Source organism: Ovis canadensis, chromosome 21 (assembly GCF_042477335.2).
Source record: "Ovis canadensis isolate MfBH-ARS-UI-01 breed Bighorn chromosome 21, ARS-UI_OviCan_v2, whole genome shotgun sequence".
Taxonomy (NCBI): Eukaryota; Metazoa; Chordata; class Mammalia; order Artiodactyla; family Bovidae; genus Ovis; species Ovis canadensis.
Genome location: NC_091265.1, coordinates 61,009,030 through 61,292,604, shown reverse-complemented (window position 1 = coordinate 61,292,604; position 283,575 = coordinate 61,009,030). Strand labels below are relative to the sequence as shown.

General features: G+C 49.1%; 7 protein-coding genes across 20 annotated transcripts; 1 reads left to right on the top strand and 6 right to left on the bottom strand.

Annotated features, from left to right (window-relative positions):
* Nucleotides 1-13,250: 13,250 nt before the first annotated feature.
* On the bottom strand, nt 13,251-22,979 carry RHOD (ras homolog family member D). The gene is made up of 5 exons (XM_069566661.1): nt 22,547-22,979; nt 17,870-17,957; nt 16,906-17,015; nt 14,336-14,470; nt 13,251-13,831 (listed from the first exon to the last, which is right to left on the bottom strand). The coding sequence occupies exons 1-5, from the start codon at nt 22,676-22,678 to the stop codon at nt 13,664-13,666; spliced, it is 633 nt and encodes a 210-aa protein (XP_069422762.1). The 5' UTR covers nt 22,679-22,979; the 3' UTR covers nt 13,251-13,663.
* Nucleotides 22,980-29,105: 6,126 nt separating this feature from the next.
* Nucleotides 29,106-52,050, bottom strand: SYT12 (synaptotagmin 12). The gene is made up of 8 exons (XM_069566660.1): nt 51,777-52,050; nt 45,499-45,555; nt 40,684-40,877; nt 38,605-38,997; nt 35,257-35,472; nt 33,984-34,104; nt 32,754-32,887; nt 29,106-31,440 (listed from the first exon to the last, which is right to left on the bottom strand). Exons 2-8 carry the CDS (start codon nt 45,530-45,532, stop codon nt 31,267-31,269), a joined length of 1,266 nt encoding a protein of 421 aa, XP_069422761.1. The 5' UTR covers nt 45,533-45,555; nt 51,777-52,050; the 3' UTR covers nt 29,106-31,266.
* Nucleotides 52,051-79,764: 27,714 nt separating this feature from the next.
* C21H11orf86 (chromosome 21 C11orf86 homolog) lies at nt 79,765-82,211 on the bottom strand. Of its 2 annotated transcripts, none has more exons than XM_069566606.1 (2): nt 81,643-82,211; nt 79,765-81,085 (listed from the first exon to the last, which is right to left on the bottom strand). In XM_069566606.1, the coding sequence occupies exons 1-2, from the start codon at nt 81,910-81,912 to the stop codon at nt 80,987-80,989; spliced, it is 369 nt and encodes a 122-aa protein (XP_069422707.1). In that variant the 5' UTR covers nt 81,913-82,211; the 3' UTR covers nt 79,765-80,986. The 2 variants fall into 2 exon arrangements, with proteins under 2 accessions (XP_069422707.1, XP_069422708.1); XM_069566607.1 differs by having other exon boundaries at nt 79,765-81,082; nt 81,643-82,198.
* A 14,357-nt stretch (nt 82,212-96,568) lies between these two features.
* On the top strand, nt 96,569-197,911 carry PC (pyruvate carboxylase). 12 transcript variants are annotated; one of them, XM_069566373.1, is made up of 24 exons: nt 96,718-96,772; nt 97,164-97,303; nt 101,380-101,417; nt 165,506-165,690; nt 176,680-176,815; nt 176,920-177,104; nt 177,493-177,658; nt 177,745-177,890; nt 178,004-178,121; nt 178,397-178,548; nt 179,932-180,050; nt 182,137-182,299; nt 184,267-184,449; nt 193,126-193,270; nt 193,598-193,687; nt 193,775-193,996; nt 194,502-194,658; nt 195,168-195,408; nt 195,533-195,782; nt 195,949-196,193; nt 196,275-196,454; nt 196,541-196,789; nt 197,060-197,200; nt 197,278-197,911. In XM_069566373.1, the coding sequence occupies exons 5-24, from the start codon at nt 176,680-176,682 to the stop codon at nt 197,524-197,526; spliced, it is 3,537 nt and encodes a 1,178-aa protein (XP_069422474.1). In that variant the 5' UTR covers nt 96,718-96,772; nt 97,164-97,303; nt 101,380-101,417; nt 165,506-165,690; the 3' UTR covers nt 197,527-197,911. The 12 variants fall into 12 exon arrangements, with proteins under 12 accessions (XP_069422472.1, XP_069422467.1, XP_069422463.1 ...); XM_069566366.1 differs by lacking the exons at nt 97,164-97,303; nt 165,506-165,690 and adding an exon at nt 171,228-171,379 and having other exon boundaries at nt 96,672-96,772; XM_069566365.1 differs by lacking the exons at nt 97,164-97,303; nt 165,506-165,690 and adding an exon at nt 171,266-171,379 and having other exon boundaries at nt 96,697-96,772.
* Nucleotides 186,309-190,411, bottom strand: LRFN4 (leucine rich repeat and fibronectin type III domain containing 4). Its single transcript, XM_069566374.1, has 3 exons — nt 189,498-190,411; nt 187,707-189,065; nt 186,309-187,131 (listed from the first exon to the last, which is right to left on the bottom strand). The coding sequence occupies exons 2-3, from the start codon at nt 189,053-189,055 to the stop codon at nt 186,570-186,572; spliced, it is 1,911 nt and encodes a 636-aa protein (XP_069422475.1). The 5' UTR covers nt 189,056-189,065; nt 189,498-190,411; the 3' UTR covers nt 186,309-186,569.
* Nucleotides 197,912-199,791: 1,880 nt separating the features above from the next.
* Nucleotides 199,792-203,077, bottom strand: RCE1 (Ras converting CAAX endopeptidase 1). Of its 2 annotated transcripts, none has more exons than XM_069566376.1 (8): nt 202,668-203,077; nt 202,430-202,532; nt 202,254-202,333; nt 201,919-201,997; nt 201,263-201,430; nt 201,063-201,134; nt 200,742-200,804; nt 199,792-200,444 (listed from the first exon to the last, which is right to left on the bottom strand). In XM_069566376.1, the coding sequence occupies exons 3-8, from the start codon at nt 202,311-202,313 to the stop codon at nt 200,209-200,211; spliced, it is 678 nt and encodes a 225-aa protein (XP_069422477.1). In that variant the 5' UTR covers nt 202,314-202,333; nt 202,430-202,532; nt 202,668-203,077; the 3' UTR covers nt 199,792-200,208. The 2 variants fall into 2 exon arrangements, with proteins under 2 accessions (XP_069422477.1, XP_069422478.1); XM_069566377.1 differs by having other exon boundaries at nt 202,254-202,337; nt 202,668-202,921.
* On the bottom strand, nt 199,792-282,265 carry TOP6BL (TOP6B like initiator of meiotic double strand breaks). The gene is made up of 23 exons (XM_069566375.1): nt 282,118-282,265; nt 279,485-279,626; nt 271,039-271,092; nt 250,798-250,907; nt 238,497-238,580; nt 234,124-234,179; nt 233,173-233,244; nt 231,468-231,663; nt 228,588-228,738; nt 223,862-224,008; nt 218,990-219,111; nt 217,539-217,649; nt 215,647-215,745; nt 206,950-207,028; nt 203,233-203,414; nt 202,668-203,147; nt 202,430-202,532; nt 202,254-202,337; nt 201,919-201,997; nt 201,263-201,430; nt 201,063-201,134; nt 200,742-200,804; nt 199,792-200,444 (listed from the first exon to the last, which is right to left on the bottom strand). Exons 1-16 carry the CDS (start codon nt 282,145-282,147, stop codon nt 203,082-203,084), a joined length of 1,701 nt encoding a protein of 566 aa, XP_069422476.1. The 5' UTR covers nt 282,148-282,265; the 3' UTR covers nt 199,792-200,444; nt 200,742-200,804; nt 201,063-201,134; nt 201,263-201,430; nt 201,919-201,997; nt 202,254-202,337; nt 202,430-202,532; nt 202,668-203,081.
* Between the last annotated feature and the right edge of the window lie 1,310 nt (nt 282,266-283,575).

Sequence of the window (283,575 nt, the reverse complement as noted above, 5' to 3'; positions counted from 1 at the left end):
ATTTTAGAAACTGTATGTTAACAAAGAATAAGATCATACAGAGAATTTCATTTATGCTTGCATCCTGTTTTCCCCCGTTAGCACCTTATATTTTTCTGTACATATGAGGTGCATTTGTTACATTTGTTCATCAGTAATGAACCAACACTGATACATTAGCAGATTTCCTTAGTTTTACCTAATATCTAATACCTAATATAGGAGAAGGCAATGGCACCCAACTCCAGTACTCTTGCCTGGAAAATCCCATGATCGGAGGAGCCTGGTGGGCTGCAGTCCATGGGGTCACTAAGAGTCTGACACGACTGAGCGACTTCACTTTCACTTTTCACTTTCCTGCACTGGAGAAGGAAATGGCAACCCACTCCAGTGTTCTTGCCTGGAGAATCCCAGGGACGGGGGAGCCTGGTGGGCTGCTGTCTATGGGGTCGCACAGAGTTGGACACGACTGAAGCAATTTAGCAGCAGCAGCAGCAATACCTAATATATCAGTTTTTATCTTTTCTTTTTATCTTTTCTATCCCAGGGTCTCATCCAGGACACCACACGTTTGGCTTGTTTTTTTTTTTTTTGGCCACGCTGTGCACTTTGCAATTTATGGGACCTTAGTTCCCCGACCAGGGACCGAACCTGGGTCCTTGGCAGTAAAAGTGCGGAGACCTAACCACTGGACTGCCGGGGAATTCTTGGTTTTCCTATCTCCTTGGGCTCCTCTGTGCTGCAGTTTCTCAGAGTTTCCTCATTTTTGATGACCTTGGCAGTTTTGAGGACGACCTCTCAGCTTCTGAAATATCTGTCCACTGGGGTTTTTTCTCATGATTAGGTTAGGGAAGGAAGATCATGGAGGCAAAGTGCTTTCATTAATTTTTGTTATAAAAATAAAATTATTTCCCAAATTGTTCGTTCTCTCTCCCCTCCCTCCCTTCCTTCCCTCCTTCCTTCCTTTCCTTTTTTTCCGTGGTGCATCTGCTTTGCGGCCCCCGTCCCCCTCCCTGCCCCACCCCTGAGTGCTTCCTCTGTTGGGCAGTGAGCCCTGAACTTGGCAGCAGAGCTCAGATGTTACGAGGCGGGGCCTCAGTGGGACCGGAGAGCCCCAGGAAGGCTGCTGGGGGCAGAAAGGGGGTTGGTGTGTTGCAGCGGTTGAGATCATGGAATTCCTGGAGATCTGAATCTCAAGGAGCTTTGCATTTCTCACTTCTCTGTTAAGAGTACCCTTGAAAAGTGAAAGTGAAGTTTGCTCAGTCCTGTCTGACTCTGCAACCTCTGTCCATGGAATTCTCCAGGCTGGAATACTGCAGTGGGTAGCCATTCCCTTCTCCAGGGATCTTCCAAACCCAGGGATCGAACACAGAGCTACTGCATTGCAGGCAAATTATCATTTGAGCCACCAGGAAGCCCAAATACAGAATTCTTTAGGCAAGAATACTGGAGCGGGTTGTCATTCCCTTCTCCAGGGGATCTTCCCAACCCAGGGATCGAACCCAGGGCTCCCACATTGCAGACAAATTCTTTACTCTCTGAGCCATTAGGGTTGTTGGGAGCACTGGGAGCTGGTAGAGAGTGTTCCCCCCAAAGGGGGTGCTCAAGGTGAGCCCTAAACAGTCCTGGGTGACTGGAGTGGTGGGAGACATGGAGCGGAACTCCCACTCCCAAAGACCCCGCAGTAGCTGGTGTTAAGTGATGCTGCAAGCTCAGCTTCTCTGTGCACCCGTGCTGAATCAAATCTCAGGGACAGGGTTTTGGGTGAAGTAGAAAAGGATAACTTTATTGCATTGCCAGGCAAAGGGGGACATGGTGGGCTCATGCCCTTTAAACTAAATGTCCCCACTTGGGGAAGATAGTGACAAGTTTTATAGAAATTGTTCTAAGAGGGTGTGATCAGCTACACTCTTCTGATGGGTTGGTGGTGAGGTCAGCAGGAGTCTGCATTATCAATCTTCAGATCCAATTGGTCGAGGGTCTACATCCTTGTGGGCAGTTAGTTCAGTTGCTCAGTCATGTCCGACTCTTTGGAATCCCATGGACAGCAGCACGCCAGGCTTCCCTGTCATTTACCGACTCCCGGAGCTTGCTCAAACTCATGTCCATTGAATCAGTGATGCCATCCAACCATCTCATCCTCTGTCATCCCCTTCTCCTCCTGCCTTCAATCCTTCCCAGCATCAGGGTCTTTTCCAATGAGTCAGTTCTTCACATCAGGTGGCCAAAGTATTGGAGCTTTAGTTTGAGCATCAGTCCTTCCAATGAATATTCAGGACTGATTTTCTTTAGGATTGACAGGTTGTACTTCCCTGCAGTCCAAGGGACTCTCAAGGGTCTTCTCTAACACCACAGTTCAAAAGCATCAGTTCTTTGGCACTCAGCTTTCTTTATGGTCCAACTCTCAAATCCATACATGATTACTGAGAAAAACATAGCTTTGACTAGATGGACTTTGTCAGCAAAGTAATGTCTCTGCTTTTTAATATGCTGTCTAGGTTGATTATAGCTTTTCTTCCAAGGAACAAGCGTCTTTTAATTTCATGGCTGCAGTCACCATCTGCAGTGATTTTGGAGCCCAAGAAAATGAAGTCTTTCACTATTTCCATTGTTTCCCCATCTATTTGCCATGAAGTGATGGGACCGGATGCCGTGATCTTCATTTTTCAAATGTTGAGTTTTAAGCCAGCTTTTTCGCTTTCCTCTTTCACTTTCATCAAGAGGCTTTTTAGTTCCTCTTCCCTTCCTGCCTTAAGGGTGGAGTCATCTACCTACGTACTTGTGGGCAGTATACCATCATTAATCGTTAACTTCTCCCATCCCTTCTTGACCTTTTGGCTAAGATCAAGTGTAGTATGAGGGCTTCCCAGGTGGCACAGTGGTGAAGAATCCGCCTGCCAATGCAGGAGATATAAGAAATGCAGGTTTGATCCCTGGGTTGGGATGATTCCCCTGGAGTGGGGAATGGGAACCTACTTCATTATTCTTGCCTGAAAAATTTCAAGGACAGAAGAGCCTTGTGGGCTACAGTCCTTGAGGTTGATAAGACTTGAATTTGACTGAGCACACACATACCTGGAGGGGGTTTCAGTATCTGCAAAACAGCTCAAAGACATTGTTGTGTGTATCCTTTGATGGGGAAACAAGATCTTACCCCAAGGCTGCTCTTGACTGTTTCTCCCCGCCCCCGCCCCCCCTCCCCCCGCCCCCCCTCCCCCCGCCCCCCTCCCCCCCGCCCCCCCTCCCCCCGCCCCCCCTCCCCCCCGCCCCCCCTCCCCCCTCCCCCCCCTCCCCCCGCTCCCATTCCCTCCCTTCCCTGATTAACAACTGCTTGAATCTGCCCATCAGAACTCAGGGAAGGTCATGGAGGCTGAATGAAGGCTGTTCCCTATAATCAAAGACATGGGGGACACCGGAAGGTCCTGTGCCCAGGAGCCCCAGAGGGCCCTCCACAGTATCATAACCTCTGCAGCAGAGCTGTCCTCTGGGCTGGCTCTGGCCTGCAAGATGCCAATAATGACGTCACTAATCACACCCACTGGGCTCTCATCTGCTGGACACTCACTAGGTTGGGAGTTATGACCTCTTCCAACCTGTGAGCCAGCAATGGCATTACCTTTGCCCCTTCACAGAAGAGGAAGCCCAGGCACCACCTATTCAGTTAGTCATTGCTTGCTTATCTTGATCTGACAATGAATTAATGTATCTGAAACCAAGAGTGTCATGGAAGAATCCAGAAAGAGTTCGTTTACTGATTCCTGGATCCCCTTTAATTCTGAATAAAAACCTCGCTAGCACTTTGATGGAACGGAGCTTCAGTTTGAGGAGTCACCCCAGTCCTTCAGGAAGACCTGTGTCCTGTTGGCACTGTGTGACCTTGGGCAGGTGTCCTAGCTTCTCTTCCTTATTAGCACACTGGGGTGTGTGCATGGGTGTGTGGGGAGTGGTTCAGAGCCCTTGATTGATTAACTGTTGTTCAGTCGATCAGTCATGTCCAACTCTTTGCGACCCCATGGACTGCAGCACGCCAGGCTTCCCTGTCCTTCACCATCTCTTTGAGCTTGCTCAAACTCATGTCCATTGAGCCAGTGATGCCATCCAACCATCTCATCCTCTGTCTTCCCCTTCTCCTCCTGCCTTCAATCTTTCCTAGCATCAGGGTATTTTCTAATGAGTTGGCTCTTGGCCACATCAGGTGGCCAAAGTATTGGAGCTTCAGTTTCAGTATCAGTCCTTCCAATGAATATTCAGGGTTGATTTCCTTTAGGATGGACTGGTTTGATCTCTTTGCTGTCCAAGGGACTCTCAAGAGTCTTCTCCAACACCACAGTTCAAAAGCATCAATTTTTCAGCCCTCAGCCTTTTTTACGGTCCAACTCTCACATCCATACATGCCTACTGGAAAAGCTATGGTTTTGACTATACAGACTTTGATTGGCAAAATGATGTCTCTGTTTTTTAATATGCTGTCTAGGTTTGCCATAGCTTTTCTTTCAAGGAGCAAATGTTTAATTATGTGGCTGCAGTCACTGTTCGCAGTGATTTTGGAGCCCAGGAAAATTAAATCTGTCACTGCTTCCATTTCTTCCCCTTCTATTTGCTGTGAAGTGATGGAACTGGATGCCATGATCTTAGTTTTCTGATTTTTGAGTTTTAAGCCAGCTTGTTCACACTCCTCTTTCACTTTCATCAAGAGGCTCTTTGGTTCCTCTTCACTTTCTGCCTTTACAGCGGTAGCATCTGCTTATCTGAGGTTGTTGATATTTTTCCCCGAAATCTTGATTCCAGCTTGTGATTCATCCAGTTTGGCATTTTGCATGGTGTACCCTGCATATAAGTTAAATAAGCAGGGTGACAATATACAGCCTTGATGTACTCATTTCCCAGTTTTGAACCAGTCCTTCACATGACTTAGCACCTTCAGCTAGGAGGAGGTCAGGAAGAAGACAGTCAGCAACTGCACTGTCTTTCCTCAGCACTGTCCTACCCCCCCTCACAGGGTCTGGGTCTCCTTTGGGGCTGGTTCTCCAGCAGGAAGGACCTCAGGGTCCTCTGGATCCTCCCCTTCCCTCCTCCTCGGGCCAGCCCCCCAGCCTGGTTCTGACTGCAGCGGTGGGGAGGGTGCACCTCCACCTACTGACTCACAGCACCTTACTTTCTGGCAGCACTCCCTTGTGATACCTTGACATTCTTAAGGATTTTAAAAATATATTTATTGATTGATTTGGTTGCTCTGGATCTTGGTTGCAGAATGCCAGATCTTCCATCTTCATTTCAGCATGAGGGATCTACTTCTCTGACCAGAGGATCAAACCTGGTCTCCCTGCTTTGGGAGTGTGGAGTCTTAGTCACTGTACCAACAGGGAAGTCCTAACATTCTTAGTATTTTAATCATCTCTGAACTATAAATTCTGGGTTGGGATCAGGGGTGAGGAGGGCAGAGAGGAGACCCCTCAGTTCCAAGCCACCTCCCCAGGGCTATCACAGAAGAGATTAAATGAGGCTGGGTTACGTGTCCCCATGTTGCTTTGATCTCACTCCAGCCCACGCACTCAACTATAATCTTGTGAGTAGGATCGGGATTTGAATCTTAGGTTCTGACCCTAGAACCATGAGACTCAGATAGCATCACTTTAATTCTAATTCTGCTCAGACTGGCCAAGTGCTCAAGTCACATGGCCTGTCTGAGCTTATCTTTTCTTCACTGAAATGTTAGGATCTGCCCTGCTTGGTGGGCGGCGGCTGGAGGGAGCGGTATGTCCTGAGGCAGGAGCAGATGAAAAGGTAGCTCTTCGCACCTTGCCTGCCCTGCAGACCAGCCTCCTGGAGCTGGGGACGTCCCCTCTCCTTGAGCCCTGCTGCCCTCTGCTGGTCGAGGTCCAGCTGCCTGGCCGGTGCCCAAGGGGTGGTCAGGAGCCAGGGCTGGGAGTTCCCGTTCTATCCTGCCCCGTGTCCAAGTCCCCAGCTCTGCCACTCACTGCTGTGGGTCCCTCTCTCCAACTTCCTGAAACTGTTTCCTCAGCTGCAAAGCGTGGGCTTGGAAGTGCTGACCGGGGGAGGACGTGCGGTATGTCACGTACAGTGCCTGGCCAGACAGGACTCTGTGATGCTGATCTGGTGGGCAGACAGGAGCAGGAGTTCCAGAACAACGGTGCGGCAGAGGCGTGGGTGCAAGAGGTGAGCTCTAGTGTCTTTCGCTCGTTAATGCCCCACCCCCACCCTGGAATCCCCAGCTCCCTTCCTGTTTATCTGAATGGCAGGAGCAGGCTGCTTGGCGAACTTGAGACCCTCCCCTCCCCTGCTGCTTTTGTCCACACTAGAGCTCCTGTATCCCTCTCACTCCCCCACCCTCCTCTTGGTGTGCAATGGCTGAAACAGGGCTGCACGTGTTAGACAACCAATACTTCCTAATACAGAAAAGCTATGACAAACCTAGACAGCGTATTCAAAAGCAGAGACATCCGTTTGCTGACAAAGGTCCATAGAGTCAAAACTATGGTTTTTCCAGTAACGTATGGATGTGAGAGTTGGACCATATGGAAGGCTGAGCGCCAAAGAATTGATGCTTTAGTATTGCGGTGCTAGAGAAGACTCTTGAGAGTCCCTTGGACAACAAGGAGATCAAACCAGTCAATCCTAAAGGAAATCAGCCCTGAATATTCATTGGAAGGACTGAAGCTCCAGTACTTTGGGCACCTGATGTGAAGAGCTGACTCACTGGAGAAGACCGTGATGCTGGGAAAGATTGAGGGCAGGAGAAAGGGGTGGCAGAGGATGAGATGGTTGGATGGATGGCATCACAGACTACTCAATAGACATATAAGTTCGAGCCAATTCTGTGAGATAGTGAAGGACAGGGAAGCCTGGTGTGCCACAGGTCGCAAAGAGTGGGGCATGTCTTGCAACTGAACAACGACAATCCAACACATGGACTGTGTGCCCTGCCCTCAGTCCTGGACCAGGCTCAGTGTCCCCTCAGCAAACGTGAGCCGAGGAGAAAATTCTAACCCACCTTCGTGGCTCCCCTCCGAGTGTCCAGCCTGCGCTGCCGAGAGCCATCTGCCGCGCACACCACGTCCACTCCCCTCTGAGGCTGCCCGTCCTTGGCATCGGGATCCCTCTCAGGCCTGGGGTCACATTGAGAAGAGGGGACAGACACCCATCTAACACTTCCATGCTTGCTCCTGCTTTACAGCCTCTGCAACAGTGTTGTATAGCAAATGACCCCCATGCGTGCGTGCTAAGTCGCTTCAGTTGTGTCCGACTCTTCACTACATCATGGATGGTAGCCCACCAGGCTCCTCTGTCCATGGGGGTGGAGTGCGGTTTCCTTTCTTTCTCCAGGGGATCTTCCCAACCCAGGGGCTGAACCCATGTCTGTCGTGTCTCCTGCACTGGCAGGCAGATTCTTTACCATGAGTGCCACCAAGCCCTCTAGTTAGCAGTTAACACTGACCACTGAGTGGGTAGGCAACAGCTGCATTAACTCGTATGATCTACCTCCCGGAGGGAGGTCCTCCTCCTCTGCCCTCCTCTGTTGTTCAATTGTCCAGTCGTGTCTGACTCTTTGTGACCCCATGGACTGCAGATGCCCGGTGTCCCTGTCCTTCACTATCTCCCGGAGTTTGCATAAACTCCTTTTACAGATAAGGAAGCTGACACAGAGAGAGCCCTGGTGACTTCTCCAAGGTCACAGAACTGGTAAACAGCAGAATCAGAATTGGAAACCAGGGAAATCCCTGGCTTTCCACAATCTGACTTATCTGATTTATCAGAAGCATGGAGCTTGGAGATCAAGCCCAGGAATGTAGGGTGGGTGATCAGTTCTTCCACTCTGCTTTGGACCTCTCTGCCCTTCTGTCTGGTCTCAGGCTCTTTTGGAGCCCTAGCTAGTGGCTTCGGGGTGACTCCCAGGGAACTGTGAGTTTTTGATCCTCCAAAGGAGGGGCCCCCAAGAGCAGGAAGCAGGAGAGAGCAAAGAGGGTGGCCTGAAGTGGCTGATCTGCCAGCCACCAACCCCCTCCCACGCCCAGATGTGGGGCCCCGGGGGTGTCTTGTGGGGGAGCGGAGAGTAAAGCTACATGACTCAGAGACAGTGTGCCCCACCCTCGCTGCCCGAGGATGCCAGGGAGTGGCCCCTCCTGGGGAATATGACTTGGGGTCCCCACCCCTTCCCCTCACCTTCCTGGCAGACACCCCCAAGGCTGGGTGGAGGCGGGGTAGAAAAATGAAGACACTTGCTTGTCTGTGGCTCCTGGCCCCAGCTGGCCTCCGGGCTGCGCCTTCCCCAGGCTCCCACTCGTCTGGCCGCGCCCACCCTGCCAGGCACGTTGGGAGGAATTGAAAGCCCGGCTTGATGGGTGAGGGGGAGAAAGAGGCAGACAACCCACAACAACAACCCCGGCTCCAGGGATGCCCCGCACCCTGCCCCACCCCGGGACCCCTGGGATGGCTGGCAGGCTGAAGCTAGAAACCTGCCGCCCAGTGGTTCCCACCTCTGGCAGCCACGCAGGTGTCTCGGGCCGAGGGTGAGGCCTGCATTCTTCCCTTGCTCTCAGCATCCCCACCCTCCCCGTGGTCCACCTTCCCAGCAGCCACAGCTTCCCAGCCCAGAAGTCCCCTGGCCTTGACTTGTGGTGGCTTGTTCCTCGTGTCTGGGTGTCTGCAGCTGCCCAACTGGGTCCTGCTCCCGCCTCCACCCTCCCGGGCACCCTGCCTGGTCCCGCCACCAACTGTGGGATCCTAAGGCATCCAATCCGGCCTCTCCCACTGCACGGGGAACGAAGACCCAGTTCCTTCACCCAGGGGCTCACACACAGACAACACATGCTCTGGTGTGCAGGCGGGTTTGCTTGAGTGCGGTCAAGCGGGAGCCAGGAAGCCAGCAGGTCCACCAGTGCTGCAGAAGGTGGCCTCTGAGCTGGACTCTGAAGGATCTGGGGGTAGAGTGGGGCTTGGAACAAGCAGTGACCGGGAAGGAGGGTGGGCCAAGGTGAGGAGAGCGCTCCAGCAGGAGACTTTGAGCCTGGGCCAGCTATCAGCTATCGGGGTGCGGCTGGAGCGTCAGGTGTGCTAGGCGTAAGGTGGGGAGGGTCGGCTTCAGTCGGGTGCAAGAGACCTCCCACGTCCCCACCTGGGAAGTTAGACCTCCTCTGGGCAGGGGGCTGCAGAAGGCTCAAGTGACTAGATCCATGTTTTGGAAGGTGTCTGGTGGTGAGGAGGATGAAGGAGGCTGAGAGCCTGGAGGCTGGGAGACGGGAGAGGTCCAGGCAGGAGCAGCTGAGGTCCCAAAGTGGGGCATTGCTTCGCGGCATCGGTCCATTCACTCATCATAAATTTCTTCAGTGCTTCCTCTATGTGAGGTGCTGGTGTTTGTTTTTAATTTTTTTGAAGTTTCTTGGCTGTCACTGGGTCTTTGTTGCCGCGGGAGGGCTTCTTGGGGCTTTCTCAGCAGGGTGCAGGCTTAGTTGCAGGCTTAGGATCTTGAGGGCTTCCCAGGTGGTGCTAGTGGTAAAGAACCTGCCTGCCAAGGAAGGAGACAAGAGACGCGGGTGGGGAAGATCCTTGGGTGGGGAAGATCCCCTGGAGGAGGGCATGGCAACCCACTCCAGTATTTGCGCCTGGAGAATCCCCATGGGCAGAGGAGCCTGGTGGGCTTACGGTCCATGGGGTTGAAGAGATTTGGACATGACTGAAGCGACTGAGCAACTGAACTGAACTGAAGTGACTTAGTTCAGTTCAGTTCAGTTTAGTTCAGTCCCTCAGTCGTGTCCAACTCTTTGCGACCCCATGAACCACAGCACGCCAGGCCTCCCTGTCCATCACCAACTCCCGGAGTTCACTCAGACTCACGGCCATTGAGTCAGTGATGCCATCCAGCCATCTCATTCTCTGTCGTCCCCTTCTCCTCCTGCCCCTAATCCCTCCCAGCATCAGAGTCTTTTCCAATGAGTCAACTCTTCACATGAGGTGGCCAAAGTACTGGAGTTTCAGCTTTAGCATCATTCCTTCCAAAGAAATCCCAGGGCTGATCTCCTTCAGAATGGACTGGGTGGATCTCCTTGCAGTCCAAGGGACTCTCAAGAGTCTTCTCCAACACCACAGTTCAAAAGCATCAATTCTTCAGCATTCAGCCTTCTTCACAGTCCAACTCTCACATCCATACATGACTACTGGAAAAACCATAGACATGACTAGACGGACCTTAGTCGGCAAAGTAATGTCTCTGTTTTTCAATATGCTATCTAGGTTGGTCATAACTTTTCTTCCAAGGAGTAAGCATCTTTTAATTTCATGGCTGCAGTCACCATCTGCAGTGATTTTGGAGCCCCCCAAAATAAAGCCTGACACTGTTTCCACTGTTTCCCCATCTATTTGCCATGAAGTGATGGGACCAGATGCCATGATCTTCATATTCTGAATGTTGAGCTTTAAGCCAACTTTTTCACTCTCCACTTTCACTTTCATCAGGAGGCTTTTTAGTTCCTCTTCACTTTCTGCGATAAGGGTGGTGTCATCTGCATATCTGAGGTTATTGATATTTCTCCCATGAATCAAGGCAAATTGGAAGTGGTCAAACAAGAGATGGCAAGAATGAACGTTGACATTCTAGGAATCAGTGAATTAAAATGGACTGGAGTGGGTGAATTTAACTCAGATGACCATTATATCTACTACTGTGGGCAGGAATCCCTTAGAAGAAATGGAGTAGCCATCATGGTCAACAAAAGAGTCCAAAATGCAGTACTTGGATGCAATCTCAAAAACGACAGAATGATCTCTGTTCGTCTCCAAGGCAAACCACTCAATATCACAGTAATCCAAGTCTATGCCCCGACCAGTAACACTGAAGAAGCTGAAGTTGAACGGTTCTATGAAGACCTACAAGACCTTTTAGAACTAACACCAAAAAAAGATGTCCTTTTCATTATAGGGGACTGGAATGCAAAAGTAGGAAGTCAAGAAAGACCTGGAGTAACAGGCAAATTTGGCCTTGGAATGCGGAATGAAGCAGGGTAAAGGCTAATAGAGTTTTGACAAGAAAATGCACTGGTCATAGTAAACACCCTCTTCCAACAACACAAGAGAAGACTCTACACATGGACATCAAAAACATTAACCCCAAAACGGAGCCTTGTTAACCTCATCAAGTGGACATTAAAAATTTTTTTTCTGGGTGCACTGAGCAACATGCGAGATCTTCATCCTCTGACAAGGGGTCACAGCCGGGACCACAGCAGTGAAAGTGCCGAGTCCTAACCACTGGACTGCCAGGGAAGTCCCAACATTGATTATTTAAAACATTTAAAAAAATTTATTAGGTTTTGACTGTGCTGGGTGTTCGTTGTTGCTCAGAGTGAATCTCTACACTAGTTGTGGCATGAGGGGTCTATTCTCCTGACCAGAGATTGAACCCAGGCCCCTGCATTGTGAGCTCTGAGTCTTATCCACTGGGCCACCAAGGACGTCCCAACAAGGCAGAATCTATTCTTCTTATTTATCAGGTGAGAAGGTTGACTCTCCAGGACCAAGCCCATCAGTCCATCACCTTCGTGTTAATACTCTCAGCCTCTTTGTCCTGAGTCTCTTGTCTGCCTTGTAAAACTCCACACAGCATCTGATGGACTCTCGAGGGACCACGAGGCACTCACTGCCCTCATGCTCCCTGGGCAGTCTCTCTTTCCAGGGAAGTGCCTTCTCTCTCGGTAGCTTCCCAACCACCCCTGCATGCTGGTGTTAAGATCCCATCCTCTGTGGCATTACACACAGACTTGGCTTTAAGGGCACAAACTGTGGGTTCCCTGTTACACCCGTAGTTCTTGTCATGGTGTTGGGTACCTCATAGAGCTCCCTGGACACCAGGCTGTTGAAGGCATAGATGATGGAGCCTCTGGTTATCCCAGGGAGGGAGCTTGATTCAGATGTCTTGTTCCGTGTCTTGCCCTCCCGTAAAGAATATATTGGACAGCCCCGCTCTACTCCATGCAATCCAGTCCATGGCTCCCGTGCTCCTCCTTTATTTCCTGGCATGTGCTAGGCACCTGACAAGCATTTTGCCACTTCACCTTCACAGCAACCCTCTAGGGTGGGCAGGATGATCTCTGGTTGCCAGATGGAATTGTTAAGGCTGGAGAAGTGTCACGCTCATGAAGTCACCTGGCTCTGGAAAACGATGGGACTAGGATTCGAACCCAGATCTGCGACTGACTCCAGAGATAGAGCACTCTGCCTGTCCACAATGCCAAGGGGCCAAGCCACATCCCCAGCAAAGGGACAAGGGAGACAGCCAGCCTTCTTCAGGGATGCCCAGGTCTGGTGCAAGAACTCAGTGTGGCAAGCTTCTTTGCAAAATAACTATCAAGGGTTCTAGGGGCTCACATTTCGGCAAATTAGAAATGTGTGAGCTGAGCTTGGCTCACTGGGTTGGGGAAGGCAGGAAAGGGAGAAGAGAAAGAACATTCTGGGCATGGGGTGGGCTTGGGGGAGGAGCAACCAGGCTAGAAATCTAGTCCAGGAACAGTTGTTTCCCACCCCTGAGCAGCTTATATTAAGACCCTGGAGTGGAGCCTGTAATCCAGGTGGGGTTTTTGGAGCAGATCCCTCTGTAACCTGAGCCAGGAGCCCTCACCTGGAGGAAGCAGTCCCACCTCTGGAGCTGTTTCTAATGAAACCGAGCTGGTGGGTGTTAGTGGCTGGTTCTGTGTGGGTGGACCGCACACAATCAGTCGAAGGTCTTAGAAGGTCTTAAGAGAAGAGACTGAGGTTTCCCAAGGAAGAAGGAATTCTGCCTCAGGTCAGCAACACAGAAACCCTGCCTGAAATTTCCAGCCTGCTGCCCTTCAGAACTCAGACTCAGGACAGCAACATCGACCTCCAACCTGTTCTAAAGGTTTCGGACTTGTCAATCCTCAAAATTGTGTTTTTAAGCCGATTCCTTAAAATCACCCTCTGAATATATATCCTATCGGTTGTTTCTCTGGAGAACTCTGTACAATATTATAGACTGTACTACACCCATGGAATATTATCTACTGTATTTATCATAAATAAAAGCGATACTTGTGAGCCTTGTGTGACCACCCTCTGTGTGCCAGGTACCCGCCTCTTTCACAGGCAAGAGGCCCAGGTACCTTGCCCAAGGGTCCGAAAGTGACAGCCTGGTTTGGATCCAGGTGGTTATACTGGACCCAGTGCCCACACAGGGTGTGCTTTTATCCCCCACATGCAACAGTGTGTAAAGGCATTTCAAAGCAAGAGGCCACAGACAAGTGTTATCATCTTAAACCGTTTACCACTGGGACGGGCAGGGTGAAGGAGTGGGTGAGTGGGGTGGGTACAGCCCTAAGAAGAGCCACAAGGTGGCGCCAGGGCATACAGGCCACTCCAGGGTGTGTGGTCCAGGGCTGGGAGATGGGAGCGAGTCAGAGGTCTCCAGGACCAGCCCTCCATAGGACTGGTGAGCCTGGGACCCCCCTTCCTCAGGCCTCAGAGGGGTTTCGCTGCAATTCCAGGATCCAAGCCCCAGGGTTGGGGGGGGCTGGCCTCAGGGGTGCCCATCTGTTTGAGGTACAGTTCGGTGGTCACAGCCTGGGGACTGGGTCCAGCCCAGCCAGCTAGGCAGAAGGTCAGCAACCAGCTCCTTCCTGTGCTGCGAGGGCAGTCGGGCGGGGAGGGCCCCAGGCCCTCAGGTCACCACACAAAAGCTCCGGGTGATCCGCCTCCAGAAGTTGCGACCGCGGCTGCTGAGGGCCACCTCGGCTGCCTCCTGGAAGACGGCATGGACGTTCTCCTGGAGCAGAGCCGAGCATTCGAGGTAGGCCACGGCGCCCACGGCCCGCGCCATCTCCTGGCCCTAGTAGAGAGCACAACAGGGCTGCCGTCAGCTGGCCGCTGCTGGGGGCCTCCCGTCCAGCCGCCCCCTCCCCGACCAGGCATGTCGTAGGTGTGCTCTCCTAGGGCGCCCACAGCTCCTGCCCCCTGGCCTGACCAATCACCCTGATGGGTTCATCCAGTTTCCCATCTCAGTTCTCGGCTGGGACTCTGCCTCTCCAGGTACCAACTAATTGCCTTCCCAGCCTGACCCAGGCGTGCCACAGAGAGGGGCCTGCAGACTAAAGAGCTGGGGGGGTCCCCCCGGCTGCGAAGTTGGGGGGCAGGACCTGATGTGCACTCCACTCGCTCTCCATCCTCACTGGAAACTTCCAAGCCTGGCAGCTCTTGACCACGGCTGCTTCCAAAACACCCCCAACCCTGCTCCACATCCTGTGTGTGCTGAGAGGCTGGGCTGGAGTGGCATCATCCCAGGGGTGCCCTCTCCTGCCCCCTACCCTACCCTACCCTAGGCTGCGTCTCCTACCCTGTGGTAGGTCACAGGTTCCAACCCGTTTTTCCGCAGCTTCTTCACCAGCGACTTGTCCTTGCGCAGGTCGGTCTTGCAGCCCACGACGACGATGGGCACCTCCTTGCAGAAGTGATTCACCTCTGGGTACCACTGCGGGGAGAGGGGTGGTGAGGGCACGTGTGGGAGCCATCAGGGGAGTGGGCCGCTGTCCTGAACTCCAGGTAGACTTTGACAGTGATACTTAGCACAGCCAGCTTAGGGAGCATTCTTGGCGGATACTTAGCACAGCCAGTTTAGGGAGTATTCTTGGCGGATACTTAGCACAGCCAGCTTAGGGAGTACTCTTGGCGCTAGTGGTCATGCAGTGCCGATGCAGGAGACACGGGTTCAATCCCTAGGTCGGGGAAGATCCCCTGAAGAAGGAACCCACTCCAGTATTCTTGCCTGGAGAATCCCATGGACAGAGGACACCGGCAGGCTACAGTCCATGGGGCTACAAAGAGTCAGACACAACTGAGCGACCGAGCAAGGGAACAACTCACTGGCACTAAGAAGACAAGGTACTCCAGGCCAGGCTAAGACTTTACACACAATGAGCACATGAACCCCCCATCTCTGAGGCAGTTCCATCATCAGTCCCACTGCACAGATGCACTCACTGAGGTGCAGAGAGGCTCTGTAACTTGGCCTTGGTCACAAGACCGGAAGTGTTAGAATTTGAACCCAGAGGTTAGCGCCCAGAGCCCTGTCCCCATCTGCTCTAGAATCCTACCTCTGCAAGGTAAGGGGTCCCAGGACCATCTCCCCACTGGGGCAAAATTTATAAAGAAATAGCGAGGCTCTAAAACTAAAGCAGCTCACGAAATGCTTGCAGCAGCTGTTGACCTGTCGGAGGGGGCACTCCTGTCCTGCCAGCTGCTCTCTGGAATGCGAGGCCTCACGGCTGGGTTATTTCAGTCTGGACTATAACCCGGGAGCCTGGAACCAGCAGCGCACGCCGGCTCAGTTTCAGGGAAAACCGGCATCAAACTGTCTGGCTTCTGGAGGCATATGGGGCCTATGTGGGGTCCCAGCAACCCTCTCATCCACAAAACTGCCCTTGACAAGGGTCTTCTCTCTGACTCTGCTTTGTAAGTCCAACAGGGCATCTCATCAGACCTTGTCCTAGCTAAGCCCTGGCATCAGCGATCATTCCATCCTCTGAAAGCTGGTCGGCACGGTGCCCCAGGGCCCCACACTCCTGGTTGTCCTCAGATCTCCAGGTGACAGCTCCCCGGTGCCCCCCGCCCCCAATCCACAGCTCTTCCCCACCAGCAGCTCCTAAATGGATCTGCCCAGCCCTGTCTCCTCCCAGGAACCACAGACTCAGACTTCCGCCTGCTCCTCCACCGGGAAGTCCAAGGGGCCTCCACTGCCCACCTCCCTGCCCTCAGCCTGCTCCTCCTTGTTTTGGGAAATGGCAAGTCTACCTTCCAGGTGCTCTGAGCAAATGTCTCTCTCCCACCCACATCTAATCTGTCTGCAAACCCCAGTGGTTCGGTTCTACCTTCCAGATTCGGTACCCACTCACCTCTCACCATCCCCTCTGCCAGTACCCTGGTCCCAGCCTTGGTGCCTAGAACAGTCCTGGCACATAGAGGTACCTTCCAAATGCATACCAGTCTGCATGGAGAAGGCTGGCTCAAGTCTCAGGGTTACCACTTTAATAGAAGTGTATCTTGGAGCAAGGGCCCCAGTCTGGCAATGATAGTATCTGCTCCATAATTGTTTGTTTTTGTTTTTTTCCACTTTTTGGTTATACTGTGGGCCATGCAGGATCTAAGTTCCCCGACCAGGGATTGAACCTGCGCCCTCTGCAGAAGTGCAGAGTGTTCATCACTAGATCGCCAGGGAAGTTCTTCCATAACATTTCTAGGCTAGCTGAGTAAATGCGTCGGTGCCCAGCACTGTACCTGGCCGGCATTAAGTCCTCAGTAAGCACTGCCATCATCGTTGCGGTTATTGTTACTACCACTGTCACTGGCTGTGCTCTGGCGGACCCTGGAGCATGCCCTTCACACACGCCTGGAGGTCCTGGCAGCGGGACCTGCTGGCTGGAACAGAGGACTCCAGGGCCCACGTCCCCAACACCTGTGAGAAGCCCTGGGGACCTCTACTGTGATCAGCGGATGTCCTGGGCAGCCACTGGGAGCCAGTGGTCACGTTGCGGGAGGCTGACAGTCCCTGTGACCTCAGACAGGCCCGGGCTGGGGAGAAGCAGGGGTCTCTGGGCCGCCCTGCATCCTTAGGCAGGGTCATGGTGGAAAGGCCTCAGCTTTCTGAGCTTGGTATGGGCAGGCAGGAAGTACTGGACTGGGAGTCAGAGACCTCGTCCAGACCCGGCCACCAGATCCCTGTGGGACCTTACGTAAGCCGCTCTGGATCTCCGTTCCCCACAGTTATGCCAAACACATTAGACCACACATCATCCAGGGCCTGCCAGGTTCTGATAGTCAGCTGGGTCCAGGGCAGGGGTGGAGCGGAGTGGCCTGGCTATGTGGCCATGCCTCCCTGTCCATCCCCACCTCCACCCCCCTGCCACCTACCCGGTTAGAGATGTTGTCGAAGCTGTGTGGACTGGTGACGTCAAAGCAGAGGAGCAGGACGCTGGCATCAGGGTAGAACAGGGGCCGCAGGCGGTCATAGTCCACTTGCCCTGGTAGGGTGGGAGGCGGTCACTCCCTCTAGATCTCCTGCCCACTGTCAGCACGTCCCCAACATCAGAGAAGTCACCCCAACCAAGACCAGGGGAGGGTGTGAGCTGAGCGGGTGAACTAGACCAGGGCCTAGTTCTGTGCTTCGGAGGCCAGCCCATGAATGATCCCCTTGGGGCCGTGTCCTGCTGGCCGGCCTGTGGGATGTGCCAGCCCCAGCCTGGGTGAGACCACTTGCTGAGAGAGCCCTACTCTGGCAGGAGTAGGGGGTTTCTGAGGCCCCCACTCAGAAACCTGCTTTGCCCTGGGCTTGGGGGAGCTGGGGGATGAGAAGAAAGAGGCAGGTGGGACCTGGGCCAAGATGTCACAGCCCAACAAGGTAAGGGGGCTGTGGGATTCCCTGAGTTTAACTTTGAATTCTTTTTTTTTTTTTTTTTGACCTGTGGGATCTTAGTTCCCTGACCAGGGATCGAACCCAGGCCTCCTGCAGTAGAAGGCAGAGTCGTAACTGCTTGCCTGCCAGGGAAGTCTCCTAGCTTTGAATTCTGATGCAGTTGACTCTGAACCTTCTTATGGGCAAGGTCAGGAGGCTGGAGGTCAGAAGTTAAGGTCAAACAATCTTATAGGAGCTAAAGCCAGGGTGGAATGCTCAGGAGGCCAGAAACAGTCCGCCTCTTGAGAGCCAAGAGTTCTGCCTCATCTCCAAGACCCTGTTGGCTGGCCTGGGTCAGGGGGCTACAGTGAGGAGGGTTCAGGCTGACACCCATTCCCTGGAGACTGCTCGACCTCCCTGGTTCAGAAGAAAGGGGGCGGGGCCCCTCCTCCCACCCTGCCCCTCCCCCAGCCCTGTGCCCACCTGCCGTGTCCCAGATTTGGAGCTGGACGGGTTTGCCTTTCACCTGCAGATTCACAGCAAGCCGCTCAAATACCGTGGGGGTGTAGCTCTGAGGAAGAAGGGGTTGGGGGTGGTTAAGCAGGCACTCCTGAAGGGCGGTGGTCCTGGCAACCAGGTCAGAGCCCATGAATGCCCACGGCACAGCCCCTTTGGCAGTCAGCAGAGCGGATGGTTTCTGGGAGGGAGCTGGCTGGTGGCGTTGCGGCCACTTTGCAGTTGTGTGCCGCCCCGCCCCGAAGCACTGAACCTCCCTGGGTCCCTCCGAGACTGTAGAGTGGGCCCCTAGAGCACCCACCGCAGCGTGCTGCTGTAAGGATTCAATGCGGAGCTTCACACGGAGCCCCGAACCCAGGGCCTGGTACAGACTAACATTCTACAGGTGCCAGGATTGCTATTTTTATCTTTGTCCTTGTCCAGACTGTCCCATTTCCGAGCCTTCCTTCCTGCTGTCCCTGCCTCCTAGGTTGACGTTAACCTACGTTTGTTCATTCACTTATCCCTTCATTCATTCATTCACGACCACCTTCTCTGGGTCTGATTCTGGACATTCAGGAACAAGTAATAAGCACTCACTGCCTACTCTGGGCAACTCCTAGTTTTCGGGCGGGGGTCCCCTCTTTCGCCTCTCAACCTCTCATAATCCAACCAGGATGCTCCTGTTTCTGTCTCTCTTACCTGCCCAGCCCCAGCTGGAGGTCACCTGGCCAGGGGCCCCTCTACCCCAGGCCCACTAAGCCTGAGCTCGCCCCCTCTCCACAAAGGCCGGATGAGTGGGAGCAGGAGGGGCTTTTACACAAGCGCAGGAACGAAGAGGGGAGCTTGTGCAGAGGGGGGCCAAGCAACAGGGGGGGAGGTTTTCATACCACAAGCCCTTTGCACCAAGCGGTACCCTGGGCCCCCTGCCTTTTGGGTAACCAAGTCTTACCCCCTTGCTCAGGGCTGGGCAATGGGGCCATAGCCCGGGGGACCCTGTTTTTCCCTCTTCCCATGCCAGGTGGGGCCTCCACCTGCCCGTGACTCAGGAGGACTTCAAGGCTGCCTGCGTGCTGGTCCTGAGTCAGGGCCTGGCCACTGGGAGGGGTAGTCCCTTAGCAGAGGGTCAGCGACGTCCTTCAAGGGCACTCAGGAAGCGGCAGTGGGGAGGGTGGGGAGAAAGGTGGGTCACAGAGCAGGCAACCAGGCAGGATGAAATCAAGGATGGCCCTGGGGTCAGCCACCCTGGACTCCAGTCACTGGCACTTCCTCTACTCAGACTAGGGCTGCCCCCTCCTTGCCCCTCCTCTCAGGCCTGGTAGGGAACAGTGTGACTTGGTGCCATGGTGGCTATGAGCGCTGGCTTTCGTTTTTTTTTTGGCTGTGCCACACAGCATGTAGGATCTTAGTTCCCCAACAAAGGATCGAACCCGCGGCTCCTGCGATGGAAGAGCAGAGTCTTAACCACTGGACCACCAGGGAAGTCCAAGGAGCACGGGCTTTGGAATGAGATGCACCTGGATTAGGATGGGCTCTGGCACTCACTGTGTGACCTTGGGCCAGCGCCCTCACTGCTTAAAGGAGGTGAGTATCTGTGTGTGATAGTGAAGGCCGGCCGGCAGGCGAGGTCAACACGCACTGCTTAGGAAGCTAGGTGCCAGGCGCAGCAGCCACGCCTCCAGGAGGTGCCCCTTCCCCAGCCTCTGCCTAGCCTGTTGCCATGGAGGTGCTGACATCTGTTGAGCTCCCAGCCGGGCTGCCCACTGCAGCAGGACCCCTCCTGATCTGAGGCGCAGGGCGACCTGCTGTGAAGTTCTCGGGAGACGCACTTCAGGACTCTGCAAGTGTCCGTGGAGATAACACCGTTGCCCACATTCTCGAGGGATCTGCTCTGCGAGGCTCTTTACCTGCACCATCTCTGATCCTGGTAACCTTAGAAAGTCGGTACTATCCCCATTTTCTCTTTTTTGGCCTCACTCAGCATGTGGGATCTTAGTTCCTTGACCAGGAATTGAACCTGCATCTCCCACAGTGACAGCGTGGCGTTCTAACCACTGGACCACCAGGGAAGTTCCCCTCACTGCATTTTCCTGTTGAAGACACTGAGGCCCAGAGAGGGGAAGCGACTGGCCCATGGCAACGTACTAGACAGATGGCTGAGGATGGGGCCAGGTCTCAGGCTCCACGGGCCAGGCTGTGACCCTCTTCACCTGTCTCTGCTGAGGTCACCCACTCTAGCCCCTGGCACCAGAGCTGAGCAGGAAAGCCCCATTCACAGAGTGGGACTGGGTTCTCCCCTCTGGAATGTCATCCCGAAGACTCCATGACACCTTTTGTCTTGTTCTTTGAACCCCCCAGGCAGGGTCACTCTTTGCCTGCAGGACCAATAAGCACCTAATCTTATCTGCGCTGTCCTCCTGCAGAAAGACGGGGCTGGGCCCAGCTAGACCAGGGCAGATGACTCATGCTTGGGTCTGACCTCACAGCGCTCACAGACAGACAGATGGACCATTATAGTCTGGGAGACACAGCTCCAGAGAGGAGACCCAGGAGTTTCCTGGGGGAAGCATACCCACGAAAGTCCCTGCAGGGGGGCCAGAAAATCTCAGCTGGCCCTGGAAGGTCAGCTGGTGTGCCCTGCCCTGCTCCACCCTGACCCTGCTGTGGGGGCCCTAGGCTTCTGGCCCTGTGGTTGTGGTTGTTGCCCCAAGTGTCAGGGGCCGGTGCCCAGCTAGGAGTCCCCCTGCCTCGGGAGCTTTCTCTCTGCTCTCCAGCCCTGAACCCAAGGTTGGGCCACAGCCAGACAAGGCTCACTGAAGCCCTCCAGACCCCTGAGGCCCTCCAGATCTCAGCCTACTCTTCGCTGCAGGCAGGAGGCCTGGCATATGGGACCCCAATTCTCCTAGCTGTTGGCTCCCTGGGCTTGGAGGGCTGTCAGGAGGAGGCATCCAAGGCCAGGATAGGAGGAGGCTGCTCTCGCTCGCAAAGCTCTGGGGGGCTGCAGAGGATGTCCTGGTCACGGCCAGGAAGACCTGGGTTCTAGGCCAGGGCTCTCATGGGCGGGCCCTGTGCCCCGAGGCCAGACTCTTCTCTCTGGCCGCTGTCTTTCCAGCTATAAACTGAAGGGCTTTTCCACTCTCAGACCTTGTGCTTCCTTAAATGAAGCGTCTCTCTTGTGCCTGGAGGCAGACGGGTTCCCAGGAATGAGGGTCCCCAAATGGGAGGACCGGTGGCAGGCTGGCCCTGGTGACAGGCATGTGCTCCCTTTCCCTGACCACCCAGAGTGTCCTGCACCCTTCAACACACACTTCGTTCCCATCAGCTGGGAACGCCTATTTCCACAATGCAGCCTCTGCAGTCGGGATGGGTCTCACCCTTGAGGATGTCTCAGAGCCCAGGACAGTGGCCATGAGGTACCCCCACCCCCTCACCCCTATCCAGGCCCCTCTCTCAGGCCTCAGGTCACCCAGCTTCTCTGTGGAGCTCCCTGCAACTCTGCCATAATTGTTGGGTTTGGGTTCTCACAGGCAGCATCTGGGGGCCCGGAAACACATCCCTCCCCCCAACTTAAAAAAAAAAAAGTGACTGGCCAAAGGACATGACGTCAGCTCCCAAAACCACAAAGCAAGAGTTGGCTTGATGCTGCCACAGTGGAAAGAAAGGCTGACTCCGTTAGCAGGCCCAGCCTCCCCAGCCTCCCCCATCCAACTCCCACCAACCCCGTGGGTTGGAGGGTGCAGGGATCCACCGGAGGGGGCAGTGGTGCTGCAAGGGGACCCATGGGCTCCAGAGGAACTGGGCTGAGGGGGCGCACAGTGGGTGGGTCTCACCCTGCCCTGGGGCCGACAAATCCGCCTGGACAGGTGGTGGGCATGCTGGTGGGGGAAAGACAGTCCACGTGCCCAGGCATCAACGACATGCCAGGTACCACCTGGGGCCGTGTCTTAGCCTTGCGTTAATGCTACCTCACCACCACCCTTGGGTCTCTCCACCCAGGGAGGTCACGTGAGGGATCGGAGGCTCACAGAGGCTGAGCAAGGCATGGTGGGCCCCAGCTGGGGGAGACTGAGGTGCCAACCCAGCTGTCTGATGAGGTTGCTGTGTTCTGACCCTCGAAGGCTGAGCCTACGGGACAGCCATCGTAGGGGCAAGAGCTGGGTGAAGGTGCGATGTCTTCCAAGAAGAACGTTTGCCACTTTTCAATGGGTCCTTCCTGCTGCAGCTCAGCCCCTGACCTGTGTGGACTCACTCATTGCTGCGACCCTGAGAGCTGGGCACCACCACTATTCCTATCATGCAGTTGAGCAAACAGGCACAGAGAGGGTAAGGGGTCTGCTCCAGGGCACACAGCTGTGAGTCCCGAAGCCAGGATTTGAAACCAGGAGATCTAGCTCCCCCCAGAGTGCTCAGTCCCTCTTAGCCAAGGGGTGCCACCGAGGGTTCTCTTAGGACCCACAACGACCCCAGGCTGCCCAAGTCAGTGCCCCGGGACACCTCCTCGGGGTAGGTGCCGTTCTTGGCACTTTACAGACGATGCCACTGAGCCCTTCACTCCTGGGGGCACGGTGAGAGCTGCCTTGGACTCCAAGCTCTGCGGGGAGGCAGGACGGGCGCCCATCCCTCCCTCCTCGGGGGCGCAGGAGGCGCCGGGGAGGCCTCACTCACCTCGGGGAAGGCCCCCTCCGCGAAGACCATCAGCAGCGACGTCTTCCCGCAGCCGCCGTCGCCCACGAGGACCACCTTGACGGACCGCGCGCCGCCCGGCGCCTCCTCGCCCGAGGCCTGGGCCGCCTTCATCGCGGGGCGCGGAGGGACGGAGGGAGGGAGGCAGGGCCGGGGCGAGCGGAGCGGCGGCCGCGGGGCCGGCGGGGCAGGAATGTGGAAGGGGCGGGGCGGCGGGAGGAAGTGCGGGCGGCGGGCGGCCCAGGTGAGGGGCCGGCCGGGCGCATTCCGCGGCCCTGCCCCTCCCGTCCCACCGCCCAGGACCCAGGCGGGCCGAGACACACTCTTCTTGAATCCCTGCTCTGTGGGGCCCTCAGGCTGCAGGAAGTGGAGGACTCAGATCTGGCCTAGGTCCCTCAGAAGCGCACCCCGGTCTGATGCGAAGACTTGTAGTTGGGCAGTGACCCGGTGGACGGGGACAGACGAGGCTCCTGGCCCACTTCTCGCCGAGCAGGGAGGTGGGGGTCAGCTCTGTTGGCCCACCAGCTTGGTGGGGGCAGGGACGGGGTCCCTAGTGCCTAGTCTCTGCGGGCCTGGAGCAGGAACTGGTGCCTTTTGGTGGATGAATGAATGAGTGAATGAATGGATATGCATCTCCTCGCCCCCCCCCCCCCCCCACCTCTCTGGAGACAGAACACCCCACAGCCCTCCTGCAGGTGTTCCGGGGCAGGTGGGAAGGGGGTGACCCGGGCAGGCCCTTATGGGCGAGTCAGGGGCACTGCCAGCTGGACCTCCCCTCCCCCAGCCAGTACCAGGAACTCTCACTAGCAGTGGGTCTCCCCTCTGCCTGGGGCATGGCCTGGGGAAAGCGATGGAACCTTCCTTCTGTAAAGTGCCTAGAGCAGGGTCCGGAACATGGTCAGTGATGCCAAGTGTAATTCTTGCTATTTAACCAACACTGATGACTGCCTGTGCTCAAGGGCTAGGGGACTCTGAACTGCAGAAGTTCCAGCTTCTCCCAGGGACTTCCCTGGTGGTTCAGTGATTGAGAATCTGCCTTCCAGTGCTGGGGATATGAGTTCAATCCCTGGGTGGGGAACTTAAGATCCCACATGTGGGGCAACTAAGCCCCTCGCACCACAACGAAAGACCCTGCATGCTGCAACTAAGGCCTGATGCAGACAAGACAAAACAAAACAAAAGTCTCTCACAGCCTAGAATGGAAGACAAGTGGGACATATCAGTGTGATGAGAGCTCCAGCGATAGCAGGGACAGGCAGTGGATGGGAGTCAGGAAGAGGGGCCCCGCACTCAGGCTGGGGGTGGTTAGAGAGAGCGGCCAGAGTCTTGAGGAAAAAGTGAAACACAGTTAGATGGGGGAAGAGAAGAGGGTTCCAAACTGAGGGGACAGCATGTGTAAGGTATAGAGGTGTGTGTGGGGGGGTTGTTTGCAGTGTGGGGGGAGGGGTGCTGCAGTTCTTCCCTCTGATGATGGGTGAGGTTGGATTAGGGAGCTGGTCCTGGGGGTGAATTTGAGGATTAACTGGGGCCTGGATAGTGGAGCACTTTGGGTGCCAGGAATTAATGCAGAATTGAACTGGAAACTCACTGTCCCCTGACCTCCTACTCCAGTTATGTGTGCTCACTCACTCAATCGTGTCCAGCTCTTTGTGAACTCATGGACTGTGGCCCGCCAGGCTCCTCTGTCTATGGAAATTTTCAGGCAAGAATACTGGCGTGGGTTGCCATTTTCCTCCTCCGGGGGAACTTTCTGACCCAGGAATCCAACCTGCGTCGTCTCCTGGATTGGCAGGTAGATTCTTTACCTCTAGTGACATCTGGGAAGGCCTGCTACTCCTATTAGCAGCCAGAATTGAAATGTGTGTTTATAAGATGGGCACAAAGGCTGCCCCCAGATCATGGACTGTTTTCACTGAAGCTCAGAGAAACAGAGGGTGGGAGTCTTGGGGTTTTTCACCTTCCCCCACACAGGTCATGACATCATTCCTCACGCAGTTCAAAGCCAAGAGGTGAAAAACCACTCTCAGCCCCCTTAAATCTCACTGTGGCCCAAAGAGGCAGCTAGGACAAGAGTCTCCGCCCCTCTGCTGAGCGGCAGAGTCCAGGCCGCTGACTCCTGTTCCAGGCTCAGCCAGGGCCATGGTCAGCAGGCCGAATGAAGCCTCACCTGGATGGAGGGAGCACCCCAGGACATCCTCTCCCACCCGTCAGCTGCCCTTTCCTCCTCGAAACTGCCAAAGGGCTGGGCAGTGACTTGGCACCGGACTGGGTGTGTAGCCACTGATCAGGGCTCCCCGCCCCAAGGAGTGGTGGGGAGGAACCCCACCCCCAACAATCAGCTGTTGGCCTCGTCATCCCCTAGGCTTCCGATGACTGCTGTCATCAGGCGTTGGGTGGCAAGGCTGGGAGGCAGGTGGGGCCAGACTAGGGGTGGAGGGAGCTAAGAGTCAGGCAGAGGTGTTTGGCCCTGGTTGCTACAGGGATAATCACTCTAATGACACTCTTGATGTGTGTGTGTCATGCTTTAGAGTTTCACTGAACGTTTCCTAATAGTAACAGCGCCCATCAATGGACTGCCAACCGTGTGGAGGCCCTTCTGTCCCCTAGCAGGTTGGGAGTGTTAGCCCCATTGTACAGATGGGGCACTTGAGGCCCAAAGAGGTTTAAGTTCTTGTCTAAGATCCACAGCCAGCACGAGGCAGGGCTGTAAGTGGAACCCGGTTCTGACTGCAGAGCCAGGCTTTCTTTCTCCCAGCATCATACCTCGTATGCATTATTTCCTCTAGTGCTCAGACTGTGAGCTGGGCAGAGTGAGGGATCGGATTCCCCCATCCTGCAGATCTGGGAACTGAAACTCAGAGAGAGGCAATGGCTTGTGTCAGGCTAGCACACTCCTGAGCCGAGATTTCAACCCACGTCCCCTGACGTTAAACCCAGCCTCACTCTCACTCTGTGCTGCTTCTGCCAGAGGGAGATTTAGTCACTGGCCAGAGTCTGCCCTGCTGCCAGGGAATTTCCCCAAATCTCAGACATTGCCGGGCCCAGGATGGTGCTGTTTTCTCGGGGGTTGTTTTGGATGAAGAGGTGGCCTGGGGTCACAGTCGGCCTGACCAGCATACTATTGGCTGTTTTACAGTTTTCTGTGGCTGCTGTTCACCACCAGCTTGTGGGTGACGCAGCCGTTTGAGGCCCCAGCCGTCCCAGGCCCAGAGTCCTCCAGCACCCTGCTCAGCGGGTCACTGCCCTGCAGACCCCAGGTCCTCGGCCTGAGGCGGAAGTCCTTCCTTCAAATGTAATTGCCAGGCAGGCTCTCCCGCCCCCGGCCGAGCCCTGAGCCCCTCAGTGGCAGTGACGGAGGCCCACCCACCTCTGTCCTCTAGATGGGAGTCCTGCCCCAGGCTGGAACCTAGCTGTGGCTCAGGATGTTATGTCCAGTTGACTGGCTGGACAAACAGGGAAAAGGAAGGCAGGTGAAGGAGCGAGGGAGAGACAAAGAAAGGAAGGTGGGCCGACTCAAAAGAGTAAACCGAAGACATAGATGAAGGAACAACAGTTGCTTAGCTGAATGAATTCAGAACATGACCTGCGCGCGAGGTCAGCAGACAGGTGACTACCCTCGGGCCCCCATCTGCTCCAAGGACTCCCCATGGCCCTGGCCCATCTGCCCCGTTTTCTGACGGTCCACCCCCATCCTCAGTGAGGCCGGAAACTCCCTGCTGTCGGGGCCGAGTCTCTGCTGCCCTCGTGTGGCCACTTTGCTCCCTGCACCGTCAATACGCAGGGCTACGGGCTCTACTTGGTGTTCCTGGCTTGCGGTGTGGGGCGTTCATGGTGCGGGGGGAGGTACCTGGAGTGGGTGCCAGAGGAGGTGGAATTTCAGAAGCCTGGTCCTGCGTCCTGCCCTTTGGGATGTCTTGGCAGGGGACACAGACGCTTTGCTCTTCAAACCTCCCAATGTACCCCCCCCCCACTCCTTTTCATCCCAAATACCAGATCTCAGAGCTCCAGAACCCCTCTACCCAAAGCCTTGGCCTCACGTTTGCTGAGCACCCACTGTGTGCCAGACACTTGACATGTGGCATTTCATGAGCTTCCTATGTGGCTCAGCTGGTAAAGAATCCTCCTGCAGTGCAGGAGACCGGGATTTGATCCCTGGGTTGGGAAGATCCTCTGGAGAAGGGAAAGGCTACCCACTCCAGTATTCTGGCCTGGAGAATTCCTATGAAGTGTGTTTAATTCCTAGCCTTCTTTCATGAATGAGGAAACTGAGGTCCAAAGGGGACAGATAATTTGACCAAGATCCCACAACTGGTATGTAGGGGTACGGGTGCCTTCAGAGACCTTCTTGACCAATATGCCCATTCTTCAGATGGGGAAATTGAGGCTCTTGAGGGGAAGGAATTTGTCTCACAACAAGTAAGCCGCAGACTCAGTCTGTGGCATGTGGAACCCAGAAGGGCTTCTTGTCCCAAGTTTCCTTCTGTCTGGCCTCCCCAGACCCACGCAATTCTGGTCGCCATTTAACTGGAGCTCAGGGCTGGAGGCACAGGCCTCTCATCCCTGCTTCGCTATTACTGATTCCTCTGGCTGGGACGGGAAGGTTGATAGTGCGGTGGGAGGGGGTGGAGAGTGAGGCAGCCCTGTGGCCCAGCCCGAGTGTCCATTTGGTTTTTTGGTCTGTCCCTTCAGGTGTCTGCAGGCGTAGGCGACAAGGCGGAGAGAGGAAGGGAGGGTCTGAGCCGCTGTCACCCGTGGCTGCTGCCGTGGCTCCTCCCGCCCCTCCCACATGCAGGCCTGGCCCCCCACTGCCGCCGTCAGGACAGTGACCTCCACACCTGGCCTCTTGGGTGGGGCTCGCCCTATTCCTGAGGGCTCCGACAGAGGGGGCTTGGCACCCTTGAGGCCTGGGGCTGGAGGAGCAGGGAAAGGTCGGGTAGAGGGGAGGAAGGGGCGGGAAGAGATGGGAGGATCGTGGTTTGGGCCCTGCTGAATGACCCTAAAACCTAGAAGCGGCGGGGCTGCTCCTCACTGACCGAGAGTGGGGCTCACTGACGTTCCTCGTCATGACTCCCAAAGCTGCTTAGGGTGCCATCTGCCCCAGGTCTCCCTCCCTCTGCCCCGCTCCAGCCCAGGACCTCACTGCCAGCCGGTCAAGGACGTTCAGACTCACCCTAGACATGAAGCCTCCCCAGCTCAGCCCCACCTGGCCTTTCCAGCCCCAGCTAGCCGTCTGGCTCCCCAGACGCCTGCGCAGGTGGTTTCCCTGCCATGAGGCTCTCTCCCTCCTCCACGTACTCAGTCCTTCCCACTCTGCTGTCTCCTCCAGGAAGTCTTCCCTGATTTCACTCTTTCTGGGCTCCTGCAGGGCCTCTTTCACTGGTTACCACTGTCTACTGGGCATGGGGGGACAGGGGGGGTGCGCAGGAATTCTACAGAAGCTCTTCACTTAGGCCCTGAGGTGGGCAGGCCTCCTGGGAACCCTCCCCCCATGCCCCCCTTCTGCTCCCTGGCCCAGATTCTCCTTCTCCCATGTTTGCTGTGATCTTCCAGGACAGGAGAGGGGAAAACCAGAGCAGCCTGGGATCCGGAGGGGCATCTCTGCTGTCCCTCAACCCCGCCCTCGAGAAGCTGGGGAAGGAGGCAGTGTAGTTTAGTAGTTGAGTCCTAAGCTCAAGAGCCAGAAAGCTTGAGCTCGAACCCCAGCTCTGAGATGCTCTGGCTGTGTGACCTTGGGCTAGTTACCTAACCTCTCTGAGTTTCAGTTTCCACATCTGCCAAAAAAAAAAAAAAAAGCAGCAGACTGGAACAGTACCTGCCTCTTAAGTCTGCAGGGTTGCAAGCCAGGCACCAGCGCTCATGAACGCACCCGGCTCATCTCCCCTCCAAGCCCTTCCTCTGGTTCCCTTCTCCCCATTCTCCCTGAGTTGGCTCTTAGCAAGGCTGATAAGTTGACCAAGGTTTTTCCACTCCTGCCCTTTTCCACATGTTGTTTCTACTACCAGGAAGGCTCTTTAGGTCTTATCCACCTTTGTTTGGCCTTATCTCTCTTGCCAGGTGGTGCTGGTGGTAAAGAAGAACTCACCGCCCAGTGCAGGAGACATAAGAGATGCAGGTTCGATCCCTGGGTCGGGAAGATCCTCTGGAGAAGAAAATGGCAACCCACTCCAGTATCCTTGTCTGGAGAATCCCATGGACAGAGGAGCCTGGCAGGCTACAGTCCATGGGGTCTCAAAGAGTCAGACACGACTGAGTGACTTGTCCCTCTTACCCTGAGGGACTTGTGCTTTCTGGCTTGATCTTGCTGAGACAGCTTAGCGACACTCCTCAGCGGCCTTCCTTGAGACTCCTAACAGTCATTCTCCCAGCCAGGTGGCCAGGCGGGGCCCCTTCTCAGAGCCTCCCTGCCAGTCTGAGGGCATTGGTCCTGGGGATGGTCTCCCCATGGGGGCGCCTCCTGCCCCTCTGGTGTCCAAGCAGCAGGGGAAGGCGTGCTCACAGCAACCCTCACGGAGGCCCGAGTGCCGGATTTCCGGAGACAAAGGTGATTTGGGGCGAGCGGGGCTCCCTGGCAGCCCCCTCCTTCCTGCCCCAGCTTTATTTTGGTTCTAGAATCGTTCCAGTCAACATACTTGGTCCCCACCATGCCCATCCAGGTGCAGAGTCAGCATTTCATGCAGTTAGGGGGAGGGGCGGAGGGAGTCCAGAAGGGGGGATACACAACACCGCCTGCAAGGCAGAGCCACTGGGCTGAAAAGAGTGGAAGGTCTCCCAGGCTGCAGGGGCTGGCCAGCTGCATGTCCCCCGACCCTGGGCTGGCCTGGGGCGCGTAGACCTCCACCCAGTGGACAGCCTGGCCTCAGGGCTGGGCCACAGCCGCGTCAGGTGGGGAGAGCCGCCATCTGGCCTCCAGTCCCATGACCATCCCGGGACCCCCCGACCTCACTGGGGGCCCCCCGACCTCACTGGGGGCCCCCCGACCTACCTGGGTGAGCCTGGGTCTCCAGAGGCAACCAGCCGGAGAACCCACCTCTCACCCGAGGGTGGACCTGCAGGGCATGTTGCCGTGTCTCCTCCCCACCCCCATCCTATCCCCCTCAGGGCGAGAGGCGCACCCCCGCCTACTTCTCTGGGGCTGCCTCTGCATGGAGCAGCCTTGGTAACACCTGGAAGGTCAGGCACGCCTCCCCTCGAGGTAGGGTGGGGTAGGAGCCAGACTCCTGTGGGCCTGTAACAGCCCTGCCCTGGCTCCCCAGGCTGGAGCCCCCTGGGGTGCCATCCACACGGCAGGGCACCCCCTCCCCAGGGGGCCAAAGCTGGGCTCCCCTGAAGCCACAACCTGCCGGCCTCTTCTCTTGCCCCAGAGCTCTGTCCTGGCCGTAAATGTTTCTCCTGATGGCTCTCCCCCAGTCAACCTCTCGCCTGAGAATCTCAGGGTCTGCTTCTGGAGCTCAGCCTCAGGCATCTGGTGTTCTGATGGTTTGAACTGGGCTCCAGAGCCACCTCCTTCCTTCCCTGGGCTTCAAACCTGTCCCCTCACTCCATCCTGACCCCCCTCAACGTCCCCCCCCGACCACCGCTCCGGCCACTCCTTCTCCAAGGTCCCACTCCGGGGACTCCACCTCATCCTCCCAGGAGCCTGTGCCCACAGAGGCCTCGCCCATGCCCCTGGCAGCCTGTATTCTGTCCACCCCTTTGCCCCCAGCCTCCCTCAGCTGAGGCGTCTCTCTTCCCCATAGGGCCTGGCCTGGAGGGACGCCAACCAACAAGGTGGAGCCAGTGCCTGATTTGTGTGGGGTAAACACAGATCTGGGTTGAAAAGAGTGGAGGTCTCCCAGGCTGCAGGGGCTGGCCAGCTGCATATCCCTGGCCCTGGGCTGGCCTGGGCTGGGGTTGGGCCTCTTTGGACCCCTGGGCCTTATGAGGGTTATGGTTCTAGGGATCAGATTTCACAGAAGATGAGGCTGGAGGCGCTGTCCCAGGTGGCCTGCGGGCTACCGCTTGGCCTGGTCCCTTGATCCCTCCTCCTGCCCAGAGAGAGGCCCTCGTGTCCATGGCAGCAGGTGAGGACTGCGTTTTTGGCATCCTGCCCAGCTAGGCCAAGGCTGGGCTGTGGTCTGGGGCTCAGCTCTCTCCCTGCCCCTCACAGCGGAGCTCCATGTTGCCCCCCATCCCCCCATGTCCCCCTAAGCCCTCCACAGGTCCTGGTGGCAGGGCTGCCATCTGCACCGAGCAGATCACCAGGGCAGGGGGATCTCGTCTCCCCGACCTCCTAGGGGCTGGCCTTGTTCACGTCACCCCAGCCTGTGCCTCGCACAGCACCTGGCCCCTGAGACTCACAGGGTCCCTGTGCACGGCTTCCCAGCAGGGGTGGGGTGTGGGGAGCTCTGAGAGGCCAAGGCTCCCCCAGGCTGAGGGACAGATCTGCTGGGGATCTGAAAATGGGGGCACAGGGGGCCGATGCCTGGCTGCCCTCCTCGGGTCCCAGCGCAGACACAGCTGGTCCTCAGTGGGAGACAGCCCTGGGTCCCCTGACATCCAGCCAGGCCTGTTCCTCCACCACAGCCTGCACAGAGGGATCATGATGGCTCACAGGGACTCCACCGGGGACCCCGGCGTTCACGGTTCCGGCCAGATGACAGAGAAGGGTGTCAGAGCTCGGCTTGTGCCAGGCTCCGGTGCCCGCCCTGGCCCTGCCCTGGCTGTTAGTTTCGCCGGACGGGGTGCCACATGGACACGGGCCTGCGCAGCGTGGCCAGCATCTGGTTCCAGTGGGTGGTGCCCATGCCACTGGCCGACGGCCCGATGATGACGTGGCCCACGTTGTCCCCACGGCCGTCACTGCTGCTCTCAGCCACCGTCACACGGAGAGACAGGTCCTGGGGAGGAAGTGACATGGGTGCTGGGGACCAGGGGCGATGCCAGAGGTCCCCCATGGCCCCCAGACCGCAGCCGGGTGCCAGGCATGGCCCCCTGAGTCTTCATCTCTGACCTGTCCGACCCCACAGCCCTGCCTCAATGCTTCCTTGCTGGGTGACCTTGGACAATGACTTGGGCTCTTTCTATCTCAGTTTCCCCATCTCTAAAACGGTGGTAATCATAGCTCCTATCTGTTCCAGGAACAAAATGAGGTAAAAAGCGCAGAGTCAGAGCATTATGGATGTCTGATGTTGTGCCTGAGATAATATGTTGGACTCGTAATTTAGGAAGGGAGGAAAGAAGTTGCTTGAGATCAAAGTAGTGAAGCTGAGACTGGAGCCCAGCCTGACTTCTCTCCTTCCTCTCCCCCACCCCTCAGCACCCCCTCACCCCGCTTCGCCCCAAGAGTCAGCCCGCCCTAAGAGGCGGTGAAGCAGGAGAAGTGCCAGGCTGACCACCTAGGGGAAGCGAGGGGCAGAGGGGTGGCCTGCCCCGTGAGAGTGGCAGGGGAGCTGCCGGGGACGCTGAGATGTCTGCCTGGATTCGAAACACCCAGAGTGAGGCAGAGTTCTGGGTTTTCAAATTCAGACAGGGTGTCCCAGGAGGGGAGACCAAGGGATCTCTGTACAGCCCCAGGGCCAAGGGGCAGGTTTGGGCTTAAGACACAAAAAGGACGGATGGAAGGAAAGAGTAAGGGAAGGTGATGAGCTCCCCATCCTCTGAGGCAGGCAAGCCAGCTTACCAGCATGGCCCAGGCCACATCCTCTGCAGTCCTCCCACCCTTGGTCTGTGATATCTGTGCTGGGAAGGGGGTCTCCCTGGAGCACATTGCCTTCTGAAGGCCAAGGGCCTCTGGGGAGGTCAGCCAGGCCTCTGTAGGCAGAACTTCAGGAGAATGGGGGCCTGACCTCCGGGACTTGGCCCAGCCCCGGCTCATCCTTAGGGCTGTGCAGTTCCCTCCCCTGGGAACCGTCTTCCCCCAGATCTCAGCTTAGCTATCCCCACCTGCCCGGCAGAGCCTGACTGCCAAGGTCTGGGTGTTCCTCGTGGGCTGGCACTGTCTGGGGACTTCCCTGCTTGTCTGCTGTGAGCTTCCAGGAAGCAGTGCCTATATCCCTAGCACCCACCAGAGGGCAGGTACCTAGCGGGTGCTCAGTACGTGCTGCTCGACTAGAAAGGGGATGGCTTAGGGCCAACCATCACCACCTGAGGGAGCCCCGAGGATCAGGCTGGAGGGAGTGGAGGGCCCCTCCCCTGCGCTATCCCCCCTCACCTGGAGCACAATGGCCGGCACAGAGAAGATCATGGCTTCATTGAACACTGGGTTAGGGTCGTCCCTCTTCACAGCTGTCTTCTTTTTACTCATCTTCCTCCCATCCTGCAGCAGGTACACCTTGACAAAGGGATCTGTGGGTGGGGAGGAGGGTGGGGTGAGGACCAGTGCCACGCTCACTTGGCACAGACCTGCCCGGTCACAGCAGCGCACTGGTTCCAAACTCCCCAAACATTCACCGTTTTTTTTTTAACATAGCTCTTTGGCTGTGCCAGATCTTAGTTGCAGCAGGCACGATCTTCAATTTTCTTTGTGGCCTGTGAACTCTTAGCTGCGACATGTAGGATCTAGTTCCCTGACTGGGGATCGAACCTAGACCGCCTGGATTGGGAATGCAGAATGGTAGCTGCTGGACCACCAGGGAAGTCCCCCCAAGCCTTCACTATCACCATTCCCTCCTGAAGTTCTGCCATGAGTCCTTTCTTTCGTTCCTATTTTACAGATGAGAAAACTGAGGCTCACGCGCATGTCAAGAGAAGAGCTGGGCTTTGGACTCTGGCAGCCTGCCTCCCAGCCCATGTGCATGTTCCCCTCGCATGATGCTGGGGGAGTTCCGCAGAGCCATCATTTTTCACTCTATAAATGGCCCAAGCGCAAACGTCAGCTCTGACTCACCCGGCGCCCGTTCAGTGGAGCTTGACTCAAGGACGTGCGGCTCTGGAATAAGGAGTCGCTGTCTGCTCGCCACTTACCACCCACTGGGTATCCTTGCTACACCTGCCGGGACCCAGGCCCCCAGGCTCCCAGTCAGGCTCCTGCAGCCCCCAGTCTTCAGCTGCCCGGGGCTGAGGCTCATGCAGACCTTAGATATCAGGCCCCGCCTGATACCCACACCGACTCGGTGGCCCTGGTCTCTGTTTGGGATCTGGGATGCAGTCCAGCCTCTGGGATTGCCCACTGTGGTTTCACAACCAGTGCCCCAGCCTCCTGCTCTCAGAGTCGCATCCCTCCCCCAGGGGCTCCCTGTCCCCCTCCACGGGTCCCATGTTTCCCCAGCTAGATTAATCTTCCCACCATGCAGAGCTCCTGAGCCCAGCCTAGGCCGGGGGTGGCGAGCCTGGCGCTGGGCCCTACACCTGCTGATGCCTCCAGGTGCCCAGGGCTTAGCAGCTAGGGCGCAGCTCCCACCTGCCACACAGAGGAGAAGCCAGGCAGCCAGCGGGGCCTTACCCGCTGTGGTCTTGTCGTTGGTCCAGATGAGATTCTTGGCTTTCACCACGACCACGGTCAGGCGCTCGGCTGTCGGGAGGTAGCTGAGGGACAGTAGGATCTCGCCCACGGCGTCGGCAGCCTGGAGGACGCGTGCGTGGCTCAGAGGGCTTCCGCCCTTCCTTCTCCATTGAGAAGGTGCTGCTCTTGGGACTCCTTACCCCAGGGCACCAAGCTGGTGGGATTGAGAGAGGGACCCCTCCCCTACTCCATGGCACCCTCCCCACTTCCCACGGGGTGTGGTCCTGCCTTGGAAGGAGGACCAGAGGTTGCCTGTCAAATGTAGCAACAAGTGCATTCCCTCATTCCAGACCGAAGAAAACATTCTGTGGTAGTAGCGCTTAGAGGGCCTCAGTGGACTGAAATGAGCAGATCCTTCACTTCATATCAGCTCAGATGGTAAAGAATCTGCCTGCAATGCAGGAGGCCTGGGTTCGATCCGCGGGTCAGGAAGACCCCCCTGGAGAAGGGAGTTGCAACCCACACCAGTATTCTTGTCTGGACAGAGGAGCCTGGCGGGCTACAGTTGATAGGGTCGCAAAGACTGAGCGATGAACACTATCACGTTCGCTTGCTTGAATAACAGTGATGCTCCCCAAGCACTGCTACACTTAGGAGGTTGAACTTCAGCTTGGCCTCCGTCTGAAATAACTCACTCGAGGGCCAGAGAGGTACTTCCCTAACAGAACCTCTACAGGAGTAGAGCTTCTTAAGGTTTCCTGGTAGGAGCAGCAGAAGAGCTGTAAGCAGCGGTCAGGGAGCCATTCATTTGCACACAGTAACCTGAGTCTCTTTGAACGTGGCTCTCTTTCTCTAATCTCCTAAAAGTGAAAGAGAAAGTCTCTCAGTCGTGTCCGACTCTTTCTGACCCCATGGACTACATAGTCCATGGAATTCTCTCGGCCAGAATACTGGAGTGGGTAGCCTTTCCCTTCTCCAGGGGATCTTCCCAACCCAGGGATCGAATCCAGGTCCCCTGCATTGCAGGAGGATTCTTTACCAGCTGAGCCACAAGGGAAACCCAAGAATACTGGAGGGGGTAACCTATCCCTTCTCCAGCGGATCTTCCTGACCCAGGTATTGAACTGGGGTCTCCTGCATTGCAGGTGGATTCTTTACCAACTGACCTAATCTAAAGATGTTGGCACTAAGGCTGTTTTGAGGACAGTGTATTCCCTCATCTAAAGTATACACCAGTGATGCCATCCTGGCACGTGCAGATGGGCAGACTGACCTTGTTCTGGTCCTGCAGGTAGAGCCAGCCGCTGAAGGGCTGTAGCGGGAGGTCAAGGACAGAGAGCTTCAGCTCCACCACCCCCGTGCTCACATTCCGCTCATCTTCATCGATGCCAAACACTGAAAACCGCAGGCTCTTCTCCTCCAGGGCTGCGGGGTCCAGTGGGATGGAGAATTTCTCATCGAAGAAGATGGAGTAGGCATTCCTCTGGATCTGCAGAGAGGAAGGGCAGTGGAAGGAGGTCTGACGCTGGGGAGGAGGCGGCAGAAGATGCCGGCGAGGCCATGGTAGGGAGAGAGCACTGGACGGGGGAGTCTGGAGACCTGGGCTACCATCAGGCTCTGTTGACCCCACACCTCAATGTCTATCCTTTCTTTGGTGGCTCAGCCCTGATGATATAAAAGCCCCCTGTCCTCTTCTCAGAGGTGGGCATCTAGTGGGCTGGCATTCAAAGCTTGACAAGCTGACCTCAACTAATTCCCATCTTCAGTGTCCATGGCTCCACAGAACCCTTGCCATATGCCAGCTGAGATGGCCATCTTTTTGGCACATGTTCAAGTCCAGCCCTGGGGCCAGGCATACAGTAAGGAGGGATAACTGCCTGTGAAGCTGAGAGCCTTAGATGTCCAGCCCCCGTGGGGTCTGGCCCAGGACGGTCTGAATGTCATGGGGCAGATGGATGGATGGAATGATGAGGCCAGGCTGGGAAGACTCTGTTTCTAAGCCTAGTCCTGCCTGGTGGGCGCCACTGGCCTCCTCCCAGGAAGCCGTGGGCAGTCACCCAGGCAGGTGCATGCGCAGGCCCTGCTCCCCACTCCGTGGGGGGCTGCCTTAGTCACTGCCTGGCGATATTTTAAGAGAGGAGCTGTCATCCCTGGTACCTCGCCTGAAGCCGGGGAACTGCCCCCCTACTCACTGGGATTGGCTGGGCTGGGGTGCTAAGGCGCCTGCATTTCTGGGAATAAACCTGTCGGCACCTCCAAGTGTCATGAGCCACATGCTCCGGTCACGCTCTGGGCTGAGGATCGGCTCTTACACCGCCCTGGAGGCTACATCCCCGACCCGGTCACCCGCTCAAGTGTCAAGGGCTCCTCCCCCATCAGACAAAGCCCACCTCCTGATCCTGACCCTGGCGTTCAGGCTCTCCGTGACCTTCAGCCCTAAATTCCTTCCTCTGGCCAAACCAGCCTCTTGATTGTCCCCTGCCCATAAGAGTGCAGGCTCCCTGATAATCCATGTACTCTATGAGCATGTAGATGGAGAACTCTGGGGTTGAGTTCTGGATCTCTGGCTCACTTGCTGGGGTTCTGGTGGGCAAAGGACTTCTAGAGCCTCAGTTTCCTCATCTGTAAGATGCCCTCAGTCCACCCCCATCCTTGGGGCTAATGAGAGGGATGCAGATGGGCCGGGCGCTGTGAACCAGGTTCTCAGCACACATCAGGCTGTGGCGGCAGCTGTCAACCTGTCCCCTCAAGGGATGGACCCAGAACCACCCAGGGTCCTCCAAGCAGCTGAGGCCGCAGGCAGCATAGCTCTGGGCTCGAGAGAAATGCTTCACGGTCTTGACAGACAATCCGTGGAGAGCTGACCAAGGACTAGGCTAAGGACTTTATATATATATATATACACATATATATATATACATACACATACATACATACATATATGAGAAGGAAATGGCAACCCACTCCAGTATTCTTGCTTGGAAAATCCCATGGACAGAGGAGCCTGGCAGGCTACCATCCATAGGGTCGCAAAGAGTCGGACATGATTGAAGCAACTTAGCATGCAGCATATATATATATTATATATATACTTATAAATATATATATATGTACATAGGATTTCTCTGGTAGCTCAGCTGACAAAGAATCCACCTGCAATGCAGGAGACCTGTTCTTGATCCCTGGGTTGGGAAGGTCCCCTGGAGGAGGGCATGGCAACCCACTCCAGTATTCTTGCCTGGAGAATCCCCTGGAGCCTGGCAGGCTATAGTCCATGGGGTTGCAAAGAGTCGGACATGACTAAGCACCGAATATATTTGGCTGTGCTAGGTCTTAGTTGCAGCGTGTGGGATCTAGTTCCCTGCTGTCAAACCCAGGCCCCCTGCTTTGGGAGCACAATCTTAGCTGCTGGACCACCAGGGAAGCCCCAGGACTTTGTAGATATTAATGCATTCCTTCCTCAAACATGATGATGCCCATCTGGCAGATGGGGAAACTGAGTCACAGAGTGTTGCAGTGACTCACTCCAGGTAACACTTCAAGGAAGCAGAGAGGCAGGATTTGAACCCAGGCAGTCAGGCTCCAGGGTGCTGCTCCTAATCATCCCCTGGACTGCCTCTTTGAAGCTGGCCTCCCCACCTCAGCGCTACGTTGGTTCTAGACCCTCCTGGAGTGAGGGGGCAGGGTGGGACAGGAGGGGAACGACAGTCTTCACTGCTGAGGAGCAGCCTGTTTTCAGCACGGGAAGCAGGACTGGCCGCTGGGCCCTGGACCTCAGACTCCTCCTGCTGCGGTCAGAGGCCATGCTGGGCTGACCTTGTCTGCTGGTGCCTGGCAGTATGGCATCTCGTGTAGATCTGGCTCTCTCTTGGCAAGGCAGGGGCGCCATCTGGAGTGGAAGCCTGGAGCAGGCTGCTGGGTCCCTCTTCGTGCCCTTTCCAGCTTATTCTGCACCTTCCCTCCTTTCAGCCCCAGGAGCTGACCTCCAAGGGCTACATCAACAGGCTCCCTTGGGGTTGGCCGGGAGGGGTCACTGGAGGGAAAACAGAAGCTGGAGGGAGGTCAGGGTGCTTATTCCCCAAGTCCTTCTCAGCAGGATGGCTATGAGTTGACCATGCCCCTTAACCAAAGGACATAGTCCTTATCCAGATGGCCCTCGGCACACAGTGGTCTCTGGGTAACTTCTCCTGCCCCCATCCCCTTGGACCAGGGTACCACACCATCCCTGAGGTGGCCCTACATACCACCACAGCTTTATAACAGTCCTGTTAACAAACTCTCCCCAAACGAGCCAACATGAACCTGCCATCCCTTCCCTGCCAGGACCTGAAGTTGACACAATTGACAAATGGACAATTACACTGGATTCGTGTGGTAGGTTTGCTGGAGGCCCCAGACTCTCCGGTCTGTCCTCCCTATAGCCAGCACCTTCCACCCTCGGATCAGCATCCAAACTCTCTAGCGCCCTGCTCAGATCCTGCCTGGCCCAGCAGCCCTGCCTGCCTCCTGCGAGTCCCGGGCGCACCCCGCCCCGCCCCTTTGCCCCGCCCATTGCCCGCCCCTTTGCCAAGCCCCCATTTTCCCCGCCCACATTTTCCCCGCCCCCCAAGCCTCCACTCACCCTGGAAATGCCCACAATCTGTTCGTCTGGCAGCAGGCTGACACGCATGAAACAAGACTCGAAGCTGGCTTCCTCCCGCTCCAGGAGGTCCTTGCCCTGCAGCACAGCCACGTGGAGGGTGTGGGAGGCGGCGTCGTAGTCCATGCTCACCTCCACCTGGCCCAGCGTGAAGTCCTGCCCGAAGTTGTTGCTCACAGAGGAGACGGAGTTCAGGGAGTCGGCCGACTGGGATTTCCGGAGGGTGCCGTAGGGGGCCAGGTCCAGCTCCCGGCCCATCAGCTCCAGGGGCCCCAGCTCGCTGATGCTTTCAAAGGTGTCCTCGATGCTGAGGCTGCCTTTGCGACTGGGGGGCCCCCTAGTGCTGGCGCGCTGCGCATTCCAGGCCGGCACTCTCTAGGGCGAGAAGGGGCATGGGAGCATCGGAGGGCAATAGGCTTGGTCTTGAAGACATGCGGTTAGTCTCGTTCACGCAAGACACCTCCTAGCTCCCCTTTTGCAAAAACGGGGCATGCCTTAGAAACATCCTTCTTTAATATTATTTCATGTTACTTAGTTTTCTCTCTCTATCCAAGATACAAGAGAGCCTTTCCTCAAAATGTTTGTTTATATGAACTGAATTTGATTAATAAAGATGTTCACTGAGATAACGTGTATGAAAAGGAAAAATAATTAGCAATCTAAGTGTCCAGCAGAAGGGGAACGGGTAAGAAAACCAGGCTACAGATACTCAACAGACAATGGAGCAGCCTCAAAGGAAGCTTACAAAAAGTCTACCACACGAGAAAGCTTTCATGTTGGATAACACTCACTCTAATAGGCAAATTTTTCTTTTCTCTAAATTGATCTTGGGATTTGAGAAAGCAAAAGCTTGTACAGTAAGCATCTCCCTTGTTGGTAGTCTTCGTTACCATATTTTTTAATGGCTCCATTAATTTGCTGTTAAGTGGATAGCCATAGTTTATGTTACTATTCCCCTACTGTTGGTCATTTATCTTGTGTTTCACGGACAGAAACCATGAAGCACTGAATAGCTTTCTTAAAATCTCGACTTAAAGGACACAGTCCTTTTGACAGCTTTTGACACATGGTTCCAAAACGCTCTTTGAAAAAGTTGTGCCAATTTACAGTCCTCCCAACAGAGTAAAAGAACATTCCTTCCAAAACCTCAAATGAGTGAAGCATGAGGGGCTCTTGTCTGGTAACAGGTTCTGGCTGTGCTTTCTGGAACTCTCCATGATGTTAGCAAAATCCTCTGCCAAGTGTCAAGTGATGAAATGTTTAGCAATATATAGAGAGCCCTAAAAATGTTTACACTCCCTGATACAGTAATTTCACATCTGGGCATCCTTTCAAAGTACGTAATCCCACACGAAGACAAAGTTTTACATATAAACCACTTACTGTATTCTTTACGGTGGCATTTAGTAAATCATGGCACATACATAAAAAAGGATCTTATGCAGTCATTAAAATGATGTTTATGATCAACAATATGAGAAAGTGCTTCAACTTTAAGTGAGATGAAAAGAGTAGGGTGTTAAATTCTATGGAGAAATGACATCCATTGTATAAAAACTGCATGGGAAAAAGATTGGGGCGGGATCTGGATTTAAAATATTGGAAAATAATTCACAGTAGCTTGCCTCTGGCTTGTGGCTTTTGGGGAGGTTTTTCTTGCTTTTATTTTCCTGTATGTTTCACAGGATGGTGGGGAGGGTTGGTTTGTTTGGGGTTTTTTTGCTTTGCTTTTAAAATTTGGCCATACTGCATCACTTGCGGGATCCCAGATTACCCAGTTTACGAAGGCCCTGGGAGTGAAAGCGCAAACTTCTAACCTCTGGCCCCCAACACCTCCTAACACCCCAGGGGTGTTTTAAATGGAAAGCATTCATTCATTCACCAAGTATTCATTGGTTACCTAGCTGGGCTCTGTTGGAGATGTGGAGGAGGACAAAGGACCCTGTTCACAGGAGGAAATTAACCGGGAGAGTGTTGGGGAGCGCGTGAGGTCAGTCCTGAGAGTGGATGGTGGAGGCGGGGGCGGGGGGGGGGGTGCACCCACGAGCACAGAAGCCTCACCTTCTGCCTGGCCTCCGCGTAGGTCTCGCCGTACTTCTGCTGAAGGTATCTGTAGTCATAGTTTGGAAACGGGGAGGGGCTGGGGAAGCTCCCCGACGTCCAGAGCTTCCACAGGCTCACGGCTGCAATTCCCAGCAAAGCCAGTGCCCCAGCGGCGTAGACACCCACCTCCCAGTCAGGGGGGCTCTTGATGACTGAAGGCAAGGGCAGAGTAGTCTCATTAATGGGCCTTGGGGCCTCTCAATCATTACACATCCCCACCCAGGGAGTCTCCAGTTCAGCACTGACTTGCTTATTCATTGAATAAGTATATATATGTATATATTTTAGTCTTTATTGAATTTGTTATGATGTTACTTCTGGTTTATGGTTTGGTTTTTTGGCTTTGAGGCATGTGGGATCTTCGCTCCCCAGCCAGGGATTGAACCTGAACCCCTGCAGGTGAAGTCTTAACCACCAGGGAAGTCCCTGGATAAATATTTATTGAGTGTCTGTCATGTCAGGTTTCGTGCTGGGGGTCCAGTGTTGAACAAGATATACACTCTCTAATTTCTGCTTTTCGCTGCTTTCCACAAAAACACATTTCTAGCAGGAGTGACACTTGGTTAGAGCAGGTGAAGAGCTGCGAATAATAGTTAAATATTCCTTAGGCTTTACACGGTTAGGGTTGTTCTTGCCTCTCTGAGTTCTCTAAGCCTTCAGAGGACTGCTCCTTCTGGATAATCAAAGCAGACTTTTGGGATCTGGTGGGAAGTGGAAGGGGGCTTGGGGGAGAAAAAGAAATGATCCCCCTTTATGCCTCAACCTTCATCAAGAAGAACCCAATGTCCATCAGTCGATGAATGGAAAAATAAAATGTAGTACCTTCTTACAGTGGAATATTATTCATCGATAAAAAGGAATGAAGTACTGATACATGCTACAACATGGATAAACCTTGAAAACATGCTGAGTGAAGGGAGCTAGTCCCGAAATCATGTTGTATGATTTTGCTTCTATGAAATGTCCACAATAGGGAAATCTCTACAGACAGAAAGTAAATTAGTGTCAGGGGCTGGTGGGGGGAGCGGTGGGGGGTGTGGAGTATGGAGATTCTTTTCGGGGTGATGAATATATTCTAGAAATTGATTGTGCTCATGCTTGTGCAATAGACTAACTACAGCCCACTGAACGGTACCTTTTAGGTGAGTGAATGTATGGCATGTGAGTTTTAGCGCCATAAAACTATTACTGGAAAACAAACAACATACAAATAAAAACACTCCAGCCAGAAGTGAGAGGTGGCTGTAGGCTGTGCAGGGCTTGGGGACAAATCTAGGTGCTCAGATGCTTTTTGGCACTGGTGAGTCAATAATTTTCCTTATCTGAGCCTCACTGTGCCCAAATGGTAACTAACCACCCCCTCAGCTGTGCTGGGTAGGTCCTCAGGTAGCACAGTGCTTGGCCCATGGCAGAACCATGAATGTTGTTACATCACTCTACTGGGAAACCTGGTTCTTCAATCCCCCAGAGAAGTCAACAAGATAGTAAGGTTCATTTTGCAAAAGATTGAACTGTTGGCAAATACAATCCTCTAAAGCATTCTCAGTGTTGCCTCTACATTGGATTCAACTGGGGACACCCAGGCACACAAGAACTTGCCCAAGGTCACAGAACCAGGAAGGGGTGATACTGGTACTCCAATTCTGGCAGCCAGACTCCACAGCAAGCAGGGGTAACCATTGCCCCACCCGCCTCTGCCCGCACAGGTCCCCAGCAGCAGGGTGGAGAGATGTAAGGAGGGTGTTTCAGGAGTGGAGGTTTCTCATCACACAGCCACTGAGCACCTACTATGTGCGAGCACCCCCCTGGAGCCCCAGTATCAGTCCCTTAAGTGGGTCACAGTCCCCAGGGGTGGGCAAATCAATACAGGACAGTGATGGGTGCCATGATGAGAACAGCCCGGGGGGTTTCGCAAAGAGGGACGCCCAAGCTGGGACACGCAAGGGCAGCAAGGAGCGTGCGGCCAAGGGACTTCCCCGGTGCTCCAGTGGCTAAGCCTCTCCGCTCTCAATGCAGGGCGTTGGGGTTCGATTCCTGGTTGGGGAGGAGGCCCGTGTGCAAAGCTCAGAGAGTTCAGAGCACCCGGGTTAACAGTGCGGGAAGGGGGCGTTTGGGGCGGAGTCAGGCAGCTCTGGGAGGCCCCAGCCCACCCCCGCTGTGCTGAGCCCAGCCAGCTCCACCAGAATATACAACACTAGCTCCAGAGAAGGGCAGGGCCCAGCCTTCAGCCCTGGCATTTACCCAGCTCTCAGCACCCTACAAGGTCCCTTCCTCCACTTTGGGGATCTTCCCAACCCAGGGACTGAACTCAGATCTCCTGCACTGTGGGCCGAATCTTTACCATCTGAGCCACCTGGGAAGTCTCTAGAGGGGAACTGAGGCTAACAGAAGCTAAAGAACACATCTGTTAATATTTCTGGGCTCAAGGCCACCAGGGTAAGAAATGGAGAGTCTGGTGTAGGTGCCTTGGCACCCGGAGGCCACCTCGCCTCCCTGGCTCTTGACTCCTCATCCAGAAAGAGGGCATGACACCAACATCACTCACCATCCAGTGCACCCAGTGGTCCCACCCCGGGGGCGGGGGCATGGTTTTTCTAAGGGAGAAATCTCAACAAGTTTCCTGTCTGCAGTGAGTCAGCGAGTCTGTATTTATAACAGCAGAAATCTGAAAACAGCCCCAAGGCCTGACCGAGGGAGCCAGTGGGGGCCGGGGGCGCTGTCTCAGGAGAGACCGTTACTGGGCTTTGAGAATGACAATTGCGGTCATCGGGACATCGTCCCTCGGGACATCGCCGTGGCAATGCAGAGAACTGTCTCAGGTATTGTTAAGAGAAGGAAAAAAAAAATCAATCCCCAACACGGTATAACCACATGATTTTGATGCAAAAATCACACAGCGTGTAGGCAAGGGCTGGGAGGACCAGAGAGAGGAGAGACGAGGCAGAAGAAACACGGATGGAGAGACAGCGAGCAAGCCTGTGTGCTCCTGACTTCTGCTGCGAGAGTGCAATTTGTGGGATAAATAAAACCACAACAAGGAGCTACAGAGGGCCCAGAGCGGGCCAGGCTCTCAGGAAGTCCACTGAATGGGTAATGGGAAGGGGCCGGACCTGGTTACTGGAGAGTGAAGTGTGTGTGTGTTGGGGGGGGGGGGGGAAGGGGGGAAGGGGGGCGGGGGGGCGGGTCTCCCACCCAGACGCACAGGCAGCCCAGGAGGCTCACTGGGGCCTGGGTGCTGGCAGGGGGCCGACACAGTCCACGCAGGCAGTGGACTCGGCAAGGGGGCTAAGCATCACCAGGCCCCCCTGAGAGTGAGGATCCCAGGGGCTGAGGGCCTGAAGCCAGCACCCTGGTTGGCACAAAAGGGGGGCAGGACAGACAAATCCCTAGGAAGCTGACGTGAAACGATGACAGTTAATGCTCATTTATTTACTCATTTTATCGCATACCAGCCTCAGGACCGTATGGGAAGAATTCCCCTGGGGAAGTGAGGTCTGAGCTGAGACCAGGATTGACGAGAAGCAGCCTTAGGAATAATTGTTCCCTCACTTTGCCAGGCTCCGCTCCAAACATTTCCTGTATATTAACCCACTGAGTCCAACCTTGCGAGGATGGTTCTATTATTATCCCTATTTTACAGACGGGGAAGCTGAGAGATAGATAACCTGACTTCAGCTCTGTGCTCGTAATCTCACACGGGTCTCGAGGACTTAGCCAGGCAGAGGCAGCGAGCACTCCAGGTGAAGGGCACAGCATGTGCAAAGGCCTGGAGGTGGGGCGAGAGCCGTGTTTGCACAGTTGCACACTTCACACATGTCAGCTCACAGAGGCTGGCAGCATCACCCCCAGTTTACAGATGAGTAAGTAGAGGCTCAGAGAGGTTTCATCACTCACCAAAGGCCACGCCAAGGCCTATGAGCCTGCAGGTGGAAAGTGAAAATTCCTGGCTGGGAGTTGGGAGAGGTGGTCTGTCCTTCAGCTCTGCCCTGGGCTGGCTGGGGGCTGAGCTAGAGGAGGAGGTGGAGGGATGGGGAGCCATGGCCTGGGAGACCTGGGTCCATGTCCTGGGTCTGTTACTCAGTCACTGTCCCTTTCCTGAGCCTCCCTTCTCCCATCTGTAAATGGGCAGGGAAACGGAAGGAGAAAATATGGCGAGTGCATTTCGGCTGTGACACCATCCGCCATCAGCCTGAGTGCGTCTGGTGTCCTGAGGCTGGTCCCAAGGGAGCTGCCTTTGCTAGACTGGACGACCACTGAGTTCAGTATCCTGGGCATCTGATATCAACCTTCCTGGTTTTCCTTGCATGTGGCTCCAGGAATGGCCCTAGGGCAGTGGATTCCACACAACAGGTTCAACCTTAGGGAGCAGCAGGACCGGGGCCTCCTGGGGGATCCCCTCAAGTCCTTCCACAGGAAGGCAAGCAACTGGAACAGACAGAAGAGACTCAGACTGGTCCCAATCCAGTGTGAAAGCGATAGTGTCAGCTGCTCTGTCGTGTCCGACTCTTTGCAACCCCATCGACTGTAGCCTGTTAGGAGTGGGTGGCCCTTTCCCTTCTCCAGGGCATCTTCCGGACTCAGGGATCGAACCCAAGTATCCCACATGGTAGGCAGATTCTTTACCATCTAAGCCACCAGGGCTGTGTGACCTTGTACAACTCTCTGACTATCTTTATCAGTAGAACGGGGCTGTTACTCGGGTCCCACTGACACCGCTACCCCGGGCCTGGCGGGAGGGTCCTGTGAGATGGCTCACTGGCCTCGGGGACTCACCGCTCAAGTGATATTCTGCCACGTCCACGGCCATGCCGCCTGCCGCCAGGGGTGAGACTGGAAGGGAGAAGAGAGTCAGTGGAGGGGGCTTCAGAGGGTCACCACCCCCCGCCATGCCGCACATGTCCAGCATCCAGTGCTCACACTCAGATGGAGGGGCCCTGGGCAAATGTAGTGGATTTTTATTTATTTTAAACTTTTTATTTTGTACTGGGGTATAGCTGATGAGCAAGCAATGTTGTGATAGGTTCAGGTGAACAATGAGGGGACTCAGCCATTCATATACATGGATCCATTCTCCCCCAAACCTCTGTCCTATCCAGGCTGCCACATCACACTGAGCAGAGTTCCATGTGCTATACAGTAAGACCTTGTTTGTTATCCATTCAAAATACAGCAGTGAGTACATGCCCATCCCAAACTCCCTAACTATCCCTTCCCCCATCCTCCCACACCCTGGCAACAATAAGCTCCTTTTCAAAGTCTGTGAGTCTATTTCTCTTTTGTAAGTAAGTTCATTTGTATCATTTAAAAGTAGCAGCTTTTAAAAATAGCATTTTATTTATTTTTGGCCAGTCCCTGTGGCTTTTCAGATCTTAGTTTCCAGACCAGGGATGGAACCTGGGCCCTCCTCAGTGAAAATGTGGAGTCCTAACCGCTGGACTGCCAAGGATGTCTCTAAAAAATAACATAGAAAATGTCCCTTAAAAAAAAAAAAAGTAGTGTTTAAAGCACTTTTCAAGCACTCTGAAACCTCATTTCAGAGTTCTTATTGTTCAGTCGCTAAGTTGTGTCCGACTCTGCGATCCCACGGACTGCAGCACGCCAGGCTTCCCTGTCCCTCACTATCTCCTGGAGTTTGCCCAAGTTCATGTCCATTGCATTGGTGATGCTCTCCAACCATCTCATCTTCTACCACCCTCTTCTCCATTTCAGGGCTGCCAGACGCAAAAATGCAAGATGCCCAGGGACATGTGAATTTCTGATTCATTGTTGGTAAAAGTATGTCTAAATATTGCATGGGACATGTTTATACTAAAAAAAATATTCACTGTTTATCTGAAACTCAAAAGTCACCAGCATCCCATATTTGTATTTGCTAAATCTGGCAACCCTATTTCATTTCCATCCTACCAACAACAGGCTGACCATCAGCGACTTGGTTACTCATTAGCGGCTCCCTCAGGTGTTCCCCAGGACTGAGTTCAAATGCTTTTGTTTAAATTGAACCGGAAATGCTACATTTCTGCAATATTCTGTTATCAGTCCTTTCTATGCTTGGGACAGTTTCCTCCTCATCCTCCACTCCCAAGTTTTATGAACCACTGAAGGTTTGACTAAGTTGTTCTAGAAAGGTCTAGAAGCTTATACAACCCATTACCTGAAGCCAGGCGACTGCTCGTGATTTTATTACTGTGTTTACTAATAAGTAAGCTGGCTCGCAGGCAGGTTCTAAATGGGGTGGGGGTTTGGTAGAGGAAGGCTGGGGTGAGCTGTCAGGATCTCAACTCAAGGGACCCCGAGGACAGGATAGTTTCCACCCTCTGTGTTCCTTTGGGGTTCCAAGAGGTGGTTACAAACAGGTGAGCTGGGGTGCCCACAGGTCGGGGGGTGCGGATGAGGTGGGTGGTCAGACCCTCAGAGTGTCTGTCTACCCAAGGGCAGCTGCTTTTCTGTTCCTGCAGGAATGCCAATCTAGCCTGCTGGTATTTGTTTAACGTGCGGTTTCTTGATTTTTAAATGTTGCAAACAATTCCCCAAAAATCTAAACACCATTCTGTAGAAAGTAAAAGCCCCTGGGTGGTAACCCGTTTACAACTTCTCAAAGGATGCTGTGGGCTCCCTAATTTAGGACTGGGGTCCAATCAGGGAGTAAGCATTTTCTAGAATCCTAAGATTCTCCCCAATTTGTAGCTTTGAAGTCAAGAAGCGGCGTGCCTTGATCCAGACAGGGTATTCCAGCACATGTGGAAGGGCCATGGGTCCCAGGGCAGGAGGCCTCGAGAAGTCGGGGAGGATAGGGCCCTAGGGTGAAGCCTGCCCAGGTCCACAGATAGCTCCTTGCTCCCTCCCAGGTCCCTGACGATGCCCCTACTCCCACGGTGAGATGCGAGTTGTCATGGTGATGGGAGGGCCAAACTAACCAGGAAGGGCTTCACCCATGCCAGTTCAAGTAGAAGCTCATTTCTGGAACCTGGGCTGGAGATGGTGATAAGGACCTTGCCAAGTACTTCTTACACTCAAGCTGTAAGCACTTTGCATATACATTACCTCATTTAATCCTCTAACAACCCTTGAGGTAAGTACTATTATTATCTCTGGTTTGCAGAAGAGAGCCCTGAGGCAGGGCAGTGACGTCATTTGCCTAGGCAACACAGCTAGGAAACTGTTTAGTGCAGGCCATTCTGTTCCACACTTGCTCCCTAACCCCTTACTGCAGGAGGGCATATGGTTTCAAAAGCTGTCTGAGAACCTGCCGGCCAAAGCAGGCACTGTGTACATGCCCAGGGTGGCCCTAATTCCTGGCAGAAAGGGTTCTAGATATGTTGAAACGCACATGTTAATATGAACACTCATGTCCCAGCCTGCCTCTGACTTGCTGGGAATCTGATCATACTATCAGCTTTATTTCCTGCTTACCTGGCCCAAGCTGACTTCCTGCACTGGGGCAGCCCATGCCAGCAGCATATTAGAGTGGGCTGAGGACATCCTAGTGGCAAGTTCCTATAGTTGGGGACAGAACCCTGTTTCTGCCATATTGGGCGTCTGGCTGTCAAGAAGCCCCCGTCTTTCCAAGGCTCCCACATGGCCCACCCTTCCCCCTCCCCTCATCACAACACCCCGGGAGCTGTGCGTTCACTGAAGGCACCAATGACTCTAGGCTCAGCCAGGCCAGAAGGTCCCACAGAGAACCCCTGTGAAGGGGGCAGAGGCCAAAGCACCTCTGCCTGAGAGGAGGGAGGAGAGGAAACAGAGAGGCGAGGTTCTTGGGAGGAGGGCAGCCTGAGCAAGCTTTGAACCCCAGATTTTCCCCCTCACTAGCTCTGAGCCTCAGTTGCCCCATCTGTAAAATGGGGTTTATGACTGCCTTATCAGGGTGTCAAGAGGGAGGAAGGAGAAGGGAGTGAGGTGGGGTTTGGCAAATCTTAGCTGCTGTATTTATTTGCCTGTAAATGGTCCAGTGAAAGTGAAAGTGTTAGTTGCTCAGTTGCGTCCGACTCTTTGAGACCCCATGGACTGTAGCCCACCAGGCTCCTCTGTCCATGGCATTCTCCAGGTAAGAATGCTAGACTGGGTAGCCTTTCCCTTCTCCAGGGGATCTTCCCAACCAGGGATCGAACCCGTGTCTCCTGCACTGCAGATTCTTTACCGTCTGAGCCACCAGGGTCCAAAAGGTCCCCAGGCCCCCTACTTTGAGCAGCGGAATTGTGTGGGCAGCACTGCCAGCCTGCAGATGGGGTATGTTTGTCCCAAAGTGAGTTGCCAGCATTCAAAAACTGGAGAGATTTCCTATTGAAAAATGGGTTTGTTTACAAGAAAATAGATTTTCAGCTTCCCTTTAAGTTAGATTTAGGAATAATGGGTCTCAGCCTCCCCCACCCCAGAGCCAGAGACGGAGCTGAGTAGGCTGCACCCTTCAGATGGGGCATCTGCCCTTTGGACCTGGCATCTTCTACCCTCGCATTCACTTTCAGAACCTGCTGGCCCCTGGAAGCACCTCGGTTCATGAGCGTGGTAAGCAGGCTTTTGGATGAGTTAGGGAAGGTTCAGAAAGGTTAAGTGACTTGCCCAAAGCTGCACAGCCAGCAGGGGTGGAGCTGTGCCTGCCATGCCATCCCCACCTTGTCTATTAGTAGCCACAGCCCCATGTGGACTTCAAAGACGCCCTCCCCATTGCCTTGCTCAAGACCCCTAGGGAGAAGAGCCTGTCCTCATTCCCGCTCCACAGAGGATGAAAGTGAGGCTCAGAGAAGGTCAGTGACTGTCCAAGGTCACCGGCCAGTAAGCAGAGAGCTGAGACTGAGCCAAAGCTCGCTCTGCAGCCAGCGCCCTCCTTAATGGCTTTACTTACCACTCCCAAGACCCCTGACCCCATCCCACCCACTACGACAGCCTCCACAGACTCCTGCTGGCAGCCTGGAGGTTTGCTGGGCAGAGGGGCTGCGGCTCCAGCTTGGAACAAGATGCTGACACGGCACACCCAAGGCCAGGGCAGCCCGTGGCCAGAGTTGCCCTGAGTTCTGACACGCAGGAAATGGGGCGCAGCGGGGGTGGGCCAGAGCCGTCCCAAATCCTCATCTGAACCTTGTCCTGACACCCTTCCTCACTCCATCCATTCATTCTGGCCCCAACCCTCCAAAACCTAAACTGCAGGGAGCTTGTTCATTGAAAACCCCTCTAGGTTCAAATGCAGTCTTTGTCATACCTACCCAGCAACACCTACCTTTTGCTGTAAGAATCAGACATAGTCCACGCTAACTGCCTCCCGTGGTGCCTGGCTCATCGTACGCATGTGATATAAACCTGACCACTGAATGGGTAAACGGATCTCCCTTTGACAGATGAGGAAGCCAGGGCTGGAGTCACTCAGCCTATGAGTAGCAACACTGGGACTGACTCCAAGGTGCGATGGATCTGGGCCTGGGCTCCTGGCCACCATGCCACCTCCTGAGCAGGCCTTTCGGGGGTGGAGATGGGTGGGAAGACCTACCACGAGACTAACCGGAATCTGATCACAGGTCGAGGACCCCTCCTGGGCTTATCAAGACGTGGCTTTCCAGGAATTTGGTGACTCTGGCAGGGCAGGGGCTCCCCCTCACCCCATGTCCTAGCTCAGTGCCCCTAGCTAGCAAACTTTTGGCTCCCTTCACCCAGAAGCCAGCAGGCAATGGGAAGGATCAGGGGCTGGGGACCGGGGAGCCCTCAATCTCGAAGACTGGGAGCCTCTCTAGGAGTTTCAGGTTTGAGATTCTTTTCAAGGGCTCCCTCCCACTTTCTGGAATAACCATATCCTGCCACCGTCCCCTCCCTAAAGCCCACAAAACCACAGTACAAACCAGAGAGGGTGGTGGGAGCTGGCATTTCCTGGGCACGTATTGTGTGCTGAGCTCTGTACCAAGGGCTCACCAGGCGTTATTTCAGCACACCCTCCCTGCTGCCCTCTGAGAGGGCTGCTCTCTGCCCACGGCACTGGTAAAGGCACTACTTGCCCGTAGTCACCAGCACTGACGAGAAGCAGGGTCCAAGCTGGAACCCCGGGCTGGGAGACCTCACTCTCCCAAGTTGCTTGGGGAAAGCTTCAGATTTCAGGATGAGGAGGCCGGGGGCTTGGGTCTTGACCCTTCTCCAGACTGGCTGTGTCCCTTGTGGTGAGTCTCATGCCCTCTCCGAGCCTCAGTTTCCCTATTTCTTAGTAGGAGGCATAGCTGCTGCTACAGCTGTCCAACCTGTCACCCACTCCCTAGCTTTGGGAAGAGGTGGACATTCCAGGGTGCAGACTTGCCAGGTGCTTTGTGGGGAGGGTGGCCTCATTGGCTGGTGGGGGGGGGCATTGAGTCTGTCTGCAGCCCATGTAAGAGGGGTCACTAGGATCGCTGGCTCAGGGATCCTCCACCCACAGGCCTGGCTCCAGGTCCCCCTGTTTGGCCCCAGCTCCCCCCAACTTCAGCCCAAATCTACAGCCCCAGGACCTCGAGACTGGCAGGCTTCCTCTCCCAAAATGCAATGGCATCAAAGGTTGGCAGAGAGACCTTGGACAGCTCCCCACCCAGGCTGGTGGTAGCAGAGGCCGATGATCCTCTTGGTTCCCCGGGGGCCCCCTGGCAATGGGGTGCGACATGGGGCATTTCCTGAAAACCCAGCACCTATGCTGCGGGGACCCCCAGGATATTTGGGGACCGAAGTGTTGGGGGTAGGCTGACCCTGGAGCTGGGAAGGAGGTGCGAGGCGGGGCCGGGGTAGCGGGGACAGGCAGGGCGCTTTGAGCGTGATAGGTGTGCGTGCAGCGCGGGCGCCGGGGAGGCGTGTAAATGGCCGAGAGAGCCGCGTGTGTGCACACGCGGGGCGGGCGTGCGGGGCGCGAGGCGATGCGCAGTGCGCGGAGTGGCCGGGCCGGGGAAGGGCGCCCGGCGTGCACTGTGCCGGCCGTTTGTGTGTGCAAGCGCGGCGCGGGTGTGTGATCCGCGCGAGTGTGCAGATGAGCGGGGCGCGCGGAGCCTGGGGGTCCCCGGCGCTGCGAGGGGGCACTGCGTTCATCCGCGCTCGGGGCGCGTACTCACCCGGGCTCCACGGAGGGGCCGCCGCTCCGGTTCGGGTTCAGGCTCGGGCTCCGGGCTCTCGGCTCCCGGCTCCCGGCTCCCGCCGGCCTCCCGCAGCGCGCACGCACAGGCGCCAAGCCCGGCAGGCGCCGGAGGAGCCACCCCTGCAGTGTCGCCCCGCGCCCGCCTGGGAGGAGCGCGGCGCGGGCCGGGGGCTCGGCCGGGCCGGGGCGGCAGTCGGGAGCTGCGCCGCAGTCCGGGCACGCTCCCAGGAGCCCGTCGCGCGCTCCCTGGCGCTCGCCCGCCCGCTCTCTCTTTAATTTAAAGTGACAACCCCAAGCGCTCTCTCCGCTCCGGGAGCTGCGCGGCGCTTCCGGGGTCTGAGCCGAAGATCCCCAAGCGCGCCCCGGATCCCAGGGGTCGTCCGAGGCCGAGACCAGCCCTTCGCTCCCAGGCCCAGGATGAGTCGGAGTGGGGGCTGGGGATGTGCTGACCGTGAGCTCCGGGAGCACTGGGCTCCGAGTCCGCAGGCCCCGGTTCTAGCCCGAGCGGCCGCACCCCCAGTTATCCTGTTCCTTTCTAGGGCCTCAGTTTCTTTTTCTGTAAATCAGACTTGATTCTGTGCACCTCCAAAGTACCGGTCAGAATACAGGAAGCGGCAGGCGGCCCCTTCTCTGAATGGTGAAACGTCATCTCACTCCTCACAATGACCTAATGGGGTCGTGGTCATTCCTCTCTCTCTCTCTCTCTTTCTCCGCGCTTTTTTAGCAGAAAGAAACAGCGTCAGAGAGGTGAGATGACCTTCCCAAGGTCACAGAGCCAAGTGTCAGCTAAGACTTGAACCTAGGTGGATGTGACTTCAAAGTCCATACTCTTAACCACTTAGGGGCCTGTGCTTTCTTTCCAAAGGAATGAATGAATCATTCAGGAGATATTTAGGACGCCCCCGCTGGATGCTAGGCACAGTGCCAGGTGTGGGCGGTCTTGCATCTTCTGGGAACAGGGGGACAGGTCCCTCCCTGGCGGCGCAGTCTGGCAGGGGGGCGCACATGTATTAGGAAGGGCTGGAATGTGCGCTGGAAGGTGCCACATGCTGTGGGCTCAGTAACCCTGAGAGCAGGCTGGGTGAGTCCCTGGTGGGGTGTCTCAGGGGATCTGCAGGAACTGGGGTGGGATGGGGTGGGGAGGGGCAAGGTTCTCAGGTGGCGAGCCAGAATGCTAAGGCAGGAGTGGTTTCTGGATCATCTACCCTCTGGGACTTAGAGACTGAGAGCAACCTGTGGGGTCCAGGAGCTGGGTCTGTGCTGGTCTTGGGGCAGGGAGGGGGCACCCTTGATCTAGAAGGCAGGAGGACCCCGGGAAGCCAGGGAGGCAGTTTCACTCTCACTCACAGGGGCACCCCTTTTTCAGTTCATTTTATGGATTCTGAAGAAAAAGGAGACAAAGGGCATTAATTATGCTCCTTGGAAGGAGGAAGGGCCATGGGCTCTCACTGACATTTCTCATTTAACTTAATCTTCATAGCCAGCCACCTGCAGTTCTGGATGACTGACCCATTTTCCACATGAAGACACTGAGCCACTAAAGGGTTCCCGGTTAGGAGGGAGCATTGAATTAAACACACCATCAGCACATGAAATGGTATACTCTGATACTGGCTTCTGTTGGAGCAGCAAAAAGGTGAGGTTGGTCAACAACAAAAAAATCCAAATAACCCAAATGAAAAATGGGCAGAAGACATTATTAGACTTTTCTCCAAAGAAAACACACGGATGGCCAGTAGACACATGAAAAGATGCTCAGCATCACTAATTATTAGAGAAATGCAAGTCAAAACTACAGTGAGGTACTACCAATATCTCACACCAGTCAGAATGGCCATCATTAAAAAAGTCTACAAGTAACAGATGCTGGAGAAGGGGCAGAGAAAAGGGGACCCTCCTACACTGTTGGTAGGAGGATGTTGGTAGGGAATGCAAGTTGGTACAGCCACTGTGAAAAGCAGTATGGAGGTTCCTCAGAAAACCAAAACTAGGACTACCATATGAGCCTGCAGTCTCACTCCTGAGCATATACCTGAACAAAACTATAACTCAAAAAAATGCAGGCACCCCTGTGTTCATAGCAACATTATTGACAATAGCCAAGACAGGGAAACTCCTGAAAGTCCATTGACGGACAAATGGATAAAAAAGCTATGGTTCAGTTCAGTTCAGTTCAGTTCAGTCCCTCGGTTGTGTCCGACTCTTTGCGACCCCATGAACTGCAGCACGCCAGGCCTCCTTGTCCATCACCAACTCCCAGAGACATGGTACATATATACAATGGAATACTATTCAGCCTTAAAAAAAGACTGAAATAATGGTATTTGCAGCAGTACGGATGCAACTAGAGATTATCATACTGAATGAAGTCAGTCAGAAAGAGAAAGACAAATAGCCTATGATACGACTTATCTGTGGAATCTGAAATATGGCACAAATGAACGTATCTAAGAAACAGGAACAGACTCACAGACATACAGAACAGACTTGTGGGCTGCAAAGAGAGAGTGGGGAGGGAGAAGGATGGACTGAGAGTTTGGGCTTAGGAGATGAAAATGATTACATTTAGAATGGATAAACAACAAAATCCTACTGTATAGCACAGGGAAATATATCTAATCTCCTGGGATAAACCATAGCAGCAAAGAATGTTAAAAAAGAATATATTCATGTGTATATCTGAGTCACTTTGCTGTATAGCAGAAATTAGCACAACATTGTAAATCAACTATACTTCAATAAAAATAAATTTTTTAAAAAAGATGAAGGGGCTTCCCTGGTGGTTAAGTGGTTAAGAATTCACCTTGCAATGCCTGGGACACCAGCTCAATCCCTGGTGCAGGAAGATCCCACATGCTTCCAGGCAACTGAACCCACGCATCACAACTACTGAAGTCCGAGTGCCCAAGAGCCCGTGCTCCAAAACAAGGGAAGCCACCGCAATGAGAAGCCCACACACCACACCTAGAGAGTAGCCTCCACTCACCAAAAGTATGCACGCAGCAGTGAAGACCCAGCACAGCCAAAGATTTAAAAAATAACAAAAGGTGAGGTTGAAGCTGGTCTGCTTCTGGAGTCAGTGTGGCGGGCTGATGTGGGAACTGGAGTCTGGAGTGAAGTTGAAAGGAGATCTTGTCAATTTCATGTTAAAAAACCCTTCAGTGACCAGAAAAAAACAGAAGTACAGACACCAAAGTCAGGGGTAACAGGTGCCTGCCCACAGGCGAGCATCTAAGTGTGCGGTGGGACAGCCACGGTGATGCACTGCCCAGCAAAGAGAGCTACCACCATTTGCAATGGGTGGGTGAATGTTACTTGCAATGTTGAGCGAAAGAAACCAGTCACAGATCACATGGTGTATGGTTCCACTCACAGAGAGCTCAAAAAGCGGGGAGAACTACCCTCTGCTGTTGAAAGTCAGCGTGGAGGTTACCCCGGGGGTGGTGGTGCCTGGAAGGGGGATTCCAGGGTGCTGCTTGTATTCTGCTTTTGATCTCAGATCTGGTTCCACACCCCCATCCTCCACTTCTGCTCAGTCGTGTGTGTGTGTGAAAATTTGTGGCACTGCATACTTCTGATTAGTATGCATTTCTTTCTTTTTAAAAATATTTATCTGGCTTTGCCAGGTCTTAGTTGTGGCCTGCAGGATCTTCTCTGGGGCATGAGGTGTCTTTAGTTGCAGCATGTGGGACCTAGTTCCCTGACTAGGGATCGAACCCAAATCCCCTGAATTGGGAGCCTGGAGTCTTTGACACTGGACCACCAGGGAAGGCCCTGATCCATGTACTTTTCTGCACGTGTGATACACTCCAGTACGACTTACAGAAACACCTGAAAACCTGGTGTGGCTGCCGACTGCACTGGGATAAAAGCCAAACTCCTTTCTGTGGTTTACAAGGACCTGCCGCGCTCTCCTCACTCCCCGATCACCTGCCTCTCCACCTTCTGCTGCTCCCAACACCTGCCAAACTGTTGCCACCTCAGGGATTCTCACTTGCTGGTCTCTCTGCCTGGAAAGCACTTGCCTTGCTTTTGCCAAGACTGTTTCCTCCTCCGTTGGCACCCCAAAGAAATCACCTCTTCAGAGAGACCCTCTTGACCACCCCACCTACCCCTCCACCCACAGCACACTGTTTATTCCCTGCAGAATACCAGCCATAATTGGCAATTATTTTCTTTGTTTACAGTTCACTTTATGCATCTACCATGAGACTAATAACCACAAACACTCGGCACACTTACCATGAGCCAAGTGCTCTTCGAACGTTGTATTAAGGCATCAAATCTTCACCCCAACTCCATGGGGAGATACTATTCTTAGCACTATTTTACAGTTGAGGCAATTGGAGTTTGTAATACTTGTTCATGGTCACACAGCTGGAAAGTAGCAGAGCCAGGGCTTGAACCCCCTGGCTCCAGAGTCCTTTCTTTTAACTTTACACTTTGACAGATCTGTTTTTTACCCTTGTAATATATCTGATACAGTACATGGCACACAGTAGGTACTTAATAAATGTGTGGAGTGGTCCAGTGGTTAATGATCCACCTTCCAATGCAGGGGACATGGGTTCGATCCCTGGCCGGGGAAGATTCCACATGCCTTGGAGCAACAAGCCTGTGCTTGTTGGAGCGCACATATGCTGAAACAGGAGAAGCCTGCGTGCCACAACGAACACCCGGTGCAGCCAAAAAAAGATGTTCTGTGAGTGACTGAGTGAATGGAGTGCTAGGGAGAGGCGGTGGCGGAGGGACGGGTGGATCCCAGCGTGGGTGTTGAGGGGAGGGGTCGTGTCACAGAATCGGGAGTCCCAGTATCAAGATAACTGGGGAACTGACAGCAGGTGGAGGTTCCCAGACAGCTGGAATTAACTGCAAGCTGCAGTCAGGGCCCACGTCTTACCTGGGTCTGGACACATATCCTGCTCAAGGGCAGCCCACCTTCAGCGCCCCCTATAAACCCTATGAGGGGTCTGCCTTGAGGGCATACACCCTACCTGGGGCCCCTTGCAAGATGTAAGCCCCACAGTGGGTGATGACCCACCAGGTGCCCGGGCTGGGGTGGCCCTGGGGAGAGGGACATGGCTCACATAAATCACCTGCCTCTGGCCGGAAACTCTCTGGACCTTAGAACCTCCCCAGGAACGAGAAGGTCCTGTGTGACTCGGAGTCTAAGGTATGGCTACGGGGCCAGTTGGTGAAGGCCACATCCTGCTTTATCCTCCCTTTGCACATCTCCCTAAAGAGGTCACTTCCCTTGAGCCTGTCATGAAGTCCCTGCACCCTAGTAACTGGAGCCAGCTGCATCACTGTTCCCCACCACCTTCTCCACCACCCGGTCCTGAAGGAACTGTCATGGCTGCGGGCTTGCTCACCCTGTCTCCCAGCAGGGACCCTCCACATTCTTCATCAGCCCCTGGGACAACTGTAACCAGTTCCAGAAGATCCAAGGGCGCCTTAGTTGAGGAATCACCCTGAGGTCTGTCTGGCCCAAAGGATGCTCCACCTCTGGGATGTTGTGTGTGGAGTCAGCCCATCTACAGATCAAAGAGCTAAGACCCAGAGAAAGGGAGGACTGGCCCAGGCTGCTCAGTGGGGGAGCTTCAGAGACAAGTTGGAAACCTGGGCCCCGAGGCCAGTGCTCCAGCGGCAACTCTACATTCTCCAGGCCCTGGCCAGGAGCTTGTCTGCTCTGCGTCTTGAGGCTTGTTCCACCTGCAGGCCCAACTCTTCTGTGTTTGGAGAGGCTCAGCCTAAGTCTCGTAGGCATGAGCTCTGAGGTCAGGCAGAATTGAACCTGAATTTCCATCCCTGACAAGTGGTTTCACATCTCTGAGCAAAATGTCCTGGTCAGTAAAATGGGGATGAAGCTGCTCTCAGCTCACAAGCTTTGTTGTTGTTCAGTTGTTCAGTCATATCTGACACTTTGTGACCCCATGGACTGCAGCATACCAGGCTTCCCTGTCCTTCACCATCTCCTGGAGCTTACTCAAACTCATGTCCATTTAGTCAATGATACCATCCAACCATCTCATCCTCTGTTGCCCCCTTCTCTTCCTGTCTTCAATCTTTCCCAGCATCAGGGAAAGATTTTTTTTTTTCAGTGAGTCAGCTCTTTGCATCAGGTGGCCAAAGTACTGGAGCTCCAGCTTCAGCACCAGCCCTTCCAGTGAATATTCAGGGTGGACTTCCTTTAGGATGGACTGGTTTGTTCTCCTTGCTCTCCAAGGGACTCTCAAGAGTCTTCTCCAACACCACTATTTGAAAGCATCAATTCTTCAGCGCTCAGCTTTCTTTATGGTCCAACTATCACATCCATATATGACAACTCACAAGCTTGGAGGAGTATTAAAGGAGCTGGTGGCTGGTGCACAGCAAGTCAGCAAAAGGGAGCTGCCGCTACTACCCGCTCTTTCTCGAGCTCTCTGTTCGGGCTTCCCCTCTTCTGCCTTCACACTTGTTCTCCAGCCATGAGCTCTCTGGCCTCCCTCTGGTCTCTCCCCACTCAGCTCCCTTCTCCTCCCACCCTCTAGAGGTCCAGAGCCCTTCTTGCCAGCAGAGGAGGCCGGGACCACTGGACACTACTGTGTTCACAGTTTGTTTTTTTTTTTTTCCCTGGTGACGTACAGGAAGGGACTTTTTAAAGATCAGAACATTAGACACAAAGGGATTCTAGCAGCAAAGCCGCACAGCTGAGATCTGTCAGGCGTGTTCCAAAACCTCTTTATATTCATTATCCCCTTTGATCCTGCCAGGCTGCTGCTGCCGCCATTCTTTTGCTGGTGAGGAATTCAAGTCCAGGAGAGCTGAAATCATGGGCCATGTCAAGCCCACGAGTCCTGGCCCCAAATCCCAAGCTCTTTCTCTCTCTCCAAGGAGCCCTTTAACTTCTCTTCGCTCCCAGTTGGGACTCCCATCATCCCATCACCTGAGGGCACCCACCTTGCCTGATCCTACCTGCCTCCCTGATCTATGACAGCTAAGGAAGTGGCCCCTTGATCAATTGCTACCAACACAGTTCCTTGGAGAGTTGCCAACTGAGATGCGGAGAGCAAGAGGCAAGAGGCTGGGACTCAGGCAAGAGGCTGGGCAAGTGTTGATGAGGGCAGTCTTGTGGGGTGCCTCGTTGTTGTTCAGCCACTAAGTCATGTTCAAGTCTTTGTGATCCCATGGACTGTAGCACGTCAGGCTCTCCTGTTCTTCACCATCTCCCAGAGTTGCTCAGATTCATGTCCATTGATCAGTGATGCTATCTAACCATCTCATCCTCTGTCGTCCCCTTCTCCTCCTCCTTCAATCTTTCCCCGCATCAGGGTCTTTTCCAATGAGTTAGTTCTTCGAATCCAATGGCAGAAGTATTGGAGCTTCAGCTTCAGCATCAGTCCTTCCAGTGAATATTCAAGGTTGATTCCCTTTAGGATTAACTGGTTTGATCTCCTTGCTGTCCAAGGGACTCGTAAGAGTTTTCTCTAGCACCACAATTTGAAAGCATCAATTCTTTGGGGCTCAACCTCCTCTATGGTCCAGTTGGGCTGCCTCCTTCACCTGCAACTAAGAGCTCCTTGCTTGGGGAGAAAGCTGCCACTGGCATTAGGGCAGAGGAAACCTCAGAAGGAGCTGCAGCTCTGGATGGAGGGGCCCCCACCCAGCAGGTGCTCAGGGCGACCTGTCTGCCAGCCCCTTCTCTGCTTCTGGGTCTCAACCTGTCCACCTGCCCCTGAGGCTCAGAGGTCCAGGGGTGCTGGGACTGTCCCCACCTCACTCCCAGGCCCATCAGCTCTCTGGGTCCACATTCAAGGGCTGAGACGGTCCCTCCATTGCTCCCATCACTGCTTTTGGCAGTCCCAGCCTCCAGGGAATGCCGGGAGGCCACGAGGGTCCCAGCTGCCCGTGGGGGCCGGGAGAGGACACTACGCCCATGCGTGTTCTTAGAATCACAGGTCAAAAGCCTTGTTGCTGCCGCCCCCCCCCCCATACTCTCTCCTCCCCCACCCCTTGCTGTACTCGCTCAGCCCTTTATTCTCCAGCCTGGGTGTTGCCCACAAGGCCCCTCATTCTTACCAGGTCCCAGTTGCTGGGGACCAGGCTATGCTCACAGCCCAGCCTCAGTGCCTAGACAGAGGGCAGCCAGGCCTTTCCTCAGTCTTCTACAGAGAAGCTGGTGCTGCGGGAGGCAGGGATGCTGGCCTGCAGTATCTCTGGTCCCCCTTTTCATCCACTCCATCCGCCGAGCCCCTCAGGCTTCTGTTCTGGGCACGTTGTTTGGATCCCCAGTCACTGAGTCCTGTAACCAACACCTTTTCTGTTCCAATGAGTATCTTCTCTGGAGATGTGTAGGTGAGCTTGACACCGTCGCTGACCCTTGATGGGATGATGTGATGGGATGAATTGTGCCCCCTCCAAAGAATACCCGAAATATATCCAAGTCCTTATCCTGGTACCTGTGATGGCAACCTTATTTGGAAAAATAAGGAAATATATTTTCTGAGGTAATTAAGGGCCTCAAGATGAGACCACATTGGATATAGTTGCTGTTGTTCGGTGGCTCAGTCCTGTCCGGCTCTTTGCGACCCCATGGACTGCAGCACACCAGGCTTCCCTGTCCTTCACCGTCTCCCGGAGTTTGCTCAAACTCATATTCACTGAGTCAGTGATGCCATCCAACTCTCTCATCCTCTACCACCCCCTTCTCCTCCTGCCCTCAATCTTTCCCAGCATCAGGGTCTTTTCCAATGAGTCGGCTCTTCGCATCAGGTGGCCAAAATATTGGAGCTTCAGCGTCAGTCCTTCCAATGACTATTCAGGGTTGATTTCCTCGAGGAGATCACAGTCTGGTAGAGGAGGCCAACTTAAGACCAACCTATAAGATGATGTGGTGAAGGGAGTAGAGAGCACTGTAGGGGCTGAAAAGAAGAGTGGCTCATCCAGTCTGAGTGGGGAGGGCTTCCTGGAGGAGGTGACCTTTTAAGCCAAAACCTGAAAGATGATCAGGTAGAGGCTAGGCAAAGGGGGCTAGAGAAGGCATCCCAAGCGGGAGAAGCCGAAGATACCAAGGAACTGCAGCTTGGTAGGCGGTAAACTCTGGAAGAGCAGGGAGGGCGTCTGACCTGACCAACCTTGCATGTCCAGCACCTGGGAGGTGCCCATAAATGCTTGTTGAAGGAATGAAATTCACTTGGGGAGGGAAAGGAGCCAGATGGGTTTGCGGAGGAGGGGAAGGGCCAAGCAGGATCTTGTGGGTCCCAGAGTTCGGACTTTATCCTGAGGGCTTAAATGCAAGTCAGAAGTGTCCCTTCGGCGGGGTGAGACAGTGGAAGCAGAGGGGTGTGGGAAGGAGATCTAGGGACTTTGCCACCCGCATGGGTCCCTGGGCCCCAGGTCCAAGTCCCTAGCCTGCTGACCTGTCCAGCCCGAGGTCCTCCTTCCCAGGGCCCAGGCTTCCCCTCAGCCCGTCCTGTCCCTGAAACTCTGCGCCCTTCCAGGTGCTGCGCCCATCTCTCAGCAAGACCCCAGACCCTGAGCCTTTGGCCCTACTGTCAGTCTTGCTGCTGAGGCAGCGCGGGCTCCCTCTGTCTTTTGCAATAGATTTCTTTCTTCTTATTATTCTTAATATTTTTTGTTTGTTTGTTTTTGCTGTTGTCACCCTCTGAAAATCCATGAAAGTGTTTATAAACAATTAGTTATTTATGTATCTTTGTGCTGGGTCTTCGTTGTTTCACACGGGCTTTCGCTAGTTGTGACGAGTGGGGGCTACTCCACTGCGGTGCAGCAGCTTTTCATTGTGGTGGCCTCTCTTGTAGTGAAACACAGGCTCCAGGTGTATGGACTCTGGTGGTTGTAACTCTCGGGTTCTAGAACTCCAGCAGTGGTTGCAGCCCATGGGCTTTAGTTACTCAGAGGCATGTGGGATCTTCCCGGACCAAGGATTGAACCCGTGTCCTCTGCATTGGCAGGCAGAGTCTTATCCACTGTACCACCAGGGAAGTCCTGTAATAAATTTCTTGTCACTAGGGATCTGACCTAAGAACCTCGGTGCTCCCATCTGTACAATGGGTGTTCCTCGTCCTGTCTCTCATAGGCTCGCCACGAGGAGCAGTGAGATGGCGCATCTGAAATGGAACGAAAGCACACCAATTATACACGGTTTTCATTTTTCCCCCCTCTCACCATTAGAGCAGTCAGACATGTTCATGAGAGAAAAACTGTAAAACGCTAGTAAACATGAAAAGAAAACCAAACACGATTCCCTGAAGTCCTGTTACCCAAGGGGAACATCTTGGTTTCTGCCTCGAGTGTGTGTTGTGACCATTCTGAAGGAGGACCCAGCCCCGGGGAAGCATGGGGCAGGTCAGGCCAGCCCTCCCAGCTCAGGGTCAGGTATTCCCCATCTCTAGACCTTCTTCCAGGAGGAAAGGGTACAGGGAAGCCAGGCAAAGTACATTTATTAAGCACCCACTGTGTGCTGGGTTAGACTGGGAGACAAGTCCCTCATTTTTAGTGAGAATGTTGATTTCCCAAGTTGGTCACTAAGGGTGGGATTGTGCCAGGGGACACTGGGAAGCTCAGAGCGGGAGGCTCCAGAAGGCTGAGGGGTTGGGAGCTTCTTTGAGAGGCTCTTCAAAAACAGCCTGGGTTGGTACTTCCCTGGAGGTGCAGTGGTTGAGACTCTGTGTTTCCACTGCAGGAGGCACAAGTTCAGTCCCTGGGCAGGGGACTAAGATCTGGCATGCTGCAAGCGGAGAAACCAAACAGATAGGGAAAAAAACCTATTGCCTCCAACCTAGTTTGGCAAGGGCCTTACAACATCTGACACCTGGGAAAATTACTCCCTTCAAAATAAGGAAAGAAAATCGAAGCTAATATTTGATCTCACAGAAATATTTTGTCAACTAGTAAACTGCAGGTCAATATAACAGGATAAAGAATTCTGTTTACTGTCAAGAGTGGACCCATTTTGTATGATGTGTTGGTATGTGGCTTTCAGGAGAACCAGGTCCTGGGTCCTAGGAGAGTCTTAAATGGGCCTGGTCCTCAAACTCCTTCCCACTTCCCCAGGCCTGGAATTGTCTTGGCTCAGCCTCTTCTGAGGCTTCCCTCACAGCTTCCCTCATAGCTCAGTTGGTAAAGAATCTGCCTGCAATGCAGGAGACCTGGGTTCAATCCCTGGGTTAGGAAGATCCCCTGGAGAAGGGAAAGGCTACCCACTCTAGCATTCTGGCCTGGAGAATTCCATACAGTCCATGGGGTTGCAAAGAGTCAGACACGACTGAGCAACTTTCACTTTTGCTTTTACAGCCTCTTTTGGGGATTGAGACCAGAAAAGTATGGGCCCATTGCCAAGAGGCCCCTGCTAATGCAGGGCAAAAGAGGGAATTCTCTGGCGGTCCACTGGTTAGGGCTCTGCACTTTCAGTGCAGCGGGCATGGGTTTGATCCCAAGTCCCGGAACGCAGATCCCACAAGCATAGCCAAAAAAGAAAAGAAAAGAAAAAATAGGGCAGAAGAACCACAGGAATGCATCTCTTGATCACTGCTCCTCCCCACCCCTAGGACCCTGAGATGCGGCCAAGGCTGCCTTCCCCGAGGAACACCCAGCGAGGGGCATCAGGGCCTTATGAGAGTGAGCAGGGTGTGAGGCAGCTGCGGAAAGCCTTTGGAGGTGGTGGCAAGTGTCACCAGGGGGATACTGGGCAGAAGCTAACAGAGAACTGGAACCGCCCTGGTGAGACGAAAGGGGATGAGCTCAGGGTTGGGCACAGAGCCCAGGAAGGCGTCAGGTGGGGCTGGACACTCACTGTCTACCTCCAGCTCCATCACGAAACCTCCTGTCTGGACACTGGCTCCCACTCCCCACCTTGCTATAACCTGTCCTGCCCACCCCCCAGAGACCAGCACATCAGAGCTCCAAAACTATGCCATGCCCTCCCCCTCAAGGCAGCCTGGGAGAGAGCTGGCATGGATGCTTCCATGGGGGAGGAATGAATGACTGAAGATTCTTCTTCAGGGTAATTCTTAAGATTTTTCTTTTTTTTTAGCCTGGGAGGTGGCAGAGTATTTTCTCTAAGTGTCTCAGTAAGGCAGAAATCAGGTCAGATATTTTCATTGTATTTTCTCACCCATCTCTTCAGCCTCTTGTCTAGTCCTCATTGTCCCCTCAGGCCACACACTTTAAGCTTCATCCATGATGTCCTACTATTTCCCAAACACACCAAGCCCTTTCTTGATTCCAAGCTTTTGCTCAATCCAATTCCTTTTCCCTGAAATGCCCTCTATTTGCTTTGCTCCATGTGAACTCCTCTTCATCCTTCAAAACCCTGTCCTGTGAAGCCTTCTATGATTGTGCCAGCAGGTCAGTCAGTCTCCTTGCCCACAGTGCCTGGACCCTCCCTCTAGCACATCACATAGACTGTCTTTCCTGGAAGTATTTCTTTCCATGCCTGTCCCTACTGGATGAAGGCCACTATAAGAGTAGAAGCCATTTCTTAGTAATTTCTCAATCCTTCAGGCCCAGCCTATAACCCTAACCCTAAATCTTGCCAATATTTAAAAATCAAGAACTCATATATTTTCTAAAACATGTCTTGATGTGGACCATTTTAAAAGTCTTTATTGATTTTGTTACAATATTGCTTTTTATTTATTTATTATTATTATTATTATTATTATTTTTTGCTGCAAGGCATGTGGAATCTTAGCTTCCCCAACAGGGATCTAACTCACACTCCTTGCATTAGAAGGTGAAGCCTTATGACCCAGCAATCCCACTGCTGGGCATACACACCGAGGTAACCAGAATTGAAAGAGACACATGTACCCCAATGTTCATCACAGCACTGTTTATAATAGCCAGGACATGGAAACAACCTAGATGTCCATCAGCAGATGAATGGATAAGAAAGCTGTGGTACATATACACAATGGAGTATTACTCAGCCGTTAAAAAGAATACATTTGAATCAGTTCTGATGAGATGGATGAAACTGGAGCCAATTATACAGAGTGAAGTAAGCCAGAAAGAAAAACACCAATACAGTATACTAACACCCATATATGGAATTTAGAAAGATGGCAATGACGACCCTGTATGCAAGACAGCAAAAAAGACACAGATGTGTATAACGGACTTTTGGACTCAGAGGGAGAGGGAGAGGGTGGGATGATTTGGGAGAATGGCATTGTAACATGTATACTATCATGTAAGAATCGAATTGCCAGTCTACGTCTGACTCAGGATACAGCATGCTTGGGGCTGGTGCACGGTGATGACCCAGAGAGATGTTATGGGGAGGGAGGCGGGAGGGGGTTCATGTTTGGGAACGCATGTACACCCGTGGTGGATTCATGTCAATGTATGGCAAAACCAATACAGTATTGTAAAGTAAAATAAAGTAAAAATAAAAATTAAAAAAAAAAAAAAAAAGAAGGTGAAGCCTTAACCAATGGGCTACCAGGAAGTCCCAAGAACCCACATTAAAGAAGGTCTTCAGCACCAGGCACCAGGCACAGATTTTGGAGCATTACACGTGTCTACTCATTTAAGCTTCCAGCACCTCTACAGGGAGCTTCCCGTGTGGTTTTAGTGGTAAAGAATCCACGTGCCAATACAGGAGGTGCAAGAGACATGGGTTCTATCCTTGGGCCTAGAAGATCCCTTGGGAGTAGGCATGAAGGAGTGGGAGCAACCATTCTAGTATTTCTGCCTGGAAAATTCCATGGACAGAACATCCTGGTGGGCTACAGTCCATGGGGTCACAAAGAGTTGGACACAACTGAGTGACTGAGCACAGAACTCCCCTACAGTGAGGACTACTTTAGCAGTCCCAACTCAGTGTATTCAGAAACATAGGCATAGAGAGGTTAAGAAATGTGGCCAGCAAGATACGGAAATAAGCTAAGTGTTTGCCAAGGAATAAATGAATAGAAATGTGATACCTATACACAATGGAATGTTATTCAACCATGAAAAGGAAGGAAATCCTGTCATTTGTGACAACACGTATGAAACCCAAGGGCATTATGCTAAGTGAAATGAGTCAGACAGAGAAAGACAACTACTTTATGGTATCACCATGTGTGGAATTAAAATAGTCAAACTCATAGAAACAGAGCATACAGTGCTGATTACCAGGGCCTGGGGGAAGGTGGGGATGAGCAGATGTTGGTCAAAGGGTACACACTTTTGGTTACAGATGAGTAAGTTCTGGGGAGTCTAACGCACAACATGGTGATGATAGGTAATACTACTGTATTCTATACTTGAAAGCTGCTATGAGAATAAATCTTCGGCATTCTAACCACAAAAAAGAAATGGCAATTACCTGATGTGATGGAGTTGTCAGATAACTTTGTGGATCACTGGCAATACATGAGTGTATTAAATCAACACCTTAAATTTACACAATGTTATATGTCAATTATACTTCAGTAAAGCTGGGGAAAAGCTATTTTTAAAGAAACAGAATGGTTTCTGACAAATATAAATGAGACCTGATGAAAGCATTCATGTATCTGATGCTCCTATAATTAGATTCTACTTTTATCTGGGGGGGGGCTAACACAATAATTTTTCTACCAAAAGAAAGAAAGGAAGGAAGAAAGAAAGAAAGAAGAAATGTGACCAAGAACAAACACTAGCAAGAGGCAGAGGTGGGATTCCAAAGAGTAACAAGTTGCAATAATATTACAATAAGTCAAGAGTTGATGAATGAACACACCGAGTAAAAGGATGGAAAGGAGGAGAAAATCAAATAAGAGGATGTCCTCAGGATCCGGGCGAAGTAGTCCCCTTCAGACATGCAGAGAAACCTTTTGATCCAAATCTTTTAATAAAGAAATATATTCTTCCTTCTCTGACTCCCTCCTATTATTGCCTCCCACTCCGGAACTGAGAACTCTCATGTAAAAATAGCAAACCTGAAGGAGTGTGAAGGAACTGCTCAGCAGAACACCCCACCAGGAACTCCACTCTCCTATCATGTCATCCACTCCCTACTTCTTGCTCAACCTTCAGGGCTGAGCTGAATACTTCCCCCTCCTCTGTGAAGCCTTTCCCAGCAAGCAACAGAAACTCAAGAAAATTACTGGAAGCAAGAAAGGTGAATTTAAGAAAAAGATCCAGTGTTTCAAGGCATCTCAGGGCATCAATGGTGCCAGAAGTCCATAAAGAACAAGAATCAGAGACTGAAACACTTCTCACGAGTCCTAATAGCTCCCCTCTGTGGCTCAGCATCTGTCTTCCTCTTCTTCCTTTTCTCAGCCCATTTATGGGGGAGAAGACCCACCCACACCTACCCGGTTAACTGAATCTTTAGAATTTCTATCTGGGCCACAGTCTCAGGGAAGAGCTCTGATTGGCTGCTGTGGATCAGGTGATCAGCCCTACTCCAATCCCTTTGGCCAGGAGTGCCGACACATGGTACAAATATGGTGGCTGGAGGCCTGCCCTCAGAGAATGAGGGGAGGAGCCAAGGGTGTTGGGCAAGCAGCAGAGGTGTCTCTGCTGCAAGCTCACTCATCACTCTCACTCTTCCTGAGGAATTAATCTCTCTCTGGCTGTGCTTCCTGCACTTCTCTGTAATTCCATTTAAGCTCCGATCACGTTTTTCTGCTTGCTGAGTTGGTACGTGTGTAGCTGTCTCTGTGTAAAAACCCACAGGAAGGCGCCAGCATGCAGTGTAGGCTGACCCTCCACCCCTGTGTTACTTTAAGGCCTCCATGCTGGTCCTCTCTTCAGGCCCAACTTCATGGGTGTATAACTTGTGCCTGGTATAATGCCCAGCTTTTGCCCTCTTGAAATGCTCAATAACTTTTTTTTTTTTTTCATGATAGTTTTTGAATTGAGTCCAGGGTTTTCGTGTTGCATAAGGCCTTGCAAATTAAGTTGCTGGGACTGTGTCTCTCCTTGCCCCACCTTGAGCTCTTCCTCCCAATCCATCTACGTCTTCTTGGGCTGCAATAATAAAATGCAACAGACTGCGTGACTTAAACAACAGAAATTGACTTTGTCATATGTCTGGAGATGTTAAGTTCAAACCGAAGAGTTGGCAGGGTTGGTTTCTGGTGAAACTCCTCTTTCTGGCATGGTTAGAGCTGCCTTCTAGCTATGTCGTTAGTGGCCTTGTGCCTATGGAGAGACCGTATGTGCTAGTGTCTTGTAAAGTTGCCAGAGACTTTCCTGGCAGTTAAGTGGCTAAGGCTCCACACTCCCAATTCAAGGGTCCACGGTTGACCCCACATCAGGGAACTAGATTCCACATGCTACAAGTAAAGATCCTGTATGCTGCCAATAAGACCTAGCACAGCCAAGTAAATAAATAGATGTTAAATATTAGCTACTATAGTGTAGGTTTCCAGCCTCTTGGATGAGGGTCCACCCTAGCGACCTCATTTAACCTTAGTTACCTCCGAATACAGTCACACTGGGGGGTTAGAGCTTCCACATATGACTTGTTGGGAGACTCAGTTTTCTAACACAGCCTTCTGACATGTCTAACACTGAGCTTCTTGCGTCCTGGCCCCTTCGCCTGAGCACAGCCTCATGCCTGTTCCTTGGACCTGCTTGGTGACACTGTCCCTTGGAGTTGGCTCTGGCTTTCCTCCTTAGTGATGGGCCACCTTCTCTTGGATTCCTCACCCTGGGACAGCACTGGGCCCTACCCAGTCTACTCCTTTTTTGGCCCTACCAAGTAGGCTCTTAGTTCTCCAACCAGGGATGGCACCCATGCCCCCTGCATTAGAAGTGTGGAGTCTTGCTCACTGGATCTCCAGGAAAGTCCCTTTATTTTCAGCCTACTCCTGATCTTGTATGTTACCACCCTTTACCAGGCCTGGAGGAAGGTGGAGTCAGTCTCCTCCACCAGGTGGGGGGCACACACACGCTTCAAGGACTTAGTCAACTGCCTGGACAGTGCTCTCCTACTTGCCTAACTCATGCTCAACCTTCAGAATGTGCCGAGAGCCCTCCTCTCCTTGCATGCTATTTCTGTCCACCTCTCTCGGTCCCCATGGCTGGCATCTGATTGGAGTTCAGACCCCATTGTAGTTCCTACCATCTCGCGTCACAGTGGTCAAAACTTTCAGTCCCTATCAGGTACCTATCAGTCCCTATCAGGTGTCTTTGCAATGACAGGGACTCTTGTCATCATCTTCACCCTGGTGCCTTGCACAGGTTGTCACAGAGCAGGTACAATAAATGATAAGCTCCATTGAATGAAAGGCTTAAGCCTGTCACCTTGGATGGTTTTCCCCCAGATCCTTTCTGACTGTACCCAGGAGGTATGTAAGAAGGATCATGTGCTGGAACGGAGAGGGAGTTGGCCACTTCTAGGTCAGATGAGAGACTGACCTTTTGGCTTCTCAATCATGTGTCTTTTAAAAAACTCAATCAGTCAAAACCCCAGATAATCTACAGACTTTGGTCCTTTTTTCTTTTTATTTCCAGTCATGATAGCCTTTAAGAAATAGATGCATTAATTTTTTTTTAATTAAGGAAGACATAAAATCAAATCCTCCCTGTACAAAAATCAAACAAATGGCTGTAGTTTAAGATTTGAAGGGACTTCAGTGGCTAGGACTTCACAATGCAGATCCCAATGCAGGGGCCCCAGGTTTGATCCCTCGTCAGGGAACTAGATCCTGCGTGCTGCAACTAAGAGTTTGCCAGCTGCAACTGAAGATCCTACATGCTGCAATGAAGCTTGAAGATCCCGCCTGCCTCAACTAAGACCCCTGGTAGGGTTAAATAAATAAATATATATTTTTAAAAAGATTTGAAAATTGGAATTTGGAAAATTCGTACCAGTTGAAAATTGGTACAAAAAAACCCTGCAATAACTGAACTCAGTTCCCTAGCTCACAATTCTGATCAATAGCAGCAAAGTCCCCAATAGTGTCAAGTTTACCACTGGGCACTTTCCATGTATACTTAGATTTTGTCATCTTTGAGAAAGTTTCTCTACTATCTTTGACCTTGGTCAACAGTAGGAAACTCATTGCACTTTGGAACCCAGTGCAACGCTGGATCAATAATCAAGAGCAAAAGTTTCATAAGATAAAACCTGATTTGATACTCTCTGATATTTTCTATCCTGTTTCTATTTTCTATTCTATTCTGTGTTGTTTTATTTGTTTCTAGTCTTGTGTGACTCACTGAATTTTAAGAACCACTGACGGGTAATAAGCCAGTTTCTCCCCCTGCCTTTTCCCTCTTCTTCTAATGTTTCCTGAAAACCAAGTTTGCCTCTTGGCGGGGATTGAGTCAAAAGACACAGCCAAGCCAAAGATCAGGAGAAGGAAGGATTTATCACTTGCACCAAATGAGGAGAACGCGAGAAATCTTTTCCAAAGCAGTATCTCCCTGAACAGCAAAATTAGGGAAGTTGTAAGCTAAGCATATATGCATATTCATGAAGAGGGCTTGAAAGGCATATGCATATTCATGAATGCATTTGAATAGAGGAGAATTCAATACAGAATTAAGGCAAAGGTTGACAGAGTCCAAGCCTTAGTTGACTGCTGGAAGGTCAATGTCATCATTCTTTAGGTTCCCACCAGTCTGGTGTCTGGGGTATTAGCGTGTAGTTCACAACTCGAAGATGTGTATCAGAGAGTTGCTTTTCTTTCTTTTTTGTTTTGATTAAAGTATGATTGATCTACAATATTGTGTTAATTTCTGCTGTACAGCAAAGTGATTCAGTTTTACAAAATAAACATATAGTCTTTTATATATTCCTTTCCAGTGCGGTTTATCACAGGATATTGTATATAGTTCCCTGTGCCATACAGTAGTATATATTGAGGAAGGAGACAGATGCCCCCCCATCCCCCATGTAAAGGGATTGGAGGTTCATTCCCTGTGGATTGAAACTCCAAGATGAGAATAGCAGAATTAAGACAGGAGGCTATCCCCTGCCCAGACCACATATTTTTCATTCCTGAAGTCAGGACAACTCCCCGACCACACATGCCTGGAAAGGCTCCTTGGGGGTCAAAGGGCAGTGATGTTAACTAATGCCAGGCTACCCACAGGCCTCTTCGGTAGAATCCATCTTGGCTAAGAGATGCCTGTGCACCGTGGGAGGATCCTGAGTTATACCAAGTATGGACTGTGAACCAGGCAAATCAAAATTATTGGCCAAAGGAAACCGGGAAGAAATAGCGCATAAAGTTCAAACTGCCATGAAGGCGTGACTCAGCAACTCTCTCTCCCTGAGTCTGCGTGTGTCTATACACACGTACTGTACTTTTTTCCTTATAACAAATACTTCACTTGTTTCACTACTTTCCATCTTTGCGGGGATTCTTTTCTGCAAAGCTGCAGAGCCAGGATCTTTGTCACTGACCACTGGCCTAGAGGCTAGGATCTGGCGTTCACACCGCCACCACCTGGCCCCAGTCTCTGGCTGGAAACCCAAGTCCCTCTCCAAGCCGCTGCAGGCCCAGGGCGCCTGAGGTCAGCGTCAGATTGTTCTGTGTAGCCCTTAGGAAGGAACTGGGACCCTTTTATTGCTGAGCTGTTGTTTCTTGACTGCTTTGACTGCTTTTCCTCCGTTTCTGCATTCCTTGGTTCCCGCAAGAGCAGTAATTACCGAGAGCCCGAGAGCTGCTCAAGGGCAAGCACTGTGGCCAGGTTTACATTGCAAAATGGCTTAGGCCAAAATTGGCTTCTCTTATGTCAAGAAAGCCATGACTGGTTCTCTTTCCCTGGGGACCCTTTACCCTATCTGCTTACGCCAGGGCAGAGCGAAGCTCTGGGTTTGGGTACGGCTCCAGAGCCAGGAAAAGTAGGCCAGGTCCCCTCTTGCACTCTTCTCTCTCCACTTGAGGGAGGCTTGCCCCTCAGCTCCTGGACCTCGGCCTCTGTCTCGACCTGCCTCTGACCAGGGCCTGACCAGGCCCCTGTCAAGGGGTCCAGGGGCTCAGGCCAACCTCCTTGCTGGTCTTATGCCTGTGTGCATGCTAAATGGCTTCAGTCATGTTTGATTCTTTGAGACCCTATGGACCACAGCCCGCCAGACTCCTCTGTCCATGGAATTCTCCAGGCAAGAATACTAGAGTGGGTTGCCAGGCCCTCCCTCAGGGGATCTTCCTGACCCAAGGGTCCAACCTGAGTTTCTTACGTCTTCTGCATTGGCAGGTGGGTTCTTTACCACTTGCACCACCTGGGAAGCCCCCTGGTTTCACCTGAGGCCTCACATCTCTCCTGGGGGGTGGGGATGGGGGGCAGGTGCTGGGGAGGTGGGCAGCGATGGAGGTGTGTGTGGGGTTGGGGCCTGTCTCAGGCCCCTAGGTCTGCTCTTTCTACCTGCTGGGCACGTGGAACACCCCCCATGCCCCTCTTTCCCACTGCAGAAAACTTTACTGTGAGTCCTCCAAGGCCTGAAGCCCTTCTTTTCTCAACAAACCTCTTCTCCCACAGAAAGCTCCACAATAGAAAGCCCCTTTGGGGAGATGCTTGTATTATTTCTGTTGTGAGTTTTGAAAAGTCTAATTTGAAACCCAAAGCTGATCAAGGATTTCTTTGTTCCTCTGCACCCGCCTCCCTCTCCCAACCCCCCCCCCCCCACCCCGGAATTGGTGCCAAGGAGCCAATTCCAGAGGTCAGTGCGGAGGTGGTGGAGGAGGGGGGAGGGAAGAGCTTTATGAAAAGGGAAACAAAAACAACAGCAGGATCAAAATACACTCTACTACGCAGATGGAGTGGATCCCTCCCTCGCCCCATCCCCTGTGCTGCTGTCTGAAGGTAAGTCTCTCCATCACGTGTTTGTTTATGCGTTTGCATATACATATATGCATAGGATTCCCACGTGGCTCTAGCGCCTGCCAGTGCAGAAGGCGTAAGAGGCGCAGCTTCCATCCCTGGAGGAGGGTGTGGCAGCCCACTCCAGGATTCTTGCCTGAAGAATCCCGCAGACAGAGAAGCCTGGCAGGCTACAGACATTTAAGAGAGTCAAATATGCAATGAACTATACAGTGTTGGCACAGTGACTGTTTACACTCAATGTGCAATTGGTCTACTTCATGCTTTTTCTTAAAACAAACAAACAAACATTTATTTATTTGTCTGGCTGTGCTGGGTTCTTAGTTGCGGCATGTGGGATCTTAGTTCTCTGACCAGGGATCCAACCCAAGCCCCCTGCACTAGAAGTGAAGAGTCTTAACCATTGGACCACCAGGGAAATTCCCACACTTTTTCTTTATTGCAGAATATTCCATTGTATGGGTGCACCATAGCCTCCTATTGAAGGGTCAAATTTATTCTTAAGTTTCGTTATTACAAATAATGTTACAGTGAACCCACTGGACACCGGCATTTTTATTTTAAAAGTTACAGCCCGAGGGACTTCCCTGGTGGTCCAGCGGTTGAGACTGTGCTTCCAGTGAAGGGGGCCCAGGTTCAATCCCTGGTCAGAAAACGAAGATCCCACATGTCTCAAGTAAATGTGTGTGCTGCAAGTAGAGAGCATGTGTACTGCAGAGAAGAGTCCTCACTCTGCAGTGAAGACCCAGTGCAGCCAAATAAATAAATGAAAAGTTACAGCCCAGTTGCCTGCTCCAAAGCTTGTACCAATTTATACTCCTGCCAGCACCACGTGTACCCCTACACTCTCATCAACACTGGGCACCATCTGTGCGACAGGTGACAGGGTGACGAGGCACTGGGCAGGCTTCTCCACTGTCGAGTTGCTTTTTATTTCCACATCTCCTGTGGCATCTCTTGTAGCCCTCGAGGTAAAGGACCCACCTGCCAATGCAGGAGATGTAAGATCCCTGGGCTGGGAGGATCCCCTGGAGTAGAAAATGGCAACCCACTCCAGTATCCTCACCTGGAGAATCCCATGGACAGAGGACCCTAGTGGGAGTCACAAACAGCCAGACACGACGAGAGACTGAACACACTTTTGTTTGTGAACCGTGTTTATGGTGCCTATAGTTATGTAGCAAGCATTCCTGGAGCACTCAGCCCATCCCAAGAGCTTCTGCAGGTCACCTCCCCAATTTCTGAGGACAAACTGTCGTGCTGGCCCCCTTATTGTCTCCATTTCATGGATGAGAAAGCAGAATCATCCCTGCAATGAGCCCCACTGGATTGCCATGCCCTCCTCCAAGGGATCTTCCCAACCCAGGGATCGAACCCTTGTCTCAGGCGTCTCCTGCCTTGGTGAGTGGGTTCTTTGCCACTAGTGCCACCTAGGAAGACCACACCAGAGCGAGCAAGTAGCAAAACCAGGATTCCTACCTGGTCTGTCTGACCCTGCACAGAACTGCTTAGATGTAGAAGCTGAGGTCCCGAGGGGGGACGTTTATCTGAGTCCACACAGCAAGCCGGTGGCGCTGCCCAGGCCCTCCCACACTGCCTGGGCCATTTCCGACCCCACTGAGTCTACGACTGTTTCTCACCCACCACGACCTGCCCTGGTCTCAGTCCCCCCCACGCTGCCAACTCTAGACCCACCTCCAGTTTGTATTCTTTGGCTCCTGTGGCTTCTAGCACCCCCAGCGGAAGGGACCCAGACTTCCCAGCAAATAAACACCTCCCACAGATTTCCAAAAATACAGAGATAAGTGGTCCCTCCTGCCTTGGCCAGGACAGTCTCGAGCTCCACACATCCAGCCCTTCTCTACTGCTCCTCCTGGTGTCAGGTTCAGGGTCTCAGTCCTAGTGGAAAGTAGCATGTGTCTTCCACCATGTGGGGGAGGGGAAGCCTGTACCCGGCCTGTGCCGTGGGTATCACCATCATCATCAACAATAGCAGAGTAGCTAACAGTCACATCCTGCTTTGGATACCTTTTTTAACGTTTGCATTTGATGAAACACTTGGGAACAGTCTCCCCAAACATCTTGGACAACAGAGTCTTTGTCACCAGCATAGCCCTTTCGAGAGTCATCTACCAGGCTGCCACTAGCGCCCCCAGCCTCACATCCAGGTGGGTGAATTGGGGTCCAGAGCTGTTCAGGTACGTTAACCATCTCCATGTGGTCACCACTTACACAGAGGACTGCTTTTCAAAAACTTGACTATGAAGACTCTTGAAATATACAGAATTAAGCAGAACGCCCACCCTCACCCAGTCCCTATCACCCCGATTCACAATTAGCAGCTGAGGGCTGATCTTGCTTCATCTTCATCTTCTTCATTCCTGTCCACTTCCCTCACCTTTAAAGTAAGTAATGTATCATTTTATCCACAAAAGGTAAGAGTAATCTTAAAGATGGAAAGTCTTTTATCAGTATAACTATAGTATCATTTTCACTGCCAAAAAAGGAATTGTTCTCTAATATCATTAAACATTTGGTCAATATTCAAAGTTCCAGATGCTTCATAAATCTTTTCTTTCTGTATAGTTTGAATTAGTATCCAAATAAAGTGAATATGGGACTTCCCACCCGGCTCAGTGGTAAAGAATCTGGTTGAAAAGGGCTTATGAAAAATAACAAAGATGCTCCTAACACCTCTATCACTCAGGAAATTCCTAGGGTTTTAGGAGCTCTGTGCCAGGAAATAGGGACAGAGACCAAATATATATTTCTAATGCCACACCATTAAATTCAGGGAGTGTTACAAAGATGGCATTCTATTATCTAGTATCTTGACCATACTCCAAATTTACCAATTGTCCTGTGTTACTTTTTAAAGTGATTTTAGGGAATTCCCTGGCAGTCCAGTAGTTAGGACTCTGAGCTTTCACTGCTGAGGGCTCAAGTTCAATCTGTGGTCAAAAGAGAAATCTACATTAAATGTATTTTTTCATTTATTTCATTTTTTTATTATTGAAGCAATAAATGTACTTAGTTCAAAAAATAGAAGTCTATATTTATGAAGAGAGTTGGACCATAAAGAAGGCTGATCGCTGAAGAATTGATGCTTTTGAACTGTGGTGCTGGAGAAGACTCTTGAGAGTCCCTTGGAGAGCAAGGAGTTCAAACCACTTAATCCTAAAGGAAATCAACCCTGAATATTCATTGGAAGGACTGATGCTGAAGTTGAAGCTCCAATCGTTTGGTCATCTGATGCAGAGTCAACTCATTGGAAAAGACCCTGATGCTGGGAAAGATTGAGGAGAAGAGTGCAGCAGAGGATGAGATGGTTGGATAGCATCACTGGCTCAATGGACATGAGTTTGAGCAAACTCTGGGAGATGGTGAAGCACAGGGAAGCCTGACATGCCTCAGTCCTTGGGGTCACAAAGAGTTGGACACGACTGAGTGACCGAACAACACGCCTATGAGGACACGAGCATTCCTTTGCTTTCTCCCACTCCACCCTCCACCCCTCCACATACACACACACACAGCTTCAGCTCGAGTAGGTGTTTCGTCTGGGATTGCTTTCCTGGCAGTTTCTTGGTTTTTCAAGTGTAGACATCATCCATGGGCTTTCTACAGTGGAGGAGGAGCCCTTCTTGATCCCTCCTCAAACACCCTCCCAATAGAGTTAGAGCGCGAACTGTGGTTAGATATGCGTTGATTGCACTGTTTTTATTTTGTAACATTTCTTTCTTTATTTGGCTGTGCTGCGGGGTCTTTGGTTGCAGCACGTGGAAACTTGATCTTCGTTGCAGCCTGAAGAATCTTTAGTTTCGGCAGGCGAACTCTTAGTTATGGCTTGTAGGATCTAATTCCCTAAAACCCAGGCCCCCTGCGTTGGGAGCGCAGAGCCGTTGCCACTGGACTCCCGGGTAAGTCCTGGTTACATTGTGTTGACTATGTCAATAGTGTCCACATCTGGGCCACCTCCCTCCCTCCTACACCCCTGAGATTCTAAGCTGTAATGTGGGAATATTTGGTCTGCTCCCTTCCCCATCCTCCCAGGGCTGCAGGGGAATGTCTCTATAGTATCTCCTCTCCTCTCCTGAGAAGCCTGTCATGGCTCCCTGGGGCTCCTCAGGGGAAGCGCTGTCCCAGATCCTTTGAGCCCTCCCCCTTGTCTGTCTCTTCTCACCTCCCCGACTCCCCTTTTTCTCCCCAGCAAAACTGAGTCATGCCTTGATCTCCAAAGGCTCCATCTGGCCTAGGTCTTCATGCCTCACACGCGCTGTTCCCTCTTCCTGACACGCCCTGTCCAACCCTCCACGGGGGTGAACCACACTCAGCTCTTCTGTCCCCTACTCAGGAAGCCGACTGTGATGCCCACTTTCCAACAGCTAACCTCGCCCTTCTCTGGGCACTTCTGCTCCCTAGCTGGTTCTGGAGTGCTGGATCACTGCTGGACTGTAACCCCAGGGGGCGTGGAGGGCGATGCATGTCATCCTCTCTGAAGTCCTCGTGGGAGCAGGGCTCCGAGTAAGCCTTGCTGAGTGTTGGTTGAATGGATCGCTTATCCCTGGTGCTCAGAGCTGGAAGCCACAGCCTGGTGGTGGGTGGGGGCAGGAAGGGTTCAGCAACAGCCACAGTAGCGGATGGGGTGCTGTGTGTAAGGAGACAGGGCCTCCTCCCACGCCCATCTCAGCCCTGGCGCTAAAGGAGAGCCCACCTCCTGGGAGGCCCCAGGGCAGCCGTCTGGTCTGCGGTCGAGCCCACGTTCCTGGATCCTGACGCCGGCAGGCCTGCCAAGGTCCATCTCAGCCAAGGTGAGCTGAGGACACGCCAGGCTCCGTGGACTCTCCTGGAGAGGATGCTTCCATGCCTGTCCCTGGGCTCAGGGTGTGTGTGCTCTGACCCATCTCATCCCCAAGACACCTTGAGCCAGGTGCTATTATTAGCATCCTCATTTCCCAGAGGAGACTGCTGAGGCTCAGAAAAGGGACCTGCCAAGGGTCACACTGGAAGAATGTCCTGGAATTTGCTACTAAGAACCGAGGGCTACCTGCCCCAAGCGCTTTACATGCAGTAACTTGGGTGAGGCGGGACCATTATTATTTCTGTGGAACAGATGAAGAAACCAAAGCACAGAGAGGTTAAGCCACTTGCCCAAGGTCACACTGCTAGCAAGTGGCAGAACTCGGGCATTTAGCCACAGAGCGTTTACACGCTTTGCTCTCAGCCTGACGATGAGGGTGCTGAGGAGGAGGGTGATGCTGGCATTTCCTCTCAGGAACTACACACTCCAGTTTGCAAAGATTTTGCACACTTGCCACCTCACCTGCCATTCAGCCCAAGGAAATGCACAGAGATCATCATCCCCATTTTGCAGAGGAGAAAATCAAGGCCAGAGGAGGACTGGAGTAAGGTCACAGAGGAAGTTAGTTGCTGGATAGGGGCTTGGGTCCCAGGTTTGACACCAAGGCCTGGGCCTTCCCTGGCCCCTTGACTGGCTGGACACACTGAGTTTGGAGACCCTGATGAAGGGGGTTTGGAGCACAAAGGGCAGGTGGGTGCAGAATTCCTGCCTGGGAGTTCTAGAGGGGAACCTAAGTCTGGCCTCCAGCTTGCTGTGGGGGGCCCTCGGTTTCCTCATCTGTAAAGTAAACAGCCTGGATGTCTGTGCACCCGAGGGCCTTTCCAGCCTGAATTCGCTGCCCTTGCTCTGAGAAGTGCCTGGGGATACAGTGTCCCCTGCTTTCCCCGTTAGTGCAGCGGCCGCCCCATTTTCACTGAAAGGTAATTTTTCCCGTCTGCTTGCAGCCTCCTCCCATCTGGTGTGGCTGCAGGCCTCAGGAAGCTGAGGGAGAGACGTCCGGCCAAGCCCAGAGTGCTTCACACTGGTTCAGGAATCAGGGCCTCCTGCTCAATCTGCCTCACCACCCAGCCCAGGGAGCGCTTACTCAGCCGGTCGTCTGTCTGTTTCCCTCTGCCGCAGGACTGTGAGCCCCTTGAGGGCAGAAGTCACGTGGAGAGAGCAGAGCTTGACAAGCAGTGAGACTTCCAGTTCTGGGAGCAGGCACAGAGAGGCTGCGTGTGGCAGGGATGTCGAACAGGAAAGGGAATGGGGCTGGGCATAGAGGTGAAGGAAATCAGACCCCTCCCGTTCCAGGTTCAGGCTCTGAGACCTTGTGAGCACGGGAGAGGCCTGGAGGCTCTGCCCTCTGGGGGCAGTGGGAACAGAACAAAGAAGCATGAAATTGACTCAACAAGGATGTCTTTTTTTTTTTCCCATGTAAAATTTCCATATTGTATATTTTTTAAAATTTTTATTAAAAAAAATTATTTGACTGCCTCCAGTCTTTGTTGCAATGTGCAAGATCTTTTGTTAGGGCGGGTGGGCTTAGCTGCTCCAAGGCTTGTGGGATCTTAGTTCCCAGACAAGGGACTGGACCCACATCAGCTTGCAATGCACTGGGCCACCAGGAAAGTCCCTCGGTGAGGACGACTTTCTGTGATCTTTGGGCAGATGCTGGCCTGAGGGTGGATAGACTCGGAGCCCCTGGGGCTTCTGCCCTTCTGGAGTCCCCTCTCTGCTTGGGCCACATTGACTACCCATGTCAGAAGGGCTCCATGAGGAGCCACATCACGCCACGAATAACCATGATGTGGGCAACGTCCTCTGGAGTCTGCTTGCCAATGGCCTGCCCAGCCCATGATAGTGAAGCCTTCTGTGCTGATGAAACCAGGATGGGCAAGGCCTGGTACATCAGGGGAAGCAGGGAGATGGGGAGATGGGAGTGGGTGGCTCAATCGTGCCTGACCCCATGGACCACAGCCTGCCAGGCTCTTCTGTCTGGGGAATTTTCCTGGCAAGAATACTGGAATGGGTTGCCATGGAGGGGGACCACTTGCTGTAAACACGTGTAGAGCCGAAGCCAGGGGCATCTGCTGTGCCCTGGCCCGTTCACATGGTCGGCACCCCCAGATGCCCTGCATTCCCGCTGACCGTGAGGCCTTCGCCCAGCCCCCTTCCTCCGTGGAAACACTCATGCCCTCTCTTGGCTGGGGTAACTCCTACCCATCCTCCAGGTCTCTGTTTCATAATCCGACAACTGCTTCATGAGACCTACAATAAGGTGTAGCTGTCGGCGGTGAGTGAATAGTCCTGCCTTCTCTGAGTTTCCAGGGGATGCTAATAGGCATGACTGTAACAAGTGGCCAAATCAGTGGCTTAACCCAATGAAGGTTTATTTTGCTTTCATAACACGGTCCAAATGAGTGGTAAGGGGGCTCTACTTCAGTGCCACCTGCCACCCTGAGCCTTGGCTGGGGTCCCATTGGATGCTCTGCATCAGGCCGGCTGATGAGGAAGGACGGAGAGCTTGGAGGCTTGGTCTGGAAGGGTGGGACTTTCTGGGACAAAATTTTGCCAGGAGCGGTCTTGTTCCTGAATGGCCCTGCAGGGTTCCAGGCTCTGGGGAACAGCGAAGCCTCCCCTCTGTCTCTTGGACCCTCAGGTTCCCCCTCCACCCCAGAACACACCCAGGCTGCTTACAGCTGCTCCCTCGCCTTGGATCTGCTTGACGTGGGAGAGCCCCAGGGACCCCACAGGAAGTACCAGTGTCTCTCAAGGAGCTCAGGCTCTTTGGGGTCAGACCCTCCCCTCGGTGCGGCCCTGAGTGGGCCCCTTGCCCTCTCTGATCCTCAAGGTGAGCCCTGCCTCGGGGGTGAGCAGGAAGACAGGGAGCTGGCGAGATCTAGGCCCTCTGAAGCTGGCCTGAGGTCAGCACAGGGGGAATCAGGTTAAGACAAGTGGCAGGTAAAGCCCAGCCTCCTGGAGACCCACCCCTCCCCCACCCCCCCCACCCCCCAGGGCTTCTGCTCCATTATCTGGGAAGCTCTGGACACCACCTGGCCCCAGGGGGTTGGGAGAGCACTGGGGGCCAGTTCCTCAGCAGGAAAATCATTTACTTCAGCTCGGCAACCTTTATTCCTGTGTTCAACGCAGTGTTGGGCATTGGGTGTGGGTGCGGCCCGAGATGCCAACGGCAGCAATCCCTTCCCCCTCTGGGCCTTAGTTCTCCCCTCTGTCGAGCAGGGAGGGACTTCCTTCATTGGGAGACTGTGAGGAGAGCGACAACACGCGACAAGACACAGGCCAGACGTGGTCCTTGCCCTGGGGATGGGCTCACCGTCCGCTGGCAGCCGCTGAGAAGGGCGGGTTGGGCGTGGCCCAGTGATAAGGCTATGTGCCAGAGCCGCTCAGCCGTGGGTCTGGCTTCACCCAGCTCTGTCCTGGTGGCGGAGACCTGGGCGCGCCACTAGGGAAGGCGGGAACAGTCCACAGAGAGGCGGTCACCCCATTCACAGTCCAGAGGGCCACGGAGAGGCGCAGCAGGTGTGCCGTCTCATCCGGGTGCAGCGAGGTCCCCACCGCTCATGGCCTCCTTAGCTGGTGGTGCCCAGCGGGGGCTGTGGGGAGGCTGACCGGCTCAGGGTCACGTTGGGGAAGCTGGTGACAAAGCTCTCCCACCTTCTCCTGATCTTCTGGAAGAAAGAGGAGGGGTTGCGATCAGAGCCCAGGTCCCTCCGCTGAGGGGGTGGGCTTCAGGTGCTGTTCCACCTACAGCCAGGAGGGGGTGGTAGACCCCAGAGACAGAAGCCCCTTCGCTAGGCACCCTTTCTCCCGGAAGGCAGGAGCCCAGCGGGCAGCACCCACCCAGGGGGTCCTGATCCTCCCTTTTCTTGGGGGAGAAGGGACCATGAGATGTAACTCTGGGGAAGCTGTACTGACTTATCTCTTGCCTCCAGCAAAATCCACCGTCCAACACACTGACAGACTGGTCATCTCAGAACAGCTTTGTCTATATCACCCATCAGCTCCAAAACCTTCCCTGACTCCCCAGTGCCGCAGGATAAATCCCAAATACCTTCAGGCCCCTCTGGAATACCTCTCTCTGCAGCCCCTGCCCCAACAGCTCTCTGTCTTCTTGGTCTATAGCCCCATCCATTTCTGCGTCTGAGCCTTTGCTCCCCTGGGTCCCTCTGCTTGGGATCTTGACCCTCCCTGTAGCACCCCTCCACCCACCAGCTCTCAGCCAAACCTGCTGATACTGCCGCAGCCACCTCTGGCTGCCTTCTTGCTCCGCTTGGATCAGCTGCTCCGTGTCCCCCAGGCTCCCGGGCAGCCGCTCCTGACCGGGGGTATCCAGCCGTTCTGGGCCTCCATCTGAGGACCGGGACCTCTTACGGCCCTGCCTGAGGCTCAGCGCCCGGCGCAGTCGGCCTTCCGTGGGCCTCCCCCAGGACTCCTGGAGCTTGCCATAAGAGGGCCGTGGTCCTCGCAAGGACTGACTGCGTAGCCCTGTCCCCATGGTTCTGGAGGCTGCAGGAGCGGGACTGCTTCACCCTTCAGCGAGCCACTGGCCTTCTGAGATGGCCTGGTGCCCCCACCCACCTGACAGGAGCTCCCTTGGGGACAAAGGTTGGTGCTGCTGACGTGGCTGTCGTAAACCAAAGGGCAGGCCACCAGGATCAAGCATCCCTGAGTCACCCATGCAGCACACCACTGCCTCTCCACCGCCCAGGGAAGTGGGTACAGGCTTCCTCTCCTCCTCCCCTCTTCCTCCTCCAGGCAGCCTTCCCTGACTAACCCATCCCAAAGATCTTATCCTCCCCTGAACTCTTGTAGCTCTGGCTGTCCAAACATTTTGTTGACAGTGAGAACGGGTGGCCCAACAGCAAAACAGAGACAGGCTTTTAAGAAACAGGACAGCTCAAACCTAGAATGGTCAAATTCACAGGGACAGAAAGTAGCATGGTGGTTGCCAGGGCCTGGTGGGGTGGGGAGGTGGGAGGATTGAGGGGATAGAGGGCGGTGGTAAGTTGTTTAATGGCTACAAGGCTTCAGTTTTGCAAGGTGAGAAACTTCTGGAGTTTGGTTGTACAACAATGTGAATGTATATAACACTCCCGAATTGTACATGTAAAAATCACCAAGATGGTACATTTTTTGTTTCTGTATATTTTTACTACAATCAGAAATTTTAAAAAAGAAAGAAAGAAAAAAAAGAAGCTAGTTCTGGGGCTGAAAGTTCGGAGTGTGAGGTGTTTTGCAGGTCTAACTCTGCCCATAATTGTCTACGATCGGATAGGGTTACGAGCTCAGGCTCTGAGGACCAGCTGCTCCTAGGTAAACTGTGGTTCCATCACCCACAGCTGTGCAATGCCGGGTGCCTTCTCCCCTGGTTTCTAGTCTGTAACAGTGATGGATAACTCATGTGTTGTCAGGAGGACTAAATGCGATGACGCTGTGCCAAGCCCAGGGCACAATAAAAGTGAGCCAGTGTTAATCAGTACTTGAGGCAAATCCTTTCCCCCCTTTGTCAGTCTTCTCATCTGTAAAGTGGGTTGTTGTGAACAGTAAATGAAATCATGAATGCAGGTCCCTCCAAGGGCAAGACTACCAGGAGCAGCTCTTTCTCCTAAGATTGCAAGGAGGAGAAAGGGACTTGGGCTGGGCCAGCCAATCCTTCGAATCCTAGAATTTCAAGATTATAAGGGACCTCACACATCTGGTCCGTGCTCCTTTTTGCTTTTACCACTATTTTTTGAGTATTTTTTACTGGTTCTGGAGCTAATTCCTCCCTATATTTCCTTTTAACCTTATGATAGTCCTACAAAGTGGGAATTATTATCTTCATTTGATAGCTCCCCATTTTGTAGATTGGCAAACTGAGGCTCAGATTAAGCACACCCTGTACTCAGCAGAGCTGGGACTCCTGCTCTGGCCAGCCTGGCTTTAGAGCCTGTGCTCCAACCACTCTGCCCTCCTGTCCTGGTGTTGGTAGCAGAGGCAGAAGTCCTGCGTCCTCTGTGTCTGGGGTGATGCACAGGGTGCCCTGTCTGGGGTAAGGGAAGTGCTAGCTGCAAGACCTCTTGTTGGCTCATCCCATACCCCTGATATTGCTCCTTCTTTCTCCTTTCTCAGAATTTCTAGGCCTTCCTTGCATTCAGGATCTCTTGCTATCTGCCAGGTTCACTCCCCCTTTCACCCCCACTGCCCGCCAGAGGAGCCAAGGGAGGGCCAATGTGAAGAAGGGAATTCATAAAACGGACCCTGACCCTCTGCCCCAGCCTGTCTTAGAGGTGGACTGTGACCATCCCTCCAACTCTAACCACACCTCTAGCACCTGAGCCACAGACCAACCCTGACCCTGGTTAAAAAGCAACAGAACCATTACACAATCATCAACGCCTTCCCTGCAGTGCAGTTAGGTCAGATCCTCCCGCTCATCCCAGTCAGGGCTGGGAAGAGCTTGCTGATGACTCACAGGCTTCTGAGACGTGTCAGGGTGAATCACTTGCTCTTGCGTCACGCCTCTAGCTGCCAAATACCTTCTTGCCAAGTGTGTAATCTTACAACAATTTCCCAAATCCACAAATCCGTGGAGGACCAGGAGAAAATATGTTCTTTTCCTTCCCTCCCCACTGCCTCCGTGCCTTTGTCACCGGGTGGGTAAGCTCTCACCTTTCCAGAACCTGCTGGGCTGTAGCTCCCTGGAAGTGGGCCTGACCCTTCAGCTGGGTTAGGGAGGCAGCCCCCTTTCTGGCCCTCCCAATACACATGGTAGCAGCAATCACACCAGAATATTATACCCTGGTACACTTGATATCCTTTGACAGCTAGAACAACATCTCTTTTACCTCTGTCCCCAAGACATGATAGAGTCAATGCTTGGCCTTCAGTATTGGACATTATTATGCGTCTATTGCTCTGTAACTATTTACCCCCAAAATTGGTGGCTTAAAGCAGCACTCAGGTATGACCTCAATTCCTATAGGTCTGGGATCCAGGCATGGCTTAGCAGGGGCCTCTGACCCAGGGTCCTTCACAGGCTTCAGTCAGGAGGCTACAGTCACGTCCAGGTTTGACTGAGGATGGATCTACTTCTTTGTGAGTTGTTGTACTGAGGGTCTTAGTTTCTTGCTGATTGTTTTCAGTTACCGAGGACAACTCATATCATGGCAGCTGGCTTCAGTGGGAGCCAGCAAGTGAGAGGGCTAGAGATGGCAGATGGGCAGAGGTCAGATTCTTTGCAGAAATTAAATCTTGGAAATAACCTCCCATCACTTTTGCCGTATTCTGCTCCTCCAAGGCGAGTCACCAAGTCCAGTCGGTACCCCAGGGAGGGGACCCACAAGGGCATGAACACAAGGAGGCTGGGTCATTGGGGGTCATCACAGTGGCTGTGACAGCTATGTGCTTTTTTAAAAAACCGTGTATTTATTTGGCTGCGTTGGGTCTTAGTTGCGATACATGGACTCTTCCTTGAGGCACAGGGGTTTCGTCGCCCTTGGCATGTTGGATCTTACTTCCCCGACTAGGGGTCAAACTCATGTCCCTTGCATTGGAAGGCAGATTCTCAACCACCAGGAAAGTCCTGCTAGGTGCTTGGAGTGAGCAGCTTAACCTCATGCGCCTAGACTTCAGCTATTAAAAGGGATGCTATTTTATCTCATCAAATCTAAGAAGGTGTTGATGGAAAGGTAGCATTATCTTATACATCAGTAAGAAAGGATATCTACTGCCCATTCATTGAAGATATAGCCCCGTTTCCGAGGTTGAAGTGCGTGTGTACTGGGGTGGTGGTGCAGAATGTATGCCTTAACATGAATGAAACACAGTCTTCCCTAAGGTGGTCTGAGACTTCAATGTCTGGTGTCATTTAAGGCTGCTTACACGGAAGGCTGTAAACTGGGGCAGGCTGCCCAGTTCTTTCTTACTCCTGATCCAATGAAATTGCTCCAAACCCACACACTGTGAGCAAGATCTTGTTTTGATGATATCTAGGCCAAGGGAGCAGGGTAGAACCTCCATCCCCAGAAAAGGAGGAATTCTTCTGTACATCAAAGAAGGTACCTTAAAACAGACACCCAGTGCTGAGGGAGCACAGAAGAGAATGGGAGACCCTATCTGGTTTGGGAGAATCCCGGCAGGCTCCCTGGAGGAGGTGGCATTGGAGCCCAGCCTCAAGGGCGTGGAGGACTGTTGCAGTAGATATGGGGGCAGGCTCCTGTGGGTGACCAAAGCCTGGGAACAGAAGAAAGAGTTACACTTTGAGTGGGAAAAGACTGGAAAGGCAGACTGGCTGTCGCTCTTCCTTCCAGGGCCAGGAAGAAGAATCTGACTGATCCTGAAGACAACGGGGATGGAGTGGGCCCTCCTCTGGGAGCCTTACCTCTGTGATGATGTTTTCAGATGAAATAACAAGGCTCGGAGAGGTGAAGAAACTTACCCAGTGAGACACAGTCAGTAGTGGGCCTTGAGTGCAGTCCCGCAGAGTCAGGTCAGCAAACAGAGTCCTCAGCAAATGTGTGTTCCACCCCCATCCGCCCCCACTTTTCACCCCAGTCTTCAGGCACCCTTCAGGGTGATCAGACAGAACCGTGAGCCTAGTGGTTAGTGCCACCAGAATTTTCCTTGAAAAGATGATGCCCACAAGAAACAGGGTAGGGGCTGTGGAGATATACACTTGTTGTTTGCTTGTTGTTTTAGTCGCTAAGCCATGTCTGACTCTTTTGCGACCCCATGGATTACAGCCTGCCAGGCTCCTCTGTCCATGGGATTTCCCAGACAAGAAGAATTAGAAGGAATACATTTCCTTCTCCAAGGGCATCTTCTTGACCCAGGGACCGAACTGTGACGCCTGCACTGGTAGGCAAATTCTTTACCACTGAGCCATCTGGGAAGCCCACAGATATACATATTTAATTTTAAGTGTTTGTACGTATTTCAACTGATAATATAAATTATTTCTTTGCCCAAGCAGGTCTTGTAATACAGTACATTTGAGGGGGAACTAGTTCTTTTACTTCAGAACAATGGTCTATTGTTTTGGTCTTTATTTCTCCAGAGGAAGCTGAAATGCCAGGGTGTCAGGTTCAACAAGAGATTCTGGTCAACTTAGCACTTGGAGAAATCAGAGAAAGGGAAGGATAAATGTTAGGTTGGCCAAAAAGTTCATTTGGGATTCTCCGTACCATCTTACCTAACAGTAAAAACGCTTACAAAAGCTCCCACGCTCTGGGCCAGGCATCGCCCTTAGGGCTTCGTGTATGTGGTCCTGGCAGCACTCTGAGGAATCAGGGGAGGATTAATCTCAGTTTACAGTTTTATTTATTTATTTTGTCTGTGCTGGGTCTTCATTGCTGGGTAAGCTTTTCCCTAGTTGCGGCGAGCAGGGGCTACTCTCTAGCTGCAGGGCATTTGCTCACTGCGGTGGCTTCTCTTGGTGCAGGCTCTGGAACACGTGGGCTCAGTAGCTGTGGATCCCGGGCGCTGAGCGAAGGCTGAGTGGTGGCGCACAGCCTTAGTTGCTCTGCAGTGGGGGGTCTTCCCAGATCAGGGATGGTACCTGTGTCTCCTGAATTGCCAGGTGGATTCTTTACCACTGAGCCACCAGGGAGGCTCAGTTTAGACAAAGCATGTATCAATAATTTTGCAGGGTCCCAGCGCTGGTCACACGGGTGCTCTTGCACTTTTTTTCTCCAAATATGTAGGACATGATGACTATCAGTGGTGGATCTGCCCCTTTTCCTGTCTGAGCCTGTCTCCTGGTCTGTAAAATGGAGCTGGGCGGGTCTAGCTAGGGTACCCCAAACTTTCTTTGTTAAAAAAACACCACTTGCTGAGCCCCATCACAAGCCCCTGGCATAGACAGGTCTGGGCAGTGGCCTGAAAAGCTGTCTGTACAATCAGGTTCCAGGAGATCTGTTTCTCCTGGGAAGTCTTGGAAACATTATTGCTCAAGGCCCTCCCACCTCTGAGGACTGTGATCTTAGGAGTCAAATTTCAAACCAAAGTTCTTCCTCTGAAATCTGAAGTCTAAACATTCCTGTCTTCTGTTTTATACCGAGGTAGCCAGTGGAGCAGAAAGAGCACAATCTTGGGGTCAGTGAACTGGAGGTTCAGTCCCAGCTCTGCCCCTGAATAACTCTGTGATCCAGAGAGGCATCAGTTTGTTTCTCTGAGCCTCAGTATCCACACCTGAAAAATGGGTACAGTGTACCTATTCAGGGATGGTGGGAGGTCCAGGGGAGCTATGGCTCAGAGCTAGGAGGAGGACCTTACCCTTCTCTGTCTCAACCTATGGGCAGAGCCCTTGATATGGACCTGGAGAGTTGCTAGACCTGGATCTACCTTGGCAGGTGGAAGGTCTGCCCGACTTGTAGAGACCCTATGATGGGATGGACTTGTGTCTGGGGGATTCATCACAAAAGCCTGGGTGGAGTGGCCTGGACCCCTCGAGGATGTGGGGGTGGGGAGGGGAGGGAAACTTACAAAGAAGAACAGAAGAGCTACTCCTGAACCGTCCCCAGCCCATTGAGGGTTCCCTGCTGCTTAGAAAGAAGACACGATCCAGCCTGCAGAGAAGGGTGTTCTTCAGGCAGTGAGGGGGCATGTTCACCACAGCCTAGCGCCCTACCCTGTCTTTCCATCAGTAAGAGTTTATCCTGAGATCTCACCAGCTGTGAGGCTGGGTTTCAGCTCGAACTGCTAGAATTTTATTAATAAAAAAAAAAAAAGTGATTTTCTTGTGTCATCTCAGGACAGGAGATCTGGGACATCTAGGTTGTCCTTGTGAGCTCTCAGGGCAACTCTGGCTTTCTGAATAGACAACACAGAGGGGTGGGCTGTCTCTGGGTTTACAGTGACTGCTACAAGGGTTCATGGCTTAATCTGGGAGCCCCCACTGACCTGGATGCTTCTGCTTACCCAAGCCTTCTCAGTCCTTCTCTTGGCCTTCCCCAACAGCCCCTCTCAGGTTGCATTTGCTGGCGAGCTGTCCTCGCTGACCCTCTCCATGCCTTGACCCCAACATACTGTCCCTCACCTTTGCTTGGGCCATGTGTGGAGTCCTTTTTATCAATATCTTCACCTGATAAATGCTTGGTTTATGTGTGTATGTATCTGTCTAGCTATCAACTTTGCCTCCCCCAGGAAGTCCTCCAAGCCCCCTCTCATGGAGTAAGGAGTTCTTTGGACGGGCACTCTGACCATTATCTCTAGCATAGCACCACTCTGTTCTGAAATGGAGTGCTTTGAGTTTTGTGTACCTTCACTGGTCTGGGAGCAGCCAGGGAACGGGAAAATACCTTGTTCTCACTGTATGTCTCTTGGTGCAGCTAAAATGACTGTGGAGTGAAGGAATCGCGCTGTCCCCATCACCTCATTTTCCTTCCTGGCCCTGTTGACACCTCCGTCCTCCCTGTCAGCCCGTGCCTCCCTCTCTTTAACCTTCCCCTTCCCCTTAAAGTGTGGTGCTATCTGGACTCCCCTCTCTACCTGACCCTACTCAGCCTCTGGAGATGGTCCCACTCACTCTGTAGTTTCAAACACTACAGAGCTGGGCTGATGATTTCCATTCCTTCATTTGCAAGCTATATATTAAGCATCTACAGTGTGCCAAACTCATCTTTTGTAGAAGTGATGTTCAAGTGTGAGGAGGGGATGGGAGTACCGAAGATAAAAACCAAGAACTTTCCCCAAAGTAACAGTTACTTAGGAACACTAAAGCAAGCAATTTCCTGGTGGTTCGCTGGTTAAGAATCTGCCTGCCAATGCCAGGGACATGGGTTCGATCCTTGATCCAGGAAGATCCCACATGAAGGGAGCAACTAAGCCTGTGCCCTTAGAGTCCATGCAACAAGAGAAAGCACTGCAATGAGAAACCCACGCACTGCAACTAGAGAAAGCCCCTGCGGCAATGAAGACCCAGCGCAGCCATAAATTAATAAAAAAATAAATTTTAAATTAAAAACAAACAAACACCGAAGCAGACATACTCCCAGACTAATAGAAGCCTTGAGCTGCTCTGCAGTTGCCCCGGGACCACTCCCTCCAGAGGCCTGTGCACCTCCTGGCCAGCACTCCACAGGCTGGTCTCAGCCTGTCTCTCCCACATCATCTTTCCCTGCATCTCCCAGGAACTCAGCCAAGTTCCCCAAGCTTCCTGGGCCTCAAGAATCAATTTCACAGGTTGAGGTTTGTTTAAAAAAATAAACTAAATAGATTCTTGGGTCCCACCCTGTGACTCAGAATCCAGAGAGGCCTGGGGTCCAGGAATCCCTTTTATTTTTAAAGAGCCCCAGGGGATTCTTTTTTTTTTTTTTTTAATTTTTTTTTTTTACCACCGGTCCTGTTGGCAAAAAATCCCAGGGGATTCTTATCACCAGGGAAGTCTGGGTAATAACTTCTCTAGGTCTCTCTGCGAGTCTCAACACTGACCCACATTAGAGCCATTTGCAGAGCTTCTAATACTAGCAATGCAAAATAGAGGATTCCATTCCCTAGAGAGGGACTTAAGTGGTGTCAACTACAGATTGGTGCTTGCCAAGGGCATTTGCCATCTGCCTCGGAGGAGACGGAATCCCATGTGGCTGCAGCTGTTGACCATCGACATGCCCTGAAAGGAGTTCAGTGTGGAGAATAAGGCACTTTGTGCTCCAGGGAAACTGGTGTAACAGGTCTTTCAGTTCAGTTCAGTTCAGTTCAGTCGCTCAGTCGTGTCTGACAATTTGTGACCCTATGGACTGCAGCATGCCAGGCTTCCCAGTCCATCACCAATTCCCTGAGCTTACTCAAACTCATGTCCATTGAGTCGGTGATGCCATCCAGCCATCTCATCCTCTGTCGTCCCCCTCTCCTCCTGCCTTCAATCTTTCCCAGCATCGGTTCAGTTCAGTTCAGTTCAGTCGCTCAGTCATGTCCGACTCATTGCAACCCCATGAATTGCAGCACGCCAGGCCTCCCTGTCTATCACCAACTCCTGGAGTTCACTCAGAGTCACATCCATCGAGTCCATGATGCCATCTAGCCATCTCATCTTCTGTCGTCCCCTTCTCCTACTGCCCCCAATCCCTTCCAGCATCAGAATCTTTTCCAATGAGTCAATTCTTCACATGAGGTGGCCAAAGTACTGGAGTTTCAGCTTTAGCATCATTCCTTCCAAAGAAATCCCAGGGCTGATCTCCTTCAGAATGGACTGGTTGGATCTCCTTGCAGTCCAAGGGACTCTCAAGAGTCTTCTCCAACACCACGGTTCAAAAGCATCAATTCTTCGGCGCTCAGCTTTCTTCACAGTCCAACTCTCACATCCATACATGACCACAGGAAAAACCATAGCCTTGGCTAGATGGACCTTAGTCGGCAAAGTAATGTCTCTGCTTTTGAATATGCTATCTAGGTTGGTCATAACTTTTCTTCCAAGGAGTAAGCGTCTTTTAATTTCATGGCTGCAGTCACCATCTGCAGTGATTTTGGAGCCCCCAAAAATAAAGCCTGACACTGTTTCCACTGTTTCCCCATCTATTTGCCATGAAGTGATGGGACCGGATGCCATGATCTTCGTTTCTGAATGTTGAGCTTTAAGCCAACTTTTTTACTCTCCTCTTTCACTTTCATCAAGAGGCTTTTTAGTTCCTCTTCACTTTCTGCCATAAGGGTGGTGTCATCTGCATATCTAAGGTTATTGATATTTCTCCTGGAAATCTTGATTCCAGCTTGTGTTTCTTCCAGTCCAGCGTTTCTCATGATGTACTTTGCATATAAGTTAAATAAGCAGGGTGACAATATACAGCCTTGATGCACTCCTTTTCCTATTTGGAACCAGTCTGCTGTTCCATGTCCAGTTCTAACTGTTGCTTCTTGACCTGCATACAGATTTCTCAAGAGGCAAGTCAGGTGGTCTGGTATTCCCATCTCTCTCAGAATTTTCCACAGTTTATTGTGATCCACACAGTCAAAGGCTTTGGCATAGTCAATAAAGCAGAAATAGATGTTTTTCTGGAACGCTCTTGCTTTTTCCATGATCCAGCGGATGCTGGCAATTTGATCTCTGGTTCCTTTGCCTTTTCTAAAACCAGCTTGAACATCAGGAAGTTCACGGTCCACGTATTGCTGAAGCCTGGCTTGGAGAATTTTCAGCATTACTTTACTAGCATGTGAGATGAGTGCGATTGTGAGGTAGTTTGAGCATTCTTTGGCATTCAGAGTTTTTTCAAATGAGTCAGTTCTTCGAATCAGGTGGCCAAAGTACTGGAGTTTCAGCTTCAGCATCAGTACTTCCAATGAATATTCAGGATTGAGTTCCTTTATGATGGACTGGTTTGATCTTCTTGCTGTCCAAGGGACTCTCAAGAGTTTTCTCCAACACCGCACTTCAAAAGCATCAATTCTTCGGCACTCAACTTTCTTTATAGTCCAACTCTCACATCCATACATGACTACTGGCAAAATCATAGCTTTGACTAGATGGACCTTTGTTGGCAAAGTAATGTCTCTGCTTTTTAATATGCTGTCTAGGTTGGTCATAACTTTTCTTCCAAGGAGCAAGCGTCTTAATTTCATGGCTGCAGTCACCATCTGCAGTGATTTTGGAGCCCCCCAAAATAAAGTCTGTCACTGTTTCCATTGTTTCCCCATCTATTTGCCATGAAGTGATGGAACCAGATGTCATGATCTTAGTTTTCTGAATGTTAAGTTTAATGCCAACTTTTTCACTTTCCTCTTTCACTTTCATCAAGATAGTCTTTAATTCTTCTTCGGTTTCTGCCATAAGAGTGGTGTCATCTGCATATCTGAGGTTATTGATTTCTCCCGGCAGTCTTGATTCCAGCTTGTGTTTCTTCCAGTCCAGCATTTCTTATGATGTACTCTGCATATAAGTTAAATAAGCAGTAAAGTAAAGTCGCTCAGTCGTGTCCGACTCTTTGTGACCCCATGGACTGTAGCCTATCAGGCTCCTCCATCCATGGGATTTTCCAGGCAAGAGTGCTGGAGTGGATTGCCATTTCCTTCTCCAGGATCTTCCTGACCCAGGAATTGAACCCGGGCCTCCTGCATTGCGGGCAGACGCTTTACCATCTGAGCCACCAGGGAAGCCCAAATAAGCAGGGTGACAATATACAGCCTTGACGTATTCCTCTCTGATTTGGAATCAGTCTGTTGTTCCATGTCAAGTTGTCTAACTGTTGCTTCTTGACCTCCATACAGATGTCTCAGGAGGCATGTCAGGTGGTCTGGTATTCCCATCTCTTGAAGAATTTTCCACAGTTTGTTGTGATCCACACAGTTAAAGGCTTTGGCATAGACAATAAAGCAGAAGTAGATGTTTTTCTGGTATTCTCTTGCTTTTTCGATGGTCAAGTGGACGTTGGCAATTTGATCTCTGGTTCCTCTGCCTTTTCTAAATCTAGCATGAACATCTTGAAGTTCACGGTTCATGTACTGTTGCAGCCTGGCTTGGAGAATTTTGAGCATTACTTCACTAGCATGTGAGATGAGTGCAATTGTGTGGTAGTTTGAGCATTCTTTGGCATTGCCTTTCTTAGCGATTGGAATGAAAACTGACCTTTTCCAGTCCTTTAGCCACTGCTGAGTTTTTCAAATTTGCTGGCATATTGAGTGCAGCACCTTCACAGCATCATCTTTTAAGATTTGAAATAGCTCAACTGGAATTCCAGCACCTCCAACTAGTTTTTTTTTTGTAGTGATGCTTCCTAAGGCCCACTTGACTTCACATTCCAGGATGTCTGGCTCTAGGTGACTGATCACACCATCGTGATTATCTGGGTCGTGAAGATCTTTTTTTGTATAGTTCTTCTGCGTATTCTTGCCACCTCTTCTTAGTATCTTCTTTCTGTTAGGTCCATGCCATTTCTGTCCTTTATTGAGCCCATCTTTGCATGAAATGTTCCCTTGGTATCTCTGATTTTCTTGAAGAGATCTCTAGTCTTTCCCATTCTATTATTTTCCTCTATTACTTTGCATTGATCATTGAGGAAGGCTTTCTTATCTCTCCTTGCTATTCTTTGGAACTCTGCATTCAAATGGGTATATCTTTCCTTTTCTTCTTTGCCTTTTGCTTCTCTTCTTTTCACAGTTATTTGTAAGGCCTCCTCAGACAACCATTTTGCTTTTTTGCATTTCTTTTTCTTGGGGATAGTCTTGATCCCTGCCTCCTTGTACAATGTCACAAACCTCTGTCCATAGTTCTTCAGGCACTCTATCAGATCTAATAAACAGGTCTTTAGATAGATACTTTCAGGAAGTGATTTCATGATCCCAATCCTTGCATCTCCTCATATCTGTGTGTGTTGGTCACTCAGCTGTGTCTGACTTTTTGCAACCCCATGGACTATCGCCCACCAGAATCTTCTGTCCATGGAATTCTCCAGGCAAGAATCTGGATGGGTAGTCATTCCCCCCTCCAGGGCATCTTGCCAACCCAGGGATCAAACCAAGGTCTCCTGCATTGCAGGCAGATTCTTTACTGTCTGAGCCTGCAGGGGAGCTTACCATATCTAGAAAAGCACTAAATCCCTTCATGAAGACATCAGCTCTTCATGACAAGCAGAAAACTTTTTGTAAGATAAGTGCTTGATTGCATTGAACTCCCCATTCACCAAAATCTTAAGTTGACTAAAAAAAAAGATGTATAACTTGAGAGTTGTGAGTTAAGTTTTATTTGGGGCAAAATGAGGACTGGAGCCCAGGAGGCAGTGTCTCAGATAGCTCTGAGAGACTGCTCCAAAGCGGCAGTGGGGGAAAGTCAACGTATAAGGTTTTGGTGAAGACACCATGAAGCACTCAATTTACAAAAGGTTTTTTGTTAGTCCTGAGGATCTGATGTCCTCATGAAGGGATTTAGTGCTTCTCTAGATATGAAGAGATGCAAGGATTGAGGTCATAAAATCTGTTTCTAAAAACATCCAACTATCTAAAGACCTGTCCACCAGATTCCCTGGAGCACAGAGTGCCTCACTCCACTCTGAACTCCCTCAGGGGTTATTGAAGGTCAACAGCTAGAGCAGAGTGGGGTTCAATCTCCGTAGAGGCAGATGGCAAAGGCCTTTGTTGTTCAGTTCTTGGCAGTGCTCTTGGTAAGTGCCAGTTTGTAGTTGATACTTATATATTGACCTTCCCCTACTAATTCTTTGGAGCAGTTTCTCAGAGCTGTGTGGGGTGCTGTCTTCTGGGCTGCAGTCCTCATTTTGCTCCAAATAAAACTTCACACGCAACTCTCAGTCTGTGCATCTTTTTTCCGTTGACAGTAATATCGTGCTGGTGGTTCTAAGACCTCTGAGTTGGTGGTTAATACACATAAGAACAGTCTGGGGTGGGAGGGGAGGTGGGGGTTCAGCAATCTGTGTTCCCACCAGAGCCTTGTCCCAGTTAGACTCTGTCTCTAGTATTACAGACGCCTGCACAGAGGAATGCATTTTCTAGCCACTTTGGACTTCCCACCCAGGCTTTTGGCTGGGCAGTATTCTCTATGTAGGGTAGAATACCCCTTCGGCCTCCAGGGGAACTCAGCCTGGAGGTAGGAGAGAGCCTGGATGGAGGAATGTCTTGCTTCCTAATCAGACTTCAACTAATTTATATGTCTGAGCTAACTGTCCAAAATCCATACTACCTTTGTTCACAGCAGTCCATTTTCTGAAAATAGTGCTTTCCTGGGGGCTCAGATGGTAAAGAATCTAGCCTACAAGGCAGGAAACTGGGTTCAATCCCTGGGTCGGGAAGATACCCCTGGAGAAGGGAATGGCAACCCACTCCAGTATTCTTGCTTGGAGAATTCCAGAGGAGCCTGGCAGTTCCATGGGGTTGCAACGAGTCAGACACGACTGAGTAATTAACACTTTCACTTTGTTCACAGCGGTCCATATCTAGTTCTCAATTAGTTTCTTTGTTCAGACCTCCACCTGGTGGTATTGACATGAGATTCACCTGAACCTGAGTGAAGCCACCAGACTCAATTTCACAGGGACTAGCCAGCACTGAGCCCATGTTCCTGAAAACGGGGTCCATCTCTTGGTTCAGCCAAAAAATCAGAAGGAAGAATTTATTCCTTGCAGCAAGTAACGAGAACACTGGGGATTTTTCTCAGAGTGGTGTATCCCCGAACAGCAAAATTGGGGAAGTTTTAAGCTAAGGGTACATACATATTCATGAACTGGCCTGGGTCGTATATGCATGTTCATGAAGGGGCTTGAATGGAGGGGAATTCAGCATAGAATTGGGGCAAAGGTTGACAGCTTTCAGTTGATCTATTAGTTGAGCACCTGGGGTGGGGTGGGGGGAGGCGGTGAGGTGTTAAATCCTGCAAAATAGCTCAGGAAAGTGCTTTATGCTAATCTTTATCACTGAAACAAAAGTGGAAGTTTACAACTGATTTATTATCTTTGCTGTTTTTAATTCTTTTACCTGATAACAGTGTTTGCACCCTTAAGAGCATCATTGCTGAGACCTGTTCAGGGCCGCATTGTTTTTTTTTTTGTTTTAATCATCTATCTTCTTTCACTGGGAGGCAGTAATTTTGGTTTGTTTTGGTCACTTCTGCATCCTCTGGTTGGCACAGAGCCCCATTTTGGAAACGTTCCGTTCAACCAAGCCTTCTAAACTCTCTAGGTCCTGAGTGGCCTCGATTTGCAGACTAGGAAACTGAGGCTCAGAGAAGGGAAGTCTCTTGTCCAAGGTCACACCAAGATTCCTCCCCATCACCTTCACTCCCCACCCCGCCCACCTCAGCTGCTAAAAGACACAATCACATCAAGTCGTGTGGCACAAACGCCATTTCCTTCCTCCTGCCCTTCGCAAACCCTTTTTGTCCGACTTCTCCTCCACCCACTAGCGCATATCTGAGTGTACCCGAACCCCGAGCCAGGTTGCTATCTGTTATGCTTGCGGCTTTGGGAGACACGTGCTACTCGAGTGAATGAATCGCATGGCCCCACCCCCGCCGACAGCCAATCACAGCCAGTCAAAGCACGGCCACTTCCGCCTATTGCGGGACAAGGCGGGGGCCTTGCGGCCCACGTGGGGCTCTGGAGACAAGGGAGTAGGCGGTGGTGTACCAGGGGCAGACTTCCCCAGCCTTGTCACCAATCAAGTGGCCCGCCGGGGACGAGGGGGGCGGGGCTAACGTGGGGCGCCAAGGCTTAAACGTGACGGGCGGGCGGGCGTAGGGAGGAGTCCTGGGCAGGGAGCGGTGAGTGACGGAGGGAGCTGTCCAATAACAGGAGGGGTTGGGCTGCCTGAGCCAATAGGAAGTCCGTAAGGCGGGACTGGGACTGCAGCAAGTTCGGTTGCGCGGAGACCGCAGCTGTTCCCTGTCAGTGGAGACAGCGGCCGTAGAGGCGGTGGCGACGACTTGCGGCGGCAGCGAGGAGGTGAGTGCCGCCGGCGCTGTGCATCTCCCGCTTCTCGCAGCGGGTCGGAGCGGGTGGGCGTGCGCCGGCGCTGCCGCGGGGGACGCTTATGTAAGGGTCGCGCGCGCCAAGGCGGCGCGGGCTCCGCGAGTGACGGCTGTTGGAGACGGCGGCGGGCGGCGCGCGACGCGGCGCGACGTGCGCCGCCCCTCCCCTCCCCCTCTGGCGGGGGACTGCCTGCGCGAGCCCTCCGCCCCGCCCTGGGACCCTTCCTCGCGGATCCCTCGGCCCACTCCTCCCGGCCCGCCAGCCGGCGAGCATCCTCCCCGCGCGGCCACCGCCCGGCCTCATCCGCCCCGCGCCCAGGGGGGCTGCTGGCGGCCTTATTCCTGCTCTCGGGCCCATTTTGCAGATGGAGAAGCTGAGGGCACGGAGCCCTCAGATGCCTCGCGCGAGGTCCCTGAGGGTTCGAACCCAGGTCTGTCAGAGTCCGGAGCCCAAGTGTCCCCCATCATACTGGAAGTTGCTCAGCTCCGAAGAAAGCCGCGGCGTGTAAGGAGAGGGTTTTCCGTGTTCCGAGTGCCTGCACTCTGCTTCCCGTAGGATCCTGCTAGTAACCCCTGGGGGACATTCTTATAATTCCACTTAGTTGCAGAGGTGAAAGCCTGGGGCGCCCAAGAGCAGTGATTAGGAGGAGGTGGGTCTGGGCTCAGTCCGTTATTTCTACAGCTTTTAGCAGTTTACGAAGTGCAGTGAGTAGCAGCTGGGCCTGGGGAAATGTCCTCCTGGGCATGCAGGCTGAAGCCCAGTCGGGGAGGACCTGCCATACAGGTTTCTCCCAGCTTGTCTTGAATTGTGTACTCTGAGTGAGTTCTTTTCACTTCTGGGGATTCCTTTCCTCATTTCACAAGTGCTGGGGCCAGGTCAGGTCCCTCGGCCCCTGGCACCTTTGAAATTCTTAAAAATCTGATTTTTAAGAGAGAAAGAGTAGGCCAGGGATCCCCATTCTTTAGCTGAGAAAACGGAGGCTCACAGAGGTGCCAATATTTGCCAGATCATAACCAGAGCCTCCCCAGTCTTTACCAAGAGGTCAGCCTTCCCCTTGCTCCCTTACCCCCTGCACCTGCAGCCTTGGCTTCCCCTCACTCTTCCCCTGCCTGTGTTGCAAACACTTGCGCTGGGATGGATGTGCTCAGCATTTCTATCTGCTCGCAGCTACGGCTTTTCTGCTTGCCCGCTCTTCATCTAAACTCGTGAACCCTTGCTCACATTCTCTGAACACTTGTCATGTTCAGAGCCCTAGACTGGGTGCTGCATGAACCAAGACCTGGGAGATGAGGTGCCCCAGACTGCCAACAAACTGGTTGGGGGAGAGGAAAAGAAACAGAACGTAAGCAGCCAGTCAGCATGCCGTAGATGTTTGTGTAGAGCGGGTGTGGGTGAGGTATGGCCCAAGGAGGACATGGAGGAGGAAGTTTTGTAGAGGCTGGCACATCAGGGTGAGAGACAGCAAGGCCAGGGAGAGGAGAACTGGACTGGCTGGGGGCTGGATGGGCATAGATTGGGGAAAGCTCCATGGAAGAGATGAATTGCAAGCCTTTTGATTTCGCTGGGGCCAGCAGTGAAGAAGCAGTGATGGATTCGAATGGCCAGGGTTTTACGATGAAGTAGAGGTGAGTTTTAAGTAACTAGAGCCTACCGGAGAAAGGCTGAGGAAGGTGGAAGGAGAATGTAGAGGAAACAGGTAGGGGTTCCAAGTAGAGTGAGATGTTCGGTTGGTCCCCAAACAGAGACCTCTGCAGGAGACGGAACAAGGCGAGGGCGCTCGCTAAATCAGAAGTGAGGTTGGGTCCAGAGGCCCCAGGGGGCTTGGCTGGGCTCTGAGGGCCCAGAAGCAGCGGGCCTGAGCTACAGTTGGCTGTGTTTGTATCCTAATAAGAAACCTGTGAGCAGGTGTCCTTGTGAGAAGTTTCTTAGTGGCTGCTCTGCCTGTCCTGAAGGAAAGGGCTTTGTTTACTGTAGTTGCTCAATATCTGTTGTTTAAATTAGGCGGCCATTCATACTTCCCCAGTTTACCCCAAGTCCCCTCTGTGCCTTATCTCTCTCTCTCTCTACTGAAGCCTGCTCCACCACCGGCATCGCCCCTCAGAGGGGTCTGCCATGGGGCTGTGAGCCCGATGGCTCTCTCCTGCCTTTGATGCGCCTGTACAGGCGGCTTGCCTTTTCCTTTCTTTGTGGTCCGCTGCCTTGTTTTCTTCTGTCTCACTTCCAGAGCCCTGGGTGCTGTGCTAGGTGTCTGTCCTGACACTGCTCCCCGGGGCGTGGGGACTAGGGCTCTGCGGGACTGCAGACCGAGGTCTCGTTCCAAGTTGCAGCCCGATCCGGTGCTGCAAGGATGATTGTCACAAATCAGAGGATCTGGGCGGAGGGCCCGGGCAGCCCCGGGCCATCCACATCCCTTTCCAGCACCCTTCTGTGTGAGCGGGACACCTCATGCACTTCGGTGTTGCCCTTGAGGACTAGTATGGGCCGTCTCTCTGGCTGCCTCTCAGGAGCATCTTACTCTTCTGAGCGAGGCCTCTTCCCCCCGTCTGGAAAGTGTGCCTGTTCGAGGGCTAGTTTCTCTTCCGGAGACGTCCTTCACGGAAGTGGGGCGTTTTGCCTGCTCTCTTTGAAGCTTCACCTGGGCCCGCTTGACCCTGTCTTCCCTTCTGTCCTAACTGCCTCTAGTCTCAGCTCTGGAAACTTTGCCAAACTGTCAAAGGAGTGGGGCCTGATAGTGATGGATGGGAAGATGACGAAAAGAGAAAACCATGTCCTCTTACTGAAGGGAAAGGTGGGACCCCAACTCCTGGGCTTTTTCTTCCACTTGGCCTCGCAGTACCCTCTTCTGCCTCAGCTTCATCTGAGACGACTCGCTGTTGCCCCCTCCTTTGCTCTTATTCCTCGTGACCTTGTTCTCTGCAGGCCTTTTCCTCTTATCTTGTCCTGGCGAAATTACTCTTCAGACTTTTCTGCATTAAGCCTTGCTGAATCTATTGAGTTGGACCTGGGTTCTCTCTTTTAATCATAGTGATTGTAAATAGTGATTTCTTGTTATAATAAAAGCCAGCCTTTGTTGAGCTCTTACTGTGAGGCTGGGAGAGATTGGGGGCAGGAGGAGAAGGGGACAACCCAGGATGAGATGGCTGGATGGCATCACGGACTCGATGAATGTGAGTCTGAGTGAACTCCGAGAGATGGTGATGGACAGGGAGGCCTGGCGTGCTGCGATTCGTGGGGTTCCAAAGAGTCGGACACAACTGAGCAACTGAACTGAACTGAACTACTATGAGGTGACAGGGACCTTGCTAAGCCCCTTTTATGTATTATTTATCACAACAACCCTACAACAAAAGTACTGTTAGCTCCTTGTTTACAGATGAGGAACTGTGGGTGCATAACTCCCCCAGAGTCACACAGCTGGCAGAGGGCGCAGCTGGGGTCTGCCGCATACTGTCAGGCTCAGGGTACCTGCTTGGGTCCCTCTTGTGTATTATCCTGTTGTTAACCTCTCTTAGCTCGCCCCCAACAACCTGCTTTTTGGCACTTGGGGAGCAGAGCCTGTGCCTTCTGGCATGGTGCCTATGCAGGGTATGTGCTCAAGAAGTATTTTAATGAATTGAATGCCCCGAACATTCATTTTCAGTCTTGACCTAATCTACCAAGGCAATTGCTTTTCTCAGAATACGGACTTAATTCATCTGATGGTGTTGGCCTGTGTCTGCATATTGCTCTTTCCTGACCAGTGGTTAAAGCTGACAGGCAGGTGTGGTCATTCAAAATCAAGTGGTCAGTCTGTAAACTCCAGAAAGTGGTCAGGAGCCACTGTCTGGGCTCCCATGGGCCCAAACACAGGGTATGCTCTTCGTGTGTGGAGTGGGCGGGGGAGGGGTGCTGCTGTCTGCAGGAAAGGATCTGAGGACGTAGTCAGTGAAATAGGAGACGGGATAGCTTCTTCGTTTGTGGGTCAGGTTGCAGAGAGAGACAGGAACCAGGCTCAGAGAACCGGACAGGAGGCAGCACCTAAGGATTAGAGAAGGCTCTGCAGAGAAGATAGGCCTGGGGCTAGATGGAGTGGGCAGGAGGACCAGGCACTTCAGATCAAAGAAGAGAAGTTTCTAGAACTTCTTGTTCTTGTGTAGGGGGTGCCAGAAAAGAGCTTTACTTAAATGCTTCTTACTGGGCCCATTGGCTAAGGTCTGAGCATGTCCTCTGTACCAGGCGGGGTGCCAGCTCTTGGAGCATGTATGGCCTCCTCAGCAACCCTCCGACCTGGTGGAGGTGTCACTTCCATTTCACGGAGGAGGAGACAAGCCTTGAGTGGTCCTGGGAGTGGGTGGCCAAGCAGTGGAGCCCAGGCAGTTGGACGGCAGAGTGCGGGTGCTCTCAGCCCTGTGTGGCCTGGTGTTCCCCCCAACCCCGCCCGCCCCCAGGTACCCCTCCCTGAGATCAGGGGGCGGGCCTGGGGAGGTGCGGAGCCACAGCAGGTCTGCTCTGGGTTCTAAGTGTGTGCTCCTGTCTCTCCTGGGTTCTCTGGGGAGCACTTGGAGAGAAATGGGGTAACACTGTCTTCTTCTTTTATTTAGATAGTGCCTACCTCCCGAGAGCCGACAAAACACTGAGGGTAAGTCCTGTGCCTGGATCCAGGTCAGTGGGATATGCGTGGGTCGTCTCCAGGAGCAGCCGCTGTAGATTTTAGCAGCCCTGGTGTGTCAGTGATCAAGCTCAATCAATAAAAAAGGCCAAGCAGTCCGATTTTTGGAAACTACAAGCAGTCTTTTTCTGTTCCCAGCGCTCTTGGTTTTCACAAGACCGTGGTGTCGCTCCCTGCTGGCCCCAGTTGGCAGCTAGCCCGCCTCAGCAGGAGGCCCAACTTTGGAAGGGTGTGGCTTGGGAGGCCTGTCAGGGGGAAAGGGGTGTGGCTCCTCAGGACCTCAGGAAGGCCCCCTGTAGGGCCAGGCAGCCTCTGAGGAGACCCCTTCGAGTCCGTGTGGAGGGCAGGCAGCTGAGCGGAGGGACCTGGGGAGGCTGCAACCTAGCACAGGGGGTGGCTCTGTCTGTTGGCTGAAACAGCACCGGATGCGTGTCCCCAAAATGATGCAGGCAGGGGCAGTAGACTTGCCCCTCTTCCCCCGGTGGCCCTCCATGTGGCAGCATGGCCCTGGACAGCCTCCTGCTCTTGAGGTTGCCCCTCCCGCAGGAAACGCCACTGATTGCACCGACCCTGGCTCCTCTCCTCAGCCTGAATTCCGCGGGGGCGCCCCTGATGGTCTGAGAGGGCGCCCTGGCCGGGCATGGTCCTGGCTCCGTGCAGCCGCCTGCCTGCATTCAGACGCTGATATGCCTCCCCGCTCCACCCAGAGCCCGGCCAGCCGCTGCCCCTGTTTCACAGCCAGGTTCCTGGCTCAGGGACCGCATTGCCCAGAGCTCAGGCCAGCGCTCAGCGCGGGGATTCCTTAGCCCGGGGATTTTTCTCAGATGACCCTTCAAGACCCATGAGCTGTTCTCCGTCCTGAGATTTTCCCATGTCCTCACATGTCCTAGGTCGTGGGCCAGCACAGTGGCCATTTTTCACCCTGAGATGGCAGTTGCTCGGGAAAGCTGGCCGAGCGCGCAGGCAGACGGTGTGAGTGGAAATGCCCCTGGGCCTTTGACAGACTCCACCCTCCACAAACTTCCACTGGCCTATCCTCTCTGCTCTCAGCCTCCCGTCTTGGCTGACAGAGTTGAATGTTGCCACTCTTACTGGCATCCCTGTGAGGAGAAGAGGGGCAGTTGGGTGACGGTCCCAAACCACCTCCCTTCTGAAACTGAGAAACTGGGGCCCCGAGGAAGCTAATGAGCAAAATCCAAGATTCTGACCCCTTTCCTCCCCTTCCCAACCCCTACCAGAGTGTCATGTTTTATCATGTGTCTTCCCCAAATCCATCCGTTGGAGAGGAAAGTTAGTCGCCAGGAAGGGCCTTCTTCTCCCTGATCATCTGATTTGTTCAAGCTTGCTTGGCTTCTCAGTTCCCGCATCCTTCCTGAGTCCCCAGAGCTTTGCTTAGTTACCGTAACTAAGACTCTGCCACTGAAGCTTCCTGCCCTCCCCTGTCCTCTCCATCTCCTTGGTGATCCTGGAGGAAGGTGGATGTAGCTTTTTTTTTTTTTTTTAATGCCAGAAGGCATAATTCCTGGTCATCTCAACTTGCCACATTGCTGCCATTCCTCACCCACTCATCCTGATTTGCCGGCAGGCCAGGGGGAGGGTGGGGCTGCTTCAAGTACATTTCCACCAGCTGTGTGTTGCAGTGGGGCCAGATGCCACATGCCGCAGCTCCTCTCCTTATTGACATCCTGGCTGAAAATTCCTGACAGCCTGGGGAAAATTCCACGGTCTGGCTGTGCTGAGTCATGGTTTGTCTCAGAGGATGTGTACGTCACCTTTGCAACGCCTGTCACTGGTCAGCCCAGGGTCTGGCTGCAGTTACTACAGACTGCGATCTGTGTTGCTAATCTTTTCGATTTGCCCATCACTGTATGCTTCTCTGAGTGCTTTTTCTAACGTGCTGTTTTACCAATGCAAAATTTATTAATCTCAAATCATTCATAACAAGTAGATTCTCTATCCTGGAAAACATTCCTCTCATGAATGAGGAAACTGAGGTTTGGAGAGACTAAGTGACTTGTTGAGTTTTGGGGTGAGATTTTTTTATCCCCTTACCCTGGATTTCTGTGTAATGCAAAGATTTTTCAGAAGTAACTTTGGTTGAAAAATTGAGTTTCAGTTTGTTTAAGTCACAGACTCAAAAATCTCATTCTTCCTTTAAGGGCCAGTCTTTTACATCTAACTTTTAAGTGTAGCCTACAAATCTTTCTGTTCTATTTGTGATTCTAGGAAATGTTCACAATCATTTTAATGATTAACACTTTAACATTTTAATGATTAATCATTTGGATTAACACTTGATCCATTTGCAATCTTAACTCATATGAAGATTTTAAATTGAGTTTATGAATTATATTCAGCTTCCTTCAGTTACTGCAGTTTTCTGATTAACAAAATCTTCCATAGTCCTGTAAATCTAATAAACTGACTCTTAAATTTTCTTATACATTCCTATACTGTTTTATCTTCTCTTTTTTACACAGCTTGATTGAGATATTTTTAACATAAAAATTGCACGTATTTGAAGTGTACGATTTATATTTTGACATATGCATACTCTTGTGAAATCATGAGCACAGTTAAGATAGTGATTGTCCAAAAGTGTCCCTTGGTTATCCCTCCCACTCACTCTTCTCTGCTTCCCCCATCTCCAAGTAATCACTAACTGCTTTCTGTTATTATAAGTTAGTTGGCACTTTCTGGAATATTATGTAAGTGAACTCGTATCGTATATATTCCTTTTTTGTCTGGCTTCATTCACTCAGCAGAATTATTTTGAGGTTTGCCCGTGTTGCATGTATCAACAGTTCTTTCAATGGCTGAGTAATATCCCGTTAGTGGATAGCCCACGATTTGTCTGTTCACCTGTTGTTGGTCATTTAAGTTGTTTCCAGTTTTTGGCAATTTTAAATAAAGCTGCTCTGACCCGCTGTGTACAAGTCTTTGTATGGTCATATACTTCCTTTCTCTTGGGCACAGGCATAGGAGTGAAGTGGCTGTATGGTAAGTGTGTGTTTAACTTAAACTGCTGAGCCATTTTCCAAAGTGCTTGTGTCATTTTACATTCCTACCTGCAGCGAGTGAGCTGGTCCCTCCATCCTCACCAACTCTGGAGATGGTCAGTGTTTTTCATTTTAGCCATTTTAAAAGGTATGTAGTAGTATCTCATGGTGGTTTCAATTTGAATTTCTCTGGTGACTAATGATGTTGAGCATCTTTTCATATGCTTACTTGTCATCTGTTAATACTGATTTTAAACAGTAAAATTCCAACTTAAGAGAGGAAAATGTGCTACGCTACAGGGCAGGGCATTAAGTGGCAGAGGATAGTTGAAACCTAAGCCTTAAAAACAGACATTTGACATGGCAATTTCAGCTCTAAAAATGTCAGCTAAGGTATAATGGGACACGTACACAAACATACTTGGCTGTTCGGACCAGCATTTTTATGGCAAAAAGAAATGTGAAACCGGTACTTCCCTGGTGGTCCAGTGGTTAAGATACTACACTTCCAATGCAGGGGTTGCAGGTTCAAACCCTGGTTGGGGAATGAAGATCCAACCTGCCATGCAGCCAAAAAAAAAAAAAAAAAATTCTTTAAGGGCTTCCCTGGTGGCTCAGAGATCAAGCATCTGCCTGCAGGTGACAAGGGACACCAGTTCAATCCCTGGTCTGGGAAGACTCCACATGCTATGGAGCAGTTAAGCCTGTGTGCCACAGCCATGGAGCCTGCCCCAGTGAGAAGCCCACCCACTGCTCCCACTAGGGAGCAGCCCTTGCCCTGCACAACTAGAGAAAGCCCGGGTGCAGCAATGGAGACCCAGCGCAGCCCATGGATGAAGGAAATAAGTAACTCTTTTAAAAAAAGTGAAGCCACTAAAATGTACATGAGAAAAGGATTGCAACATATGTAATCTTTTATTGCCTCATACAGTGCAGCTTTAAAAATAGCCCACATACCTTATCAAACTGTGGCTCTGATCTGTTCCCACAGAACGAGAGCCATGACGCTTTTACTCGAGAAAGGTAAAACAAGGTGTAAAGCACCTTAATTTTGGTTATCTGGGAATGCTAACACCTCATTTGTTCTTTGGAAATGTTATTCCAGTTTTTTTTTTCTGGATGCTGGGATTATAAAATTGTGTGTTTAAAAAAATTTGCTGTGTCTTTTAAATCAGTTTTGAAAAATTTAGAGCAGTGTGGCATTTATAACACTATTTGGAGGTTAAGGTCAAGTACAGAGTATTTAAGTATCAGCATTCTTTTACCCCATATATATTTCACAAAATTGTTTAGGGGGATGAAAACCTCTTTTTAAATGCCATGTGAGATTTAGATTCCTGCAGAATGGTGTAATAAGGACTTCTGAAGGATACTCCTCTGTATAAGAAAAGAAAACTGGCAAAAACAACTTGTTCAGAAGTCTGTAAATTAACCAAAGGCTTGCAGCAACCCTAGGTGCATTTATTCAAGAAAAATGGCTGAATCTTGTTTTCAACAAAAAATTATGAGGCATGTAAAAACAAGAAAGAATGGCATGTACAACAGGAAAACATGCAATCGGTAGAAACCATCGCCTGAGGAAACTCAGATGTTGGACTTTAAGCAGAAGATTTTAAATCATCTGCTAAAAAATATGTTTAAAGAACGAAAAAAAGTATGAGAACAGTGCCTCACCAAACATGATCAGTAAGTGATAGAAATTATAAAAAAAATTCTGAAGTTGAAAATTATGATAACTAATGTGAAAAAAATCACTAGAGAAGCTCAACAGCAGAGTTGGGCAAGTAGAAGAAATGGCAAACTTTGTTTTGCCCCGCCCCTCCCCCCAACTTTTTTTTTCTTTTTTAAAGGCCTTGCCATGAGGCTTGTGGGACCTTGGTTCCCTGACCAGGGACTGAACCCACACCCTTAGCAGTGAAATTTTCAGCGTGGAGTCCTAACCACTGGACCACCAGGGAACTCTTAGGATCAGCAAACTTGAGGATAGGCGTATTGAGATTAAACACTGGGGAACAAAAGGAAAAGAGTGAAGGGAAACAGAGCCTCGGACATCTACAACATACACGTGATGGGAGTCCTAGAAAGAGGGTAGAGAAAAAGGAGCAGAACGAAGTTTGAAGAAATAACAGCCCAAACTTCTCAAATTTGATGAAAAATAATAATTTAGATACCCAAGAAGTTCAGTGAACTCCAAGTAGGATAAAATTAAAGAGATTCACACATAGACATGCCATGATCAAAGAATCTTGAAAGCAGAAAGAGATAAGCAGTTCATCAGAAGGGCTTTTTTTTTTTAATGATACAACCACTTTAATTAAAAACCATTTTGTCGTCATTCCACAGCATGTGGGACCTTAGTTTCCTGACCATGGGGCATGTCTGTATAGTCCCTGGTGTGAAGGTGTGAAGTCGCTCTGTCGTGTCCGACTCTTTGCGACCCCATGGACTGTAGCCTACCAGGCTCCTCCATCCATGGGATTCTCCATGGACTGTAGCCTACCAGCCTCCTCCCTCCATGGGATTCTCCAGGCAAGAGTACTGGAGTGGGTTGCCATTTCCTTCTCCAGGGGATCTTCCCGACCCAGGGATCGAACCTGGGTCTCCCGCATTCCAGGCAGTTGCTTTAACCTCTGAGCCACTAAATGACAATTATTCAAGCTACTTTCATACTTAACCTGTAGGAATTCTTTTACCAAGATCCCTCTGCAAGTACTTTTAGAAATACCTAAGGAGTGCTTGTTGTGTATTCCACCAAACCTGGGACATAGTTGGGGCTCAAAAAATATTTGTTGAATGAAATCTACCTGGATTACTTATTTTCGTGGCCAGCTGTCTATTTACTCTTCATGTAACCTAGTTTACTTCCTGTAACCGAGTTCTACGTGTCTCAGAGCTGTGGCCTCTTTCCTCATACTGTTGATATTTTGCCTTCAGGTCTACGCAAACAGATCTATCGCATAACTTCTCAAAGTACATCTTTTGAAAATACTATCAGATATTTCACAAAATTTTACTGAATGCTTGGGAATAGCAGAATAGAATTACAACACAGGAAAGAAAACGAAAGTTGTTTTTTTTTTTTTCCCCATAAAGGTGAATTCAACCTTTACCTCTAGAAAAATGGAACAGCTACTATCATCTGCTAATAACAGCCTCACTCCTACCTGCTGGCCATCAGGTTTCAACAAATACTGGGGTCTGATCCCAACTAGCATACCCCAGGATGTTATGGAACCAACTACTGATGTTCTGTTGCTTTTGTTAATAATATTCCTTATAGTTTTATTCTTTATTGGACATTTCTCCCCAGGACGGGTTAAGGTCATGATTTTGTTGTCAGGGATGATGGATCAGAGGTTTGGGGGGCTGGGGGGGTCCAGAGACTTCTGTAAGAGGCAGAGCTATGTTTGGGAAGCAGCAATTCTGATTCCTGGCCTTGAGTTCTTCCTGCTGTCCCAACAGAATATCAGAGCGTGATGTCTCAGTGTCCCTGTGCACAGGTCTGAAAAGACCAACCTGAAACCCTCTGACTTCCTATTTGATCTCCTGATCGCTGTTGGCTGCTTTGGCCCCAACGCCGTTTGTTGTCACTTGGGCTTGTGGGAGTCTTCACTCAGGGCAGGGCTCTCCCCGCTGCCATGTTGCCTAAGACTTTAGGCTTTCCTCAGCCCTTCTGGATTTTGACTATTTTATTCTAGTCGGTTGCTAAACAGCTGTTTTTGTTTTTGCTGATCCGAACCATTTTTCCATCCCTTTTTACTTCCGGTATTCTTAAATGGCAATTTCAGTATTTGGCAGAATAAATCTCCCGTGATCTAATCCTGACTTTTTCCAACTGACTGAATGGTTTAAGAAAGGCGAAAGTTGCTACTGTGCATTCTTCCGAGGAGCCGTTTGTTCCCTCCTCAAGCCTTTGCTGAGCATCTGTGGCAGGCACAGCTGCTGGATGCTGTAAGGCCACAGAGCATCTGGTGATGTGGCCCCGGCCGAGGTGGCTTGTCCCGTGGTTGAGGAAACAAGGATGTGTGTGCTGGAACAGAACTCACGCTCACTCTCGTGGTGACTGGTTGAGGAGAACAGTCACAGTTGCTGTTTACTGAGCACGGTTTCTGTGGCCAGTGAGATGCTAAGTGCAAAAATGAGTGTAGAAAATTACCAGGGAAGTGGTATAGCCGTGGCTGAGTCAGGGAGCTCGGGCTTAGCCTCTTACCACTTAGCCTGTCACTCCTGGTGAGTTCCTTAGGCTCTGTGAGCCTTGGTTTTCTCATCTAGAAAATAGGGGCAGTAAGACCTTCCTTATGGGCTGTTGGTGGGAATGTGAATTGGTACAACCACTATGGAAAACAGTATGGAGATTCCTTAGAAAACTAAAAATAGAGCTACGATATGACCCTGCAGTCCCACTCCTGGGCATATATATCTGGAGAAAATCATGATCCAAAAGGATACATGCACCCCACTGTTCACTGCAGCACTGTTTACAATAGCCAAGAAATGGAAGCAACCTAAAATGTCACTGACAGAGGAATGGATAAAGAGGATGTGACGCATAAATATACAATAGAACATTAGCCCTTAAAAAGGATGAAATAATGCCATTTGCAGCAACTTGGATGGACCTAGAGAGTGTCATGCTGAGTCCAGTAAGTGAGAAAGAGAAGGAGAAATATATGACATCCCTTATATGTGGAATCTAAAAAAAAAATGATGCAAATAAACTTACAAAACAGAAAGAAACTCATAGACTTAGAAAACGAACTTATGGTTGCCAAGAGAAGGGATAGTTAGGAGGTTTGGGAAGGTCATATACACACTGCTGTATTCAAAATGGATAACCAACAAGGACCTAGCGTATAGCACAGAGAACTCTGCTCAATGTTATGTACCAGCCTGGATGGGAGGGGGATTTCGGGGAGAATGGGTACGTGTGTACGTATGGATGAGTCCCTTCGTCGTTCACCTGAAAGTACCACAGCATTGTTAATCAGCTATTTCCCAAAACAAAATGAAAAGTTTAAAACTTGAGAAAAAAAAAAAAGACCTTCCTCAGGGGGCTTAATGGAGGGATATAGTGAAATAATGTGAACTGGCACTTAGTGGACACGTCCTAGTAGTGACTGTGGATGGGGCCCGTGGAGGACAGTTCCAGGAGGATTCACCGTGGAGAGCAGAACAGGTGAGGCCAGGGGCCTGGAGGTTGGGGGGACTGGGTGGGAGGAGGACTGGTCAGGAAGGATGTCTTGGGAGAACTGGTGCAGAGTCACATCTGGGTTGGTAGAGAGGAGGACACGGCACTCAGGCAGTGGCACATGGAGCAAAGTCATGTGCTGAGAAAAGCCAGGCTTTGAAGGGATGATGCCCCCAGCCTCACTGGCAGGAGGCGGGTGATGGACGATCTGTGAGGATGGAGATTTGTGTCTGCTTTGTTTTCCGCTCAACCCGCAGGACCCTGGCACTTAGTTGACAGAACGGATGCTGTTGGGGAGTAGTGAGCATCAGGGCTGGGGGGTTCTGTGTGTGTCTAGCTGCCTGTTGGCATTTTAGGTGAGAAGCCTTGGAGATGCTGAGCTGGCGACCCCTGCCCGCCTCCACTCCACCCCCACCCCCCGCCAAAGGTGAATGGGGTTTTGAGAAAACTCTGGCGGCAGTGGGCTGGTTGACTTGGCATGGGAGAGGCAAGAGGTCGGGGGGAACCAGCTCTGAGAGGCCATTGCTGCAATTCAGACCTGCTGTTGCTACGTGCGTGGACCAGGGAAGGGGTGGCGATGGGAAGGAGGCAGCGAACACAAAAGAATGGTTGTCGTGGGGCTGAGTGGAGAGAGGACTCTAATTTGCAACTCTGCCTCCATCCTGAAATGCTCAGCAGGAAAAGCAACCCATTCATACAGTCAAAGGACTGACGTCAGGGGAAGTGGTTGGTTCAGTCACTCAGTCATGTTCAATTCTTTGCAACCCTGTGGATTGCAGCACACCAGGCTTCCCTCTCCTTTACTGTCTCCCAGAGTTTGCTCAAACTCATGTCCACGGAGTCGGTGATGCCCTCCAACATCTCATCCTCTGCAGGGGAAGTGGAAAGGTGTAGAAATAGGGAGGTGGAATGGGGTGCCATCTTTGGAGATGGGCTGTTAAGCCCAACTCAGAATTCCCTGAGCAGACTGAGTTTTCTTGAGACCAGAGTGGTTAATCTTGAGAAAACTTACCTGGAGAAAACATTAGAATAGACCAGGTGGGGCGTGCCTGCTGATGAGAGGGAAGTATGTGGAGCCTGAAGTCACAAGTTAGGGGATGGTCTGCTCTACCCTCTAGAAAAGGCCTGGGTCTAGTCCTGTGGTTGGCCTGTCTCTGAAGTTTTTACAACCCCAGTCAGTTTTCTTTCCCTTCATGGCTCGCTTCTCCAGCTGGAGAGCGCACACAGCTTAAAGAGGCTTTCTCTCCGGTGGGTGGATGAAGGACGTTTCTGGGGCAGAGGGTTTTGGATTTGGAATGTAGCTGTTCCTAGCAGCCCCATGGCCCCAGAGGGACGATTCAGTCACTCCTTTTTGAGATTTTTGTCCCAGATCAGCCAGCCCCACAGAGTAAACCCAAGTGGCTGATGGGATCGCAGTCAGAGGTCTTTGATGGTGTTTTTAACCTACATTTCAGACACCAAATGTGTGCTGTTTTTTCCAATGCCAACAAACTCTCTGACCTCGACTGGGTGATCTATACTTGAGTTTGGTTCTGATACTAACCACCTGGAGTTAGTGCAGGTACCAGAGGTTAAGGGTTCAGTCCCGCAAGGCTGTCCCTACTTCAGCCGCCTGTATAGTTGCTACTACTTGTACTTCTGACCAACCGGTTATAAATAGGGGATTCCCACCTAGGTTTGATAATTTGCTATAATGGCTCATCAGTTCAGTTCAGTCACTCAGTCGTGTCCGACTCTTTGCAACTGCATGGACTGCAGCATGCCAGGCTTCCTGCCCATCACCAACTCCCCGAGCTTGCTCGGAGTTCCGGGGAACAAACTTGCTCAGAAGGACAATGCAGACAGTGGAGTGCAGTTTATTACACTGGTGGGCGCAAGACAGAGTCTCCTCTTAGCCAAGGATCCCGACCAGTTTTTGTGAAAACTTTATATACCCTAAGTGTACTTGCTCAAACCTACCTCCCCAAATTCCTTGAAACTAGTCTGGACAAGGTAAAAGAGAGATACGATCAAAGTTAACCCATGATTCATGTGTCACAAGACTAGATAAACAGTGGATATTTATCAATAGGCCTGTGTTCATATCCTGATAAACATAATGGAATTTATGACTTTGTTCTGTTACAGAGATAATTAGCGTATCCTTTTAGGCAACGGAGAGTTCAAGTACAAGTCCTGAAGGATCTTTTATCTAGGGTTCTGGTTTTCCATTGGTATGCCATTTCTATAGACACCGGGCACAAAGTTCAGAGTCCGCTGGGAGGGTGTCCATGCGTGTAGCCTGATGTTCGCAGCCTGGCCTACAATGGGCTCCAGCTCTGCCTGTTTCCTCCTTCAGTGCCATTCAACCATCTCATCCTCTGTCGTCCCCCTCTCCTCTGTAATGGCTCATAGAACTCAGAAAAGCACCTTACTTATATTGACTGATTTAATTTAAAGGTTACAAATAAACTGCCAGATAAAGGGGTACTTTAGGTGAGGTCTGGAAGGATCCAGGCATAGGGTTTTCTGTCCCCACGGAGCTGGGGTGCCTCACCCTTCTGGCAGTCACCAACCAGGAAGTTGCCAGAACCCTGTTGTTTAGGGTATTTATGGAGATTCCATTGTGTGGGCATCATCAGCTGTTGGTGCTTAACTCAATCTCCAGTTCCTCTCCCTTTCGTAGAAGTCTGGAGGTAGGGCGGAAAATTCCAATCCTCTAATCACATGGTTGCTTCCTCTGGCAACCTGCCTCCATCCTGAAGCTGTATCTAGGGGCTCACCTAGAGTCAGTGTGTTAGCATAAATGCAGGTGGTTGGAAAGAAGTTTTGCGAATAACAAAAGATGCTCCTCTCACCTCATCATGCAGGAAATTCCAAGGATTTTAGAAACTCTTGCGCCAGGAACCTAGGCCAAAGACCAAATATGTATTTCTTATTATATCACAACATCACAGGGTCTTTGTAGGATTCTGGGCTTTGATGGGCTGGAGTTGTACCCTTGCTGTGAAATCTTGTGAGATGACAGAGGACCTTCCACTCTGAAACCTGAGATTTGGTGAAACAGTTACTGATGAGGCGAAGGAAGCCGAGGTATGAGCCAGGTACCAGCCTTAGAGGCACCACACTCGAACCTGGTGGAGTTTTTAACAGGTCACCAAGCAGCAACCCAAAGGATTAGGACTTGACTTTAAAGAGTTATATATTTTAGCTCAGTACTACTTACGCCTGGTACAAATGTCTAAATGTACAAAAAATCTCCTTTTGCTTTCTCTTCCTTATAACCTGGTTCAGCTCCTTAGAGCTGGGTGAAGTGTCTTATCCTTTTAGAGATGATGTGGCCATTTAAAATAGAGTATATTTCTGTTCTTTTTTCCTCCTATGTCCTCTGTTTGCCTGTGTGCTTTTCATTAATCAGTGTATCTTGGAGATCTTCCCATATCAGATCAGATGTCTGCCTCATTCTTTAACAGCTGTGTAGCATTCCATAGTTGGTTTTTTTTTTTCTTTTTGCCATATGTTTATTGCAAAATATATCACACAGAAGACTTTTTTTTTGTTTTTTTGGCTGCACCACTGGGCATGTGGGATCTTGGTTCCCCAAATAGGGATGGAACCCACATCCCCTGCATTGGAAATACAGCCTTAAGCACCAGACCACTAGGGAAGTCCCCAGAAGACATATGTTAAATAAGTCACACACACACACAACAAAATAATAAAATGAACATATATGTTCCCTTCCTCCAAGTTAAGGAATAAAAGGTTATGACCATAGACGTCCCCTAAGTACCCTTACGCCCACAACTGTTCTGCTTTTGTACTAATCGTTCTTTTGATCTCGCTAGTTCTGCCACTCACGAACAATTTCTAGATAATGTATTATTTAGCTGTGCCTGGCTTGGAACATCATAGACCTGGAGTTGTACTCTGGTTTTCTGTGGCTCGCTTCGCGTTTCATTTGGATCCACGTCCAGGAGCACGTGTGTGACTCCTTCAGTTTTCACTGCCATGCAGCTTTCCTGAATGAATGCGCTACAGTGTACTTACCCTTTCTGCTGCCGGGAAGCCTGTCGACTGCTCCCGTGTGTTTGCTCTCAGGAATAACCCTGATGTGCACATTTTTATGCGTTTCTCCAAGTTGTAAACTAGAAGTGGAATTTCTGCCGTGTCTAAGTCTTCCTGGTTATGCAAAACTCTATTTGAATGTGGTTGTACTAATTTATCCTTCTTCCCACCAACAGTATAGAGCATTGTTTTCTGACCACCCGTGTGATGGGAATTTGAACCACAAATCTGTGATGGTTGCCTTGTGATTGCAACTTCTTAGGGTGAGCTTTTTGTTTCTCCAACTGCTCAGTGCCCAAGAGAGAGACACTTGATTTTTCGTGCAGGTAGCTTTTGGGGGTGAGGAGAAGTGGATCAGATTTATTTCTGCTTGACTCATTTTCTGAGGCAGCATCCTTGGAAGTCCCAACTTCACTGGAGGTAAAGTCTTCTTTGACCTTCCACCTTGGGTGGGCTCTGGGCTCTGCCCATGTGCCCTTTGAAGCTTTGAAAGCTGAGTCACAGGTTTGCCTTGATTCTGCCAGTGCCCTCAGGGCAAAATATCAGTGTTTACTTGCCTGTCTGGGTTTCTGTCTCTGTTCAGATTTTGGTCCAAGTGGTGTTCCTTAGGTTCTTGCTAACTTGTCTATGCTTTTAAGAAATAAAAATTAAATTTATATACAGAAAGGTATTTTAGATACCTTTAGATAAAAGGTATTTTATTTAGCATTTTTAGTTGTTTTTAGCAGGAGAGATGAATGGTTATCTAGCCCATGTAGAAAATCTCTTGTTTAAAGTAGTGGTTCTGAGATGGAGTTCCTAGGGATATGGCTTCCATTCTTGTGGGTCTTCGGGTTTCACATTTGAGAATAAGACCACCAGCATCACAGTGATATTTTGGAGGTGGTTTGGGCTGTTTCATCAGAATTGCAGTACATTGATGCTGGGGTCCGGCCAGGTAATCTGACTCACTCATTTCAAACTCACATGACACTGATTTGTCCAAGAGGCCACTTTGTGAGTTTATAATGGACGATGGAATCCCTGGGGTCTGCCCCTCCTGCTTTTGTAGACATTTGAACCAGAGATCAAATTGTCAACATCTGTTGGATCATAGAAAAAGCAAGAGGATTCCAGAAAAAACATCTACTTCTGCTTCATTGACTACACTAAAGCCTTTGACTGTGGATCACAACAATCTGTGGAAAATTCTTAAAGAGATGGGAATACCAGACCACCTTACCTGCCTGCTGAGAAACCTGGATGCAGGTCAAGAAGCAAAAGTTAGAACCGGACATGGAACAACAGACTGGTTCAAAATTGGGAAGGAGTACATTAAGGCTGTATATTGTTACCCTGCTTATTTAACTTATATGCACAGTACATCATGAGAAACACTGGGCTGGATAGAGCTTAAGTCAGAATCAACATTGCTGGGAGAAATATCAATAACCTTAGATATACAGATAACACCACCCTTATGGCAGAAAGTGAAGAGGAAGTAAAGAGCCTTGAGGAAGGTGGTAAAGAGGAGTGAAAAAGTTGGCTTAAAACTCAACATTCAAAAAACAAAGATCATGGCATCTGGTCCCATCACTTCATGGCAAATAGATGGGGAAACATTGGAAACAGTGACAGACTTTATTTTCTTGGGCTGTAAAATCACTGCAGAAGGTGACTGCAGCTATGAAATTAAAAGACGCTTACTCCTTGGAAGAAAAGCTATGACCAACCTAGACAGCATATTAAAAAAGCAGAGATATTACTTTGCCAACAAATGTCTGTCTAGTCAAAGCTTTGGTTTTTCCCAGTAGTCATGTATAGATGTGAGAGTTGGACCATAAAGAAGGCTGAGCGCTGAAGAATTGATGCTTTTGAACTGTGGTGTTGAAGACTCTTGAGAATCCCTTGGACTGCAAGGAGATCAAAACAGTCAATCTGAAAAGGAAATCAACCCTGAATATTCATGGGAAGGACTGATGCTGAAGCTCCAATACTTTGGCCACCTGATGCCAGGAGTCGACTCACTGGAAAAGACCCTGATGCTGGGAAAGATTGAAAGCAGGAGGAGAAGGGGACGACAGAGGATGAGATGGTTGGATGGCATCACCAATTCCATGGGTATGAGTTTGAGTAAGCTCTGGGAGTTGGTGATGGACAGGGAACCCTGGCGTGCTGCAGTCCATGGTGTTGCAGAGAGTCGGATATGACTGAGCAACTGGACAGCAACGTCTGTACCAGGTGGGTCTTGCAGGGGCTAGGTCCACTGTAGCATTCACTATGTAGATAGAGCTGCTTTTGAGAGCAGAATAGCACAGTTATTAATAGCGCAATGTGTTCAGTGATTTTCAAAATGAAATTATCCTATTTCAGTCCTTGGTCCCCTTTGACTCTGGCTGCAGATTCCTACTTTCACATAGATCTTTTTCTAAATATTTTGGCCTTTCGATTTCTGAAATTGCCCATAGTTCACACATTTTTTGCATTCCTGGGGAGACTGAATATCCTGCTGTCATTCTGCAACTGCCAAACTGATCTTCCGGGCTGACCTGATTCTTGTTTGTTTTTGTATTTCTTAAGAACCTTTTAATATTGTCCTTTTGTTGCCTGGGGTTTCCCTGATGGCTCAGATGGCAAAGAATTTGCTTGCAGTGCGGGATACCTGGATTTTATCTCTGGGTCAGGAAGATCCCATGGAGAAGGAAATGGCAACCCACTCTAGTATTCTTACCTGGAGAATTCCATGGACAGCCAGGCTGCAGTCCATGGGGTCACAAAGTCAGACGCGACTGAGGGACTAACACACACTATGTTGTCTGAATAAGGCTACTTATTTATTTTTCCTTTTTTTTTTATTGTGGTAAAATACACACAAACTTTACCCTCCCACCCATTTTTAAGTATAAAGTTCAGTGGTATTAAGTTCATTTCACATTGTTGTGCAACTGACCTCACAATCTCTCCCCATTAACTCTTTTCATCTTGTAAAACAGAAACTCTCTCCATTAAACAATAACTTTCATTTTCCCCTCCCTGCCAGGCCCTGACAACTATCATTATACTTTCTGTCTTTTCATGTGCTCATTGGCCATTTATTCATCTACTTTGAATAGATGTCTGTCCAAGTCCTTTACCCATTTTTGAATCGACTTGTTTGTTTTTTGTCGTTGAGTTTTAGGAGTTTCTCTCTGTATTCTGGTTGCATGCGTGCCCAGTCGTGTCTCTTTGAGACCCCGTGGATTGCAGCTTGCAGGCTCCTCGGTCCAGTTTTCCTGGCAAGAATACTGGAGTGAGTTGCCTACTCCCGGGGATCTTCCTGACCCAGGGATCTAACCCACGTCTTCTGTGTCTCCTGCATTGGCAGGTGGATTCTTTACCACCGAACCACCTGGTTATTAACCCTTTATCAGATATATGATTTGCAAATATTGTCTACCTTTCTGTGGGTTGCCTCTTTATTCTGTGAATAATGTCTCCTGATACACAAAATTTTAAAATTTTCATGAAGTTGAATTTGTTTTTTCTTTTGTTATTTGTGAGTTTGATGTCATATCAGAGAACCCAATGTCCAAAGTTATGAAGCTTTTGTCCTGTTTTCTTCTAAGAGTTGTGTTGTTTTGGGTTTTACATTTAGGTCCTTGATCCATATATGGTATGGGTAAGGGTCTAACTTCATCCTTTGGGATGTGGATATCCAGTTTTCCTCACACTATTAGTTGAAAAGACTGTCCTTTCCCTGATTAACTCTCTTGAGACAGCCTTGTCAAAAATCATTTGACCATACATGTGAGAATTTATTTCTGAGCTCTCTATTCCCTTCCATTGGTCTATATGTCTATCTTTATGCCAGTACCACACTGTAATTGGTTACTATAGCTTTTGTGATAGGCCAGTTTTATTCTTGTTTTTCAAGATTGTGTTGGCTATTTGTGGTCACTTGAGATACCATTAGGATGGGTTTTTCTGTTTTTACCAAAAAATATGCCATTAGGACTTTGGTAGGGATTGCTTTGAATATGTAGATTGCTTTGGGTAGTATTGACATTTTAACAATATTAAGTCTTGAGAATGAGATGGTTGGATGGCATCACTGACTCAGTGGACATAAGTCTCTTTACCAGGAGATGGTGAAGGACAGGGAAGCCTGGTGTGTTGCTGTCCTTGGAGTCACAGAGTCGGACACAACTGAGCAACTGAACAACAACAACAAAAGTGTTTCAACGCATGAACATGGGATGAGTTTCCATTGATTTCTGTCTTCTTTAATTTCTTTCAGCAATGTTTTATAGTTTCCATTGTACCAGTCTTTCACCTCCTTGGTTAATTCCTAAGTGTTTAATTCTTCTGGATGCTATTGTAAATGGAATTGGTTTTGTAATTTTCTTTTTAGATTATTAATTGTTCATGTATGCAAATACAACTGTCTTTTGTGTGCTGACTTTGTAACCTGATACTTTGCAGAATTCGTTTATTAGCTCTAACAGTTTTTTGGTAGAATTCTTTGAATTTTTGTATGTAAGATCATATCTGCAAACAGATCTTCTTCCTTTCCAATTTGGAGGCCTTTAATTTTTCTTTCTTTCCTAAACGCTGTGGCTAGAACTCCTAGAAACTATGTTGAATAGGATGGAGAAAGTGGCATCCTTCTTGATTTTAGGAAAAGCTTTAAGTCTTTCACCATTATGTATTGTATTGCTGTGGTTTTGACATGAATAGATTTTATTATGTGGTGGTATTTTACTTCTATTACTATTTTGTTGAGTGTTTTTTACTCTGAAAGGGTATTGAATTTTAGTAAATGCTTTTTTGCATCAACTGAGATGATTATGTGGCTTTTCTTCCTTTTGTTAATGTGGCATATTACATTGATATATCTTTATATATGCTGAACCATCCTTACATTCCAGGAGTAAATCCTACTGTGTTCTGGTGTATAATCCTTTTAATATGCCTCTGAATTCTGTTTGCTAATATTTTTTGAGGATTTTCACATCAGTGTTCATAAGGGATATTGATCTGTAGTTATCTTTTCTTGTAGGGTCTTTTTCTGACTTTGTTTTTAGGATTGTGCTAGCCTCATAGAATGACTTAGGAAGTGTCCCCTCCTCTTCAATTTTTTGGAAAGTTTTAGGAGGATTGGTATTCCTTCTTTAAATGTTTGGTAGAATTCATCAGTGAAGCCATCCGATCCAGGATTTTTTTGTTGGAGATTTTGGAATACTGAGTCAATCTCCTTACTAGTTATAGGTCAATGCAGATTTTCTATTTCTTTGTGATTTAATCTTGATGACTTTATGTTTCTAGGAATTTATCCATGTCATCCTGGTGATTCAGTTTGTTGGTGAACTTTTTATTAACATACAATGTCCTTCTTTGTCTCTTTTGTTTTTAAAATTTAGAGTCTGTTTTGTCTGATATTAGAATAGCTCCTTCTGTTCTGTTTTGGTTACTATGCATGAAATATCTTGTTGCTGTCCTGTCACTTTGAACATGTTTGTGTCTTTGGATCTCAAGTGACTCTCTTATAGGCCTCATACAGTTGGATCATGTGTGTTTAATCCATTCTGCCAATTCCAGTCTTTTGATTGAAGAGTTTAATCCATGTACCTTTGAAGAAATTACTCATAAGGAGGGACTTCAATTTCTATCATTGTGCTGTCTGTTCTCTACATGACTTATAGCTTTTTTGCCCCTCATTTCCTGTGTTACTGTTTTGTTTAGTATTTAGCAGCTTTTTGGTAGTGAAATGTTGAAATTCCTAACACTTGCTTTTGTGTATATTCTGTACTATTTTGTTTATGGTTACCATGGAGATTACATTTAAAATCCTAAAGTTGTAACATTAATTTGAATTTATACCAGTTTAACTTCAACACCATACAAAAACTGCTCCTTTATAGCTCCCTTCCTACCACTTTTAGTTGGTTTGTCATAAGATTACATTTTTATATGTTGTGTGCCCCTCAACTTAAACTAATAATTTTGTAATTGAATTTGTCTACTAAATTGTGTAGAAAACAAGATTTGAAGTTACAAAGTTACAGTAATACTAGCTTTTTTTCACTAATAGTTTTCTTTCTTAAAACGTATTACTGTTGACCCTTGAACAGTATGGAGATTTAACCCATGTGTAACTTAAAGCTGGCCCTTTGAATCTCTGGTTCCTTTGTATCCATGATTCAGCCAACCATGACTGTGTAATATTGTAGTTTTTACTATTGAAAAATATTTTTATATAACTGGACGCATGCAGTTCAAACCCATGTTGTTCAGGATCCATTGTAGTCTCTTAAATTATGTAGAAAAAGAAAAGCATAGTCACAAACTGTTGTTACAATAGTACTAGATTTATAATTGCCAGTGTTCTTAACTTTATTGAGATCTTGATTTCTTCATATGACTTTGAGTTACTGTCTAGTATACTTTTATTTCATCTTGTAGGATTTCCTTGATCATTTCTTGCAAGGCAGCTCCAGTGGTCACAGACTTTTTCAGCTTTCATTTATCTGGGAATATCTTAATTTCCCCCTCATTTTTAAAGGACAGTTTTGCTGGATATAGAATTTATGGTTGATAGGTTTGTTTCGTTTTTTTTTTTTTAGCTCTTTGAATGTATCGAACCACTGCTTTTTGGCATCCAAAGTTTCTGTATGCGAAATCTGCTGTTAATCTTATTGATAATACTTTGTATGCGACAGTTTGCTTCTCTCTTGCTGCTTTCAGAGTTCTCTTTGCTTTTTAAAAGTTTGATTATAATGTGTCTTGGTATAGGTCTCTTTGACTTCTTCATCTTATTTGGAGCTTGTTGAGCTTCTTGAATGTTATGGTTTTCATCAAGTTTAGGACATTTACAGATATTATTTCTTCAGATAGTCTCTCTGTCCTTTTCTCTCTTTTCCTTCTGAGATGCCTACAGTGTGTATTTTGGTATGCTTGATGAGGTCCCACAGGTTCCTTAGCCTCTGTTCACCTTTATTCAGTCTTTATTTATTCTTCCTGTTCATCAGGCTTGATAATTTCCTTTGTTTTACCTTCAATTTCAGATTCTGTCCTCTGTCTGCTGAAATCTACTTTGGATTCCTCTAGTGAATTTTTCATTTCAGTTATGGTGCTCCAGACTTTTTTTTTTTTGTTTCTTTTAAGGTTTTCTGTCTTTCTTGATATGGTATTTTCATTTATTTTTTGGCTTTCTCCACATATTCTATTAGTTCTTTGAGTGTCTTTAAGACACTTGTTTTAAAGTCTTTGTCTAGTTTGTATGTACATGTTTACATCTTTTTCAGGGACGGGTTTTATTAGTTTTTTCCCCGTTGAATGGATCATACTTTCTTGTTTCTCTGTATGCCTTGTGGTTTTTTTGTTGAACACCAGACAGTTGATTCTAATAATGTAGTAACTCTGGAAATCTTTCTCCCCTTTTCCCAGAGTTTTCTGTTTGTATTTGTTTGATTGTTGTGGGCTGTCTCTGTGCCAAACATCAGCCTTAGGTGTAAACCAAAATTCTTTCCTGATGTTTTCCCTGGAAAAGCCCTTTCCCTGGGCATGCACAATCACTTTCTATTTTTTCTCTACATGCAGTTTTAAAAATTTCCTAGTCTTCAATGTCTGGCTCCCAAAAGAAGAAAGAACCAAAAATGAAGTAGGAGAAAAGATGGTGTGGGCTCTTTAAAATTCCCTGGCAGTCATTTCAGCTGGAAGAGGAGGGGCTTGTAGCAGTGGGGCAGGGTTGGGGGGAGTGGGAGGGAGGATGCAACGGCAATGGCTGTCTGCTTCTTAGCCTGCACCTCTGTGATAAGAAGCAGCAATCGTAATTGTCCTGTCTTCAGTATTTGGAGGACAGAGTGCTTTCTACCCATCTTGACTCCACAAGCTCTGTGCAAGGTACTGCAAGAACAATGGCACAGTTGCCTGCTTTTGGGGTGGGTAGATGCTACTGTGCTAGGAGCTGAAATTCACCACAATTGGGCTTTCCCGATGGCTCAGCAAAGACCAACATCTATCAGATTGTAGAAAAGCTAGAGAATTCCAGAAAAACATCTGCTTCATTGACTACGCTTTAGCCTTTGTGGATCACAACAAACTGTGAAAAATTCTTAAAAGAGTTGGGAATACCAGACCACCTTACCTGCCTCTTGCAAATCCTCTATGCAGGTCAAGAAGCAACAGTTAGAACTGGACATATAACACGGACTGGTTCCAAATTGGGAAAGGAGTACGTCAAGGCTCTATGTTGTCACCCTGCTTATTTAACTTACATGCAGAGAACATCATGAGAAACACTGGGCTGGACGAAGCACAAGCTGGAATCAACATTGCCAGGAGAAATATCAATAACCTCAGATATGCAGATGATACCACCCTTATGGCAGAAAGTGAAGAGGAACTAAAGAGCCTCTTGATGAAGGTGAAAGAGGAGAGTGAAAAAGCTGGCTTAAAACTCAACATTCAGAAAACTTAAGATCATGGCATCCGGTCCCATCACTTCATGGCAAATAGATGGGGTAAAAATAGAAACAGTGATAGACTTTTATTTTCTTGGGCTCCAAAATCACTGTGGACAGTAGATGCAGCCATGAAATTAAAGGATGCTTGTTCCTTAGAAGAAAAGCAATGACAAACGTAGACATTATATTAAAAAGCAGGGACATTACTTTGCTGACAATTGTCTATAGTCAAAGCTGTGGTTTTTTTCAGTAGTTACATACAGATATGAGAGCTGGACAACAAAAAAGGCTGAGTGCCGAAGAATTGATGCCTTCAAACTGTGGTGCTGGAGAAGACTCTTAAGAGTCCCTTGGACAGCAAGGAGATCCAACCAGTCAATCCTAAAGGAAATCAACCTTGAATATTCATTGGATACTGAAGCTGAAGCTCCAGTACTTTGGCCACCTGATGCAAAAAGCTGTCTCATTGGAAAAGACCCTGATGCTGCGGAAAATTGAGTGCAAGAGAAGGGGGCAACAGAAAATGAGATGGCTGAATGGAATCACCAATTCAATGGACATGAGTTTGAGAAAACTCTGGGAGATAGTGAACGACAGGGAAGCCTGGCATGCTGCAGTCCATGGAGTCACAATGGGCTGGACACGATGAGCAACCGAACAACAACAGGAGATTCGGTTCGACCCCTGGGTCAGGAAGATCCCCTGGAAGAGGAAATGGCTACCCACTCCAATATTTTTGCCTGGGAAAAAATCCATGGACAGAGGAGCCTGGTAGACTATAGTCCATGGGAGTCTCAGAGAGTCAGACATGACTGAGCAGCTAAGCACACATGCCACGCGCATGTGATCGAGTCTGACCAAATCTAACCCCAGTTTACCCTGATCCTGGGAAGGTTCCCATCTCGTACTGGTGTGTTCATAGGTATACAGGTATTATTTCCCACGTTTATATTAATTTCTGTAGAACTCCGCTTTATAATTACATTAAAAAATTAAAAGACAACTTTCCCCTGAGATACCTGTTTCTTTTCATATTCTCCTTTATTCATGCTCCTTTATCTGCCTCCCACTTTCTTCACATGAATTTTGCATTTTTTATTGCCTCAGTTCTATAAATTGCCTTCCAAGTTGCGCAGTTGTGGCATCACGTTTCTGGCATGTTCCGTGCTGTGGAGCGTCATCAGCTCCCTCTCCCTTGTCCTGCCTGCAGAGCGTCTCATTCCCCCACTGGGTCTCAGCTTTCCAGCTCACTCCCCTTGGCGGGGAGAGGCCCTGGAAGCTCCCTTCAGCGGTTCTGTCCCTTCTGCAGGGATCCTCTTTGGTCCCTTTGATGTCTGCTGTGCTGGCTGCTGTGCTCACCACATGCCATCCGTCTGTTCTCTGGGCCATTTGGACATAGATCCTCATGTTTGTTGTCATTCCCTCAGGCTTTCCGCTTCTGTTTCTTCATGTAACTTTCTTCTGTTCTTTCTCTGAGTCCTAATTCTACAAACATTTCTATTTTTTCATGCTCTGGTTTCCTGCCTTCCTCACCACTCTTTCATCTTAAGTAGGTTTGACATCATCCAACTCTTTCAAGTGGGCAGAGCAGAACCCAAAGTTAGCACCCTAAATTCTATACTTTATTATATGAACAGATGAACCTTTACTGACAGCCTGTTGTGTGCTGGAGGTTGAGTAGGCACTTGCCCACCTGTCAGTCCTTGTTTCATTTAGCCTCACAGCAGCATGAATGCACAGAACAGCAACACTGTTTTATCAGAGGACCTAAAAGGTCAGCCCGTGGAGTTTACCATCGATTATCTGTAAACGCCATTCTGTTGGGTCGTGGGGATAGGAAGGAGTACAATCAAGTGCTTTTCTAGCCGTGCTGTGGTTCTTCATGTTTGTAGATCGTTGACAATGGCTTTTAAATTTCCGAGGCTTTCCTCTGCCAGCTAGCCCATTTCTGGATTGCTGTTACCTTCCACATCAGAGAATGAAAATGAAGGAGTACAGTGGTGTGATTGGGAGCCAAACTCTGGAGTGACTATAGGGTTCAATTTCTTGACTAATTAAAGCATAACTAAGGAGGCAGTACTCTTGCCTGGAAAATCCCATGGACGGAGGAGACTGGTGGACTGCAGTCCATGGGGTCGCGAAGAGTCGGACACGACTGAGCAACTTCACTTTCACTTTTCACTTTCATGCGTTGGAGAAGGAAATGGCAACCCACTCCAGTGTTCCTGCCTGGAGAATCCGAGGGACGGTGGAGCCTGGTGGGCTGCCATCTATGGGGTCGCACAGAGTCGGATACGACTGAAGTGACTTAGCAGCAGCAGCAGCAGGGAGGCCAGCCTGGATGGTTAAAATGTCTTTAAAATGTATTTAAAAATGTCACATGCACGAGCGTTCATAGTAGCATTATTCATAGTAGCCCCAAAGTGGAAACAGCCTGGATGTTTATCAGGTGATGAGTGGATAAATAAATGTGGTCTGTCCAGAACTGATGGAATGGTATTCAGCCAGAGAAGGGAATGATACTTGTTACAACCATGGATGAACCTGTAAACATTATGCTGCATTAAAGAGGTCAGACACAAAAGACTACATAATGTATGAAATGTATATGAAATGTCCAGAATAGGCAAATTTATAGAGACAGCAAGTAGATTGGTGGTTGCTAGGAGGTGGGGATTTGGGGAGAATGGGGTAAATGGTACCAGATTTCTTTGTGGGTGATGAATATGTTCTGGTTGCACAACCTTTTGAAAATACTAAAAACCACCGAGGTGTATACTTTAAAGTGGTTACAATAGGGACAGAAAACTAAGGAACAGTTCTAAAGTAGCAAACTGAAAGTTTATTCCCATCACATTAGACTGATCTCTGCTGTTTGTCAGTGTGCCTGTACGCTTTATACATGCTCGTACTCACTTGTTAGGTACATTTTCAGGCCCACGTGCTAAACAGTTCTCTTTGGTCATGTACTGTCTCTGATCATTTCAGTTTACCATGATTCAATACAATTTTTTAAAAAAAATTCTACTTCCCCTTCCTTGCCAGGCACTTAAGAAGTATGCTATAAATATTTATTGAATTACCTATGCTTGCTATTCCTACTTCATTAGTGTGGGCATTTGCAGGTTAGCTATAATTACCTATTGTTCCAGATTGTTTCACAATATAATATTCCCTGAAGTATGAGCCTTTCAGTAAGAGCTCTACATGTTACATTTGTAAGCTGTGTATATTTTTTTTTCCTGGCTTGCCTTTTCTGATCACAAAGGTAGTATCTAACGATAAGAAATTCATATCATGGTCTTGCCCGGACTGTGGCCTTTAGCTTTTAGAAGCCTCCAAACAATGCCATATATCTGCAAAGGAGCTGCTGCTTTTTAAAAACATGTTATTTGTTTCTTTATTTATGGCTGTGCTGGGTCTTCATTGGTGTGCGGGCTTTTCTCTAGCTGCGGTGAGCCGGGCCTGCTCTCGCTGAGGTCCACGGGCTTCTCTTTGCTTCTCCTGTTGTGGAGCACGGGCTCTAGGAGCCTCGGCTTCAGTAGTTGAAGCACCCAGGCTCAGTAGCTGTGGCGCATGGGCAACATTGTTCCAGAGCATGTGGGATCTTTCTGGACCAGAGATCAAACCCGGCCCTCCTGCATCTGCAGGAGGATTCTTTACCACTGAGCCACTGAGGAAGCCCAGGAGCTTCGTTTTCGAAGTCTCTTTGCCCTGTCGTTTTCATCGTCTTCCCCGCATCTGGAGTTTGCTTGGCTTTCATCATTTCCTGCCAAAACTTTTCGGTCACCTTCTCCAAGGCAGGAGCCTAGGATGCATCTTGTCCAAATAGCTCGTCTATCTTGTTTGCAAATAAGAAGGGAGAAGAGTGTTAGCCGTTTGTCCTGCTAAGTCAACACCCCTTTAATTCCTAACTTTTTTCTTTCTGTCTCTCTCTCAATTTTTTTTTTTTTGGCCTTGTCATTTTCTGAATTCCAAAACTGTGTGCTTTTCTGTGACCCATGTAAAACCTTCACCTATGACATAGCTCTTGCGGAAAGGAAGCGGTAGGCGTCTAAGACACCTCCTTTTCCCTCTGTGCACGGCAGAGATGCTCACCGGTCTGCCTTCCCGGTGGCAGCCGGTCCCCTTGCCCCATTGCACTCGTAGCCCAGCAGCCTCAAGCTGAGACCTGGTAGCAGTGACTGGCCATTCTGTCTGTGAAGCTAATGCCATTGACCTGTGCCTTGCTTTTCTCTTGGGAGTTATTTTCCAGGAGTGAGGATGCTGTCATGCACTCTGCATCCTTGTCTGAAACGCCCTTTGTAGATTACAGCAAACTTGGGCAGGACAGTTCCTCAGAATGAGGGGAGAGCCCAGGACCTGGAGTGAAACTAACAGGCTCAGTGATGGAGAGGCCAGTGGCTCTTGGCTTCCTAGGGACAGTAAATGACTCATGCCCATGTCACCTGCAGCCAGGTGGGAATGTGGGCCAGAGATAGGAGGTGAGAGGACAGAGCAGAGAAGACCAGGCATTTCCCCCTGGAGGTGTAGATGCAAGGCCACCAGAGCTGATGGCCACTGCTCTTCCTACCTGAGCTGGTGAGCAAGAGGACGTTTTAATCGTAGGATGAAGCAGTTGTTTTTTGAATGAAAATACATCTCTCTATAGCCACCTCTTTGTCCTTCTTGTCATTATTTTGTTTATTTAGATTTCAAGCCCCAAAGCCTATTTCTGTCCTCTCCCCTCTGAGTTAAATTAATACTGTCTGAGGTCCTTTTTCTTCAGAAAATCTATTCTGGGATTGTAGATGCTGGGTGGGCTTTATGCAGACAAAAGGACCCCCAACCTCATTCACAAGCACAGAGAAATTATAATTAAGGAGATGGTGGGTCTCTTTTTTTCCTGTTTAACTGAGCTGGGGGTTAGGGAACAACCCCCTTTGTGAGTGATGTAGGGGGAGGTAACTTTCTCTTTGTGGAGCCTTGTCAGGCTAAAACTCTCAGGGAGAGTTCCTAAGTGTGGGCAAAATGAGGTCAGAATTCTCGGGTGATTTGTATCTGCAGGTTGATTGTTTTTTCCCCATTTAGAACTAAATTTATATAAAAGAATACAACAGTGAAGTAGTAATGGCAGCTCCGTTCATTCCTCTCTGCTCTCTTCTGGAGGTAGAAGGTGTTACCTTCAGGAAACTAGGGCTCCAGGGGGTGAACCACTTGCCCAAAGTTGTCCAGCCACGAAGCGGCGGAGCCCAGGTTCAGCCTCGCCTCTCTGCCCATTACCCAAGCCGTGCGCTGGTGCTGGGCACTGCCAGCAGGATGCAGCACCCCCTGCCGCGGCGTGCTGCTCGTGGTACGTGTCCCTGGACCCTTGCTGTGCTTTGAGTCCTTCACAAAGCCTGTGGCTTTCTCTTATTTTCCCTCCCCGGACGCCCCAGCCTCTGAGTGATGCCTGGGGTCCTAAAGCAGGGTTCTCTGCTCAAACATCTTGGTTCTCATCTCTTTTACAAGATAATCCTTGACCTCTGTTCTCCTTTGCTTTTGTTTCCTTTCTGGAATGCTTCTTTAAGGCCAAGATAAAGATAATCCTGCCCGAGGGCTTGAAGAAACGGAGGGGAGAAATTTTCTTAGCAAGCAGCTGAGGTTTCCAGCTAGGTTCATGGTGGCCACAGTCCTCGATGCCCTGGGGGTCGTCTTCCTCAGAAGCAGAGAAGTCAGGTGTATAAGTGGATGCAGTTGGGGGGCAGTGCCGAAGACTCAGTATGAGGCCTCCTGCCCACATTTCCTCTGTCTCATTTCTCTGCTCTGAGCACAGTATATGTGAGCCTGAGGCCTGACCCAGCTGGGTGAGGCTGCCTGCAGGTGGGATGAAGACAGGAGGGGCTCTGAGAGGCTGGGATTGACAGGAAGCCGTTGCTTAGAGCGGCTCTGTGCCTTCTCTGAAGCTGGGAGACAGGCCTTCTGGTGACTGCCACTTTTATCACGTGGTTTTAGGTCCGTGCCATTCCTGCCAGTCCCTCGTACTTGTCCCAGCCCCATATTCCCAGAGCTGGGGCTGACGGCCCAGCTGGTGTGCAGCCGGGCACCTCTCTTCAGGGTGTCTCCTGAGCCAGCTGGGGTTCACCTTGTTGGCAGGTAGAGCCCAAGAGCACCTCTCCCTTGCGTTTCCCCCTCCTCCTCCCCTTCACTCTGTGCCCTAGCTGTGGGCCTAGGGGCGTGGGGGTCCTGGCTCCATGGTAAAATAAGCTTAGTTGCCCCTGATAATTCTGCATACACACCTTCTTTCTGCCTCTGAGGCTCTTACTATTCCAGACAGAACCACCCTCCATCCGAATTCATTCCCCACATAGTATTATTCACTCAACTATCGCCAGGCACTGTGGTAACCTATGTCCTCACGGCTGTATCTGATGTGATCAATTCAGTATCACATGTGGAAGTTTGGGTCACCTATCGGTCTTTGACCTAATGCCTGTTTTATAAACTCATTTTCCTCATGAGTGACACAGTCCTTCTTCTCCAAAGGGCTGAGGCCTAGATTTCAATTTTGACCTCAACTCCAGGGGGAGCAGGGACCAGGCCCCCCGCTGCCATCTCGTTGTTTTCTCCACGGTGGGAGTTAGGGCCTCCCTCCGCCTTCACCTGTCTCCTTTTCCTAGCAGTGGTCCTCAGGATCGGCCCGTCCACTGCCTCTGGCCAGGAGCCCGCTGGGCTGTTGTCGTTACCGTGTCCCCCGCCCCTCGCTTCTCCTCCCAGGCAATGGCTCCTCCTTCCTTCCCACCTTGTCCAGCTCTTGGAGGTCTCTGGAGAGTCCCTGACTCATCCAGGGTTCTGCAAAGATGCTCATGAAGGGGGAGTCTGAAAATAGGAAAAGAGTCTCCATGTATTTATCTGTCGAAGGGTTAGCAGTTCTGTTTTTGTTTTGGCTGTGCCCCGTGTTAGCTGGGGCACACAGGATATTCATTGCACATGTGGGATCTAGTGTGCCAACCAGGAACAGAACCCAGGCCCCTGCATTGGGAGCTCAGAGTCTTAACCACTGGACCACCGGGGAAGTCCTGCCATTCATTTATTTTACATGGTGGCTTGAAACAGTCCACTTGGACCCATGATGCCAGCATTGTCTGAGTCTTTCCCAGGGACTCTCCTGAAGCTCTCTGGTTTCTGTGGGCGCTGGAGGCCCATGTGGGTGCTGGAGGCTTATGGAGCTCGGCCTCGCTCCTCTCTGAACTTAGAGGCACTTCTGGACCGGAGAGCTTCAGGAAGAAGGCCCGAGTGTTGCTCTCCTCTTGTCCTGGGCGCTCTCCACGTGGCGGGGGCTCTGCTCTGAGGCCAGGGTGAGCAGAACACGTGGAGGTTTAGGGGGCCGGGAGGGCTTTTATTCAGACTCTTATTTACTTGTTATTTTGCCTCTCATCTTCTCACCCATCACATCTCTCCATCCCCAAAAGAGACTTAGAAGTATTAACAGCAAAGCAGGCTTTTGTAGACTCAGGCCTGGTTTATTTACCTCCTTTCTGCAGGAGCTGCAGGTGGAGACAGGAGTTCTGACTGCCTTCACGAGAATTTTCCTTTAATGGAGAAGTACTCAGGAGGAGGAAAGAAGATTTTACTTGCTGTTTTCCTTACCACCTAGAGAGCTCATAGGATTTAGAGACTGGGACATTTTGACTCAAGATTTTTCAGAGGAGGCTGGGCACTCAAAGGTGGACAGGAACACATGCTACCTTAGGGGAGAGATGCCAGGATTCCAGTTTCTCCTCTCCCTGTGACAGGAGGTCCTCAGACAGTCCCAGGCTCTAGGCAGCCCTTCCACCAACCTTCCCCACTGCCCACCCTGGACTGTGAGTACTGCTGTTGCCTGGAAGGCTGAGGCGGAGGTGGGGGTGAGGGCTGAGGTGCCCCAGGTCACCCAAGTTCCGGCCAAAAAATCATCTTTCCCTGGTTATACAGAATGCCAACAGCTTTCCCGACCCTTTCGCTTTGTCAGCAACTTCCTTATTTCAGAGCAGTTGACATGCATTAATGTAGGTGTTAGATTGCTCTGAAGCTTAGGTCTAGCTTAGGCAAAACACAGACATACCAGACAAAGCCCGAGAACAATGCACAAAGCGACAGACACAGCGACCGCTGGAGAACGGGATCAGCCCCTGCAGGCCTGGTTCCTGTTTTCCTTGGAGCTTACTTCTGAAATTTCAGACCTGACCGCTTTTCTTGGCTTATCAATTTTCCACATCCTGGAACTCCTTATCCCAGGTAGGAAAGGGGGAGGGGCCTTCTCTGGAAATCTACACTGGTGTGAGTTGGCCTTTACTGTAAGCAGGGGACATTACAGTCCTCAGGGGGTCAGGGAGCTCATCTTGCAGACAGGTTGCCCGAGGTCACAAAGAGCTGGGCCTGGGGCCCTGGTGCTCTGCCACCCTGTGGAGTGCAGTGCTTCTCTTCCTCCAGGGTTTATTTGTTCTCTAAACATTTAGCCAGTGCCTGCCCGGGTTTCTGCCCTGCTGGGCTTGGGATGTCCTTTTCATTATAGGGGACTGGAATGCAAAAGTAGGAAGTCAAGAAACACCTGGAGTAATAGGCAAGTTTGGCCTTGAAATACGGAATGAAGCAGGGCAAAGACTAATAGAGTTTTGCCAAGATAATGCACTGGTCATAGCAAACACCCTCTTCCAACAACACAAGAGAAGACTCTACACATGGGCGTCACCAGATGGTCAACACCGAAATCAGATTGATTATATTCTCTGCAGCAAAAGATGGAGAAGCTCTATACAGTCAACAAAAACAAGACCAGGAGCTGACTGTGGCTCAGACCATGAACTCCTTATTACCAAATTCAGACTGAAATTGAAGAAAGCAGGGAAAATCACTAGACCATTCAGGTATGACCTAAATCAAATCCCTTATGATTATACAGTGGAAGTGAGAAATAGATTTAAGGGCCTAGATCTGATAGATAGAGTGCCTGATGAACTATGGAATGGGGTTCGTGACATTGTACAGAAGACAGGGATCAAGACCATCCCCATGGAAAAGAAATGCAAAAAAGCAAAATGGCTGTCTGGGGAAGCCTTACAAATAGCTGTGAAAAGCCAGGGAGAAAAGGAAAGATATAAGCATCTGAATGCAGAGTTCCAAAGAATAGCAAGAAGAGATAAGAAAACCTTCCTCAGCGATCAATGCAAAGAAATAGAGGGAAACAACAGAATGGGAAAGACTAGAGATCTCTTCAAGAAAATTAGAGATACCAAGGGAACATTTCATGCAAAGATGGGCTCGATAAAGGACAGAAATGGTCTGGACCTAACAGAAGCAGAAGATATTAAGAAGAGGTGGCAAGAATACATGGAAGAACCGTACAAAAAAGATCTTCACAACCCAGATAATCATGATGATGTGATCACTCATCTAGAGCCAGACATCCTGGAATGTGAAGTCAAGTGGGCCTGAGAAAGCATCACTATGAACAAAGCTAGTGGAGGTGATGGAATTCCAGTAGAGCTATTTCAAATCCTGAAAGATGATGCTGTGAAAGTGCTGCACTCAATATGCCAGCAAATTTGGAAAACTCAGTAGTGGCCACAGGACTGGAAAAGGTTAGTTTTCATTCCAATCCCAAAGAAAGGCAATGCTAAAGAATGCTCAAACTACCACACAATTGCACTCATCTCACATGCTAGTAAAGTACTGCTCAAAATTCTCCAAGCCAGGCTTCAGCAATACGTGAACCGTGAACTTCCTGATGTTCAAGCTGGTTTTAGAAAAGGCAGAGGAACCAGAGATCAATTGCCAACATCCACTGGATCATGGAAAAACCAAGAGTGTTCCAGAAAAACATCTATTTTTGCTTTATTGACTATGCCAAAGCCTTTGACTGTGTGGATCACAATAAACTGTGGAAAATTCTGAGAGAGATGGGAATACCAGACCACCTGACCTGCCTCTTGAGAAATCTGTATGCAGGTCAGGAAGCAACAGTTAGAACTGGACATGGAACAACAGACTGGTTCCAAATAGGGAAAGGAGTACGTCAAGGCTGTATATTGTCCCCCTGCTTATTTAACTTATATGCAGAGTACATCATGAGAAACGCTGGACTGGAAGAAACACAAGCTGGAATCAAGATTGCCGGGAGAAATATCAATAACCTCAGATGTGCAGATGACACCACCCTTATGGCAGAAAGTGAAGAGGAACTAAAAAGATTCTTGATGAAAGTGAAAGAGGAGAGTAAAAAAGTTGGCTTAAAGCTCAATATTCAGAAAACAAAGATCATGGCATCCGGTCCCATCACTCCATGGGAAATAGATGGGGAAACAGTGGAAACAGTGTCAGACTTTATTTTGGGGGGCTCCAAAATCACTGCAGATGGTGATTGCAGCCATGAAATTAAAAGACGCTTACTCCTTGGAAGAAAAGTTATGACCAACCTAGATAGCATATTCAAAAGCAGAGACGTTACTTTGCTGACTAAGCTCCATCTAGTCAAGGCTATGGTTTTTCCAGTAGTCATGTATGGATGTGAGAGTTGGACTGTGAAGAAGGCTGAGCGCCGAAGAATTGATGCTTTTGAACTGTGGTGTTGGAGAAGACTCTTGAGAGTCCCTTGGACTGCAAGGAGATCCAACCAGTCCATTCTGAAGGAGATCAACCCTGGGATTTCTTTGGAAGGAATGATGCTGAACCTTAAACTCCAGTACTTTGGCCACCTCATGCAAAGAGTTGACTCATTGGAAAAGACTTTGATGATGGAAGGGATTGGGGGCAGGAGAAGAAGGGGACGACAGAGGATGAGATGGCTGGATGGCATCACTGACTCGATGAACGCGAGTCTGAGTGAACTCTGGGAGTTGGTGATGGATAGGGAGGCCTGGCGTGCTGCGATTCATGGGGTCGCAAAGAGTTGGACACGACTGAGTGACTGAACTGAACTGGGCTTGGGATGCCAAGATTAGTAAGCCATGGTCTCAGGCCTGGCTGTGTAGGGAGCTACTTGTTGCCCCTGAACAGCCACATCAGTTGGGGTGTCAGGCTCCACTTAACTGTCTTTGGAGTACAGACTGCATGAATAAATGTGCTTGGCAACCAGCAGAACAAGTGTTTCATCTATAGCCATGAACCTGGCCTGCCCATCGCCAGGGAAAGACAGTGGGCTGGTTGGGATGGTTGGGGGCACTCAGGAAGGATTCAGTGAATGAGATCTGGGTGCCTTCCCTGGAAATCTGGGGCCTATGCACAGAAAGCCTGGGGACTGCTGGGAGAGCAAAGGAGGCGGTCTGGGCCCCTCAGAAAGCTCATTGGTTTTAGCCTGTCCCACCAGCAGTAGAGGGAGTTTTAGCAGAATCTATTGGTGGCTAAAAGCAGTGCTGTTAGTTTAGGGGATGAGAAGCAGGAGCGACTGGAGCAGAGGTGGATGGCTGCTGGTATGAGAGCATCTGGGAGTGGCTGAGCTGCTATGGGGAGGAAGGGTAGTTAGCACTTAGCTTGAAATGCTGAAAGATGAAGCAATAGCTGGTGCCTAGGTGAGAGCTGAGAAAGGAGAGTGAGCTGAATCTGGGGTCTCAGGTGGGTTGGAACCATCCTTCCCCCTCCCCTGTGCTCGCTCCTCAAGGTCAGGAAATCCCACCTGATCACTCACTCTACTGCTTTAGCATGAGACTCTGTCAGTATATTTGTCACAGAAAGCCTCAGAACCTAGCTGGTGCCTCTCAAAGAACTGTTCCCCACGAGGCCAACTGAGGTCTACTGCCCCTTTCCCACCAGCCCCCATGGAGGGGAGGACCCCTGCGCTGGGCCCTGAGTTGTCAACAGCTAGCGCCAGCTGCAGGGGCCACTGTATAGCTGAGAGACACTTGAACTTGCTACCCAACCATTGCTCACCCTCTTCTTGGCCCCTTGGTACTTGCTGGAGTCACAGCAGGGAACAAGAAAGACGACCCTGATCTCCTGTCCTCAGGGAGACAGAAGGCCAGCTGCTGTGTAACTGCAGCCTGGATGTAAGGAGAGCACCTTCACCCAAGAGGGCCAGGAGAAGCCTCCCCTGCTGTGCTGTTATCTGCTTCCCAGCAGGCAGCGGCTGCCTGTGGATCTTCGCAGAACGCAGGAAACTATGGGGAGGTTTCATGGCTCAAACTCTCAGTGAACCTGAGTGGGGGTGGGAGGAGCTATGGAGCCACGCCCCTTCTCTGCCTGGCCTGATTTCGGATCTGTCTTCCAGGTGAGCCCCTTACCTTCCCGCGCACCCTAGGATCCCGGATGGAACTGCTCCTAACCAGCTCACAGTATCACTGCCATGGTATTGTGTGAAGGTCCTCTCGTTACATCAAGGCTGCAGTTACACAAGAGCTCGCCTTCTGTCTGTCTCCCCGAGGACAGGAGATCAGGGTGTCTTTCTGGTTCCCTGCTGTGACTCTAGCGAGGAGCAAGGGGCCATTCCACCTGATGGCCTTCTCTGGTCCTTTAGCAGAGATTTTGGGATATTTGTCATGGAAGCCTTAGTACTTGGCCCAGTGCCTCTCGAGGAATTGTTCTCCATGAGGTAACATTCCGAACCCAGGCTGGGATCCACATCAGTCCCTTTGGGGTGCTCTCAACCCTCTGCGCTGTGCAGGGACAACCAGATGTCCTGTGGGGTTGTCCCTGGGCCCGAAGTCCAGTCTCCATTCTAGGAGGGCAGCTTCCACTTCTGACCACAGTATTTCGTATGTAGGATTGTGTTAGGTTGCGTGTCCAAAATGGTGTTGACATACTCCTTTTGAGTGACTCAAGTTTTTTCTTAGGTGTGGGGATTTCCCCTGCCCCGCTCCAAGTATTTGCCTGGGACTGCACATATCCTAGGGAAGCTCTGTCCAGAGGTTTCCCCTCAGGGCTTCCAGCTCTGCCTAGCTGCCCTCGGCCTGGACTGGAAAATAGGATAAAGGCCTATTGTTTGTCCCTCAGGCCTGAATGGCGCTCTGTTTCTTCTTTCAGCTCCCAGGCCAGCTGCAGTTGTAACAGTCTAGTCACAAATGAGAAATCCGTTCCCACCCTGACTTCACATTGTTTTACTGGGATCCTGGGAGGATAAGGCTTTGAGCCAACATGGAGTCTTGTGTTGGTCGCTGCTGGGTGGGAGCTGATAGCTAAGGTGCTAAGAGGGGGGCCTTTCCTACCAAGAGACCTTAGTTTGCAGAAAGGAAAAGGGAGAAAACCCTTCTGTTCACATTGACCTAAGGGGCTGGTTGGTAGGAATCTAGGCTAGCTCTGACTGGAGGAAGGGGCTGGGTGGGAATGCAGAGAACTGGTAGAAAGGCCCCCTGCCAGGTGAACTGGGGCTGAGGGCAGCTGGGCAGTCATGGTGATGCACTTGCTGCCCTCTTGGCTTTCTTCTTTGCCTCCTGCCATCCTTCCCCAGCCGCACGCATCCTGCTTCACCCAGTCTAGTGCTGAGCTGGAGAACAATCTTGAGACTGAAGGGGCCTCTTTTGTGTCAAGGGCAAAGAAATGGAAAAGTGGTGTGGGGCCGAGAGAAAACAAGCAGAGAGTTTGTCTATAAGACTTTAAAACCACAGGAAGTGATCTGCTCCGCTGAAACGCTTTGGCCCTTTAAGCCTGTTAAATATAGGGTGCTGAGGTCAGTCCACCTTGCCCTGACCCAGTGCGGGAATCACAGCACTGCGCTCACCTCCGCTGCCTCCCCTGTCACAAAGTGAAGAATCCTGTTTGCTTGATTTTAAAGTTGTTTTTCCTTCTCTCAGTCCACAGGGAGTGGCCTCCTAAACCTAGTTCCTCAGGTGGGGTCCCTGGGTCCCTGCAGGTCCTCAGAGGGGCCCCTAAGTCAGATTTTCATATAATACTAGGAAATTACTTGCCTTTTTCACTGTGTTCACGTTTGCACCAATGGTGTGTAAGAAATGGTGGGCAAATGGCTGGCGGCTTGAGAGGAATTGGGGTGGATCTCTTCACCTCCACACACTTGCAGTTCAAAAGAGCCAGCTTACGGAACTTCCCTGGCAATCCAGTGGTTAAGGCTTTGCATTTTCAATGCAGAGGTGCGGGTTTGATCACTAGTCAGAGAACTAAGATCCCACATGCAAGGTGGCATGGCCAAAAAAAAGCCAGCTTCAGTTAAGGCTGGTCGTGATGAAGCAGTAAAATGAACACATTTTATTAACTCTCTGCTTGTGTGCAGGTCTTTGACATTCTGTGTGTTGAGATGGGAAGTAAATGGACTGTATTGGCTGGCTCAAGGGAAAGCACTTCTGGGGTTTTTGAGTTACAAGCTGAACTCAAAAAACCCTTTTTCCAGGAGATGCTATTTTTACTTGCAAATAACTAGTAGCCATGGTTATTCAGACTTGGGTACCTGACAAACTTTCTCTTGAAAATGAATGTAGTGAGTCTGTTGCTTCAAAGAAAACAACCACCAGTATTTGTTGCTAATGGTAAAATTAGAGCTTTCAAGCCAAAATTAGAACTTTGGAAAGCTTATATCCATCCTCTTGAGCTTGACAGCTTCTCAATACTTAAAAGTTTTCTGATGAGATTGGTGATATGGCACCTATGACATCTTGGCATTTTATTATAAAGTGTGTCAACATCTTGAAGATCAGCATAATTCAGTAAACTGATATTTTCCAAACGACCAGGATATGAAGTTACAAAATTATGTTGGGAAGAGGCCCACTTGAAATTTAAGAAAGGCCAATGGATTTTAACATAACAGTAAAGTTCATAGGGTTTCATATTTCACACTATAATTTAGTATTTGGCAAGTTTTGATACAGTACCAAACAGTGGTATCCACAGTTGTCTGAAAAAGCTATGAAAATATTGCTGCTGTTGTTGTTCAGTCGCTCAGTAATGTCCAACTCTTTGCGGCCCCATGGACTGTAGCACACCAGGCTTCCCTGTCCACCATCTCCCAGAGCTCGCTCAAACTCACGTCCATTGAGTCGGTGAAGCCATCCAACCGTCTCATCCTCTGTCCTCCCTTTCTCCTGACTTTAATCGTTCCCAGCATCAGGGTCATTTCTAATGAGTTGGCTTATTAGCATAGTCAGTGAAGCAGAAGTAGATGTTTTTTGGAATTCTCTTGCTTTTTCTATGATCCAGCGGATGTTGGCAATTGGATCTCTGGTTCTTCTGCCTTTTCTAAATCCAGCTTGAACACCTGGGAGTTCTCAGTTCACTTTCTGTTGAAGCCTAGCTTGGAGAATTTTGAGCATTACCTTGCTAGTATGTGAAATGAGTGCAGTTGTACCAAGTTTCAGCATTCTTTGGCATTGCTTTTCTTTGGGATTGGAATGAAAACTGGCCTTCTCCAGTCCTGTGGCCACTGCTGAGTTTTCCAAATTTGCTGGCTTGTTGAGTGCAGCACCTTCACAGCATCATCTTTTACAATTTGACATAACTCAGCTGGAATTCCGTCACCTCCACTAGCTTTGTTTGTAGTGATGCTTCCTGAAGCCCACTTGACTTCGTGCTCCAAGGTGTCTGGCTCTAGGTGAGTAATCACACCATCGTGGTTATCTGGGTCATGAAGATCTTTTCTGTATAGTTCTTCTGTGAGTTCTTGCCACTTTTCTTAATCTCTTCTGCATCTGTTAGGTCCATACCGTTTCTGTCCTTTATTGTGCCCATCTTTGCATTAAATGTTCCATGGTATCTCTAATTTTCATGAAGAGATGTCTAGTCTTTCCCGTTCTATTGTTTTCCTCTATTTCTTTGGATTGTTCACTTAGGAAGGCTTTCTTATCTATCTTTGTTATTCTTTGAACTCTGTATTCAGATGGATGTGTCTTCCCTTTTCTCCTTTGCCTTTTGCTTCTCTTCTTTTCTCAGCTATTTGTAAGGCCTCCTCAGACAACCATTTTGCCTTTTTGCATTTGTTTTTCTTTGGAATGGTTTTGATTACCACCTCCTGTATAATGTTACGAACCTCTGTCCATAGTTCTTCAGGCACTCTATCTAATCCCTTGAGTCTATTTGTCACTTCACTGTATAATCATAAGGGATTTGATTTAGGTCATACCTGAATGGGCTAGTGGTTTTCCCTACTTTCTTCAATTTAAGTCTGAATTTTGCAATAACGAGTTCATGATCTGAGCCACAGTCAGCTCCCAATCTTGTTTTTGCTGACTGTATTGCAAAGAATATAATCAGTATGATTTCAGTCTGATTTCACCAGTATTGACTATCTGGTGATATCCACGTGTAGGGTTCTCTTTTGTGTTGTTGGAAGAGGGTGTTTGCCACGACTAGCGTGTTCTCTTGGCAGAAATTCTGTTAGCCTTTGCCCTGCTTCATTTTGTACTCCAGGGCCAAACTTGCCTGTTACTCCAGGTATGTCTGGCCTTCCTGCTTCTGCATTCCAGTTCCCTTTTTATAAAAAGGACATCTTTTTTTGATGTTAGTTCTAGAATATGAAAATATTACTTCCTAAAAAAGGAAATTACTCCCATTTGCATTTTCTTAAGACTAATTATATTAAGCATCTTTTCTTATGCTTACCGCCCATTTGTATGTCTTCTTTGGAGAAATGTATATTCAAATCTGTTGCCTGTTTTTAGTTGTGTTGTTTTTGTTTTGAGTTATGAGAGTTCTTTATATATCCTGGATATTAGACCCTTATCAGATGATGTGATTTATAAAACTATTCTCCCATTCTGTGGTCTTTTTCACTTTCTTGCTGGGGTCGTTGAAAGCACAAAAGTTTCATTTTGACAAAGCCAATTTCTTTTTTTTTTTTTTGATTGCTTGTGCTTTTGCTGTCATAGCTAAGAAACCATTGCTTAATCCAAAGCCACAAGGATTTATTTTTTTTTCTAAGATTTTTACAGTTTTAGACCTTAAATTTAAGTCTTTGATTCATTTTGTGTGAGTTTCTGCAGATGGTGTGAGATAGGGGTGCAGCTTCATTCTTTTGCATTTAGGTGTTTTCCAGCGCCATTTGCTGAATTGTCTTGATGCCCTGTTGAAGATCAGTTGACTGTAAATGTGAGAGTTTTCTGGATCCTCATTTCCCTTCCACTGAGCTCTGTCTGTCCATATCCCAGTTCCACACTGTTTTCGATTACTGTAACCTTGTAGTGGGTTTTGAAATTGGCAAGTATGAGTCCTTCAGTTGTGTGCTTTTTCATTATTATTAGTATTATTTTTGCTGTTCTAGTTCCTTTGCATTTAAATGTGGATTTTATTTTTTTAAAGAGTTTTTTTATGTGGACCATTTGAGCTATTTAAAATCTTAAAAGATGATGCCATGAAAGTGCTGCACACAACATGCCAGCAAATTTGGAAAACTCAGTAATGGCCACAGGACTAGGAAAGGTCCATTTTCATCCCAATCGCAAAGAAAGGCAATGCCAAAGAATGTTCAAACTACCATACAGTTGTGCTCATTTCACATGATAGGAAGGTAATACTCAAAATCCTTCAAGTTAGGCATCAACAGTACATGAACTGAGAACTACCAGATCTTCAAGCTGAATTTAGGAAGAGCAGAGGAGCCAGAGATAAAATTGCCAACATCTGCTGGATCATAGAAAAAGCAAGGGAATCACAGAAAAACATCTACTTCTATTTCATTGACTATGCTAAAGCATTCAACAGTGTGGATCACAACAAACTGTGGAAAATTCTTAAAGAGATAGGGATACTAGACCTCCTTATCTGTCTCCTGAGAAACCTGTATGCAGGTCAAGAAGCAACAGTTAGAACCAGACATGGAACAATGGGCTGGTTCCAAATTGGGAACAGAGTACATCCAAACTCTATATTGTCTCCCTGCTTAGTTAACTTCTATACAGAATATATCATGCAAAATGCCGGGCTGGATGAATCACAAGCTGGAATCAAGGTTGCTGGGAGAAATATTAACCTCAGAAATGCAGATGATACCTCTCTAATGGCATCAAGCAAAGGAGGAGCTAAAGAGACTCTTGATGAGGGTGAAAGGAGAGTGAAAAAGCTGGCTTAAAACTCAACATTCAAAACACTAAGATCATGGCATCCAGTCCCATCACTTCATGGCAAAAAGATGGGGGAAAAGTGGAAACAGTGGCAAATTTTATTTTCTTGGGCTCCAAAATCACTGCAGGTGGTGACTTCATCGGTGAAATTAAAAGATACTTACTTGCTCCTTGGAAGAAAAGCTATGACAAACCCAGACAATGTATTAAAAAGTAGAGACATTACTTTGCTGACGAAGGTCTGTATAGTCCTTTGGTTTTTCCAGTAGTCATGTATGGATGTGAGAGTTGGACAATAAAGAAGGCTGAGCACCAAAGAATTGATGCTTTTGAACTGTGGTGTTGGAGAAGACTCTTGAGAGTTCCTTGGACTGCAAGGAGAACAAACCAGTCAATCCTAAAGGAAATCAACTTTAAATATTCATTGGAAGGACTAATGCTGAAGCTGAAGCTCCAGTATTTTGGCCACCTGATGTGAAGAGCTGACTCATTGGAAAAGACCCTGATGTTGGGAAAAATCGAGGGCAGGAGAAGGGGGCAACAGAGGATGAGATGGTTGGATGGCATCACTGACTCGATAGACATGAGTTTGAGCAAACTCAGGGAGATAGTGAAGGATAGGGAAGCCTGGCATGCTGCAGTCTGTGGAGTCACAAAGAGTCAGACATGACTTAGAAACTGAACAATGACAATTTTTTTAAAGACTTGAATTTGTTACAATATTGTTTTCGTCTTTTATTTTTTGGCCAAGCAGCATGTGGGATCCTAGCTTCCCAAGCAGGGGTCAGACTCTTGCATTCCCTGTGTTGGAAGGCGCAATCTTAACCACTGGGCCACCAGGGAAGTCCCTTCGTAGATTTTCCAATCATCTTGTCAGTTTCCAGTAAAGTCAGCTGCTGTTTTTTGATAGAGATGGCAGGCATTGAAACTGTAGATCAACTGGGGGAGTATTGCCATTTTAACACTTAAGTCTCTGATCCATGAACGTGAGGAGTTTTTCCTTTTGATTAGGTCTCTACAGCCATTCAATGATACTTTTTTAGTTTCCAGCAAACCAGCCGGCATTTCTTTCATTAAATTTGTTCCTCTGAACTTTATTCTTCTGATACTTGTCTTACTGTGTACTGATTTGCCTTTATCTTGTTTACCCCTCACCCCCACACTTTCCTCTCAGCTCGGCTGAGTCTCCATAGAGCCTGGCACCTGGATAGCACAGTGCACTGCAGTAAAGGTTTTATGGTTTATTATTTTTTAAAATCCACACTGCCTTTGTGAAGGAGGCATGGTTATTACTATCCCTGGCCTAATTGGTTGAAGAAACTGAAGCCTGGTATGCAAAGTGACTCTCAGCCCAACACTGTTAAAGGTAGCAGAGGGAGGACCAGGGTGTTTCTCACTCACGGCTCCTTCCAGTCATCATCTTGTGTGAGATTGATGCTCTGTTCTTGGCACCCAGGCTTGTTTCCATGTCACTGCTTCTTTTATCTTGAGCCCCAGGACGTGATGAGAGGAGAGAAGGATTAACTCTGATATTACAAGGACTGACCCTTGGGATCACTTTTCTGGGCATCTCTAATGTGCCAGGCTCTCTAGGGATTTCAAAAACCCATGACCTCATTAAGCTCTCAGAGCAGCTTTATAAGATGACTCAGAACATTCTGCGTTTTATAGATGAGGAAACTAAGGTTCGAAGGGTCATGTCAACTTTTAAGTCAAAGCGGGAATTACGTGCTGGAGTTGCAGCTCAGCACAGTTCCCAGAGCTCAGGGTGTGGCGCTGGATGGTGTGCGCAGTGGAGGAGGAGGAGAATGCGGGTTTCGTGGAAATTGTGAGGCTCTAGTGGTGGGTTAGGTCAATCCAGAAACGTTTGCTCATTGGCCTAGAACTGACATCTCAAAGTGGTGACGGTGATGGAGAGCTTACAGAGGCCTGGAAACAGCCCCTGGATCTTTTGCCCTGTGGTGTAATCCTGTGGTGATTAACTCTAATGGTGGAAGCTCGTTTGCCACGTGTAGGTCTTGCCTCTACCTTCCGCATGGTGAATTCTTAAAGTGCAAGGGTCATCACCTTCTATCTTGGTTTCTCCATAGCACGTAGCACTGTTTCTGTTACCTGGTGGGCATTCCTTATAAGTTCTCTCTTTTTTTTTCTTCCAAACTTTAAACTTTTTGTTTTGTGTTGGGGTATAGCCAATTAACTATATCGTGGTAGTTTTAGGTGAACAGCAAAGGGACTCACAGGTATCCATTCTCCCCCAAACTTCCCTTCCATCCAAGCTGCCATATAACAGTAAGCAGAGTTCCCTGTGCTATCCAGTAGGTCCTTGTTGTTACCCATTTTGAAAATAGCAGTGTGTACATGATCCGACCTTCCTCTTTGAATAAATGGAAGACAGTCTGTCTGCTTGCTTTTGCTCCGTAGAAGTCGCAGACTTGCAACGCCTCTGTGGCTGGATTTGGTAGAGAACAGGGGACTGAGGCCATTAGCCATAGACGGGCCCAGCTGCTCTGGTGGTACGGGACAAGAGGCTTGGGACGGAAGCAGGATCTGCCTCTCGTTGCCCACCTTTCCCCATCCAGAGAGCCGAGTACAGACCAATGTCTTTCCTCTGCAGAGTCCCTGATGGGAAGTCTGTCTGTCACACCTGTGGGCAACAGTGTTGTTTCCATATCCGAGCAACCTTTATGAACCAGAGCAGCAGTGAGTAACTTTGCCATCAGTTTACCTGAGGCAGACCCTTCCTCCCCTCCTCCACTTCTGTTTCCTAAGTTAAAGAAAACAGCCGTGAAGAAGCAGTAATTGGTGGCCTTGGTGGTGTTTCACAACTGCATAGGAAGTTAGTTGCCGCAGTTTCCAGTGCTGGAAGTTCTGTTCTGCTTAGACTGAAAACAGCAGGGAGAATGATTTTGTGTCTCTGTGATGCAGGTGAGGGGTGGGGAGCCTGCCTTTCTCTCCAGGCTTGTTGTGGCAACTGGTGTCCCAGCCACACTAAGCCATGCGTGGCTTGTGAACTCGTAAAGCCAGGCGGCCTCCCTGTCACAACGCTCCCTCTTCCTGGAACACTTCTTCCTGCTTCCCTGCCAGGCCACCTGTCAGCCTCTTCCTTAGCCTCCAGGGTTATCTCTGGATCCCTTTCCTGCTGCTGTTGAATAGAACGTGGCTATTCATAATAACCAGATCCTTTGAGCCCCAACAAACAACTGTGCAACGTATGTGTTGTTAATCCCCGCTTTACAGATGACAAACCATTTTTCAGTTCCCAGACAGAGCCTTTCACTGGAATGTCATTCTGGCCTCATCTCCCAGGATCTCCAGCTGCCTATAATTGGTAGGGTCTAGGAGTGGTTTCCCCCTGCCTTGGTGGGCCAGAGGGGAGTCACGAGGCTACCTGTTGTCAGCTCTGGAGAAAGATGGAGAAGAGGTGGAAACAGAAGTACCTGTGTGGGTCAGGATCTGGATCCTAGAGGAGTGAGCAAGCTCCCTGCCCCACTGTGCTTTCACTTAATTTGTGGGCTCCCGGAGGCTCCTGTGATGTGGACCTCTGCCTGACTTAGGGGCCAGGCGTGCCCCCATTTCATTAGCAGGCTCAGCACACCAACTTAACTGGGCACCACTTGCCATGTCAGTTGGACACGTGGAGCCAGAGAAAGCCCTCTCTGACTAATTAACCTTGGGTTCTGGACACTAAGCAAAGTGTTAGGACAGTGAGTTATTGACTCTGCTTCCTCCAAGAACGTGTCAGGGCTGAGGTCGGTTTGTCTTTTGTTTTGGTAGCGGGTGGCGCCCAGTGGGTGGGCGCTCTGTTCCTGTTCTTGATTGGCCCAGTCTTTGGGAGAACAGTACCTTAAATGAACTGGTCTGGGTGGGCTCAGTAGTGTGGGCAAGCCTTTTAAAACCTTGCTAAGGGAGTTCCCTTGTGGTCTAGTGGTTAGGATTCGGCGCTTTCACTGCCGTTGCCCAGGTTCAATCCCTGGTCGGGGGCAAGCTGCACAGTGTGGCCAAAAATTAAATTAAAAAAAATAAAACCCTTGCTCACACCAGGTCAACAGCCCGTATGAGCCACGAGGTGACATGTGCCCTTGCGAGGAGTCCAGTCTCCTGGCCCATGATGTCACCTGTTCCCAGGGGACAGCCTGAGACATCCTGAGGACTCAGCAGGAGGAGGACATTAGATGCCTCAGTTTTTCTGCTCCCTTGGGATCCTCTGCTCCTTTTCTTAGGCCAGAAGGTCCCTCTCCTGCCCAGCTCTCCATCCCTGGCCTGCTCCTCCGCCCCCTGTAAAACCCAAACACACTGCCCTTTAATCCTTCTGCCAGAACCCTCGGGCAGCGGCTTTTCACCACCTCCTCCCAACTCACCCCTGACCTGATTTTGTGTTTTTTGCCTTTTCTCAAACAGTCTGTTCAAGGTCTAGTCATGAGTTGGAGATTGGCTCACAAGCAGCCTCTCTCTCCCCTGAGCCGTAAGGGAGGGGGCAATTCTGGAAAGTCATTGACAGAGGCTTAACCCAGAACGTCACTTATAAACAGGCAGCCGGCAGAGGGCCCAGACTTGGGTGTTTGCTCCGGCACCGAGGACAGCGTGGCCTCCCTGGGCCTTGCGGACCAGCTGCCGCGGTAAGGGGACCACCCTCAGTGCCTCCAGTTTGCTCTTCTGGGGGGGCGTGCACGCACTGTGGCCGCCGTTTCTCTCCTCTCTGGAAGTTGGCAGCCTTCTCATACTTGGGAAAGGAGACAGCAGGGGGATTCTGGGGCAGGAACCTGGGAGGGCTGGGCTGGACCATTGCTCACGGGCCAGTGGGGACACTGGTCAGGGGTGGGCAAAACTGAGGAGCCCAAGGAAGACAAACCCTACCTGACGGTCAGAAGGGGTTCTGCCCAAGACCTGGGGACAGAGGAAGATGGGCCGTGGGTCCTGGAGCTCTGGGCCAGAATGACTTTGTGTGGTGGCAGCATTTAGGGGAAAGGCCACCTGGTTCCTTTGCCTGGGGTCCCTTGCGGAGATGGTGCAGCTGGCGGCAGTCAGGGGGAGCGTCTGCTCTGAGCACAGCACCAGGCCAGGGGCCTGAAGCGGACACGTGCTGAGATGCACGTCCTTGGCTCACTCGGGTCTGGATGAAGTGCCCTGGAGCCCCGAGCCGGAAGGCCTGGCCCTCCCTTAGGAGCCTGGGAAAGATCAGCTCTCCTCCGGACAGGAGTCTGTGATTGTATCCTAGACAGCAGTGAATGGAAAGCAGGTGGCACCGCCTCCTGGGAGGCCAGCTTTTTGGCATTTGAGCAGACTCACAGTTCAGGTGTAAGCAGGGAGGACTTCTCCCATTTGCTTAGAAGAAAACCTTTCCCTCAGTTTACAGGGAGGAAAAACAGAAACGGGCCCCAGATGGCTTCTGGCTCTTATCTTCAACGGCAAACAGGCCAAACTCTCCTCCAGGTCACGGGATAAAGATTCAAGGCGAAGGGAGAGACTGGCTGTGTGCGCTGTGTTTGTGTTTCAAGGAGCAGATGAAGGGGACGGACATGCAGTTCCCTTTGTTTTGTCCCAAACTTTCCAGGAGCAGAAGTTGATAAGGAATGTGCCTTTTCTCCCTAGTGTCCTGGGCCAGGGATGAAGGGATGTGGTACCTCTGACTTTATTCGCGGTCAGGCAACTCGAAGAGACGCCTGTCAGGAGGAGGAAGTCAGCGATGAGGCTGTCAGTACTTACTAGTCTGGATGGATCTGGGACAGTCTTATTTGTGTATTTGGTCTCCTTCTGACTGGAATGAAGTGTCCGTTTCATGGGGGCAGGGACCTCTTCTCTCTGTCCAAGTGCCTGGCGTGTTACAAACGCTCAATCAATAGCAAATGAACGGATGGATGAACGAGGGCCTTTTCTTTGCTTCTCATTTCACTGAATGTCTCCAACTTCATTTTCTGTTGATTCCATACCAGACTTTTCACTTGATCAGCATCTACTTGGTGACGCCTGACCCTGACCCTAAACTAGTCAGGCTTGCAGGAAGAGGAGGGCCCTGCCTCTCACTGCCCATCCGCCCACCAACACCCCATGTGCCAGGTGTTGCAACCTGCTAGGACCTCTCAAGTGGATCCTTCCTCTGAGTACGAGTCAAATCCCCTCCCCCGTGACACCATACCCAGCTCTCCTCAGCTGCCTTCCGCCAACTCCTTTGCGTACACCAGGTGTTAAATAGTTCTTATATTTCAAATGTACTGGTCTTGTCTTCTCGCCAGACAGAAAGTTTCTTGAAGACACAGGTCATGTCTATATTATCCTCTGTTCATCAAGTATGTGTTACGGCAATCAGTGCTTGATAAACACTTGATGGCTCTGATTGTATGAAATCTAATCATTGAGGACGTTTTGCAGTTTACAGTTTATGAAACCACAGGGATGGTCTGCAGTTTCCAGTACAACAGGTCACTCACTCATCAGCCCTCTGTGTCGGGCAGATTGCTGTTGTTCAGTCGCTCAGTCGTGTCTGACTCTTTGCGACCCCATGGACTGCAGCATGCCAGGCTTCCCTGTCCTTCACCATCTCCCAGAGCTTGCTCAAGCTCATGTCCATTGAGTCAATGATGCCATCCAACCATCTCATCCTCTGTCATCCCCTTCTCCTGCCTTCAATCTTTCCCGGCATCAGGGTCTTTTCTATGTGAGTCTGCTCTTCGTTGGGCAGGTAAGCCTGCTTTATAGGTGGGCTGACGGGTGTGAACTGCTTTTCACTCATAACACTTCTGACATTGACTATGTGGGTTTTCCCCCGCACTAACCGTTCTCCAGTTCTCTGCAGACATCAGCTAGGTATCCTCCCATTCAGTTCAGTTCTGACGCTGAATCAGTTCTGACACGGAGAGTTGGTGCAGTGCCACAGGTGAAGCGCTCAGTTCCACATGCAGCCCCTGCTTCAGACTCTAATTCTAAGGCTGGCCTCCTGGACTTCCCGCCAGCCAGCTGTGCATCAGAGCCCCCTGACTCCTCCTCAGGTTCCTGGTCACAGAATTGAGAAAAGTGCTTTGCTATTAGCAGCTTTACTATAAGGGATACTGTGAACAGTCAGATAAAGAGGTAGATAGGACATACATAGGGCAAGATCTGGAAGGATCCGAGGTGCAGGGGCTTCCGTCCCCACGGATGGGGGTGTACCACCCCTTGGCACATGGGTGGATTCACCAACCTGGAAGTTCTCTGAAGTCCATCGCTTGGAGTCTTTATGGAGGTTCCCTTACACAGGTCTGGTGGCCAGTCCCTCCCCTCCATGTAGGGGAGTGGGGCTGAAAGTTCCAAACTTCTCATCACAGGGTTGATTCCTCTGGCAACCAGCCCCCATCCTGACACTGTCTAGGGGCTCCCCAGGAGTCACCGCATTATCATAATCCCAGGTGTGATTGAGCAGAGCTAATTATGAATGAGAAAAGTTGCTCCTGTCTCTCCTGCCACTCAGGAAATTCCAGGGGCTTTAGGAGCTCTGCCCTCTGGAACCTGGAAAAAACAAACAAAAAAAACCACCAAGGTTATATGATTCTTATAGATTACAGTATCACACAGGTGCTGAGAGGTCAATTGATCCTCCAGGTTATATGGTGGCGAAGCTGGAAATTGAACCTGAGTTTTCTGACTGTCAGGCCTTGCCCTTCCCGTGGAATCACGTGGTGTAGGGGCCACAGCTGGTGGTATGAGGGTGTGTGGCCCCCGCCTTCACTTCGTCAGGGCTCTGCCCTCAATGCGGGGAGGCTTCTGCCTAACTTCACCCAACTGTCACCCACTCCCCCGTGCCCCCAGACCCTGGCTGCTTTTCCCCTTTATCCTGCCAAAGCTCCAGCTCCCGGGACGCTGGTGCAGTGAGTAAAAATGGTAAGGGCTGCGGGACAGAACACCGAGGCGGCAGGGAGGTCAGGAGGCGGCGCTGGGGTAGGGGCAGATGGGGCCAGAAAGGCCATTCTCCTTGTCTCAAAAATGAAACTGCGAAGATGCTGCTGGCCGTTCGCCTAGTCAAGGTTCCTGTTAGTAGCAAATGAGAGTGTCTGAAAGTGAAAGTTCCTTAGTCATGTCCGACTGTTTGCGATCCCATGGACTATACAGTCCATGGACTTCTTCAGGCCAGAATACGGGAGTGGGTAGCCTTTCCCTTCTCCAGGGGATCTTCCCAACCCAGGGATCAAACCCAGGTTTCCCGCATTGCAGGCAGATTCTTTACCAGATGAGCCACCAGGGAAGCCCAATGAGAGTGTCCATTAAAGTACTTTAGGAACTTGCCTGGCGGTCCGTTGGTTAAGACTTCACCTTCCAATAGATCCCATGTGCTTTGCAGCCAAAACCATAAAACAAACAATATTATAACAAACTCAATAAAGGCCTAAAATATCATCCACATCAAAAAAGAATCCTAAAAAAAAGATAAAGTACTTTATAAACTGGAGAGAGCTGTAAGAATATTGTTAAATAGGATTATAGTATGCAAGTTGCTGAACAACAGCAACAAAGTTGCCACTCAGTACAGTTTCAAATGGGATAATACCTGCCTCCTAAGTGTTCGGAATGACCTAGCTGGGGCCTCGTGCAGACCTGGAGCTGGTGCGTGCTTAGTCGCGTCCAACTCTTTGCAACCCCATGGACTGTAGCCCGCCAGGCTCCTCTGTCCATGGGATTTTTCAGGCAAGAATACTGGAGTGGGTTGCCATTTCCTTCTCCAGGGGAATCTTCCTGACCCAGGGGTCAAAACGTGTCTCCTGCGTCTCTAGCATTAATCCACGGGCAGGTGGATTCCTTACCCCTTTGCCATCTGGGAAGCCCAGCAGACACTTGTAGCTATTATTATTATTGTTTTTGTAATTATCATAAGACATGACCTCTTCCCTCAGAGAGGGATGGGGGCACTGTTGAGGGCCTCCAGGAGAAGGACCTTTAGGCTGGGACTGAGAAGGTGGGAAAGGCAGTCTGTCGCCCGGGTTTTCGTAATTCATTTACTACCTTAGGTCTCCAAACTGTTTTCCCATGAAGTCTAAAGTCCTCAGCTGGAATGCTCCTTCCTCCCTGGAGGATTTTCAGCAATCTAACATGTTGAAGGAGACGCTGTTATCTTCAAGGGATCACGCCCATTGCTGTTGGAGGGCAGAGAGGGAGTCTTGGTTCCTCAGAACCTGCCCAGTAGGCGAAAGGGCCTGCGGTTGTAGATGCTGGACTGGCTGGTGGCTGCCCTGCCCCTCCCCTCCCCGGGCGTGCCCTGGTGGGTAAAGGCCGGTGTGTGGCTGTGAGCCTCTGGCCATCGCTGCAAAACTTCAAAACAACCCGGGGGAGGTTTGTTGCTCCACGGATGGGCACAGGACCAGTAGGCACAGTTCACCTATGCTGGAGGGACAGGACGAGAAGCTGTGCTGGAGGGACGAGGCATGGATGTGACGCTGGGCCAGCTGGTGGGGGAAGCAGCCCTACCTGCCCCGCAGTGAGGCAAGCGTGATGGTCAGGGAGGAACAGTTGGGGGGTGGCAGGCAGGGGCAAGAGAGGGTGGTGATGGATAATCTAGGGAGGATGGTAGATCTTTTTACAAAATATTTTGTTTTCATTATTTTTTATTTGGCTGTGCTAGGTCTCAGTTGAGGCATACAGGATCTTTAGGTGAGGCATGTGGGATCTGGTTCCCTGACCAGGGATTGAATCCTGGCCCCCTGCGCTGGGAGTGCAGAGCCTTAGCCACTGGACCACCAGGGAAGTCCCAGGATGGTAGACCTTAAATCTGTCCACAGCAGACTCTTGGGGAGCAGGGCCACGACCAGGACACAGCTTAGGATGATGGACAGAGTGGAAGGCGAGCGCCTTTGAGCTTGGAGACCATGGCCAACCTACTTAATCTTGAGTTTCTGTTCCCTTACTTGCATAGGTGGGGCTCTGCTACTCGCCCTACAAGGTTCTCAGTGGTTAAATGAGGTAGCCTGAAGCTCTTAATGCCATGGCTGGCACTTGGCAGCAAGCCCACACAGACGGTATCTGCGCTCCTGACGCTTTGCCAGGTGACTGTGGTCATTAGCATTAAACCAGCAGTAGCGGACGCCTAGGACTTGGTCCCTGGGAAGCCTCTGGACAGTTTTTGTGCTCAAATTCCAAAGCAGAGTGAAAGGTCAGATCAAGGGGCCGCAAAGGAACATCTTTTCTAGGGAATCAAGAAAAAGGAGGGAAAGCAGCAGCAGTGATAGTCAAGGTCATGTCCTGTCTGGGTTGCTGTTTTCTTTCTTCCTTCCAGGAATGGAAGTTTTTGCCACCGAATTCCCTCACTATCTCCTCAGTTCGTGGACCCTGCATGTTGGTGATCAGTTTACCAGGGAACCAGGTTTTAACACTGAGCGAGGTTCTGGGCCTTCCTCTGTAGGGATGTTTGGGGTGTGGGTGTTTAGCAGAATAGCAGTAAAAGCTGCCGGGAATGGTTGATGGTCATGCATTGATTCTGATAAACTGAATTAATCAGCCAAGACAATCAGGAACCCAACAAGGGAGGTTGGGACACCCAGGGACGAACCATAGTGGGAAGTCATTGCAACCTCTAGGCCCGGTGGGGTTGGAGAGGAAATTGTGAATGTTTCCTCCAGCCTCCAGGGCGGGTTGAGAGTGTGGAGGCAAAAGCGCCCAGCTGGGACTGTCAGAGCAGCCGGATGGATCGCAAGTCAGGACTGTGGCATCAAGGGCAGTAAAGATTGGGGAAGATCAGAACCCACGTTTCTCCGCTCCCAGCCTCCTGTCTCCTTCAGGCCTCCCATTGGCTGAACCTGCAGGATGCCAGCCAGTGGGGGGACCCAGGTGCCTCTGTCCACAGGCCTCAGCTTCCCTGGCTTGGAGCAGAGAAGGGGGATGCAGGGAGGTGAGAGGAGAGGAACCAACCAGGAAACCTCCCAAAGGCTCATTCCTGGTGGAAACAAATCAACAGGTGTGACAAGCAGAGTGTGACCCTCCTAAGGGTCATGGCAGCTGCTGCTCTTCGGGCAGAGGCTGTCTCCAAATCAAAATTAGTCACCAGTTCAGCTTTGATCATTAAGGGCAATTAGGAAAGATAATGAAATGAAAGGCATGCAGGTTGGAAAGGAAGGAGTAAAAGTATCTTTACAGCTGACGCGGTCTTATATAGGAAAATCTACGGAAGTCACTAAAATCTTTTAAAGCTAATAAAGGAGTTCAGCAAGGTTGCAGGAACAAGGTCCATACACAAAAGTCAATTGTATTTCTATACAGAGGCAGTCAATGGAAAGGAAGAAAATTCCATTTATAGTATCATCAAAAAGAATAAAATATTCAGGAATAAATTTAACAGAAGTGAAAAACTTCTAAGCATATAAAACGTTGAAAAATGAAAGAAAACCTGAATAAATAAATGGACTCCCTATGTTCATGGTGAGAAGGCTTAATATTGTTAAGATGGCAACATTCCTTAAATTGATCTACAGATTCAATGTCATATCTTTCTCAGTTCCAGCTGCCTTTACTTGCAGATGACAGAATGTGCCTAAAATTCACACGGAAATGCAAGGGAACCAGACAGCCAAAAGAATCTTGAAAAAGAACGTAGAGAACTCACACAAAGCTTACCACAAAGCTACAGTAATCAAGATACCGTGGCAGTAACATAAGGACTGACATAGATCGATGGACTAGAGTTGAGAGCTGAGAAACAAACCCTTACATTTGTAGTCAGTTGAGCTCAACAAGATAATTTAAAATAGGGAAAGAATAGTCTTTTCAACAAATGGTGCTGAAACAACTGGACATCCAGATGCAAAGGAATGAAGCTGAACCCCAACCTCATACCACACAGGAAATTCAAAGTGGATCAAAGACATAAATGTAAGAGCTAAAGGTATAAAACTCTCAGAAGAAAACAGTCATAAATCTTTGTGATACTGGGTTAGGCAGTGGTTTCTTAGATACGACAGCAAAAACACACACAATAAGATTTTAAAAATAGATAAATGAGGCTTCATCAATATTAAAAACCTTTGTGCAGCAAAGGATGGTATCAAAGTGAAAAGGCAGTTCAAAGAATGGGAGAAGGTTTTTGCGAACCATGTATCTGATCGGCACTCGTGTCTAGAATATGTAATTTTTCAAACTCTTACAGCTCAACAAGAGATATAAATAATCCAAAGGCAGGGACTCGGAGTAGACATTTTGCCAAAGGAGATGTCCACATGGCCAGTATGCTCAACATCTGTGGTCATCAGGGAAATGTAAATCAAAACCACACAGGTATCACTTCATACCCCCTAGAATGGCTGGTCACAAAGACAGATGATAACAAGTTTTGGCGAGGATGTAGAAAATTGGAGCCCTTACATGTTGCTGGTGAAATAGAAAATGGAGCCCAGCTGTGGAGAACCATCTGCCTATTCCTCGGGTGGTTAACCGTAGAGTTGCCATACCATCCGGCAATATGTACCCAAGAGAGAGGAAACACACGTGCGCCTGAAGCTTGTACACCAGTGTTCACCACAGTGCATTCATAATAGCCCAAAAGCAGGAACAACCGAAATGTCCATTGAGTGGGTTGACAAAACGTGGTGTGTCTGTACAGTGGGATATTCTTGGGCAGTTAAATGGAGTCCTGTTACCTGTAACAACACGGATGGACCTTGGGAACACTGGAAGAAGCAGTCACAGAGGAGCAATCAATTTAGCATCCCCGTGTTGGTCAGGCTGCCTGCCTTCATCACAGGTTCACCCAGAGGCCGCGTCCCATCAGTGGCCCGCTGGCTCCGTTCTCCTTCAGGGCCTCTGGCTGAAGCGGCCCGGGAGCGGCTCTGAGCCATCCACGCCTCACTTGGTGCCCCTCTCTGTGCTTCGCTGCGGGCACCTCTGCCTTCCTCTTCTCACGGCTCCTGCTCCCTTCCGGCCTGTTCGCTCCTCGTTTGGGGTGGGGCTCATCCACAGTAGCTCCTTGAGAAGCATCACCTGGAGGTCAGTCGTAGCAGCCCTGTTCTTTCTTGTTATTTCACCTTCACACATAATTGATGGTTCCGCTGGATGGAGAGTTTCAGGCTGGAAATCATTTTCCCTTTGCAGTTTTGAAGACTGCTTTGTACCTTTCTATCTTCCCAAGTTGCTGTTGAGAAATCCAAAACCTTGCTGATTTGGGGTTCTTTGTGCCCCCTTTCCCCCACTTTCAGAAAGCTTACCGCATCTGACATGTCACGCCATGCGTGGTGTGGGTCTGCACGCGTCCCTCCTGTTGGCTCAATGCATACTTCCGTGTGGAAACGTGACCTCCTATCCTGGGGGTGTCTTGAATTATTTCTTCCCCTGTGTTTTCCCTGTCCTCTCTTTCTGAGACAGTTATTTAATTTTTGGATCTCTTGAATGGCCTCGCATTTTTTCCCCTTTCTTTTCTACTTTCCATTTCTTTGTCCTTTGGTTTCAGTCTCTAGGAGATTCCCTTAACCTAATCTTCCAACCCTTCTATTGATTTTTTTTTTTTTGTCTTTCCCATCATATTTTTAATTTCCAAGAGCTTTTCTTGCTCTCTGATTAGGTCTTTAAAAATACGTGCAAGCATCCTGTTGTCTCACCTGTGTAATCTCTTGCTTCTTTGAGGATGTTAGTGCCGTGTTTAAATTTTTCCTCCTTGCATTAATTGTTTCTTCCAAATGGCTTTTTTTCTGCTGTTTTTCTTTGGTCTCTGTCTTTGAAGGAATCTGTTCTCAGCTGCCCAGGGATCTTTGGTTGCCTGCTCACAATTAGTAGTAGGGGCTAAAAACTGCCTGGGAGTCCAGCTTCCCACTTGCACAGTTGATGAGGCACGTTGTTTGTTGGGGAACCTCAGTATCAATATCCTGAGGTCTTCACTCTTGGGCTGGGTCAGGTATTGGAGGAGGGGAAGGGCTGGCTGCTTGCTCTCCAGGGGCTGAGTGGGCGAAGGGACAGGATGAATAGGCTCACTTAACCTTCCCCTCACATTTCTGACAGAGTACCCTGGCCCTCAGCTGTGCCTCGCACCCCCAGTGCAGACCCTGAGCTTCGCCCTCTCCAGAGAGCAGACCTCTGTTCTTCAGGAGAGGGCAGGGGAGGGTGGTCTCCAGCAGCATGAGGATCTAGGGACTAACTGCTTCTCAGAAGCTCTCACCAGCTTCCATTGTATGTATCAGCTGGTTCATCCCAGGACCTGGCTCACAGTTCCCTGCCCTTCTTGGATTCTGTGGTGGACACTGGTAGATGATCAGCCTTCCCACCACCAGGTAGGGCCGTGATGTTCCTGTGGTCTCCCCTCCTGGTCTCCGTGTTCTTGGGGATTGACAGCTTAAAAAACAAAAACCTCTTGGGACTTCCCTGGTTGGCCATTGGTTAAGACTTTGCCTCCTGATGCAGGGAGTGTGTGGGTTCAACCCCTGGTTGGGGAGCCAAGACCCAAAATACCTCACAGTCAATAAACCCAAATGTAAAACAGAAGCAATATTGTAACAGATTCACTAAAGACTTGGAAAAACAAATGGTCCAATAAAAAAAAATGTAAAAACAAAAATCTCTTTTACTCAGTCGATCCTAAAGAAAATCAACCCTGAATATTCATTGGAAGGACTGATGCTGAAGCTGAGGCTCCAATACTTTGGCCACCTGATTCGAAGAACAGACTCATTGGAAAAGACCCTGATGCTGGGAAAGAGTGAGGGCAACACGAGAAGAGGGCGGCAGAGGATGAGATGGACATGAATGTGAACACACTCTGGGAGACAGTGAAGGATGGAGAAACCTGGTGGGCTACAGTCCATGGGGTTGCAAAGAGTCAGAAACGACTTAGCAACTGAATAACAACAGTTTTGATGGGATTTGGGGCGGGAGAGAAAAAAAATTACCCAGACAGGAGCAGGCTTTGCGCAGAGAAAAGGGCATCCAGGTGGGGAGCGTCTCAGTGGAGGAGTGCTCTGACTGGAGACAGGAGTGTGCTTGGACTACTTGGGAACGAGGAGGAGGCAGTTTGGCTGTTAGGACCCCGGAGGCTGAGGGGTGGTGGGAAGTGAGGCTTGACAGGCAGGTGGGACTAATGATGGGAGGCAAGATTCTAACCTGTGGGCAATAAAGGTCATAGCAGGTTTTTTTAAAAAGAGAGTGAAAGGAATCCTGCATTTGGTAGTGTTCTCCCTGGTATACAGCATGAATTGCTAGCTAAAGCCAGCCAGTGGCAATGGGTGGTCATGGATGGGGGGCTTTTACAGTAGTTCAGGTAGTAAAAAGGGTGCTATCAGGGGTGGGTTAGTGGAAATGAAAGGAAGGAGGATGTGAGTGACTTCAGAGGAAGAGCTGATGGGCCTTCTTCACTATATGTGGGAAAGGGAAGGGCAAAAATGACCCCCAAACTGAAGCCCTAGTTCTCTGGGGACAGAGGACAAGAGGTATTGGGTTTTGGGGAGTGTGTGTCATCTGGAATGGGCGAGGGACAGGGTAAGTTCTGTTACAGAATAGACATTTGACATGTATATCCAACAGCTATTGTTTTAAATCCTCACATTTCAACCTGCAAATACCTCTGTTGCTTAAGAAAGAGAGGTAGGGGGAGTGGGGGTGGGGAGAGAAAAGATATCAAGGTTATATGAACAAGGAAATCAGTTCCCTAAAAAGCAAGGACTAATTTTCACATTGTTAAATGAGTTTCATTAGTGTTGCAGAATGGTTTCTGAACTGCCTTGAGTGTAGGAAGAGTTTCTGATTCATTTCTTCCTTAGCTCATCCTCATGTTTTGACCGAATTAAGCACTCTATACAAGAGACTTTTAACAAAAGACACAAAGGCCTCTCTCTCTCTCTCTCTCTCTCTCTCTCTCTCTCTCTATATATATATATATATATATATATATATATAGGAGTATAGTTGATTTGGGCTTCCCAGGAGACTCAGTGGTAAAGAATCAGCCTTTTCTCCATACCCTCTCTAACTCTTGTTTATAGATTTTCTGATGATGGCCATTTTGACCAATGTTAGGTGGCATCTCGTTGTAGTTTTGATTTGCATTTCTCTGATAATTAGCATGATGGACAGGGAAGCCTGGTGTTGCTGCAGTCCATGGGGTCTCAAAGAGTTGGATACGACTGGGTGACTGAACTGAACTGATGATTAGTGATGTTGAGTATCTTTTCATGTGCTTTTTGGTCACCTGTATGTCTTATTTGAAGAAATATTTAGATCTTCTGGCTTCCCTGTGGCTCAGATGGTAAAGAATCTGCCTGCAATGTGGGAGACCAGGGTTCGATCCCAGGGTTGGGGGATCCCCTGGAGGAGGGCATGGTGACCCATGCCAGTATTCTTACCTGGAGAATCCCCATGGACAGAGGAGGGTGGCGGGCTCCTGTCCATGGGGTCGCAGAGTCAGACACGACTGAGTGACTAAGCACTGCACATCACGCAGCCAATTTTATGATTGGACTTTTTTATATTGAGCTGCATGAACTGCCTGTGCATTTTGGAGATTAATCCTTTATTGGTAGCTTCGTTTGCAAATATTTTCTCCCATTCTGGGGGCTGTCTTTTTAGTTTGTATGATTTCCTTTGCTGTGCAAAAGCTTTTAAGTTTAACTGGATCCCATTTGTTTGTTGTTATTTTCATTATTCTAGGAGGTGGGTCTGAAGAGAGATTGCTGTGATTTATGTCTAAGAGTGTTCTGCCTATGTTTTCCTCTAAGAGTTTTACAGTATCTGATTTTATATTTGGGTCTTTAATACATCTTGAGTTTTTTTGTGTGTGTATGGTACTGGAGAATGTTCTAATTTATTCTTTTACAGGTAATTGTCCAGTTTTCCCAGCACCACTTATTGAAGAGACTTTCTTTTCTCCATTGGATACTTTTGTCTCCTTTGTTGTAGATTAATTGACCATAGGTGGTGGTGGTGGTTCAGTTGCTGAGTGGTGTCTGACACTTTGCAACCCCGTGGACTATAGCACGCTAGGCTCCTCTGTTCCCCATTGTCTCCCAGAGTTTGCTCAAATTCGTGTCCATCGACTCAGTGATCCTATCTAATCATCTCATCCACTGCTGCTGTCTTCTCCTTTTGCCTTTGATCTTTGCTAGCATCAGGGTCTTTTGCAATGAGTAGGCTCTTTGCATCAGGTGGCCAAAGTATTGGAGCCTCAGCTTCAGCATCAGTCCTTCCAATGAATATTCAGAGTTGATTTCAACTCTTCTCTAAATATTTGATAGAATTCACCTGTGAAGCCATCTGGTACTGGACTTCTGTTTGTTGGAAGTTTAAAATTCAGTTTCAGTTACAGTACTTGTGACTGGTCTGTTCATATTTTATATTTCTTCTCAGTTCAGACTTGGAAGATATACTTTTCTAAGAATTTGTCCGTTTCTTCTAGGCTGTCCGTGTTATTGGCATACAGTTGCTTGCAGTGTTCTCTTACGATCCTCTGTATTCTGTGGTGTCACCTGTAACTTCTCCTTTTTCATTGCTAATTTTATTGATTTGAGCCCTCCCCCCTTTTTATGGCTAAAGGCTTATCAATTTTGCTTATCTTTTCAAAGAACTAGCGTTTCATCAACCTTTTCTATTGTTACCTTTTCTATTATTTTTTGTCTCTATTTCATTTAATTTTACTCTGATCTTTATAATTTCTTCTACTAACTTTGAGTTTTGTTTGTTCTTCTTTCTCTAATTGCTTTAGGTGTAAGTTAGACTGTTTATCTGAGAGTTTTTTTGTTTCTTGAAGACTGTATCGCTATCAACTTCCCCCAGAAGCCTCTTTATTTGAGTTCTGTAGCCAAAAGGGAAAGTGAAGAAGGGTGCCCCTCACCCAGGCCACGCTTAATGTTTTTCTTTAGGTCACTGCGGGATGCTCAGCCCGTCTGGGTGTTCTTTGAACTGTGGGTCCCAGGGAGGTGAGGAAAGGGCCCTAGTTGTAGCATTTGTCGATTTCTGTCATGTGCAGACGCCCACTGGGGTCGGTTTCACATTGCCAGCTCACTGTCACCAAGCCCAGCGTTGGAAAGGACAGCGCCAGGGAGCCAGGAGAGCCAGCGGCACCTGGTGTGGGCGGCTCACAGGTCCTCGCCCAGAGAATGATAAAGGCCAGTTTATGTGCCAGACACTCTTCTGAGCACGCTGCACACATTAACTCGTTTGATCTTTGTACGCAGCCTGTGCACATGACTGTCATTAGTGCTGATTTTACAGATAAAGAAATCAAGGCCTGGAGGTTGTGCAGCCTGCCCAGAGCTAGGTGGGCTTGGTGGAGCCCCGATCGGAACCCAGGCTGTTGGACCCCTGAGGTCTTCCCGCTGTGTTCTCCCTGCCCTGTTAGGTCATATCTGGGAATTCTCTTCACATGTTTTTTTCTCAGATCCAGTCAGGGCCTCAGCACTGCTGGTGGACTGGGGTTGCCAGATAAAATACAGGCTGGCTAGTTAAGTTCAGATTTCAGATAAACCAGTAACTTAGTACTATAAGTATGCACCATATATTGCATGGGATATACTTGTACATTTTTCTAAGAATGCAGTTTAGTTGAAATTCAAATTCTCACTGGACAGTTTGCATTTCAGTTGGCTGAATCTGGAGGCCCTTAGCTCAGTGGCTTTATCTTGGTTGAGAAGAGAGTCAGGTGCCCAGGAGGAGATTGAAGTAATCGGTCTTGCCACTCACATTTCTCTGCCCAGGTTGTGCTAAGAACTACCAGTCTCTGACCCATGTACACTTTATTTAAATTGTTAGTAGTATTATTTTTAATTTCTTGGCAATACACATGGGATCTTTCTTGGTTACCCAATGAGGGATCGAACCCATGGCCCCTGCACTGGAAGGATGGAGGGAAGTCTGTCATGGCACAGCTTAAACTGAAATGCATTCGTGCTTCAGGTGTGTCCAACTCTGTGTGACCCCAGGAACCATAGCCCACCAAGCTCCTCTGTTCATAGGACTTACCAGGCATGAATACTGGAGTGGGTTGCCATTCCCTTTTCTGGGGGATCTTCCCTACCCAGGGATTGAACCTGTGTCTCCTGCATTGGCAGGCAGATTCTTTACCACCACACCACCAGGGAAGCCCACAGTAAAATATACTTAATATCTAAATTCCAAATATATCTAACTTTTGCTTTGCTTCTTTAAAGAAAGAATATTAACACAACCTGTTATAGGAACACGCCAAGATACAGCTAAATCACAAGAGAGACTTAAGACATCTCGTGTGTGTGTGCTCAGACGCTCAGTTGTATCCGACTCTGCGGACATCTCTTAAGCTTCCTGCATTAGCAGACAGATTCTTTACCACTAGTGTCACCTGGAAAGCCCAAGAAATCTCATAAATCAGTCTAGTAAAGTAAAGTAAATGTCGCTCAGTCGTGTCCAACTTGCAACCCCATGGACTGTATGTAGCCTACCAGGTTCCTCTGTCCATGGGATTTTCCAGGCAAGCATACTGGAGTGGGTTGCCATTTCCTTCTCCAGGAGATCTTCCCAACCCAGGGATCGAACCTAGGTCTCCTGTGTTGTAGGCAGACGCTTTACCGTCTGAGCCACCGGGGAAGTCAGTGGCCCATAAATCAGCCTAATGTTTCGTTATTCCAGAAGACTCACTTGACCTAAATCGACTCATTCAGAAAAAAAGTTTTAAACCTCTTCAGAGGGAAATGTCATTGCTTTTTCTAATCAATCTCTTTTGCTGACCTGACCAGCCAGATATTTTTCTTAAAGCTTATCTCATCCTGTCTTTATTAAAAAGACTTTTCGTAAAGTCTCTTCCTGCCTCTCGGTGCAGCCGTGGCTAACCAGGAGTTCGGGTGTGAACGAGGAGCCCACTGCAGGTCCGCCATCCCTGGGCTGCTCCTTCCCTGGCTATACCTCTCAGAATGTGATGTCTCAGCCTAGAGAGCCAGGACACAGAAGCCACTGGTCATTTCAGCCCTTGGCGGGGTCAGTGCCTCAGCTGGTCCCCTGGGTCCCAACCAGCCACACCCTCCTGGCTGCCCATGGCTGGCACTGGGGTGTTCTACACTGGGACTCAGAGCAGGGGGTGCTCTTCAAGGCCCGTCTTTCACCTGAGCCAAACTCCTGGGGGTGCTCCGTCCTTTAACTCCTCGCAGCCCACCCTCTTGTCTCCATACAGCATTGGCTCTATTTGCTGAGCTCCTCCTCTGCAAGGTATAGCTCGATTTTACTCCCACCCCCACGGCCCACTTTCCCTGCCCCGCTCCTTCCTGCATGGTCATGTAACCACTTTAAAGTACACTGTCAGTTTTAACCTTATTAAAATGAAGTTAATTTTGACCCTTGAGAACACCAAGTGTATACATGATAACACTTCCCTGTAAAACTTCTGTTTCCGTGAGTTACTTTTTACCTCATTCCTTCCTCCCCAGACCAGCTGTAACTTGCCACCTCCTCCATGTTCTTTCAGAGATATCAGGTGATCCAGCCTTTTGGTCTGTGTGTAGAGCCCCCATTCCCCTCGGAGCCCCACTCCTTGGAGCTTCCTGGCCTGTGCTGTTGTCTGGAGCAGAGGTTCTCACAGCTACCAGGGCCTCCGTCATCCCCTGAGGATCCCTGTCATCCCCTGAGAATCCCCGTCATCCCCTGAGGATCCCCGGCTTCCTTCCGTGCCGGCCCCTAGGCCTCTCGTCTTGGTTTGTTTACTCCCTTGTTTCATCAGCACGTGTCCCTCAGGAGCTTCCTGGACAGATGCACACACAGGTGGGAAGATTTCCCTGGCCAAGTCCTGTCTGAACATACCTTTGTTTTGCCCCCACACTTGATTGACAGTCTAACTGGGTAGAGGATTCTAGGTTGGAGAGTGTGTCAACTTTAAAAAGACACATAATGTGGGAACTGTGAGTTAAATTTTCTTTGGAGCAAAATGAGGACTACAGTCCTGGAGACAGCACCTCAGATGGCCCTGAGACTGCCATGAAGAGTTGGGGCGAAAGTGTGATTTTGGTGAAGGGGGATTACATGCAATGAAGCACATACTTTTCCAGAAGGTTTCTGCTGTCTCATAAAGCTTTGCTAGTCACGAGAAACAGTCGTCACCATGAAGGATGTTAGCCCTTTTCCAGATTGGGGAGATACAAGAACTGGGCTCATAAAATCAGCTCCTGAAAATATCTAGCTGTCTGAAGACCTGTCCTGCCAGTTTCTCCCGGAGCACAGAATGCCTCATTCCTGCTCTCCACTCTGAACTCCTTTCAGGATGTGTTGAAGGTCACCAGCTGGAGCAGCATATGATTTAATCCTTATAGAGGTAGATGACAAACGCCCATGGCAAGTGCCAGTTTGTAGCTGATAAGAGTTTCCCTCAGAAGTGGCTCCGCATCACCGTGACCGCCTTCTTGTCTTCGGGAGTCTAGTGGGCTGCATGATGGCCCCTAGAGATGTCCAGGTCTTCATCCGAGGCACCCGTAAGTGTCACATTATCAAGGAGAAGGGTCTTTGCAGAAATGACGAAGTGAAGGATCCTGACATGGGGAGGTGACCCTGGCTTATCCAGGGACCCTAAATGCCGTCTCAGTTGTCCCCAGAAGAGGTTCTAGAAGTGATGCATCCACAATCAGAGGTTCCCTGGAAGCTAGAGGAGGCGAGGAAAGACACTGCCCTGCAGCCTCCAGAGGGGGTGCGTCTGCCTGCGCCTCAATCTGGGCCCAGCGGAGCAGATGCAGACCTTCCGGCCTCCAGAAGTGAACATCTTGGTTGTTTTAAGCCACCGAGAATGAATACAGGAAGCTAACGGGATGCCCCGATCTCACTTGCAGGCAGGACTTTTCGCATCGGCTGGGGCTCAGAGGGTCTGCACCACCCAAGGGTGCATCCCTCAGCTCCAGGAGGCACTGCTGGGTGACTCTGCCCTGCACCCCCTACCAGGGGCTCCCCGAGAGTGGGCTCCCTGGACTCAGTCTCCCATTTTCTCACCTCTTCTCCAATTTGCCACATGTCAGTCTTTTTGTAATGCTTTCTGGGTGATGTCCTCGACTGTCTCCTGATTCTTCTATTTATTATGTTTAAAAATGTCTGCGATGCTATTTTTAATCCCCTAGAGCTCTTTCTCGTTGCCTTTTTAAAATAGCTGCCGCCTCTTAATGCAATAACTTCTCTTACTTCTCTGAGATTAATTATAGTTGTGTTTTTTCCCCCTCTCTAAGTATCTTCTCTCTCTATTACTTTCTCCTCAGAGTTCTGTGTTTTTATTCCCAATTTGTTTTGGAGGGTTTTTCAGCTCTGTCCTCAGACATCTGGTAACTTGGGCTGTCCCTTCATGCTAAAGCCGATTGGAAAGTCTGGACATGGTGGTCCTGACCCTGAGAGAATGCTGCAGGCCATCCTTTCTTTAGGTACCCAGTACGTGTCAGTAGCCATGGACGTCCACCCTGGGCTGGCAGGCTCCTGGAGAGGAGCACTCCGGGTGCTCCCTGGCCATCTGCGTGAGAACCACTTTGTAGAGTGAGAGCTCTGGTCTCCCCTGCTATCCTCAGCTCTGTGGGGTACCCTTCTGGGTTGCATGCTGCTGGGGTGCCTTTCCAGGGGCCCAGTCTCTTCTTCTGAAAGGCGCTGGTACCTGGTGGGTCAGGAGTGGGGCTCTGGATGCCTGTGACCACTGCACCCAGCTCTGAACTTCCTAGCAGCATGTCCTGGGCATGAGACTCCATCTGTCCTGCCTGAGTCCCAGTGTCCACAACTCTAGACCGGGGAACGCAGGTGGACAGTCGCAGGGGTCGTTGTGAGGATTCAGAGAGTGACTGTACCAGACTCAGCAGGGCTGAGGCCGTTTGCTGCTCCTGTGGCTCTGCTGGCATGTGGTGGGGAGGGGGGTTCGGGCCCCTCAGCCCCTTAGACGGTAACTGCACATGAAAGTGAAAGTCACTCAGTCGTGTCTGACTCTGCGACCCCATGGACTATACAGTCCGTGGAATTCTCCAGGCCAGAATACTGGAGTGGGTAGCCTTTCCCTTCCCCAGGGCATCTTCCCAACCCAGGGAATGAACCCAGGTCTCCCGCATTACAGGCGGATTCTTCACCAGCTGAGCCATAAGGGAAGCCCAAGAATACTGGAGTGGGTAGCCTATCCCTTCTCCAGGGGATCTTCCCAACCCAGGAATCGAGCCAGGGTCTCCTGCACTGCAGGTGGATCTTCACCAACGGAGCCACTAGGGAAGCCCTTCGACCCAGTGCACCCTGAGTCTCCCAGGAGGCTGCACTCACATTCGCTCGTGCTGTGACTGCCTCTGCTCCCCACCCCCTTGCTCATTGTCACTTGCCCACATGTTGTGTGTGCCTCGTCCAGTTTCACGGCCTCTCTTATCTGGGCTTTCCCATTCTTTATCCTTGAGAGTTTGTACTGTTTAAAGAAAGATCCTTTTGGGACTTACCTGGTGGTCCAGTGGTTAGGACTCCACGCTTTCACTGCCGAGGGCCCAGGTTTGATCCCTAGTCGAGGAGCTTAATTTCCCACAAGCCATGCGGTACAGCCAACAAACAACAACAAAAAAGATCCTCTCGCTGATGGGCTCCCTGGGGGCTCGGCTGGTAAAGAGTCCGCCTGCCCTGCGGGAGACCTGGGTTCGATCCCTGGGTCGGGAAGATCCCTGGAGAAGGGATAGGCTACCCACTCCAGTATTCTTGAGCTTCCCTTGTGGCTCAGCTGGAAAAGAATCCGCCTGCCCTGCGGGAGACCTGGGTTTGATCCCTAGGTTGGGACTATCCCCTGGAGAAGGGGATACTCCAGTATTCTGGCCTGGAGAATTCCATGGACTGTATAGTCCATGTGGTCACAAAGAGTTGGACACAACTGAGCGACTTTCCCTTTCACTGATGTTTTAGTGGTATTGCAGAAGGGTAGAAATGAACCTCTGTGTTTGATTCATACATTCACCAGACCTAACTGTTACCATAAAACTAAGTCAGTGTAGTGATAACAGTTTATTCTGGGGTTATCGGTCTTATATTACTGGCTGTATTGTCTGTATTTTTCAAAGGTTTCATAAAAGAAAAGAAAGAGGGAAAGAAAGTGTCTCTTGATCCTAGTACCTTCTAGCTCATCCTACACCTCTCTTCTTATTTCCACCTTCCTAACATCTTTGTCCAGACATTCAGTTCAGTTCAGTTGCTCAGTCGTGTCCCACTCTTTGCGACCCCATGGACTGCAACATGCAAGGCTTCCCTGTCCATCACCAACTCCTGGAGTTAACTCAAACTCATGTCCATTGAGTTGGTGATGCCATCCAACCATTTCATCCTTTGTCGTCCCCTTCTCCTTTTGCTTGCAGTCTTTCCCAGCAACAGGGACTTTTCCAGTGAGTCAGTTCTTCGAATCGGGTGGCCAAAGTATTGGAGCTTCAGCTTTAGCATCAGTCCTTCGAATGAATATTCAGGACTGATTTTTCTTTAGAATGGACTGGTTGGATCTCCTTGCAGTCCAAGGGACTCTCAAGAGTCTTCTCCAACACCACAGTTCGAAGCACAGTCCAAAACCACAGTCCAGACATTGAGGGTTTGCAATAGACACCACCTTGCCTCCCACTGACTCTTGCTGCCTTAGACACTGAACATTCCTCGGAACCCCGACTCTCACGACACCGCCATGGCCCTGGCTGGTCCTGGTTAGCGGGTGTTTCTGGCCGCCCCATCCATCCATCCTGCTCTTCTCTCCCAGCAAGACGGGGCCCCCAGACCATCTTCTCCTGCTCAGGACATGGCAGACTCACGCCTAGCAGCCTGTTTGGCTTCCCCGGCTGAAAAGCTCTCGGTTAATTCTAGCTCATCAGGGTCAGAATGGAGCTTGCTTGCCTCTGCCTATATCCATGTCAATGTTCCTTAACTTGGCATTGCACCTGTTCACCCCTCCCCTTAAACAGGAACCGAGAGCCACCCTCACCGGTGGCCTCTTCACTGTTGTCTAACAGGTCTAGAGGTGATAACCCCAGTGTTTCTTGCCCTCATTTTCTCCTGCCTATGTTAGAATGGCTTCCCTGGGGGCTCAGACGGCACAGAATCTGCCTGTAATGCAAGAGACCCAGGTTCGATCCCTGGGTTGAGAAGATCCCCTGGAGAAGGAAATGGCAACCCACTCCAGTATTCTTGCCTGGAAAATTCCATGGACAGACGAGCCTGGTGGGCTATAGTCCATGGGCTCGCAAAGAATCGGACGTGACTTAGCAACTAACACGCGTGTTAGAACATCTTCCTTGTTCCTCCTCCACCTCTAGTTTTTCCTCCTCAAATTCAGGCTCCTCAGAGCAGCCAGAGGGGCCCCCCTAAATTGCAAATCCCTCCTCCCCCGCCTGGCCTCCTGGGTCGTATTCCCTGACGTTGAGGGTGAGTCTGCACCCCTTGCTAGACATGCAGGCTGGTAACCTGGGGTACAAGTGTCTGTCCTTCATCTCCCCCTGGGCAGCTCACTGCCTGCCTCTGGCCTCAGTGGACGCTTTCCAGGCTGTTTGCTCCTTTGCCTTTGCTCCTGATGTCCCCATGCCTGACCTGCCTCCTTCCTTATCCTTTGGTTTATCCCTTTGGTGTCTTTCTTCAGGAGGTCTTCCTGCCGAGCCTGCCCACTCTCCACGCAGCCATATGTTGGCATCGGCACTGTTCAGCACAGACTCGTTTTTGCTGCCACCCACTCGGCCTTCTCTGTCCCAGAGGGTGTGCTGATCACAGTCCTAAATAGCTCCACGCTCTGAAGGCCCCTGCTGTGACCTGCTTGAGGCTGAGCAGGTGAGAGAAGGGTTGTTTTTTATTTTTTGGCTGTGTGCCTCTCAGCTTGTGGGATCTTAATTCCCCGACAGGGATGGAGCCCGTGCCCACTGCGCTAGAAGCGCAGAGTCCTCACCGCTGGACCTCTGGGGAAGGCCAAGGGGGCATTTTCAACACAGCGTGCTCCCCAGCCCCTGGCTTTAGGGTCTCTGCAGGTTCCAGGCTTTTGTGGGCAACATGGGTCTGTTTGTTTCCCTGGGCTGCTTTAGCAAAGTACCAAACCTGGAATGGCTTCTGCCAACAGAGATGTGTGCTCTCAGTCTGGAGACCAGAAGTCTAAAGTCAAGGTGTCTGCAGCACCACGCTTCCTCTGACAGTTCTAGGGGAGGATCCTTCCTTATCTCTTCCAGCTTCCGGTGTTTGCAGAAGCCCTTGGCGTTCTCTCTAGGCACGTGGCTGTCTTCTCCCTGGGTCTCCACGTCCTCGCCTGTGTCTCTCTGTGTTCACATTTCCTCTTTTTATAAGGACACCAAGCAGATTGGATGAGGCCCACCCTAATGACCTCATTGTTACGGATTACATTTCCAAGGACAGTCACATTCTGAAGTCCTGGGGTTGGCACTATCACATATTTTGGGGGGGACAAAAATTCAACTCAAACGCTGGTGTCCATTTTCCTCCACCTTGAAATTGGGGTGACCTGGGTGAGCGAGGGGGGACAAGGTCCTCTGTGACTCTCCAGCTGGGGTGAGTGTGCCGTGGAGGTGTTGGGGAGCTTTCTGGACCACCTGTATGCCTGTGTTTAGGTGTCTGTCTCCCTGCAGAGCATTGTCCGGCCATCTTCAGAATCTAGGCTTTAGCGCCTGTCACCCCACTCGGCCCTGAAACACTGTCCTGGTTTCCACCGTCTGTCTGGGAGGTATTTTGTTTGCTGACCTTGTCCCTTTGACCTTCCTTGTCAACGCTTTGGGCTCTTATCTCTGTGTCAGGGACAGTCCCAGTGGCTTGCGTGTGCTGCTCCCAGGAGGGCCCATGCTTTATTTCTCTTTGTCTAGGTGCTCACAGTACTCTGCAAGCTCGTGTGGCCTGGAGTACTCATTCATTCACTCACTCATTCATTTCCCAGACAGCTCATTTTGGTGTTGGGCACTGGACAGAGTGCTAGGGAGACAGTGAGGGGCAAGATAGACAGAGAATCCCGTCCAGGGAGTCCTCACGGCATCTGGTAAGACGGTCAGTGAATTGTTGCAGCATCAAGTTCACAGACACAACCTCGCCGAGAGCCCGCACAAGCCAGAGGACAGTAGATTGTGGCAGGGAGTGACAGAGCTTTGCTCAAGACGAATGGCAGCCTGAAGGAGGGTATCTGAGCAGCTTGGGGAGCTGGGGTGTGCAGGAAGGCCTTCCTGTGTGGGCTTGAAGGACGTGGAGCATTCCAGGGACTGCCGTCCCTCCGTGAGCGAGCCGGCGTTCAGGTGCTGCGCAGGGCGGCAGTAGCGCTCCTTTTGCACCAGGGGGCAGTGTTTTCCCTGCAAGTCTGCACGTGTGCGTGCTAAGTCTCTTCAGTTGTGTGTGACTTTGTGACCCTATGGACTGTTGCCCACCAGGCTCCTCTGTCCCTGGGATTCTCCAGGCAAGAATGTTGGGGCGGGTTGCCATGCCCTCCTCTGAGGGATCGTCCTGACCTTGGGGTTGAACCCGCGTCTCTAGCCTCCTGCACTGGCAGGCAGGTTCTTTACCACTAGCACCCACAGATGAGGCTGGGACGGGCCGCAGCTGCTGTGCCCACAAGCCCTCTCCTCGCCCTCGCCCGCCTGCCAGGATCCTCACAGCCTCTTTCCCTGAACCTCCCCGCTTCCCCGTCCACAGGTCCCCTTGGCTCAGACAGGGCCCATGGTTTCAGTTGCCGCTGTGCCGCCCTCTCCCCTCTGCCTGCCGCCTGACTTGAAGATTGGCCAGGGCGATGCAGAGACACGGTGGCAGGCAGCTTGGAACTGCCTCTCAGGGTGGGCACCGGGCCGTGCTGCCCGGGGCCCCGTGGGTTTCCGCTCCGCGTCTGCTCCCGCCTTTGGTATCCCCATGCCCCTTTTTTCTTCTTCCATCGCCTTCCCTGTTTCTCGTATCCTCCCTTCAACTGCCCTACTCCGAAATCGCAGCCTCGGTCTGTCTTCTCGCGGGTGCTTTGATGTCAGCTGCTGCAGCCTGGCAACTCAGGCGGTCTTCCCCTTGCATCTGTCCCGCTGGCCGCCAGCCCGGGGCCTCCATCGGACACTGTTAGGACAGCACGGAGCTGCTTGGAAGGAAGGCTCCCCGAGAGCGGGCCCCATCCGGCAGCAGCTCGCTTCTGCCACAGCGTGGAGCCCTCTGCCAAGAACTTTCTCTTTCCGGTTCTGACTTGCTTTTTTGCTGGCAGCCAGCCACTGGGGGCCTCTGGGGGCCGGCTGGGGACAGAGCCCAGTGTGGGTGCCGGTGTAGGGGGCAGGGGGTAGGAAGTCACTGCGTGGGAAGGCGCCTCCTTAGTTAATTTGGAGATTCCAGGGTCTGCTTCTGACCCGCTCTCCCCTCTGCCCCCTCCTCACCCCCACTGTGGTGGCTCCAGCCCCCGTCTGAGGTGGATATGCCAAACGACTTGGGGCCTGGGGCTGGGCAGTGCAGGCTGTGGGCTTCCAAAGCTGACACACCAGCTAGTCACTCCCGAAGCAGGGCTGTGGCTCTCCCTTCCTCTGTGTCTGCTGCCCACAGTTGCCCACTGCATCTGCAGGAGATGCTGTGTGAAGAACAGGGGTATTTAGGGCGGAAGTAATACAACCCCTCCGAGGAGCATTCCCGGGCGCGCCGCTTGGCCACAGTGGTCATTCAGGTGGCCGCCGACCCTGACCCCAGCACGGCCGCCCTGGCCCCGCGTCCGTATTGTCTGGACCACCATTTGGGTGGTGATGGCTCAACAGCAGAATTTTGTGCTGCTCCTGGTTGCAAGAGGCAGCCTGGGAGATGTAGTTTAGGTCACAACATAGTGGGACTTCTAGAGACATCTTGATGATTTATTGGAGAAATTGAAACTGCCCTAGCTCAGCGGGGACCCGCAGTCGCCAGTGCCGTTAGCCTGCTGCCTGGTGGGAAGTGCCGAGACCCCTGGGCTCCCTGCCCAAGTTGAGGCAGCGATACCTTCTCATCAGGAGCGGGGTTTTGGCTTTTGGTTTTCAAGCGCCCGCAGGCTGCGCTGCTGATGAAAGCCACGACTGTCTCCCATAGCGAGGTGAGGACTCCCTCTGCCCTGCGGTCCCCAGCGTTTCTGGCACCAGGGACCTGTTTCACGGAAGACAGTTTTTCCATGGACGGGGGTGTCAGGGGCTGGTTTCAGGATGATTCAAGCCCATGACATTTATCGTGCGCCTTATTTCTATTATTATTAAGTCCGCTTTACCTCAGATCATCAGGCATCCCATCCTGGAAGCTGGGGACCCCTGCCCTAAAGAGTCAGCACTCTTGATCTGGAGGGAGGTGTACAGATCAGGGTCAGAACTGGCCTTGCTGGGTGACCTGGAGCGTGACTTGACCTCACGATGTCTGCTTCCTTCTGTTAAAGCTGTGAGGACGACCTGAGTGAGTACCTGCAGATCCCAGGGCCTGGGAAAGAGTAGAGACCCTTCCAGCTGTGCTGGTCCCCGCGCCACTCGGGGAGGTGGAGCTTGGGCAGCGTTGGAGGCGGTGGAAGCCGCAGGGGCAGGTCAGCGCAGGGCAGGTCAGCAGGCCGGCCCACGAGGTCGAGACCTCCCCTGCCTCGAGCCACAGGTTGTCAGCACGCTCCTGACCAGACCGTCGGATGGATTGTCGCCGTTCCGTTCTGGAAGGAGAACACTGAGCTGATCCTCCCAGTGCCGGGGAGCTGGAACACTGAGCTGGAAGCAAAGTCGACTCTCTGGGGAGTCACGCTGAGAGGCAGCAGGGGAGAGACAGGTGTTCCCAGCTCCCCGCTCACTCTCGCTGGCGAGGCGTTGTTTATGCGTCCCAAGTGAGAGTCAAAGCCGCCTCATTCCCTGTCTCTAACACACAACCCGGGGCCAAGGAAAGGGATCTGTCAGCTGGCATTTGCAAAAATAGCAGACGGGCCGCTCTGGGCCTGTCAGCTCTCTGGAGCGGCAGCCAGGTAAGGGATCTTAGGGCCGTGGCTGTGGCCTTCTCTTGCTTGTCACTCTCCCACCTCTGAGATCAGAAAGGGAGATTTTTCATTCACGTGTGTCCTCAGCACTGACCGAGGCCACATGGTGTCCCTGAGGCAGGTGACCTGAGGCTGGCTGGTTCCTGGCCGCCTCCGAGGGTCCTCTCCCCCTGGGAGACCCAGCCCGTGAGGGAGTCCCGTCTGCAGCAGCCACCCTGTGGCTCCCCCGGGGAGGGTCCGCCGACGTGATGGAACACGAGGGCTTCCCGAGGCGTCGTTTGGTTAATGGAGGCCTCAGAGTTTTTTAAGGACAGTTCTCCACTAAACTGTCAACGACCTTGAGGACTTCTGGGTTCCCATCCCACAACCAAAACCCCAAAGCAAGGTGCCGTGTGGCCCTGCAGTGAGCGCCTGGCCCTGCCCACACCGCTTTCCTGTGACGGGGGGCCGTCACCGGGTCCCTACCCTTTAGTGAGGTGACAAGGATGCGCTCGGAGTGGTGCTCGAGGGGAGGCCGATGCACTGAGAAAGGGGCGCTATGAGGAGAGCCTGGTACCAGGTCCCTCCAGGGTGCCAGAGCCTGATCTCAGGCTGGGGGCTCCTCTGAACACCAGAGGCAGCTCCCGCCTCTAGAACTGGGGGAAGGGAGTCGGTGCCCTGAGTCCTTCCCCACCGTTCCCCCCACAGGCCCTCTGCCTCCATGCGGGTCTTGCCAGGTGTCGGGTTTCAGCAGGTGCCTGGCTTCCTGCCTTGCCACCCTGAGCTCTGCCCACCCTGCTCCTCCCGTAAGCCCAGCCTACACCCCCAGACTCAGCACACCCCAAGTGAACCGTCACACGCTCGACCCACGAGGGCCCCGCTTCCTGGAAGGGAGTCCTCTCGTCCTGAGGTTTTCTCCCAACTGGAGCTGGTTCAGGAGAGGCCTTCAGAGTCACCAGGCAGCCGGACCTCCTGGGCCTCAGGTCTGGAAGGCGAGGGGGATTTGATGTGAGAGAAGGCTGGGCACTGGGTTGACCAAGTTCTGAGATGTCCTGGGAAGGCAGCGGCGCTTTTGGTCACCGTTGTGTCCTCGAGACCCAGGCCTGGCTTTGCTGGTGGGGGGGTGGGGTCGCATGTGGCTGAGCCAAGAGCCGAGCTGCGGGGCTGCATCCAGGCTGCAAGGGGCTGTGACCCATGCCCTCTGTTAGGGGCCTGTGACCCATGCCCTCTGTCGTCCATGAGAGCCCCGTCCGGCCAGCCACCCAGACCTGCTCCGCCTGCAGGCTAACCCCTGCCGCTGGCCTCCGGATGCCTCCTCCTCGATCTGTCCGGGTCCCTGGGGATAGAGGAGCTGGGCTCCAGGCTGCAAAGCTCCTGCCGCCCGCGTGACCCAGCCTCTCTGCCTCCCCTGCTCTCCCAGGCGTCTGACGCCCCTGCTCTGGCCGCCCCTTCCCCCAGTTTCAGCCTTGGCAGCCGCCCCAGCCTCTGGCAGCCTGGGCAGGAGTTTGTATCCTGGGCCAGTGACCACCTCAGGCAGAGCAGAAGCAGCACCAGGAGCCTGGCTGGTGAGGGGTGAGTGCCCCGGGCCCCCTTGTCGGCTGGCGGTCTTCCGTCTGCTGCCTGCGTGCGCTCGTGCCTGCCCTTGTCCAGCAAGACCCCCTGGGCTGGTGCTGCCTTGCTGATCTGGATGGGAATGAGCACCCTGTAGGGTGGGCAACAGAGGGGGTTCCTTCATGCACCCCACACTCATCTGGGAGGAAGGACCAGTGGGGAGATGGTGATGGCAGCCCCTGTCAGTGACCCCAGGACGACATGCCCAGGTTGGGGGTGGTGTTGCCCTCTTTCACAGAGGACGAATTGGGGTGCCTAGGTCTCCCAAGGTCAGGTGGCGCGGGGGCAGGCCCAGCCCGCTGACCCCGGGTTCATGCTGGGCCACCGCCAGTGGACATGGCTGCCCTCTGCCCACTCTCTGCCCGCTCTGACTTCAGCGAACGATTGTGAACTTTCCCCTTCTGCAAACATCTGCCTGCTTGCCCTCGAACCCCAGGTCAAGTCCAGGCCTGGACGCCAATAAATCCTTGCTGTCTAGAGCAAGGGTGAGGTCAAATGCAAAAAAGTAGGAGAATCTTGGGCTGGGTGATTCAGACTTCCTTGCTTCCTGACTGAGCTGGGGAGGCTCTTGGTCCTCCCTCACCACCCCTGCCCTCTGAGCAGAGCCTCCAGGGATCTCTCTTTTCATTAGAAAAGGGATCGGGGAGTGTGTGTGGTGGGGGTGGGGACAGATATGACCTATTTACCCAGAAGACAATGCGTAAGTGCCTGAGGGTCCGAAGGGGTAAACCCACCCACACGGAAGAAAAGAGCAGGCCTCCCTGCCCAGGATGACATGTCCCTGGGGGTGGAGAGTCTCCGTGCCAGTGGAACCTGCTGTGAGGCTGCTCACCTGCAGGAGGGAGTCCTGAGGAAGACCTGTAGCAGGCTTCCCTGGCCAGCCGGTGAGGAAGATGCAGTGGGCAGTGGGATGAGCCTTCTGGGAGGCCGGCCCCCCTAGAAGGGGTTATTTCACAGGATGGAAGCCAAGGCCAGTCACCTCACTGAGAAGGACCCTTTAGGAACTCCTCTTGGCTTTTATCTGTAAAGGTCTTCCTGTTCCCCCTGTATATTTCTTTATTTTCTTTTCTGATTATAAATAATAATCCCCACTGGAGAAAATACAGAACGTATCAGTTCGGTTCAGTTGTTAAGTCGTGTCCAACCCCATGGACTACAGCACGCCAGGCTTCCCTGTCCACTGTCTCCCAGAGCTTGCTCAAACTCATGTCCATTGAATCAGTGACGCCATCCAACCATCTCATCCTCTGCCGTCCCCTTCTCCTCCTGCTTTCAGTCTTTCCCAGCATCAGGGTCTTTTCCAGTGAGTCAGCTCTTCGCATCAGATGACCAAAGTATTTGAGTTTAGCTTTAGCATTAGTCCTTTCAATGAATGTTCAGGACTGATTTCCTTTAGGATTGACTGGTTTGATCTCCTTACAGTCTAAGGGACTCTCAAGAGTCTTCTTCAACACCACAGTTTGAAAGCATCTATTCTTTAGCACTCAGCCTTCTTTATGGTCCAATTCTTGCATCCGTACATGACTACTGGAACAACTGTTGCATAGAACATGTAGAGAAAGAGAAGAAATAAGGGGAAAGCAGCGCCTTGCCAATTCTGGAACATAGGAGTAAGTGAATGCTGAGTTCTTGCTAGTTATTTTTCTTGCTGTAAATAAAGCTTCATGAGATCATATTATTTGTCTTTTTTTAAAAGCATCATATTACATCATAAGCCTTTCCCATGTCATCAAAACTCTGCCACCATTTTTCATGGTTATATAATGTCTGTTTGTATTGATGCCCTAATATTGGCTCTTTAAGTGGCTTCTAGTCATTTGCTATTGTAAATAATGCTGATCTGAACATCTTTCTGCATCCATCTTGGTTCCCATTTTAGAGTATCTTGGGGTTGGATTCCTAGATTGGTGATGGCCTGACCAAGGGGCATAAATACTTTAAAGGCTCTTGATAGGCTTTGTGAACTGCTTTCAGAGCTGCCCTAATCTCTAGACCTCGCCTGTGGGCCTGCTTCCCAGAGGGCTTCTTGTTGTTCAGCCGCTAAGTTGTGTCCAACTCTTTGCTACCCCGTGGACGGCGGCACACCAGACTCCTCTGTCCTCCGCTGTCTCCCAGAGTTTGCTCAGATTCATGTCCATTGAGTCAGTGATGCTATCTAACCATCTAATCCTCTGCCATCCCCTTCTCTTCCTGCCTTCAATCTTTCCCAACATCAGGGTCTTTTCCAGTGAGTCAGCTCTTCGAATCAGGTGGCCAAAGTATTGGAGCTTCAACTTCAACATCAGTCCTTCCAACGAATATTCAGGGTTGATTTCCTTTAGGATTAACGGTTTGATCTCCTTGCAATCCAAGGGACTCCAAGAATCTTCTCCAGCACCACAGTTTGAAAGCATTGTTTCTTCGGCACTCAGCCTTCTTTATGGCCCAACTCTCACATCCGTACATGATTATTGGAAAAACCATAGTTTTGACTAGACGGACCTTTGTTGGCAAAGTAACATCTCTGTTTTTAATACACTGTCTAGGTTTGTCATAGCTTTCCTTCCAAGAAGCAGGCATCTTTTAATTTCATGGCTATGTCACTGTCCACAGTGATTTCTTGAAGCCCAAGAAAATAAGGCCCAGAGGCCTTAGCAGCGCTAAATCTGATTGTTCACAACTCTGTTGCTAGTTTCATAGGCACAAACAACACCCCCTGTTCCCCTTTGATCGTGGTGATTTCTGGTGAGGTGGGACTGTCAGCAGTTCGTTAGCCACTTGTATCTACTGTTCATGCTTGTCCCGGAGAACACTTTGCCTTTCTTCACTTGACCCTTGTGGCCATTTGGGCTCTTTCTACTCTGCCTCGTCCCACAAATTCCCGCCTGCAGCCCTGAGCAGAGCAGGCATCTGGTGCCCAGGATGGGGGCAACATCCATCCCCACACTGGCTCCCCGGGGTGTGCGCCACTGACCACCAGGGCCTGCCTACTCCAGGCTGCTCTGCCAGGAAAGCACTTCCCTCCAGCTGGGTGGGCAGCTGAAGCCGGAAGCCGGTGCAGCCGGTGCTGCTGGTAGACCTGTGAGGGGAGGGTGACAGGAGAGCGTGGGAAGCTCAGTGGTTTTCCGGAAGGTGTGGCAGTCACATGGCCAAGGCCCAGCTGGTACTTTGGCACTGACTGTGAGCAGGTCCTGGGGGCTCCCGCTGTGATCCCCTCCACTGGTGTCAGCTGGACCATGGCTTATTTCCCTCGGACCCACAGACAGGTTGCAGAGGCGGCCCTCGAGTCCTTGGCCAGAGCTGTTGCTCTCCTGAGGTGCGTGCCCTGCAGCTCAGATCTGGACGTGGCTGCTGCTTCCCCCATTCAGGTTCCTGCCCAGTAATTCGCCAAAAAATTACCTGTTTTCTTGCCCATGAGGCACTGATCGTGATCTGAAAGGACCTATTTCTGTCTGTTTTCCCCCTTTTCTTTTCTCCTCCCGGCTCGGCCTCCTATGAGAGCTGAGGCGTTCCTGCCTGGCCTGGTGCTGTGCCTGGTGCGGTTGGTGCTTGAAGGGCTGCCTTCTCTCCCCCTGGTTGAAGGGCTTCCCTCTTTTTCTTTTTATTCTATTTATCTCCTTATTTCTTTCTCCTCATTGCTTTCTACTTGGTCTTTATTTCCCCTTCTCTGTCTTGTGGGCCACAATATGACACTGTGAGGTTTTAGCAGTACTGATTTATTGAATATATTTTTATGTCCCTTGATTTATGTCGCTCGATTGTGTCCGACTCTTTAGTGACCCCGAGGACCATAGCCCACCGGGCTCTGTCCATGGGAGTTCTCCTGGCAAGAATACTGCAGTGGGTTGCCATTTCCTTCTCCAGAGGTCTTCCCAACCCAGGCATCAAACTCTTATGTCTCCTGCATTGCATTACAGGTGGATTGTTTACTACCTGAGCTACCAGGGTTGCCTATGACGTTTCTTACTTGAAGTGGATGAGTCAGGCGTTTAAACTTTGTGGAGAAATAGATGACAGGATTGGCTGGGTGGAGGCCCTGCATCAGGCGTAAAGGACCGAATGCCAGTTTGGGCTCTGACTCTGATCACATCTTTTAAAGCTTTTCAGGGCCTTGGTTTTCTTCATTTGTGAAATGAGGGGGATGGTCGATCTCCGAAGATGTTTTGCATTCTGGGAGGGAAATTGCCCTGTTGGCTTTTTAAAAATTCTTTTCATTCTGAAAAACTGTGTGTGATGTAATTGGCTCTCCTAACTGTTTTTAAGTGTATAGTTAGGCCAGTGGCATTACATCCACTGGTGTCACTGTGCAACCGTCACCTCTGGCCATTTCCAGAATTTCTAAATCTCACAGAATGGAAACTCTGTCCCCTTTATATTTTTTAATGAATGAATGAATGAATTTGTGGCTACACTAGGTCTTCTTCGCTGCGTGTGGGCCCTTTCCAGTTGAGGTGAGCCGGGGCTCTGCGTTGTGTTGCGCAGGCTTCTCATTGTGGCGGCTTCTCTTGTTGCCGAGCACGGGCTGTAGCACGCATGGACTTCAGGAGCAGCAGCTCACGGGCTCCCGAGCGCGGGCTCAGCGGGTGTGGCGCTTGGGCTTAGCTGTCCTGCGGCGCGGAAGCTCTGAACCCTTTAAACACTAACTCCCCCAACACTAACTCCCCCACCGCCCACCCCTGGCCCCCACCCTCCTGCTGTCTGCCTCTGTGAATGTGGTGACTCTGGGAACCTCATCTAAGTGGAATCATGCAGTATCTGTCTTTTTGTGACTGGCCGGTTTCACTGGCCCTCAGCTGGCTTTCCTGACTAATTTACTGAGTAGCCCTTGTAGAAAGGACCGTTCTTGCAGTTTGAAGAAATCTGCATTTTATCTGAGCAGAGGCTGCGCTTCCGGAGGGCACATTGTTGCAGATTCTTTCCTGGGGAGCTCCATTGTCACCCTCCCTGCCCAGCCAGACAGAACCCTGAGGGAGGGCCCAAGGGGTCAGTATGGGGCCGGCGGTTCTAAAGCCCGGGGCAGCCTGGACTGACACTGACCTTACACACTGTGGTCACGCAGGGCTGCTCGCTGGCCTCTGAAATTGTTGTAAAAGCTTGAAGTGTGGTGCTTTAGAATTCAGAGTATGAGAGTATTAGGGTAAGCTTGGGATGCCAGTTGGGGATGACTTTCTTCCCTTCGCTACAGCTGGTCAGCCTGCAGGGAATGCTGGGCCTGGCCAGGAACTGAGGCAGTGGTGGTGCTGGCCGCCGTGCTCTAAGCGGGCTCTGACCTCCCTCCCTAGATGCTGAAGTTTCAGACTGTCCGGGGGAGCCTGAGGCTCCTGGCTATCCGCTGGACCTCCACCGCCACTGCTGCCTCTCCCAACATCCGGCGCCTGGAGTACAAGCCCATCAAGAAGGTCATGGTGGCCAACAGAGGTGAGCACGGTGGGAGCCTGCCCTAGCTTCCTGCCCCTGTTTCTGTGTCTCTTGGGACCCCAGGATCTAACTTCTTGTCCTGTTACCCTGTCCCCACCCACTAGGCGAGATTGCCATCCGCGTGTTCCGGGCCTGCACGGAGCTGGGCATCCGCACGGTGGCTGTCTACTCGGAGCAGGACACGGGCCAGATGCACCGACAGAAAGCTGACGAAGCCTACCTCATCGGCCGGGGTCTCGCCCCGGTGCAGGCCTATCTGCACATTCCAGACATCATTAAGGTCGCCAAGGTGAGGGGCCAGGTGGGGATGGGGGCCTCCTGAGAGCTGGGACTGGGTCCTGAGCCTGCCCCGCTCTGCCTCCCGTCTCCAGTGCTGCCTGGCCGAAAGTCCCTGTGAAAAGGTGAATGAGTGAGTGGCTGAATGCGTGTGTGACAGAAAGCCTGAATGAGTGGCTGAGTGAGTGAATGAGTGACTGCGTGCAGGGGCGACTAAGCAAATGGATGAGCAGATGAGCGACCGAATGAATGAGGGACTAAGAAATGAATACGTGAGTGAGTAAATGAGTGACTGAATGGAGCAGTGAGCTGAGGCAGGTGGGAGGGCCGCAGGGTTGGGGGGCTCTGTGAGGGCTTTGAGGGGTGCTCATCCCTTCTGACAACCCCCGCCTGCCCACCAGGAGAACAACGTGGACGCTGTGCACCCAGGCTACGGGTTCCTGTCGGAGCGGGCCGACTTTGCCCAGGCCTGCCAGGATGCTGGGGTCCGTTTCATTGGGCCAAGCCCCGAGGTGGTCCGCAAGATGGGCGACAAGGTGGAGGCCCGGGCCATTGCCATCGCCGCAGGTGAAGATGGGGGTCGCCTAGCCCCCGCGAGGGGCCGTCTGGGTGGGGCTGGCGGGCTGTGGCCTGACCTGCCTGTCTGCCAACAGGAGTCCCCGTGGTGCCCGGCACGGATGCCCCCATCACTTCCCTGCATGAGGCCCACGAGTTCTCCAACACCTACGGCTTCCCCATTATCTTCAAGGCCGCCTATGGGGGCGGGGGCCGCGGCATGAGGGTCGTGCACAGCTACGAGGTGAGCAGAAGCTGAGGCCGGGCGGCCACCTGCAGAGGGACTAGGGAGAGGGGAGCTGGGGGAAAGCAGAGCTCAGGCCCCACCGTCTCCTGGGCTCCTGCCTGCCCTCCCAGGAGCTGGAGGAGAACTACACCCGGGCCTACTCGGAGGCTCTGGCCGCCTTCGGGAACGGGGCGCTGTTCGTGGAAAAGTTCATCGAGAAGCCACGCCACATCGAGGTGCAGATCCTGGGTGAGTGGGGCGTTCCGGGGGCGGCAGCACGAGGCAGTGGGGCCCCTGGTCTTCCTGGGCTTTGGGAAAGCTGCCGGAGCTCTCCCTCCACAGGGACCTTCCCCAGGAAGGTGGGCTGAGGGTGCTGGGCTGGTCAGACCTGAGGCCTCGGTGTGCTGTTTTGAGCCGCCACTAAGCCACCCCTGGGAGCAGCGCTGAGCAGCCATGGTGCTCGTCCACGGATTCGGGGGTGTCTGGACCCCTGAGGGGCTGACCCTGGCTTACCTGCACCCCAGGGGACCAGTACGGGAACATCCTTCACCTCTACGAGCGGGACTGCTCCATCCAGCGGCGGCACCAGAAAGTTGTGGAGATCGCCCCAGCTGCCCACTTGGACCCCCAGCTGCGCACCCGGCTCACCAGTGACTCCGTCAAGCTTGCAAAGCAGGTGAGGGGCAAGGGCTCCCGGGAACAGAGCCGAGAGCCATAGCGCAGCAGCCTCCTCCCCACGTGGAGACAAGGAGCCCGCTCCAGGCTCGCTTTGAGCTCCCACAGCCTCACACCCGGCGGTCACGGGGGCCCAGGGTGGCCAGCTGCTGCGGGGCAGGGAGGCCCAGGGTGACCGACTCCAGGAGGGCAGGAGGTGGAGGGCCAATGCCAGGCCCTTGGGATCCGTGCTGTGCGGTCGCAGAGGTACTGGGCCCAGAGGCCAGGCCTGGAGACCGGAAGAGTCGTGAGGAGGAGGGAGAGAGAGAGCCGCTGGCCTTGCCTCAGCGCCCCTCAGCACAGACAGAGCTTCCGGGGGCGGGCAGCAGGGGCTTCCGTCAGGATTAAGGAACGGTGTTCAGGCATTTCTTCCTCACTCATGCCTTACCGTCCCCAGGATCTGTCTCCTGCACCCTGTTCACGCCCCAGGGCCACGCCTCCTGTCTGTACTCTGTGGGGTGCAGAGTGAGCGCCCGTGGGCTGGGCAGGCTGGAACAGAGGCCCCGCTCTCTCTTCTTCTGGTGCCCCCAACCCCAGCCCCACTCAGAGGCCAGTCACCCTGCCCCAGCCTCGGCCTTGCCCTCCCAGAGCCCCGAGGGCGCGTATTTTCAGGTCTGCCTGGGCCTCTCTCCTCCAGGGCTGAGCCCACTCAGGCTCCCAGGCAGCCCAGGCCCCAGACCACAGACGCTGCTGGGAACTTCCCCAAACAGAAAGCCAGTGAGGCTCCAGCCATGGCTAACGTGAGGTGCTGTTTAGGGTCTGATTATAGTTGAGGTTTTGCTTCCTTCATAGGAGATTTCTTGCCTTGAGTTTGGTCTTATTTATTGGCTTATGAAGTGTCTCATTCCGGAACAGATTTGAGGGAGTGAAATGAGATGTGTGTTTTGTGGTACAGCCTCATCTGTCGATGAGGTCCCTCTCAGATGGCGTCTCTTTGGGTAATAACCAGAAGCGATGGCGGAGTAAAGCAGAGGGGAGCTTTCTGAAGACCCTGTAAGCGTCAGGAGGATCCAGGAGAGGCCAGGGTACACACGGGTGGGGCCCATGTCCCAAAGCTGGGGGCGAAGGCGGTGTCTGGGCCGGTGGGAGCTCTGCTTAGGCCTCATCTGGACAAGCTGGGCACGGCCTTCACAGGCTCCCAGAAGGCCTGGGGAGATGCCCAGGCCGGGGCTCAGCTGTGGGGGCTGGGCACTCACCTCCTGGGGGCAGGGCTGGCCCTCTGCCTGCCGTCGGGTGGGGTGGGGTTGGCCAGTCTGTTTTACTACGGAAGCAACCCAGTGGATGAGCCTGCGCCCCCCCACTGGGTGCTCACCACAGACCCCTGCTTAACAAGGCCGCCCCACAGGTGGGCTACGAGAACGCGGGCACCGTGGAGTTCCTGGTGGACAAGCACGGCAAGCACTACTTCATCGAGGTCAACTCGCGCCTGCAGGTGGAGCACACTGTCACCGAGGAGATTACCGAGTGAGCATGGGGTCGGCCCCGCAATGGGGGGCGGGGTGCGGCCTCCGGGGCCAGCCGCAGGGCGTCTCCGCATCTTGTATAAAACCCATGTCGGGGGGTTCCTAGGGAGCTCACTGTCCACTGATAGAGAATCGTTAGGGATCCATGTACTTAGTTTTTTATGCAAAGTATTATTATACAAGCATTACGTGTCATTGTGAGAGTTTGTACAGAGGAGCAATAAACATGCCTCTGGCCCCGCTGCTCAGGACCAGGATGCTGGGAGGTTCCCAGCGGGCGGCTCTGTGTGCTGCGCATCCCCAAGGCATCAATCAACCCCATTTTTCGGTTGACAAAACCGGGGCTCAGAGAGGTTAAGAGAGTTGCCCGAGATCGCACAGCTGGTCCTCTCAAGCCCTGTGCTGTATCTCCTAAGCCCACGCTAAATCGTTTGGTTTCTTTCCATCTTTATTTACTTAACTGTATAAGTAGTTTGACACAATTGAGATGTTTTGTATATGACTTTTATTTTACGTTTCAAATGTTATATTTGTCTAAGGCATTCCCATTACTCTTTCTGAATTCTTAGAAGTGGCCGCACAGTGTTCCATCTTCTGGTTAGTTTATAACTGATCCCCATAGTCCTCTATTTTTAAATAATTAGGTTGTTTTCTACTTTTGTGGCTTTTAAGGGTGTGTCACTCAACATCTTTGGGCCTAAATCTTTGCCCACCTCTTTGAAGAGTTCTGAGGACGCGCATCTTTAGTAGGATTACCTGAGCAATGAATAAGCAATATCTCACCTAAAGAGAGAGTGAAGGAGAGGGAAGCCTGGCATGCTGCAGTTCATGGGGTCACAGAGAGTGACCAGCTAGTGGGCACTACTTAGCAACTGGACACCACCACCACCACCTAAAGAGCTTTCTAGATCACCTGTACCGATTGGTTCTCCCACAAGCATTGCGTAGAGACATTTCCCAAAAAAACCTGCCCAATTTATAAATAATTAATATGGCCTCTCTTCGTTTCAAAAAACATATTTTGAGCCGTCGAAGTGTTATGTCCTGGCCTTGGGCCAGTCCATCCCACCATGGAACTTTCCTGACAGTTCCTTCTTCAACCTCTGACCCAACCGGAGACTGAGGACACTGCTGGGGCGCCTGCCTTCACCTGGCAGGTGTGAGAGCCCCCAGAGTCCTCCCTGTCTCCAGGTAAAGGCTGAGTGGACCACGTGCTCCAGCCTCACCCTCTGGCCCCGTGAGACTTTCCCCTTCACGATGCTGGAAATTTTTCGTCAATCTTGAGCCTGCCCTAAGCCAGTTCTGCTAAGGGTCGGGCTCTTTGCTTGCTCCCGAGCAGAGGTTCTTCTGTGTCAGAGAGACACAGACTCGGGCGCAGGTTCCTCCCAGGTCACGAGCCACGTAGAGCTTGGTTGGGCTGCAACCTCTCTGACCCTCGGGCTCATCCTCTGATGGGAATGTTGGTGGCTCTCAGAGCATTACTGTGGAGGTAAAGCTTGGGAAGGGCACAGCCACAGTCCACGGTGTGGACGCATGGCAATGCCCAGTAATCATCATCGCTACTGAAATACAGAACACTGGGGAAGGTCTGCCGATGATGTTTCCTGGCTGTCCTTACCACAAGCCTCAGTGACAATAAATTGAAAACCTGGAGCTTTTAAACAGCTGTTCCACTTGAATTTGTTGCTGTCCTTAAGAGCTTGGCAGTCAGGGAGGGTGTGCTTAGAAAACCAGGCTCATGTGGAGATTGTACTCTGAGATCTTCTCTGGCAAACCGACCCCCACCCCACCCACCACACACAGAGTAGCATGTACCGCTGTGAGAGGGAGGGTCTGATGTCAGGAGGGTCTGCGGGAGGCAGGGGGACAGGGAGGGCGCAGGGCAGAGTTGGGGGTGGAGGTGGGGGGCAAGCCCAGGGTGCTGCTAACATCTCAGCTGCTCCTCAGGCGGACCCTGCAGGGCTCCCAGCCCGGGCGTGGTCAGGACGAGGCTGGTGAGGGTCAGCAGGCAGGGCCGGGGGCCAGGGCTGCCCGCAGCCATCCCCTGCCTCATGCCGCCCCCTCCCCGTCCCTCCCCCAACCTGCAGTGTGGACCTGGTCCATGCCCAGATCCACGTGGCTGAGGGCCGGAGCCTGCCTGACCTGGGCCTCCGGCAGGAGAACATCCGCATCAACGGCTGCGCCATCCAGTGCCGGGTCACCACCGAGGACCCCGCGCGCAGCTTCCAGCCCGACACCGGCCGCATCGAGGTAGGCCACCTCCGCCAGAGCCCGCCGCCCGGCTCGGTCTGCATGAAGGCCATTCTCCGGGGGGCACGAGGGAGCCTGTGGGCCCAGCAGTGAAGGGGGCGCCTCACTGGAGCTTAAGAGTATGTGGGAGCCAGGCGCTGTCCAGCACTAAAGGGGAGAGCATTCCTGGGAGAGGCTGCCATGGAGGCTGGGAAGGCCACCAGCGGGGACAGGGAGGTCAGCTGGGTGGAGCCAAGTGCGGAATCCCCAGGAACAGAGCCCAGGTCCTTGACTCGTCTCACAAGGACCCAAAGCTTCGCTGCCCACTGAGGGGTCCTGCTGGCTTCGGTCCTGCCTTCAACCTGGGGGAGGAGCCGGGCGCATGAGGGATGAGGTCCCGGAGGTCTCAGTGGAGGGGCTGGGCTGGGCCAGGGGACCTGTCAGGGATGCATGCGGGAGTCCGGGAGATGGTGGGGACAGGGAGGAGCCCGAGCAGTGGCGTAGGGGGCCTGGTGGACTCCCCCGGCCCCTGCCTCTGGGCCGGCTGGGGCCCCTGGCCTCTGGCCCTGCCTCATGCCCCAGCTAAGAATACCTCTGGCTCCAAGTCAGCACTCTGCGGCCCTCCTGCTGCCCCCTCTGGCCCAGGAGTTTGGGGAAGCGGACCTGAGGGAGGACAGGAGGGTGATTCTCCGTTACTGAGCCTGAGAGGACAGACTGGGGTGGCCAGGCGGGGTGGGGTGGGGAGCAGTCTGGTTCTGAGAGTCGCATTGGCTGCTTGGCTTGAGGCAGAGCTACCACCAGGACTGTTTCTGGAAGGATCCAGGTCCACAGGTGGGGGCCAGCTCCCAGGCTGGAGCGCTGTCCAGCGGGCGCCCCCAGCGAGTCTGCCCTCGGCGGGCAGAGGCAGCCCTGCTACAGCTCCATCTCCGAGGCCTGGCTCCTCCGAGCCTGGTTTACCACAGAATATTTTTAGCTGACGGTTCCTGCTCACAGCTGAGCGTTCACGCTTAAATATTTTATTAAGCTCCTTTTTATCACGCACAGGCTGTGTCCCTTAGACGCGGAAGTGCAGTGCAGTGTGTGTCCCCAGGCCCCCGCTTGTCCCTCCCGCTCCCCGTCTCCCTGGCCAGTGCTGCTCACGAGGCCCCCACCCCGGGCATTCACACCCAAAGCCCCTCCCCCAGCCCTGAGTCTCCACCGGTGACTCCTGGGAGCCCCGGCTGTGCCCCTGAGCCGCCTCTCTGACCCTCGCCCTCTGCTTCCCTGTCTGGGCCTGTGGGCTCACGTGCATCTCGTTGCATCTGGTCCCAGCGTTTCTCATCAGCTCACTGCTCCTTCCTCTCCCACTTGACAGGGAGGGAAGGCGGGGGACCCCGAGGCCTTCCCTGTCGCTGGGTGTTAGGGACCCCCTCGGCCTGCCTCCCCTGCCTGGCTCCGTCCTGCAGCGCCCTTGCCGCTCGTCTGTGTGTTTCCTCCTCTGTCTGTCCCCTCGCCCCGCAGGCTGGGACCCCTGCTTGAGCGGGGCCTCTGTTTTAGCTGCTCTGTCCCCAGTGCCTGGCGTGAGGTGGGCACACGCGCTGCGGACTGAATGAGTGAACAAATGAATCTGAAAGGCAAGGGGGCTGGTCAAGCAGGCGGGTGGCAGGTCTGGCCCCTCCGTGCCCTGCTGACTCCGCGTCGGCCCTGAGAGTGGGGCCCCGAGCCTGGGGCTGGCGGGGCCCATGCTCCCCACCCTTCGTCCTGCCCTCTTCCCCTGCCAGCTCCTCTCAGGGAGGAGGAAACCGTGACTGTGGCCCTTAGAGCCGGTGGGGTGCCCCTCGGTTTGCTGGCAGAAATGAAGCAGAACTTCTCAAACCAGAGTTGGGGGTCATCTGTGCGTGACTCTTGGAGCCCTGCCGGCCCATGCTGGTCCAGCCTGGGGCCACGGGGGTGCCATGTCTCGACTCCAGCTTCAGACCTTGGCCTGACTGGGCCACCTCTGCCCGCAGGTGTTCCGGAGCGGGGAGGGCATGGGCATCCGCCTGGACAACGCCTCTGCCTTCCAAGGCGCCGTCATCTCCCCCCACTACGACTCCCTGCTGGTCAAGGTCATCGCCCACGGCAAGGACCACCCCACGGCTGCCACCAAGATGAGCAGAGCCCTGGCCGAGTTCCGAGTCCGAGGCGTGAAGGTGAGAGGCTGCAGCCCCGAGATGCCCCTGGCCTCTGGGTCATCTCTGTCACCTGTGTCCATAGCCAGAGGTGAAGTCATTGCCGCAGGCTGTCTTGTGTCCGAGGCCAGTGCCTCTGCGTACCCGTGGGCCTGCCCTGGGCACATGCCACTTTAGACCTGCTGCAGGGCCAGGGGCAGGGGACCACACTAGTGGCCCAGCCCACGGTGGGGGAGCTGCCCCCGAGTCCCTACACCGCACACGGCACTCCGCAGCCCCCGCCTTCTCAGTGGCTCCCACCCTGCTGGGTCCAGGCTGGGCGCTGGGTCTGGGCCATGTGGGCAGCGCTGTCCTCGCTCAGCCCTGCTCCATCCCCATCACCTTTTCAAAAAGCAGGCGGGACGGAGGAGCCTGCGGGGCAGTGGCCACTCTCCGCTCTCAGCCCACCTCACAGGACAGGGCTGTCCCCCGTGCTAGGGGTATCTGCGCTTCCGTGAAGAGCCTCAGGGCACCTGGTCAGGGGCCGTTCCCTGCACACATGGCCGGGATGTGGCATGGTGGCAGGCCATGTCCGGGGCTGCTCTGGGCCGGGTGACTGGTGAGCAGGGGGCCCGGTCACCCCACCCCTCGCCTGCCCACCCCTGTGCTCTTGTCCTGCTGGTGACCCTGGGCCATAGTACTGTCCACCCGTCCGACAGGCTGGGGGCTCCCAAGCTCCCACTGCCTTCGCGCCAGAAGGTGGAGGAGGGCCCCAGTGCCCCCCGGTGCATGCCCAGACCGGGCACCGGCCCCGCCGCCTTCCGTGCTGCCCTGGCACGGCTCACACTCTCCTGCTTCTCTTGGCTGAACCCCTTGTTTCACTTTATTTAAACCAGGATCTCTCTTGGGCCACATCCAGGTATGTGTTCCGGGGCTGGGTGGGCAGGCACATGTGTGTGTCAACGCCACGCACACGTGTGTGAGCTCAGCCGGCACACGCGTACACGCGCACCTTACCACACCAGCTCTCACCAGGCTGCCATCAGAGGCACAGCAGGGCTTAGGCAGAAGGGCGCACCACCCCTCAGCACAGGTACAGCCCCACGGGCAGGGGTGCCACACCTGCCTCCACAGCGGGGCCCGGGTACCTGCATGGGTGCTCCTGGCACCACCAGAGAACCACGCATGCCTGGGGTGTGTTTGCAGCTTCCTCCCAGCCGACACTTGGGAGCAGTGGTTGTTTGAAGGCTGGAGGAGGCCGTCTGGGCCATGGGCTGGTGGGGACATGAGCTGGAGGGGGTGGGACAGGGCAGGGCATGCCGCCCCGAGCCTGGTTCTCGAGGTGGGAACCAGAGCCGTGGCCATGGGGGCCTGGTGCCCCCTGGTGTTTGCCCCAGGATGTCCAGCAAGAGCAAAGCCTTGAGGGGCGTCGGGAGCAGCTGAGAGCCGAGACCCCACTCGGGGCCCGCACTTCCGACGGGAGCCCTCCGGGGGTCCCAGACCAAGAGCAGGGCGATGCGGTTCTAGGCCCTTTGGTTTGATGTTACAAATCCTGAAGGCACCTTGGCCAATGGGGAAAGACACTGTCACCAGCAGGGGTCAGTGGGGACTTTCTGAGTTACCAGCCAAGGTCCCGTTGCCCGGAAGAGCCGGGCCATCCCCCACCGACTCCCGCTGCTGCCCTGTGCGCTCTGATGTCTGTGCCAGGCGAGCGTCCTGGCCGCACACTCCAGGCAGGGGCGTCCTCTGCATATAGATGTGGGCACAGAGCCGCCTGCTCTCCAGGGCACCCAGGCTGCTGGGGCCGCCTCCACAGGGCTGGGAACCCCAGCCTGACCCCCTTGTCTGTGCTTCCACAGGCCCCTCAGGGAGCCGGGCAGGACCAGGCCAGAGACTAGCACTGAGGTGGCCCCAATAATTTTATTATAAAGACAGACAAGACTTCCACTTGGCAGCTGCAGCCCCCGCTCGGAGGCCGTGAGCACCTATCACAGGGGCCTGTCCCGTTTTGCCCGACTGGAGGCCAGAACCAGGGCAAGGGCCCCTGTCCTGCCAGAGGCACTGAGGGGAGGGCCGGGGCGGGTGCTCTCCAGCCACGCTGACCCACCAGGCCAGGAGGCCGCCCGCCTGCACCCTCTGCCTCCCGGGAGGTCTCCCAGCCCTCAGACCACGCTCTCCTCCAGCCGCTCGGCGCTGCCCCCCGCCCCCCGGCCCCCAGCCCCGAGCAGCCCCCCGTGCACAGAGTGGCTCCGTCGGGCCCAGGCCCCTCCGAGGCGCCTGGCGTAACCGTAGCACCCGCCGCTGTCCCCCAGGTCCAGGGAGCAGCTGCGCTGGGGCCGAGGCGGCGGGCTGCGTGGGGGGTGCGCCTTGGGCGTGGGGCTGGGGCCTCCGTTGGTCTGCGACTGCACGTGGCTGAGCTTGAGGGGGAGACGGCCGTTCCCGGCCCCCCGGCCCCGAACCAGCAAGGCCACAGTGAAGACCAGTAAGGCAGCCACCAGCACGCCCCCTACGGCCACAGTCAGGGTCCCACCCAGCACGTGGGCCTGCAGGGCGTGGCACAAGGGCGTGGCTGGCAGCGTGGAGAAGTGGGCGCAGCCCAGCAGCCGGGTGGCAGTGAGGTCAGAGGGCCCAGCAGCGGGTGACAGCGCCAGCAGGCAGAGGTCGTAGTCGGCGCCCGGGACCAGGTGCTTCAACAGGAAGCGATGGCTGGAGGCCGGGACGATCCTGCGGGCAAGGGCAGGGGTCAGAGTGCAGGCCTGGGGTCCAGGCCCCCGCCCCCTGCCCAGGGCCACAAGGCCTTGAAGCTCCCTTCGCAGCCCACCCCCCCCCCACACACACGCTCTCAGGTCCCAGCTCTGAGAAGCCCCTTCCCCAGGCCCACAGGAGCCTGTGTGTTCACTTCAGAAGGCGGAGGAAACAAGCAGGCGCGTGTGGCCCTGGAGATGGTGCAGGGCAGACAGGTGTGCCCATCGACACCCAGGCCCGCCCCGGGCCTCAGAGGCTGCAGAGACTCACACAGCAGTGCCCGTGAGGCTAAGCCAGTGCCTGAACACAGACGCCAGCACCCCGGGCCCCGCCTGCCAGCCTCGCCTGGGACCTAGTGGGGCACAGACTCCTCCCCTCCCCTCCCCCTGCAGCCCCCACGACCCCCCAGCTCGGAAACTGAGAAGGGGTGCATGGAAGCCCCAGGAGAGAGCAGGGGCAGGAGAGGTGGCCAGCCCTCCCCAGAGGGGGCAGAGCTGGCTCAGAGGAGGGCGGCTCCCAAGCTGGGGGCTCTGGACTGCAGATCGCCCCCTCACCGGTAGATGAGGGTCTCGTCCTCGCTGCTGTTGTACTGGAGCTGGAACATCCACACGGGGTCTGCTGGCCGCCCCGGCCCCCAGCTCACCAGCCCGGAGGTGGCTGTCACCTCCGTCACCTGCACAGCCGGCTCCAACTCAGGCGTGCCCTCGCCCTCCGCAGCCGTGCGGGCTGAAGCCGCGATGTCCGAGGGCCCCGGGCGGCCCCCCTCGGTGCTGCCGTTCCCCCCGTGGGGCAGAGCCAGCACCCGCAGTTCAACGCGGGCCGTGGCCTCGCCGGCCGGGTTGGTGGCAATACAGGTGTAGGCCCCCGCGTCCCCGGAGCCCGTCACCCCAATCTCCAGGGTCCCATTGGGAAAAGCCCGAGCCCGGGAGGAGTTGCCCACCAGCCGGTCATCGGGGCCGACCCAGTGCATGGTGGGCGCGGGGTCGCCGAGGGCCCGGCACCGCAGCGTGGCCCGCTGGCCCTCCAGCACCCAGAGGCGCTGTGTGTGGCGGGCGATGAGGGGCGGCTCACAGGAGAACTCGCCCTCGGGCACCGTCCAGAAGTAGCGGCCGGCTAGGCCGGGCGGGGAGGCGCAGGTCTCCAGGTCGTCGGGCCGTGCCAGCCGCCGCAGCCAGAGCAGCTCGCAGTTGCAGTGCAGAGGGTTCCCGCTGAAGCTCAGCACCAGTGGCGCGGGCGAGGCCTCGGCGTGGCGGCCCCGGGAGAAGAGCGGGTCGGGCGCCAGCGTGGCCAGGCGGTTGGAAGTGAGGTCAAGGCGGGAGAGCTGGCTGAGCTGGGCAAAGGCGCCTGGGGGCAGCGCGTCGATGAGGTTGTGGTCCAGGTTGAGGGTGTGCAGGGCGGGCATGGCGCCGATACCGGCCCAGGGCACTTGCCGCAGATTGTTGTAGGACAGGTCCAGGTCCTCCAAGCTGCCCAGGAAGTCGTCGAAGGCGCCTGGCGCGATGCGGCCCAGCTGGTTGCCACTGAGGATGAGGTGCTGCAGGTTGGCAGGGCCCCGCAGGCTGCCTGCGCCCAGCTCCGCCAGCCTGTTGCCGTCCAGGTGCAGGGAGCGCAGGCTCTCCAGGTCCCCGAAGGCGCGGGCCCCGATGCGGGTGATGGCGTTGCGGGACAGCGTCAGGTCCACCAGCCCGGTCATGTTGCGGAAGTCCGGCGGCCCCAGGGCCTGGATGAAGTTGTCAGCCAGCCGCAGCTCCACCGTGCGCCGGTCCACGTTGGGCGGCACGAACAGCAGGCCTCGGTGGGCACACAGGGTGCTGAGCGACTCCGACAGGTTCTGGCAGATGCAGGGCAGTGGGCAGGCGGCCGCTCCACTGGCCAGCAGCAGCAGCAGGAGCGGCGGGGCCATGGCGAGCGCCCTGTAGGAAGGGCCACAGCCCAGGCACAGGTGGGGTTGGCACCGCTGCCCACTTGCCCCGGGCAGATCTTGGGGGGGGGCAGCTTCCAGAGCCCGGCCTGGGGGTGGGGTCAGGGTCAAAGGCCCAAGGGGTCCCCCAAAGCTGAGAAAAGGCTGGGGCCTGCAGAGCCAGGCCCCCGGAATAAAGGTCACATTTCCCAAGCCGTGAGAGGGAGCCCAGGCTCTGGGGACAAGGTGAGGCGTGAGCAGGAAGCGGAGGTGGCCGGGAGCGCAGGGAGGGTCCCGGAACTTCCTTCCCCTGGCGTCCCCTGGACTCGCCAGCATCCCTTCGGCGCCATCCCCTCCCCCGCCGGCTAAGGTGCCTCCCCAAGCCCTCCTGGGGCCCCCGCCCCTCCCTGGCCGCTCCCCACACTGCCCCCCACGGCCCCCTCACCTGGTGTCCGTAGCTCAGGGGGCGCGGGCCGGCCTCCCCGTGGGCCCGGCCGGCCCTTGCCGACTCCAGGCGCCTCTCCCGCGGGGATGAGGCCCGGGGCTGACCAGCCGCGTTCCGCGCGCCTTCCGGCCCATGGCGCTCGGGCCCGCGGCCCCAGCTCACTCGGTTCCCGGCACCTTTTCCCGGAGCGATTCGCGGCGGCGGCGGCGGCGGCAGCAGCAGCAGCAGCAGCAGCAGCAGCGACAGGCAGGCGGGTGCGCGCCAACGAGCACGCGCACCGCGGACACGCACGTGGAGAGCGGACGGGGAGGGGCGCGCGGGGATCCACCCGGGCTCCGGCCGGCTCCGAGGTCACCCGGACACGCGGCCACTGAAGCGCCCACGGGTGGCTCCTGGTCACGCCCGAGGTCCGGGCCGGCGCGGACCCGCCGCGCAGCCCCCCGGCGCTGCCGCAGCGCACTCACCCGGGCACAGGCGCGCGCGCCCCCGGCCACCCTGGCGCCCCGGCATCCTGCACCGCACGGGCGCCTGCTGCCGCTGCGCGAACCGTCACTCTGCAGACAGGCAGACAAAGCGCCAGCTCGCGGGCCCCTTCACCATCTCCCAGAGACGAGAGTCTTTGTCACATGTCGTTGGGCACCCTCCCCAACACACCCACACATGCCCACACTCCCACACGTCCCCGCACCCACCGGCAGGGCCGGGTGCAAACCCGCACTGTTGCTGGGACCCTCGCGTTCACAGACACACGGTGAAGGTCATAACCGTTCTGCATCACCAAGTCACGTGGAGGGTCCCCAACAGGCACGGGCCCTGCGGGGGGAGGGGAGGGCTGGGGCGATGCCCCCCGGCCGGGCTCCAGCGGGGTGGGGCGGAGAGGGCTCGGCCTCGGGCTGGCGCCGCGCCCCGCCCCCGCTGCCGGCCCCTCCCTCCTCGTCCCAGGCTCCCCGCCCCGCCGGGCGCGCACGGGAACCAACCGGTCTCCGCCTCCGGCCCGATTGGTCTGTGCGGCGCGCTTTCCCGGCAGGCCGGCAGTGGCACGCCGTTTGAAGCTGTGCGTCAGGGTTCCTGGCCTGCCCGGCGGCCCCTCCCTCCCCCTTCTGTTCCTACCGGGCATTTCCCTGAAAGAGTGGCCCAGAACGAGTCGGCCCGGCTGAGACGGGGGTCCCGCGATGTGTCGGCGGGGTTGAGTTCCCGGCTTTTGCCTCTGAGATCCGGGCTCGGCTGGGAGCGCTGAGCGCTCTGAGGCTGAACGCGGACCCTGGTCTTTCGTCTGGGCCCAGCAGGGAAACAAGGGAAGTTACCACCTCCCCCAAGTATTTTCTAGCCCTCAGGCTCCTCAAGGAAACGGTGGTGGTTTAGTCGCTAAGTCTTGTGCAGCTCTTGAGACCCTATGGACTGTACTCCGCCAGGCTTCCCTGTCCATGGGATTTCCCAGGCAAGAATACTGGAGTGGGTTGCCGTTTCCTTGGATTTCTAATCTTGCCTGGTACACCCGGTAACCTTGGGCAAGTTCTTAACCACTGAGACAGTTTTCTTATTCAGGCTAAGGAGTGTTGATTGTTGGTGCTTCATGGGTTGAGAGAAGAGAGGAGGTGACTTGTGAGGGGCTCAGGCAGCTGGAAAGCATTCTTTTTGGTGCCACTCCTCGGGCCTCTGCGGCTGTTGAATTTGTAAAATGAGGGCGCTGGATCCTTGCCCAGGTCACCTCTTGCTCAGTGGCATCGGATACTCCCTTTTCTTCTCCCTATCAAGAACGTTTTCATTCACTCTCAACGTACAAGTTACTGGCATCCGCCACGTGCTGCTTCGCGGGGAGCTGGGATAGATCGGAAACCAGAGGGGCCTGCCTGCCTGCATGGAGCTTACTCCCCCATGGAGGATGGATTGGGTGACATCCTCCAGAAATTACAGAGGAGGAGGGGTCTGCCCAAGGGAAACACAGGGTGGGACATGGAGGCCTCTTAGCATCCTTGCCACCCCTATGATGCGCTAGGTTCTTTAGCTGGTTGAATTGGTTTTCTTGTCTCAGATTCCATGCCTTGGCCCAGCTGAAAGGTCCCCATTTTAGGAGGAGCACGGACTAGTCTCAGGGACAGACAGGCAAGCTGGTTACACCCGGCAGGCATGAGGCAATGTTGGCTGGCCCCACTCTGCGGTGGCCGCCGTGGGTGCTGGTGGGGGAGGTGACGAGAGCCCTGGGGACAGGAAGAATCTTTCAGAGCAGCCTCAGGGCCCAGGGCCTGCTGGGCCTGGGTTTCCTATCGAAGGTGCGAGAGGATCGCGCATGTGCAACCCACAAAGTTGCCTTCTCTGAAGTGACAGCCGGGCCGTAGCCACACAGCCACAGGCGCACGCACACTGGAGTCGCGTCCACTAGGCCTTGCAGCGTGTCCTGGGGCAGCTCCTGTAGCACGGGCTCCCAGGCACTCCCACCCGACCCCTCCTTGGCCCCCAGGGTGGACTCAGCCCTGCCGCGGCTTCATGCTGTCACCCAGCTGTTTAATAAGCAGAACAGAGGGCCCTTGTGCACAGAGCACGTGGGCACCAGCCCCTCAGACGGCACCCTTGCCTCTAAAGTGCTCCCGGGTCTGAGAAGATTGCAGACAAGATGATGAGGCTGAGCAAGGCTTTCCCACGGCTGGTCCCATGGAGTCCTAGAAAGGGACGGCTCTGCCATGAGGGCAGGAGATGAGGACCGGGAAGGTCTTTGAGTTCAGGCCTCAGGAGGAGCTCAGCCAGCAGGCGTGGCGATGTGAGCGCACAGGGCAAGTCTGGAGTGACTAGAGGTGGCCGTGACTGGGAAGCCCGGCCTGAGGCCGAGGGGACACGGAGTCCAGAGATGGCTGTGGTAGAGTCGTCCAGTGTGCCTGTTGGCACAGGAGTGAGTGGTGAAGGTGATGAGCTCAGGTTTTGGGAGCCAGGTGGGTGGTGAGGCATGCCACGGAAGGTAGGGGAGGCCTGGGGGAGACAGGCCGACATGGGATTGGATGAGCTTGTGTGAGGGGCGCTCAGGAAGAGGTGCCCAGGAGGCACTTCCATGTGGGGTCTGGAGCTAGTGGCCAGGACAGGCCACCCTGGGAGAGAGTGCTGGGCGAGAAGGAGAGGCTGGGTGACAGCCTCCTTCCTGCAGGGGTGGGAGGAACCCCCGTGGAACGTGGAACGAGGGAGGAGGCAGAGGGGAGCGAAAAGTCTTGGAAGCCCAAGGAGAGGGCATCCCGGCGGGAGTTGCTGGCAGGAGGAGGGTGGATTTAACTGGAAGGAGGGACCTCAGACTGTCAGAGCGCATGCTGCGTGCAGTGGTGGGGTCCCTGGATGTTGAGGCCCCTTTGAGGAAGCATGGTGGGGAGGGGCGGTGCTGCAGGAAAGGCCAAATCCGTCTTCAGTCTGGCTGGAAGGAGTGGGGAGGTGGGACTCAGCACAGGCTCCAGGGCGAGCAGGGTAGGGGGGTGGGCTCAGGCCCCTGACAGCCTGGGGGCTCAGCCAGGACCGGGGTGGGGGTGGTGAAGCGGGCGGGACCGCCATTTCACGGGGAGGCTTGCATCGCAGTCCCCGGCAGCACGTCCAGCCACTCCTGTCCCTGGCCAGACTGCACAGTGACACCCTCCTACCTGCCTCTGTCCTGCAGACCAACATCCCCTTCCTGCAGAACGTACTCAACAACCAGCAGTTCCTGGCAGGCACCGTGGACACGCAGTTCATCGACGAGAACCCGGAGCTGTTCCAGCTGCGGCCCGCACAGAACCGGGCCCAGAAGCTGCTGCACTACCTTGGTTTGCCCGAGTCTCCCTTCTCTTCCCCACCCTGGATGCCTTGCTTCTGCCCCGTCCTCGGCCTGGCCACGCACCTCTTCTTTTGCTTCACCCCCCGCCCCTGACCCCCCGCCCCTGATCTCAGAGGCTGCTTCTTCCTCCGTGTGGCCGTCACCAGGTCCCCACTGCCTTGACCCAGGAGGCCCTGGCTCTGGAGAGGACAGGGGCCAGCTGGAAGACCCGGGGTCCTGGAGGAGTACCCCCAGCCCCAGGCCCAGCCACTCTCACTTCTGCCCTCGACTCAGGCTTGGCCCAGCCTGCCCTGACCCTCGCCCACTCTCTTCCCAGGACACGTCATGGTGAATGGCCCAACCACCCCGATCCCCGTCAAGGCCAACCCCAGCCCCACAGACCCCATCGTCCCTGTGGTGCCCATCGGTAGGTGAGATCCCTTCTGCCACCTCACAGCGGTGACATGGAGGCTGCCACTTGCAGGGTGGGTGCTAATGCCCCGCTCTGCCCTAGGCCCACCCCCAACGGGTTTCAGAGACATCCTGCTGCGGGAGGGGCCTGAGGGCTTTGCTCGAGCAGTGCGGAACCATGAGGGGCTGCTGCTGATGGACACGACCTTCAGGGATGCCCACCAGTCACTGCTGGCCACGCGCGTGCGCACCCATGATCTCAAAAAGATCTCCCCCTACGTTGCCCACAGCTTCAACAAACTCTTCAGCATAGAGAACTGGGGAGGTAGGCTGGGAGAGGGAGGGAGCGTGGGCCCCACAGTGCAGGCGGGTTGCTCTCTGGGACAAGCTGGAGGTGGGAACCCATGAGAACTGAACAAGGCAAGGCGTTCACGGGTTTAGCAAATAGTGACCGGTGTCCTTTCTCCCGGACCTGAGGTCGCGGAGCTGAGACCCTGGCAGCTCGGGGTGAGAGAGGAGATGCCAACCTGTTAGCGTGCTGTGGCACAGAGAAGGGGGGTGAGGGCCGTGAGGGGGACACAGAGAGGACACCGTGACCCCGAGGGGCCAGCAAAGGACAGTGTGCAGGGGTCAGTGCCAGGACGCGATGGACCCTGATGAGTGGGGCGCTGTTAGGACCAGAGGTGCAGGCTGCGGGGAGTGGCAGGGCCCCCGGGACGCAAGGGACCCTGATGAGCAGGGCGCTGTTAGGACCAGAGGTGCAGGCTTCGGGGTGTGGCAGGGCCCCTGGGACGCGAGGGGCTGACCTGGGCCCCTTGGTCCCGGTGCAGGAGCCACCTTTGACGTCGCCATGCGCTTCCTATACGAGTGCCCCTGGCGACGGCTGCAGGAGCTCCGGGAGCTCGTCCCCAACATCCCATTCCAGATGCTGCTGCGGGGGGCCAATGCCGTGGGCTACACCAACTACCCCGACAACGTGGTCTTCAAGTGAGCCTGGGTGGGGTGCGCCGTTTGGGCCCCAGTGTGAGGCCTGCGTGCCCCACAGTGGGCCGGAAACCAACCCTCAGTAGCTGTGCCCAGCCAGGGCGGCAAATGAGAGAACTGGGAGGGCTTCCAGGGGAGGCCCCCGGAGGGCAGATGAGCCCCAGCACACGTGTGCAGAGCTGCAGCTGGAAGCCAGGCCTCCGTCTCCTCAGCCTGCCACGCCTTGGCAAAGCAAACGATCCCCAGCGATCCTTCTGACTGGGGCAGACGGAGCCGCACTGCACGCGACTGGCGTCGGGCGGCTCTGCTGCTCGTCAGATGCTGCTGGGGTGACCCCGCCCGACCTAGGCTGCCCCAGAGAGGCTTATCCACGCCATGGACATGCCATGGTGCCCCCGCCAGACCCGGCCCTCAGATCTCACTCTCCAGGGGTTGCAAGAGGGCCAGGAGCCAGCAAAGGATGTGCTGAGGGGGTGGGCTGGAGCTAACCCTGAGCGCTCCTAACCACTCAGGTTCTGCGAGGTGGCCAAGGAGAATGGCATGGACATCTTCCGGGTCTTTGACTCCCTCAACTACCTGCCCAACCTGCTGCTGGGCATGGAGGCAGCCGGCAGTGCCGGTGGCGTGGTGGAGGCCGCCATCTCCTACACGGGGGACGTGTCCGACCCCAGCCGCACCAAGTACTCACTGCAGTACTACCTGGGCTTGGCCGAGGAGCTGGTGCGAGCCGGCACCCACATCCTGTGCATCAAGGTGCCCGCCCAGCCCACCCCCGGGAGTCTGCCCCCCACCCCGCCTCCCCGCTGTGATGCACCTCACCCCCGCTGGGCACACCGCGTGCCCACCCCTCACTGTCTCTCCTCCCTGCTTCTCTCAGGACATGGCCGGGCTGCTGAAGCCCATGGCCTGCACCATGCTGGTCAGCTCCCTCCGGGACCGCTTCCCTGACCTCCCGCTGCACATCCACACCCACGACACGTCAGGGGCGGGTGTGGCAGCCATGCTGGCCTGTGCCCACGCGGGGGCTGACGTGGTGGACGTGGCAGCTGACTCCATGTCTGGAATGACGTCACAACCCAGCATGGGGGCCCTGGTGGCCTGTACCCGAGGGACGGCCCTGGACACAGGTAGGCACAGCCACAGCCCTGCCCGTCCTGGCAGTCGGGGTGGCCTCTCCGGGCCGGGCCTTCCATCACCCACGTCTGCGGTGGTGCCTGATTGGACCTGGGGTCCCGGGAGGGGCCTTTGGGACTCAGCACATTTCCAAGCCTCCCGCCTCTGGTGTCCCTGCAGGTGTGCCCTTGGAGCGTGTGTTCGACTACAGTGAGTACTGGGAGGGGGCCCGGGGGCTGTACGCGGCCTTTGACTGCACGGCCACCATGAAGTCTGGCAACTCGGACGTGTACGAGAACGAGATCCCAGGGGGCCAGTACACCAACCTACACTTCCAGGCGCACAGCATGGGGCTTGGCTCCAAGTTCAAGGAGGTCAAGAAGGCCTACGTGGAGGCCAACCAGATGCTGGGCGATCTCATCAAGGTGAGCCAGGCGCTCCCACCCTTGCCTCGGGGCCTCTGTAAGGTGCCTGGCACCCTAAACCCAGGGGTCCCCTCTCCTTAGGTGACGCCCTCCTCCAAGATCGTGGGGGACCTGGCCCAGTTCATGGTGCAGAACGGGCTGACCCGAGCCGAGGCCGAAGCGCAGGCAGAGGAGCTGTCCTTCCCCCGCTCGGTGGTGGAGTTCCTGCAGGGCTACATCGGCATCCCCCATGGGGGCTTCCCAGAGCCCCTTCGCTCCAAGGTCAGGAAGGCCCGGTGCCATGGTGGGTGGGGGGCCAGTGCAAGGGCGTCTGGGAACCAGGCCTGACCGTCTGCTCTGCATCCCAGGTGCTGAAAGACCTGCCGAGGGTGGAGGGTCGGCCGGGAGCCTCCCTCCCACCCCTGGACCTGCAGGCGCTGGAGAAGGAGCTGACGGAACGGCACGGGGAGGAGGTGACCCCAGAGGACGTGCTCTCAGCCGCCATGTACCCCGATGTCTTTGCCCACTTCAAGGACTTCACCGCCACCTTCGGCCCCCTGGACAGCCTCAATACGCGCCTCTTCCTGCAGGGACCCAAGATTGCAGAGGAGTTTGAGGTCAGTGCCTCTGGCACCTACCTGCGCTGCACAGCGGCCCCCCCAAGGGACCCCAGCACTTCCAGGGTGCCAGGGCTCTGATGTGCCTGTCCCCCAGCCTCGTGAGCTGGGGGTTCACACAGTACCCTTAAGAGACCCGGGAGCTAGGTCTTTACAAGTGTGGAGCTGAGCCCCAGGGAGGTAGGGTGCCCTGCCTGGGACTGGCAGGGGCTGCTCTCCCTGCTTGGCCCTCGCCCCGCCTGGCTGAGCCTCCCGGTGGCCTCCCTGCAGGTGGAGCTGGAACGAGGCAAGACGCTGCACATCAAAGCCTTGGCCATAAGTGACCTCAACCGCGCGGGCCAGAGGCAGGTCTTCTTCGAGCTCAACGGACAGCTGCGGTCCATCCTGGTCAAGGACACCCAGGCCATGAAGGTACAGCTGCCCTGGGCCAGCCAGGCGGTGGGGACGGGCAGGGCTGGGGCCTCACGTGCTGTCCACCCTGCCTGCAGGAAATGCACTTCCACCCCAAGGCCCTGAAGGACGTCAAGGGCCAGATCGGGGCACCCATGCCCGGGAAGGTGATAGACATCAAGGTGGCAGCAGGGGCCAGGGTGACCAAGGGCCAACCCCTGTGTGTGCTCAGCGCCATGAAGATGGAGACTGTAGTGACCTCGCCCGTGGAGGGCACTGTCCGCAAGGTCCACGTGACTAAGGACATGACACTGGAGGGTGACGACCTCATCCTGGAGATCGAGTGACCGTGCCCGAGACCGGCAGCCTGACCATCCCCGCCCTTGCCTTCAGGACACTGCGCTGCCAGGGCAGGCCCAGGCTGGCCAGTGCCCGAGGCCAGGAAGGCCTGGCCCTGGAGCTCCTGTCCACGGCTCTTCATGGCAGGAGAGACTGCCTGTGGCGGTCCATTCCCATCTCCCACTGTCTCTCCTTTCCCTGCAGCCGACAGTCACTCACGTATTCATCTCCTGCCAAATAAGGGTCCCCTCCTTGCTGGAGACTGCAGGTGGGTGTGCAGGTGGGCCTGGGGCCCATGGGAGCAGACTTAGGGGTGCTACCTCCTGCAGGGGAGACCTGAGGCCCAGGTCGCAGAACTTCGCTCAATAAAAACTGGCTTTCCCCTGCCCTCCACTCTGAGTCCTAGTGCCACTCAGCACAGGCAGCAGGGCTGCCCCAGACACCCCCGGCAGGAGTTGGGAGGGGGGGCTGTCCCCTCCTCCTAGGAAGGCGCCGAGGACACTGGTGGTGACTGTCAGCTGCTCAGTCATGTCCGCCTCTCTGACCCCACAGACCGTAGCCCACCGGGCTCCTCTGTCCATGGGATTCTCCAGGCAAGAATGGAGTGGGTTGCCAGTCCCTTCTCCAGGGGATCTTCCCGACCTAGGGATCTAACCCTAGTCTCAATCGAATCAGGTCTCCTGCATTGCAGGGGGATTCTTAACTGTCTGTTGTATACACATCCCAAATAGGGTTAGCTAATTACGAAGAGCCTGGGCTGGGCAAGGGGTTGAGGGGTTGTTCTACACACTTAACACCTATTAACTCAAGGAGTCAACTTTTGCCCATTTTATAGACGCAGAAATGGAATCACAGGCAGGTTAAATAACTTGTCTAGGACACAGAGCTGGTAAGAGGCAGCATTCAGGCTGTTGGGAGACTTGCTTCTCAACTACACATGGCTTTATTCCCCTGGGAAGCAGGGACGACCTTCCCACCCAATTCAGAATTAGATGCAGATACCACCTTCTAGAGACAGACAAGACCCTTGGGTATGGGAAGCTCAGGAGCACTGGATGGAGCTCCAGGGTCTAGCCCTGTCCACACCCGCCACAACCAGGCCTCAGGAGACCCCCAAGCCTGCCCCGCAGTGCCCTCACCTGTGGGGGGACAGCAGCCCTGCCTGCCTGGGTCACTGATGTGCCCCCTGCAGGGAGGTCAGGACACGAGGAAGGGGTAGGGTGGGGCCCAGGTGGTTCCTGAGCAGGCATGGAAGGACGTGGAGGGATAGCCCCAGCCTGACCTCGGGGCCTGGCACCTGCCAGCACCTGCCGGCCTAGTGCTGAGGGCCACCCCGAGGCTCTGGGGTGGGCCCGGACTACCTCTTCTGACTCTCAGATCCCAAACATACCCTCTGAAACCCGCCTGTGCACAATTCCTTGGCATCCTCGACAGTGGTTACACAGGCTTGGGGAGAGAGAAATTCACCAGCAAGGTCAGTGCACACCTGTCACAAGGCCCGTTCGTGAGCCAGTATAGTTTAGTCGTAGCCAACCTGGGGGCACCCTGGGGAGTGAATCCTTTTCTTCAACCGCCAGCCTCAGGGAAGGGGATTCATGACAACCTCAAGTCTAGAATGGGACCTAAAGGGATAATACTCTTTGATTAATGTTTTTAGAAAGTGTGTGTGGCAGGGAGAGGTGTCCTAGGGGCAGAGGAATGAGAACATAAGGACCATTCTAAAAACAAGAGGAAGAGCAAATAGAATACTGCCAGGTTCTAGAAAGAACCCTGAGTTACAGTGTTGCTGGGCCAGGCTGCACATGCTCTCTGGGCCTTTGCTCTGGGTTCTTCTAGGGGCCAAATGAGCACAGCGCGTGGCAGAGGTGGCGAGCCCCAGAACAGCCGCCCCTCCCCAGTGCCTGGGCTGACTCCTCTTCGGGTTAAACTTGCTTCCTCTGTGGCGTGAGGCTGGCAGACACCGGGAGGTCCTGGTGGAAGGCCCGCAGTGGACTATCCACCCTCTCAGAGGCTGGAGGCTCCATCGCTGCAGGCAGGGGGCCCAGATGAGCTGAGCCTGCACGTGCCACCTAGTCCCGCCTGGTGAGGACCTGGGGCCCGGCTCAGGAAGCACACTGAAGACTTAGGGCAGCCAGAGGCCCCATCCTGTCCAGTGCTCCGGGGACCTGGGCACAGGCAGACCTGCCTAGAGGTTAGTGTTCAGGGCAGGTTGGGGGCACGGAGCATGTTCTCAAGACCCCAAACAGACTAATCCCCAAAGGTCCAAGGCCATGTTACCCAAGTTAAATCTCTTTAATATCCCAATACAAAGTCCTGATGCAAAAAGACAATGAGAAAACCCTGGGAAGTTTGGGGGGGTTCTGTAAATTCCACCCCCGAGCAGCTTTTCAGAGGCAGGGGGCACAGAGCAGCTCAGGGAAGCAGCAGGCCCCGGCGAGGCAGGAGTGCTCGGCTCCGGGGCCCCGCGTCCCTCACTCCCGGCTGCTCCTTGACCCTTTCAGGAGGGGCCACGTCCTGGGATGTCTGCTCCTTTCTCTTGGTCCCTGGGATTCAACTAGCTCTGGCTTCAATCCCCTACAAAAATTCCTGAGTTCTCGGGGCCTCCCATCAGCTCCTCCCCTGAAGTACTCCTTGACGGGGAGGGGCTGGGAAGCCCATGAGAGTTCATAGGAGTGTGTACGGAGCGTGGGTCAGGAGCACAGGGGAGCCTCTGAGTCTCCTGCCCGCTCCAAAAGGACACAAAGGGGAAGGCTGCCGTAGAGCTTAGGGTCCGTGAGGGGCTGGAGCAGAAGCAGGAAGAGTCCCACACCCAGGGCATAGCCTGCCAGCAGGGGCCGCCTCTGCGGATGCTCCAGGGCTGCACACACGGCAGGAAAGCCCATGTAATTGCAGAAGGAGTGGCAGAGAACCGGCCCAATCAGGTGACCTGGGGAGGGAGACAGAGGAGTCCATGGAGCAGCCCCGCTACCTCCCAGGCCCTTCCAGGGCTAAGACCCTCATCCCCCGAAACAGGAGATCAACGGCCACCCATCCACCCTCACACACGGCCTCTGCTTCCTTCCACCTCTCAAACCGCACCAGGCAGAGGACCCTGGCTCAGCCTGTCTCAAGGACTGTGGGAGAAGAAACTTGTTGCTCCTAGAACAAACACAGATTCCCATTTTCCCACCCACTCCTGTGGGCCCTTGAGCCCCAGGGGACCCGTGAGAGACTGAGGACCAACCTGTGCGGATGAAGAGGAAAGCAGTGTAGGCACCGAAGACAGCTGTGTAGGAGAACTGGAACGCTGGAGACGGGGAGGCCTCGAGTGACCACACCTGCATGCCCTTCCTGCCCCAGCACTGCACACCCATCAGCCAGAGACACCCCCTTCCCCTGGCTGCCTGCCCCAACACCTAGGCTGTTCTCTACACCCCAAGCCCGTGGTCAGCAGCCCCTCCAATACTAGAGCCCTCAGTTCCCAACTCTTCCTCCAGAGCAACTATCAGGGACACCCTCACGCACCCAACCCAGGACTGCCCCAGGCCAGCTCTCTAGGACTCACCTGCAGACAGAAAGATGCTCCCCACACTGCTCTGGCGGAAACGAAGCTGCTCAAAAATGTGGTGAAAATGGGCTGAGAGGAAGATGAGAAGCAGGTCACACTCCTCCCAGCCTGCTGGACAGGCCCTCCCCTGGCCCCCATTTCCCATTCTTGGTTCCCTGCCAGGACCATCTCAACAGGACCAGGCATGACAAACTCACCAACTCCAAAGAAGAGTGGGCAGGTGAACACAGCAGGGCCCAGGCCCGTGCATGGCGCTAACATGGGCAGCATGCAGGCCCGGAACACCAGCTCCTCTGTCAGGGGGGCGATCACTTGGTTTCTCAGCCAACGCATATCTGTGAGGCAGCGGGCCCAGGAGCGAGGGGCTAGGGAGGGGATTCAAGACAAGCCATGAGAGACTAGCTGTTGAACAAAGTGACCCAGAGGCCTCAAGGGCCCCTCTCCCACAACCTCCCCTGGCCATAAATACTTGGGAGAACAGATTAAGATTCAAAGTTTATCAGACCTAGTATAAAACAATATCCCAAGGGGACTAAAAGGGAAAAGCAATAGTAGCTGAGGCAAAGTATCCTGACAGTAAATTCTGGAAACATCAAAATTTGCCCAGGACCAGTTCTCTTCTAGGAAACCAAGGTCAAGGGAAGCAACGGACAAGCTCTCCTGTCCACCCCAAATACTGCTAGGGGTTCCTACAGGCTTCACTGGACATTAGGAACGGACTCCTAGAGGCCACCCGATATGTGTTCCCATTTTACTGCTGAGAAACAGAACATCTCAGGTCCTACCATAGCACACTGATCCCTTCTCATTATCCCGGACTGCCTACTTTTTTCCCTTGGCCCTGAGGACTCACCTAGGACAACCTTCAGGCCATCTGCCAGGTCACAGGGGCAATCCATGGAAAGCTGCATCAGTGGGCCCAAGAAAAGGATCTGAGGACAGAAAAACAGGAGCAATCAAAGGAAAGGCTCACAATCCTCTGCTCTTGCCCTGACACGGCCTCAGGAGATTTCAGGCTTCCCGTTTTCTGCCAGGATTTCCCACCTATGCATACCCGAGGGCCCTGGGCCATCTCACAATTCTTGTCTCTCACCAGTCAACAGCTGGGCACAACCAGGATTAGGAAAAAAAGGAGGGTCTCACTAACGACGAAGAGCAGAGAAGGAAAGACACAGCAGGAGCACTCACCATGGTCAGCAGCAGGGGCAGCAGCGCTGCTGGGAAAATGCCCTCCAGCCTGAATCCCATCAGGGTAAGCAGGGATGTGCCTGGCTGAGCCACAGGAAAGGGGGCATCAGTCTCTCTCCCTCCCCTGGAGTCCTGAGATCGCTCGCCCGCCGCCCTCTGCCCCGCCTCCTTCGCACCTGGATGCCTGTAAGTTCCCTCCAGAGTAGCACGCAGAGGGGCGAGAGACTTGACACCACCAGGACACTGGTGAAGCGCCGCTTTATGACTGCAGGATGGTCCCTAAGGAGGAGGCAGTAAGTTCAGGGGGCCCACGGCCACCCTTGAGGGCGCGGGCCCGCCCTCTCTTCGCCAAGTCCCGCCCACAGCCCCGCCCCGCGGAGGCGCGGGTTCCGGCCGCGCGCGCAGCCCCCGCACCTGGGCAGCTCGCTCTTCCAGACGTAGAGGCTGCCCACGTAGGAGCAGGCGAGGCTGAGACAAGAGAACACAGACACCCAGCAGCACAGTCCGGGGCCTGGACCGCCCAGAGCCGCCGCCTCGGGCTGCCGCTCTGGCCGCGACACCGACAGCAGGCGAAGCCCGTCCCCGCCCAGCGCCGCCATCGCGCCCGGACCCGCGGCGCGCCGCAGTGACGCGATCCCGCTGCCGCCCGGCCCGCGCCTGCCGGAAGCGTGGCTGACGTCATCCGACGGCGCGGTCCCCGTCCCCGCCCCCGTCCCGTCCCGACACTGAAGCAGAAGGTGCACGTGCGGAGCAGGTTTATTGAAAAACGGAACAGGCGACCCCGGAGGCGGCTGGGTGGGTGTGGAAGCGCCGGGAAGGGCGCCAGGTTCAGGGCCCAGGCCCAGAACTCAGCCACTCGGACAGATTGGAAATTTCCTGCAGCCATACCGCGTCCTGCGGGAGGAAAGGGGACCTGGGGTGAGGACCCCTCGGCCGTGGCCGTGTCCCCGCCCTGCCGACTCGGCCTTAGCTCGGTTACCTCCAGGCCGCTCCCGGGGCCCGTCCTGCTTCTGCTAAAGGTCAGCGGGGCCGCGGTGGGCTCGGCGCGGCGCCAGGCGGCCTCTGACGGGCTCAGGGCCCCAGCAGAGCGGGAGGCCCCCGTCTCCTCCACGCCTAGGCTGCCTCTCTTGAGCCTCTTGTTTTCTGTTTGCTCGCCGGTCCCTAGGAGAAAACAAGCCCGCTCATCTCACTCCCCTGTCCTGTGCTGGAAAGACCCTTGGGGAAAGCCTGGGAGAAAGGAAGGAGTTAAGAGTCAGACTCTCTTAGCCCTCCCACCTCAGAAACCTTTCAGCTGGTCCTGTCCGCATTAAAACTGGGCAGCACCGGGTCTACAGGATCAGGCTGAGGCTGCACATTGGCTTCGGGGGTCTCCCTGTCCCCACAGAGCTGGGCCCGGGAAGACACCTGGGATTGAACCAAGCCCTTACTTGGGTCTCGCGCCAAGGCGGTCACTTGACACGTTCCTCGTGGAGTCTGCACCATCCAGCTCCTCCCTACCTGCCGGAAAGCCAGGCCTCACCTCTCTCCCCCTTTGTTGCTGAGGCTTCATTTGGCAGTGCAGACTTTACTTTTGGGTCTATAGCTTTTTCCTGAGCAGGTCCTGGGAACGTAGATCAACAAGCTGTTCCCTAGGTGCAGCTCACAGATACTAGGAAGGGTGCCGTAGTGTGTACAAAGTCCAGGGGGTAAAACAGAAAGAAGCTGTTAACCATCTCTGTAAGTGAAGAATGGTTTCCTTGAGATGTCTGAGCTGGGTTTTGAAGAATGAACAGAAATACACTGGACTCACAAGGTAGAAGAAGGGAATTCCAGGCTGAAAGAGTTAGGCAAACACGCAAAGGCATTAAGCAGTATCCTACATAAAATGCAAGATGGGGATTCAAGGAGATGAATCTGAATGGGTTAGTGGGAATCAGGGCAGGCTAAGAAATGGATTTTTATTTATAGGAAACTGGAAGGCAGTGAATAAACATGAGGTAGATAGTTAATTTTGTATTTCAGAATGATCATTCATCAAACATGTGGTTTAGAGTCAAGTTAGAGGAGGGAAGCCCTCAAGAGCCCAGAAGTGAAGGCAGTGAGGATGGAGGAGTCGGAAGTATTCATAAGACTGAACTGACAGGCCTTGGTGGTAGACTGGATGTGAATCATTAGAATGAGGGCCATCTCACATGAATCTCAGGATTCTGATGTGAAAAACTAGATATGTCGACTGTGGTGCTGCTAACCCTGACACAGACTAAAGAAAGAAGAGCTGATCTTGGGTGTGTGTGCAGAGGGCAAGATACCAGGAGAGAGGAAGTTGACCATATGGGCCCACCATATGGAGCAGCCAAGTGAGCAGACAGGTCTCCATCTCAGAAGAGACCTGGACTCGTCATACCAACTGAGGAGTCTCGTTCCCAGAGGCAGGGGTCAGCGCCTGGGATGGAAAAGAGCAGCGAGGAAGGGGGTGCGGTGTGAGCACTGTTTGGGGGTGGCCAGAGGAAGCTAGTCGAAGAGAGAAGGTAAGAGATGAGGAGAACCTGGTGCATCACAGCCTCACAGTGCCAAGTGCTGCAGACAGTCCAGCCATGGTACAGATAAATGCACAATCAATTTGGTAATTAAGAGGCCCTCCCACACAAGAGCCGTGCAGTTCTGAGGCACAGGAAAAGCAGTGCCCTGGATTAGAGAGGAAACGAAAGAGAGACAAACGGAGTGCAGCTTGCTGCTTTGAGAATCCTAATCGCGGTGTGAGGGAGATGATGGGAGGAGTTCAAGATCATGGCGCTGTCCTTCTGAAGATGGACCTCCTGACGGGAAGAACTCAGAAAAAGAGTTGAAGGTACAGAAGGAATAACTGATGGCACGGAGAAAATGGACGGGGTAATGCCCCCTGGAGGGGTGGGTCCTGTGCTGATAAGGGTCTGGCAGTGGGCGGAGTACAAGTTGGGTGAGTTTATGGAAAAAAAGAGATTAGTAAGTGAAGTAGGAGGCTAAATCAGGAGGTTGGGTAGATTTTTAACAGAATGGAGTAGCCACTGAGGAGAAAGCCAGGAAGACTGGGAAGAACTGGCAAACTGAAGGCTCTTCAGGGAATGGATCTGAGGCGTCATACACTGTTGATTTTCTTCAGCATGGCTGCCAGCGTGGGACACAGGACTGATGACAACTCGAGGTGCAGCTTTGTAAGGCAGAGCGGCTCAAACACTCTTCTGGGGGGCGTCCACCAGATCATAAATATTCAGTAGAGAGAAAGCATGGGCTTTAAGGGCAGTAGGCTGAAATTCAGATCTTCCTCCTGCTAAGTACATCAGTGTTCCCCACCCCAAAGCGTCACTGTGAAAGACTGGTCACTAAAAGCTTAGCATCTCCCTGGGTCCACAGAAGGTGCTGAATAAAATGTTAATTTCTTTCTTCTAAAGAAAGTGAAAGTGTCGCTCAGTCGTGTCCCACTGTGCGACCCCATGGACTGTAGCCCGCCAGGCTCTGTCCGTGGGATTCTCCAGGCAAGAGTACTGGAGTGAGTTGCCATTTCCTCTTCCAGGGGATCTTCCTGACCCAGGGATTGAACCCCGGTCTCCAGAATTGCAGGCAGATTCTTTACCATCTGAGCCACCAGGGAAGCCCTCTTTCTTCTAAGGAAAGTACTTACTCTTTTGTCTTTTCACTGCACAAATACTGAATTGTGTGTGGTGAATACTGAATTGTGTTTGGTGATACACTTCCATTCTTTTAAATCTCCAAATCTAAATTTATACAAGCCTTCACTGCAGGGTTCTTTTCAGGAGGAACAGCCCCCACATTTAAAATATAATTCAGTAGAATGATTCAGAAACACATCTTAGACCTTAGCATAGACACCATGCAGCACATAGCTGTTAGCCTGGAAAGAGTTTCACCAACAAAGCATGATGCTGAAATCAGTCCCCCAGTTCCCTCAAGCCTGGGCACTGTTTTGTCTGACAGTACATCCCCACTGGTCTGGCCTGTTAGCCAGACTAGGCTCCCTGGGTTCGAGTTCTGGCTCTGTCATTTACGAGCTGTGCGAACTCAGGTAGGTTTACTGACATCTCTGGGCCTCGGTTTCCTCATCTGTAAAACGAGGATAATACTAGTACCATAGTATCGTTTTGAGAATTAAGAGCATTACTATATATAATACTTTTGGAATTCAGACTAGTGCCTGGCTCTTGCACCATACAGGTTCAGGCACCAGTGGCGATGATTCTTTTCACGTGCACACGTGCTGCTGCAGGCCCTGAAGGTGGTTCAAGTGTTGGAGGGAGGGGGTACAGACAGTAGAATCGCTGCTACGTCACACACACTCTCACCTCCCCTATAACGTTCATGGAGGTTGAGGGGGTGTCTGCACGCAGGAGCAGATTCCATAGCCCTATACAGAGCAGTAACCCAACCAGGGACAGCCACAGTGTCAATAGGAATGACTGAGAAAAGACACAAAAGAACTGACTGAACTGAGGGCCTCACCCCATCATGTGCAGCTATCTGTAACTATACAAACAGAAATTTCTAGACCTATTGTACCAGCTTTTGGTACAATAGCCACTGCCCCAGAACACCCTACTTGTGGGAGCCAGCCAGATCCTGGAAGGACACTGCTGTTGGTGTAAGGCGCAGTCTGAAATTCTGAAGTCACGGTTTTTACTTCCCAGCTTTGATCCGGGGCTCCCCTGAAAAGCTGAAATCCTACCTGCAAGGAGCTCCAGGCTGCCGTTCTCATGTGCCTTGTCCGTGTTCTGCTCTGCCTCATTTCTCTCTGGGAGCAGCTGCTTAAAAAATGAGAAGGTGAGTTCTGCAGAAGCACGAACAAGCCCCAGTGAGGCCACATGCCTGGTGGCTTTGTGTACCCTCCGCGGCTTTCCTCCCTCACCTGGACCCTCTCTGCCTCCTGGCTCATGAGCCCCCTCCCCAGCTCCCACCCTCAAGGCTTCCTTCTTCCTTCCGAGCTCTTGCAGCTGACTCCAGGCAGTTCCTTCCTCTCTGAGGTCCGGTCACTCATCTACTATCTGCTCTGCTCCTTGGGCTCTGAGATAGGCACTGCACGCCCCTTTCATCATTTTATGTATTTATGTCCATTTTCTACATCTTAAATTCCTTGAAGAGTAAGGAAATGGCACCTCACTCCAGTATTCTTGCCTGGAAAATCCCATGGACGGAGGAGCCTGGTAGGCTACAGTCCATGGGGTCGCAAAGAGTCGGACACGACTGAGCGACTTCACTTTCATCATGTCTGTATCTCTTTTAAAGCTAGCACAGTGCCTTGCACAGGGTAAGTGCTAAACAAATGACTGACTGAGGTCAAACATGGGAAGCCACAGGGCACATTGTAGAGTCTTGTATATCCTGCAATCCAGGAGACCTGGGCTCGATTCCTGGGTTGGGAAGATTCCCTGGAGAAGGAACTGGCAACCCACACCAGTATTCTTCCCTAGAGAATCCCCATGGACAGAAGAGGCTGACAGGCTGCAATCCACAGGGTCGCAAGAGTCGGACACGACACCACCACCACCACCACCACCACCATAGCCTTTCAGAGCCCTGCTGTTTGGTTCAATTTGGACAGAGAAACAAAGGTCAGAACCCAATCCTCTGAGCTATTTGTTTTTCAATACAAGTATATAAAAACAGGTATCCTCTGCATCAAAATTAAAAACTTTTGTGCTTCAAGGGAAGTGAAAAGTCAGCACACAAGAATGGGAAAAAATATTAGAAGATCGTATCTGATAAAGGACTTGTATCCAGAATAAAGAACTCGTAGTTCAACTGTAAAATAACAACCTAATTTAAAAATGGGTTTGACACAATTTGAATAGACATTTCTCCAGAGAGGTGAATGGCCAATAAGCACATGAAAAGATGCTCAACATCATTGTTCTTTAGGGATATGCAGATCAAAGCCACTATGAGGTACTACTTCATACCCAGTGTGATGGTGGTAGTGGTAATAATAGATAATAACTGTTGATAAGGATGGGGAAAAGTTGGAACCATTATACAGTGCTGGTGGGAAAGTAAAGTAATGCAGCCAGTTTGGAAAACAGTTTTGAGTTATCATGAAAAAGTGAAAAAAGTTAGTCGTTCAGTCGTGTCTTGACTCTTTGCAACTGCATGAACTGTGACCTGCCAGGCTCCATGGTCCATGGAATTATCCAGGCAAGAATACTGGAGTGGGTAGCCATTTCGTTCTCCAGGGGATCTTCCCGAGCCAGGGATCAAACCCACGTCTCCTGCACTGCAGGCAGATTCTTTATTGTCTGAGCCACCAGATTATATCATATGACCCAGCAATTCTCCTCCTAGCTATCTGCCAAACAATTATAAACATATGTCTACACACAAAAAATGTTTACAGCAGCATTAGTCATAATAGCCAAAAAGTGGAAATAACATGTCCATCAGCTGATGAATGGATTTTAAAATGTGGTATGGACTATTACTAAAATGAGCAATGGACTATTACTCAACTGTAAAAAGGAATGAAGTACTATTATCTGTTATAACGTGGATGATGAGCCTTGAAAACATTACACTAAGTGAAAAAAGCCAGACACAAAAATCCACTCATTGTACAATCCTATTTGTACGAAATACCCAGTATAGGCAAACCCATTGAGAGAAAAGTAAATTAGTGGTTGCCAGGGGACAGGAGATAGGAGAACTGAGGCTGACTGCAACTTAGGTACAGTTTGTTTTTTTTTTTGGTATGATGGAGATGTGGAATTTAGTGGTGATGGTTGGAAAACACAGTGAATATACTTAAAACCACTGAACCACTGAATTTGTATAAATGGTAAATTTTATAGTATGTGAACTATATAATTCAATAAAAATGCATTCCATCATATGTTGTTTACTAAAGCAAGTTTTGATTTTTAAGTAATTATACTCCAAGGAACATAGAAGAGTTAAAGATGCCCTTAAAGCTGTGAAAAAAGAAATAGTATTAGGAAAATTTCCAAACATTTTTTTCCTTCTTTGAAAGAAAGCTTATTCTACTTCACTCCATCCTAGAAAATCTCATGTAATAGACAAACCTTTACCTTATCTTGAAACTGGTCACACCAAAGAAATATCTAAATTCAGATATAAATCTCAGAGTTCCAGGGGGATCTTGAAAACCCCCCATTCATCATCAGTTCCCCAGGTGAGGCAGCCCTCTCCACAGGGTAGACCTCCTTGAATTTAACACTCTATCAGACATTATTCTGATCTACCACCAGGAAATGATACCTTTCCTTAGAAAGTTCTTCCTGCTACTGCTCCTACTTATTCTGGATTTAAGTTTTTAGTCCCCACACTCAAATGTGACAGTTAGCCCAAGATTACTGTCTTGTCTCATGGCCCACTGTCCTCTGTTACAACACTGAGGCTTAAAATCTCCACTCCTGGAGTGACCTTTCCACAAATATCTTCTATAAAACTCTAAATATTCTTTCATTTCTTCCATTTCTCTATAAACTATACAATAGCTGTAGATGGTTTTATTCTATATTACTCAAGAGGTCAGCTATTCTACTTTGCCTGCTTAGAAGTGGAAACTGAGGGACTGGTCCAGAGGTAAAAGAATTGGACCTAGCATCATTGTTCTTGTAGTTTTTAGCTATAGCCACTAGGTGCCACTCATGTGCCAGTAACAAGCTATCACTAAATGGCCATTATCAGAGGGAGCTCGTAATGATCTTGAGTAAAGAAGTATGCATTCTACTTGATGCCTTTGGTCACTGTTCATCTTCCCAGGCTTGTGACCCAGTCCTATATGGTAAAAATGTTACTAGGCTTCAGATCTAGGAGCCCTCATTATAAATCCTAGACTTGCCATTTACTGACTGTGTGATTCTGGGCAAATTAGAAAAGTTGTCTAACCAGTTTCTTCATCTATAAAATGGGAAAACTACAACCTACCTCATAGGATTTTTGTGGAGACTAAAGTGGAAATCTTGGCACAGATTAGGGATTCAATAAATGATCCCTCCTTCCAAGACCTATCACTACTGTGTAAGACTAGCCATCTGCCAAGTTTATTGGGCTATAAATGGCCCTGAGGCTATGAGCCATCACTACAGCAACACAAAGGGGCAAAGGAGGTCAGATCATCTCCTTTTCAGATCTCGCTCGGTTATCAGAGAGGCCCAAGCAAGAGGACTTCCCAGGCTGGAACACTTTTAGATCCTGCCCATTTCCCAGGCGCCGTGATAATGCTACACGCCTTACCCTCGACCTATGCCTAGAAACTTGAAGCTGTGGATGGCTGTAGTGAATTGAGCAGTGGCTCCCCCAAAGATATGTTCAGGTCTTGACCACCAGTACTTGTGAATGTGACTTTATTTGGGAAAAGGGTCTTTGACATAATTTAGGATCTCAAGACAAGATCATTGTGGATTTACAGAGGGCCCCAAGTCCAATGACAGGTGTCCTTATCAGAGAAAAGCAGAGGGATATTTGAGAGACAAAGAGGAACAGCCATATGGAGTTGTGTGACCACAAGTCAAGGAACAGCTGGGGCCACCAGGGCTGGAAGGGGTAAGGAAGGATTCTCCCCTTGAGCCAGTGGAGGGAGCGTGGTCCTGCCAACACCTTGTTTCAGACTTCTGGACTCCAGAACTGAGAGATAATAAATTCCTTTTGTTTTTAAGTTCCCAGATTTATGGCAATTTGTTACAATATCCATGGGAAACTGATATAATGGGTAATAGCCTTTATTTGCTCAAGTTGTGGGCAGCAGTTTCCCAGGTTGCAGGGAAAGCAGAAAGAGTATTTTCAGTGAGCCAGCTGATGCTTTCCCAGGAAGGTGCTTCCTAGCCGGGATGCACAGTGTGGTGAAGGTGGCACTTAAAGGGGCCTCCCTGTTACAAAGCAGAGGAGGACGGGCAAATCCATGAAACACTGTAATTTTTTTACAGCAGCTTTACTGAGATATAACTTGCATACAAATAATAAATTGCATCTTTATAAAATACAATTTGATAAGTTCTGGCATATGTATTAATACATGTGAAACATCACTATATCAAGATAATGAGCATATCCATCACCCTGAAAAGTTTCTTCTGCCCTTCATAACTCCTCACTCCAACTCCTATACCTCCCATCTGTAAACAACCACTGGTCTGTAACTATACAGTAACTGGCATTTTATAGAATTGTATATAAATTCAGTGAAGCACCATGTACTCTTGTATTTTCAGGTTTTCTCATTCAGCATGGCTGTTTAGAGATTCATCCAACCTATTGTGTATCACAAGTTCATTCCTTTCATTGCTGAGTAGTATTCCATTGAATGGATATGCCACAGTTTGTATATTCATTTACCTGTTGACACTGGGTTGTTCCCAGTTTGGGGATTACAGATATGGTAGATGTGCCATGAACACTGGTGCAGACATTTCTGTGTGGACATATGCTTTCATTTCTCTTGGGTAAACACCTAGAAGTAGAATGGCTAGGTTGTGTGCTAAGTGTTTATATACCTTTTTAAGAAACTGCCAAACTGTTCTTCAAAGTGGTGGTGTCATTTTTCATTCCTACAGTTAGGCTGTAACAGTTCCAGTTCCTGTTCCTGCACATCCTTGCCAGCACCTGGTATGGTTAGTCTTCTTATTCTAAGTACATGTGAAATGTTACTTGATTGTGGATTTCATTTGTACGTCCCTAATGACTAATGATGTTGAGCATATTTCTGTATGTTTATTTGCTGTTGTATATCTTCTTTTGTAAAATGTGTGTTCAAATGTTTTGCCAATTAAACAAATTGGGTTGTTTATTTTCTTACCAGTGAGCTTTGAGAGTTTTAAAATAATCTGAATATGATGGTAAAATTTTTAACTAAAAATTCAACTTCTTTAATAGTATAAAGCTGCAGGTATAGAAGCTATTTCTTCTTGCGTGAACTTTGGTAATTTATGTCTTTCAAGGAAATTTCCATTTAATCTAAATTGTCAAATTTAGTGTAATATTCATAATATTCCCTGATAATCTTTTAATATTTGATGCCACTTCTCTAATTTCTGATATTAGTGGCAATTTGTGTCTTCTCTCATTAATCATCTTTCTCAATGAATCACCTTTATGTTTCATTGATTTTTTTCTCTATTGTTTTTCTGTTTTACTGACTTCCACTCTAATCTTTATTATTTCATATTTCTCTTTATGTTTAATTTGCTCTTCTTACTCTAGTTGAAGTTGGAAGCTTCACTGTATGTCATTGTTTTTTATTTGTTTTTAAGGACACATTTTTTTTTCATATTTGATTTTTGGGACACTTTTGTTGGATAAAGAATCCTAGGTTGACAGGTTATTTTTTTTCAGTATTATAACTCCATTTTCTTCTAGCTTATATAGCTTATGATGAGAAACTTGCTGTAAACCTTATCTTTGTAACAAAAGAAGGGTTTTGGTGTTTTGTTCTTGTTGGGGTTTTTCTGGTCTCTGTTTTATTTCTACCACCACTGGTTTTAACCAATTTAATTATGATGTACCTTGGTGTGGTTTTCCTTGTTTCTTGGGCTGGTTTAAGATTCTTGGATGTGTATAATTTATACATTCCATCAAATTTGGAAACATTTCTGCCATTATTTCTTCAAACATGTTTTCTGCCTCTGCTGCTTCTTCAGATTCTCTAACTATACATGGGTTAGGCTTTTCAAAGTTATCCTACACCTCACAGAGGCTTAATGCTCTATTATGCTTATTTTAACCCCTGTGTTCAGCTTCAGTTTCTACTGCCTTATGTTTTTCCCTAAGCAATGTGCCACTGATGCTAGTGGTGGAGTCAGTATAATTTTCACCTTGGAGACATTTGCTTTCACCTTAGAATTTGTTTGGGGCCTTTTTTATACCATTCATATCTCTAACTAATATGTCCAACCTTTTATCTAGCTTCCTGAACATATGGAATACAATTATGAGAATAACTGGTTTTTTACTAATTTTATCTTGCATGTCAGTTCTGGATCAGTTTTGACTGATCAATCAGCTGAGTTTTCTCTTCATTGTGGGCTGTATTTTCCAGCTTCATAGCATGCTTGTGAATTTTTTTATTAGATTCAAGGCGGTATGAACATTATCTTGGTGGGTGCTGTATAATTTTGTATTCTTATATTCTTTCTTTGAAAATATATTCACTTGGCTGCGTGGGGTCCGCATGGCGGGACGTGGGGTCTTCCTGCGGCACATGGGCTCTCTCAGCAGTTGTGGCGCGTGGGCTCCGGAGCACATGGGCCTCAGCAGTGGTGGCGCTTGTGCTCTCTAGTGTGGCACAAGCTCTGGAGCACACATGGGCTTGACAGCTGCACCAGGGGGTTATTTGCTCTGTGGCATGAGGGTTCTGAGCTCCCTGACCAGGGATTGAACCCATGTTCCCTGCATGACAAGGCAGATTCTTAACCACTGGACCATCAGGGAAGTCCCCCTTATAAATATTTTTGAACTTTTCTCTGAAATGCCACTGAATTAGTTGGAAATCACTTGATCCTTTTAGGTCTTGCTTCTGCTTTTGAGCTTTGTTAAGCAGAACCAAGGAGTGTTTATTGTAGATGTAATTTCTTTCCATTTCTGAGGCAAGACTATTGGCATTTTCAGTTTAGTTCAGTTCAGTTGCTCAGTCGTGTCCGATTCTTTGCGACCCCATGAATTGCAGCACACCAGGCCTCCCTGTCCATCACCATCTCCCGGAGTTCACTCAGACTCACGTCCATCGAGTCCATGATGCCATCCAGCCATCTCATCCTCAGTCGTTCCCTTCTCCTCCTACCCCCAATCCCTCCCAGCATCAGAGTCTTTTCCAATGAGTCAACTCTTTGCATGCGGTGGCCAAAGTACTGGAGTTTCAGCTTTAGCATCATTCCTTCCAAAGAAATCCCAGGGTTGATCTCCTTCAGAATGGACTGGTTGGATCTCCTGGCAGTCCAAGGGACTCTCAAGAGTCTTGCTTCAGTTGTGTCCAACTCTTTGTGACCCATGGATTGTAGCCTGCTAGGCTCCTCTGTCCATAGGATTTCCCAGACAAGAATACTGGAGTGGGTTGCCACGCCCTTCTCCAGGGGACTTTCCCGTCCAGCAATCTCCTGGGAGAGAACCCACATCTTCTGTGTCTCCTGCACTGCAGGAGTTTTCTTTACCACTGAGCCACCAGGGAAGCCCACTATCTTACCTGGTGCTCCATAAATTATAAGACTTTCTTCTCTGGTTCACGGGAATAAGCACTATTCCTAGCCCTGTGTAAGCTTTGCTTATTGTTCCCTTTCATCCTTCTGAGTGGTTCTTTACCTGGACAGTTTTTTCACATGAATGAACTGATCAGTATTCAACTGAATACTAAAGACAGGAACCTCAGTGAGCTCTCTCTTCTCTGCTACTCTGCCCTGAAAACTTGAGCTGCATTGGCATCCCTGGATTCCCAGCTTCATATACTCAATTCAGGGAGACCACTGGGCTCTGCCTGGATTCCCTCTCCCTGTTCCACGGCCTCTGTACTTTCTCTAGGTGGTGTGTGAGGGCAATCATAAAGCTCAATTCATTTGCTTTCCGTCTCTCAAGAATGACTATCCCATCCATTTTCTGAGGTCCAGTGTCTTCAGAACCATTGTTTCATATGTTTTACTTTTCGTTATTGTCCAGATTTTTGGTTGTTTCAGGCAAGAGGGTAAATCTGGTCCCTGTTACTCTATCTTGGCCAAACGCCACAGCATAATAATTTCCCCGTTAATCTCTTTTATTTACTCATCTTATACTTCAATTCCAAAAAAGTCAATACTGCTGATTATTGCCAAGAAAGTCAGAAAGGTATGCTTCAGCTTGAACACTATTACTACCTACACCGAGAATCAGGAAACATATAAAATATCCCAAATATGATTTCTCTTCACTCATTAGAGGAGCCGGTAACTATCTGACCCCCATGAGGGCAGAGACGCCAACTAATATAATTCTATATCTCTGGTATCCAAAAAGGTGAACAGATAAAAGTATGTTTTTTATTTGGCAAAACTAAACATAAGAATTCCATCATATCATCATCATCATAAAGGTAGCTATGTGCTAGCAGTTCACATAATTCTCTTATTCAGACCCTAGAGCAGTCATTCTGGGTATGCATCCTTTTCATTTTACTGCTACAGAAGCTGAGAGTTGGAATAAATAGCTTCTATAATAATACCATGCAACTAGGCAGTGGCAGAAATGGAATTCAAGTGACATTGCTAATCATGCTCTTAACCTCTATGTAATATTACGTTCTGTGAAGTTTTTCTAAACCACAGGCTACCCTGCTGAACGGCTACCCTCAGACTGTGCAGTCTAAAGCAGTATACCTAACCCCTGTGTATTCAGGTTTCTCATATATCAATGTGGGAGATTTTCACCAAAGTACTGGTTATTACTTTACACTTACCTGCTTCACCTCATGTGAGCAGTGGTAAAGAAATCGGTGCTGGGTGACCTCCTGAAATGATTTATGCAGCTTGGTCCCAAATTCCTGTGTGTCAGCTGCCTAAAAAGGGCCAGAGATAGAACATGCTGAGTTCCAGGACTGGCAACCAAAGGGTGAGTACCCACAGGAAGTTTATATGGGGAGAGGATGAGACAGATAGAAAGGCAAACCAATGACATCCTTCATGTTGTATTAGAAGTTTCCCTAGTTCCAATGGACACAGGGTAAGCAGAAGGAAGGTCGGGGATACTTGACATGAGACAGGCAGTTATGGGTCCTATATATCTTCCAGATTCTGTTACCTAAGTGAGATCGATCACACAAGGTCTTTGTTCTTCTATCTCTATAGGAGATTATATATCCCAGAGAGCCATCTGTCTGTGAAGAGGTTACATAAACTGCTTTCCTCTAAAACAAGTTCCAAGAGAGCAAAGGTGTCTACTGAACAACTAAGGCTGTTATAGGAACTTTTTCCCCCCAGATAAATCTTTCAGGGAGGAAAGAACAGTAATATAGTTTGCATCTATAAGGAATGGGTAACAGCCTCAACTTTAGTGTAGAATTGTAGGATACTAGAGTTAAAGGGGACCTGAGTAGTCTCCTAATACAACACACTGTTACAGATGAGAAAACTAAAATTCAAACAGGAGAGGTGACCTACCTAAGATCTCACAGCCAGTTAGTATGAAAGTCAGGGCTAACTTTAGGATCGCCAGTATAGTATCCTTCTCAATACCTTGTGCTACCCACATGACCCAGAAAGGTGAAGCTGTGAGAAGATGCACTAGATTATTAAGGTGTTATACATTTTGACCCATTAACTCCATTTACAGAATTTTTTTCTAGGAAATGATTCAAAAGAAGCAAGATATCACATACAGGTATTAACTGAACTATTTATTGGCAGAAAGAATGTAAACAGCTTAAATATCTGTCAGTAGGGGAATGGTTTATTAAATTATATTAAACCAACACAGTGGAATATTGGTTAACCAGTATTTTAAGACTGTTGAAACAAGGGAAAAAGTCAAATTATATATTAATATAGAATACTTTGGCTATAATTATATAATATATGAGATAAATATGCAAAATTTAAGTGATGAAGTTTATTAATTATTTAAAATTTTGTGTATATTACACAATTTCCTCAAGAGAAAAGTACACCAAATGAAGCAACTGACATGGAATGAATGTTACCCCACTGATACCAGTTGGTCAACACACATTGGAAGGGGGGAAGGGAGGGAAGAAACCAACATTTATTAAAGGATCTACCATGTGTTACACATTCACATTTAGCCCTCAACTTCATAATGGCCCTGTGACATACTACTATTTTTTCTAATTTGTAGAGGAACCACAGAAAAGCTCAGTACAGGCCTAAGTCCATATAGTACAGGCCAAACCATTCCCCTACTGACATATAGCTAATAAGTAAATGAGTCAAGATCTGAACTCAGGCCTCTGATTCCAGACCTTATTACACTATTCCAAACTGCCAAACATATGTATGCTTATGGCTGCTCAGTTATTTCCAGTGTAGTCTGTCACCACGATGTAATAGAACACTCTTCAGTAAGAAACTGGGACTTGTGACCTAATCCTAGCTCTGCTTGTAACTATCTGTGACCTAAAGGAAACAGAAATCCTAAATAACTTGTTTTCTCATTTATAAAATAGTACATACATCACTGTCTATCCAATGAACACATCATAAAACACTTACTTAGGTAGAATCATAGTAGGATCAAATTAAATAATGTTTCTAAGAGCACTGCACGTATTACTAAGAAAGGTAGCAGAATGTCATTAAAACGCCACACCTTTAAGCATCTCCAATCCTTACCAACCTGAAGCGTCTGAAGGCAGGTCTTTCGGAAGCTGCTGTTTGTGCTTCCAGTCATAATACTCATGATGGAATCCACAGCCACTGACAGTGAGGCTTGTAGTTTCTGATGAGCCTAGGGAACGAAACAAGGCAGAGGGAGACCATATAGTTTATAACAATCCCAAACTGCTGGTTCAGCGAATCCTAAAAGGACCAAATATCTGAGTCAGAGCAGGATTTCAACAATGCTTCCCCTTCCACCAACAATACTTACTGAGATCGTGACATATAAAGGACACTTAAGGAATTTAAATACATTAAAAATGTTATCTCCTTTCACAGAGGTGACTTACTGACAGATACATTCAGAAAAGACAAGCAGTAAGACACTGGGCAATGAAGCAGATATACTTACCATTAAAAACAAAACGTTTCAAGCTTTACTCTTTTAGTGTGGTGGTTTTCTGCTTGAAAAGGAGGCCATATTAAGTAATAAATGTGTTACCAAAAGTATACAAGATGGAGGAATTCAGAAAGCCAGATATGAAGACAAAGTGCTGCTATAAAGGATTAGCAAATGGAGAGAGAATTTAAGATGCACTGAAACAGTAGCTGTAGAAGCATGTGTGAGAAGGGGAAGCACATAGATAAGACAGAGGTGCACTGATAGAAACTTCTATGCATAGAACAGATAAATAAAGAGGTCCTACTGTATAATCTAGAGAACTATATTTAATATCCTGTGATAAACAATGGAATAGAATTTTTCTTTAAAAAAGCATGTATATGTATGTATAACTGAATCATTCTGCTGTACAGCAGTAATTAATACAACCTTATAAATTAACTATACTTCAATTAAAAAATTTCAGGCTAAGTGCATGTGCTATCAATTTGTCTAGAACTTATGGTCAGAATAATAAAGCACTTCAGTGTGTGAGAGAAAGAAGACATTAATGGCACTGTAAGTTAATATACAAAGATAGTTCAAGGTGTAAATCTCCCTAGAATTAATATAGAGTCCTGAGTTCAGTGTGTACTGTTCCTCTTTTATAAATGTTTTCCTGTCCCCTGGTATATAGGAGTGGTGAAAACCAACTGATGGGCAAGCAGAACCAAGCCCATTCTGCTTGTGAAAAAACACAATGACAGTCAGTCACATGTTCCAAAAAGAAAATAAAACTTGCTCTCAAAAAAAAAAAAGGTTTGTTATCAGTCATTTTCCCCGCCTATTATTTTGCCCCTCTTTACTCAAACTCACCTACAAGGAGGTAAGACTAAGCAAGTGGTTACAGTGATCCATCTAAGCTAAAGCCTGAGTTCCAAGGCTAGAGGCAGTTTATAAGATCCACCCAGGTGATGAAAGAGAAGAGGAAGAAGCATTAAGGGAGGAAGGGCTCTCAGCCCCCACCTGCCAGATACCCTGTCTTTCTCTGAGAGAGAGGAGGGTAAAGGGAGCTGTGAATCTCTTACCTTGACTGCCTGGCGATGCTGCTCCAAGGCCCGGGCCACAGTGGCCTGGATGCACCCTTGCACCACGCTGTGGCTCTCCCTGAGGATGGCCCGGAGATGAGCTGAGAGCAAAGTGTGGACTCCTGAGGAGAGGGAGAATGTTGGTAACCTTGAGTGAGAATGACCACTTCAAGACTGCTGTTCATGTGCTCTGAGTCAGGGCTGAGGATGGGAAAGAGGCCTCTTGACAGAAGAGGCCACTTCCACCCATCCACAAATAATTGCTTTTTTAGACAAAAAAAACCCCACAACTTACAAACCTACCCAGTTTCCACTTACAAAGGACAGAAAGCTCACTAAAAGTGCAGAATATTATGTTTGAAGAATCAGATGAAGGATCCTCTTTAATTCACATCAGAAACAGAAATATACACAACATACTCTAAACAGTGATACCAGTGACTCCAGAAGGAAAGGAAACGCCTCCTGGAGAGTATGTCTAACTCTATTTAGAGTGTCACTGCTGGTGAGCACGACTGTTACTGTCAGGGTATCAAAGATGCCTCAGAACTGCTGGTATAGTCTTTTTACTTATTTATTTTTATCTGTTTGGAGCTGCACTGGGTCATCACTGATGCGCTGGTTTTTCTCTAGTTGTGGTGCGTGGGGGCTACTCTTCGGTGCAGTGCACCGGCTCTAGGCACAGGCTTCAGCGGTTGCAGCACGTGGGCTCAGCAGTTGTGGCTCCCAGGCTCCTTGGCACAGGCTCAGTAGTCGTGGTGCACGGGCTCAGCGGCTCCACAGCAAGTGGGATCCTCCCCAACCAGGGATCAAACCTGTGTCCCCTGCATTGGCAGGCAGATTTTTAACCACTGGACCACCAGGGAAGTTCTGGTATAGTCTTTTCAAATGGGGGATTATCTCTGATAAAGTAACCACAGGCACCACTGCTCAGCATCCTTCAGAAAAGCTAACACGTGAGATTGATGGGAAAACACATCATTAAACAATACGTTAGCAATGATGATCCTAATACAACCAATAGAGGAAGACAAATTTACTTTTCAGGGTACCTGGAGAAAATGCTTCTTAATCTTTCTTTTTTGGTGCTTTTCTACTCTCTGGATGGTCTGTTCAAAGGTAAGGCTGGCATGCTTTTCTCAGGGCTGTATTTAAAATGGAAGTCAGAAGAGACATTTTCTACCACAAGGCACCATGATGCTTTCCTGGAGGGGAAGGTAATATGTGCTCTGCTCAAAAGGGGTCTGGAACTGGAGTCAACATAGATTCCACGGTCAATTCTACTACCAACTAATAGTGACCACGTCACTTCAAACGTTTCTCATTTTATTGCAGAAAGTGGCTTTTACCACTTGCTATCATGGGTATTCTGTGCAGATAAACTGGGATAATACATAGGAAGTGTTTTGGGATGTACATTGCAATACTCAGAAAATATCACTATTGCTATGACAATATCATTTGGATTACTATTTTCTATAGTTTGGTCCTAAGAATAGCCTTAAGAAATCAGTTAGACCTCCTTTGAAAGCAGTCATTTAATTGAAAAGCTATAGTTTCATTCCTAAAACTGCTTATACCACCAGATGCCTTTAAAACTGTGGCAAAATAAGGAGTTAATCATAGAAAAGTTACCATGACAAGGTAGGCAGAAGGCCAATTCAGTGATTTTTTTTTTAAGACACATGGAAACAGACTGTAGTTCTGCACAATCTGTTTCCTAAAAGGAGCTCTGGAGAAAGCTTTCAAGGATATGAAAAAGAGGGGAAAAAGAAAAAATCACTACATAATCTATAAAATTACTACATGTGTCTATATCTACCTACCCTTATAGTGCATCTTCTTCAAAAGCTAGTCCTAAACTCTCAGGAAATTTTATTTCCTGTCTAAGGAAATTTTATTTATTTTTAAAAATTTATTTATCTTTTGCTGCACCTCATGGCATGCAGAACTTCCCTGACCAGGGACTGAACCCCAACCTGCTGCAGTGGAAGCACAGAATCTGAACCACTGGACCACCAGGGAAGCCCCAGAAATTTTAAGATAATAACTCTCTGCTTACTGATGCAGTGATGAATTTCAATTTAATCTAATACTTAGTACAACTACCTGAAATGCCGCAGGCCTTCAGAGTCAAACTAAACAGGTGTGCCAACTAGTACAGTTCTAGAAGAATGATAAGTAACCCTGGTTTCTGAGGAAGTATGTGTAATAGGATTCAGAATGGGGTACCAGACTTTATGTAATCCTAGGGAAGACTGACGGAGAAGGCAATGGCACCCCACTCCAGTACTCCTGCCTGGAGAATCCCATGGACGGAGGAGCCTGGTGGGCTGCAGTCCATGGGGTCGCTGAGGGTTGGACACGACTGAGTGACTTCACTTTCATTTTTCACTTTCATGCATTGGAGAAGGAAATGGCACCCCACTCCAGTACTCCTGCCTGGAGAATCCCAGGGACGGGGGAGCCTGGTGGGCTGCCGTCTATGGGGTCACATAGAGTCGGACACAACTGAAGTGACTTAGCAGCAGCAGCAGGGAAGACTGAACATAGCAGACCTAAAAAAAAAAAAAAAAGCCTAAAAATACTAGATCTTACACCTGAAGAGGGTCTTTAGACTTGGAAGGGCTTTGATAGCTTCTCATCCAACAATCTCATGTTAAATATATGAAAAGGAAGGATCAGATAATTCATGTGACTTGCTTCCCAAAAGTCATTAAGGAATTTGCTAGCAGAACTAAAAATTAACCCCAGATCTCTTGATTGTATCCTGAAGTCCTTTCCACCATACTAAGCTGCTTCTTTTAAGAGCCTCTGTCCAGGTGAGCAGAAGCAGGTAACAAACAGCCCTAGGCATTTTCACGTTTGACCTCCTAGTTGGAAGCCTCACAGATTGTCTCTCTTCTACGTTCCCATTCCAGCATCTTAATGAATGGAACAGTGGGGCACCAGGGAACACCAGCTCTTCAAAGAGCTGCAAGCCAGAGCCCAGGAAAGCAGTGCTTCTCTCCTAAAGAATATCACATGGTGGGGAAAAGTAGGAGAGGCATGGAAGCTTGGCAGCAGGAAGAATCCCACAAGTTCAACAAATAACTGGCACAGTCAATGTCAGCTCTTTTGATCTGAGGTTGTAAGCTGTCTCATTTCTCTTATGACTCAGTGGGAACAGGGCCACACCAAACAGCACTGGAATGCCTAGAGAGTAAAGTCTCAAGAAAAAACATTGGCCCACAAAGGAAGAATAACATAGAAACACGTCAGGAGCCCCAAAAGGGAGGTTTGTGAACATTTCCCCAGACACTTAGAAGTTCCACTTCTTGGTACTTCCTTCAGAGTTTCAGAGGGCACTGAGAAACACTTAAATTTAGTCACAGACTTTATTGGATTAAAATGCATAAGCCACTCTTATTTGCTCAGTCACTAAGTCATGTCCGACTTTGCAACCCCATGGACTACAGCATGCCAGGTTTCTGTCCTTCACTATCTCCCAGAGTTTGCTCAAACTCATGTCCACTGAGTTACTGATGCCATCCAATCATCTCACACTCTGTCGTCCCCTTCGCCTCCTGCCCTCAATCTTTCCCAGCATCAGGGTCTTTTCCAATGAGCTGGCTGTTCACATCAGGTGGCCAAAGTATTGGAGCTTCAGCTTCAGCATCAGTCGTTCCAATGAGTATTCAGGGTTGATTTCCTTTAGGATTGACTGGTTTGATTTCCTTGCAGCCCAAGGGACTCTCAAGAGCCTTCTCCAGCACCACAATTCAAAAGCATCAACTCTTACATTCAGTGGTTTTCAAATTGTACCATGTTTAGGAATCACCTGAGAATTCTGTTAAAAAAGCATATTCCTGAGCCATACAGATGTTTACATTAGCAAAACTGAGTAAATCCTTGCCCAGGACGCTGCACATTTTCAAATACTCCAGGTGATTCTGATTATGCACGTGTTTCATGCAGCACAAAACAGGATGTAAATCACAGCTTTAACAGAGAGAACCTTCTGATAGCAGGTTATTGCCTATCTGTTAGATAAATGCCAAAGGCAACGGTATGCCTGAACAAGGACTCTTTGTCCTGTTCCAGAAGTTGATGTGGCAATCCCACAAAGCCATTCATACCAATGCACTCCCATACCTCCTTGTGTTGAATTTGAGATGTTGCGTTAACGCCAAGTAAGACTGATAGCTTTTCTTGATTGTACTTGGAAAAGCAGGAGGATGGTGAATAGTACTCCAACCTGAGAAGCTTTAAAAACATACTGATACCTGAGGCCCACTTCAGTCCAAGGAAATCCAATCTCTAGGGATGAGGTGTGGGCATTTTTTAGAAGCTCCTCAGGTAATACATTGTGCAACTGAGGTTGAGAACTACCCATCTAAGGTAATATACTCTGTAGGGACCAACAGGAAGTGTCTGCTGATTTCTGGTCAACCAAATCTGGGACTGTCACCATCTAAGTGACGCTTCAAGATGTAGATATTCCTCAAAGAGCATATCATTTATTTAAGCAAGGTCTGCACTGAGATGTGTTATTCTACAGAAGCACATCTATTCAGATTTATGCTTCATGTAAAGTCTCCTTTCTTTTAAAAACATTTTTTTAAATTTATTTGGCTGCACCAGGTCTTAGCTGCAGCACATGGGATCTTTGATCTTTGCTGTGGGATCTTTAGTCATAGCATGTGAACTCTTAATTGACACATGTGGGATCTAGTTCCCCAACCAGGGACTGAAACTCGGTGATTTCATTGGAGAGTTTAGGAGCATCGAGTCTTAGCCACCGGACCACCAGGGAAGTCCCCAAGTCTCTCTTCTTTATTCTCTTAACATTTAAGCACATCCAAGCTGGCAGCCCCATTCTTCTATACCTACCCCAAAGTTCCATTTTCTGGCCTGGAAATCCTCTGTGGAAATCCACAAAGAGAAAAAGCAGCACAGTTTGTCCCTGGGGGCCCATATTCTGAGACTGATCTCCCTCACCGGATTCCACCTGATAACTCACATCTGGAAGCACCGAACCTAGAGGATGAGATATTACAGAATATCCTAAGATAGGTAAAGCCCTCAAAAAGCTAAGTGAATAAACAACCTATGCTTCAAAGAGGGACCTGAGATAGATCTAAATTTGAACACTCTCTTCTCCTCCTCAATCTGTTTCTCTACCCACATGATGGAAGCAAATAATAGTGACTCACAGGAAGAACATCAAAATAACAACTGGGTGTGTAAAATGCAACTCAAACAGCATTCCTTAGAATTTACTGAGAAGCATTATACAATAAATTCATTCATTCCTCAAGTTACTTTCTAAGGTAGGTATCAGCAGTAAGAGGCTAATAAGATGTGGGTATCACTAGTAAAAGAGTAACGGTCACAATAAGAGCTAACTTGTATTGAATGCTGACTACATGCCATGTACCACATGAAATTGAACTATCTCAACATTTAGATTTCACCACACAATGGTATGGGACCTAGTCTTAGGTTCTTTTACGGACAAGAAAAGAGGCACAGATAGGTTAAATATATTGCCCAATATGACACAGTAGGTGATGGAACTGTTTAGATTAATCCCAAAATCTGTGCTCTTAACCACAATGCTTTGTTCATAGTGATGCTTTCTAAAGCCCACTTGACTTCACATTCCAGGATGTCTGGCTCTAGATGAGTGATCACACCATCGTGATTATCTAGGTCCTGAAGATCTTTTTTGTACAGTTCTTCTGTGTATTCTTGCCACCTCTTCTTAATATCTTCTGCTTCTGTTAGGTCCATACCATTACTGTCCTTTATCGAGCCCATCTTTGCATGAAATGTTCCCTTGGTATCTCTAATTTTCTTGAAGAGATCCCTAGTCGTTCCCATTCTGTTGTTTTCCTCTATTTCATTGCATTGATCGCTGAAGAAGGCTTTCTTATCTCTTCTTGCTATTCTTTGGAACTCTGCATTTAGATGCCTATATCTTTCCTTTTCTCCTTTGTTTTTCGCCTCTCTTCTTTCCACAGCTATTTGTAAGGCCTCCCCAGACAGCCATTTTGCTTTTTTGCATTTCTTTTCCATGGGGATGTCTTGATTCCTATCTCCTGTACAATGTCACGAACCTCATTCCATAGTTCATCAGGCACTCTATCGATCAGATCTAGGCCCTTAAATCTATTTCTCACTTCCACTGTATAATTATAAGGGATTTGATTTAGGTCATACCTGAATGGTCTAGCGGTTTTCCCTACTTTCTTCAAGTTAAGTCTGAATTTGGTAATAAGGAATTCATGATCTAAGCCACAGTCAGCTCCCGGTCTTGTCTGTTGACTGTATAGAGCTTCTCCATCTTTGGCTGCAAAGAATACAATCAATCTGATTTCGGTGTTGACCATCTGGTGATGTCCATGTGTAGAGTCTTCTCTTGTGTTGTTGGAAGAGAGTGTTTGCTATGACCAGTGCATTTTCTTGGCAAAACTCTATTAGTCTTTGCCCTGCTTCATTCCACATTCCAAGGCCAAATTTGCCTTGTGTTTCTTGACTTCCTACTTTTGCATTCCAGTCCTCTATAATGAAAAGGACATCTTTTTTGGGTGTTAGTTCTAAAAGGTCTTGTAGGTCTTCACAGAACTGTTCAACTTCAGCTTCTTCAGCATTACTGGTTGGGGCATAGACTTGGATTACTGTGATATTGAATGGTTTGCCTTGGAAACAAACATCTTTCAAATCCTGAAAGATGATGCTGTGAAAGTGCTGCACTCAATATGCCAGCAAATATGGAAAACTCAGCAGTGGCCACAGGACTGGAAAAGGTCAGTTTTCTTTCCAATCCCAAAGAAAGGCAATGCCAAAGAATGCTCAAACTACCACACAATTGTACTCATCTCACATGCTAGTAAAGTAATTCTCAAAATTCTCCAAGCCAGGCTTCAGCAGTACATGAATTGAGAACTTCCAGATGTTCAAGCTGGATTTAGAAAAGGCAGAGGAACCAGAGATCAAATTGCCAACATCCACTGGATCATGGAAAAAGCAAGAGCGTTCCAGAAAAACATCTATTTCTGCTTTATTGACTATGCCAAAGCCTTTGACTGTGTGGATCACAATAAACTGTGAAAAATTCTGAAAGAGATGGGAGTACCAGACCACCTGACCTGCCTCTTGAGAAATCTGTATGCAGGTCAGGAAGCAACAGTTAGAACTGGACATGGAACAACAGACTGGTTCCAAATAGGAAAAGGAGTACATCAAGGCTGTATATTGTCCCCCTGCTTATTTAACTTATATGCAGAGTACATCATGAGAAACGCTGGACTGGAAGAAACACAAGCTGGAATCAAGATTGCCAGGAGAAATATCAATAACCTCAGATATGCAGATGACACCACCCTTATCGCAGAAAGTGAAGAGGAACTAAAAAGCCTCTTGATGAAAGTGAAAGTGGAGAGTGAAAAAGTTGGCTTAAAGCTCAACATTCAGAAAACGAAGATCATGGCATCTGGTTCCATCACTTCATGGCAAATAGATGGGGAAACAGTGGAAACAGTGTCAGACTTCATTTTTGGGGGCTCCAAAATCACTGCAGATGGTGACTGCAGCCATGAAATTAAAAGACGCTTACTCCTTGGAAGGAAAGTTATGACCAACCTAGATAGCATATTCAGAAGCAGAGACATTACTTTGCTGACTAAGGTCCATCTAGTCAAGGTTATGGTTTTTCCTGTGGTCATGTATGGATGTGAGAGTTGGACTGTGAAGAAGGCTGAGCGCCGAAGAATTGATGCTTTTGAACTGTGGTGTTGGAGAAGACTCTTGAGAGTCCCTTGGACTGCAAAGAGATCCAACCAGCCCATTCTGAAGGAGATCAGCCCTGGGATTTCTTTGGAAGGAATGATGCTGAAGCTGAAACTCCAGTACTTTGGCCACCTCATGCAAAGAGTTGACTCATTGGAAAAGACTCTGATGCTGGGAGAGATTGGGGGCAGGAGAAGGGGACGACTGAGGATGAGATGTCTGGATGGCATCACTGACTCGATGGATGTGAGTCTGAGTGAACTCTGGGAGTTGGTGATGGACAGGGAGGCCTGGCATGCTGCGATTCATGGGGTCGCAAAGAGTCGGACACGACTGAGTGACTGAACTGAACTGAACTGAACCACAATGCTATCTGATATTTGTATTCCCATGTAATCTGATCCCTACAGTCACTTTCTAGCACCTTAATCTTTTTAAGTACAATCCATGTGGTCCAATTCAGTTTAAACCAAAACATTAATAGACAATATTACATGTCATTCATTCAGCTGCCTCACTTTCAGAGGAACATGAATCACCATTCAAGTTACTAAGACCCCCTAACAAGGGTCAAAGCCAGGAAGAGAAAATGGAATTTGGACTCAGATACCAAGACAGCGGGGAAAACCCTTTGCCCCCACTGATGGTGTTATGTAAGTGCTGCCAGAGGTGTGAGTGGCTAGTGACAAAGGCCATCATTGACATTTCTTGGCCAGTTAAACATAATGTCTTCCTCAACGCCTGGGCACCTAATCTTCACCTCCACTGTTAGCTCAGTGTCTGTGGCCTTTCTTAATATAAAAAACAAGAGCCAGCCCACAGTTGTGGCCACAGCCTTATTAAGACCAAACATTCTTTCCTCACGAAACCACTTACCTACAGGAGTCCAAGGATACCTCCTTCCATTCCACCCTCTGGAAAAACTACCTACTCAAGAAAAAAAAGCCTCAGCATGAGGCCTTCTTCCTAGATGAAGATTCTCTCAGAGATACATCCCTGTATCAGGAGGCGTCAATCTTCTCATACCAGTTATAACTCTAGAATACCTCCTCCCTGAATACCTCCTCCCTACTGGTAAACTTCCTCAGGATCCAGTTGAACAGACTATCTTTTAAATATCAAAGGATTCTAGCTAACAACAGTCAAGTTCAAGAATATAAAGCTCCTAGACATCAGCTTATGGTTGCATATGCCTATCTCTCAGTTTCATTTGTTGGTTGAATTATTAAGCATCCAATTTTCAGCATAATTCACCCAAAGCCAATGTGGTTAGGCTCTATACGAACAGCACAGTCAGTTTCCCAGGTTTATTACTATATGGTTGATACTTCTGCCTTGCTTTTATGTAGTATTATATTTTTTCTAAGTAATTTTATATGGATTTTTCTCATTCCATTGGGAAATGTTTCTCTTCCACAATAGAGTCAAAGATGCGACTGCAACTTTAATAATCTTTTTAAAACTCCAGGTACAACAGAAACCTTCTGAACAAATCCCTAGAAAGTAAAGGCCCACTGACTACTTCAAAGAGACCAGGAATAGAGGAGGCAGTAGAAATGAGAGGGGAGCCAGCATTAACACATAATACCAAAACAGTTAGGCTCTGGTGGGGCTTTGCCTGTTGACACCTGTATGACTCACTTCACGTGGACTCTCAGACTTAGCCAGACTCTTACCTATACCCTCAACCTAAGCCATCAGATCACTAGGTCCTATTCTTATATATATTTGCTATTTATATTTTCTTGCATTTCTCTAATATTTTACAGAGTTCTTTATTCCTATGCAAACAGAGAGAGAGAAAGAGAGAGAGAGAGAGATTTACCGCTGTCTAAACTGAGATCCAAATTGGGCACCATACTCAAGCGGTATTTCTTCCAGTCAATGAAATAAGAGGCGTCTTTGAAGACAGCAGTAGTTGGCTGCTCTGAATTTGGAAATATCAGAGGCAGACCTGAAGGTCCATACAGAAATATGTATAGTGGCTAAAGAAAACTCCAAAATGTTAAGTTTTTTGAGATTATGTATTCATTTGCAAAAAACAAATGCAACAATGACCTGGTTCACACTCTCAGAAATAAACTAGCATGCTAGGCAATTACATATTAAGCCCTTTCCACATTAAGGATAGGTGTGAGTCACCAAAGACTGAACCACTAGAATCTTCAGAAATCTATCCCACATTTAATGAGTGTGAGCTACAAGTATAGTGTTGGGACAATTTGTTTATTTATTGATCCTATTCATTAAATCATAGGTTTGAATGGTATTAATAACACGGGCTAAACACTGTACTGTACTAAATTCTGGGGATGCAAACATGAACATACAGATTTAATACCTATCTTCAAGTCAGATTTACAGTATGGGAGATACACATAAAAACCAATAAACTGTAATGCTAAGTGATGCATGCTAGATTAAAAACATATACCAAAAAAAAGCATATACCAAAGAATATTTTCCAATGAGTATGAGTACGTTCAGATTGATAAGGAAATGCTTCACCTTCTCCAACCTACTCTCTAACCAGGACTAAGAAAGATAGGCCCCTAAAATGGTTTCCTCCCCTTGACTTTCCAGTCCCACCCACACCCTCCCTATAACCCAGTGTTTCTCGATCTTGGCACACTGACAGTCTGGGCCAGACACTTCTTTACTGTGGGGCTGTCCTGTGCACTACAGGATGCTAAAGCAGCATCCCTGGCTTCTACCCACTCCCACTAGATGCCAGTATCACCTCTGCCTCCAGTCATAAGGATCAAAATGTCTCCAGACATTGCCAGATGTCCTCTGAGGGCAAAAGTACCCAGTTAAGAACCACTGCGTAAGCTTTTTTAGTCCCCCTGGACCAAAGCTAATAAGCCCAGAATATATATTTTCCTTCATCTTTCTGTTTTAATCCTCTTTTTCATAAGGTAAACAGGAGGCAGTAAGTGTGAAGATTAAAATCCAGGGGGCACGGGGACATTACTGAAAGTCACAACAGAGCAAAGGGAGGCAGTGTCTATAAGTGAAGTCTCCGTCACAAACTCAAGAAGGCGTTAACACATGAGCTGAGGCCAACACATTCGCTGTTTAGAGCCAGGGAGCTTTGAAGTGCTGCAAACTCAGAATAAGAGTGGCGTATCTGAAGAGTCAGGATGTGTGAATGTCTTTTAATTAATTGGGTTGTTTAAACTATTTACATTTAATATGAATTCTTGTTATGGTTGCATTTAAATCTATCATCTTGTTATGTATTTTGTTTGTTCCCTGTATTTTATTTCCTTTTTCTTCTTTTCTATTTTTAGATTCTATTTTGGATTGGGTATTTTTAATAATTCCATTTTTATCCCCCTTTTGAATTACTAGTTATAACTCTTTGTGGTATTAACTTAGGGATTGCTTTAGGTTTTATAGTATACAACTATACCTTATCCAGTCTGCCTTCAAGGAAAAGAAAATAAAATACAAGGAACAAGCAGAAAATGGGTAAGAAGGAGATAGATTTAAACTCAACCATAACAGTATTCATAGTAAATGTAAATATCACTTAAAGTTCACACACATATAGTGTGAGAATCCTTCAAACAATATACTTGTTTACTCCTGTGTCATATTCTAGCCATAGCATATACTATACCATACTCACTCACCTATGGAAAAAACACTGAGGCTCTATATCTCTGAAAAATCTGACCACTTCCAAATTCCAGGCCAAAATTTCTATATGGCTATTTTTAAAACATGTTCTGCGGGCAACATAAATGCAACATATGTAAAGCTAAACTAATCTTCTTCACTCCTCAGATCTGCTATTTATAATTTTCATCTTGTTGCCAGCATCATTATTCTGTCAGCCATCCATGGAAATCTTTTCCAACAGATTTACTGAGATTTAATTTACATATCATACAAATCACCCATTTAAAGTGTACAATTAAATTGGTTTCAGTATATTCAAAAAGTTGTGCAACCATCACCACCATCAGTTTTAGGATATTTTTTATCACCCCCAAAAGAATCCTTCCCCATCTATTTTCTGTTTCCATATATCTATATCTCCATATATCTATATCTCCATATATCTATATCCACCCTGTATCTTCTGCATATAGGGCTGTTGACAGCAACTTTAGCTACTTCTTGCCCCTAACCTCTCCCTCGCCAAACAGTGAACTGGTTACCTCGTTTTGTTGATTCCTTCCAGTGATAACTCTCCTTTCCATGCTCATCACACCTTTAATTCATGCACTTAATATCTCTCACCCAGTTCACTTACTTATGTACTTAGCGATTACTGACTTTTCTCTCCCACCCACCCTGTACAAGGCTGCTGGCGAGTCCTAAAACATTAACCGGTTTCCCATTATACACACAATAAAATTCACATTCCTTAGTGTGGCACTCAAGATCCAAAATATTCAACTCCAAACTACTTTTCCAGCCTCACTGCTCCTATTTGCATCATTCACTCCTGCTCCAGTCACACTGGACCATATGAAAACCAGGTGGCACGTGGGTCATATTTTATAGTTTTCAGTTTCTTGAACAAATTTGCAAGCTTAGCTTTCATATCGGGTTTTTGTTTTTATACAAATCATACCAGCTTCTACATACAGAGTTTATATGCTAGCGGCTTTCCTAGGATTAAAATATAAAAATCCATTTTCAAAGACAAGGAATTTGAAAATTTTGATGGACTCTGTCATCAAAAGGATATGGAAATGGAAGAGATCCTGTTCAGCTGGTTGGAAAAGACCTTTGGGCAAGGACACAGAGCCACGGCTGGAGTCAGCGTCAGCTCTCCCAACAAGCCCATTCCCACCACATCATCAGGGATGAAGAGCATTACTGGATGTCCCAGCACAGGATGGATTCTGCTGCAGGGTAATTCAGTTGTGTCAAATTTTGGTGTACTGTCAAAAAAAAAGCAGGTAAGACAAATTTAGCCTTTTTCCTTCTTAAGAAATTATTTTAAAGGGCATTCAAGATTCTTTTTATAACCTCTAGCATATGCATAACCATATAATCCACCACATAAATTTTGCTGGAATAAGTAACTTGTGTCCCACTCAGTGAATCACAGGCAATGGAAAAAGTAGACAAATTGGCATTTCAGGAGTTGCAGCATGGCTCCTGCTTTTGTTCCCATTAATGGCAGTTTTATATTCTCAAAAGTCTATTTCCTCTACTAAAACTACTCTGTGGTTCTGAGCAGAAGTTTCTAAGATAATTCAAAGACCAGCATGGTGGAGGTGGGGTATGAGTCAGTCAAATGGCCTAAAACTGGCCTAGTGATTCTTAGATGTCTGCTTTTACATATGCTGCGCTTTCCCCTGAAGAAGTCTGAGGTTACTATTTGGTAGGAGTGATGAGAAAAAATTGAAACATCTTCCACTCCTAGAAAGAATCTTGTGAAATCTGGTATTTGTTTACTTTCTGAGAGCTCTTTTATAAACAGAAAAGAAATATTAATAAACCTTTCCCCCTTTCTGTAAACTAATCAGGTCACCCGGGGAAATATGTCCATAAACACTGGCTTAGAGGCTTAACCTCTTTCAGTAAATCTATGATAGCAAGCTGTCTACCTGCAGGGATTGTATGATGCTAGAAGATTACTAAAGAAAGATATGGGATGAGGGTTTTATTTCCTGCAAATATTAAAGAATAAACATATTCTAACTGGAGAGGTAATTTTGAGCAAGAGTAAGAAAACAGATTGAGAAACCACAGGCAGCCTCTTCAAGCCTTAAGGCCCTATGGCTGCCAGTATTGATTCAGGGCATATAAGCAGAGGCAGAAACTACTAAAGAAAGAATAAATTAGTTGGACTTAAACATAAGTTAGGCGTTGTCTTGCTATAATTCATGTTCACTTTGGATTCTGCAGTAATTGGATAGCACAGGAAGGCAAAGCACAGGGTTCTATTCCATTTATTTTCCACCTCCTCCATGGATTTTTTCTTTTTTTTTGTAGTCTGAAAAAGGTGGAGGCAGGAACAAAGATGATTTCTAAGCCTATGTAAAATGCTAATACACAAATAATAATATACAAAGAATTCCTTTGTATTCACAGTATCTCTCTACCCAAGAGTGCAAGTAACCTTTTAAAGTCATTTCTCTCTTCTCATGCCTAATGGAATCAGAATTAGCAGAGTTTGTTTTGATTCATTCACAGAAGAAATTAAGGCATGGAGAGATGAAGGAACATGCCTGCCCTCAGGTAAATAAGAATACATCCCGGAGCCAGGAATAATAATAGTTTTCAATACAGATAGCTTAAATTTTTTTACTTTCACTTTTCTTACAGAGAATCTGACACTTGGCACAAAGAATTGACAACTGAGACCATTTTCAATTTCTGCCCACATTCATACTCATAATAAGAGTAAAACATGGAGCGTGACAACAAGGCTTCCCCTTTACCTCAGGTAATGTTGACAGTTTACGACAAGAGCAATGCCATTCGACAGGTTCAAAGCAGGTTCACTCTCTGCCCTGCAAAGTAAAGAAAAGCTAAGCCATAGCTTAAAGACTCTAAGACCAATTTCTGCCTGATACAAATTTTGGCCCATTAGCACCAATTCCAGAGATGATTGAAATTTGGTAACCAATTAACCAAGGGGAACGGGCTTCCCTGATAGCTCAGTTGGTAAAGAATCTGCCTGCAACGCAGGAGACCATGGTTTGATTCCTGGGTCAGGAAGATCCCCTGGAGAAGGGATAGGCTACCCACTCCAGTATTCCTGGGCTTCCCTTATGTCTCAACTGGTAAAGAATCCACCTGCAATGCGAGAGACCTGGGTTCAATCCCTGGGTTGGGAAGATCCCCTGGAGAAGGGAAAGGCTGCCCATTCCAGTATTCTGGCCTAGAGAATTCCATGGACTGCATAGTCCATGGGGTTGCAAAGAGTTGGACACAACTGAGTGACTTTCACTTCACTAACCAAGGGGAATGGCACAGCGGTCTGCCAATGTAGGAGACTCAAGAGATACAAGTTTGATCCCTGGGTCAGGAAGATCCCCTGGAATAGGAAATGGCAACCCACTACAGTATTCTCGCCTGGGAAATTCCATGTACAAAGAAGTCTGGCTGGCTACAGTCCATGAGGTCACAAAGAGCTGGATACAACTGAGTGACTGAGCACACACAACCAAGAGGAAAATGGTCCAGTGAAAGGGAAAGGCATGAAAGGGTTAATCTACTTATTCATTAAAAACTAATCTAGAATAAGAAAATGTGGGGGTCTTGGAAAATAAGTTTCAAAGTGACTTTGAGTCAAGAAATCAAACTGTGAACCCACTGGAAATAGGACAATAATAACAGAAAAACTGTAGAACCATTGCATAAACTTAAGTCAGGGATTAAGGACTTACCCAAAGATCTCCACAGAGAGGATTCCATTTACCTTTACACTGAAATTAAATCTAATCTGAAAAATAAATGGGGTGTGATATTTAACATGAACCAGAACAAGGATTAAAACTTCCATACTCAATTCCTAAAGAAGATACTCTTTATATCATCTTCCCCTCCTCCACTGCAATTTCCCTAAACATAGTTAACATCTGCCTGTGTTCAAATTCTGAATCCTAAATACACTGAGTTCTACCTTAGAATTCTAATTAGTCACAGATTATGTACATCATGCAAAACGCTGGGCTGGATGAAGCACAAGTTGGAATCAAGACTGCTAGGAGAAATATCAATAACCTCAGATATGCAGATGACACCACCCTTAAGGCAGAAAGTGAGGAAGAACTAAAGAGCCTCTTGATGAAAGTGAAAGAGGAGAGTGAAAAGTTGGCTTAAAACTCAACATTCACAAAACTAAGATCATGACATCCAGCCCCATCACTTTATGACAAAGAGATGGGGAAACATTGGAAACAGTGAGAAACTTTATTTTGGGGGGCTCCAAAATCACTGCAGATGGTGACTGCAGCCATGAAATTAAAAGATGCTTGCTCCTTGGAAGAAAAGCTATGACCGATCTAGTTCAGTTCAGTTGCTCAGTCGTGTCCGACTCTTTGTGACCCCATGAATGACAGCACACCAGGCCTCCCTGTCCATCACCAACTCCCGGAGTTCACTCAGACTCACGTCTATCAAATCAGTGATGCCATCCAGCCATCTCATCCTCGGTCGTCCCCTTCTCCTCCTGCCCCCAATCCCTCCCAGCATCAGAGTCTTTTCCAATGAGTCAACACTTTGCATGAGGTGGCCAAAGTACTGGAGTTTCAGCTTTAGCATCATGACCAACCTACACAACATATTAAAAAGCAGAGACAATACTTTGCCAACAAAGGTCCATCTAGTCAAAGCTATGGTTTATCCAGTAGTCATGTATGGATGTGAGAGTTGGACTATAAAGAAAGCTGAACGCAGAAGAATTGATGCTTTTGAACTGTGGGGTTGGAGCAGTCTCTTGAGAGTCCCTTGAACTGCAAGAAAATCCAACCAGTCCATCCTAAAGGAAATCAATCCTGAATATTCACTGGAGGGACTGATGCTGAAGCTAAAACTCCAAACTTTGGCCACCTGGCCACTTGATGCAAAGAGCTGACTCATTTAAAAAGACCCTGATGCTGGGAAAGACTTAAGGCGGGAGGAGAAGGGGATGATAGAGGATGAGATGGTTGTATGGCATCACCAACTCGATGGACATGAGTTTGATTAAGCTCCAGGAGTTGGTAATAGACAGGGAAGTCTGTCATGCTGCCGTCCTTGGGGTTGCAGAGTCGAACCCTATTGAACAATTTATGATTATACAGTGGAAGTGAGAAATAGATTTAAGGGCCTAGATCTGATCGATAGAGTGCCTGATGAACTATGGAATGAGGTTCGTGACATTGTACAGAAATGCAAAAAAGCAAAATGGCTGTCTGGGGAGGCCTTACAAATAGCTGTGGAAAGAAGAGAGGCGAAAAACAAAGGAGAAAAGGAAAGATATAAGCCTCCAAATGCAGAGTTCCAAAGAATAGCAAGAAGAGATAAGAAAGCCTTCTTCAGCGATCAATGCAAAGAAATAGAGGAAAAGAACAGAATGGGAAAGACTAGAGATCTTTTCAAAAAAATTAGAGATACCAAGGAAACATTTCATGCAAAGATGGGCTCGATAAGGGACAGAAATGGTATGGACCTAACAGAAGCAGAAGATATTATTGAGAAGAGGTGGCAAGAATACACAGAAGAACTGTACAAAAAATATCTTCATAACCCAGATAATCATGATGATGTGATCACTCATCTAGAGCCAGACATCCTGGAATGTGAAGTCAAGTGGACCTTAGAAAGCATCACTATGAACAAAGCTAGTGGAGGTGATGAAATTCCAGTAGAGCTATTTCAAATCTGAAAGATGATGCTGTGAAAGTGCTGCACTCAATATGCTAGCAAATTTGGAAAACTCAGCAGTGGCCACAGGACTGGAAAAGGTCAGTTTTCATTCCAATCCCAAAGAAAGGCAATGCCAAAGAATGCTCAAACTACCGCACAATTGCACTCATCTCACATGCTAGTAAAGTAATGCTGAAAATTCTCCAAGCCAGGCTTCAGCAATACATGAACTGTGAACTCCCTGATGTTCAAGCTGGTTTTAGAAAAGGCAGAGGAACCAGAGATCAAATTGCCAACATCCACTGGATCATGGAAAAAGCAAGAGCGTTCCAGAAAAACATCTATTTCTGCTTTATTGACTATGCCAAAGCCTTTGACTGTGTGGATCACAATAAACTGTGGAAAATTCTGAAAGAGATGGGAATACCAGGCCACCTGACCTGCCTCTTGAGAAATCTGTGTGCAGGTCAGGAAGCAACAGTTAGAACTGGACATGGAACAACAGACTGGTTCCAAATAGGAAAAGGAGTACGTCAAGGCTGTATATTGTCCCCCTGCTTATTTAACTTATATGCAGAGTACATCATGAGAAACACTGGACTGGAAGAAACACAAGCTGGAATCAAGATTGCTGGGAGAAATACCAATAACCTCAGATATGCAGATGACACCACCCTTATGGCAGAAAGTGAAGAGGAACTAAAAAGCCTCTTGATGAAAGTGAAAGTGGAGAGTGAAAAAGTTGGCTTAAAGCTCAACATTCAGAAAACGAAGATCATGGCATCTGGTCCCATCACTTCATGGCAAATAGATGGGCAAACAGTGGAAACAGTGTCAGACTTTATTTTTTGGGGCTCCAAAATCACTGCAGATGGTGACTGCAGCCATGAAATTAAAAGACGCTTACTCCTTGGAAGGAAAGTTATGACCAACCTAGATAGCATATTCAGAAGCAGAGACATTACTTTGCCGACTAAAGTCCGATGAGTCAAGGCTATGGTTTTTCCTGTGGTCATGTATGGATGTTGGAGTTGGACTGTGAAGAAGGCCGAGCGCCGAAGAATTGATGCTTTTGAACTGTGGTGTTGGAGAAGACTCTTGAGAGTCCCTTGGACTGCAAGGAGATCCAACCAGTCCATTCTGAAAGAGATCAACCCTGGGATTTCTTTGGAGGGAATGATGCTAAAGCTGAAACTCCAGTACTTTGGCCACCTCATGCAAAGAGTTGACTCATTGGAAAAAACTCTGATGCTGGGAGGGATTGGGGGCAGGAGGAGAAGGGGACGACCGAGGATGAGATGGCTGGATGGCATCACTGACTTGATGGACGCGAGTCTGAGTGAATTCTGGGAGTTGGTGATGGACACGGAGGCCTGGCGTGCTGCGATTCATGGGGTCGCAAAGAGTCGGACATGACTGAGCGACTGAATTGAACTGAACTGATGAGGAAATATTACCCTTTGTCCTCTACTGTTGTCCTAATGTTTCTCTTCTCCCCTTCTTAAAGAACTATCCGTTTTTCTCTCTATTGCTTCCATTGTTTTCATATATGGAAACTCCATGCTTTTTTCTTTGTTTTTCCTTCTCCTATCCCCATCAGACTCTTATGTTCTCCCTCCAGTTTACTTTACTGTTGTAATTATTTTCTACCTTCAACCTATATTTTTTCTTTCTCCATAATATCATGGGTAATAAGAGACTCTAGAGCCAGACTGTCTCCTTTCAAATTGTGGCTCTGCAAGTTATTTAACATCTGTGCCACAGTTTCCTGGGCTGTAAAATGGGAATGATGATGATAAAACCTACTCCACAAGGGGTACTGGGAGAGCTGAATGAATGAATATGTGGTGAACACTTGGACTAGAAATTGGCTAAAAATAAATACTGAATCTTGCTTAAGACAGAAATAGGAGGAAACCTGCAAGAAAAACAGGGGAAGTTACACAGCACACTTTATTGCTGTGACTTTATAAGCATTTCTAACTACAGGTAATAACAAAAACTTTAGCTCTCCTGAGTTTAAAGTCAGAATTTCCTTATTTACTCTTATAGTCACTTTAGAAAAGAAGGAGATAATCAGCAGTTTATTATCCAGGTTTAAAAGAAAGAAGAAGCACAGAGGAGGGAAACGAGGTATTCAAAGTGATACAATAAAACAGTAAGGCAGTGAAAATATGAATCTAAAACAAAGTTCTCTCTATATCCACAGGCTCTCAAAGATGTCACATGGCCAATACCAAGCCTGCCTTAGAGATAAAGGAACCAAACCAATTCAATATTAAAACTTTTAATCACTGTCATAAAAAGAAAGAGAACCAATCAGATGCTCCCATGCCCTACAGAGTAGAGGTCTTTTAAAAACACATGACTTAAACAAGAGAGTCATTATTGTGCAAAAAGAACCGCTTACCTTGGGGAGCACAGTGATGACTTTGCGTAAAAAATTCTTTATAACCAGACTATCTGTCATCAAAGTCCTGGGCTTTACATCAGCCTATAACAAAAACATCCACCATATAAGCACAAACTCAAGGGCACAAATGAATTAAATTATGATATTTCTTCTTATAAAACTAACTACACCTCAGAAAGCTTTTCAGACATCCAGGGGGAAAAAAGTAATTTAGATTGGAGCTGAGAAGAGTAATCCTAGCTTAAGTCTACTATCCTAATAAGGGTCAATCTGTAGTAAGAATTTCAGTGGGGCTTTCCTGGAGGCTCAGTGGTAAAGAATCCACCTGCCAATGCAGAAGAAATGGGTTCAATCCCTGATCCGGGAATATCCCACAGGCCATGGAGCAAATAAGCCCGAGCACCATGACTGCTGAGCCTGTCTAGAGCACTGCCACTCCTGAAGCTCATGTGCTTTAGAGCCTGCACTCCACTCCAACAGAAGTCACCGCAATTAGCCCACGCACCACAATTAGAGAGTAGCCCTTGCTTGCCACTACTGGAGAGAAGCCCATATCAGCAATGAAGACTCAGCACAGCCAAAATTAAATAAATAAAATTTTTAAAACCAAAGAATCTCAATGGAGTCAAAGGAGCAGACATTAAAGAGAACCTATTTTTAAACCTTAATCTGTTCATCCAAACATTTATTTTTAAGGAAAAGCTGTAAAGCAGAAGCTCAAAAGTGAGAAGGTCTGTGTTCTGTGAAAGTGAATGAAAGTGAGATTGAACCCAGGTCTCCCATGCATAGAAGATGGATTGAGCCACAAGGGAAGCCCTCCATTTAAAAAAAAAAAAAAAAAAAGGTTCAAAGAGATTAAACAACCTTGCCAAGTTCTTGCTGATCTGGCTTGAAAGCTTTAGCTTTAACCACTTTCCTGTACTACAACCCAGTGATCGAATTCGGATCTCCCACATTGCAGGAGGATTCTTTACCAGCTGAGCCACAAGGGAAGCCCAAGAACACTGGAGAGGGTATCCTATCCCTTCTCCAGAAGATCTTCCTGACCCAGGAATTGAACTGGGGTCTCCTGCATTGCAGGCGGATTCTTTACCAACTGAGCTATCAGGGAAGCTCTTTACATTTAATATAATGTCCTTAAAACCATAGTTAGAAGGTATCTCCTAAAAACTAGATAAGTTAAAGAAGAGGAAATAGAGTCAGAAATCAGTAAGTTTTTATTAGTGGCTCAGATAATACAGACTCATATACTAGGTAAATATTAAGGGAGAAAAAAGGTCCCAGATCTCAAAATCTCAACACAATAAAGAAAAAAACATGCAAATAGCTAATAAAGAAGAATAAACTACTATAATGCTTTGTTATAAGTTCACTGAAAAAAAAGATCAATAACTGTGCAATGGGTGGGGATGATTAGAATAATATTATAAAAATATTTGAAAATATTAGAAAAATGGATGGGGATTATTAGAAAATCTATAAACAAATCTAGGATTATTAACGTGTAAGTAGCAGTAGTTAAACACTAACTGTAGCATACATACCACAGTCATATCCTTATTTTTAAAATGTTTATTATAAAATGTTCAAATGCAGAAAAGCAATGGTCTCTTTAAAGCATTTTCCATACTTAACACTTTAAAAACAACTTATTGGAACAGTTTCAAACTTCTGTAACCTTAGTGATTATAGCGTGTATCATATAAAGGGCTTAATTATATCTAGCAGTAAGGCAACCAAACAAGTGAAAGTTCCTTGAAAAGCTACCAGGGAGGGTCTACAATTAATAATGATGGGAACTATCATTTACTGAACACCTGCTACATCCCAAGCAGTTTACATACAAGTAGAATATATCCCCATTTCATGGGGAGGATAATGAGACTAAAGAAGCTAATTAATTTGTCCAAGGTCACACATAGCTAATTAACTGGCAGAATTGGGAGTCAAACCTAGATCTGAGAACTCCAAAGCCCACCTTTCACTATACAATGCTACCTCTCCAAGAAAGCTCATTTTCTGTACATAGCTATCTGAATCAGATATTATGTAATCTATCATTATTTCTTATGGAACCTTATGGGCAATGCTTACATTATGATTACTGAATATGTATATGTATGTATTCATTGATAAAATACTTAATGTTTATTATGTGCCTAGGTTTATAGAGATAAGTAAAACCATCTCTAAATTTGAAGAGGTTACACTTAAGTAGAAGAGAAAGATGAAATAAATAATTTATGTGATAATGTGAAGAAGCTTTATGATTTAAACATATAAGACAAGCTAAAAAAATACACAGGAATGATTGGCACCTAATCCAGACTGAGAATATAAAGTGAAATAATGTCAGGTCAGCAGAGGATAGTTAACACAAAACAAATAGCTCCTTTTAAGACCTACTCATAAATTATTGAGAGAAAGAGAGATGGGAGGAGGGAGGAAGAGACACTACACAGTCTTTTACAGCCAGTACCCCAGGCCTAATGTGCCTCAGAAACAGTGAACTTATATGTTATCAGGAAAAAACATATGCTGCCAGTCCTGGGCAGCAGAAATTACCACTGAGTCATGTTTCAGTCATTACCCTTAAATGACAAGTCTAATCATATGATAGATTATGGGAGGTATTTTATATTTTTAAATATACACTTATCACAATAAACTGTGGAAAATTCTGAACGAGATGGGAATGCCAGACCACCTGACCTGCCTCTTGAGAAACCTAAATGCAGGTCAGGAAGCAACAGTTAGAACTGGACATGGAACAACAGACTGGTTCCAAACAGGAAAAGGAGTACATCAAGGCTGTATATTGTCCCCCTGCTTATTTAACTTATATGCAGAGTACATCATGAGAAACACTAGACTGGAAGAAACACAATCTGGAATCAAGACTGCCGGGAGAAATACCAATAACCTCAGATATGCAGATGACACCACCCTTATCGCAGAAAGTGAAGAGGAACTAAAAAGCCTCTTGATGAAAGTGAAAATGGAGAGTGAAAAAGTTGGCTTAAAGCTCAACATTCAGAAAACGAAGATCATGGCATCTGGTCCCATCACTTCATGGCAAATAGATGGGCAAACAGTGGAAACAGTGTCAGACTTTACTTTTTGGGGCTCCAAAATCACTGCAGATGGTGACTGCAGCCATGAAATTAAAAGACACTTACTCCTTGGAAGGAAAGTTATGACCAACCTAGATAGCGTGTTGAAAAGCCGAGATACTACTTTGCCAACAAAGGTCCTTCTAGTCAAGGCTATGGTTTTTCCAGTGGTCATGTATTGATGTGAGAGTTGGACTGTGAAGAAAGCTGCATGCCGAAGAATTGATGTTTTTGAACTGTGGTGTTGGAGAAGACTCTTGAGAGTCCCTTGGACTGCAAGGAGATCCAACCAGTCCATCCTAAAGGAGACCAGTCCTGGGTGTTCATTGGAAGGACTGATGCTGAAGCTGAAACTCCAGTACTTTGGCCACCTCGTGCGAAGAGTTGACTCATTGGAAAAGACCCTGATGCTGGGAGGGATTGGGGGCAGGAGGAGAAGGGGACGACAGAGGATAAGACGGATGGATGGCATCAGGGACTCGATGGACATGAGTTTGAGTGAACTCCGGGAGATGGTGATGGACGGGGAGGCCTGGCGTGCTGTGATTCATGGGGTGGCAAAGAGTCGGACACGACTGAGTGACTGAACTGAACTGATGCAGTTATGGGCTCTATATGACTTTATAAGAGAATGTCAGTGTCTCTTTCTTTGCTTAAATAGGTAAGTACTCAGATGATGGATAATAAGAAAAAAAGAGATAGATATGTTTTTATGTCTATATATATATATATATATATATATATATATATATATAGTCATTGTATCATTTACTATTATAACAAAAATGAATACAAAAATGGATAAATCTGTCAAGACCGTGCAAAATCAAATTGTTTTTGGAAGGACGTATTACCCAGCCTAATGGACTCCAAGGTGCAGGACTGAGCACAAACACAAAACCCAGCAACCTTTTTTTTGACCACCTGGCACTGCATGTGGGATCTCAGTTTCCAGACCAGGGATTCAATGCACGGCCCCTGCAGTGGGAGCACTGGAAGTGCAGCATTTTCACCACTGGACCACCAGGGAAGTCCAGCATCTTTCTTAAATGAAGTTTTCCCTCAGTCTTCCCTGGAATTAGCTTTCCCCACATGCCCAAAGCAGTGGATCACTTGTTGCTGCCTTTTCACAGATGTCTCCATTCACCAGCCTTTGCTGTAAACCTTGCTACCTGACCCTTCTCCCCACCTGAAGTATACACGTATGATGAAATCTTTTCACGACCTCCCCTTTTCCTCTCCCCATTCTCTTCATTCTAGTATCTGTCTAAAAGCTGCACAGTATCGAAGACAATGAGACAGAACAGAACAAATGCTTTCAGGAATCCTTGGTCCTCTGAGGTTATACTACTCTTACTTCTCCCCACCGACTGATTAACTGGCACTAAGCGCAACTGTCCTCTGTACTCTAAGTCCTGTCATCATCTTGGTTGACTTCCACATCCAAGCAGATGACCAGTCTAAGTGAGAACTTAGTTCCAAAATTCTCTGACCTCCTCAACTCCAATGACCTTGACCTCTACTTATTTCCAATCACCAATTTCCACAGCCAGACTGGAGGTGTACCATTCTGGAAACCTTAAACTGAAACGTCCCACTCTTATGTGGAAAGATATGAACCCAGACATGCACCTTGATTAAGTCAAATTATCTGTGCTCTCAATGTACACTTTGACTTTCTTGAGAGAAACACTGCTTTTGCAATAGGGAAAAAAAAAAGAAAGAAATTTTATCACTCTGATGATAATTTTTTATTCTTTCATCTCTGAACTCCTTACACCCAGAAAATATCTCTAGTACACTGTATTGTAATTATTTGTTTACTTATCTATCATTTCCTTGATATTCCTAGATTGCAAGTACCTTGGGATCAAGCAACATCTTGCGACTCTTTCTAGGACAGTGAAGCTATAGTGAACAAACAGAGGTATCTAACAGAATGAATAAATATTGAAATAGCACTGATCAATACGAGTCAGACTTTGATTCAGATTCTGTCACGTAACTATGGAATGACCTTGGGAAAGACAGTCAAATTCTCTGAAATTCTTGTCCTAGCCACTTCACAGAGTTGTCAGGAGGCTTAAATAATACATATGCTAGGTCTAAGAATTATCACTTTTTGTTCAGACTGAGTAAAACACATGATTTCCTTTTCCAGCACTGTTTTCCTTGGTTCACTGGAATCAAGTGGCTTTTGGGTTTTGTTTTTTTTTTTTCGCTACCTGACAGGTCAGGTCAGGGGCGGCCGAGAGGAGACACCCTGCTTCCGAGGTCAGGGCGGCAGCCAGGAGGAGTTACCCCACGTCCGAGGCCAGTGGCGGCCGGGAGACACCCTGTGTCCGAGGTCGGGGTGGCCGGGAGACACCCCACGTCTGAGGTCAGGGGCGGCCGGGAGAAGCCACCTCGCACCCGAGGCCAGGGGCGGCAGCTGGGAGGAGCCACCTCATGCCCGAGGCCAGGGCCCGCAGCCGGGAGGAGCAACCCTAGGAGTGGTGGCTGCGCAGGAGGAGGGCCTAGAGGAGCTATCCCACATTGAAGGTCAGGAACGGTGGTGGTAAGGAGATACCCCTCATCCAAGGTAAGGAGCAGCGGCTGTGCTTTGCTGGAGCAGCCGTGAAGAGATACCCCCACGTCCAAGGTAAGAGAAACCCAAGTAAGATGGTAGGTGTTGCAAGAGGGCATCAGAGGGCAGACACACTGAAACCATCAATCTAATCACACTAGGACCACAGCCTTGTCTAACTCAATGAAACCAAGCCATGCCTGCGGGGCAACCCAAGATGGGCGGGTCATGGTGGAGAGGTCTGACAGAAAGTGGTCCACTAGAGAAGGGAATGGCAAGCCACTTCAGTGTTCTTGCCTTGAGAACCCCATGAACAGTATGAAAAGGCAATATGATAGGATACCAAAAGAGGAACTCCTCAGGTCATTAGGTGCCCAATATGCTACTGGAGATCAGAGGAGAAATAACTACAGGAAGAACGAAGGGATGGAGCCAAAGCAAAAACAATACCCAGTTGTGGATGTGACTGGTGATAGAAGCAAGATCCGATGCTGTAAAGAGCAATATTGCATAGGAACCTGGAATGTCAGGTCCATGAATCAAGGCAAATTGGAAGTGGTCAAACAAGAGATGGCAAGGGTGAACGTCGACATTCTAAGAATCAGAGAACTAAAATGGACTGGAATGGGTGAATTTAACTCAGATGACCATTATATCTACTTCTGCGGGCAGGAATCCCTCAGACGAAATGGAGTAGCCATCATGGTCAACAAAAGAGTCCAAAATGCAGTACTTGGATGCAATAACAAAATGACAGAATGATCTCTGTTCATCTCCAAGGCAAACCATTCAATATCACAGTTATCCAAGTCTATGCCCCAACCAGTAATGCTGAAGAAGCTGAAGTTGAACGGTTTTATGAAGACCTACAAGACCTTTTAGAACTAACACCCAAAAAAGATGTCCTTTTCATTATAGGGGACTGGAATGCAAAAGTAGGAAGTCAAGAAACACCTGGAGTAACAGGCAAATTTGGCATTGGAATGTGGAATGAAGCAGGGCAAAGACTAAAAGAGTTTTGCCAAGAAAATGCACTGGTCATAGCAAACACTCTCTTCCAACAATACAAGAGAAGACTCTACACATGGACATCACCAGACGGTTAACACCAAAATCAGATTGATTATATTCTATGCAGCAAAAGATGGAAAAGCTCTATACAGTCAACAAAAACAAGACCAGGAGCTGACTGTGGCTCAGATCATGAACTCCTTATTGCCAAATTCAGACTTAAATTGAAGAAAGTAGGGAAAACCGCTAGACCATTCAGGTATGACCTAAATCAAATCCCTTATGATTATACAGTGGAAGTGAGAAATAGATTTAAGGGCCTAGATCTGATAGACAGAGTGCCTAATGAACTATGGAATGAAGTTCGTGACACTGTGCAGGAGACAGGGATCAAGACCATCCCCATGGAAAAGAAATGCAAAAAAGCAAAATGGCTGTCTGGGGAGGCCTTACAAATACCTGTGAAGAGAAGAGAGGCCAAAAGCAAAGGAGGAAAGGAAAGATACAGGCATCTAAAAGCAGAGTTCCAAAGAATAGCTAGAAGAGATAAGAAAGCCTTCTTCAGCGATCAATGCAAAGAAATAGACGAAAACAGATTGGGAAAGACTAGAGATCTCTTCAAGAAAATCAGAGATACCAAGGGAACATTTCATGCAAAGATGGGCTCGATAAGGGACAGAAATGGTATGGACCTAACAGAAGCAGAAGATATTAAGAAGAGGTGGCAAGAATACACGGAAGAACTGTACAAAAAAGATCTTCACGACTCAGATAATCATGATGATGTGATCACTAATCTAGACATCTTGGAATGTGAAGTCAAGTGGGCCTTAGAAAGCATCACTACGAACAAAGCTAGTGGAGGTGATGGAATTCCAATTGAGCTGTTTCAAATCCTGAAAGATGATGCTGTGAAAGTGCTGCACTCAATATGCCAGCAAATATGGAAAACTCAGCAGTGGCCACAAGACTGGAAAAGGTCAGTTTTCATTCCAATCCCAAAGAAAGGCAATGCCAAAGAATGCTCAAACTACCACACAATTGCACTCATCCCACATGCTAGTAAAGTAATGCTGAAAATTCTCCAAGCCAGGCTTCAGCAATACATGAACTGTGAACTCCCTGATGTTCAAGCTGGTTTTAGAAAAGGCAGAGGAACCAGAGATCAAATTGCCAACATCCACTGGATCATGGAAAAAGCAAGAGCGTTCCAGAAAAACATCTATTTCTGCTTTATTGACTATGCCAAAGCCTTTGACTGTGTGGATCACAATAAACTGTGGAAAATTCTGAAAGAGATGGGAATACCAGGCCACCTGACCTGCCTCTTAAGAAATCTGTATGCAGGTCAGGAAGCAACAGTTAGAACTGGACATGGAACAACAGACTGGTTCAAAATAGGAAAAGGAGTACGTCAAGGCTATATATTGTCCCCCTGCTTTAACTTATATGCAGAGTACATCATGAGAAACACTGGACTGGAAGAAACACAAGCTGGAATCAAGATTGCCGGGAGAAATATCAATAACTTCAGATATGCAGATGACACCACCCTTATCGCAGAAAGTGAAGAGGAACTAAAAAGCCTCTTGATGAAAGTGAAAGAGGAGAGTGAAAAAGTTGGCCTAAAGTTCAACATTCAGAAAACGAAGATCATGGCATCTGGTCCCATCACTTCACGGCAAATAGATGAGGAAACAGTGGAAACAGTGTCAGACTTTATTTTGGGGGGCTCCAAAATCACTACAGATGGTGATTGTGGCCATGAAATTAAAAGATGCTTACTCCTTGGGAGAAAAGTTATGACCAACCTAAATAGAATATTCAAAAGCAGAGACATTACTTTGCCGACTAAGGTTCGACGAGTCAAGGCTATGGTTTTTCCAGTGGTCATGTATGGATGTGAGAGTTGGACTGTGAAGAAGGCTGAGCGCCGAAGAATTGATGTTTTTGAACTGTGGTGTTGGAGAAGACTCTTGAGAGTCCCTTGGACTGCAAGGAGATCCAACCAGTCCATTCTGAAAGAGATCAACCCTGGGATTTCTTTGGAGGGAATGATGCTAAAGCTGAAACTCCAGTACTCTGGCCACCTCATGCAAAGAGTTGACTCATTGGAAAAGACTCTGATGCTGGGAGGGATTGGGAGCAGGAGAAGGGAACGACCGAGGATGAGATGGCTGGATGGCATCACGGACTCGATGGATGTGAGTCTGGGTGAACTCTGGGAGATGGTGATGGACAGGGAGGCCTGGCGTGCTGCGATTCATGGGGTCGCAAAGAGTCGGACACGACTGAGCGACTGAACTGAACTGAACTGACAATAATAGTTTTATAACTGTTGTTGTCCTTCTTCAGTCACTAAGTCCTCTCCGATTCTTTGCAACCCCATGGACTGCATCATGCCAGGTTCCTCTGTCCTCCACTATCTCCCAGAATTTGCTCAGATTCAAGAAATGCAATAAGGCAAAGTAGTTTTCTGAGGGGGCCTTACAAATAGCCGAGAAAAGAAGAGAATCAAAATGCAAAGGAGAAAGAGAAAGATATATTCATCTGAATGCAGAGTTCCAAAGAATAGCAAGGAGAGATAAAAAGCCTTCTTAAGTGAACAGTGCAAAGAAATAGAGGAAAACAATAGAATGGGAAAGACGAGGGATCTCTTCAAGAAAACTACAGATACCAAGGGAATATTTCATGCAAATATGGGCACAAAAAAGGACAGAAACATCAAGGACTTAACAGAAGCAGAAGATATTAAGAGGTGGCAAGAAAACACAGAAGAACAGTACAGAAAAGGTCTTAATGACCTGGATGACTACGATGGTGTGGTCATTCATCTGCAGTGTGAGGTCAAGCAGGCCTTAGGAAGCGTTACTACAAACAAAGCTAGTGGAGGTGATGGAATTCCAGCTGAGATATTTCAGATCCTAAAAGATGACACTGCTAAAGTGCTACACTCAATATGCTAGCAAGTTTGGAAAACTAAGCAGTGGCCACTGGACTGAAAAGGTCGGTTTTCATTCCACTCCCAAAGAAGGACAATGCCAAAGAATGTTCAAGCAAAAGTGACAGTGAAAGTCCCTGACTCTGCCACCCCATGGACTATACAGTCCATGGAATTCTCCAAGTCAGAATACTGGAGCAGTAGCCTTTACCTTCTCCAGGGGATCGTCCCAACCCAGGGATCGAACCCAGGTCTCCCGCATTGCAGGCAGATTCTTCACCACCTGAGTCACAAGGGAAACCCAAGAATGTTTGAACTACCATACAATTGTGCTCATTTCACATGCTAGCAAGGTAATGCTCAAAATCCTTCAAGCTAGGCTTCAACAGTACATGAACTGAGAACTTCTAGATGTACAAGCTGGATTTAGAAAAGGCAGAGGAATCAGGGATCAAACTGCCAACATCCTTTGGAACACGGAGAGAGCAAGGGAATTCCAGAAAAACATCTACTTCTGCTTCATTGACTATGCTAAAGACTATGCTAAATCACAACAAACTGTGGAAAATTCTTAAAGAGATGGGAATACCAGACCACCTTACCTGTCTCCTGAGAAACCTGTATTTGGGTCAAGAAGCAACAGTTAGAACCAGACATGGAACAATGGACTGGTTCAAATTGGGAAAGGAGTATGTCAAGACTGTCTGCTGTCATCCTGCTTATTTAACTTACAGGCAGAGGATATCACATGAAATGCGGGGCTGGATGAATCACAAACTGGAATCAAGACTGCCAGGAGAAATACCAACAACCTCAGATATGCAGATAACACCACCCTAATGGCAGAAAGTGAAAAGGGACTAAAGAGCCTCTTGATGAAAGTGAAAGGGAGTGAAAAAGGTGACTTAAAACTCAATATTCAAAAAAACAAAGATCATGGCATCCAGTCCCATCACTTCATGGCAAATAGATGGGGAAACATAGACTTTATTTTCTTGCGCTCCAAAACCACTGCAGATGGTGACTGCAGCCATGAAATTAAGAGAAATTAAAAGCTCCTTGGAAGAAGAGCTATGACAAATCTATACAGTGTGCGAAAAAGCAGAGACATCACTTTGCCAACACAGGTCCATATAGGCAAAGCAATGGTTTTTCCAGCAGTCATGTATGTATGTGAGAGTTGGACCATAAAAAAGGCTGAGCTGATGCTTTTGAACTGTGGTGCTGGAGAAGACTCTTGAGAGTCTCTTGGACAGCAAGGAGATCAACCCAGTCAATCCTAGAGGAAATCAAACCTGAATATGCATTGGAAGGACTGATGCTGAAGCTCCAATACTTTGGTCACCTGATGGGAAGAACTGACTCACTGAGAAAGACCCTGATGCTGGGAAAGACTGGAAGCAGGAGAAGAAGGGGGTGACAGAGGATGAGACGGTTGGATGGCATCACTGACTCAATGGACATGAGTTTGAGCAAACTCCAGGAGGAAGTGAAGGAAAGAGAAACCTAGAATGCTGCAGTCCATGGGACTGCAAAGAGTTGGACACGACTGAGGGACTGGACAACAACATGTCCATTGAGTCAGTGATGCTAGTCAATCATCCCATCCTCTGCTGCCCCATTCTCCTTTTGCCTCTGTTTGACTAACCATTAACTGCTCCAAATTGTTTACCCTTCATTCCCCTAAACACGATATGGCACATCCAGGGATATCTATTGTCCTGATACCATGTTCATTTCCTTTTAGAAGAAGGATATAATTGTTCCAACATGGAGAACAGCCTCCCACATGCTTTTGGGGAGAGTGTTTAATGTATTCTTTGTCTCCACCAGTTCAAAGAAAGGGAAGATCAGAGAATTGATAATGGGAATGGAGGACTCAATTGTCACTCTCACAAATCTGGGCTACAAATAAATCAATAAAAATCTTTAAACCAACCTAATAAAAATATTTAAATAGGATCCGCACTGGGCATCCATTCTTGCTTTCTTCTTCAGGAGGTCCAAAATCAAACAATGGTTTATTTCAGTGGTTCTCAAATTCACCTGCACATTAGGAATTATCCGGGATTCTAAAAATATTCCAAAGCCCAGGCCACACCTCTTATGGACCAGATTGTATTCCCCTAAATTCATCTATTGCAGCCTTAGCCACCATTTTGACTTATTTGGAGACAGGGCCTTAGGGATGTCATAAGGTTAAATGAGGTCATAAGTGCGGACCTCTAATCTGGTAGGACTGTCCATGTAAGAAGAGGAAGAGACACCAGAAAGCTCTCGCTCCACATATGTACAGAGGAAAGATCATGTGAGCAAATGGTGACACGATACCTTGAACTTGGACTTCTAACTTCATGAAGAAGCATGAGAAAATAAGTTTCTGTTGTTTAAGCCACCCAACACGTGGTATTTTTTTTTTTATGGCAGCCCAAGCAGACTAATCCAACAGCCAAGACCAATTACATCACAACCTCTTAGAGTAGAACACAAACATCACTATTTTCAAAGCTTCCAAGTGATTTAAAATCTGTTCAGGGAAGTCTGGGAACCAATGCCTTATTTCAACTTTGTTCTATAAAGGACCTAAGCTCTTCTTTCCTGTTATTACATTTGTAGAAAAATAAGAATCAAAACACCATTAATTTATAGAACCACAGCAAAACTTGCCTCAAAAATCATCTGGAAGGGTCTTAGCCCTGATGCATCCTGAGAATGGCCGGCCTCCTCTGAAGTCCAATTCAGGTTCGCAAAGAATCCAGGCAGTATGGATTGCATATCTGTATGAAGACAAATGGCAACAACAGAGAACAAGCAGTTTGGATAAGCACCAGAGATACTGGAGTTGTCCATTAAACTGATGAACCAAGTAGGCTTTTCCCTGATGACAAGATAATCTGCAGAATTTTAAATACAACTGGAAATGGCTATGAATCAGCAAACTGAGGAACATTTAGAATTACCTTACGGGGTTAAGACATTTAATCTCATGTTTTCAATTTTACACCAATTGAAAATTCACTAAATCAATTTATTTTCAGTTCATTTCCACAAGGTCATATCCAATGCCAGAAATCTTCTGAGCTGCTAGTTCTAACTGATGATCTTATAGTTTTTAATAAATCAGTTCAGTTCAGTTGCTCAGTCGTGTCCAACTCTTTGCGACCCCATGAATCACAGCACGCCAGGCCTCCCTGTCCATCACCAACTCCAGGAGTTCACCCAAACTCATGTCCATCAAGTCGCTGATGCCATCCAGCCATCTCATCCTCTGTTGTCCCCTTTTCCTCCTGCCCCCAATCCCTCCCAGCATCAGAGTCTTTTCCAATGAGTCAACTCTTTGCATGAGGTGGCCAAAGTACTGGAGTTTAAGGTTCAGCATCATTCCTTCCAAAGAAATCCCAGGGCTGATCTCCTTTAGAATGGACTGGCTGGATCTCCTTGCAGTCCAAGGGACTCTCAAGAGTCTTCTCCAACACCACAGTTCAAAAGCATCAATTCTTTGGTGCTTAGCTTTCTTCACAGTCCAACTCTCACATCCATACATGACAAACCCAGACAGGGTATTAAAAAGCAGAGACATTACTTTGCCAACAAAGGTGCATATAGTCAAAGCTATGGTTTTTCCAGTAGTCGTGTACGGATGTGAGAGCTGGACCATAAAGAAGGTTGAGTGCCAAAGAATTGATGCTTTTGAACTGTAGTGTTAGAGAAGACTCTTGAGAGTCCCTTGCACAGCAAGGAGATCAAACCAGTCACTCCTAAAGGAAATCAACCTTGAATGTGCATTGGAAGGACTGATGCTGAAGCTGAAGCTCTAATACTTTGGCCACCTGATGCGAAGAGCTGACTCACTGGAAAAGTTGGGAAAGATTAAGGGCAGGAGAAGAAGGGGGCAACAAAGTATGAGATGGTTGGATGCATCACCAAATCAATGGACATGAGTTTGAGCAACTTCCAGGAGACAGTGAAGGACAGGGAAGCCTGGTGTGCTGCAGTCCATGGGGTCACAAAGAATCAGACAGGACTGAGCAACTGAACAACAACAACAAAACCATTCTCCCTAAATTGACCTTTGGAGTCAACATAATCATAATATCAGGAGACTTTTTGTAGATATTAGCAAACTGGTTTAAAAAATTTACATGAACTAATAAGCAGTTATAGCAAGCTTGCAGGACACAATACACAGAAATCAATTGGTTTTCTGTATGCAAGCAATGAACAAGTGGAATTTTAAATTAAAAACACATTACCATTTACATTAGCACTATAAAAAACCAAAATATTAATACTTAGATATAAGGCAAAACAAAACAAAACAAAACAAAAACAACACAAAACCTATGTGTAAGAGCTATATGAGGAAAACTATAAAGCTCTGATGAAAGAGAGTAGAACTGAATGGAGAGATGTTCCATGTCATGGATAGGAAGATTAAATAAATGTTGTCAAGATGTCAGTCCTTCCCAACTTGATCTTTAGATCCAATACAATCTGAATAAAAATTCCAGCAAGTTATTTTGTGAATATCAACAAGCTTACTCTGAAGTTTATGTGGAGCAGCAGAAGAACTAAAGTAGCCAAATCCATATTAAAGGAGAAGAACAAAGTCAGAAGACTGACACTACTTGATGTAAAGATTATAAATCTATAGTAATCAGGACAGTGTGGTGTTGGTGAAAAAATAGAGAAATAGATCAATGTAACAGAATAACATGTTAGCTACAACATCAAAGACATGATCCATGAAAGAAATAATTGATAAACTGGGCCTCATTAAAATTAAAAAGTTCTGCTCTATGGAAGACAATCTCAAGGCAAGTCAGAGTGGAAATATTTGCGAAAGACGTATCTGATAAAGGACTTATCTAAAATATACAAGCTCTTAAAATTCAACAATAAGAAAACACCCCCGTTTTTAAAAAATGAGTAGAAGACATGAACAGGCACCTCACCAAAGAAGATATACAGAGGGCAAGTAAGCATATGAAAAAATGCTTCACATTATAATGTCATTAGAGACATGGAAGTTAAAACAAAGTACCACTGCACATCTATCAGAAGAGCCGAAACCCACTGACGACATTGACAACAAATGCTGACAAAGATGTGGAGCAATAGGAACTCTCATTCACTGCTGCAACCACTATGGAAAACAGTTCTGCATTTTTATATGAAAATATATGATCCAATAATCATGCTTCTTGGTACTTACCCAAATGAATTGAAAACTTAAGTCCAAAAATGGGAATACGGGCTTATGAGAATTTTTTGTACTTCCCCTCAACTTTCCCCTCAAACCACTTTAGAAAATAATGGTGTTTTTTTTTTTAATAGGAAAATATATGGAAATGAGAAGGAGTCAGAAACAGGTTCACACTTACATGGTCATTTGTGTTTTTTTAAATAAAAGCAAGAAAACAATCCAATGAGGAAAAGAAAATCTCCAAAAAATGTTCCTAGAATGACCAGATGTCTATAAAGGAAGAAAAGGAATCTTGACATCTCTTATAGATCCCACACAAAAATTAGAGATGGAAGATAGACCTAAAAATAAAAGCTAAGAAGATTCTTGAAGAAAGGAGAATATCCTTTAACTTAGGAGCAAGCAAAGATCTTAGGGCATATAAATAAGTAACTATAAAAGAAAAAATTTTATAAACTTCATCAAAATTTAAAAAAAAAACAAACTTTTGCTCATCAAAAGATTGTTAAGAAATGAGTAACTTAGCCAGGCTGTAAGAAAATACTTGCAAAATATGTTGGGCAACAGGATTTCATCCTTAATATAAAAACGGCTTCTAAAGCCTAATAATAAAAAACATCCTGATTTAGAAAAAAGACAAGGAGGGCCAAACATTACACACGTACTAGGATGGTGATGATGATGATGGGAGGAGGATGGGAAGTGGGTGGAATAAGTGAAGGGGATTAAGAAATACAAGCCTTACTTATAAGTCACGGGAATGTAATGCACAGTATAGGAAAATAGTTAAAATATTTTAATAACTTTGTATGGTAACAGAATATTAGTAGACATATTGTGATCAATTTGTAATGTATATAAATTCAAATCACTATGTTGTATGCCTGAAACTAATAACTGTATGTCAACTATCCTTCAATGAAATAATAATGAAAATAGCAAAGGTTGACAAGTATGTGGTGAAACTGGAACCCCTGAACGTTTTTGATGGGAATGTAAAATAATGGAAAAAAGTTTGAGTTCCTCAAAAAGCTAAACACAGAATTGCCATACAACAATTTGACTTCTACAGATATGCCTAAAGGTGTTGAAAGCAGAGATTTAAAATACTTGTACACCAATTTTCACTGCAGCATTATTCACAATAATCCAACAGTGGAAGCAACCCAGTGTCCATCAACTTATGAATAAATAAACAAACTGTGATATGCCTGTTCAGCTGCTTCAGTCATGTCTGACTCTTTGTGACCCCATGGACTGACTGTAGCCTGCCAGGCTCCTGTCCATGCGGTTTTCCCAGCAAGAATACTAGAGTGAGATGCCATGCCCTCCTCCAGGGGAAATTTCTGACCCAGGGATCAAACTTGCATCTCATGCATTGCAGGTGGACTCTTTATTGATGAGCCACCAGGGAAGCCTGTGATATATATGTGAATATTATTCAGCTATGAAAAGTAATAAAGTTCTGATATGTTATAACATGGATCAACCTTGAAAACATTATGCTAAGTGAAATATGCCATATAAAGGACAAATATTATATGACTCTACAAATATGAACTATCTAGACTAGGCAAGTTCACAGCAACAGAAAGTAGATTAGAGGTTACCAGAGAATAGTTGCAGAGTTTCCGTTTGGAATGATGAAGTGTTTTAGAAATAATGGTGTTGGTTGTACAACCTTGTGAGTATAATTAGTGACGCTGAATTGTATACTTTAAGATAGTTAAAGTGGCAAATTTTATGTCAGATGTGTATTTTGCCACAACTTAAAAACTAATAATATACCCCCAAGCCACTGAATTTTGTATTTTAAATGAATAAATTGTATGAAACATGAATTAGATTTCAATAAAGCCATTATTTTCTTAGTGGGCCAAAGACTTGAATAGACACTTCACAAAAGAAGATATCTGAGTGGCCATTAAGCACATGAAGAAGTGCTTAACATCATCAGTCACCAGAGAATGTAAATTAAATTCACAATCCATCAGAATAGCTAAAATTAAAAAACACCAGATGTTAGTTAGCAAAGATACAGAACAATCAGAACTCTGATATAATGCTGGTGGGAGTATAAAATGGTGCAACTACTTTGGAAAACTGACAGCTTCTTATGAAACTGTCATAAGAAACCCATGACACAGGTCACACCTATGCCATGACCCATCAATTTCATTTCCAGGTATTTACCCAAGAGAAATGAAAGTATGTGTCCAAAACAAGATTTACAACAGCTGTTCATAGCAGCTTTATTAAAAATAGACAAAAACTGGAAAAATCCAAATGCCAACAACAGAATGGATAAGATGAGTGTATACATGTAATGGAATGCTGCTGCTGCTGCTGCTAAGTCACTTCAGTCCTGTCCGACTTTGTGTGACCCCATAGGTGGCAGCCCACCAGATATAAAAAGAAACGAATTACAGGCATACCTTGGATATTTTGCAAGTTTGGTTTCAGAAAATGTCAATTAAAAAAAATCTCAATAAGTGAGTCACACAAATTTTTTGCCTTCCCAGGGCATATAAAAATTCTATTTACACTAAGTGTTGGTCACCCAGTTACATCTGACTCTTCACGACCCCATGGACTATGTAGCCTGCCAGGCTCCTGTGTCCATGGACTTCTCCAGGCAAGAATACTGGAGTAGGTAGCCATTCCCTTATCCAGGGGATCTTCCTGATCCAGGGATCAAACCTGGGTCTTTCACACTGCAGGTGGATTCTTTACTATCTGAGCCACCAGCTGTTATTGTTGTTCAGTCGCTCAGTTGTGTCCGATTCTTTGTGATCCCATGGACTGCAGCACATTAGGCTTCCCTGCCCTTCACAATCTCCTGGAGTTTGCTCAAACTCATTTCCACTGAGTCGATGATGCCATCCAGCCATCTCATACTCTGTCACCCCTTCTCCTCCTGCCTTTAATCTTTTCCAGCATCAGTTGTTGTTGGTTGCTCAGCTGTGTCTGACTCTTAGTGACCCCGTGGAATGCAGACCAACAGGCTCCTTTGTCCATGGAATTCTCCAGGTAAGAATACTCGAGTGGGTTGCCATTTCCTTCTCCAGGGGATCTTCGGGACCCAGGCATTGAACCAGTGTCTCTTATGTGTCCTGTATTGGCAGGCAGATTATTTACCCACTGAGCCACCTGGGAAGCCGTACATGAGGGTCTTTTCCAATGAGTTGGCTCTTCACATCAGGTGGCCAAAGTATTGGAGCTTCAGCTTCAACATCAGTCCTTCTAATGCACATTCAAGGTTGATTTCCTTTAGGAGTGACTGGTTTGATCTCCTTGCTGTGGAAGAGACTCTCAAGAGTCTTCTCCAGCACCACAGTTCAAAAGCATCAATTCTTCAGTGCTCAGCCTTCTTTATGGTCCAGCTCTTACATCTATGCATGCTGCTGCTGCTGCTATGTCGCTTCAGTCGTGTCCGACTCTGTGCGACCCCACAGACGGCAGTCCACCACACTCCTCCATCCCTGGGATTCTCCAGGCAAGAATACTGGAGTGGGTTGCCATTTCCTTCTCCAATGCATGAAAGTGAAAAGTGAAAGTGAAGTTGCTCAGTCATGTCTGACTCTTCGAGACCCCAGGGACTGTAGCCTACCAGGCTCCTCTGTCCATGGGATTTTCCAGGCAAGAGTACTGGAGTGGGTTGCCATTTCCTTCTCCACATCTGTGCATGACTACTAGAAAACCCATAGCTTTGAACGGACATTTGTCAGCAAAGTGATTTCTCTGGTTTTTAATACCCTGTCTAGTTTTGTCATAATTTGTCTTCCAAGGAGCAAGCATCTTTTAATTTCATGGCTGCAGTCACCGTCTGCACTGATTTTGGAGCCCAAGAAAATAAAATCTGTCACTGTTTCCATTTTTTCCCCAAGTCACCGTTTCCATTTTTTCCATTTTCCATGAAGTGATAGGACCAGATGCCATGATTTTCATTTTTTGAATGTTGAGTTTTAAGCCAGTTTTTTCATTCTCCTCTTTCACCTTTATCAAGAAGCTCTTTAATTTCTCTTTGCTTTGCCATAAGGGTGGTGTCATCTGTATATCTGAGGTTATTGATATTTCCCTTGGCAATCTTGATTCCCACTTGTGATTCATCCAGTCTGGCATTATGCATGATGTACTCTGCATATAAGTTAAATAAGCAGAGTGACAGTATACAGCCTTGACATACTCTTTCCAGTTTTGAACCAGTCCAGTGTTTCACATCCGTTTCTAACTGTTGCTTCTTGACCCAAATACAGGTTTCTCAGAAGGCAGGTAAGGTGGTCTGGTACTTCCATCTCTAAGAATTTTCCAGTTTGTTGAGATCCACACAAAGGCTTTAGCATAGTCAATGAAGCAAATGTTTTTCTGGAATTCTCTTGCTTTTTCTATGATCCAACGGATGCTCACAATTTAATTTCTGGTTCCTCTGCCTTTTCTAAATCCAGTCTCTACATCTGGAAGTTCTCAATTCATGTACTGTTGAAGCCTACCCTGAAGGATTTTGAGCAGTATTTTGCTAGCATGTGAAATGAGCACAACAGTATGGCAGTCTGAACATTCTTTGGCACTGCTCTTCTTTGGGATTGAAATGAAAACTGACCTTTTCCAGTCCTGTGGCCACTGCTGAGTTTTCCAAATTCACTAGCATATTAAGAGCAGTTTTAAGGGCATCATCTTTTTGGATCTGAAATGGCTCAGCTGGAATTCCATCACCTGCATTAGCTTTGTTCGTAGTAAGGCCCACTTGACTTCACACTCCAGGATGTCTGGCTCCAGGTAAGCGGCCACACTATTGCAGTTGACCAAGTCATTAAGGCCTTTTTTGTACACTTTTGTGTATTCTTGCCACCTCTTCTTAATCTCTTCTGGTTCTGTTAGGTCGTTAGTGTTTCTGTCCTTTATTGTGCATATCTTCGCATGAAATGTTCCCTTGGTATCTTTAATTTTCATGAAGAGATCTCTAGTCTTTCCCATTCTATTGTTTTCCTTTATTTCTTCACATTGTTCACTTACGGCAGAAGGTTTTGTCTCTCCTTGCTATTCTTTGGAACTCTGCATTCAACTGGGTATATCTTTCCCTTTCTCCTATGCCTGACATCTTAGCAATACTGAACTTTCCAATCTATAAACATGATATATCTCTCCAAATACTGTTTAATTTCTCTTAGCAATGTTTTACAGTTCTCAGCAGAGATTCTTTATTTTTAATGTTAAATCTATCCCTATGTGTTTCATGTATTTTGATGCTATTACAAACAGAACTATTTTAAATAGTGTGTAAAAGTTGAGATTTAAGAATAAGGCTGCCTGAGTCTAAAGCTTTTGTTTTTAATCACTATATATATGCCTATTTAGAGTGAATTAAATTCTATGAATATTATGTAGAGAGAGACATTCAGTATATATGTATAGACAGTTTTCATTTGGAAAAGAACATCATCAAACAAATAGCTTTGTTTAAAGCAGGGGTCCCCAACCTCGAGGATCTAATGTCTGATGATCTGAGGTGGTGCTGATATAATAATAAGAGAAATAAAGTACATAATAAACGTAATGCATGTGAATCATCCTGAAACCATCTCCTCTCCCCTGGCCCATGGAAAAACTGTCTTTCATGAAACCAGTCCCTGGTGCCAAAAAGGCTGGGGACCGCTGATTTAAAGGACATTTTTAGATAATATTCCGATTCTTCAAGAACATCCACAGTGATATTCATATATCAGTAAAGTATTAGAAGAAAATGAGATTTAGGAAGTCATTACATTAGCTCTATTATTCCATAGCCAACTGTGCAAAATGGCAATATAACAGTGAATCTGAATGATTTGTACAGTATGGTGTCAAGCCTAAAAATACAACTTACACAGTATCTTATTCCATTTGTGCTGCTATAATGAAATGCCACAGACTGAATGGCTTATAAACAACAAAAATTTATTTCTCACAGTTCTGGAGTCTGGAAGTCCAAGATCATAGCACCAGCATGGGCAGGTTCTGGGCTTTCTTTTTTGGATTGCAGACTTCTCATTGTATTCTTACATGGCAGAAGAACCTAGGGAATTCTATCAAGTCTTTTTTCTAAGTGCACTAATCCCATTTGTGAGGGCTCCACTCTCATGACTTAAGCTACTCCCATAGGTCACATCTCCTAATACCATCACATTGGCCATTAGGATTTCAACAAATGAATTTAAGGGGGACACAAACATTCAAACCATAGCACACAGACAATGACTGAATTTATTTTAGATTAGAAGTTTTTCCCTAAAAATATGGGAAAAGTTCAGAAAAAAAGAAAGAATAGATAGTAAACACATAAAAAGTTTCAAAAAATATACAAATTAAAACTATAGAGATTTCTCTGATGGTCCAGTAGCTAAGACTTTGCATTCCCAATGCAGGGGGCCTCTGTTCGATCCCTGGTCAGGGAACACATCCCACATGCCCCAACTAAAAGATCCTGCATGCCTCAAATAAGATGTGGCACAGCCAAGTAAATATTTTACAAAACTATATACTTGTTCATTAACTAGTAAACTGGCTAAAATAGTTTTAAGTCATTGAAATTCCTAATGCTAGCAAAGTACAGGAAGTTAATATCTCATATTGCTGCTGTTTAGTTGCTAAGTTGTGTTGGACTCTTTTGTGACCCTATGAACTGCAGCCCACCAAGCTCTTCTGTCCATGGAATTTCCCAGGCAAGAGTACTGGAGTGGGTAGCCAGTTCCTTCTCTAGGAAATCTTCCCAACCCAGGGATCAAACCCACGTCTCCTGCATTACTGGCAGATTCTTTACTACTGAGATACTGGGGAAGCCCAGTATCTCATTTACAAATGCTATTACATGATGCAACCCTTTTAAAAGCCATTTCAAGAGCCATAAAAATAAAGACTTTGATCAAGTTAAATCTACTTTGGGAAATTAATCCTAAATTTTTCAATTAAGCAAAAAGCTGTATGCATTAAGATGCTTATCCCAGGGACATTAACATTAATTATCACTTATTGAAAACTATGTACTCAGAATAATCACTATGTTACATGCATTATGTATATTATCTCATGTAACCCTCAAAACAGCTTTATGAGGTAGGTACTTTCAAAGATCAAATAACTTGCTCAAGGACATACAGTATCAGTTCTTAATCATGACAATATACAGATATTCATAATAATGGTAAAAAAGAAAGAACAAGCCTAAAAGCTTAAAAGTATAAAATGGTTAATTAATTAATGATTTATCTTCTTATGGACAACTTATCCACTAAAAATAATTACTAGGAGACTGTCATAACATGAAAAATGCTTACATGTTAAGTGGAAAAAAGTAGTAGGACAAAATTGTGTATGTATTGTGATGACAGCTGTATTAAAAATGCATGCGATGGAAGTTTATGAGAAGTTTTTACCTTTTCCCTATTTTCCCCTAATTTTCTAAAATGGGCTATGTTGCTCTGTAACAAAAAGTTCCACTTAAAAATAATTTCTCTGATGATGGCAAAAGTTAAGATTTGGTTGTTTATCATTGTTATTTCCCAAGAGACTCAGCAGACGAGTAACTATTTGGTTTTCTCGCCTTTAACCAATGAACAAAGTAGTAATACCAAACATTTTAAAGAAATTAGGTGAATTAAGCCAAAAGATGAAAAGTTCTTTGGTTGGCTCTGTGGCTTGTCATTAGTTAAATTGGCTAATTATTTCCACATTGGGAAACAATTCCGGACATGCTTTAAAGAAGGAAATGGAAAGCAGGACACTTTAACAGAGAATCAGCAAACTTTCAGAAATAGTGTCAAATCTTCATTAACTCCCTCAAAAAGCAGAGATGAAGAGCTGTCGCAGCATAACCTGTTGGCTCACCAACAAGCAAATGAGTCAACAAGGATGTGCTCACTCAAGTCCTTAGCAAAAGAATATGCACCTAAGCCTCACACTACTCCAAACAAAAAGATGCAGATTGAAAATGGGAGGAAAACATGATCATTCTTCCAAGCTTACACGTGCCTCTTCACATAACCTTGAAAACTCAACCACCAAATATGACCCAAGCTGTAGATTTCAAGTGATATGAGAATGAAGTGAGAAGTTGTCAAAGGAAAAGAGAAATTAATATCTATTCATTTGTTGAGCATAAACAGAGTTGATTATCTGAAAAGCTAATATAGTAGTCAAACTTCTAGCAAAACAGTATACTGTAAAACAGACCAAAATACTACAGAACAGTGCCTAAGACAAAGCCTCTGGACCCAGTCTGTCTAGGCTCATATATCCCACTCAATCACTTACTTGATTTGTGACTTTGAACAGGTCTTGAAATATTTGCTATTAGCGTTATATTCAGAGAAGGCAATGGCACCCCACTCCAGTACTCTTGCCTGGAAAATCCTATGGATGGAGGAGCCTGGTGGGCTGCAGTCCATGGGGTCACTAAGAGTCGGACAGGACTGAGCGACTTCACTTTCACTTTTCACTTTCATGCATTGGAGAAGGAAATGGCAACCCACTCCAGAGTTCTTGCGTGGAGAATCCCAGGGACGGGGGAGCCTGGTGGGCTGCCGTCTATGGGGTCGCACAGAGTAGGACATGACTGAAGCGACTTAGCAGCAGCAGCAGCAGTGTTATATTACCACCATCAAGAGAAAGAGAAGGCAAAAACCCCACAAAAACCAAGATAAGAACCCCAAAGAGATGAGTACACATTTTTAAATAAAAAAGGAATACTATAAATAATATCAATTAATTTGAAAATTAAGATGAAATACCTAACATATAGCAGTCAGTCAGTCAGTCAGTTCAGTCACTCAGTCGTGTCCAACTCTTTGCAACCCCAAGAATCGCAGCACGCCAGGCCTCCCTGTCCATCACCAACTCCAGGAGTTCACTCAGACTCACGTCCATCGAGTCAGTGATGCCATCCAGCCATCTCATCTTCTGCCGTCCCCTTCTACTCCTTCCCCTAATCCCTCCCAGCATCAGAGTCTTTTCCAATGAGTCAACTCTTTGCATGAGGTGGCCAAAGTACTGGAGTTTCAGCTTCAGCATCATTCCTTCCAAAGAAATCCCAGGGCTGATCTCTTTCAGAATGGACTGGCTGGATCTCCTTGCAGTCCAAGGGACTCTCAAGAGACTGCTCCAACACCACAGTTCAAAAACATCAATTCTTCGGTGCTCAGCCTTCTTCACAGTCCAACTCTCACATCCATACATGACCACAGGAAAAACCGTAGCCTTGACTAGATGGACCTTTGTTGGCAAAGTAATGTCTCTGCTTTTGAATATGCTATTTAGGTTAGTCATAACTTTTCTTCCAAGGAGTAAGCGTCTTTTAATTTCATGGCTGCAGTCACCATCTGCAGTGATTTTGGAGCCCCCCAAAATAAAGTCTGACACTGTTTCCACTGTTTCCCCATCTATTTGCCATGAAGTGATGGGACCAGATGCCATGATCTTCGTTTCTAAATGTTGAGATTTAAGCCAACTTTCTCGCTCTCCACTTTCACTTTCATCAAGAGGCTTTTTAGTTCCTCTTCACTCTCTGCCATAAGGGTGGTGTCATCTGCATATCTGAAGTTATTGATATTTCTCCCGGCAATCTTGATTCCAGCTTGTGCTTCTTCCAGCCCAGAGTTTCTCATAATGTACTCTGCATATAAGTTAAATAAGCAGGGGGACAATATACAGCCTTGACGTACTCCTTTTCCTATTTGGAACCAGTCTGTTGTTCCATGTCCAGTTCTAACTGTTGCTTCCTGACCTGCATATAGGTTTCTCAAGCATAGCAGGTGCTCAATAAATATGTACTGGATGAATGAATGAATAATGAATGAAAAGAATAAAATATATGTGTGCAAGCATGCATTTTTAAAAAGAAATATATACACAGTTGATCATTGAACAACATGCATTTGAACTGTGTGGGCCCACTTACACACCTATTTTTTTCAATAACTATAGTATCTGCATTGTCATTTTACAGGTCATTACTTAAGTGTGGGGAAAAGACTGCATCTGACTAGCAATTGCAATATGTGGAATCAGAAGAACTAGGGTTTGAGTCCTAATTCTATCTAAACCGTTTCAGCTTCCTGTCCTTGAATGAGTCATTTATCCATTCATCTGTTTTTGAAGCAGAGATAATAGTATGAAGGCACCACAACCTCCACGTTGTTCAAGGACCAACTATACCTCCAAAATTGACTCTGGGAGAAAGAGAAAACTTATCCTGAAAACCAGAGAAGGCAAATGGCAACCCACCCCAGTAGCCTGGTGGGCTGCAGTCCATGGGGTCGCTACGAGTCAGACACGACTGAGTGACTTCACTCTCATTTTTCACTTTCACGCACTGGAGAAGGAAATGGCAACCCACTTCAGTATTCTTACCTGGAGAATCCCAGGGATGGAGGAGCCTGGTGGGCTGCCATCTATGGGGTGGCACAAAGTCAGAAACAACTGAAGTAACTTAGCAGCAACATGAAAACATGTTCATTATCAAAAGGAATTCCTTTTTCGCCTCTTCCCACCCCAAAATACCAGGTTCAAATTTTTTTTACAGGGTTCAGTTCAGTTCAGTCACTCAGTCATGTCCAGCTCTTTGTGACCCCATGAATTGCAGCACGCCAGGCCTCCCTGTCCATTACCAACTCCAGGAGTTCACCCAAACCCATGTCCATTGAGTCGGTGATGCCATCCAGCCCTCTCATCCTCTGTCATCCCCTTCTCCTCCTGCCCCCAATCCCTGCTAGCATCAGAGTCTTTTCCAATGAGTCAACTCTTTGCATGAGGTGGCCAAAGTACTAGAGTTTCAGCTTCAGCATCATTCCTTCCAATGAACACCCCGGACTGATCTCCTATAGGATGGACTGGTTGGATCTCCTTGCAGTCCAAGGGACTCTCAAGAGTCTTCTCCAACACCACAGTTCAAAAACATCAACTCTTCGGCACTCAGCTTTCTTCACAGTCCAACTCTCACATCCATACATGACCACTGGAAAAACCGTGGCCTTGACTAGATGGACCTTTGTTGGCAAAGTAATGTCTCTGCTTTTGAATATGCTATCTAGGTTAGTCATAACTTTTCTTCCAAGGAGTAAGCGTCTTTTAATTTCATGGCTGCGGTCACCATCTGCAATGATTTTGGAGCCCCAAAAAACAAAGTCTGACACTGTTTCCCCATCTATTTGCCATGAAGTGATGGGACCAGATGCCATGATCTTCGTTTTCTGAATGTTGAGCTTTAAGCCAACTTTTTCACTCTCCACTTTCACTTTCATCGAGAGGCTTTTTAGTTCCTCTTCACTTTCTGCGATAAGGGTGGTGTCATCTGCATATCTGAGGTTATTGATATTTCTCCCTAGGGACAGACATAAACACTAGAACACCCAGAAACAAATCCAAGCATATACAGAGCCCTGGTTTATGACAGAAAAATAACACAAATTATTGGGGAAAGGAAAAGATTTAAATTAGATTCTTAACTTGTATCATAAATTAAAATAAACTCCAGATTAACCATAATAATAATAAAAAATACAATTTTAAAACTTTGGAACTATTTAAACTTTGAATTTTGGAGTATCATGACTTCAGTGTAAAAAGCAATTATCTCAAATCAATGATTACAGCTTCCACTTTAAAAAACAAGTAACAGAAAAGCAAAAGAAATCCAAAACAAGCAGAAGAAAGGAAAGAATAAAAGATCAGAGTGAAAATCAATGAAACAGAGCACAACAGAAAGAATATGGTTCTAGCCAGACTGGCTAAGGAAAGAGAAAACGAGGAAGAGAGAGAACAAAAATAAAATACCAACGCCAGAAGTAAGAAAGGTGATATTCTATAAGTGTTAGAAGGATAGAAGGATAATAAGGGTATTTCATGAACAATTTTATGCCAATAAATATAACAACTTAGATGAAATGAGCAAATTCCTTGAAAGGTAAACACTACCCACGCTGACTCAAAATAAATAAATAACCTCCATAGACCTAGAATTATCTAAGAAATTGAATTTGTAGTTAAAATGTTTCCCACAAAGGAAAAATCAAGCTCAGATAGCTTCATTTGATGAATTGTCCCAAATACTTAAAGAAGAAATAATACTTTCCACACAAATTCTTCTAGACAATTGAAGACCAGAGAATAAATCTCAACTGACTCCATGAAGTCATTATTACTCTGATACCAAAATAAGACAAGGTCATTACAAGAAGACCACAAGTATCTCTTATGAACACAGATGGAAAAATTATTTTTAAAATGTCAGCAAATCAAATCCAACAATACATAAAAAGGATACATAATGCATCATGGCCAACTGGGATGTATCCCAGAAATGCAAAGTTGGTTTAACATTTGAAAATCAATGTAATTCAGCATATCAGCACTCTAGAAGAAAAATCATATGATCTTCTCAATAAATGCATACAAATATTTGATAAAGGCCCACATCCATTCCTAATAAAAACTCAGCAAGCTAGGACTAAAAGAGAACTTCCTCAAGCCAATTAAAGGGCATATTTAAATATTAAAGAAACAAGAGAAATTCATTTATTCTAACTTCTTTTGATCTTCAATCTTTTCTTTATAAAATCTTGCCATGTGTTATGCAAATTTAGCATCAAGAGACTATTTAGAATGTATCAAAAACTTGAAGATTAAGTGTGGACTCACAGGATAAACAATGACCTAAGTCCACAAACCCTTCCCTGACTTCTAAACTTAATATCAGAGACTGAGGTAAGTCGCAGTTTCCTCATCTCTGAAATAGAAATGGTGACAACTTATGTCTGACCTGTCTCTCGAGAATGAGGTCATGTCTACAGAACACATATGTGGGAGAAGAAGTGTTAGATAAGTAGTGATATTTAGAGCTGTTGTAAGATATAAAATTATATATCTTGTAAGATATAAAATTATAATAGACTTTAAATTTTTGAATATGGGAACCTTGGATTTTAAAAATATATATTAAGCCAGACATTTAAGAGTTCACCACTGTGAGTTTCTCACTCAACATTGAGCAAGCCTGGACACATCAGCATCTCTAATGTATGAAAAGCACAACTCCTCACCTCCATTCCCAACAAATTAACAAAAGAAGACAAAACTGAAGTCTTCTCCCTGATGCCCAAATGGTGGAATGCAGTAAAGAGGCAAAAGCTGAACTATCATAACCATATAACCATACATCAACAGCAAAGTCATCTTCCCTGCTTTCAAGAGCTGGTATTCCTATCTAGTCTTTTGAAAGGGGGAAAAAAAAACAGCTGTAAATTTTCTTACCTGGGAAAAATATATGAACTTTTTTAAAAAATAACTGGCTAAACTATATTTTAGCAAAAAGCTAAATTATGTCAATAAACATAAGAGTGATAAAATATTTAAAATAAGATTAAAAAACAAGTAAAAATAATATGCTTAGAAGAGACAGTGAAATAAATAACTTTTTATATGCCTTTTTTTCCTATTCCTCCATCTCATCATTTTCTTCTACCTTTCTTTTCCTTCTTTTCTTCACTAAGGACTTGTTAGGAAGTAGTTTCTAGATCTGGGCAAGAATGAGTTAAAACTATCATGTTTCACAAAATAGATATTTATGATAGAATTAATTCTACATACATGGATAAGTATACTCATAAAGGAATATGTAAATGATTTCTACATAAATGGATAACTATGAAGAATAGTAGTACATATATTGATATGAAAGGATATGAATTTTTAAACACATAAGAATTTATCGTAATGAGCATCATCCTTCAAAGTACAGAAGATTATTCTAATTGACAGAGAACCTCAAATAGAGTCTGAGGTATTTTATTTTAATAAGCAATTGGGAGTCATTAAGAGAGGAACACGGGGCTTCCCTGATGGCTCAGCAGTAAAGAATCTACCTACAATGCAGAAGACACAGGAGATGTGGGTTAGATCCCTGAGTCAGGAAGATCCCCTGGAAGAGGAAATGGCTACGTACTCCAGTATTCTTTCCCGAAAAATCCCATGGGCAGAGGAGCCTGTCAAGCTACAGTCCAAAGGATCCCAAAGACACTGACTGAGCAATTGGGCACAGAACAGCACAAGGGAGGGACATAAAGCTATGTTTAAATTAATATATAATTTAATAAATAATGCTACACTATAAAAGCAGAATTAACCAAAATTCAATTATGTTAGATAATGGACAAAAGAAAAGGAGAAGCCTCCCCCACCCCTCAAAAACAAAAAGCTGAAAATTTTCAGCCTGGAGAATCATGAAAATATTAGTATCACTGGAGATACTAACATCAATGGAGATTACACAGCAAGTGAAAGAAAATGAACCCTGTTTTAGATATGCTGCATATGATATTTCAGAGGAACCCTCAAACGGAATAATTTAATTGATAATCAAAGTTGGAAACACATTAGAGAGAGAGAAAAAATAAGCCTCATCAACACAGAAATGACAGTTAAAGCCTTAAAAGTAGAAGATATCTGAAGTAAACGTAGAATAATGATGAATAATAATGAAGGGAAGAAAGGCATATTGGTGACTGAACTTTAGGGAATACCCTCTGTGTTACCAGAGAAGCACTACATAGTACTCACCACACAATGTGTATTTTCACTTGTCCTTGTGGCAAGGCCGAGATTCAATAAAGGTTTACTGGACAAAAGTTCAGATAGATCATTAGGGACAGAGAAGAAAGAAAATTTTAAAAGAATGTAAACTATTAGAGATGTAGGGAACCAGGGAGAGTATCTTGGTTTATTGCTGTTGCTGTTGTTCAGTCACTAAGCTGTGTCCGACTCTTCGCAACCCCGTGGATTGCAGCACATCAGGCTCCTCTGTCTTCCACTATCTCCTGGAGCTTGCTCAAATTCATGTCCATTGAGTCAGTGATGCTATCTAATCATCTCATCTGTTGTTTATTAATCCAGCATAAAGAAAACACCCAGAAATATAAGGCTGTTTGTATAGGAATTGATCTGAAGTATTCAAGAGCCAGAGGAAAAGTTCCCCTAGAGAGAGGGGAGTCCTTATTTTGGACACGGATAGAAATCATCTGAGCAATGAAAAAGATTTAACAGCTAACAAATTGAATTCAGAGGCATACTATTAATTTTGTACAGGTATGTGATTCTTTATCACCAGGAAATTTGATGGTTAATCCATCAGCCACCAGAGACATACTGATGAAGTTAATTAATAATGAAAAGATTTGCGAAAGGACCAATTTAAAGCAGTTTGCTAATGTTATAGGAATGCTGAATAACAATAGTAATAAAGGCATAATTAATGGTACATAAACCAGAGAGCTAAGGGATTCAAATCATCTTGGACAATTTCCTTTGTGAGCTTTACTGAGTTATTTTTGTTACTAATTAGTAAGAATAAATAGCATTATCAAGTGGAAGCTAATATTATGAGGCCTAACAGCTGGAGAGAAGACGGGCTAAAGTTGGCCACTAAATGTGACTGACAATGAGCAAATGACTCAACTTTTATTGTGTACTTGATGTGCAGTACTTCCTCTTTATACAAATGTTAGCCACCTCGACTTTATCACAAGGATATGAAAATAGTTTAAATAAATATGCACAAAATTTGTTAAAATAACAAATTAAGTCAAAAAGACACAAACTGTCCAAAGTTTGTATTAGCATAATAAATAGACGGTTATTCCATAAACTATGCTCAACACCTTCTCCCTAGTGTTAACCACTTCCTTGTACTTAGATGGCTCTTCACTTTTTTCAAAGCACTTTCACAAATATTAGTCAAAGATTAGTCAAAGACCATACATTATGTATGATCTAACCACTCATTGTGCCATACAGGTTTATGTTGCAGGAAATAGTCTTTCTCCTCCCTGGTGTTAATGACATATTCTCTTTTATTTTTATGAATTTTCATTTCTTTCAAAGCACTTTCACACACTTAAATGGAGCAGCAGCATTAAGAATGATCTTTCCACTCTTTGCATCATCTCAATGGCATAATCCAAAAAAGCAGAGAACTAAAAGATTGATAAATGGACTGGATGATTTTGAGGCAGTCAATTCATGATTCTTAAAGTTGAATTCAGATTTTCTAAAAGTCTTAGAATTGCAGCAAACTCTCCAGGACAGTAAGCCAATTCTCTCTTTCTTCCAGGCACTGGCTTTGGGAGGCAGTATAATTAAATAATTAAGATATCTTAAATTCGGGATTAAGGGGAGAAACCAAATATATCATGTTTACCAGTGCAACCCCTCTATGTCAAGCACAAAGCTAAGTAAACAGTAAATACTCAAGAAATCATCGTTTTGATTGTCACCACAGGGAGAAAATTCTACCCAAGCTCCCACAGAATATCTCCTACAGAGTGAAGAACAAGTCTCAATTTATTTTTTGTTTTATTACATGTCCTTAATAATTACTGCTTTTAAATGTGTGTACACCAAGCAGAATATAAACAAATTAAAACCACACAGCAAAAAGCTGAAGGATACAGACAGCTGGAAAATATCAATAGATTCAGAGGGCCAAGAAAATTTCAAAGGCAAATGGGAATACACCTGATGACCCTTAAATTAATTAAGCAAACACTTTTAAATCCCCATGGTTAAACTAAAAATTACTTCAAAAAAGAAGTTTCAAAAGGCAGAACTGTTTCCTATATGTTTATGTCTTTAGTCTTTCATACTGTGAGTTACAAAAAATACATATGGTATTTTTTTTTCTTTGATATGACCAAGATTAAGGCAGGTACTTTGGTTTTAGGCAATTGAACTGCTGGAAATCTAGGTATAAATTAAAATTTTAAATTGATTGTATCTTAAAAAGCATTAAGAAACCATTCCATTTTAAAAAGTCCAATGGTTATACATTTCACAAACATTTATTTTATAACATTATATCCTTCTAATGTAGCTTTTGGGTTGTTTCTATATTTAATACACGGCATATTTTCTTAAAGAATGACAACATAAGCTTAAAAAAACACTACAATCTACTTATACTTCAGATTTAACTGGGAAAAGTTTCTTTTAAAAAATTATTTTGTAAAAGTTGTAAATTTAGCACTCATTAGGAAAAGACAAGCCCATTGGATAATAGTTACAAACCACACAGCCATAAAAGATAAAAGGGGAAGCACAGTGGTTCTCCAATCATTCTGGTCTCCTTAAACTAATGCATGTCCTTTGGTTGTAGATTATTCTCAAGTCAAAGGAAAAAAAACTTCTAAAATCAAGGTCACTGAAAATGCCTAAACCATACCAACTTTGACATGTGTAAAACAATGTTAAAACTGGTCAAAATGATTTATAGTAAAGCATTTTCCATATACTATTTCTCTGAGATAGATGGAAACAAATACTTTACTAAAGATTGTATTTCACATCTGAGAAAACTTTGCTTGAGGTTGTATGGAAAGTATTCAGAGAACAGTGACCTAGGTATCTTGTCTTAGGCCTAGACAATTTTTTTCCTGTATCTATACAATTTTATAGATCTTTCAGTAGTATTCCAGATAAACTACAGGATAAACTATTGCATAAAACATTTGTATACTAAAAAGGTATTCACTGTTTATCTGAAATTCTAATTTAAGTGGGAGTCATAGTTTTATTTGCTGTATCTGACAACCCTATCTTTCAGTATATATTGTTTGTTTCAGAAAATACCAAATTTATTGACTGGAAGAGATTTAATCTTGTGGAAGCTGGGTATAATTCTTTACCTTTAAGGAGCTTCTTGAGGACCAAACCACCATAAATGCTTCCTGCAGCAGCAACTGCAAGAAACAGAACACAAAGAAGTATCACAAATGAAGCAAGTAAATGGATTTTATCTAAAGAATTATATGGGAGCCTGAAATCACTATTGATAGATACAGAATATTTAAAAGATGGTCACTAATAATGACCATCATAGAGAAAGCAAGGGAATTTCATGGATTACAAAGAAAGCAAGGGAATTCCTGAAAAACATCTACATCTGCTTCACTGACTACACTAAAGCCCTTGACTGTGTGAATCACAACTAACGGTGGAAAATTCTTAAAAGACACAGGACTATTAGACCACCTTAGCTGTCTCCTGAGAAACTAATATTTGGGCCAAGAAGCAACAATTAGAACAGGACATGGAACAACTGACCAGTTCAAAATTGAGAAAGGAATACGTCAAGGCTGTATATTGTCACCCTGCTTATTTAACTTCTTTGCAGAGTACATCATGCAGAATGCTGGCCTGGATGACTCACCAACTAGAATCAAGCAGGATTGCCGGGAGAAATAACAACAACCTCAGATATGCAGATGATACCACTCTAATGGCAGGAAGTGAAGAGAAACTAAAGAGCCTCTTGATGAGGGTGAAAGAGGAGTGAAAAGGCTGATTAAAACTGAATATTCAAAAAACTAAGATCCTGGCATCAGGTCCTGTCTTGCTGTATCTCACTGTTCGCTGAGGCATGAGCCGGGAAGCTGCAAGAAAACTCAAGGAGCCGTAGGAACTGCAACCATGTTTATTCTCTCCTGACTGGCACGGCAGCCATGGCAGCAGCAGACATGCTGCGGTCACTCACAGTTGACCCAGCGGACACAGCGTAACTGGGCCACGACACAGCCATAATGTGGACACAATGGTGTTTCAGATGGGGCTTATATATGTTTACAGAACAAAAGTGGCCTGTGGCCAAGCCAGTACATTGTGACGTGCATGCGCAGAGCGCTTACAAGTGATCTCAGCTGTTACGTAACCATGTATTTAGAGAACGTGGGGTGGGGAGCAGGAGAGTCCATGGGGCAGAGGGCTTGACCATCGCTTTCTTGGCTAATTTGCTCTTTCCCTACAGGTCCCACCATTTCATGGCAAATAGAAGGGGGAAAAGTGGAAACCGTGACAGATTTCCTTGGGCTCCAAAGTCATTGCAGACGATGACTGCAGTTGTGAAATTAAAAGACGCTTGCTCCTTGCAATAAAAGCTGTAACAAACCTAGACAGTGTATTAAAAAGCAAAGATATTACTTTGTCGACAAAGGTCCGTACAGTCAAAGCTATAGTTTTTCCAGTAGTCAAGTATGGATGTGAGAGTTGGACCAAAAGAAGACTGAATGCTGAAGAACTGATGCTTTCAAATTGTGGTGCTGGAGAAGACTCTTGAGGGTCCCTAGGACTGCAAGGAAATCAATCCTGAATATTCATTGAAAGGGCTGAAGCTGAAGCTCCAATACTCTAGTTACCTGAGGCAAAGAGCTGACTCATTGGAAAAGACCCTGATGCTGGGGAAGATTGAAGGCAAAAGAAGGCGGCAGCAGAGGATAAGATGGTTAGATGGCATTACCAACTCAATAGACAGGAATCTGAGCAAACTTTGGGAGATAGTGAAGGACAGGGAAGCCTGGCATGCCGCAGTCCATGGGGTCGCAAAGAGTTGGCCACGACTTAGTGACTGAACAACTAACAAAAAGCACCAAAGAAGTACTGGAGGCTCCAACTGTTCAGGGGCAGAATAACTTCTTAGAGAGGAGAACCAAACAGCAACTCCTTTACCCATATTAAATACCAGGGCTGCCTCTTGGATATTACTATTCCTGATAGAAAAAAAAATCACAGGAAGACTGCGAACTGTGGCTAATAACCAGAGTATCTCATGCCAATAAGTCATATTCCAGTATAAGATTCAATTAACATTTTTGGTCTTTCTTTTAACCAATTCAGTCTTTAGTAAATTTACTCTTTACCAGCCTATCAGGTAAGAATTTTCTGTACTCAGAGTTCTAAATCAGAACATTAGAACACCTAGAACAATAATTCTTCAGGGAAAGAAGGTAAGTGAGGAAACAGGCCCCTAAGAGGGTGAGGAAGATCACAACCACCTGGAGGCTTTTTTCCCGAGTGATGTGACCCCATAGTTAAGAATCTAAGAATCACTGCCGTAAGAACCAATGGAAATGTATCTATACCTCAAGAAATATGTATTCTTCTGGCAGGGAAAAAAGGTTGAGAATCTAGATCTAGAGTAAGAGGCAATATCATTCTCCAAATGTGTGCTGTCCAATACAGTAGCTGTGCGTGCATGCATGCTAAGTCACTCAGTTGTGTCCAACTCTTTGCAACCGTATGGACTGCAGCCCGCCAGGCTCCTCTGTCCATGGGATTCTCCAGGCAAGAATCCTGGAGTGGGCTGCTGTGCCCTCCTCCAAAGGATCTTCTCAACCCAGGGATCAAATCCAGCGGCTTAAGTCTCCTGCTAGCTTTTTATCACTAGCGCCACCTGGGAAGCCCAATACAGTAGCTACTAGCTATTACTACATGAGGCTATTTCAATTTAGTTAAATGAAAAATTCCTTTAACAAAAATTTAACAATTTTTTGATTTAACAAAAAGCATTTTTAAACTTAGTGTTCTACACAGGCATACGCTAGTTCTGACTTAAAGGAGTGGGTGACTTGCCACTGGGACGGGGATTGGGAAGCTGCTGGCAGGCTGGCACTAGAGATCAGTGAGGGGCTAGAACATTTACAAGAAACAAACCACAAGCTGCGTGCCTCACAGTGTGCCCATGATGCTTCTTCACTGCACATCTCAGTATCCTCTAACATCCTTTCTTAGTTTTAACGAGTATCCGATCAACAAATTGTTGGAAACAGATCACCTGGGGTGAACACGTGCAGGGAGAACAATCATCCTGCCTGCTTCACAGATTTTCAGCTATGCTTCCAATCTTTCTGTACTAAAGTAATAAAGTGCTATCCTTCAAATGCAAAGATGACAGAACAGGTATTTTTAAGTAACAACATTGCCCCAAATTCTCTTTATAGAACACAAGATGACTTAAGGGCTTCCCTGGTGGTTCAGTGGTAAAGAATCCGCCTGCCAATGCAGAACACACAGATTCAATCCCTGATCTGGGAAGATCCCACCTGGCTTGGAGCAACTAAGCCTACGCACCACACCTATTGAGTCTGTGCTCTAGAGCCTGGCAGCTGCAACTACCGAGCTCATTGCTGAAGCCTGCGCACCCTAGAGCCCATGCTCCACAACAAAAGAAGCCACTGCAAGAAGCCCGTGTACTGCAACTGGAGAGTAGCCTCCGCCTTCTGCAACTAGAGAAAAGCCCACGCAGCAATGAAGACCCAGAACATCAAAAAATTAAAGAAAACTTTTTTTTAAAGTCAGGTTATAAAAACAAACAAAAAAAGATGATTAAAAAAACTACAAGGTTACATATGTTTGGGAAATGCTATATACTAGAGCCCATTTTTAAAGATTCACAGTCCGTGCTGGCATATTAAAAGTTCTGAGATCTAAAATAACAAAATTCATTTGATTTTAACCAGCAACCCCCAAGTTTAGAGAACTGCATAACTTCTTTCTCAAAATTCATATAAACATCCTGTAACACACATTTTGGAAAACACTGGAATTGTTAAAGCCTTCAACAATGACAGGAAAAACTATATATAGTCATTTCTCAGCTTCTCACAGATGGATCATTCCAGCAATGAAATTTTCTGATTTGTTGTGAGTTTCATGATGTGCCTCTGAAAGAGATTTTGAAGACCTAAGGCCCAACACTTGTGAATATGACCTTATTTGGAAATAGAGTCTTCACGCTGCTGCTAAGCCACTTCAGTCGGGTCCGACTCTGTGCAACCCCATAGACAGGAGCCCACCAGGCTCCCCTGTCCCTGGGATTTTCCAGGCAAAAACACTGGAGTGGGTTGCCATTTCCTTCTCCAATGCATGAAAGTGAAAAGTGAAAGTGAAGTTGCTCAGTTGTATCTGACTCTTAGCGACCCCATGGACTGCAGCCTACTAGGCTCCTCCATCCATGGGATTTTCCAGGCAAGAGTACTGGAGTGGGGTGAGGGTCTTCATAGACGTTATCAACTTAAGATGAAGTCATACTGGATTAAGGTGGCTCTAAATCCAACTGATGTCCTTATAAGAAGGCCACGTGAAAACACAGATATACACAAGGGAGAACATTACATGAAGACAGAGATGGAGGCTGGAGCAATGTATCTGCAAGTCAAGGAACACCGAGGGCTTGCTGGCAACTACCAGAAGGTAGGAGGGAGCTAAGCAATCGATTTCTCCCTCAGAGCCTCCAGAAGGAACCAACCCTACTGCTATCTTGACTGTGGACTTCTGGCCTTCATAACTATAAGACAATAAATTTAAGCCACCCAGTTTGTGGTACTTTGTTACAGCAACACTAGGTAATGAATATGTTATTCTTCATCATCAGAGATTTCAGGCCAATGACATCACTCACTTTCAGATAAAGATGGCAGATTGAACATACATATCTACTTTCACTCCCTCCTGAAATCTCAGTAAAACAATAGAAAAGGAATATTTTTAGAAGTAATAAACCTACAAAGATACAGAAAAAGAGAGATGACTTTAATGAAATTGTATTAGGTTGGTGCAAAAGCTATTGCAGGTTTGCACTGTTGCCATTTGTCATTTGATATTGGAAAGGAAAAAAAAGTGAAAATGTTAGTTGCTTAGTCATATCCAACAACCCTTTGCGACCCCACAGATGTAGCCCACCAGGCTCCTCTGTCCATAGAATTTTCCGGGCAAGAATACTGGATTGGTAGCTATTCCCTTCTCCAGGGAATCTTCTGGACCCAGGAATCAACCTGAGTCTTCTGCATTGCAGGCAGATTCTTTACCATCTGATACTGGGATACATTTTTAAATAAATGAAGTTATGTTATACATTGTTTTAATGCTCATTTCTTGGTTTGGTTTTTTCCTAATGACATTACTTGCTGTTTATTTTATATTTATTTGAGACTATGGAAATGATGTTAGACAAAAAGCAAATTCAAGCGATTTTCTTGAGTTCAAAATGGATTGTAAAGCAATGAAGACAACTCACGACATCAACAATGCATGTGGCCCAGGAACTGCAAATGAATGGACAGTGCAGTGGTGGTTCAAGAAGTTCTGCAAAGGAGACAAGAGCCTTGAAGAAAAGGACTGTAGTGGCCGGCCATCAGAAGTTGACAACAACCAATTGAGAGTCATCATCAAAGCTGATCCTCTTACAACTACAGAAGTTGCCAAAGAACTCAATGTCATCCATTCTATGATTGCTTGGCATTTGAAGCAAATTGGAACAAAGAAGCAGCTTGATAAATGGGTGCTTCATGAGCTGACCAAAATTTTTAAAAATTGTCATTTTGAAGGGTCGTCTTCTCTTATTCTATGCAACAATGAATCATTTCTCGATCAAATTGTGATGTGCAACGAAAAATGGATTTTATATGACAACCAGCTCAGTGTCTGAACTGAGAAGCTCCAAAGCACTTCCCAAAGCTAAACTTACAACAAAAAAAGGTCACAGTCACCGGTGGTCTGCTGCCGATCTGATCCACGGCAGCTTTCTTGGGGCTTCCCAGGTGGTGCTAGTGGTAAAGAATCCGCCTGCCAATGAAGGAGACATTAAGAGACATTGGTTTGATCCCTGGGTTGGGACAATCCCTTCTGAACCCCAGCAAAAACCCTTACATCTGAGAAGTATGCTCAGCAAACCAATGAGATGCACTGAAAACTGCAACACCTGCAGCCCACATTGGTCAACAAAAAGGGCCCAATTCTTCTCCATGACAAAGCCCAACTACACGTCTCACAACAAATGCTTCAAAAGGTGAATGAACTGGGCCACCACATTTTGCCTCATCCACCATATTCACCTGCTGCTGCTGCTGCTAAGTTGCTTCAGTCATGTCCGACTCTGTGCAACCCCATGCACTACAGCCCACCAGGTTCCCCCGTCCCTGGGATTCTCCAGGCAAGAGTACTGGAGTGGGGTGCCTTCTCCAACCATATTCACCTGACCTCTTGCCAATCAACTACCACCTCTTCAAGCATCTTGACAAGTTTTTGCAGGGAAAACGCCTCCACAACCATCAGGAGGAAGAAAATGCTTTCCAAAAGTTAATCGAAGCCCGAAGCACAGATTTTTACACTATAGGAATAAACAAACTTATTTCTCATTTGGCAGAAATCTGTTGATTGTAATGGTTCCGATTTCGATTAATAAAGATGTTTGAGCCTAGTTGTAAGGATTTAAAATTCATGGTCCAAAACTGCAATTACACTTGCACCAACCTAATAGAAACAGAAAAGCCAGAGAACTAGTGGGAAAGGACTTAGGTCTCAAGAATCAAAAAACTGAGTTATAAGCAAAAAAAGGCGAAGATGAAGAAACAATACCAAATATACAAAAAAATCCCCCCAAACTCAAAACTGGCTGTATCAGGAACCTCTAGAAGTAGAGGTGGGATCCATAATAAGGAGTCAGGTGAAAAAATGAATTTAAGAAGTAGGCAAATCTTTAAATTCCCTTCTCCACTCAGCCTTCTAAGGACTGGTCCCTCCTAAATTTGGTAAGGGGTTGGGGAGAAGTTATTCTGTGAAAAGATAGAAGCGCGGGTCTCTGGGCTGGGAACTTAAGTTGTACTATTAAAAACAAATGGACTGAGTGAACATAAACACTAAATGCTAAGACACAACCTCCCATCCCCGATCTCTCAAATTCCAGAATGCTGGCAATCTGGTTTTTATCCACTTGGTGAGAGACTCTGAACATATGCATAGAAAAATCTAGAAGAATACATATTGCATGTTAATCATTATCTCATGCAGTGAGATTACTGAAGAGTCTCACTTTCCATAATATGAACTGAAGTGAAGTGAAAATCATTCAGTCATGTCTGACTCTTTGCGATCCCATGGACTATATAGTCCATGGAATTCTCCAGGCCAGAATACTAGAGTGAGTAGCCTTTCCGTTCTCCAGGGAGTCTTCCCAACCCAGGGATCAAACCCAGGTCTCCCGTACTGCAGGCAGATTCTTTACCAGCTGAACCACAAGGAGAGCCCAAGAATACTGAAGTGGGTAGCCTATCCCTTCTCCAGTGGATCTTCCCAATCCAGGAATCGAACTGGAGTCTCCTGCATTGCAGGTGGATTCTTTACCAACTGAGCTATGAGGGAAGCCCCCATCCATAGTATATGTTTCTATAATGTTATAATGTTTCATGACAAGCACATATCACCTTTCCTCCTGCCAAAAAGAATAAAAATATAAAGATCAGAGACAATAAACAGAAGAGAAATGCTCCTTATACTAGATGGACTGAAGCGGTCCATTAGGCTCAAAATGTCTATGTAATTCAGTTTCTTGCCAAAAGCTGTGTGGCTCAAGTCCTTTGCTTGGAGTGAAATCACCCTGCCACTCTGACCACAGTTTATTGGATCATGATCAGTGCACAAGCTAATACAACCATATGCAGAAAAACATCACTCTTGCCGTGTAGCTAACTACCTCCTTCAGGAATGGTGGGGACTCTGTCCAGTCAGAAGGGAGTTCACGCAGAGTTAACAGCAAACCAAACTATCACACCCTTCTTAAAGATGTTTACTGCTAGGTACACAAAGAGAAGACAGGTCATTCGGTTCAAGTGTGAAATGTCTTGTAGTGCCTAACCTACTATCCAATCTCAACTGGGACTCAGGGTGACTTCTCTAAGGCTAACAGGACAACTTAATTCCAAAATATCCTTCAATAAACTTATACACACACACCAAAAAAGCAGGACAAAAAAGTTTCCACTTCACAAATTCAAGAAAATTAGTTATCAGGGACACTCAACGCATCAGCTTTCCAAGAATACAGGCAAAAAATGACAATAAGAGCCAAATGGAAGAAACATATATTTTCAAATTAACTGCAAGTTAGGATTATCAAAGTATGCACCATTCATCATTTCATTTCTTTTCGTTTTTTGGCTCTTTTCCAACTACCAAAAGCTGGGTATAAAAGAGATAAAATTCAACGTAATGTAATTTAGCTGTGAAAAAGGAAGTTAAAACCAAGAGCAAGAGTCAGATGGTTTCTGAGTAATTGGAATTTAAACCAGTAAAATAAATAATCTTCTGATAAGTCATTCTACTCACCTTTCCTGTATGACAGATTTGTAAATCTATCACCAGATACTTATTTCATAATCATTTAAGTTTAATTATGGAACAATTTGAGTTTAATTATGGAACAATACTGGAGCTGATAAAACAGTAATTGAAAATTTTAAATAAAATATAACATAAAATATGACAAAACAGATTGAAATTAATATTTTTTCTTCCTCCACTTACTAGTTGTTACACAGTGAAGAGTATTTGCTTGGTGCTTAGAATTTAATGCTTCTATGGAAATCACTAGCTGTCCTTCTAGCAATGCTCCCTTTGATACTCCTGCTGTTTCACACCTCTGGTAAATTATTAAATATTTCAAAATCTGGAAAGGGCACAATTCAAAGAAACCACAATCTTCTTTAAAAATCATGGTAATAATAAACTTGTATGATACAGTTAATAATTCTGATATCCAAAAAAATAATATTCTTTCTTGCAAAATGTCAGATTTACATTTGTTAAGAACAAAGCATTGTGTCTAAACAGAAGAAATAGCTAAGTGAGTGACATAAAAAGGGACAGTGAAATTCAACACAATGTCCAAAACAGGAAATGAAGACAACAAATTGCTTTATTCAAAGGATAAATTCATCTGGAAATAATAAGTTGGAAAAATTAAGTGGGAGTTTGTTTCTCCTGTTTCTTTTTTTCTTTCCAAATATAAGTCAACATGAAGATTATGAATAATAATGGCATCTGCTTGTGAATCTTTACTTTTCATTGTATCAACATTTCCCAGGGTCAGAATACTAGTTAAGAGCACTGACTTTGGAAGCAGATACCTGGGTTTGAAACCCTGATGAGTCAAATACTATCACGTGACCTTGTGCAAGTTGCTTAACTTCTCTGTAGCACTGCTTCCTCACTTATAAAAATGAGGACAAATTACCACATATGACGGCTGCTGAACGTAAGCAAAACAATACATTCAAAATGTTTAACAGTGCCTGGCAGATAGTAAATGCTTAATAAATATTAGCTATTATTTCTAATAAAGTCATCTGCACACAATATTCTAAGTTGAACAGGTCTCCAAGGTATCTTGGTAAAACATTCAATCTTGATAATTTTAAAATAACATATATTGTATTTAATTTCCATGATTATTTATGAAAGTAGACTCTCACTTCCAAACTGAGGTACCTGTAGCAAAAATTATTACCCCCCCTTTTTTAAAGGCAGAAAGAACTCAGCATGAGAACATGGGAACTAAGATCCTAATTTGTACCAGTTTGTAAGGATGGTTTTCAGGCTTTTCTACAGTCTAACACTTTCCCTCACACATCCTCTGACTTACTGTGCTCCCTCTATTCAGATTTTCCCGCAGTTTCTTTATCCATAATGAGAGAGCAGTAGGGAAAAGAACACTAGCCTGTGAGTCAGAAGCTCTGGGTTCTATCCAAGGTTCTGTCATCTGTAAAATCTAAACCTCCAACTTTGACAACAAAGGCAGGAAAATTGGGAAAACTCAAGGTGCCTTTAGGTTAACCTCTTGTAGCCTATGGTTCTATTTGATCTGTTTCTGTGGTAAAGAATCCGCCTGCCAAGGCAGGAGACCTGGGTTCCACCTCCGGGTCAGGAAGATCCCCTGAAGGAAGGCATGGCAACCCACTTCAGTATTCTTGCCTGGGAAATTCCATGGACAGAGGAGCCTGGCTGGCCACAGTCCATAGGGTCGCAAGAGAGTCCGAAATGACTCAGTGATTAAACAACAAACAAGTAATTAAGTACTAGCTAGTAGTAGAAGTTTTCCCAATCTTCCTGCCTTCTTTGTTGTCAAAGAAAGTTGGAGGTTTAGATTTTACAGATGACAGAATCTAGGACAGAACCCACAGCTTATGAGTTCTGCTTCTGTGAATAACTGACTCATTGGAATAAGATCCTGATGCTGGGAAAGAGCGAAGGCAGGAGGAAAAGGGGACGACAGAGGATGAGATGGTTGGATGGCATCACCGACCGGATGAACATGAAGTTTCAGCAAGCTCCGGGACTTGGCGATGAACAGGGAGGCCTGGCTGCTGCAGTCCATGGGTCGCAGAGTCGGACACGACTGAGCGACTGAACTGAATGCCTAGTAATTAATCCGTCTACGGTTTACAGTTAACTACCAGGTCAGTAGTTAAGAATTCAATCAGGTAAGGCTGTGGAAACTGTCACGAATGAACGAAAGCGGCCACTCTGTGCGAGGTGTTCAGTCCCACCCTCCAGAGCATCTCGGGTCCACGGTAATCTGAACTGGGTTACTGAGGCGTCCGAACCTCAGGTTCTCATCACCTCGCTGCTCCGGGCCCTGACCCAGGAATCCCCTTCACACCTCTGGTGACCCGCGGGCCTGACCCGGCTTTCCCTCGCCCCCACTTTAGCACAAGTTGGCGTCGACTCCCCCTGCCCCCCGCCCAGCGCGCCCATCCCTGTTGTCCGCGCGCTCTCCCGGCGCGGGATGCCATCCGAGCTCGAACCCTAGCGTCCGCTGAGGTGTGGCAAACCCTTGAGCTTCCTGAGCAGCTTTCTTGGGCGTCAGACGGGGGCGACACCCGCGCTCAGCGGACGGCCATGCCCCTCCCCACACACACTGACTAAATACTTCTGAGCGCCCCCCAGGTTTGACTGCCCAGGCGCTCCCACGCCTCGCGTCTCATCTGCACCTCACAACCCCGCGAGGGACAGGCTGACTTGAACCGAATCCTACCATTCCCGAACCTTCCTTCTCCCTCAGGCAACGCCAGACCCCTCTGCCCAAACTTCTCGGCCTCCTCACAAGACCCGTCTCCTCAGAGTGTCCTCCTTTGTTTTCTCTCCCTTCCCGGCATCACCTCGCAAACTGCCACGGCCGGCCCCTCCATTCCGCACCGGGAGCAGCAACCACGCCCAGTGGCCGGGCGCCCGCGGGGGCTACGACCTCCGCCCGCGCCCACGCCCACGCCCACGCCCACACCCTCGGCGGGCAGCCGGACGCTGTCCCTTCCCCTTCTCCCGCCCCCGCGCGCGCGCGCCCCGCCCACCGGCCCGCTGCGCCTGCGCACTCGGGCCCCTTCCCCCAGACACGGAGAGCCGCCGGGACCTGCCTGGCGTGGCCGCGAGGGCCCTGCAGTGGCGGCGGCGGGCCGTGGGCGGATGGCTGGGCGCGCGCCGGCGATGGGGAGAGCCCGCGGGTGGCAGCCGAGGCTGTGGGCGAGCAGGAATGAGGCCAGGCCACGACTCCTTTCTCCCGAAAGAACTTTCCCACGGTCCCGCCGCGAGGTGCAGCCCTCAGCCGTTTGCCTCCGCCTGGAGAGGGGCTGAAGTGCCGGATACGGGATACCCAAGCCGGTGCCTGACCTCCGAACAGTCTCACCTCCTGGTGGGGCTGCTCCAGGTGCCCCAAGCCAGTCTCTGATTCCCAGACTTTAGCAAATAAAAAAGTTACATGTTAATTTCAGGTTTTAAAAATATTTTAATCATACCTGTATCCTATGCAACATTTGGGACATAAATGTACTAAAAAGGGCTTTCCTGGTGGCTCAGAGGTTAAAGCGTCTGCCTGGAATGCGGGAGACTAGGTTCGATCCCTGGGTCGGGAAGATCCCCTGGAGAAGGAAATGGCAACCCACTCCAGTACTCTTGCCTAGAGAATCCCATGGAGGGAGGAGCCATGGGGTCGTTGGTTCATCTGAAATTCAAAACTGGACTTTTGAAATTCAAGACTTGTATTTTGTCTGGCAACCTGTCCCGAGCAGGTCCCCAGCTTAATCCCGGGGTGCCCAGCCAGCGATAGTCAGGATTTGGAAAGGAACAAGCCCCCCATGTTTGTGCATTAAATATGCCAATGACAGGACCAGTGTTTCTTAGTCTCTAGCTCACGGGAGAAGCTCCGGGAGAGCATTCCCAGCTGATGGGAAAGAAGGTAGTCCTCCAGACTCTAGCCAGTGAGCTCAGGGCTGGTCAGGGAGGGGCAGGTAAGAGGGGCTTGAGCCCAAACTGATAATTTGGCAGCTGGTTCCTCAGACATCCAAAAGAAAACTCGTGAGAGAGTCCTGCCTGGCAGAGTTGCCCAAGAAGGAGGGTGGGGCAGGGTGTTGGCTGCTTTCCTTGGAAAATTCTTCCACCCCAGCTCCAAGAAGCCAGGACTGGGCAAAACCGGCAGAGGAGCTGGCAGAGTGCCTGTCCCATACACAGCTTTGGTGCTGCTCCAAAGTGTATGTCTACTGAGACCTGGATCATAGCCTTCTTCATCTTTGTTCAGTGCTGTGGACCATGCTCCCCACCTCTATTGCTCACAGGTAGACTTACTG

Coding starts and splice junctions, on each gene's coding strand:
- PC (XM_069566371.1), top strand. CDS start 176,680: ATGCTGAAGTTTCAGACTGTCCGGGGGAGCCTGAGGCTCCTGGCTATC. Junction 193,688..193,774: donor CGTCCCTGTGGTGCCCATCG/GTAGGTGAGATC, acceptor GCTCTGCCCTAG/GCCCACCCCCAACGGGTTTC. Junction 195,783..195,948: donor AGGGACGGCCCTGGACACAG/GTAGGCACAGCC, acceptor GTGTCCCTGCAG/GTGTGCCCTTGGAGCGTGTG.
- C21H11orf86 (XM_069566606.1), bottom strand. CDS start 81,912: ATGGGGACAGGGCTACGCAGTCAGTCCTTGCGAGGACCACGGCCCTCT. Junction 81,086..81,642: donor GGCTGCGGCAGTATCAGCAG/GTTTGGCTGAGA, acceptor TCTTTCTTCCAG/AAGATCAGGAGAAGGTGGGA.
- TOP6BL (XM_069566375.1), bottom strand. CDS start 282,147: ATGGAGGGGCCGGCCGTGGCAGTTTGCGAG. Junction 271,093..279,484: donor TCTTCACTGTGTAACAACTA/GTAAGTGGAGGA, acceptor TGTTTCTTGCAG/TTGCTGCTGCAGGAAGCATT. Junction 215,746..217,538: donor CCTGCCTTCAGACGCTTCAG/GTTGGTAAGGAT, acceptor GGCCCTTTTTAG/GCAGCTGACACACAGGAATT.
- RHOD (XM_069566661.1), bottom strand. CDS start 22,678: ATGAAGGCGGCCCAGGCCTCGGGCGAGGAGGCGCCGGGCGGCGCGCGG. Junction 17,958..22,546: donor CGGAGGGGGCCTTCCCCGAG/GTGAGTGAGGCC, acceptor CTTCTTCCTCAG/AGCTACACCCCCACGGTATT. Junction 17,016..17,869: donor CCAAATCTGGGACACGGCAG/GTGGGCACAGGG, acceptor CCACCCTACCAG/GGCAAGTGGACTATGACCGC.
- RCE1 (XM_069566377.1), bottom strand. CDS start 202,852: ATGGCGGCGCTGGGCGGGGACGGGCTTCGCCTGCTGTCGGTGTCGCGG. Junction 201,431..201,918: donor TGGCCTGAAGGTTGTCCTAG/GTGAGTCCTCAG, acceptor TCCCCTCCCTAG/CCCCTCGCTCCTGGGCCCGC. Junction 200,805..201,062: donor GAGCATCTTTCTGTCTGCAG/GTGAGTCCTAGA, acceptor CCCCGTCTCCAG/CGTTCCAGTTCTCCTACACA.
- SYT12 (XM_069566660.1), bottom strand. CDS start 45,532: ATGGCCGTGGACGTGGCAGAATATCACTTGAGCG. Junction 38,998..40,683: donor ACGCGGAGGCCAGGCAGAAG/GTGAGGCTTCTG, acceptor TTCTCGCCCTAG/AGAGTGCCGGCCTGGAATGC. Junction 31,441..32,753: donor TGCCGGCCATTGTGCTCCAG/GTGAGGGGGGAT, acceptor CTTCCTCCCCAG/GACCTGTCTCTCCGTGTGAC.
- LRFN4 (XM_069566374.1), bottom strand. CDS start 189,055: ATGGCCCCGCCGCTCCTGCTGCTGCTGCTGGCCAGTGGAGCGGCCGCC. Junction 187,132..187,706: donor GACGAGACCCTCATCTACCG/GTGAGGGGGCGA, acceptor CCTTGCCCGCAG/GATCGTCCCGGCCTCCAGCC.